Genomic DNA, 286725 nt, shown 5'->3' with positions numbered 1-286725 from the left:
AACAATTAAAGGTTTATAGGCCTATTTTCACTCATACAGAGTAAAGCTTGAATTAAAGTTGAGTCGGTTAAAGTCTTTTGCAGAGATCTGACAAGTGTTTGACCGCGTTTAGTTCACATAGCAATTTTGTTGGAGTAAGGATGTGGAAAGAAATGAAACAACATGAATGTATTCTGCTTATTTTCGGGTCTAAAATACGGGCTATTGATTATGAATTTTATTACGTAAAAAATAAATGATAATTAACAGTGTTTGTATTACAGGCCTTGAACCATTTTAATTACATGTGCCTGCAATCTGTGCTTAACAAAATTATTTCACTGAAAGCCTTCCAATTTTTTTGTGTAGTTGTCATATAGTTGTTTCGCCTAATTTAGTCAAGACCTACATGTGATTCTTGTGAACTGATGAACAAGCGCTGCTGTTCGTGTCTTAGAAGCTTCCAAATTATATTATAACAAATAAATTATATGGATAATCTGTTGAAAATCTTTTATTTCCTGAATCTGTCAAAAAGCAAATACACAAAATTCATCCTAAATTTAATTGAAATGTGATTAAAGATATTTCCACAAATAGCATATCGTTGAAAACGCGTTGGGACTTTCTTTAAAATACATGTGAGTCTAACATTATTGATCGAAGGGCAGATTTGTCCTTGCAGTTTGTCTCCCAAAGTTTAATATGTAAAACGGATTTAACTAGCGAAGCCGCTGAACTGACAGACAACCCTCATGAGCGCGTAATCTTGTAAACACGAACGCGTGTTATCGACTTTGGACCATTACTTCCCAATAAGTCCGCAACACTGCCACACCGTTCAAAAGCTATCGCAGTACCACCGGACTTGTGGTTGAACAACCGATTTTCACGTTATTTTGTCTTATCCGATTTCATAAATCGGATCAAAGTAACATATCAAACTGATGACAATCACAGCTTTTCCTCAACAGGCTTTAAGACGCCGCGTGTCCCCCAGCGTCCCTTTTTTTCCTTCCAATAATCAATTTCTCGTACGACATCATCTCTAACAAGTTTCGAGATTAGAACACGAATTTATTAACGATTAATATATCCATAAATAAAGCTTCCCGTAAAACAGAATGCAAAATCTAAATCCTTTTTAATGCTGCATATACATACTAACGTCCCTCGTTTGCATTGATGTAAAATCGTCCTTACCCGTTCTATCGCTGTCCTAACCCAGCCAAAGCCACTCGCCAGTTCGCCATCCCTGCTAAAAATCTACACTTAATGTGCCAAGGCCAGCCATACCCAGCTCCCAGTCCCACCACTCACTACACACTGAGGAGAGAGACAAGAAAATAAATTTATTATAGACTCTAAAGACAATTTCAAGTTATTGTTTCTCCCGGCGAAAGGGTTCCTTCTTACATAATAAAGCCCCTTTTGTGTGACGCGGAACAATACAAAACAAGTATTCTAATAAATAGCCACTTTTTTGTTCCCTCTCGAGGATGAATGGGATTGAGCAGTTGGGTTTGAAAGCAGCTGCTCGCGCATTCAGGAGGAGGGGGCGGAGCCCTTGGCGCGAGGCTTCTCTCCTCCTTGGAAACGAACTTGAAGAACGGACCAGACAGAATCACAGAACAAACGGTCTGCAGCTTTCACTCAGACATCAACGTGAAAAGTCTGCCCCCAGTCTCCTCCTGCATTGCTTCAATGAGCATTACACTAAATAACTTTCATTACCCAGGTCTAAATTGAAAGTAGGAAATAAAAGGATGGATTTTATACTGGCTTAGTGCTGGCAGAAGCAGACTCAGGGCATGAATGTTAAAAACTAGATATCTGAAGAGCAAAAAATGAACAAAACATGTAAATCATGCGGATTTTAAAATCAAATGTTGTTTTTTACTAATAGTAAAATATTTCACTAAACAAATGTACGGATACACACTTATTATATTGTGTGTTATATAATCCACAAACAGGTTAAAAACAATGACATTAAATGTCTCGGAGTGAAAGTTTTGAGATTTAACAGCACAGCTTTTCGCCACATGGTTCTGACAGGTTTTAAGGGAATGAAAGCTGTTGTGTTGCAGTTAAAAAAATAATAATTGCCATCTGAGGGCACATATTTACATTGCATTTGCTCTTGTGATGCCTTGGACCACCTCAATAGACATCTATTCAGTCACGCCCGAGCCCTCAAAATTCTTAAAATTACCATTGCAAAGCTATTTAATGTAGGAAATAAAGGACGAAGGAGGAGTGAGGTTAACACTTAACATATGTGCAGGCTGCATGTGCCAGATAACATTTGAATTGCTGTTCCACAAACCCACTTTACTTGACTGCAAACATCATCCATGGAAGTCTGCGGGGCTTCTATCTGCAGGAAATATGTAATAGCATCTTTCCGAGGTTCTTCTCAAGCTCCAAGTTAAATTGACTGTGGCGCTGTTATGACCTCTTTAAGGTTATCAGTGATTTGGGGCAGGGGACTTGGTCATTATCGAATGCTTGATACCTACATTTTATACCTGATCCCTAAAAAAGGTCACTTTTTAAATACCAACAAGCAACCAAAAAAGTCACACTTTCTATAGTCATCCTGATTCTGCACACTCAGTAGACTTAAAGTTCTATTATTAAACACTGAAATAACTTAAAAATGTAAAATGGGAACTACATGTGTTAAATGCAAATTAAACATTATGGTCGATGTGAATAGCTATACACTACAGTGTTATGCCGAGTAATTATATGGTAACAGGCAGGGATTAGGTTTATCCACACCTAACCGTTCTAAACATTTTCAACACGGCGGAGCCCGACGCCATCCAACACTAAAGTCAGTGGAGCGTCTTCACAGAATCATTAGCCCCAAACAGAGACTTGTTGAGCCCCATCAACAGCACGACTTTGAGCTCCATCACTGCACAGTTCATTAATCTCTCACCATGGCTTTTCTGGCTGCCGCTGGTTAAACACCCCTCTCTGAGTATAGCTCTCCTTCACTGGGATACCGCTGTGTTAATTTCCTCTCTCTATTAGCACAGCGCGGTTAATCAGGTTTCCTCTCCCCAGCGGTGGCACGGGCGCGAGAGCTGCGAGCAGGTGTCAAGCCTGTCTGTGTTGCTTACACTGGCAATCTGTCTCCCAACTTCGCCACTGCGGGATAATGGAGGCTTCATATACAGCTGATTCTGCCACCGCTATTGTGTCCAATCTGTTGCATTAAACACTTGGCAGAAATAATTACAAATAATCCTGCCTTTTTTCCCACTGCCACAGCTCTTCCCAGGCTCCCTCTCTCTATCTGCTGTGTAAATAAACACAGTAACTCTTGACTAGCAGGCCTCATTAGTTATTTGATGATATCGCTCAGCTGGATAGAATTAGTCACTTGTTTTAAGCAATTACACTTTTGAATGTTAACTAGAAGTTTTAACTTCTTTTTACTACTTATTTAAGTATTTCAAGGTTATGCTGAATCTGTCCATCCTTCCAACCCTGATACAAATGTGAAAAAGTACATATATGAAATATTTAAAAAATATATTCATGGGTTAGAATTTAGTCAACACTTTTTGAGTGTCAAAGAGATTCATGCATAGACACAGTGAAATGTGAAATTACTTTTGATGCCATAACTTTCTTCATCTGTTTGTGGACCCAAATGGTGGTGCTGAGAAAAGCTCTCTTGCACCATGCTGATTTATGCATCATTAGCATAAATGCAAAAAATATTGAAAGGCGGAACACATTTCGGCATAACCCTTTGTACTGAGATGAAACAGCAGTCACAACACTGCTTTGATGGCTCCCCATATCTCTGTCCAGAGCTGTCTGCTGCCTCGTATGTTTTAACACACAAAAACAGAGATGAGGCCATGAGACCAAAAGGGAAGAAAAATTGTAGGGTCAAATATAAAAGCGTGTGGGGGCTTTTAAGTCTAAAGAGGTCCTCCTACCCTCTCCAAGCCTGCCATCAATATATCAACTTCAGCAGCCTTGGTTTTGCTAACTTACCAAATCTCTTAAATTAAAGAGAAAATGTGGCAGAGAGGCGCTGGATGTCCCAAATGACAGATTTCTCACTGCGAGCTGATTCATTTTGGACATTTGGCGAAGTGTTTCAATGTCTCACTGTTTCAAAAGGTTTATATTCAATACTTTCAAATCTTTCCTTAATCTTCCAAATCGTCCCTTGCTCTTCAATATCAAATGGCAGAAAAGAAAATGTAACACTTGCTTTTGGATAAAAAGTGACAAACCCAACCGGGTTATGAATTAATGGAATAGTTTACAATCAAAATGAAAATTCTGTCATTGTTTACATGCCCTGTTGTCATTTTAAACCGTATGACTTTCTTTCTTCTGCAGAGCGCAAAAGAAGATATTTTGAAAAATGTTGGTAACAGCAAACTGTTGTTTCCCATTGAGTGGTTTTGCGTCTGTACAATAGTAAATGGGGACCAGTGGTTTTTGGTTACCCAAATTTGTCAAAATATCTTCTTGTGTTTTCACACAGGTGAAAGGGCAACAGGGTTAATAAATTATATGAGAATTTTTATTTTGAAGGTGAACTATTCACTCAAAAAAATGATGCTATATAGCACTGAAAGTGGTTCTTTTCTCGTTATCATAGGAAAGCCATTTTTAGTACTATATAGCGCCATATCTTGGGGCTTCAGTGGTTCTTCAGAGGTTCTTTGGCCTGATCCAGGTGCTTTATAGAACCGTTTGTGTATTATGAACCTGTTAAGCCCCTGAATGGTTGAACCACCAAAATACCACTTTTTTATTTTAGATTGTTCCTTTAACCTGGGTTGTTTCATCCCCAAATGCTGGGTGGATGGTGGGGTCAAATAAAAATATATTCTCCCGTTTTGACCCACCCAGGGGTTGAAAATACACAAAAATGTTTTAAGTGCTTTTTTTGGAACACACAAAAAAGAGTAAAGGGTGGAATGTTACTGATTGACAGACTTGAAACACAATTGAAAAGAAATAGCTTAAAACATTTTTATTTTCTCAATTAAACAATTCTCATTTTCTGTTTCATTGACCAGAGAAATTCATGGGTCTGAAATGAGAAAGATAATAAGAAATGCAATGATTTTGAAACTCTGGATTACAGGTTACGGTTTATATAAATTATAGACAACACCACAGACTGTAGGAATATAGGCTACACAAAGAAAACTTAACTAAGCTAACCTTAAAATAAAGCTAAAGCTCTTCTCACTGAACGTGTTAAGGTATTGCGAAAGATAATTTCATTAAAAGACACAGGATGTTCACTCAGAAACCAATCATCCATTATGCAAGAAAATCTATCCATCACACAGAGAGCGTATATACCCATTATCCCGACATCGATGGGGTGTTTTTCTTATTTTCATTTTTACCCATCAATTACCGCAAGATTTTAAGCATTGTTCCACTCCTCAATTAGCCGCAACACCTTTTCCTTTGATTGATCCATAATGAATGTAATGGTTTTAGCAGACCACAGACAGATCACTTAGAGGAGCTCTGCTAATGGCAGTGGCAGCTCCAGGGCTGAGTGATGTCAGTTTCTCCAAGCCCTGGCTAATTAGACACTGTGTCGCTCATTACACAGGTAATAAGCCCTAACGCTAATGGGTATCAGGCAAGACCCCCAAACACTAGAGAAAGGCAGAGAGAGGTGGGGGAAGAAGATGAGGGGCACGTTAACAGGCAGAACGGCTGAGAGACAGACAGCGAGAGAGAAGAAAATGTAAGTGAAGAGAAATAGTAGAAAAAATCATGACAGAAAAAAAGTGAAAAATCAGCTAAGAGCGATAATGTATTTCAATGCTTTGCCTTTTTAATATACTACACCAGTCCTATTGGTCAAGAGTAAACATGTCATTTTCAGTACGAGGTAAATGCACAATGGTTGCTATGGACTGGATGAGGGGCTCCTGGAGGGTGAGCGTTGGGGGAGGAAGGAAAAGGGGAAGGCAGAGCTGGCATTAGAGAGACGGAGCGATGGTTTCCTTGTTAACCACTTTCCCACTTAGGCCTTGTTAGCACCAGTGCTCTCAGCTGTAGCTATTATTGGCCACGGATGCTATGCTTGACTTTCTGAGAATTACACACATTCACACTGTTCCTGGGGATAAGGCCACGTTGGCCTTCAGTGCTCATACTGAGTCATGTAAGACAAGTTAGACATCATTAAAGATCCTCTACATAACTCCGGTGTTAAGATATAGTAAACTTTTCAGCATTTTCAACATATAGCTCACATAATTTTATTCCTTATGAAGGTAATACAGTATATCATTTTATTTCTAACATTTATCAAAAGTGTACAACTATTTCTATAGGCTTTGTAATTAATCATAATCAAGTAATTGTTGTACACAGATTTAAAGTTTTTTATATACGTTTTTTTAGAAATGTAATATTTTGGCATAAAATCGTTCCAAACCTGTCTACTGTAAATATGGTCAATGTCAGGCAATTTCAGCAGGCTGACCCAAGGATCCCTTGGGGGTCCATTGAAAACTACTTTAAGGTGTTTAGAGTTTAGAGCTTATTACACTTGCCGTTAATGCCAGGTTACACAACATTCTGAAACAAAATAATGTGGTTATCTACCAATTCTTTGAGTCATTATTATTAGGAAAATGCCAAAAAAGTTATGAAACGTTTATGAGGTTATTTTAGAACGGAACACAAAACATTACAAAATGTGTCACTTAAATTATTATACGAAAGTACAACTACTACAGAGTTTGAATCAAGCAGACCAGAGCTCTTCACAGTCAAGTGTATTTTCCATCTTTATAAAATAGGATCTCAGTGGTCTTGTGTAAGTGCCGGAATAAAGTTCATTTTAAAATGGGGAGGGGGGCATAATCCCTCATCTCATCACTTCATGGGGTCATGGCTAACACCTCAACTAATAACCTTAATCTTATTACACATAGGCAGAACAAAGTTATCCCTGAATATATGAGGATTTTCAGCATGAGACTAATGCGGCTTGTAATGCATTCATTACTCTGAGTTAAATGAAATCTAACAGTGAGATATCCTAAAAACATGTATCTTTGTTTTTAATTATTCATTATCCTTATAGCTAATTATATAAAAATACTTAAAACCCAGCCAGTCGACTGTTCTCAGATTTTTGACCAGCTGGAAGTGGAACAGCTGTATTGGCTTATTAAATGAATCTCATTTTGTTAACATGTAATTATTTTAATCCAACATTTAGAAAAAGTTTTTTAACAAATGTTTGCGCCACTGGCAAAGAAATCACAACCGTTAGTGAGTGGCTGGGATACGCTGGAATTGTGACTCTGTGTGTGTATGTATGTATGTGTGTGTGTGAAATGGCTATTTAACATGCCCATGAGCTGAGCAGCGGGGTCTGAAGACTGTGTAATCTCATTTAACCCTCACTACACAACACTAATTAGAGCCGACACGCTAACAACACACACCGAAAAGCCTCTCAGCGAAAAAGTCAACACCAGCCAATGACCCAGCACGCTTATTCGCGCTCTGCCCCAAACCCCTGCTCTCCCCGGGGAGGCGGCGCAATTTTTGCCCGAGGATAGCAGGGAGTAACCCGTCGCTTAGCAGGGGCCTCCCCAGAGCCAAATTAAAGCTCTTTGGTCCTTTCTTCCCCATTTTTGGGAGAAAGGTTCAATGCGGTACCCCACCAATTTCAGCGTGCGTGAATGTGCTGTTGTGTGTGTGTAACAGTCCAGTGGGTGAGCTGCGAGCACCTCCTCTCTCCTCTCCGGCTCCCAGCGTTTGAAATGAGGTCATCATTGTAAAGGAGGTCTGAGTGGATCAAAGCCCCCTACCTACACCTGCCCTTTTCTTCCGTCCTCGCGCTCTCTCTTTTCTCTCGCTTCTCATTTATGTCTTGAAGTTTCCTATTGACTAGTAGCTTCTAAGAAGCCCCCTGATGCCCCGAGATGCCTGGTCCTCTAAAAAGCTCCCACTAAATTTTGCTTACGGCTATATTTTCTACCAACTGGCAGAGGTAAAAATTGTGAGCGAAAAAAGCCACCCACTAATTCAATTATATTCGATTACCCACTCCGGGTTTTTAAAATGCATTTTTTTTAAATGAACCAGGCATTGACAGAAGTGATGAGATGGGCCATGTTGCAGATAAGGCCTCTAATCAGCATATTAAACTTGCAATGCGTTTTAAAATCGCGAGGGTTTAGAACGACAGAATTGCACATCCAATATCAGCCCACACTGAGGGACAATAACACACTATTTTGATGCAAATCGAGGGACCCATTAATGTTTAAATTTATTTCAGTCCTATCCAGTAGAAGAACACATTTATTTCCTGCAAACCCAGATAATTACTTTGCTACAAAATGCATATTCCATTAACTCAGGTGAACATTGTTTATTATATTTGGTTTTGTTTGATTATGATAATGCAATTTAAGAGTGAATGGCATTCAGACCATTACACATGATGAGAAAATAAATGTAAAAAGCGACAAATCCGGTGTTAAAGTAAATAAAAGTATAGCTATACAAATGCGGTTGCTGGGTTGTGAAATGCTTGCACTCGTTTGTTTCTACATCTTTGAATTCCTTAAGACAGTTATTATTTACAACTGCACCTAAAGACAGAGATAAAGCCACAACTTTAATGCGTTCAATAAAATCTCCACTGTCTACTTCTGTATTATTTTACAGTACGGTCCATCCGCTAGATGAACATTAAATCTTGAAAACAACCCACACAGAAAAGCTGTAAATAATAGCAAGCTTTGTTTGAAAATGACTGAAACAAATGCATCAGCTTTTATTTATACTGTTTTATAAACATGACATGAAGGCAGATGTCTTTTTCCGTAAAATCATTAGTTACTCAAAATGGACATTGCTTGTGTCAACCGACTGTAAAGATCCAGAGTATTAATACAAATTGAAATAACACAATGCATACTACAAAAGCTGATGTAGGCTAAACACTGGCCTAGCAGTGCTACCAGTTTCATAAAAAAACTATTTATATAGTAAGCTCATAAAAATATTAATTTAACATTCTGATGTTACAACTGTTACTTGGCTAAAAGTTACAAGACTCATCCAACAAATGGTTTATTTAATGAAATGAAGATACAATCAAATTCAACTTACTGTTATCTAATACAATTATTATAGAATGGCATATTAATATGAATGAATATTAAATTAAATATAACTATCTTAAAATATTAGCCACTAGCCAGACCGATCAACAAACACAGACCGGAAGGTAACTTCGGACCAGGAGCGTGCATCTGAAACCGTACAGGCATCCTATACTTTAAAAGTTTTTTTATGTAACATAAATGTGACTACATGTAATCTAAACTAGCTAGTCTCCCAAGAAAGTCCAAAATATTATTTAACTTGACAGTACCATTGCAAATGGATTAAGTTACATCATTAAAGGTCATTTTTAAGGACCTTTTTCACTATACTTAGCAAAAATTAACAGACACACATGTAAAACACACACTGAGTAACTTCATTCTCAATAAATGCTGACAGTAAACACATCACTTGCCAATTACCAAAATCCCCCTGACAAATATCTACAGAAAAACAAACAATATTTACAATACAATTATAAATTGCCTCTGTTACACATCTTTAAATAAATCTTTATCTTTCGCTCCCTGTCGCTCCCAAAATCACACAAACGTGCTCACAGTTATTACGAGAACACAAAAGATCTAGGACCAGGTCATTTGACAACAAATAACAGCCAAGAGGATAGCCCAAAATAGTTTGTCTGCATCAGCAAACTGCAGTGGGCTCGCATTGCCTTTTCCACTAACTGACACAATAGAGCGTGCAGAAGCCTCCAGAGAGAGGCAGAGCAATAGAGAGATGCAGAGCGTGTGAGAAAGAGATGCGGGAACAATAACACACAGTCTGCTCTGCTTCAGTCCAGAACACTTGCAGAGCAAACACGTTCGCATCGGACTCATTACACAAAAGCTGTGTTTCCCCGAGTCATGCACGTGGATTCTATATCATCCAGCAATTCTGAAAGGAGAGAGCAGTTTAATTAGCTTCTCTGCTTCCACCTCTAACAAGGATTTAATTAACAAGGAGGTTGGTATAATTAGTTGGAGATGGGCTGCTGATGCTCACACTACACTTTTTGTTGACATCGTACACACTTAGCCTGCAAAACACCCCTTATACGCAAACATACGCATGTGCTTGCAATTATTTACTTGAGCTATTTTCTCAAGCGTTATTCTATCCATCTTTGCCCTGATGAAGGCATATCTAGTCATATATAAACATATACCTCTTTAATCCTGTGCAACATGCTTTCTCTCACTAACACTTTACACACACACAGATACTATCACTCACAAACCAATACACACACACACACACACACACCCTACCCCTGGTGACAGCGTAATGGATAGGATCTCTGTGGAGGCGACTGTCAAACCCGACCACCCTAATCAGAGCGTCAGAGAGGAAGATAAAGGACAAAATAATGAGTGTCGGGTCGGGCCTTTCAAAGAGCAACAAAAGAGCCCAGGATCAGATAGACCAACACAATGTTGAGAGCAGGAGGGAGGAGAGGAGAGACGAGACACGGGGAGAAGAGAAGCAGGGAGAAGAGAGGAGAGGCATGGTGGAGTGGAAAGAAAATGAGAAGTAAATGAGTCATTTTGCTACCATCCTCTCATTTATTATGTTAGATTTTAACTCTTTTACTGCAATGCTGAAGCCAATATAAACCACAGAGGGGCAGAGTGCAGTGCTGTTATTCCGGTATATCAGGGGACTTGTTCAGCTGTCAGGAAATGTTGTGATGGGCTTTAGCACAAAACCTGCCCTGGCGTGACGAGCACTCCATCCAAATCTTTATAAGAGAAAAGATATTTGGAAGAATGCTTGTAACCAAACAGTTCTCGGCCACCATTGACTACCATAGAGAAAAATGACAAAAGGACTGTTACTGTCTGCTTTCCTACATTCTGCAAAATATATTCTTTTGTGTTCAACAGAACAAATTCATTTTTCCTACATTGGAAGTCAATGGTGGCCAAGAACTGTTTGGTAACACGCATTCTTCCAAATATCTTTCACCGTGTTCATCAGAACAAAGAGATGTATAAAGATTTGGAACAGCTTGAGGAGTAAATAAAGACAGAACTTTCCTTTTTGAGTGAACTGTTCCTTTAAGGCAGCAAGATGTTGTAGAAAATCAGCATGATGAGTACTAAAGTTTTCCTGCCTAAAATATTTCGGATGGATGTTGATTTTAACTATCCAGCTTTAAAAATGCTCCAAAAGCACTATTAAAATATTGCTCTTACATTCCCAGTCTTTTAAACACATACAATAGCATTGTTTCCGAAACAAAGTAATGTGTTGCCGTAACAAGCACATAAATGTCACAATACAATTTAATCCAAAAATGACTTAAAATACAATAAATTACACAACACTGACACACAGGGCTTGGTTTGCTGAGAATATCACTTTTGGCATAGCTGTTGTCATTGGTTAAAAATGAACGTTGCTGTTTGAAGCTGTTTGTTTCTTTTCAATAAAAGAAAATATCATACACATTCTTTCTATAAATCTTACAAACTGTGCCCCTGTAAATACTTTAAACTGAAGTTTTAATTTTACCCAATGGATGTGGCACCTTGAAAATACGGAAAGACTGATTTCAGAAGACGATTCCCTGTAACCCACATTAGTCAGCATCAAGTATTGGAGACTTCACAGATACATATGTTCATCATAAAAATAAAAAGGTAATAATGATCTTGTCAAAGACTCTAGTCGGCCTAGTCCACCTGTATTTCGCCATCTCTGAACATCTTCTCTTTTACAGCCCTGTGGAGTCTAATTATCCGTCGTACGCTAATTATTGCTGCCTCATTTAGCCGAATAACAACAATCATTAGAAATACCCCAAACCAAGCAATAAACAACAGCAAGAGCCACAAAATAACACCATCACTCTCGACTGTTGTGACAACCTGCGAGCAAGTGTTAAGCAGCCACCCCCATGGCACTCTGGGAGAATCAGCCCTGTGATATTCCTAAGACAAAAAGATAACAGGTGGGAACACGCAACATCCGAACGGCCTCAGTGAGATCAATGAGCATTTTATTAGCTTTGATTTGTTTTGACAGCTAGCAGACCTAAGCAAGATGAATTCATCGTGGGTGGGAGTGAACCACCATGTAACTACACCAAATGACTGTCCTCCTATTAAAATCTAAATGAAGTGCTCAGCAAAGTAAAACCAGGTACAAAACATTAGAAATTTGTAGGCTATTAGTGAGCACCAGTATGTAAAATGATATATAAGTTTGATAGGAGAGATGTTCACGGACGTGGTGGAGCCGTGGTGGGAATGACTGGATGAAATGGGTGAGCAGTGGCTAGAGGCCGTGTGAACTCCAGATGAACAGCAGAGCTCCACTGTAAGCTGAGCTGACGGAAAATAGCCCCTAATTAAAGACATGACAGCCAGCACTATCATATTCAGCCACCTGCTTAATAATACACAAAAATTAAAGGGAATATATGCCGCCCCTTCCCTTCTCCCATTCATATTTAATAACCTGGTCACCTCCCCAGGGAGCTTCCAGCCCAGTAGAAAAGAAGGACTATTTGGAGGGACGTTACAGCACACCTTGATAAAGGACGTGAAAATAGCAAGAGAGGAGACGAGAGGAGAAGAGAGAGAGAGAGGAGGAGAGTGGAGGCAAGAGGACCTGAAATTAGAAAGATTTGCAAAGAGCAGGCAAACTCCTCGGCAATTTCTCTTCTAACAGAGATGGGTCATTATCTGATAGATTTCAGAGCGGGTTCCCACGTTATTGTTCAGAAAGACAGTAATCACCCTACAACAGCCTGGGAATGGGACACTCAACACCACTTCTATCATCCATGAGAAAACGTTGAGAAACTCAGAACAATAAATCAACCTGAATCACAGATACAAACAGCCTTTCACTGAGAAATCAAACATAGGAGAATATCATTGTCTTATCCATGCCTGTCAATACCATTGATTTACTTTATTTATTTTAACAGTTATTTTACAGCTGTAGTGCAGCTGTAACATGTCAGAGAAGACATGGCCCTCCAGGATGAGACTGGTTTCTCCCTATGTTTTTTCTATATATTTTTTCATCATTGGAGTTTTGGGTCCTTGCCTTTGGGCCATGTTGGCTTGCTCATGGGGAGACTGCTGATAGATTGGCTCAGGGTTCTGTAAATTCCATAAACATTGCTTTATTACAACGGTCTTGCTCTTTCTATACTTTGTACAGTACTGTATTCTACATTTTTCTGTGTTTTTCGTTTTGCTTGGTTTTCTTGTAAAGATGCTTTGAAACAATGCAACATTGTAAAAAGCGCTCTTTAAATAAAATAAAATTGAATTCAACTTACAGTACGTCCATATGTTCATGCACCTGCAATCGCCGCCGTTGGTCTAAAAGCTTGTATCTCCAAAACCTGCACTTAAGAGGAAATAAAAATACATGTTTCCAATAATTAAACACTGTTTTGTTAACAAGCTCTTTACAATATTTTTATTGGGAAAAAATCATGATAAAATAATACAAAAATGAATTATTGAATCTATTAAAAATCTTCCAGCAATATTTCATCATTTCTTTCAAGCAAAAAGTCTCTACAATTTACTAATGATTCCATGTTTCCATGATCTCTCTCCAACCAAATTTGTTTTTCAACGGTGTACAAAAATCTTTCAAAAGTGCTTCTGGATTAGAGAAAACAGACTAAAATCAATACTGCTGGCTGAGGTTTTATTTTCGAAAAGGCATTTCTCTCGCTGTAAAGAATCCATCTCTGGGGATTTCTGCAACGCTGCCATTCTTATGTTTTGGTTTAAGACATGCCATATCCTTTGTTTAATCACAGGCTTTACGTGCCACACAACAAGGTAAAAAAATAAACACGCGCACAAGCACAAAGATTTCGGGGAGGATTGAGTCCACCCCCTCTCATTTTAAATATCCACATAATCCCATCAAATCACATATTCACACCCCCACTATACTCGGAGAGGTGAGGAAACATTTGTTTTCCCCCTAATTCTGCTTTTGTCCCTTCATTCTTGTTCTAGTTCTCATCCGCAGACGCAGCAGATTTGCGAACGTGTGGGCAACAGAGAAAACAGCGTTGATACTTGAGCCCAGCAGCAAAAGGTGACACTTAATCCTGAAGTCAGGCTGTTGACCCTTAGCAGTCACCTCGCTAATTCAACATAAATAGTTGATGAATGCTTGCATACACACATCTTATGTAACCAAAGTTAACTAATAAGTGGGGAAAACCATATGAGAGGGAACTAGCGGGGGAAATGTGTACGCTTTTGCTTGTCAAACATCCTTTACAAAGATATCCACATCAAATATCACTGATATAAACTAGATTTTCCATTTCACTAATTCAGCTCTACACTTTAGTTGAATATATTCGACAATACTTGTGCAGAGGTTTAGAAGCTAAGATACCTATGCAAAGAACACAAGACGCACTCATCAGGCGACACAAAGTAACACAGACTTGCTTCACTCTGGTTCACCCTTGAACTTTTTTATGAGCGTGGTATTCCAGGTGACTGATTCTGGCCCGTGCCCTGATGACTAATTGATTGGTGTTAATCTGCAGCTAAATGAAATATTTAGTTGATTCAGGGAAAGGCAGACAGGGCTTGATGGGTCATGTGACCCTAAAGGTCATGTGATAGGGCTGCGTGAGAGAACTCATTAGCTGGCCTGATGAGCAGCAGGTTGCTGGCTTGTTAACCCAGCGCAGGATTGGTTTCACTCCCAAAGTGGCCAGGTCACAATTCCAAACAATAAGCTTTTCTTTTTTCTCGCTTAGATGGGCGGTCGTGAGCTGAAGAATATCGCCGCCTCCAGCATGCATACACAGTTACAGGCTTCTTAAAACCAAGTTTTCTTTTGTCTCTTCAGTTTCATCGTATTATTATATGGCCATCGTCCATACCGTGACACTCGGACGCATGCCCTCTCGCACCCCAACCCCCCCCCCACCATTTCATCAGCGGAAATGGGCCGTGCGCTGCAGCATGCGCAAAAGTGCACTCCAGTCTTTCAAAAACACCTTCACTTTGCTCTCAGCGGCAAAGCCTTTGAACTGCTCCTTTCAAAAATGCTGCCCTTGTAGCCATGAATAATATTTGCCAGGTGTTTGAGAGAGAGTGAGCGAGAGACAGATGGAGAGAAAGCCGGGGAGAGACAAGAAGGGAAAAGCTGCGGAAGGTTCTAGTGCTTGAGGTGGAGAGAGCAAGAGGCCTCCTTATTAGCCGTCACTTATTGGTTCCTTGACACACACGCAGACACATAAATGTACGTGCACTATTACACAATCCCATACACACACACAAACAAGATGAAAGATCAAAGCCTTGGCTTTTGCCTATACCTTTAATTCAGAGAAAGAGAGGTGAAACAGATAAGTATAAATATAGAGGAAACCATATATGGCTCTCTCCAAACATACAGTATTTACTGTAATTGGATTACTTTATAAGATTAGCATTTTTCACAGTTTCCCTCCTGATCATTGCTTCCAATTCTGTTGGAAAATGGCTAAAATTCAGTAAATGGAATGAGTAATTCCAACTATTTGGATGGCCAGCACCATTGGTTATCAGCTGGTGGGTCATGACCCAAAAATGGTTAGCAGGACTATGCTGATGGAAACAAAAAAATAAAATAAAACTATGATAAATACAAATGATAAACAGCTTTTAAGTAATAAACTTTACATTGACAGTATAGTAAAATAAACATCACCGTCCTTACGAAACCTCAGATGTTCTAAATTACTGTTTTTCAGGAAATGGAATAACCACTGTACGTTTGAAGTGATTGTCGTCGATGTTGACTAGCACTTTTTAATGGTTAGATATTCACAAAACCCAGTGACGAACATAAAGGTAATATAATGATATGAGGCAAAAAATTAGTCACGAATTATGGAGATTTTCAGAAGGACAGCAGCGATATACAATATTCTTGTAAAGAAAAGAGGAAGAAGTCTAATCTATCTATTAATAATATTAAGATGACTCTTCAAAGGAATTTTCAGACATAGAGCTTCAAAAATGTCACTGTTAGATTTCAGAGACATTGATATCTACAAGAAACCTGCATCCTGATACCAAACTAGTTGACTAACAAAAAAGGTTAAAACTTTAACATTTTCATTACACATTGCTGTAATGCTTTAACTGCTAGACAAGACAATCATTCAACATTTACTCTAACAACATCGATTTGCTGGCAGCATGGTTGGAACATAAAAGATGGTGATAAGGAATAACAGAGAAACAATAACAAACTACGAAGAAAACAAAGAAAGAAAAGAATGAAAAACAAAGCAGGAGCGAATATAACGTCTCCGAGCCCACCTCTGCTACACCACAACTTCATCAGCCCCCGCTTTCACCCGGCTATTGTGCGGCCGGGACACATTGAAACCCACCTCTCCTCTCATGCTAGCTCAAGGTGGCCCTCATGAGCTAAACACTAATTGAGAGCTCCGGTGGTTTGAATGTGAATTCTGAGAACACAGTTTGAATGGCGTCTGTCCTTGGGTTCAGCTTCAGAAGAGAGAGAGGAAGGCTGTGGAAGGCTGCGTCTGTGCGCGTCCTCAGGTTGACGGTTTCAACCCACACGCTCTCTCAGTCATGTGGCCTTGACTAAACTTCCATTATGTGCCGGCATGACCCCGTAATGAGTTCGGTGCCCCGGCCTTGAGTGGAATATGCACCACTGCACCATTGTGCTCCTGAACACAGTCAGGCTGAGAAAGCCACGGTTTGCATCTGCTCGCTGGCTCACTGTACCACAGGTCCCTCCAGAGTCCAAAGCAAGGAATTATGTTCTCATTCACGAATGCATGAATCCAAAAAAGATAAGATGTGCGTTTGAACAAGTGAAACTGTGGGTCAGAGGTGCGGCGCTTCGCTGGCCAACTTATCATAGACCTTTGTTTGTATACATACTGTAAACCACACAAGCTCCTTGTTGAGCAACATTTTTCAAGCTTAATACACATATACTGTAAATGTGTCACAAACCGCTGCTATACGTTAAAATGGGGACATGGTTTTCTACAGGTCAGTGGTGTAGTGATAAATGCCAGGCAAATGCATCTCGCAGCCATTGTTACCTACACAATAAGACGCTGCGCTGAGCCCCGCCATAGAGAAGCTTGAGGTAATTTAATCCATTGTGAATACCGATAATGACAATGTTTATTTCAGATGGAGACATCAGTATTGACTGTAAACCAGTACAAAATTGCCACGCGCCACAGGCCACACCAAATAGAGCTGCCATCCAGCTATGCAGAACAGCAAAGCGTGTGCGTTCGCGTGTCATTGTTTGGCCATCAAACGACGCCTTTGTTACCTTTCCGACCAACAACACCTCCTAGGCGACGGATGAAAAGATAGCTTAATTTTGCGTCTATTAGTATATTCTTACATGTGAGTAAATCAGGTGAAGTTTCAACACATGAGTCATTTGAGTCATTCATCAAAAGTAGTCATTTGTGCCATAGATAAAATAGAGATTTGAATATTCACACATTGAACTGGAAGCGTGTAAATCACCTTGTTGGAGGCCGCCATCTAAGGTGAGCACTTGATCCTAAATGGTACAGACACACACAAACATACGCACCAAAAAAAATAAACCATACCATTAATTGAACCATGAACATGAGGGCTTTGAATGAGTACTCAACAACCTTGATTTAAGACGGGAATACAATGTGACAAAAAATTGTGTTAGAGGACATGTTATTATTTTTCCCCTCTATCACTTATGCACACCTCGCCACCACCACCAATTCACCATCCTATTACCCATGACCCCCCCCCCCTCCTCCGAGAGATGCACCTGAATAGGAAGAGCATGTTCTTTAGATTGGCATCTGCTGTTAGGCTCCGGCTGCATCACAGACTCTGAAAGCTCAATGAAAGGAAGCTCTTCAGCGTACCGCACACCTTATTCTGCAAGGCTAATTAAGGCCCAACAATTAGCCATGCAGGAATCAGGACCGTTGTTTCCTCGCTGACATTTGTAACTGATAAAGTCGGAGAGAAAGGCCGTGTCACGTCGACGAGGACGAACAAATCGGCCTCATTTGAAATGCGACAGCCGAAATCTTACTTCACCACTGTGTATAGCTGAACTTTGGCCGGTAGCTCCCGGCTCTCACACTGGCATTTAATAAGCATAAAATCAGATAAGACAAGGAGCATGAAGAAACAAGCGAGGCCGCTGAGATAGAACGCAACAGGACAGATGTCTTACTCAGCTGGTTCAAAGGATGGCCAAAGAACACTCGGCCTGCTAATGTGATTTAGCTAGAATGCATTCAGGTTAAAGGCTACAGTTAGACCGCTGGGCAGCAGCAAAGCAGATGACAACTGTGAAACTAACCATGACAGATGGGAATTAAAGTGACTGCCTGAACTCGCACAGGAACTGTCTGAAGAGTCATTTCCTCCGTTCGTGCAAACATTTATCTCAATCTATGACAGCAATGGGATCAGGACTAACCAACATATTTAGGAAAGCACTACATTTGTCTTTCACTTAACAGTATTTGGTGCACAAAACATTAGTGAACAAAGCAACAACAAAAAATAGTTTTTACACTAAATAGTTAAACAGTGATTTTCTATTGTCTCAGCTAAAAATTTATATTTAAAGGAACAGCTCACCCAAAAATGACAATTCTTTCATCAAATACTCACCTTCTTGTTATTTCAAATTTCTATGACTTTCTTTCTTTTGCAGAACACAGAAGATATTTTGAAGAATGTTGGTTACCTGACGACGGAGGAACTCATTCAGTTTTATAGCAGGGACACAAAACCAGTGCAAGTCAATGGGTATCACAATTTTTTGGTTACCAAAATATCTTCTTTCATGTTCTGCTAAAGAAAGAAAGTCATACAGGTTTGAAATGATAAGAGAGTGAGTAAATGATGACCATTTTCATTTTGTGACTGAACTATGCCTTTTTACTTTTAATTAAACTTTTGGACTGTGCATACTTTGAAATAACCTAAACTGAATGTAATAATTAAAGATTCGTTTTTAAAGACCACAGATTTCATCATGTCAGAATATATTGAAATTAATGGAAAATCCAAGTGACTTGGCTTATTCTTAATCAAATTTAAGCATTATGTGACTCCTAAAAGACAGCCATTGTGTTCCATTGTAGGCTTGCTGATTGTTTCCTTGTCAAATCCCAGCAACACAAGCACTTGATGAGAAACAAATTCAATACATATCAGCCTTTCAGACCAATTAGTCTAGTTCGTAAGGCTGATCAGAAAGCCATCAGTCACGGTATGAAAACTTCACTACAAGGTCAAACAAATCACAAATAATAGAGAGATATTTGGAAGAATCTTGTAACCAACAGTTCTTGGCCACCATTGACTACCGTAGTAGGCAAAAATTACAATGGTAGTCAAAAGTGCCCCAGAACTGTTTGCTTTCCCCGCATTTTTCAAAATATCTCATTTTGTGTTCAACAGAACAAAGAAATTTACAAAGAAAATGTTGCCATCAGAACAAAACATTATTCAGATTTGGAACAACTTGAGGAGAATTTTTCATTTTCAGGCTTTTACAATAATTAGTACATTAGTTTCCAATTAAGCAACATGAAGGGTTAAAAAAAGAATAAGACAAGAAAAAATAGATGGATTTGAAGGATTTAGACAGACTAAGAAATAATTACAGAGAGAGCGAGCGGGAGAGAAAGAGAGAAGAGAGAGAGAGAGAGAGAGAGAGAGGGTTAAACTCGAACTCTGAAAGGGTTAAACTTGAGCCTCAAGCTTTTATGCTATCATCCTTAGTTAAACTGAAGAAGAAATTAGCAGAGGAATTAGCAGAGCAATTACCACTTTAAATTGGACTAATTCCTCTGGTCTTGTCACAGCTGTATTCCAAAATATGTGTTTTTTTCCTTCCCCATCTAGCACACTGTTATTAATTTTTCTAATTTGAATCTTTGCCTTTTCACCAACTGACACCTGGGGCTGCTGATGGGGCGCCTCTGTCAGACCTCTTTCAAATGTATACCCCTCCTTATTCCCCCCTTCACCCTCCCTCTCTCACAAGAATGTACTGTATGTACCATATTCAACCCATTGCGACATCTTATCTTTCTATCTTTATCTTTCCATTTCTGCACTTCCTTCATCTTTTTATATCAGCCTTCTAAAAACGACCTCTTTTGGCATAAACACACATGTTTAAAAATAAAAAATGCAAGCAGAGAAATATAAATGTTATCATTTTATTGGCGTTCATGTTACTCTTCAGATTTTCAAGTGTTTTTACAGCCAAATTGTGATTAACCTCAAGCGTACTTTATTGACTGGCTGTCTATTGCTGTGCTCCCCAGGTGCTGCCACTGATACACTGTGTCTAGAGACCAGGTTTACAGGATTAGGATTGACAGCTTATTCCGTCTGCTCACTGAGTTTGGATAGGTTCACCTTTGCCTCTTGTTGTTTCTCCGTATGTAACTAAAACAATCAATTTGATTAAGGGTGTCTCAGAGTAAGCATGGAGCGGATGGGACATCTGTCACCAATACTGCTGTGACTTAAACCAATAAAGACAGTGATGTTTGATGCATCGAAGGCCAAATCATTGATCTCCCACACACAGGATTTAGGGTAGTAATTACCCCTTGATTGGAATAACATCGAGTCAATAGTCAATAATAGACCTTGCTCATCAATACTGCCATAAGGGTTAACTGTACTGTGCTCAGAGATAGCAAGAGACTTAATTAACCTGATTCATCTGTATTCACATTGCTTTCATCCTTTATGGCCGTATCAGATTGAGAGATCTGAAGCTAACTATCGGAAAATGTTTGTTGTAAGTTAACATTTATTTAGGTGATTGGATGAATTTGAATGAATTTGACTAATCTATCCACTGTAATTTCAAAGCAACATGGTGTAAAGTATTTTATAGGGTGTGTATTGGGTAACAACAAATAGGTTGATTTATGGTGTGTTGATATACATTAAAACAGGTTTAGAGGATATACACTATCATTAAAACATTTTATGCAGCTGGCAAGTTTGTATTGGCTGAACTGGTCAATATTTAGGAATTGTAAAAGGGTGGTTTGACCAAATACATAAAAAACAAAAACATTGTAAAGGATTTAAAGAGAAACCTGCTAATATGAATCACAGCTACACTCAGACTAACAAGGTCCCAACAACTCTTACTAACAGTGAGAATTCCCTATAGACAATACCCTTTCAAACAGCATTTTGCTGGCAAGGTTGTTACATTAGTAGCGACCTTCTCTATATTCCAAGGAGATCATTTATCCGTCAACAATTTAGTTTTCAAACCAAGAGATGTGACATTGGGTTATGAATCCTGATTTTTTTCTGGCCGGGCTATTTGTGAATGTGAATTCTTGGATATAACAAAATACAAAGTGCTTGTTTAGAATGCAAGTTCCACATTAATTGCCTATTCACAAAGACATACAGTATATAGTACACTAGGTTTATTTCTAAATAAATACGTTTTTCTGTTGTCAAACAGGGTTGAAAACTGGTGATAAAATGTAAATAAATATTGTACATAAAAATGACACTAAAAAGCTATTTGTTAACTACTAGGAGAATATTAGTTGGCTCTTAAAAATGTCCTTTATCCTCTCTTTTGGATAAATTCAATCTAGCTGTGAAAGCCTGGCCTATTTCTCTTTGCCTTGCAGTCTGGAAATCTAGCTAATGCTTCATTCTTTGTCGCTTCCAAAAGAAGCAAAGGAGTCATTAAAACAGAAGTAACTTATTATCAATAATCATTATCCAAGACCAGAAGTACATTTGCTTGGCAGGACAAATCACGATAAAGGTCATATTGTCAAAAAAAATTAAGCATGCAGTTTTAGGCCAATACATACATCTTTATGCTTATTTAGCTATGGGCTCAGTTATATTAAATTCATAACTTCTATTGTGTTAAAATCATTATTGCAAAATAGATTCTCAGTTGAAGTTCGAATTCACAGAGAGCTCTTCCATTAAGTTAGGCCTAGACTGATCAGCTCAGTGAACCAGAAAAAGCATTCAGAGTTTCTAAAAGTGTCAATTAATTTCACTGTCTGAACAAGGCCATGAGAGTACTACTACTTGACTGGCTTAATATGATTTTAATTAATGAATGTACTTAATGTTCAATTTCCTTCCTTCAAAGTTTTACATTAAGATGAACACAGCTTAAAACTGCATTCAAACTATTTTAAATTACACATGAACGTACACCTGGGACATTAATTATAATGTTAAGGTTAATGTTTTTGGTGTTATTATGGTTATTATGTAAATTCATAATTAACAAAAACACCAAATAAAAAAGAAATTAGTCTTTCAACGTTTAAAGGTTAAGGACAGATGCATTCCTATTAAATTTCAGAACCTGTAACTTTATGTAACATTTAAACTTAAATAAATATTTTTCATTTCTGACTGAGATGGAGAATTCATGGAATTTGTATAATGAATGTCTTGGATAAATAAAGACTTGGAAAGCCTTGTACTGTCCTTACCCTTTAGTACTGTAAAGAGGAATAGATGCTCTCATACAGTACCTTCTAACATGTGAAGAAAAAAATTAGATCAAGGATGTGTTACACATATGTAGCCTATGACTTTCTTTTATTGTATCCTTTTTAGCATAGAAATGGTATTGTGAGGGGCTTTTGGGTTCCTGACATTTGTAATTCCCTTTTCAACACACAACCGCTTGAAAGTTTAAGGTCACTTGACTAAAATGTGTTTTAATCTTTAAGCTATGACTATTTGAAATTGTGGAGAAAAATGTTATTGTACCAAAACATACATTTATTTTATAACAAAAGAATAAATGTTTTGAACAGACGACTAGGACCAAATGAGTAGTCAATAAGAGCCAATAACAGATGTGAACTGTTTAAAATGCACCTCAGGGTGAGACCACAAGAACCTGGTTAATAAAATGCCAGAAGCATACGTTTTTGCAAATAGGCATAGGGTAACTACACTAAATATATGCTACAAAAGAAGCATATGTGTCATTCATTTTTCATAAGTATACAATTATTTTATCTATAAAAAAATATGAAAATATGACCTTATACAGCTGTATTTATTCAGAGGTTTTTAATAATGTGTTGTTTTGCCTTGCATTACTATCTTGATCCCATTTGCTGTCGATGTTCTGACTATCTATATCCCTTTCACTGAGTCAACCTAATAGAATAAAAATCATGAATCCCATAACTGGATATAGGACAAGAAGTTGACAATTTCTCATTTTTTAAAATAAGATTACCTCATCTATTTTCTTCTCTCTAGTAATCAAAACAGCATCTCAATCACCATAACTTTACTGGAAAAAAAGTCAAGCACTACTAATGTAAAAAGAAGAAAGACAAATAGTGAAGTAAAACAAATTCCCAGTCAAAGAGACGGCTGCGACTGAAAAGTGCCAAATTATTTTGATTCTAGCCTGAGAAAGCCCCATTGAGTAGGTCAAACAATGTGTATTTGTTTGTGTGTGCATTGTAGCAGAGCCCTTGTGTCAGTTGTTGTGTGTGTGAGAGAGGTGTGGTGGTGCGGAAGAGTGAGCTGAGAGTACTTACTGCCAAATGGAGGATGAGAGGGGCGTGAAATACCATGCTCTCCCTTTAACCCCTGACCCCAGTTGTGACAAGGTTTGAAGTATAGGAAATAGGAATAACCCCTGACATGTACAAACACCCTATCGTGAACGCACATACACAGACAACACAGGCTTCATGTATAAAAATATAGCTTAATCGAGAGAGTAGAGATAACGCTTTGAAATAGCCTGAGTGATGTGATCATCCTCAGAGCGAAATCCTCTGTACCTCAGGAAGCTAATCAATTACAGAGAAACATCTCATATAGCTCGCATGTACTCACAGCTATGATCAAACAGACTATCACACAACAAAAGAAAATAAAGGATGGATTACTTTCCCCCGGCTTTTCCTAATTCCCTGTCAGCTTCTACTAAAGGTCCTGCAATGCTAATCTCTCGCGCTACAGAAAGAAAATGTCAGTTCTGTATCCTCTTTATCTGGAATTACACAGATATACTGAAAAAAAACTTCCCATCAGATAACAGTCCATCTCTACCATAGGAAAGAAGTCACAGCTGCCTGCCTCTATATCTAAGAGGAAGATAGCGCCTTTAACTGGACTACCGGCAATCAAAATGGTCCCCGACCCATTACAGCGCATTACCACACCCATTCTTTCAATAACCCCGCTTTCTCCTAATTCCAATTCTGGCAGAGAGGAGACTCCCGTCAGATAGCACAAACTTGTGGACATTTCATCAGATGTATGTTGTGATTCGGGACAGCCTCATTCAGTTTCTCAGTATGTGTTCAGAGGGGACGAAAATTGATGATGCTGCAACAAACTCGTTCACAGACGCACCCAAGAGAGCATTGGAGATGATGCAAGCTTTTTGGCCAGTTCTTTCTTTATCATCGTCACATCTTAATTTATAACCGAGTCGCCATTATCACGTCTGTCAGCCTTGTTTAACCTCTCCTGATCTCGCATGATTCTCTGCTGGCTGACAGACATGATTGCTTGCCTTCTGTCCGCCTGCTGATAGGGGCTGAGTGATTAGTCCGCCTCCCACAGCTAGACAATGATGCATTGGAGTCAGCAGTCTGGACTACATATTAATGAGAGGGGTTGTGGGACTTTGATAAGGCTGTGCAATGATACACTTTGGGAAATTTGGGGGTAGTGGCAGGGGGGTGCAGAGGATACAGGGAGGAGGGATGAGGGGTATGATGCTTTCGGTAGCTTTTAACAATTAGACTAAGCAAACACTGCTATACACTGATACAAAAACAAATACATTACATCTGAAACACCATAATAAAACATTTCAGTTTAGTTTCATTGAGTGAGCATCATGCAAAGTCTATTTTAACGAACAATCTCTAAAACACTACTACAACCAAATAAACTTTATGCACTTTGCTGCACTTCAAGAACAGTGAGGCATTCAAGTGAGCATTCTCCACTTACAGAAAGGTTCTCGATCTCAGAAAGCTATATTAAGTGTGAGAGTAAAATAACAATAACCGAGTGAGAATGTTTTCTGGCCATCCATGCCTGCCTCCCTTCTATCCATTTAAAGCAACTAATGGCTACTTGATTCTAAATGCTCTGTTTGTATAACTGTGTCTGAATATATGCGTGGAAGAAGGATGGAGAGAGGGAGAGAGAGAGAGAGAAGGAGGAGAGAATGGAAGCCAGAATGAGAAAGAGATATTCTCCAAACGATTTTGTCAAATGTCACATCAGTGCACAGCGGAGAGGCGGGGGAACGTGCCATTTCAACAGAAGGGGTCATTGGACTTCTGTGAGGGGGGAGAAAAGTTACCACTTGACTCTCTTAATCATGGCTTTATGGAAAGTCATTCACAAACTTTTCAGCCCGCGAACCCCAAAATAACAGCGCCAGGGACTGGAGACACCCACTATCCTCGGATATGGGTAAAGTATAATAACATTGCGTGCAACAGCGCACATGCACTTATTAAGTCCATCCAAACTTGGGCATAATGACAACACAAAAGAATACATTCTAACATGATATGACTTTATAGTTTTTTACTCATTATTTTACTTGTTATACATAAATGATGAACTAATAATTCAGATGCCCAATTTCATCAAACTAATTCGAGTGCTGATAGATATCCTCTTTATGCAAACTCTGGCCTCTTTTCATCACTAAGGACGATAGCCTTTCTGACTGCAGCTCTTCTCCCTAATCCGCCGCTGGCCTCCCTAGCATTGTCTTTGGTTGATATAAACCAGCGTTTCATTTTGACAAATAAAAATATCCTAAACTTAAAGCCTGAAAATAATCAGTATGCACATATGGGAATGTTTAACGTGGTGCTGTAAATTGACCTACTGCACCTAACCTAATGCGGTGGCTAATGTGACGTAATCAACTCAGGGGTCAAGATCGAGGGGGAGGAAATTTCAAAGGCTGATGGCTTTTAATTTGCATGGTTTGATTTTGAATTTAACTAATATTTTTATATTTTGCTACACTTATTGATAAAATACGCTATTTCTAATTATAAAAAAACGTATTTCTTGAAATCATCTTGCGACCCCACCCTCGTAGCCTTGCGACCCCCTGGGGGTCCCAACCTTGGGAACCCCTGGTCTAAAGTACCAGACATTACAAATGATATCTCTGATAGTCTAGATTATCTCCTTCCATGATTGTGACACAACAACAAATTATAAAAAATCTGATTTATTACATTTAGGTGTTAGATTAGGAAAGTTAATTTATATAGACCATTTCGCAAAATGCAAACAATGCTCCAGAAGCACTTACGATTTCATTTTTTAGTAAATATATATTTAATTCTTCAAGATATTTGTTTAACATTCTGAATCGGTTATAACTGGTCTGTTGGTTGTATTTTGTTCAAATGTTTGTCCACAAACAGGAAGTCTTCTGGATCAGAGCTGGACAACTATTGTTCACATTTTCCAAAATTGTCTTTTAGAAAAAATGAAAATAAACTGCATGCAGTTAAAAGATCTGCTTTCAGCACAGTCTGTTGTAGTATAGTAACTTGCGTGTGAGCCTGTGCATTTTTGATACGGTTAAGAAGGGGACAAGGGATTGGAGGACACCCCACCCATGCACACACAGGCCTCTCCATCCCTCCGCCCACCCATCAGCAGGGCTGCATGCCAATAATTTCTCCTTACATTTGAGTGGGCTCCAGTTAAACTCAGACACTAATGGGGTTTTTTTCCAGATAAGAAATTACCAGTGCGGGTCGCTCCTTTGTCTCTCCCTGGGAGCTCAACTGCCGTCGCCACGGAGAATGGCCTCGGTTACCAGAGAAACGGAGAGTGTGCTACCCAGGTCTCCATGGTAAAGAACAGAACATTTTGTCACAGACCTCTTTTCAAACCCTGAACAGACTTTAACAGTTTGGCCACAATTAGGACAAAATGCAGGCCTGTAACACTATTTGTTATAGGACAACTGCCATGTGGGTTTACTATTCATGGTCCCTGAACAACAACAGATTTTACACTGAGGCCATATCTATAGAGCTTTGGCTCATGTGATATTTAACTAGATTAGAAAATGACACTTAAACAATTAGCAACGAAAATAAACAAAACAGAACAAACACTCTACCAACATTTCTTAATAAAGTTACCAGTTTAGGTCAAAATTGGAAACAATGAAATGGAACTGTATTGAATAACATTATAATAAACTGTTAAATAGGGCCTAATGTAATAGCATAATGCTCATAAAAAAAAACTAAAGACATTTTCGTAAACCATCACGAAATAGCCAACATATTGCAATATTTTAATTATAGATTCACATAGGGCACTAAGTATCTATAAATAAGATGTCCTACCCAATGACTATTCCATCATAACTAATTATAATTTGAAAATACAGCAAAATAAGTCATTTTAAGCACAGAGGGGTTTAGTTTATCAAACCTTCCCAGCGTCGTTCATAGTGCTCTGTCTGGGTGTCCTGAGAAGTAACACACATGCACTCACTCTGTATTTCTCACTTGAAAAGAGATGAGAGGTGAATGGATTGAGGTGGAGAGGAAAGGGGAAAGCTGTGAGAGGAAGCTATTCTCCGTGAGAGAAAACACGGCCGCCGGTAGCCTCCATTTCACTTCAATCACGGCGAGGGAAACAGGCAAATTACAGCGCACACAAAGACACTGGCGCCGTAATTTCAGGATAGACAAACTATGCAATAAAATTACCTAAATTACCGGCGCGTAGTGAAAGTGCCGCTCGGGCTAATCTTCCAGTGTCAGCGGCGGCAACCACTTCGTCGCGAGCGTCCCGCCGCAAGCGCGAGCCATGATCCCGTTTAACCGCGCGCCTGTCATTACCAAGCGCGCGCGAGCTGTGACTGACTGCCGTGCATGTGCTCACGAGAGAATAATGATGCGCTTTTCGCTGATTTTCATGATCTTTAAATTATTAACTCCGTTCAAAGAAGATATGAAGTACAATTTATTAGCCTCAATAAAGGAGAGGGAATACATCGGGCATTAGTTTGATAAAAACAAAACTTGCTTCTGGTGATCGTATTTATAAATAATTGTGGGAGAGTAAAAATATAATAAAAAAGACTAATATAAAATGTGTAAATTATATTTTCAAATCATTTTCAATTTTCAATTAGGCTACTACTTTTCATATATTGGGGCTTCATATTGGGAGAAAATCAGATAAAGTGAAAAACAAATGTTTTTTTTCACGCAAATTGAATTAGAAGAAATAAATAAATGTGATGGTTATAAGTTAGTATCATCTGAGAAGATAAAAGACAGTAAATATCACACGAAATATGAAAAAAGGGTTCATTTAAAAATTTTCTTTACTACATTATAAAACAAAATTGTAATTTCCTTTATGCTGACTATTATTTTTAAATATAAGTGGCACTGTAACAAAGTAACATGAATAGTCAAAATGTCTTTTTTTACTTAAAAATTACAATGTTTATGTAAATTCTTTTTTATGTGCCACCTTGTGGTGTTCTTTCCATAATCTTCTCCCATTTCTCTGTTTAAGATATAAATCATCAGGAAACAAAAGAAGATTTTCTGCTGTTGTGTTATTGGTAAGATGGCACCAGAGCTGGTGTGGGAATTCTAGCCCCAGGTCATGCTTACTGTATAGATTTCAGGTTCAACCTAAAAACGCCAAGTGATGGACTGAGAACATGAGTGGATCATCGTACACATCAATGTTAAACTGCTTACAACAATAAAATGTTTTGGAATACCATGAAAATATTTATTTAATTAGTATTTTTCCCTGCCTGTTTTTTAAAATATTTTATTGTCTGCAATGTTCTGAAAACAAAAGCTTTTACTCTTCTTTAAGTAAGGAGTTTATGTGTATATATAATATAACTTAATAAAACAATACAAGATGGTACTCCAAAATTATTATATTTCTAGACAATCCCTTCGAACAGCCTCACTGTTAAGTTTCTTAGATGTGTAATGTACTGCAAAGAAAGGGTTATATGTAGAACAAAGAGACCTTAAACATAAAAAAGCTCTTCCTGACCCTTGGCACTAGAATTAAGAAGTGCCGTATTATAAATTGCTCAAATAAAGCCTTTTACCTATTTAATAGAAATACATTCTCTAAATGGGCAAGTATGCTTTTTGCCAGTTCATTTATCCGATTACAGAAATCATTTTGCCTGTTGTTTATTACATTATTATTACATTATTATTTGGAGAAATTGTACACACTCGTCTGAGTCTTGATGTACTTAAAACTATAAAAGACAAGATAAATACCTGCTAAACTTTTGTCCATCACAGCTTCCAACACAATAAACTTTCTGTACAACATCTGGATGTTCCAAGTGCAGAGTGACCGCTAAAGTTTAACTGACGGACCACACAAAAGCGGAAGCCACGGACACAAATTTTAGTGGCTCCATCACCTCTCCAGCATCTAATTCTGATGTCCTATACAGTATCTGCTCTAGACGGCAGGTCCTGATCACTCAGCTAAAACTATTAACTGAAAAATCACCCAAATCAGAATTTACAGACACAATGTCATTAGTCATACTGTATATACGGTTTCAGTGGTAACAACATACTTAACTTCTGCAAAAGACTCAATAACTCTTGAATAGTTTTAATGTATTTAATACAATTCATATACAATAAATTAATCATAAAAAATATGATTAATATAATTTAATATAAAATAAGTTGTTATACAATAAGCAAACACAGACTGGAAGTTAACTTCGGGCCAGGCGTGTGTGTCCAATTAAACCGTCTATGCAGCACATGCTTTTAAAACCAGAGCTATCCGATGGACTAAGGTCTGTACGAACACCTGCATTAAGTGTTAAAGAGCACACTATCAGCTGTAACACCGCATGATATTTCTTGCAGTAACATCTCGCCCATTCTGCGGTCATGGTGTGAGAACTGCAGCGGGTTCACGGCAACATAATTTATGGTACGGTTAGTGTGTTGTGTGGTGTTAGCTGGGTGTGACAAAAAGGGTGAGTAATTGGATTGTGTGTGTGTGTGTACCGCTCACGCTCAAGGCCTCGCTGACTGGCTGTAGACTGGATGCATTTGTTGGAGAAGATACGGAGGAGCTGCTCTGAGAGAGCTAATCACCAGAAAGGGGAGAGACCATGACACACACTGTGATTGACACACAATGGACGAGGATTCTCTCGCTCAGCTCCACTCATCTCCTCTAGCTCTTTCTAAAGAAAAGAGAGAATGAAGAGACAGGAGAAGGGGGGAGTGGGAAGGATGAGGGGGTAAGGAGGGAAAGGAAGCAGAGAGGAAGAGAAAGAGGAAATCAGTCCATCAAACCTGTAACTTAACTGGGGTAAAGAACCAATGCAGTGGTTGTAAGTAAACACAGCCTCATTTACAGGCACGTGCAAACACACACAGTCATAAAAATGGTAAATGCCGGGATCAGAGAGGATTATTTCCTATCAGCTGTTTGAACAGGGTCTTGTTTACGGTTTGCTGGTTTGATAGCATAGGAAGATCCATCCATCCATCCATTTTCTACCGCTTTATCCGAACTACCTCGGGTCACGGGGAGCCTGTGCCTATCTCAGGAGTCATTGGGCATCAAGGCAGGATACACCCTGGATGGAGTGCCAACCCATCGCAGGGCACACACACTCACTCATTCACTCACGCACTCACACCCTACGGACAATTTTTCCAGAGATGCCAATCAACCTACCATGCATGTCTTTGGACCAGGGGAGGAAACCGGAGTACCCGGAGGAAACCCCCGCATAGGAAGATAATGTCCATTATTTGACAAATGTTGCCTTTCTGACACGGAAAAAGTACAAAAGCAATGGACAAAATGAAAATTAGCAGCCAACCAATATTGTTCAACAGCGTACTGTAATTGGTTGCGTCATATTGCATTTGTATTTAATGAAGCCAATGATATACATCACCTATTCCCTTGAAAGATACATTTCCTGTTTTATTTGCAAGCACCAGGCTCCGTCACCCCTGCCTGTTATGTCTAATTCCCCACAGCATCTGAAATGTAACAGTTTTAAACTGCATTAAAGCATTTTGACCAAACACTTTCAGAAAAAAGACAAGACACCTCTCATCTGAGAGTGGCTTAGCCCGTCTGCAACTCTATCATTTCAACATCTGCCGAGCGCGTGTGTTTGCATCAGGAGGATCATAGACACATGGGAAATGATTGGATAATGATATAGGAAAGGGGAAAACGCCTCTAGATCTCTCTCATCTTCATTGTATTGTATAGGAGAGAGGGAGGTGAGAGTCAATCTGACAAAGATTATAGAGGACTCGAGCAGGTGCCTGTTGTCGTGCCCTATTTCAGTAATGTACTCTAATGTAGGTTCCAAAGTGACTTGGCTGAAAGTGTCTCACCCTCTGTGATCCAAATTACTGAGAGTACTGATGAAGGCAAAAGTATAATAAAGCTGACATCATAAATATTGGAAAGTGTGTACTTACATGTACAGGCACTTTGAGAGGACCTAGATGAAACACTTGGCCTGACAGACAAAGTTTGATGACCCCATAGGAAGGGGAAAATCACAATGTCTTTAATCTTTCAAATGTTGCTACTAGACAGCAAACGCTTTATAGATTTTTCTCTTGAGAAACAGAATGTATTTATCTCAGTTCTCTACTCAATCTAGAGATCTCTATCATTAATTTTCATCAAATATGTCTCCGAATTTGCCATTTACCACAAATATACATTTCATACCAGCCTCTTTTCCTGCTGTTTAGGGTCATACTTTGCTGGAATGATCTTAGAATCCGATAACATTGAAAAGTAGACAAAAATATAATTGGAGCACCAGATAACAACTTTCCAAAAATACATCTAACATCTAAACATCTAAACATCTAAGAAAAAAGTGAACATAAAACATTGACCATAATTCCAGAAGAAGCTGGTTGATAAAAGAGTACATTAGACAAAATGTAGGTGGAAGTGTAAGAGTGACTAAGATGCTCAAATGAAACTAGATACTTTCAGAGTAAAATGTTGGGTTTACGATTATTATTATAACCTACCTAATACATGTAAAAATGCTATTAAAGAATCAGTAAGTGATTCTAACTTTTGACATATCTTGTATAATGCTACAAACACAGACAAATCTAAGGATAAATCTAAGATATTATCTCACAGTGCATTCACAGGTGTATAGGGGGACTTATTTTCACACAATGACATTGTCGAGCATGTCATATTTATATGTAACTTAAAAGTTATCAATCAAATGTAAAAGTACACAAATGTGTTTTTTTCTAGAAGTAGTTGTTCTTGATGGTTTAGGTTTGGCTAAGTACTTTTATGCAATAAATGAATGCAATTATTAATAAAGTAAGTTCTGTTACCCAAAACAATTGTTTGAAACATGTATGGGTTTGGCAGACGCTATTATCCAAAGCAACTTACAGTGCATCTAGTGTATACATGTCTTTTATAAGTATGTGTGTTTTTTCTTGAGATGGAACCCACAACCTTTTTGTTGCTAGCACAATGCTCTACTAAGTGAGCTACATGCATATGTTTTTCATAACTATTTAACTATAACTTTACTAAATACGCTTATTTAGACAAACTACTGGATATAGTTTGACAACATTCCCTTCACAATGCATGTGCTCTGAATCAGACGCTGAAGTTAGCTCAGGCTGTACTAGTTCAGGTATTCCCTAACACACCTGAGGATCACACACTACAAAACACAATTCTACAGTACGCCCACAAACATACACAAAGTGTGTCAGACAGACTGTCAAACAGACACAAAGAGACAGCCTATATAAAAAGTGCTGCTTTACCCCCTGTGATCTAGTGTGACCTCTGAAAGCAGGTATTTTTCTGCTAAGGGCTTTGAATTGAGGGGTGGCAGAGCTCCCCCTGTTGATCAGTTCTAATAATACACAAGCATAATGATATGTGCTAACATACATTACATTTGAAAGAAAAAAACATATTTTATGTAAACATTTAGGGGTTAGCATTGAATGACACCCAGACAGTAAGAACTAGATGTTAGCCACAATGCTTCGTGCGTTGCAAAAAACAGTCATACGTTCATGTCACTACCCTTCAACCTGCGGGAAATCCGTTTTTAAAAACTTATTCTGGAGTAAATACAGATGTCAATCTATTTTCCTTTAAGATACCCTGAGGTCTATCTCTCTCTCCCCCTTTCCTTCTCTCAGCTGTCCTGTCTTTTTCTCTCTGTGAGCTAATTAACCTGGTTGCTCTGCTGTAATGAGTTCTCTCTGGTGGCGGGCGGACTCTGAAAAGGGAGGCGCAGGCTAGCGATCCTCTCTGGCCATATCATCAGGACATTGTCAGGCCAAACAATGGTCTTATCTGCCTGCTTTTCGCCATCCACCAGCCCCCCCCCCCCAACCACCCTTACGATTAACAGAGAGGAACTGGGGAGATGGAGAAAAGGGCATGTCCTTGCACAGGCCCAATAAATGTCAAGGAAAAGGCCAGGGGAGCAGCCATACCCTATATACATCTATACATACATATACATCTAGAACAAAGAACAAGAGGTCAGAAGGAAATCAGGCCAAGTGCAGAGCAAAACATGCCTTCAGATATACTCTTTAGTTATAAAAATGAGTAAAGTTTAGGACCATGACTATTACTGGAACAATTTGAATACTCATATTATTCAGATATATTAGTCAAAGTAAAAAATCCACAAAAAAAGAAAACTCCCAGATTCTAAAAATGTTTCATGTTATTAAAATATAAAAAAATGTGTCTATGTCCCTGCATATTTAAGAGGCACATTTCTTCGTTGCTCATTCATTACAACTTCTGCCAGTTCAGCACACAAAGGCTGCGCCATCACATGACTACAAGGGTGTAATGTTAGTGTGAGTAAATCATTTTGTGTGAACTGTTCGTTTAAAGGCGCTGTGTGTAATATTTAGGAGGATACTGACAGGAAGGCAATATAATATACATAACTATGTCTTCAGAGGTGTATTAAGACCTTACATAATGCAGTATTATGTTTTATCACTTTAGAATGAGCTATTTCTAGACATAAACCGCGCGTCCCCTTGCATGGAATTCGCCATGTTGTTTGTACAGTAACCCAAAACAGACAAACTGCTCTTAAAGGGGGTGCTTGGTAAATATGTAATCTCCTTCAGCAAAGATGTGAAAACAAGATGACATCTTAGTGCCTTTATGTGGTTGGAGCATGGCGTTAGCAATGCCAAGGTCATAGGTTAGATCCCAGGGATTTTCTACAAAATAAATGTATAGTATACTGCAATTTAAGTCGCTTTGGATAAAAGCGTCTGCCAAATGCATAAATGTGCAAACGTAGTGCTGTGTCAGCTGTCATAGTGCTTCGGAAGAAGGAGGAGTGAGTGTTGGCTGCAATTCGCAACCTCACCGCTAGATGCCATTAAATTCCATACACTCCACCTTTAAATACACATAGATGTGTGTGTGAACGAATAAGAGAACCACAAGTAAAGTAAAGAAATAAAGAACAGTAAGGAGTATAACTAACACAAGAAACATTATGAAAAATGGTATGAAATATGTTACTAGCCCCATAGACGTAACAAATAATACAGAAGAAACTAGTGTTAACATGAATGCTAGAAGGATACAACCAGGGGTTAAGTTGGGCCGGGGACCGCCCTGCGCATAGGCTGAACATCTCGCTCTGCTCCCCGCTTGTGTACGGCTCTTATGGAGTGCCACTCAGTCGTGCCGCAGTATAAATCTGATGTGCCCCAGTATAAATCTGCTGTGCCCCAGTATAAATCTGCTGTGCCCCAGTATAAATCTCAAGTTCAAGAACCAATTTCCCTTTTTGTCAGTGTATACACTTGCATTGATAATCGCGGGAAAACGGATCTATATGCAACGACGTAACCCAACTCGTTTCCTGCGTTACATTCTAAAGCGATCTTCCCTATGCCCATCGAAGAGTAAAGCGCTTGATGTGAAAGCTTTGAAGGAAAAAACACAATTGCGTAATTTTCTCTTTATTTGGACAAAGTGATGTTTTGTAGGCTGTCCCCTTCCCAAAGGGCCCTTCAGAGGGAGATATCATCTGTTTGGAACGTACCCCGGTCTGCGCACGCTTGCAGCAGACTTGATGCACCACGCCGCTTCTCGTCTGGTGCACACTGTTGTTTTAACGTTTCAAGTCATAATGACCTGTTTTTGAAGAAAGACTTGACTTCCAAAGGATGTCAATTGAATCAAATTCAAGCATTTAAAGCGGTTTGTTCATGTTGTGTGCGGCAGCAATGGGACATCTCGGTCATTGCGAATGTTATATGAAGTTTTGACAGAAAATAACTGGAAATACACAGGTCATATATATAATTCTGTTGACATTAATAAATGGCGATATTTGAAATTGACACAAGGAAAGTGCACAGGCCTACAGAAAGAATTTATTCTAACATGCAGCTTTGTAAACTGCTGGCATCTAGAATGAGATTGATCAGCATTTTATTGTTCAAAGCGAAGGGCTCTCTCAACTTATATTTTAAAGTTTGTGAGTTAATATGATTTAAAGCTTCGTATACGCACCCCTCAAAATCCCAAACAGAGCCCCGGCACATAAAAAGCCCAATTTAAGCCTTGGATACAACTACATTCCACTTGAATTTAAATGGAAATCAGGCAAAACACAGTGAAGAGTTATTTTTAAATTCCACATGAATTCACAATTCACAAACCAATATTTCAAATAAGAGCCTTGAGGCATCAAGTGTCCAGAGGCCTCTATCTTCTTTTCTTCTCCTCCTGCGTTTCTTAGTGGGTTAAGAATGGAGTAATGAGAGGGTGGGAGGTCTAGAGATCCAGAGCTCACCTCATTTCCTCCATCCATTGCATGAGTGGCCACTTAGCACTGTGTACAAGGGTACCAAGTTTGCAGGACGAAGGAAAGGAGAGGAAAGAGAGAGAGAGAGCCCATTAGAACCAGAGAGATAAGAAGGGAAGGGGTGGAAATAAAGAAAACCAGGAAATAAACGGAAGACGATAAAAGGATTGTTTTTAAAATACTCCATTCCCATTTCAAACTAACATAGACTTTAGATGGAGTTTTGAGAAGGGAAAATGTGGATCGAGGTGGTTGAGCTCAGTTTAGTGCTCTATCTGCAGGGAAATAAATGCGTCTTTCTCTGCGCAGTGGGGCCACCCACAGAATTACAACCCAAACAAAGATGCCTCTGTTGGGGCCTCCGCCTCCAAAAGAACCCCTTGAGGGGCTGGATGTCCGCGAGAAACCTGCAAGACCTATTCATTTACCCATTCACACACAAATAAATACACGTTCGCACAAATGCGCGCACATATAAACACACACACATTACACAGCACTGCTAATTAATCCAGAGATTACCAAACCAATTACAACCACACTCAATCTAATTAGAAATTATTTAAAGCATTTTCCAATTAGGCTTTACACACCCATTTATAAAAGACCACCGGAGCTCACAGAGAAACGAGCAGTATGCACAAGCGTGTATGTGTGTGTGTATCATATCCACTGTGCCAGACGTTCACCTGTCCCCCCCAAAACAAATATCACCAAAGATTCACCTAAACGTTTGTCAAGCCCACAAAACATCTTTAAACTTTTTTTTCATCATAAACAAAGTTCCTTTGGTCCTAAATAACAGTATTTGTGCGTTAAGTCAGCAACTAGTGGTTGAGCGCTTCAGTGCCAGTGTGATAGATGAGAGAAATGTCAGTCCCAGCAGCCTTCGAGTGAACCGCTAAAGAATCTGACACCATGACAGGCACGTCAATACACCAAACAATTCAAGACAAATCCTCTGTTTTTCTATCAAATAAATTCCTGTCATAAAACAATACCCTCCCCGTCTCCCTCCGCCCACCACGGCTGTCTCCTCCACCTTTCCTATTCCCTCTCCTACACTCACGCTCGCTCCTAACTACTCTATCTCTCTCTCTTCACCTATTTGCGAGCGAGTCTGTCTCTGAGGGATTGCTGTTCAGCGGTTGTCAGGCCAAATTGAAAAGATGATCCACAGAGCCATGGGGTAAACACAGGAGCCTTTTGATCTGAAGAGTCCACAGTTAAATAAATAGAGAAGCGAGCGCTCTGCGCCACACAGCCCCTCCGGGCTTCATTAGTCTCCAATTACAGGTTCATTCATCTGTGAAATGCAGAAATGCAACAGCTGTATAAACCGCTTATGGAGCGGCAATTTGCTTGCTATCCACAACACTGATGTTATCAGACCTTAATATGGCTCAGTGTTTATCATTACATAATGTTAGCAGGGTTGTCTACAGCAATTCTGATAATTAACTGCAGTCTAGTTTGAGGTCTACCTGTGTTTCAGGGCTACGTGTGTTTAGATTAGTTTTACTGTACAGTAATTGTGAGTGCAGACACTCATCTAGACTCACGCACACACACACCACACGTGCTTCACAAACAAGGCTGCAAAATACATATGTGACCCTGGATCACAAAACCAGTCTTAAGTAACATTTGAACATTTTTTGTAAAAGACAAAAATACATTGTATGGGTCAAAATGATCAATTTTTCTTTTATGCCAAAAATCATTAGGATATTAAGTTAAGTAAATTTCTTACCTTAAATATATAAAACTTCAAATGCAATTTTCTCAATATTTAGATTTTTTGCACTCTCAGATTCCTGAGTTCTAAACAGTTGTATCTCAGCCAGATATTGTCCTGTTCTAACAACTCATACATCAATATAAATCATATTTTTTCATCTTTCAGATTATGTAAAAATCTGAATTGCGAAAAAATGACCCATAAGACTGGTTTTGTTGTCCAGGGTCACATATGTAGAGTATAAGGGAATTCCTGTTGTGTTGTCAATTTGAGCTTTGTAAAAAAAAACAATTGTAACAATAATTGTTCATTTATTACAATTATTAAACAATAAAATGGTAAGATAAATTATTATTAATAAATTAAATAAATAAAACAAAAAGTTATATTATTAGCCACTACCCAGACCGAAAAATAATCACATGCTGGAAGTTAACTTCGGGCCAGGCATGTGTGTCCGATGAAACCGTCAATAGTGTATGGAGCAAGACAAAAACAGCCACAAACACCTAAAAACCACAAAATATCACAGAATTGATTGAAATGAATAAAGACACTTTCTACTAATGTCTGTGCCGGTGTTTCTATCCATAATGATGTCACTTCCTAGAAGATAATGTCATTGAGGAAATAGTTTTGAGGGATATTATATAGGACAAGTAAGATAAAAAACAATATTGAGCATGAGAATTTTTTATTATTTACAATACAGTACAATACTATACTATATTATAAATATTAAGGGAAAAAACTTTAGAAGAAACTATTGCCAGTTCTTTGCTTGTTAAATGTCCTTTCAAAACAAAACTAAAAACCAAATTGAAGTATTTTAAAATTGACTCCATGCTCAGTTAATTGTTATATCATGATAAAAATATTACTAACATTATTTCCACTGTTTAAAATTGTATTACGGCCTTTTTGAAATTGTGTGTGTGTGAAATAATATATTAGGATTTACTGCAATAACAATACCATCAAAAAACTGATGAAGATAGACAGCTGCTATAGAAACGAGGAAAAGATGCAACAATGAAAAAAAAGACTGAAGGCTGCCGGAGACATGAAAACACGAGGAAAAGTGGGTGGGTGATTGTGCAAAGACATGGTGTAAACTGAAAGCAGAGTTCTGTGAGGAGATGTTGATTGTGAGTGAGAAAACGAAGACAGAATATAAAAAGCTGGGGGAGGGGAACCACACACAACAGAACCGACCTTCTTCTTTACTCCAACAAGCATAAGTGCTATACTGATTATTGTGCACACACACACACAGTGCATCCCTTCGGACTGAGGCACAATGGCTTTGTGAAAGTCATCAACCCCCTCCCCCTAAAAGCGTCCCTCCACCCCCCCCTCTGGAGTCGGTTTCATCATTTTAATTAATTTCTAATCAGGCGACAGTAAACTAATCAAGGTCTGCATAAAAACAGAGGCGGCTTTTTTTTTACTGAGGAGTCACCACAGATTCTGACTCGGGCTGCATACTGAGCACTGCAGCCACATCCATCCAGTGGGATTTTCACTTCCAGAATAGCCCTTAAACCTACCAAATAAGTAAATCTGCATTTGAGCAATGATCTAAATTGAGCTTAACCTGAAATATAAAATTAGGCATATTGATTCTTAATTGTTCAATCCTAAAAACGAGCTATCTTTAAATACAGCAGCAGAAAATGATTTAATGTTTTTCTGAATGTTTTATTTATAGGCAAGTATTTAAGTAAAATTACTGTTAAAATACAGTTAAATTATATTGTCTTTTCTTTGCATTTGGCCATTTGAAAGAAACTGAATCAGGCAAGCTGGTCAAAATAACAAAAAATATACAATATTTGCAGATCTCAAATACTGCAAAGAAAACAAGTTCATATTCATTTTTAAACAACACAATACTAATGTTTAAACATGCACTTCAAGATCTGTTCAAAAATGACTATATGATGAAAATAAGGCTGTTAACTTCTGGTCTGTGTTAGTTGATCGGTCTGGCTAGTGGCTAATAATAGAACTATTTATATTTTATTTCATTTATATTAATATCTTATTGTATATTAATTGTATTGAATAAACAAATTGTTGAATTTTATTGTATATACATTTTGTTAAATACATGTTTTGGGCATTTAGCATAGAGTGGTTTATTCATTTTTTTTATAATTGTACATTAGACAAATGTGTAAATGAATAATGTTTTGTTACAAATGATCAAAAATCAGTGATGATAATATTATGATTGTGATTATTTGCTTTGCAAAATTCATTCTTTATTTGTATATGCAATGGCAACATTTATTTGATTAAAAACTCTCCCATACGCAGCAGTTTTGTGCATTGGATTAATAAACTTTGACTTGACATTTCACTTTCACAATGCTTTTGCCCAAGTATATAAAGCAGGTATATAGATTCTTGACAAACACTCCATCAAATGGACACACTGCAGTATGTCTACACCTAATGGATGTCCTCTCCCAGCATTCAAAAATATTAAATGTTGAGACAAACGTTTCTGCCAAGAAAATTAACAACATGACAAGCAAACAGGAGCCACTTGCTAACAGCCAACCTGAGGGAGGGGGAGAGTGGATTATACATGAAAATCTCTAATCTCTCTCAGGCCTGCAGGATTATTCTGCTCTTTCTCGGTGTTAGCGGACATATTTACCCATGGTGAGTATATTTAGACTCTAAATTCCCCTGCTGCCTCTTCTACCCACTGGCTGGCACTGGGAGAAGCAGGGGGAAGGACGCCAAGCATGGGATAATAATACAGAGAGAGGAAGACGCAGAGCGAGAGAGAGAGAGTCCCCCCTCAAGCAGAAAGCAGAGAGAGAGGATTAGGCCTCTCATCTCCTGGTGCATCATCCACTCCCTCCACTGATGCCGTTTCATGATATCCAGCAGCACAGAGGGATGATCCCATTACACGCCAATGAACAGGCAGACCAATACACAACCACATCAACCACATTACACAATTACAGCACGCCAGACGCCAATACCCCGCCACTCTATGCCAATAAATGCTGCAGGACAGGCCCGTGCTTCAATAAACAACCACTCCAGTCAACAATTACAGCATGCTTATGAAGTACGGTAGGCCTTTACACCAAAGGTCAAGTGATAGTCTTTGGAGTGCTCGTGTACGAAGTTCACACACAACACTTCAACTGTTTTGCAGTCTGAGTTCAAAGAAAGCACATCTCGAAAGAACAGTTGTGCACTTATTTGAGATCAAACAGCCTTAAACATTATTTATTTCTTTAACTATTTAATCATCACATACCATTTTGAATGTTACAGCTTACGAAACAAATATATTCGGAAATATACTGGAAAATATAATGCATTATATTACAAAATACAATTCCTTATGTTAAAGGAGCACTGAGGGATTTTTAGGAGGATCTATTGACAGAACTGCAATATAATATACAAAACTATTTCTTCAGAGGTGTATAAAGACCTTACGTAATGAACCATTATGTTTGTATTACCTAAGAATAAGCTTTTTAAATCTACATACAGAGCGGGCCTACATACATTGATTTCGCCATGTTGCGGCGCCATGTTTCACAGAGTAGCCCACAGCTCCTCAAAGCGTGTTTCCTCTCCCTCTACCCTACGGTACGTAGTCCGGTTGTCCCTGACTTTACAAATGGGGGAAAAGCATCTACTTACTTCCTCCTAACTGCTATCTCGCTGTCAGATCAAACACCTTTAACAACGTTGCTATTTGCTGTTACTAACATCCTGTTCAATTCAAGCATGAAATGTTTAGCTTTATCATGGCTTAGACCCCGCAAATAATAATTTGAATGAAGAAAATAAGCGAAGGCAGCAGGAGTATACAAGCAGCACACTGGTACCAGATAAACAATGACACTCAAAACTGCTCCGTCACACAGCTAATATCAAAACAACAACAACATATCTTGGTTCTAACAAAAGACATTGCAAACAGAAGACACATTGTCTCAGCCGACGACATCTTTATGTACTGTATCGTGTTTTGAAAGGGAGGGGTGAGCGGAGGACTGAAAGATTGGTTGCAATTCTCAAACTCACCGCTAGTGGTCACTATAAATCTCACTCTAGACCTTTAAAACCAAGTGCTTTATATGAACGGAGGCAAATCCTTGTGTATTATTCAATATTTTGTAGTATTATAATATATTTTCACAATGTATAATTCTATATATTTTTAAATAAAGCCACAGAAAAAATTAAGAGACCTTTCCAAATGTTAATTTATTCAGCATTTCTAAATGTCTTGTGGCCACACTAGTCCAGTGTCTTTTCAATTTCAACAAAATCAAACCTCAGGAGTGAAATAAAGACATCCAACAGCAATGTAAAAGACAGAGGTTATTCCTAAATACAATTACAGTTGTATTGCTAAAAAGTGCATATAAATGTGTTATCTTTGCAGTATTTGTGAAAAGATAAAGATAAACCACTTTACAAGAAGGATATAGAGTATTTGACTGAAATGTGGTTGGAGTCATCATCTTCACCACCACAACACCTGTCTCCTAACAGGTGTAACTTCACCTGGCTCGCCTCCTTCACCTGTCCCCATGCCAAATTCTCCCATATGACGCCTTAGGTATCTGTTAACCTTACACATGAACTTGAGAGGCATCACATAACAGCTATTCATCTGTCATAGATGAAAGGCATATGACTGATAAGAGTGTCTGACTTTGATGTATGAGTTGTGGAATCTAGAAGAACCGGGAATGACAGCTTCTGCGGTCATTAAGGGACTTAGACTACAGAGGAAAAAAAGTCTAGGTAATCTATCTCATCCACGCCTTCATAATGGACAGGAGACAAGGAGCCAAGAGGGCAGATTCAGAGTTTTTCAATGATACAGGTAGGTTTCTGCTTTTTATCTGGTCCATGATCCAATGAGTTAAGCTCATTCAATATTAAAACTTCAAGGAATAGGATTTAAATTTAGTTTTCATTCATTGTAAATGATGAATTAGCTGAATCAAAGGACTTAGATGAATCATATTCAAATGAATCAGATGTGAATCCTGTAAGTGATGAATCAGATCTGAATTTGATTTTCATTATCTGAAAGTGATGAATCAAATGGTTCAAATGAATCAAATTTGAGTTTGGTTTTCATTCATTGTAAGTGACTAATCAGAATCAGATAAATCATATCTGAATTTAGTTTTGATTTGTTGCAAGTGATAATTCTGATGATTGAAAAGAATCAGATGACTCAGATTTGAATTTGGTTTTCATCAATTGTTAGTGATGAATTATATGAATCAAATTCGAATTAGGTTTTTATTGTAAGTGATGGAGATTAATATAAATCAAATGAATAAACTATAACAACAAGTGCTCGTGTGCTGCTTTTATAGGTGAAAAATGTAGGTTGCGAGTATGTTTTACAGGGAGTTGAGAAGCAAATGGGGGATCTTGTAACCAACATGCGGGGGCAGGAGCTGAACACCCCTAAATTTGCCTCCAGCACAGCAGAGAGGAGGAGGAAGAACGAACAGGAGAGAAATATGGGAAGCTGACCAAGGAAATCCTGTTCTTGAGATTGGCAAGCGTAGAATTTGCATTGGAGTCTAAAAAAATTAAAAGAGGGGATTTGGGATATTACCAAAATACTAAACCCAGGAGGAAAAGTGTTTGTTTCTTTTTTCTTTATTCTTTTAAGAAATTTCCCTTCTGCACTAAGAGTAGCCTGTAGGGCCCGGCGTCTGCTACGGAGGTGAGCTCTGTTTCAGTTCAGGAGATGGTGCAAAGAGCCACAGGAAACAGCACTCAAACGATTTTACAGTCTGAGTCCACAGAAAGCACATTTCAAAGAACAGTCATGCGTCTATTCAGGATCAAAAAGCCTTAATTATTTTTCATATTCACAGTAACAGCCCCAACAATACCCCTGCCACTAAATATATCATTTCCTCAGGCACAGATTACATGTTGCTTCAGCAGAGGTATGGAATTACCTAATAAAGACGTGCGATACAGAAAGAAAACAGCCACTCATACGCTCAAATAAGCAACAAATTAATTAAGAGTTTGCGATGCGATGGGGAGAAAATCGCTAATGGCTGACTCACTCTTGCATGATACCGCAACATAATTGCACATCGTTGCATCATAAATTTCTTGTTTTGTTGGCACAACACAATTAAGCCATTTGAGGTGGCACCATGAGGTTTTTGGCAACACTTAAAAAAATACAAAACAAAAAATGTTATAAATATAGGCACTAAATCAAGTAAGCAAAACAAAACCAGACAAAACCCGTCCAACATGTCTATCCTTAAATCACATACACATCAACCCAAACCTTCTAGACGAAGATTTCAAGGGATTTATTAGGGTCACCTAAAAACAGGTTCTATGGAGCGAATCTGTGCTCATTAAATCAAAACAAAGCGCAATTTGGATCATTTGTGCTTCTGAAACAACTTTGAGAGAAATTCATTAAATGGTTTTTGGTTTTCTGACCATATCAGCAGGAATCTCTTTAGCTGCAATAAAACAGTAAATTGGGCTGGAAAAAGTCTATTTAAGTCTTAGAAGTCATATTTTCTCAATATGTCTGGCGTGGGGTGGGCATTGTGTTAAATTGTATTATTTAGCCTGCATTCAATCATTAGGAAATCTTAATCTATCATTGTGCCATTTACCCCCATAATGCTCATACTGTTCCAGACACTTCAATTAAGGTCATCTTCATGAGAATACATTTTCAATTAAGTTAGCAGATAATTCATTTCTTATCTAAACTTCTAAACTTAATATGAGGAAGTATTTAAAGCATGTATCTCAAAACTTTTTTTAAAAGAATCTGAGGCAGATATATACGGTTTCAATGCACACACATGGCCCGAAGTTAACTTCGGTCTGTGTTTGGTTAAAATATAACTATATACTTTTTCTTAAATGTATGGTTATGTTTGTTGTATATTAATTGTATTGAATTATATTAAAACTACTCAACAGTTATTGATTCTTTTCGGAGGGATACCAAAAGTGAAGTTTGGGCCACATATTGTTTGTTTTTTAGCGCTGAAACCGTCTATACATAAACCTGTATCATAAAGGGATGAAACGTGAGCAAAAATAAAGGAAAGTTCACCCGAAAATAAAAATTGTAATCATTTATTCACCCTCATGTCATTCAAAACTCGGTGGCACACGAAAGAAGATATTTTGAGAAATGTCTCAGTGGTTTGTATCCACAAAATGGAAGTCAAAGGGGTCAATGTTGTATAGTAACCAACAAAATATGTTCTTTTGTGATCTGTACAAGAAAGTCATACAGGTTTGGAACGACATGATGTTGAGTAAATGATGGAAGAATTATGATGTTTTGGGTAAACTATCCCTTTACGGAGTAAAAGATACAGTACACTATATCATTTCTGAGTAAAGCACTAAAGCACAGCTCTACTTGTAAATATAAAGGCACAGTTGTAGACGATTACAGTATTATAACTGTTTGGGGGAAATTGTTGCATCGCCAACAACTGCTTGCATTTTATATTAATAAATTACATTAAAAAAAACAATACATGAAATTGTTATTATTTCCTCTTTATATTTCCATGCAATCCAGGATAATTTACCATGACAGTAACTGTATATATCATGCCCGAATAAATAAACTGGAACTGACACTAACAGCTTTGTAAAACATGCGCAGTAGACCTTAAGAATCCAGTTTTTTAGATCAATCCATCCCACTATGCCCCTGATCCGCCTTTTAAGGTGAAGGCCTGGAAGGTTAACACCACTCTCATGCGATGCAGCAGGACCGAGAGATATCACAGCTTCAAGCCACCTGTCAATCTTCCATCAACCTCCCCACGGACACCCCACCCACCGAAGCCAAATTGCAGCTGGGCGTGCATGCGGGTGTGTGCGCGAGTGTGTCGGGGGGGCTCGAGGGACTGCACACAAAAGAGCGGAGAGCTGACCAGCGCTCAGGTGAAATTGAATTGGAAATCTTCCACAGCTCGTTAGCATAAGAAAGGAGCGTGTGGCTTTAGACAAAGACTCCTCTTCTCATGCAGAAAATCAATCTCTCCTGGGGCCCTACTATTGTTCATCTCCACAGTACAGGTGTCCCTTCAATGGTCCTTAATCAAAAGTGTCAAAACAAAGTTAGGAGTTATCTCCCCGCTGCTGTCTGTTGGACCGCGTGTGCACGGCCACGTACGCGCTTGCGCGGAAGACCCTGCCGCGAGCAGATGCCATGTGCGCTATTAATGAAAACACACGTTTCGGAACTGATGTGCACTTCCGTATACATCAATCGATATTCACCTCGTAATGCTATCCAGTGCTGCACCCTGAATCTGAAACGCAATAATCGCTTTACAGGATAGAACAGAAGTGTCCTTATAAATGTCCCTCGGCTACAGCTGTGTTCAAACTTCCACAGAGGCCGAGGCTGAAAGTGTTTTTTTCTTAACAGGGACACCAGGAATTGGCTAAGTGTATTGAGACCATAACACAATAAAGTAGAATGGAGAGCATTGGCCCCTAACAGGATATCTTCTCTTTCTCTATCTCACGCACACACATTTACACAACCCCTTGAAGGCTGTGGGTGCACTGCTAAGGCCCAGATTAAATAAATTTCTGGAAAATGAAATACAGCAACCTTCTTTTTGAATGAGAGCCAACGCCAGTGCCTAAGGTCATTTTCACTGTGCTTCGAAGTATGCTTCAGGGCACATCATACTGTGATCGAAATCGTAAGAAAACAGCTCTTGTGTTGGATTTGAACACAAACTGTTTAAAATAGGAGATTGAACTAATTATTTACCGTGACTTTAAAAGACTCTTTATGCTTTGCATCTCCCCAACTGTTGCGGTTAAGCACTATGTCCCCAGAGTCCACCCTTCTAAAACCCATAGTCTTCAAGCCTGGTCTCCAGGGTCATCCCCATGCAAACATCAAGTTGATTAAAAATCACTTAACAGAAGAGAGAAATGAAGCCATCTCATCAGCCTGACGGTTTCTGGAGACTTAAGAGAGATCAGCCACAAATAACACATACGATTGGACTCCAGCACATCTGGCTTAAAAAAATCTTTAGTAAAATTCCTTAAATTAAGAAAAATGGTTCAAGAGGGTTCGTCATTTTCGGTTTCAGAATTAAAAACAGAATTGTACAGTATTAGATTCAAGTGCTGAAGTGCTGTATGACATCTGATTCTTTACAATATAAACAGAAAAATGGCCAATTCTATGGAAAGAACCAAAGGTTTTCAACATACTGATATCATCATATCACATTCTGATGTTCAGATGTCAACATTTTGTTGTTTAAATAACCATGTGAATCTCTCCTGATGTTTTTAAACCATTTTTTGTCAAATGTCATGTATATTAATTGTCACATCCATTACGGTCCATATCCCTCATAAATGGGCACATGAAAATTAACATAGTAACTGTTTTATGTTCTATAAAGAGCCATATTTTTGTTTGTTGTGTATTTGTCTTCTGGTTTGCACATTCTAATTCACAGAATCCTACAAAGTATGCTGTCCGTCAAATACATGCGTCCTTTTTTGTCACATCCCCAACGCATTCATTTTTCCTTCTTTCAAAATAGAAAACTTATGCAAAGACAAACATTTTCTGATGTCTGGACTCACTTTAGGTGTTGAGTAAAATATAAACAGATGGTTCAATATATTGGCAATAAATACATTCCCTGAAGTTTTTACTAAAAATGTCACATCCATTACACTGGAATTGTTCAAATGCTTGAAGTTTGAAAGAGAATGTTATGTGGTTCTCATGCTCTCAACTTTTATCAGTGTTAATGGATAAAAAAGGTGTGTTACTGAGATGCTGTAAATAAACTGGACGTGCCATCAAGGACGGGTAACAAATGTACTCTGGCTTTGCGACAAGTGTGTCAGCCTGTGTTGGCGTAAACAGGTGGAGGTGGAGCCATGCAGCTGGAGATGACAGGAAAAACACAATATCACAAAAAGTCCTTTAGTCCATCACTAACAGATGGCGGAACCCCACCAATATACAACAACACCCAACCTCAGAACAAGACTGCCCTTAAAAAAACAGATGCTTTTGCATTCAAACCATTTCGAATGTATTATTTGCATTAGGCCGTGCTTTGCTTTCTATATTCACGATAAAACACCCATACGTACACTGAGCATTATGAAAGCACTGAGCACCAAGAAAAGATCAGCCCTGAATAAATAATTGTAACTCAACATTAAGGCCTGTAATGTGAACGTACACTCAGTGAGTCCAGACATCTGATGTGAGACTCGGGGGGGCACATCCCGACAAAAAAGGGATCAAGGGGGCATGACAAAAACAGAGCCGCCAGTAATCCCTCTGGCAGCTATATTGGATCAACTCTAATCTGTCTGAAGATGAAGCGTCTACAGTACCTCAGAAGGATTAGATCTAAAAAGCCTCTCTATGTTACCTTCAACCTCTGACTCCAGAGCCTGAAGGGCTCCATCTCAGCCTTCTCTAAGTGAAACTGACCCCGGTCTAATGGACACAAACACTGTCAAACCAGACACCGCAAGCCCTGGCAGCACACTGAAGGTGCTGATGTCTTTCTGAAGATCTGAAGTTCAAATCATCCTGTTATCCAAGTGTTTTCATGTCCATTTTTGATCTTGCAACTCTCCTCATGATGCGAAAACTAATACTAATGAATCCATATCCATTTTTTTCATGTGGACCTGACCTATTTTATACACGTATATGACTGCAAATTCTATACTACTACTGTAGCAATAGTGCAGTGGCCTTATGTGGACAAAAACGCCACAGTCCGGTAGATTCTTTTGCTCAAAATATAATTTATTCATCATAACAGAGTCACTGACTTCCACATATTAGAGTCATCTTCAAAAGATGCTGTCGCAAAATCAAAAAGCCTCATTTAGTTGATAAACAAGCTAAAAGCAACATAAGGTTTGTGGGTAGGAGCTGGAACATTTTCAGGAATGGTGCGACTCCGTTTGATTATTACCGCGTCAAAATGACATTGGAAATGACAACTTCACTAGCTGACACGCAGAGATGGACAGCTTTGACGGCACCACAACAGTCAACAGCCGATGAGTTCACCCTCTCCTTTAAAACCAACGTGACTGACAGGAAACATGCAGCAATGTTGTTCCATTCACCCGACACACAATAGATCGTGAACAATAGATTGAAACCAACAGCGAAAAACTGAAGCCAGAGCTTTGCCTAAAAAACAACTCCAATGAAATGTAGAAACCAAGGTAAAAGACAAGAGCTGCACATTGTGCCGCTGACGATGTTTATTATACGCAAACATGACGCTTTCGGTTGCAGACGACCGACAAACCTTAAATAACGGTCATTTAGTAGTTCGCTGACCCTCGGGTGACCTGTGTTTCTAAGGACAGGCGACAAGGTGCCCGGTTCAAACTATGAGCCAGTGAAGGTGAAATCTTTCCTCATGAGGCGAAGCGCGTTGAGATGGAGGGAGAGATATAGCGCGCTATTGAAAAACAAGGAGAAAGAGAAAGCAATCAGAGATGAGATGAGTGCGCACAGTGACAGGATCTCCCCAGGGTCAGGAAACAATGTCACCTCCCACACAAAAACACTCTTGGGGTCAGCAGAAAATACACCGGTCTGGCCAAATATGTTGTCAGGCTGAAAATACGAGAGGATGGTGGAAGTGAGTAGACGGAGAGGGAAATGTAAATGTCTAGTGTCTTAATGTACAGCTCTGGAAAAAATAAAGAAATCACTCCAAGATTATTATTTTTTTCTCCTCAATTAACCGTTTTGTGACCCTGGTCTTAAGTTGCACGAGTATATTTGTAGCAAAAGCCAACAATACATTGTATGGATCAACAATATCGATTTTTCTTTCATACCAAAAAATCATTAGGATTTTAAGATAATGATAATTAAGATATAAGATCATGTTCCATGAAGACATTTTATTAATTGCCTACCGTAAATATTCAAAACTTTGTGAGAACATTTTTGTGAGTGGAAGCAGCAAAATCGCGAACAAAAAAGGCAGGAAACATGCTTAAAAACCTGCCCACTCTTCTAGAAATACACACTCAAGTTTGGTATATGAAAATCTTAGAATTTCTGCGCTTAAAATAGATAGCCTTAAAACAAACCTGTTTCTTCTGAGCAACGGTCTGCTACAGCGCCTCTAATGGCCACCTTTGATGGCGATTTTCTCAGATTCCAGATTTTCAAATAGTTGTATCTCAACCAAATCCACTTTTCGAAGACCACAATTACTGCAAAGAAAACAAGTTCATATTAATTTTAAACAACACAATACTAATGTTTTTACACATTATATCTAAGGAGAGTTCAGTAAAATAACAAAGATTTTTATTCACAGCTTTTATGTGTCTTATGGTCTTTCACATTGCTGTTGGGAATGACTTTGTCTATCCTGAGGTTTGCTTTTGTTGGAATTTAACAAACAATGAAATTGAATGACCACCATACATGTAGAAATTTGCAGGATGGTCTCTTCAATTTTTTCCAGCGCTAAGCAAATTCTCATTACAATAACAACTAAACATTTAAAATAGACATTTTATCCATATTTATTTTCCCTAAATCAAACCAACAACCTTGGTGTTGCTTAACATTATGATCTTTAGTTGAGCAACAGGAACATTTACCGGTAGATCTGTTTGGACTGAGAGAAGTCAAAATGTGGGTGAAGGGCCAAACAGAAATGAACTTCAGAGTTGGAGGGAGAGAGAGACAGGTGTGCTTGGGAGAATAAAATGACATAATGATAGAGCCGTGGAGTGATGGAGGGAAACAAAACAGATTGAGAGCAGGAAAGAGTGATGCGAGATGGGCAGAGAGCTGATTTACATGAAGATGGGCATGACTGTAAATGAGCGCCTCCTCTAGGGATTGTGACTAATTAAAGTGTCCTCTTTTAAAGGGACCGAGCTCAGACTGACAGGCAGCTGTTGGTGAAATTCTCAGTGTCAGAGGAAACATCCCATTATGCATTGCTTTCACAGACCATCCAATCCCAGTCCTAATTACAGTCTGGCCCAGTCAATGTCACTTAAATTCACGGGCACCAACGCTGATGTGCCATACATACAAACACATAATGTATATACACACATATATACTCTGTGCGTTTACTCTCATTTCAGAAACTCTGATGTCACTCAAATGATGTCAAATCAATTTTAAAAGTGTGCACAAACACACACCAGGACACAAACATAGTGTTATGATACATGATGGTTCTCCATCTTTTTCCGCTGACCTCCAGGCAGAGTGAGTTCAAAAGGACTCGCACACAATCTAGCACAATCTAGAAATTCTGGGAATTGGATCACCTCTGGGCTGACCCAAACCACCGTGACCTCCAGCTCTGTGTGCCCTCTGGCGTTGGGGTGAGCTTTCAGGGCGTCCAATCCCGACCCCTCGTCGTCACCCCCCAGCCTCTCATCTGGTTTGTGCCCAAATCTCCATGAGGTCCTGTCAGAGCCCATCAAAAACAAGGCTACAAAAAACGCATCTTCCCAAATGCTCAAATAGGCAGAAAACATCCTGTCTTGAAGGCCAAATGTGCTGAAGCACACAGAAAAGTCAATATGTATAATTATATTGTATTTTATCTGAACTCACACAATGTACACACATATTGTTATTATGCAGTCAACAACATTGAATTAACCAAAAACCTGTATGATCAGCAAGCTGGCTAAAACTTCATGAAACCTGTTGTCCTTCACTTCATCCAGCAGAAATATTTAGTCAGTCATTTCAGACAACATTCTAAATGTTTCAGACCACACACATACAGAGATATGAATATTCAAAAGACCTTAGGAAACGGCTTTCACACATAGCATAGAGATTATTATGAAAATGGCTTTGTGCAGTAAAATAAATATTTCAAATTATATTTAATGGACGTAAAAAATTTTTTTCAACAGCACTCCACTTTGAATTATTTGCATGGTACTAGATTAGATTCAGCTTCTTTACTGTCATTGCACAAGGCAATGAAATGCAGTTAGCATCTAACCAGAAGTGCAATGTGGTATCAATATAGACTTATGTACAGATATACAAAAATAAATAGATATTCATGTATGAATATGCAAAACGTAAATGTACAGTATGTAAATATGCTGCATATTTACTTATGACTATAATGAGAGTGTATATATATGCCTATGCAGAATGTATGTAGAACTACAAAACATATACTGTACATATATATATATATATATATATGACTATTCAATGTATGTGAATGTACAAAAATATAGACGTTTCACCGGCAACAACATAAACAAACGCTATGTGGTCCAAACTTAACTTCCGGTAGACCCCCGCAAAGAACGTGTTTTAAAACACACAGAAAAGTCATTATAACTATTGAGTAGTTTTCATTTCATTTAATACAGTAAATACAAAGACATATATTCATATTTATATAAATTAAATATGAAATAAATTGTTATATTATATTTTATTTATTTTTTTTTCACCGAAAGTTAACTTCTGGGCATGCGTGTGCATCCGATTAAACTGTCTATACAGTCTATACACACTGTACAGGTGCATATGAATATACAAAATACATAAACATTGAATTATTTCGTTAATGTATTGCAGTACTGAGAAATAGGAGAATATTCAAAGAACATATATTTGACTATGCAGAATGTATATGGACTTGCAAAACTTGAGAGGATAAAGCCCCCCAAAAATCTCCTGTCACTCATTCTCAACCCGTTCCCACGCAGAAGCGAGCTACTCACGCAAACTCTCCAACTGACCAAAAGCTCCATTCGTACTTACTCGCCTTCCTTTAATAATCAGAATGAATGGTGAGCTGGTAATAAAATGGAAAAGGTGCGATATGATGAGATACAGTAACCTTGTGGGTCAGAGCACTAATATGTTTTCTGGACTGTTCTACATATTCAACAAACCTCATAAAATGAAAGCAGGACGGAAGATAAAGAGCCGAGCACTGGCAGTTCATATTCATCCAATCATTAATGCCGCAGCCTTTGAATGCGAGCTTTCGCGCAGAAAGACGAATCCTCTCGAAAAATCTGCCGAAAACTAATTCCATTAAAAAAACAATTACAGAATTGAATCCATGTCCCGCTCGGAGGTCATAACTGCCATTCACCTCTCCATGGTTACTGTTTGTCTGCGTGTTGAGGTAATTATGGGCTGTTTAGGCGAGACCCCAGTGTTTGTGTAGCAGGCCTCAGTCTCCGCATCTGCATGTTACCACGGCTACCCCTGCGGCTTTGTCTCACCATGACCTGTATAATGAGTGTCACATTAGCAACACAACAAATCAAAACCCACAGCTGTCAGCCATATTGTGTCATCCTCTTTTAATTAATATGATAAGTAATGCTTATTAGACGAGTCTGCTTCTTTATCGCTTTTCGATTTGCCAGAATTTAGGCAAGGCTAGAAAAGAGGGGAAGCAGGGGTTTAGGAGACAAAACAAGAGAGTCAATATGAGCAATGTTTTACACCATCCATTACGCTCTACAAACACACACGCCACGAATTAAACTGTAACCAACCGGCATTAGCGCTCATTCACAGCCTTTCCTCGCTTGAAAACTTCCCATTTCCTGTAAATTGGGAATTCTTCTTTCTTTCTTTCTTTTTTTATCTCACGGAGCGGGAAAAGTTGCCGGAGCTAATCGCGTCTCATTTTTCTGGATGACATCCTGATGTTTTAGAGGAGACGGAAACGTAATCATTGGCCTGTGTCACCTCCACACTGACACCCGAACCTTTTGCTCCTCGAGGAGCAGAGAGCAAACCCCAGCTGACAGCGGCGCATGAGCTTATGAGAGACTGTGATTAAGCAAACGCTGCTAATCAATGGAACATTCACTTGGTTTCCTGCACCGCGGCTCATTCCCTGCTTGCCCTTAATTGGCCCATTCTCTGATAAATAAGATGAGTTTGTGTCCCACTTCAGCAATTGCCAAAAATCACTGGCGTGTCTGTCTCTCTTGCACGCAACACCACGCGCACGCACACAACTGCATGATAAACATACAAACGAACACGCTGACATGTTGACTGGGATCTACAGGCACCCATCTGGACACATACATCTTCATAGATGTTCGCATGTTTACCTTTTTTCATCCCACTTTCACAGTCCTTATGTTATTAGTGCACTTAAAGTTATAGTTTATCTGTAAATCCCTGTTTAGTACATTATAGACTGATACACTGTATACGACAACAGTTTCATCAAAGCCTGACTATAAAGTAAAAGAATTAAGGGAAATTCTCAGAATAAAGCAATTCACCTGTGTGCAAGCAAACTGTCCAGTAAATCGTCTTTAACCAATTTCGACATAAACAAACAAATAAATTGAAAGTCACCAAATCCTTTGAATTGCACGGTCTGTGCTACACTAACAGAAATGGCACGTACGTAAGTGTCACTCAATTTATGAGAACAGCACTCGTGTCGAAATAGACGCCATTACAGGCCTCTCCATGTAGCACCATTGACTCAAAGCGTCCTCTTTGACAGATTTGTGCCGTTTTGTATGTGTGTGTATTTCCTCTGACAGGTAAAGTGATGGCGGCACACACCTCGCCTCTCACTGTCAACAGCTCTCAGCGTTTAAGTGTACACTAAACACCATTACAGATAAAACACACGTAAATATTAGCTCAGCAAGTGTGGGTATGTGTGTGGGTCCTGGCGCACTGGGGTAAACAAAAAATAACCAGAATGTAAGACACAAACGCGACCACGTATGTGTCTTACTGAGTCGCACATCCATGGCTAAGCAAACAAGTATTCACTATGAAGTGAAATTTTGTTATCAAAATATTTAGAATATGATGCTATAGTCAAATAAACAAATACAGTAGTGACCATAAGTGATTTCTTTAACCCCTTTGTAAACTACTTCTTAATAATGTTGTAGCCATGTTACTATTACGAACAAGGTGGGACGAATAATACTAGTTGTGAGGGAACAGCCTCTCGTCCGGCCTTGCTCGTTACAGTTACTTCGATGTGTTTTGAGTATAAACTGAAGCTCTTCGTTTTTCTATGCATTTTGTATATTTGAATGAAACCATATCCCAGATGTAGGTTGCCTTTTTACAAGATAATTTTGAACTGAATAAATTGAATTAACTAAATATTAGAGATGCACCGATATATCGGCTAATAATCGGTATCGGACGATAAAAGCAATTTTTTACACTCCTTTCACACGTATGTTATGTTGAAACCAAATATAAGCAGAATGTAAGACACAGACACGATCACTTATGTGTCAACCTAGGTTTAAAAACTGCAGATGAACAGGTTGATATATCCTGTCAATCAAAAGAAGGGATGAAAATGCTTTGAATTTGTGCTCCGTATATAGAGAATGTTAAGAAACATCACCAGTTTGATGTTCAACATTAATGATCACATGAATTAATAAGATTCAGAAAGTTTTATCTTCAGAATCTGTATCGGCTATCGGTATAGGTGGACAAGTTTAGTATCAGTGCAACTCTAATAAATACCTTAAAAGTTTGGGCTATTTTGTACCGTACATTTCATATTTTAAAAGTTTGATCCAACCTGTGGTGCATTAAAGGCAAATATTGTACAAATACATTACGGTACAAATGCATCTGGACGTCACCGTCATTTCTTACCATTTTCCATCAATTTCTCTGTGCAGCAATTGATGAAGGTTTTACTTGCGCACAACACTTAACCCAGGTTTTAATTAATGTTTTCAAGCAATTCAAGCAAACAAAACAAATTCACTTGAAAAACTTAATGATCTAATTAGCTGATTTGCATATTAAACTTGGAATAGTGAATTAAAAACAGAAATTAAACATTTTAGTAAAAAAACCTTTACACGTGCCAGACTGCTGTGATATTTTCGATCAAAAAAAGAAATAGCATGAATGGCAGCGGGGGGATGATTAATATTTACACCTTTGTGTGAGCTCCTATTAAAATGACTGTCCTTGAAAAATAAATAATTATCATAAAATTCAGAGAACGAGAGGCAAGTGGCATTCAAAACGAAACGATAAATGTATCACTTGTTTCTACTCTTTCATGTCGGAAACCACATATGACAAAAATAATTAATTTAGCATTTTATATTTTGTATATATTTGTTTAAGATTGTGTTTGACTGCATAAAAATACATAACCAACATTCTGTATACTAAGCGTTTACATTCCGTCTGCTATAGTCTGCATTGTGATTTCTTCAATAGAAAAGTTGTTTGCCTTTAGTATAACACCTTTAAGTAATAGAAATCGAGAGAACTCTTACAAAGAAAGGAAAAAGAAAGTATATGGCATGTGTGGTCTAAACAGATACTATAACCTATTGTGCTATTAGCCAGAAGAGAAAGTGCTTACACACCTCATCCATACTGACTAAGCACCGAAAGGAGTGACAAATTAGGGAAGCAATTCACACAATCTGCCAAATAATGCTATCACATCGCATCAGAAAGTCAGCAGAGCTCCACTAATTCACTCCCTAAATACAAAAAGACAGACAAAAGGAGATAAATGTTAAAGAAATAATAGTCATACATCAACTCTCCTCCGTACACACGCTGTCAATAGGACCGCAAGGTCTTGACGCTAATCACCAGTGTTAGATAAAACTGTGCGGGTTAATGGTCCATATGGTCCTGCGGCGCATGAAGGATCAAGATAGCAGTCGGGCCACTGTATCACTGCCCTCAACAAATCCATTGCCCGTGCACTCAATGTCGGAGGACAGAGGGCTTGTTAGGTGGGGGCAATCGATTCGGGCACTCTTTTACAGCCCAACATTCAAAGACACAAAACTTATTGTAAAGTCGGCGCTTGAAAGGGAGGGAGTCTCACCCTAAAGCGCTCTCTTTTGTACCCCTGTCACCTTCATACCGGATTTATAATGCCCTATTACAAAAGTGTGCATCAAAGCACTATTCAATTAGCCTATCAAATTCTTTATGGCCAGATTGTGAATGGGTTATCAGAGCAAGAGATAAGAGAATTTACAGTGCTCATAATGATTCACAACAAAAGGGTGGGTACATGTGCTGCCTGTTCTCCCAAGCATTTATTAATTAAATAAATAAAAAACCTTTCCAAAAATAAAATTAAGCGTGACATGCTTTGGAACAAAAGCAGTTTGCATGTTAACATCATGAAAAACTGTCAAACAAAATCTGACCTTATAAATTTTGTAATACAAATACGTCTGAAGGTATGTATGAAATATGTATCGTACATAATAAAAGAAAGACTAATCTATCTTAAAATATCTACTTATTTTTTAAGCAGGTAATAGGTGCACACTCTCTCTCACACACGCACACATCAGACCAGCCTTGACATTTATATTCATCCCATAGACCCGCATGTCTCAATTCTGAATGACAAATAGATTGTGACGACTAGAAAATAGCACTCAATTTCCTTTTCACTAATGCGGCCGATACACTGTCCCCTGGATCGATGGAGATGCGCCGTGAGACGCTGACCATTACTGTGATTGAATCTCCACTTTGACGCTCTAATATGGGATAGACTCTGGTCCTTTAAGTACAGTGTCTCTTTTAGGCTGAGCAGATGGATTAATACAGTCTTTTCGCTCAAAAAGATGGCCTGGCTCTATATAGTGGTTCTGTCTAAGCTAATGCGCATCACAGATAATAAAAAAATACACTCCCTGGCTAAGTAAAGGAGCGAGCCGACAGTCAGGCGTGATGTCAATTTAAACCGAAGTAAAAGCATATACAAACACTCATACCAAAATGTGTGCACGACCTGTGACCCCGAGATGCTGAGGAGACAGTCTGTGTGCCTTTTTTTAAAGACTGAAGCGTGGTTTTAGACATTAAAATACGAAACGTTTGGACTGTATACCTGGGAGGGAGTGGTTGACATTTGGACATCTGTCAATCAAATATTCAATGGCAGAGTCCAGTTGTGTTGTCATGGATACGGCTGTAGGTAAGAATGTGCAGCCTGCTGGGTCATTCCTTTGACTGTGCCCCTGCATCCTCAATCAGATTGCAGTCAGGGGCATGTTCCCATGCCAACACCCATCTATTTGTAAAATATAAAACCAGGTAGCAAAACAAGATGCTTATTTCACTTTTTTTAATGTTACTTATGAGTTATGAGAGCGTGATATAAAAGCCATATTTTTTATGAAGAGATGACAAGACAGGTGGGCAGGGACAAAACATGGTGGGAGTATTGACAGTCAGTCTATTGTAAAGCTTTTAAATATCTATTAGTAAACATTAAATTAACATAATATAAACTGTAAGAGTATAGTGATTATAATAAAATACATTTACATTTTTGGATATAGATCATATGTTTTAACTCAATTCGCTTAATTAAACGTTATGTTAGTCTCGTGTCAATAAGGAATGTTCTCTATATAATTTAATGTATATAATGTAAAATAACACTGTCCGTAATTAACCACAATAACGACATTTAGTCTTTCGACAATACAGATTATAACGAGTCGTGTCATTTTTGTTGGATAAATCATTAAGGGCATAGTTTTGATCTACCAAAGATGATAATTTCACAAATGTTTCACAAGCAAAAATATAATTGGTTACTTAGTCTTTTTAAGTCGTCCTGTTTGGTCCAATTCAAAACGGACATCAACGAAATAAATGCGAAACTGTTCAGTTCAACATGTGTAAAGCATTCATCATGTCAGATGAAACAGGAGTCAGTGGATAATAAAGGTCTCTTGCGCCCTCTAGATGCCAATACGAATCATTACCCATTTTTACTCCATCCAACTATGCGTTTATTAATGGTTTGCTAATAAGTGTGTGACGAATAATGGCGTTTTACAATGACTTGCCTTTTTTTGAATCTCTAAAGCTCTGTTATATTAATCAACTGTGATATATTAAGAAAACATATGCCTATAATACTTCATCTTATTACCTTAGGTACTTTTTATGACAAATAATGGTATTTCTAAGGTACAAATTCTGCTATTTTTATCACTCAACGTAAGAGTATTTGTCCACAATTAAAAAGTTCATTACTGGCTGCACAACACATTGTTCAATATTAAGTAGAGTAGCACTGCCACCTAGTGGTGAGTTGAAGTATTTGTTAAATACGATATTCTGAATTAAATTCACCTGCCTGAATTCACTAACTTCAACTCTAATCCCAGAATGTATACATTTATAGACATTGAACAGTCGAGAAAACAGCTCTCGAGCATCGGTCGGTAGTTGTGTCTCATCATGAAGGTGGGTTTAGGATTTAGTCATTTAACGTATTCATTTGGCAGACACTTTTTCCAAAGCGACTTCCAACATTTAACCTTTTGTCAACACGCTAACAGTACCGTTAGTTTACATGCGACAGGTGCAGGAGATGATAAATGTTATGTAGTCTCACGTGCATGTTAGATTCAGTTAGTGAATAATGCAACGCGTGCAAACACCTAATGATACATAAACATATATGAGAATGCTTACGTTGTTTAACTGATGACAAACGTGTTTTCTGCTTTCCCACCATTGGTTTGCGAGTATTTACACATTGCTCTCGCATCCATCATTAATAATTCTTCGGTTACGTTTTGTACGAAGATCATTTTGAGAAAAGAAAAAACAACATCCGCCGTTTCTAAGCGAAATGTTTTTTGCGTCTGCCGATATGAGAAGTAGACGAGTGGGCGGAGAGCAGACGAAAGTTAAATAATCAACTGAGAGGTTCAAAGACACTTCAGAAGGAGCTTATGTGAACGATTCAGCACTATTAGAAATACTTTCATGCTTTTGTTTGGGATTGAAAAAACTTTTACCCTCTAATCTTTAGAAAGTTGTCAAACTCTAAACTCTTTTGAAAACTCAAGTTATTATAGCTAATAAAGTTAAAGCACATACAAAACTCAAACACTCACGTACTGTTGATAGGCGATTTATTCAAGTGTCCTCATGTTGCAGCATCACCAGAAGTTCTTGTGCTGTAATTCCTATACAAGTTCTTCATTAAAACACAAATCCATTGATCGTAGAGACACACTTTCACGGTGGCACTCTTCATTGTTGCAGTTGCAGGATTGTGAGAGTTGAGTTTTGACCACCACAAAAATACATTCCTTTGATTGTTGGAGAGAAAGTTGCAGGCGCCTACAAAAACTGTCATAAACATACAATCTCACGAGTTGGATTTGCAGAAATTTGACCGGATTAAGCTTGCTTGTGAAAAATGTAGGTGATAGACAGGAGTCCAGGTCCACTGAAGGATCGAATCCACTGTTTATGCTGTGTAATGTAATGTTCATATACAGCAGTCCTCATCCGTAATAAGCAGGTAACACAAATCCAGAACTGGTCATGATCTACTATCTGTCTGGGGTTTAAACTCCAACTTGAGGTTTTGCAAACTCAATCCTCAAGGGTCCAGTTGCCCTCTGACCACCACATTATGTCGCCCCTTGCTTCAAGTAATCCAATACTTTTCCCACGGGAGGACCGGCAGAAGTTTGTTAGCACAATCAAACAAATCCTGAAGTTCTCAAGAGGCACAGAAAACACTGCTCGCGGAATAAAAGAGAGTGGAGGAGTGAATGGAAGTGAGAGAGCAAATGACAAAAAGACTGGTAGGTCAAACACGGGAGAGAAATGAGAGGCCTTGTAGACAGGCTGAAGTGAGAATGAAAGAATTATTGAGGAAAACGAGCAAATGAGGAGAGCTCAGAGGACCATGTCAGTAGCACGAGAGAGAGAGAAAGAGAGAAATTGGTGGTTACCAGAACCACCCACTGTGCAGACCGCAAATGAAGAGTCCAGGACCGATTCTTCTTCCCTCCCCTTATCCACAGAGCCATAGTCCTGTACTGCCTTCTAGCCTTTCCAGAGCATGAATATATTACTATCCACACAATGACGTTGCTTATTGTTTATGAATTACTGGCCTGCCTGACAACAAAGGCTATTTTCATAAGAAAACTCTAATTCATTTCAGTTCCTATTTGATTAGAGGCAGAAGAAAAGAAGCCCTTCGGTCATAGCCCCCAGAGGACTGTTTTTATTCAGTCGGTATGAATAGAGCTTTATTGCTCTTCTTTTCAGAAGCTGACGGGGAAAAGCTTTTAGAGTTAAACATTGACGAAAAATTATTGGGCGGCTGTTTTGTGCAATAACAAACCCCTTCAAAAGGACACTGAGCTCTTATCCTTCCACCACTCAGTCACTCTTTTCTCTTTCTTTTTTGGCAAATTGTAAAGCCTGGAAATTAATGACAGACAGTAGCAAAAGAGGGAGAGAGAGCGAAAGAGAGAGACCAGCTCGGTCACAATGCATGTCAAATCTAAATGATCACAGGCTAGTGAATAGACCACGAGAGAAAAAGAAAGACGGGGTCTAGGACGAACGCTTGCGTGAGCGCGCGTGTGTATAGATTGGTCAAAAGCTAATTGATTCAATGTCCGCAGACTCCCACTGTCCCTTTCGCGTGGGATTTCAAAGACGGGTAGTTTGGTTAACCGGCAGTTACCATGGAGAGGACATTAATACCTGGTCAGGGTCCTGGAGTCTAAAACATTGTTATACTTCACAGGTGACGCTAAACAAGAAACTTCCCACTGAGTGAACACCGTGGTGTCCACAAACACACATAAATTTGATGCTCATTTGGCGACGAACGACACATCTTTGAAAAGCGTGAAATACAATGGTGGGCTATATATGGCGAAAAAGCGACAGCCGTCTCCCAAACTCAATAAGCCGCACAAAGCGAAGAGAACAAAAATGAAAAGGCCAACCTGGCATTTATCTGCGGGTTTTATCTATACGCCAAAGGATAAATCAGGATAAATCAGGGCTTCCTTTTATCAGGAGGGCATTATGTTCCTTTGTATTTATGCAGGAATATTTAACAGGAGACAAAAGGTGACTTTCTCCTTATTCATCTGCGAACAAGGCAATGCTGGCATTCTGAAAAGCCTGACATTTGAGCTTTTTGCCAACACCAGCAAAATTATATCCTTTCCATTGTAAATCAATGAAGTAGAATCATCGCCCACAAAGGGACTAGATTGCCTTGTCACTGTAATAGGGCCTGGTGCATGCACAACCTTCACCCTCAACTGTTGTGTGTGCAGACGAAGACAAGGGCATAAAGTCATCCATGTCATCACGCCTTCCTCATGACAGAAACTTAAAGCTTAAACTTCTAAGTTAAGCTCACCGCAGCTGTGTTCAGACACAGACAGTTAATGTGTGTGTGATACATGTCATCACGCATCTGTTCATGTGGTGATGGTTTTCAGGTTTTATTATAGGCATCAGAGACATGACACATCTATCAAAAATGTCTTTATTTACAGAATTAATTTACAGTGAGGATCTGGGATTTGAGGTAAAGAACGATTCATGATAAAGAATTCACAGTTTATAAATAAGAGTTTGGCATATGTTTTGGTCACACTTAGAGAGGTATACAGTCTCAGCTTTGCGTGAAAGCAAGGGATGTTTGGAAGGTAGTGATACACGAGGTACCACAATAATACCATCACAATGGCACCTAGAGTTATGTACCCAACATAGTAACAAAAATACATACATACACCTTAATGCTGTTTCTCATTTGACTAGCTCCTATGAGCAAACGTGCCCACAGTTGAAATGAAAGTTTGACATTAAGTATCAAAATCGGAGTCATTTGTAAACTATAATGAAAACTTTGGGTGTCACGTCGTTGATTTATTCACAGATTCACCGTATTATGCTATCTTGTATCTGAATAAAAAATATTTTTAAAACGAAATGTAACAGTAAGATAAAATATTTAGAATCAACTCCTGACCCTTTGAAATGACACTGGTCATCTGTAGACAAGCAAGCAGATTGAACAATCATGTGCACAATCATAACATCTGTGATCAGTCAGGCTTTCTTACGCCTTTAAGAAACATATTGCCAAAAAAAATTATATCTTGATATTATTTACTATCCCTCATGTTGTTTCAAACACCAAACGAGAAGGTTATTCACTTTCATCACATAGCATATTAAGTTTTCTTTGAGTTATATGGATGAAAGTCATGAAACAACACAAGAGTGTATATGTCAAGAGGAATCATACTTGTTCTTGGACAATTGTTCCTGTACATTTTACCAGGTGAAAGGAAAACTCTTTAGTAATGCTCTTCCTATACAACAGTCACAACCTTTTGGATAGAGTCACCCAAAAATGAAAATTTGGTATCATGTACTCACACTTATGTTGTTCTAAACCTGTATAAATAAGAAATATATCTGGAAGGATGTTTGCAACCAAGCAGTTCTCTATTGACTTCCACAGTAGGAAAAAAACGAATACTATGGTATTCAGGGGTGCCCCTGAACGGTTTGGTTTCCCACATTCTTCAATATATCTTTTGCATTCAGCAGTAGAAATGTATACAGGTTTAGAAGGCGAGTAAATGATGACAAAAGATTCCTTTTTGTTGAACTGTCCCTTTAACAAAGACTTTAAGCAATGTGTGATACCATAATTGTGCAGATATAAAAATAGTGGTTCTCATTTAACTTAAGCAAGATGCTAGAAATAGAATGTGTTAGGAATTGAATGATGAAATTATCAACTGTAGTTAAGATCAAATATTGTACCGTCTAATAAGATCTTTTTGGAAAGAAAACCGTGCAATTCTTTAGCACTATAGTGTATCGCAGAACAAAACCGATATCTAGTCACAACGATATCATAAATTGGTTTCATCCCAGGAAAAGTCATTCATATTCTTAAGCATTTTTCTAACAATCTTCTCCAGATCTTTCCGGGCTTTTTGCTCTTCTTCCAAGGACTTTTTCATTTTTTTATTATCCTGTTGGAATAGTGAAGTTAACTTACTATACTATAAGGAATTCTTAATGGCAAATTTTTATAGAGAGAACACCTCTGACCTACGATCACACATACCTGTTTAAGTTCTTGTACCTCGCCTCGCAGGGCATAAACAACATCCACAAGGCTCCTGTGAGAAACATTTAGTTTTATTAAATACTGTAGCAATGAGTTTTAATGTATTGATCATTTAAATGCTGCATCTCGTGACATTTCTCTCCATAATTTATACAGTCTTTGTATACCATGTTTTAAGAGTAGACGCATGCAATCTTACTTTTCTTCCAGAGTCTGACCGTTAGTCTTCAACTCATCTAAAGTGAATTTCTCCTCCCCAGGAACAATCAGTGCTGGACCGGCATCTTTCCACTGTCCTGTTGCAAAAAAGAAGCCCACAGATTGATTTTTAGGATCCTTACTGTAGTTGGACACATTTATTATGTCAGTGACAAAACTATCGTGTCCCATAAGGTGGTTAGGACTGGATCAGACTTACACAGGACTGTGCGTGAGACGGGAGTTAGTCATGCAGAGAGGGATCGTCCGAGAAAATTAAAACAAACGTGTTGAAAAGAGGACCAACATGGGCCAACATGGAAAAAAACTTTCAGAGAGATTTCGGTTTATACAAATAGCATGTCTAACAGTTTTCAAAATAAAAATAATAGCTTAAATAAAAGATAATGCATTGTTCTGTCATTAAAGATCAATTTCTGGCAGAATAAACATTGTACAAAACAACCCCAGATTTATTCAAAATGTATATTACAACATTTGTGGTATTTTGTCATATATTTGACTCTGCATATATAACAAACACATAAATAATGTCAATTTCGAACCACGTAAACATCACTGACGTTTCTCAGTTCAACAGTTTTTTAAGAATATCTTCATAATACAACCGACAAAAGGGCAGTAAATATTCATATTCTTCTCGTTCATTTTTTAAACCACAGAATAGAACTTGGTCACAAGGAATCACATAACATGAGGAAATATACTCTGTCATCATTTAAATAATTGGCAAATCGGTTTGTCTGGTTTGTCTCAAACACATCGTACATAAGAGCAAAAGCATCAAACACTTTGACACAGTCTTGAGTGGTGAAGAACTCTCGACTTTACCGTCCACACATCAGTACTTCAACCAACATTACATTTAACATTTTTTTGTAAACTTCCATACGTTTCACCATGAAGGCAGACATCACTTTAAACTTACATGTTAAATACAAGCATACAAAAAGTCCAAAATCAAAATACATATACAAATTAAAAATAAATACATTTATATAACATAAGTATGAACAATCTTTCCCAGTAATACTGTCCCCAGTGCCTTGTAAGAACCAGAGGGATGAATTTAATGAAAGCTTGTTCATGGTAAAAGACCAATCAAAATGTTTACATTTAGTAAACACAGTCCGAGTTTTAATACCACATAACCCAGATGAATGACATTACGCTAATATGTAACGCTGTAATATGTGTACGCTAATATCTTTTCTCAGATTCGTCCTGGTTGTTTTCCGAATGCACTGTACCTTAGACAGCGTCGATCAATAAAATACATCCAGTAATGAGGGCAGCATGAATAACATCATCGTATTTTCAAAGGACACTTAAATAAATACCAAATGGCAGGTAAATAAACAAATAAAAGTCGTTGGGAGTGTCGTGGGTATTAAGATGTCAAGGCAACAGGGAACTGCTTTGGAAAAGTGATCACATCTGCAGAAAATGATGGAAGTGCAGATTAATACTAAACCATGAGTAAACACAAATAAATACAAATGACTTGAATAAATATGCATCGGTGTGACCCAATGATAAATAAATAAATAGGTTTGAAATAAATAAAAGTCATTTAAAACAAGAGGAGTGAGGAGAAGGTTTAGTTTTGGTGGGAGATGTAGGAGCTCTTACGAGAAACAGAGCCCATCCTGTAACTGTGAGCCGTCCATATACTGTCATAATCCGAGTCCTCTGATAGATCCGACGTGGCCTCTGGCCTGGAGATGCTGCTACGGCGGCCAAGAGAGTCCACGCTGGACTGATCCAAAACGTGGTTGTGCATGAGGTCAGTGCCATGCCATGCTAGACGGGACGTCCGGTCGCACATGATGAGAGCGGGAGCAAGTCATGAATGGATTGCAAATGGCAGGGAATAAAACGAAAAGGGGCAACCAAAAAATGTGCGTGGGTGGTCCAACCACAAAGAGAGGAAATCAAAGTAGCAATAATAATCGGGAAAAGGGAAATGAGTGTTCAATAAAATGGATGAAAATGAATGTGTGTGATGGGGAGAAGTAAATGATAGATAAATGATAAACATGTAAGTATGATGAGGAGGAGAGAGAAAGGATATTGTTATAAGAGATGCAAGAACAACTTCGATACGATATAACAGGGCAGCCGTTGTATGTTATACAGATTACTTGAATATATGAATCTATGAGAGTGACTTTTTTAGTGTTTATTTTGACTTTTCTTTTTGTTAGAAAAAAGATCCCATTAACAGTGGTAGAGGTCTGTTTTATAGTCTTTACATCTATCACAATTGTCCCAGACATTCAAAAAATATCTTTTAGTTCATTTTTACTACCAATGGCCTATTTATTTTGGTATCCCAAAGAGAAACCAGTGTCGGTTAGGGAAAGTTTGTGTATGGTTACCGTTCACACAAAGTATTTATCCACTTTGACATTGTTAGTAAACAAATTAGCAAGTCATGAAAATGTGTTTTAAGAGGGTTTCATTTCTAGACCTTCACAGGTTCAACACTGCCCTGATCGAACAACCATAATCTGCTACTTTCTCAGAGGAAAACAGACACGACGTATGCACATGACTTACTTGAGTTGAGGGTCTGTCTGGTTTTGGCACTCGTGCAGTAAGCCTCAATCACCTTGAGAATTTGAGCATCCTCCTCCAGAGCTACAGTACCTGCACAAGTCACAGCTTACATCAGCAACCTTGCAGAGATGCACAATATCAATAAGATCACCAAACCAGTGACTCACTCTTCCTCAGTGCAAACTCCTCATCAGACGGCTTTCTCTCTGGCTTTCTCTTGGGCAGCAGCTTTTTCATAGTCTTGGGGCTTTTACTGAGGTCCTGAGAAATGACAATGTGAGTGAATGCAAAAGGGTCAGACGCATTTTCCTGATTCTGTTAAGATACTATAAAAAAAACTTTAGCTTTCAGTATTCCAGTTTACCTCTTTATAGCAGAGAGCAGCTGAAGGTCTGAGTGGAGGTGCTGGACGCAGGCAACTCAAGCTCCAGGGTTTTTGGGTTTTGGGGGGCTCCAGGGGACCCCACATCATTGTGCTGTGAGGAGCCCCGTGAGAGGAGGGGTGCGGGAGAGTGTGGTAAGCGGGGGCGACCGTCAGGCTTCGGCTTTCCGCATGTCTGGATGGTGTCAGCGGGTGGGACGGAAGCTGGAGAAAGGGGTTAACATTTAGATTGCTGGAGAAATTTGAATCATAATGAATCGTATGTTAAGTAGCACAAACACAATCCTGTGCTCTGCCATTGTTGTTTTTGGATATGCCTATAGACTGAACAGGTAATATGCAGTACATGCTCATTATGTCACTGTTTACATAGATTTGCGTTTGCAATATTACAGTGTTGTTGTCAAGTTTGCATTTTCAGACCCCCCAAAGGTTTTCCATGTTTAGCTTCTATGTTTGACCGTTAAAGGTGTATTTTTGGTTTGTGTTGAAACAACTACAACCATCATGCAAAGTAATAGTTTTACCATTTGCGTTCTAACAATATATATGTGGTGAAGTAGGCGGGACGGAGGAGGAGGAGATCGGGAGCATAAGAGGACGAGTTACCGGACCGTCAATGAGAGAGGACCACGCCTGGCTTTTAGTTGTGGTTTGTGTTATTCGCTGGCAGTCGTCCGTGAGGGGCTACCGGCTATCTTTTTACTTTGTTGTTGTTTTATTAAATGGTTAAATGTTTGCCGGTTCCCGTCTCCTTCCTTCCCTCCTTTGAATTGTATTACAATATAATATTTATTCTATTAATAAAACACACTGACTGTGTGGCAGGGAACGGTGAGGGGCTTCATGCTGGGAGCCGCCATGGTGGTATGTTTGGTCTGTCTGTTCAGGTGCTCGAGCCAGTCCTGTAGATCCTGTTTGTTAAAGCAGATCACCTGAAGCCTTTCAAACATGCTTCCTGCATGAAAGAAACACGTGCATGGTTAACAAAAAAACAAAACAAAAGATTAAAAAACACTCAAACCGTGAAAACAAGAGCCAACATGTCCTTACCAGAGAGCTCAAAAGCATTTTTATGGCTTTCACAGTCTTCTAACGAGGTCACGGTCATTCCGTTTAAAGGCAGCTTGCCCTTAAAAACCAAGAAGACATATTTTCTCTTTGTGCCAAAGCCAGAAGGGCAATTTTAATGTGTATTTAGAGAAGGCTTGAGTGGATTTGAGAAGTAACAGAGCAGGACAGTGAGAATTATTTGGCCGTGTCATAATCACTTCTGACAGCGACTGGGTTCTGACCTGGTAGATGAAACCACTCATCCTTGGACTGGCAGACAGGATGAGCAGGACATGAGGAAACAGCAGAAGGTAACGCTCATGTCTCTCCTGAAGAAAACAGCATTTATGACTAGCATCTCATTTACACTAAACTCTTTAAAGTATATAAAATTTACATTTATATGTTTTAAAAATGTATAATACAAAAAATATCAGTTATATATGTATATATTATTATACATTTTCATATTTTATATTATATTACTACACATTTATAATTGTTATACATTTATATATAAATGTATAACCATTTATATAATATATATAATATATAAAGTTCAGATAAGATGCTGTCCATCTAAAACCTTGTATCTCTATAACTTGTCATTTACATTTTTTGCCATAAATCATTATTATTAGTCAACTTTTAAGTTTGGCACTGTGTTTTGCAAATATCTAAAAAAAACATTCTTTTGAAAAGTGCTTTCCATTTCTTGAAAAACATTGAAATTGGACATCCAAGATTTGAAAGGGCAGTGATGATATTTATATATTAATAAATAAATACACCAGAATCAGTACACTTTTTTCTAATACATGTTTTAGCATAATTCTAATGAATTGTTTTATGTTATAATAAAAATAATAGTAATCCAGTTTTTGCATTAATATGTTAAACCAATGCATGAATACGTAACTAGTTACTCTAATCCTGTAAATAGTGACTGCAAATGTGTCCATTTTGACACAGAATCTAATTTCTCTGTACATCCATAAACTAGGGCACTTTTATCAAAAAACTGATCTGTACAACATTAAGATTTGGTGGCGTCTCACCTCACAGCCGTGGTTCTGGACCATGGCCTGGCTCATATACAGCACTGAACCCAGAGTCTTGATATCTTCCCCCTCCCACAGCCGAATCATCTCGCCCAAGATCTGAAGCTCGAGCTCCTTGCGCTTCCGCACCTCCTGACATTGTGCCTGTAACCATGGAAACATTACGTTATCAAGGCTAGTTGCCATGGGAATGATCCACACCTAACTGCAGACGCAAAGCAGTCGTCAGAAGACATCAGTCTCTCAGAGCCGGAGGAAGAACGTTATAGCATGTTAACTAGACAGAAAGACAAATACTTACAGAGAGATTCTTGAAAGCTGCCATACACTTCTGAATCTCTGTCCTGTCTGGATGACCCTCCTGAAGGGGAAAAAGGAGATTTTAAGACCGAGTTTGCTTAAAAATGAATATGTTGTCATTTATTCACCCACATGATGTTTAACATCTGTTTGATCTTTCTTTTGTGGACATAAAAAGAGACATTATGAAAAGGCACAAGGAAACCTTCATAAAGGTCAGTTTTTTTAGACTTTTAGTTTTTTGTGTTCCACAGAAAAAAAGTTATGTGAGATTGGACATGATGAAGACTGTCCTTTTAAAAAGATTTTTAATCAAATCAATCACAAGATTGAACACATAACAACAGAAACTGTCTCCCTCTCTACCTCCATGTGTCTCTCCAGCTCCTTCAATAATGTGGGATATTTGTCCAGTCTCATGAAGGGTTTGCTGAGGCCCGAGGTCAGAGTGAGAATACCAGGGACGGTCGCACCTCTCGCCTCCATAAACACTCCAAGTTCTTCACTGTCAGGACAGATGTGATGCAATGATCATACATTTCAGCGGTGGAAAGGCTCGCTGTGAAATGAGGATATAGGTATGGAAGTGTACAGTACCTATGATCAGTGAGAACGCTGACTGCTGAAGGGTGGTTGGAGCAGTAAGACACATATAGAGATCTCGTCTGAGGCATGAGATTTAAGAAGAACCCTCCCACTTTCTGCTGCAGCTCCGGAAGTCTTCAACCCAGAACACAGTGGAAGAATTAGTTAGAATTATTTAGAAGAGATATGAAAAAAATTATAGTATCAAAGCTTTATTTTTAAACTCAATTAAGAACACTAGAGGTCAATAAAAACATTAGAAACCTCCGGTGACACTCCAATCGATTTAATGGACCGCACGTTTACTTTGCCCCAGTCTATTTTCATCATCTACAAGTCGCAACCTGATATATTTCATTGAGTCTCCATTTCACTAAGTGCTTCGGCCCACCTGTCGTAAATTATTCGGAGCCATTAAGAGAAGGGCTAGAAATCACATGACTGTTTACGGCCAGAATTTAACTCACTTGGTGCATTCCTCTAGTGACTGGACCAGAGTCTGCTGGAAAGTGCTGATCTCCTCCAGGTTCCCGAGGATGATACTGGCGTCTGAAGTGCTCGGTCTATGATAATGGGAAGCAGAGGGAACTGTAAATCATGTTTAATAATCAGCCTTGACTAATTATTACAATTGAGCATCTTTCATCTCTCCAAATGCCACTTGTTATGCTGAACATCATACAAGCTCTGTTTAAGACCTGGAGAGCTGCTTGTTGCCTTTTAAGGTACCATGGAGTCATAAATGATGTGACTGCAACCGATCAACTAGCTCTGTCAAACGATTACTCACATCCAGAATAAATGAGAAATTAAGACTGTCATGTTAATGGTTACACTGTCTGGATCCTCCCCTATCTCCCATCTAGTGCATTATTTGTCATTCACCATGTAGGACATAATAAATGTGCTAACAAGTGGCTGATATGAGGCGCTGCTTCCGCAGCTCTCATAGAGAAGGGGGCGGGACGCTTCCAATCCTAAAGCAGATGTGATTGGACGAGAACTTTGACAAGAAGCTGAAATTTCGACTGATGTCATAGAATTTCCCTTTTTTTTTTACTGCATTTGCCAGACTGTCAGTTTGAACGCTTATATCTTCTAAATGGGAATTTTGTCAGCACGTAGGAGCATATCAGTTTGACGTCCTCAAGGCCTAGTTATTTAAAATAAAAGGAAAAAACATTTAGATTTATTTCATCGGGGCTTTAAAGGCTATATATTTAAAGAATTAATTAACACAGAAATAAAAAAATCTCAAAAGGTTAATGATAATGTATGTATTTGCTCTTTTCTTTTTCCGAATACATTTTTGGGGGTAAGCTATTACTTTAAGTTGCCATCCTTCCTGTCAACGGCATGCCTTGTAATAGCTTAAAACACTGTTTCCAAATATAGCTCACCAAGATTTGTAACAGAGCTTCAGTGTTCTACATTGCACATTTGTAATTGACACTATAAAAGCAACGCTTCTCACTTTTCTGTCATCTGTAGTGGTCTCAGGTAGTTGGACAGGATGTTCTGGAGCTCCTTTGAGTACTCCGTTTCAGTTTCTAGAATGTTCTGTAGCACCTGAAAGCAAACAAACAGGAGCTATTTTTAGAAGAGACATTTACAGTGTACTTGGTGATATGCTTTAGCTTTTGAACATGCCCACATGTTTGTTTCAGCCAAGTGATTACCATTGACGCACAAAACCTCCCACATGGTAAACACAGACGGAGGAAACGGTGCTCACCAGGTTGTAGTATGTTTTACTGATGGATGTGGAATCAAAACCTTTGGGAGGGCTTTTAAGAGTTCCAGATTTAGGAGACACTGGTTTGTCTGTGAGGAGACAATAAGTGACACAATATGATGATATGCTCACAATTTGATGTAATTGTTATGTAACAGTAAATGGACAGTGGTGGACACATACCGAATCCTTTGACCTCTCTGACGTAATTGCTTGGAAACCAGCCTGTCTTGCCGTTGAAAGTTCCTTCCCACCATCCCCCTTCTTCTGTGCGGGTAACATTGATGATGTCACCCTTGTTGAAAGAAAGCTCATCCTCATTGGTCTGCTGGAAGTCGAAGCGAGCTTTCACCACTAACTGAGCGTTACTGTTCTCCGTCATGTCCTGAAGCAGAAGAATATTGTATGAGAGACACAAAGTGCCCAGTATCTCCAGTCACACACAGGTGCCATCAAATCCTGATATTTTCATGAATCTGCATCTCAGTTTGAGATGTCTAACAGCGATGCTGCTTACCAAGCTACGGAACTGGTTATGAAGCACTTTAGAAGATCGGCCCAGCGAAGACTGGGAGGCCAGAGATTCGAAGGATTTGATCCGGTGGGCGGTGCGTGTACATACAGAGTCACTGTCGATGCCAATATCTATACCAGCAGAGCGACAGAAAAAATAGTACACACATATGTATAACATAAACTTAAAAAAAAAAAAACTTTAATCTGTGAATATGTGCAGTTCAATTCAATTCAAGTTATTTACATAGCGCTTTTCACAGTGTGCATTGTTCCATAGCAGCTTTACAGGCACAAATAAGAAAATCACAGAAAGCTAAAACACAGCCCAGTGCATGGTGTTTTTAGACCAAGCAAGATCATTCTACTAAATAACATCTAATAAATAAATAATTAAATAAATTGAGTTGAGATTGAAACGTTCGCACTTATTGTTCAATTCTGATTATGAATAAAAAACATGCATACCTGCAGTCACTTTATTGAGGGCAACTAGTGTAGTTAAGACTTTGCTAAAGTTATGGGCCTGAAGCAGGTCAGCAGCCTCGAAAGGCTACAGAGAGAGAAAAACATTATATAGAACATTTAGCAAGTCAGATGAAACAGACAGAGAAATGCCAAGATTATTTCTAAAGGAACATTTCATGTGGCCAAACACATGATGTATGCAAACTTAAATACAGTAAACTTAGCTTTAACTAACTAAGCACAAAGCAGCTTCTTATCTAGAGATGTTTCCAACTCTATATTGTCTAGCCTGTGTTTGCCTTCCTGGGAGTGTTAGGGCCATTTGCTTGACAGTGGTGTGGTTCAGTTGTGTGCATCTTGAATGAGAGGAGAATAAGATTCACTTTCCGCTCTGATTACAGTTTGTGCCCCAAGAGAAGCAAAGAGAAGTGGCCTATAACAAACGCTCTCGCTTTTAAAGAAAAAACTACGCTGGCATTTTAATGATTAAATATCTCATTTTTACATATGTCTCTTTGCAAATGCTGCCCTAGTTTGATAGCTCAAGCAAATATTTGCCCAAAGTTCTTGCATTTAATTTAAAATTGATAGTTCACCCAAATATGAAAATTCTGTCATCGCTTACTCATCCTCTTGTTATCTCAAACCTGTATGACTTTCTTTCTTCCGCAGAACACAAAAGAAGAAAATTGGTAACAAAACAGCGAAGGGACCCATTCACTTCTATTTGTAAGTTACACAAAACCAATGCAACTGAATGGGAGCCAGTTTACAACATTCTTCAAAATATCTTATTTTGTGTTCTGCAGAAAAAAGTAATATAGATTAGAAATTACATGAGGGTTATGGGTGAACTATAACTTGAAATTATTTTGTCTGTATAAAGGAGGTAAAGATGCTATACGTCATCTACCAACATATGGTTTTGTCTAAAGGACGCACAACTTTATAATATAGTACTGAATATAATGTTAGCTAAAGCAAATAAGTCGATTCATTGCACATTATACCAGGAAACTAACTGAATGAATGTCAAACATTTCTAACCAGGCCCTTATAATGTTCTGCTGTGATATCTTCTGGGTGACTGAACATTAAACACAATGAAAGCTGCGATAAAAAATGAGGGCAAAAAGTATAGACAGATTTGATGTGATGTTAAACATAAGATTGGCATGTGCAAAAATATTAAAACCTGGAGTGAAAAACACTCCTGAGTTAAAGAATATAATGTCCTTGAAACATCTGTGACAAATGCTCACAGCGGGAATCTTTTATAAACAATTCTCAAAATAAGCATCTTTAAAATGCTCACCAGTACCTTCGGCCTGACATGCTTAAAGCCTTGAAAAGAACAGTGTACCTGCCCTTCTTCATGAAGGGACCTCACCAATACCATAAAACAAACACAAGCTCGTGAGGGCTGGTCAAGTAAAGCTCTGGACACTGCCAGACCAAACAGACACCTCTTGAGAGGTCAGCAAAGAGAACATCAAAGTCCCAATGCCAAATATTATTTTATAAACCAAGAATTTCGCATGTAAAATGAAAAACTTTTTAGTTTTTTTCCAAAAAGCAATTTGGTTGAAAATATGTGCCTATCAAGAGCTCTACATGCGACGTGTGTCTCAACCCCGCCACTTTTGGACACACTTGACAATACATGAGCTTTACCCTGAACCATCTGTTCTATAATAAATGCGCATAGATCAAAATCCTTCTAGCCCTTTGTATGTCATTGTTTGTCGATGCACAAATTGTCATTTACCTAACAATTTAAATCGATAAATCGGTTTATAGCATCATTCACAGGCACTGATAACACACAGCTCAAGAATTTCTATAGATTTTCATACATTTGGGGAGGGGATTATCCTGTGTTTACTGCTGCATCCTACTTGATCTTAATGATGACTGAACCGCTCAATTCAAGTTCTTGTTTTTCTATAACAAGCCATTATTTTTCTTCATATCACAAGCTTACATTGGTGATGATGTTATATTTCATATAGAGGCTGTGTGTGCAATGTTTTGGTGGTAACCTTTTTTAAGGTCAAAATAAACAAAGCAGTAAAATAAGTTTTAACTTGCATTCAACCCCATCTTTACAGATTTACATTTTAAGAGTCACTTTTGTTCTGCAATAACAATCCCTTAAGCTTCGAATCATGGAGACCCAAGTGAAATCAGAAGATTTAATGAATGGATAAAGTATCGCCATTCATGATGATGGCACAGCGGTTCAATAGACCATGCTGTATTGCACATGCTCTTTAGCAAAAACATTGTGACGAAAATCAAATCCAGCAATATTTTTCATCACACGACTAAGTTAAGCTTTTTGTCCGGGCTATGATCATGAATTTTCGATCTTCTCTGTCCGGAGTTGAGTCCCCTCAGTCTACTTCGCGCATCTTTTGTTGATTGTTTTCATGATCGTGGCTCCAATGCAACAATACTGCAGCATATAGTCAATGATAAACGCATTGACTTACCTCGACGCGAAACACAGCGCAACCCTTCAGAAACTCCGTGATGTTGCTCAAGCGCTCGCTGTCGGTCTTGGGGTCTTGGAAGATCTGTGAAGAAGAGCAGATGGGAAGCCTCTAAATGTGTCGCTTTGCTCAACGTTTTAATCTTGGAGAACTGACTAAATGCATGAAAATCCACGGATTGACTGTGGCTGACTTTGTTCACAACCGCACACACATTGGGATCTAAGGCTCTGTGTGGAAGTGAGCAGCATCAGGAGGAAATGACGTTTCAGACGGGCGCCGAACACAATGGGACAAACGGGACGAGAACAACACACCCGTGCGCCGGCGGGCAAAATGAAACCCACTGGTAAGCCATTCAAAAAGACAATGAATGACAATACAACCGTTAATAAAAATAACCCAAAATCATGCAACAGTTTAAGCTTTTCATATAAGCGTCATGTATATTTCACGTTTTTGGCTCGTATGGTGAGCTCCCGTTGTATATTTTTAGGGGGAGCAAATACTGACGTTTGTTTAATGTCACAAATTTTGAAAAGAAATCCCAATCTCTGCCAAACAAATCTTATTTTGTATTTATTCCACGATGTTTAAGCATGAATGCATATTTGGTCGATGTGTTGTAAGATAAAAGTGTGAAGTTGTGTAAACCCGAGGTAATGAATATTTCCCTTAAATGTTGTTTCTCTATAATGTTAACTCATCGATGAACAACAGTATGATTCTGAGGTAAATCTACCTGAAAGTAAAAAATCATGTTTGGGACATGAGATGTTTGTGTATCATTCACACTGATGAGTCACGCCTGTGATACTAAGGGGATTTCTTGGATGTCCCTTACATTTTGTGTGTAAGGTTTTTCAACTTGACAGCAACATGATGCTGTTTCCCACACAGTCTCAAAAGAGGTAAAGTGCACTAATCTTTCCGTTTCCTCTTTAAATATGCAAACTCACACGTTTTAGTTGCCCATGCCAACATTCATAAGCCCTCATGTCAACATTGTATTATATCGTTACAGACAACTGTAAAGTTAAGTGAGTTGTGGAGTTAAGTTTTGAAGAGGTTATTGGTGTCATTAACTCGTAGTCATTGCATCCAGACATGACTCTTAATATGACCTCCTATGACCTCCCTGCATTCACCAAAACAAGAGAGAACGATAATGCATTATTTATGGATAAGATGAACTACACATGCTTTAGAAAACACACTAGCTAGACCTTAGTGGTTATTGTATTGTTCTTAATTATTAACCTAGTAAATTTCCTGTTTGAATTATTTGAGGTCTTACATGTATATAAAAATATTTTTGGGTCTCATCGATTTGCATTTACCTTCAGGCATATTATTCAGTGGAGAGATCTAAAACATGTTGTATTCATTCTTATATATTGCCTTCACTCTTGGTTATGATGAGTTTTTATACATTAAGAATATTTAGCTAAGATTACTCACTCAGAAAATCAAACTATTGCATTCTATATATGTGTAGTTTTCCAAAATATGTTGAAATATAAAGGCCCCCTTGAGGAGAAAAAAACACTGTTTCTCTAAATGAGAGCCCTTTTCTTCTTGTCTATATGGTGGCCCATTTCTAATTGCAAGAATAAATGCCTGGCTAAACTAGATCAATAATAGATTGCATATTGGTGCTATTCATACACAGCCTTGTTATGCGATTTGCATGCGCTTATCCTCAGGTTTCCATAACGTTCACTTGTCATTTACATCTCGCAGTCCTACCTGCATCCGGTAAATATCCAGACCATTACACATTTATTTTTCTCGCCGCATTCTGTAAAATAAACGACATACATGACATATCTAATACAAGTCTTACATCATATTTTTAACTGAGGACTAGTTGTTTTGCCTTGAGCAACATCGGCAACAGCGCGCACTGATCGCCTCGATCGTCTGCCGACCTGCTGTTATGTATAACTGTATGTAACATGTATGTATAGACAGAGAATTTAACGTCTGATATGATGTTCGAGACATGAACTGAACAGAATACTGATCTTATAATAAATATCAACGCGTGTGTATAGGATTACAGAAAAAATAAACGCACTGAAACGCGGTGCGTCAAAGGGAGGGTGCGCGCTTACCCTGTCAGTGGTGCCTGGACGCAGCCGCTCCAGTAACCTGCACAGGACGACCCCATCCTTTAACGAAGATTGCAGAAATCCATCCGGATCCGAAATGGTCTTTTTCGGCGACTCCAAAACCCCAAGCGTAATGAGCCACGTAACCGTTTGTTCCGCCGGATTCATGGCCACACCAGCAAGGTCGATGCTTTCAGTCTGTGAGCAGTGAAAACCAGGCTATCTATTATGATCCAGCCGTTAAACTGGGCACCATTTTCTCTAAATCTGTTATTTGAGGTGATTTCGCATTATATGTTATTTAGTCCGTCTTGCTCCATAGAGATGAGTAACGCTATCCATTCGCCCCCATTTCCTTTATTACGACAAGCTGTCAAACGCCTTTCACTGGAATACAGTCAGTGCAGTAAACCTGCATCGTCTGCTTCACATCTTCCGGCAGATGACATCACTGCATAGACAGCTTTTTATGTGACCAGTCTTATCCCGCCTGCTTTGCATTTGGAGTGAACATATATAGGTTCAAATCGTCTTTGCATTACAAATGTGTCATAAAATAATATTGTGGTGTGTTTTTTTGTGTTCCGACGCTTTAGTGTATTCATGATGAGAAAAATGCACGTGATGAGAGACTCGTCATGAATTGAGATTCATAAGCCACAAAGTGTGAGTAGAAAGCGTGTTCATCCGTATAAATAAGAGAACACTCATCCTTTTTCGATTGTTTAGTTTTTAAACAGGTTATATTTGATCGTGAAACTAATCCAGTTATTAAACAGTCCGCTGGGTGGCGTACTTTTTCATAACATTTGATGGTCATATTACTCGGTCAAAGGGATGCGCAAGACAGACATACATTCATTCTTGTTTTTTTATTCTTGTTGAATAACATTGATGTGTTTCCATGTGTGTCTGGCTAAAACTATATGATAAGAGATTCTGTGTGTCCACTGTACTTGTGTATTTTTAGTACCATGATATTGAGCAACATGGATGTAGGGCCTACATTGAAACAAAGTATAATCTAATTCATCCTAAAGGTGTGGTGGAATTGAAACATCAAAATAATAACAAATCAGAATTTGCCACAATCCCGAAAAACATCACTCAGTTAACCTCACAACTTCTCCCTCCTGAATCATCTGGCTGGCTACCTAGAGGAATCTGAGTTCCCAGTGGGTCACCATGGATACCGGTAGAGGTTCAGGACCTGTCTCCAGAGTCAGTGGAGGAGAGAGCCAACCCTTCAGTGGCTGGTAGGGAGAAACATCATGTCTTAACAGGCCTGCCATGGGATTACCCACAATCCCCCAGACCCACCATAGTTGCTGTAACAAAGGATGCCTCGGCCATAATTTCCTTCTTGAGGACTGTCTAGTTTATTGACAATCATTACTATTTTATGACAGTTTTCTTCTATCCAGTGCGTCACTCATCTGCTTCTGTTTCTGTTGGAAAAATAATGACTGTATAACTCAAGATAATATTCTGCCGGCACAAAAACGCCTCAGATGCACATTCATGGTTGATTAAATCCTCAAACAAGCATGTCGTTTTGCCATACGTCTCTTGTTTGTGCTTTACTCAGAAGTGTTGCTTGTAACACTCATTTAAGATTAAAATCAGATTCACTGTTTCCCTTTAGTCAGATTGCATTACCTCTTTGAAAATGATTTTTTACACTGTATGCTTTCCATTTTAGACTGATTTAGCACTGCCTCTCTTATGCGCTTGCTTGCTTTTTCTCAGTTTCAATCTATCTCCAGGTGTGTATCTCAACATATGGATGAGTAATGACTAAGACCAAGGGGTCATAAGCAGCACATGCTGGGTTTGAGTAATGAAACCACTGTGAGATAGACAAGTAAGCACATCTGGGACAGTCCTGTCATCACCATATGCAGACTTTATTCTGCACTTAAACCACATACAGTGTACTGGATATCGTAGTCTACTTTACTGTCCTTAGTGAAGTTTGCTCTGGTATGCATATTGCTCATACTTGAGGTTAAAGGAATAGTTCCCAAAAATGAAAATTCTGTCATGAATTACACAACCTCGAGTTGTTCCAAACCTGTCTAAATGTCTTTGTTCTGTTTAACACAAAGACCATACAATTGTGCCCCAGAAATCTCATTTGCAAACAAACACATTTATACAGGTTTGGTACAACTTGAGGTTGTGTAATTCATGTGAGAATTCTCATTTTTGGGTGAACCATCGCTTGAAATATGTGATGAAACCTCTATTATACTTTGGCTGGTAAGCAAAAGTATGTCTTCCTTACCATCATTAATCATGTCTTACAGTAGATCACATGATGCTTAATGCATTAGTGTCTATTCATTCATATTATTGAAAATTATGGAGAAATAAGGGAACTGGGGAGAAGTCCAACCACAGGGTGCGGGGGTGTGCACTGCATGCTGAGTAACACAAGGTCATATCTTTCTATATCTGTCTCTTCCTCTGAACAAATTCAAATGCATTGGGAAACTCCTACAATTTCATTGGAGATTGTGTCATGCGTTTATCTGCAGTTATGTAATAGTTCTCTTGGTTTTAAGTGTTAATGTGAAGATCCTCAGATATTGGAAATGAGTTCTCACTCAAATCCACAGATTCTTAAGGATCAAGGGATATACGTTTGTTAAAATTGTGTTTGTTATAAATCTGTACAATTAAAAATATATAATTAGAAATCAAAATATCTTAACACAATTGTATAAAATAGATAGATAGATTAATATCCCAGATGAATATATGCGTCTCGTTGACTTTATTTCTCTCCTCCCTTCTTGCTTACGCACAAGCGTCTCTACGAGCATCTTCTTCCACCGGCGTCAGAGCTCTCTGACGCGATAAGGTGACATGATCACCGACCCGTCGGTACACTCAACCTCCGCCCATCGCGTGCTTCCACAGAAACCCCGACCGTGGCTCCGATGCGTGACCTGTTGACGCGCAGCGCAGTGCTGCGCTTTTGTACCTGGCAAAATGGACAACTGAACAATCGACCTCAACATGCCTACCGTTTATGGAAGTAAGGGGAAACTTTCTAGTATTTGTTTCATGCTTCAGCACGCGTCCCAGGTTTGTGACATTTAATATCTCAATGTTTTCGTACGTTTGTTTTTAGCCAGAGAAAAAGATTGGCTCATGAAGACGGAGTTGTTTAGAAGTAACATTACAAGTAGCGGTAGTAACATTATTGATTATATCAGCATGACCATGACAAAGAAAACATAAATAAGGAAAGCAGTCGTTTTAAGAAATATGCGCTCTATACTTTGACAGCTTCTGTGCGGTGTGATGCTTTTCGGTTTTGGCAGTTGAGCTGTTTTCCGGTGAGAATACCTTTGAGCGTAAGTTTGGTGTTTTCGGTTTTGCAGTGCGGCGCGCGCAACCTTGATAATGTGGTTCAAATATTCAAATTCAAAATTTCAAATCTTGACTTCCTCTTCTGTCACACTAGAGTTTCTTGACTCTGTGAAGGCGATTATCACCTGCCTCTGTTGTTGTTACATCATTTTTTGTCGCTGCACCTTAGTATCTCGGTCTGGATTAATCCACAGAGACGCAATGGCATCAAGGGGATTTTGTGGGCTTTCTGACTAAAGCTCGGTTGTTATAATATTGATTGAGGCGTACGCCTGAATAATAATTAATAACAACCTGGGAAAAGACAAGTTGAAGATCAATGCGTATTATGAACACTCAAAGGTAGCCTACTGGCTGGAGGGCAGAGAAGACCAGTTTTAAGTAAGTAAGGTTAAATGCGGTCATTGAAGTTTGAGAAATTCTCTCTCACACGCTCGTATACTCTTTCACTCATGCAAACATTGGCTTTTCAGATGACTCATTGTGTCAGTCATTCTGAAGATAGTCAAACAGGTGCTCTGGTGGTTGTTTAGACGTGCACATGCTCGGAGTTGCAATGTAATAACAATAGGAAGGCTTTATAAAAAAGAAAATCTTCACACCTGTGTCTGATTCAGACCCTGTACTGAGAGCTTTTGAGGACTTATATCTGTATTTAAGTGTATGTGTGCAGACAACCACAATGGAATTTAAATCACCTGCAGACATGCAGATGTCAGCTGTGCTGCGTTTATTTAACTACTTAGATCACAGATATAGTTTTCCATTTATAACAGGTAACACTTCACAAATACTAATTGGTAATCATTTTCTAAAACACAATTTCTATGGCATAACTTTTTTATTTTGCTTGCTTCTGTGTGTTTCCTTTATGAAAAATTATTTAAACATTATGTTTACATTTTATTTGTAAATTGAACTGTACATTCATCATATTTAATCTCTGCAAAATAAAGGGATTAGGATTTTATTTGAGTAGAATTTAGCTGAATGAAAACTATTGGACTGTTTACAAAGAAAATCTATATGAATATATTAAATCAAAATGTATTGTTATTTATTGTCATTGCTTATGTATTAATTTACATGGAAAGAGGATTGTTCTATTGAGGATTTACTATAACATTTATCAATGAATAGTGAATAATCGTTTTGGAGGGAAAACACTCTCTCACACAGATTAAAATGCGGTGATTTTTACCGGTTCACCACACTTCAGTTCTAAATGAATAACATGTCTATTACGCATTGTTATCTTTAAAATCAATATTTAAAGTGTATTTAATGCACTTTGAAGGGAGGTGTTAATTTTAGGTTGTGTGACTGGTCGCCATTTTTACCAACTTTGCATAGGGCCCCATGACGTGCTTGGGTTGTTCATAAAGGTCTTCTTTTCTTAAGTCTTCTATTTGGACCCCGGGGTGTTCAATCATTAAATGTTTATTCTGGACCTGATCATTTTTTGCTAGCACTGGGTGTTACTAATCTCCCAATAAATACAGTCAATAAACAGCATGCATAATTATTGAAGTATGCTGTTTAATAGTTTTTATTTGCTACCAACGTGCAGTTTGTAAGCTGTTTGATGTGTTGGGTTATCTTAGTACACTGTTGGATTTTTCATATCCGCCTGTTACTATGAGTCTGAACTTTCTAAAACATCACATTCACAGATGTGGTCTTGGGTATAAGTAGAGCAGGTGTCTTTGCAAGCATGAGTCATTTGGGCTCTTCAACAACGCTGTCATTCATTTCATTAGGGCTATATTTTGATGGAAAGAGGGGCTGATAGCTTGCATTAACACGCGCATGGCATTAGGATTGGTCCAGCTGTTCTTCTCTCACAAAAATGATTGTTGGCCTTGTGGCAACTTTAACCCGTTAACCTGGTTTGTTGTATAAATGTGTTGTGACTAAAGCATTTAAGGACCAAGAGTTAAAGACCGAGAGAGAGGGAGAGATAGTAGAAGCAGTGGAAGGTTCACCTGGGAAGCCTTGTTGTTGGAGGAGAAAAATGAGTCCTTGGTGACTGAAGCAACGAGAGAGATAATGAAGCAGGTGGAAAGGGGGAGGAGCTTTGCTCTAGAGGGAGGATTGTGTTTTTGAGAGTGATTTTGCTACAGGGTAGGAAGAACGATCGAAAGAATTGAACTGCATTTAGACTGCAAAAAACTTAAGTTGGATCTTAAATGTAGGTGTATTAACACTGACTGTTTAGTGCTACAGAGATCGCATTCGTTTAAAAATGTATAAATGATGGTATTTATACATTTTGCAGGGGGTCATGTGGCTTTCATGCATCAATACATCTTTACACAGTTTTGAGTGGTCAAATAGCAGCCTAAAAGTCGCATTATGTACAATTTGTCCATTATTATATAAAAAACACAACTAGCACAGTGTCCCAAATGTTTCCATGTTTGATTCCAGAGGAATTTACCATTTTAACCAGTGTAACCTCCCTCTTCATTACATCCCATGTGAATGGGGACATGACTCTATTATCCCGGGGTTCTGTTTTTACTGCCAAAGAAATCATAAGTGTGTTTGACTTCATGTGGCTGCCTATCCAGTCACTCTCGTGACTCTTTAATATCAGATTATCACATGTAGCGATCGATGTGTGAAGTGCTGCATGCAGTCGCACACACCTCATGGCACATCGAGTCTCATGAAAAATGCATTAGTTGAAGTAGTTACAGCATGCCACTCTGTTGTTGTCTCTATTAATCCAAATGTTGACGTACATTATAACGTTATAAAGATTTTTTTCATGACGTAATGTATGATGTCCTGTGCTTTTGATGTTGTTTTGCAACCTTTTGTATTCTGCCTTTTGTATAAAAGCACCTTTAGAGATAGATAAAAGTAGTTTTCTTTGAACCATTTAAAATAGGCTATAAAGTATATCCCTGTCCTTTCAAAGTTTCAAAGAATAAATAATTTCCATTTGGTATCACTGCAAATGTAGTTCAATTTAAATTTTAATGAGAGGTTTGAGGAAAGCGTTCATTTTGCAGATGATCATTTAAACCCTCTAAAGTCATCACTTGCTTTATCACTAAGTTTAGGGACACTTTTAAATATTTTTTTAAAACTCCACATAGAGGAAGCTTGTTATGTCTTATACCTTATCAACCCTATCTCAAAAGTTAAATTCACAATTGCTGTAAAGTTTTACGATGCCAGTGGATAAAAAATGACGAAAGGCTTCAATACATATATCACGAAACATCCCTGTCTGTTTCTCCTCTGAACCTCACATTTAAAGTACTTTTTCATTTGTCCTCTCATTTCTCTTCAGGATATGACCCAGTCCTGGCCTTACCAGCAGCCCCCAGAGGAAGGGGGTAATCAACATTTCCTGTACTCACACTCAAAGGTACACACATTAGTCATTATAGACTGCCTGCAAGCCCGATAAATCAGACAATATATCGCACAGGCTCCTGTAGTGCCTCTGTCTGTCACTGTCCACTCACCTGCCTTTTGTGAGATTCTAATTTTGTGTGTTTGTGAGACTGACAAAGGTTTATTCTTTTTATTTGTCACAGGAAGGAAAGCAGTCCAATTCCCGTCACAGACATGGTAAACATGCTACAAATGCTATTTGTAGGCAAATTTGATTCCATTTTGAATTTTCCTTAAAATAGTCAGAATGTTTAGTTCCCGATTAAAATACAATTTGAATGTAAGAAAATCACTTGGAATCTAAAGCTGACGTGTAACATCCATCGTCAAAAGTCGATTGTTGTTGTTAATGATTGTTTTCAAACCAATTCTGAACTTCCCTCCTGTCTTCCAGTGGTTGGCCAAATAGCCACCCCAAACATATTTCATTTGTTAATACAGATCAATGTTTTGATGGAACAACAGAACAACAGAGTTTACAATTCTCAACGTACCAATGAAGTACTAATAGCGTGTGAGGCTGGAATAAACTAAAATATTTTTATTAAAAAACACACTTCAGAAAAGTAAATCAGTTGTATATGGTGCACAAACCAAATATGTATGTGCATAATAAAATAAAGTAAATAAAAAATAAAAAGTGTGATTAACTTGTGCAGTGTATACATGTGTACACAGCTATACTTATGTAGATGTGTTTGTACATTGTTCTCTAAACGATTATGTTTTTCTCTCTCAGTGAGGGATGGTGTCTCTTTGAGGGTCCCTTCACGTCCGCACGTGGCCCCTCACAAATCGTAAGTGAACAGCACACCACCCGAATCTATTCACAGTTACTTAGTACCATCTTGTGTCTGAACTGCTTCTGACCGTGAGCTTTATTGTACCATAAACTATTAACTTCACGACATTCTGTGTTGATAATCTATACATATTAGCATGTTTCATCAGTTGAGGGTTTCTTGAATTTTACTGCTTGGGACCAACTGCTGTTTAAAACTAACTTCACACAGAGGTTTCAGTCAGCAATATAACTCATCTCTAAGCACCAGCAAACTTCACTGACCTCATAAACTTTACTGAGTTAGTATCTAATTACAGAGCCGGTAAACACAGTCTCTGAGGGTCCCTGCAACACGCCACCATCAAAAAACAAGAACTGTTTTACATTCGGGCGCTGTGTTTATGAGTGTGTTCTCTTTTAAACTTGTAATGTTATACAATCTCTGTCAAGATGGTGTGAAGTAATCATATTTAAGATGCTTATGCTGACCACATTGTCTTTTCTATCCCAGCATGCTCGCTGATGACTTGAAGCTCAGCAGCGACGAGGATAACAGGGATGAGGTAGGAAAGGAATGGGAGGATTACAATGCTGATTGACGTCCCATTTGTTAATGAAAATCACCTTTCTGATGGTGTTTGCTTACAAAACACACTAACTGGACCAACCCGAAGAGTACAGTTGTTTAGCGGGATTTGAGCTAAAAAAATCTAAATTTATGATACCATAGTGTGGTGCAGAGATGACGTATTTTTGTACTCAAATGCCAGAAGCAAGTTAGCATTTTAGCACTTCAGGTTCCATCCCCCATCGTCCATCGTAGTCTGTTTATAGCATTATGTCAGCTTGTTACGTCTGGCGATTCCACATATGCCTAAAACATATATCAAATATTGTGTTCAATTGTAAATATCTTGATAGACAAAACATTTAAACATCATAAAACCTCTGTTAGTCACAGAGCTCATTTTTGCGATCTTTAAACTCGGTGGTAACTTCAGAGTTGGCCTACAAAATACGCCATCTTTTCTATCACTATTGTTGTCCAGTGCTTTTGCTGATATGAAACATAACTTTGACAAACTGTTTTGATGGTCATTTTCCTTCCTCACAGATATGAGTATGAGCTTATACTGTGTGTTTAACAAAATGCATTACAAGAGCAGTTTCATGTGACAGTTCTGTTCGCATTTTATAAATGCAGTACTTGCAATTCACATGTAATTCTTCCAACCTCACTCAAACTTTGTTTTCTAGGTAATTTTAATCTTAGGTTCTTTGTTTTATTAAAGGGGCCATGCAACTGTGTCTCCTGCATTCTGACTTATTTACAATTTTAAACGTGCTGTCTTCTCATGCTTGACATGAGTTGGACTTATGACTTAGTATTTCTGTGCTTGATACTCCCCCGGCATTCGTACAGGTTTCGGAAAGTTTTTTGGAACAATGAAAATCAGTTTTGTAACAACTTTTCTCAGTCCCTTATTGGGCAATTCTCAGCATGCCATAGATTGGCTGCGCTATGGGCCTGCAGCTACAGCTCGTTACTCTTGCGATAGTGAGAGGTGTATGTTTGTTTGTTCACGGCATATTAGTGACGGATGTTATATAAACGGTGGATATAACACTGGATTTGGAGATCGTTTGAAACTGATTCGGTCCAGGCACTAAAAGATGCCAGACATGAACTGCACGCTGTAAGTGGATGGATGCGCACGTGCTTTAGTTACGCAGTTACTTTTTTGTGTTCCTTAGAGGAAAGAATCATGAGTTTTGAATGACATGAGGGTGAATAAAGTAATTTGAGGTGAACTAGTGCTCAAAGATGAGTTTGAAAATCTTTATTGATTTATTACTTACAGTTCCACATTCAGTATGCGTAAATGCAAACTGAATTGTAAAAAAAAAAATTCTTTACTTACTGAAGTTTTTCATGCATGTATTTCTAATCTGTTTTGTAACTACAAACCTTTACAAACAAACGCAGCACAGAAGCTCCAGTATGTGTTGATTCTCATGCACAGCTGGCAGAACACTCATATTTGTTGTGTAAAAGACAAATCTTGTTTTTGGATTGTAAAATGACAGTTAGTCTTAAAGGTACACAAGTATATGTTTGTTAGACTGTTGATTTAAAATGTTAAATTGAGAACACCAGATACTAGTGCGTATCCCACACTCTCAACCCAGGACTTCAGGTTTATGAGTCATAACAGGCTGAGTCATTCAAGACGCTTGTGACCTTTCTGGCTCACTGCAAGACTGTGCTGGGATCAATGTTTCCTTTTGCTTTGGTCAAGATGCTAATAATTATCATTCATTTGAAGATTCCAAGTTGAAACTGTGTTTTATTTATTCTGATCTGTCAAACAGGGAAGTGAGCAAACAACTTCTTGGGCAGAGAATGACCGGTAAGTGTGTGTGCATTGTGATGTGTTCATATATGTTTGTAACTGTATGAAGTGTCAGTATGTTCTAATGCTTGTGTGTGTGTGATACATATCGAAGAGGTCAGAATATGTGGAATGTGACAGCTGTATGATAAACCGTTCTTCATTTCTTTTGGCTTTTCAACATGTTTAATCCTATGAACACCTACACACACCACTTAAATTCCAAGCATTTTGTCAGTGTTTAGTCTATGTGCTTGATAGGATTTTGGGATTTCGTTTAAACTTGATAGACGATCTTCTGTAAATGTATCTAAATGTATATTTTAAGCTATTCTATGTTTGTCATGTGCATTATTTATTGACAGATTGTCAAGCCGCCAGCAGCGCACACACACACATGGCGGACGGGTGAGACATTCTAGCTCAGGGTCGTCGGGATCCGACTCCTCCAGCGAGTGGGAAAGCGGTAGCCATCGATCACGCAGCCCGAGCCCAAGAACGCGTACCCAATACGGGTCACCGACCCGGCAGCAAAATCTAAACTGCAGCACAGAGGTAAACGGATACATTTTCACGTTCATCTGTTATTTTGACATATCTGCTATTTCCGATTGACCTCTATCTCTCTCTTTCTGCAACATTATGTACCGGATGAAGTAAAAAGGAACGGTGGGGGTGCAGAGAGAAGAATGTGGAGGGGGGCCACTGCCCCCCTGAGATTTAGAATCTTGGTGTCATGTCAACATGTGGCGCACCAGATGACTGAATAGATAGGAAGTGCTGTAGTACCTAATGTAATTAATGTCCACATTCATTTCAGAATAGAAAACAGAACATAGCACAAGCAGTGCTTAGTTGGTTCAGGAATATTTAACATTTGTTGACATACATAAAATCTCTTAGCCCCTTTTTCACAGACAATGAATAAGATTAGTCACAGACTAAAATTAATTTTGAGCTGTTTTATCTGAAAATAACTGGCCCTGACGTATCTTAAAAAATGTCAGTGCCATTGTTTTGTTTCAAGATGGACATCAGTAATGTTTTTTTCTACGGAATTTTAATAAAAGACACTTAGGTAAATTAAATTAACTGAGGCATAAGCCTTGTCTATAAAACCGGCCATAATTTGTTACCTGACAAATCTTTTTAATTATCAAACATCTTCTCATGCTGGCTTATTGTTTCGTATGTCTTTGCGTCATCAAGTATGCTGCTGTATCAAAAATTGGGCATTTTTTTGGGCTTGTGGATGATTTTATAAAAGGAGGGATTAAAAGCCCCAGTAGTGGAGAGCTGCTACACCACCATATGAATGAAGGTGTCTGTGTCACATAGCTGGCTTGATTACTGAACATGCCATCTATTTGGAACCTCTGGAGAAGGGAGGGAACACCATGTGTTTTTCATCTACATGTAGTCATGCAGCGTCTCTGAGGAACTGCTTGGAAACGCCACACAGTTCCAGGTGGAGGGGGGGTGGAAAGGAGGGGCACTGGGAAAGGGGCACAAGAGATGCAGTGTCTGTGCTGGAGAGAGAGAAAGGGGAAGGGGGAATGTTTGAGGGAAGGAGTAAAAGTTTAAATTAGCTCTGGTCAGCTACCGGAGGAGAGTAAGGAAAGTACAGTCTGGAGCTTAAGTATTAATGTGAGTAATACTTCTAATATTCTATACTGTTTCTACTGAAACTTATTTTCTAAATTTTTGATCTGTAGTAGTATGGATCAGCAGGTATTATTATGTTGAGAGTGTGAACTTTGTGGAATCTCTCTCCTTCCCTCCTTTCCACTGACACACTAGCCTGTTTACATAACTGCTCATGTTACTTATTCATATTTTGTTATTTCACAATGTCTTCTTACACAGATGATTTTGCAGTAACTGTGGTTGTACTGTTGTCATTGATAAAAGAGTGTATTTATTAACTAAGATTTAAAAGTCATCATAATCTAGGTTCCTCTATTCCCTGATATTTTAACTTGTATTTACAATATGTTGTGATTTTGTATTTATATAAAATTTTACTTCTCTTTAATTTACTTTCGGACAGAGTCCGCCGTCTACACAGTGGCAGCTGGACAGGTGGCTTGAGAAAGTCCCCAAGAAACTGACTGACCACGACCCAGGAGGAGGACGACGCCGGAGTGCAAAATCTGACTGTGGGCGAGGACCTTCACCAGGAAAATACTGGAGCAAAGACTCTGAGTCAAGACAGGATTACAGTCCATGTGACAGTCCAGTCCCGAGTCCACAATTTCAGTATAGCCCCAGAAACAGTCCTCATGCCAGCCCTGAATATAGTCCTTGCCCCAGTCCAGGAATTAGCCTCGTGCCAAGTCCAGTGCCAAGTGTGTGCCCGAGTCCAGGAGAGAGCCTCAGAGAAAGTCGAAGTCCCAGTCCTTTACCACCACACCCTCCCAGAAGCCCCAGTCCATGTTTCACATCCTCCGGAATACCCACCCAAGATTGCTTAACATATCCTCAGGTTACTCAGCAGGAAAGTCCAAGGCATACCGCACGACTAACTGTTGCCTCCAATCCATCGCATCGTCCTAAAGTCAGGCCATGGGTGCCTCCAGACCATAACACTGACCAAAGAAAAGGGTCTAGACCCAAAGACTCTAGATCCAAGGACACTAGACCTGGTCCTCCGCTCCAACATCATTCCAAACACAGCTTGCCGGAAAACTCATGCAAAAACCGTCGACACAAGCCTGAAGCCAAAGGTTCTGAATCCACAATCAAGCAAAAATTTAACCCAACTTCTAACCCAAAGAATCAATCAAAGCTGAACTCTAGACCAAGTCTTAGCCCAAAACAACAGGGTAAGCACTCTTCTACAACCAACCATAGTGTTCATAATCACAGAACCAGTGAGCCTACAGGAGTATCAATCAACCGGTCAACTTCGAAATCAGGGCATTCATCCCATTTTAATACTTCTAAAAGCTCTGACCGTGGTCCCACCTTAAAACCCAAAGACTCGTCCAGAGACCGCGTAAACAGTCAATCCAGCCACAGCTCGAACTCTAGCTCCAAGTCTAAACATTTCTCGGAGACCAAGCAATCCAGTTCTAAACCAAACTCCGAAACAAGTTCCAGCCCAAGACCCAAGGTTAAACTTGCCGATGCCCGAGTGCCCAGATCTGGGCACCCACAAAAACATTCAAATCCCAGAGAAAGTGAACGGGAGGTGGACAGCCGAGGTAAAGCCCAGGGAGTACCCCTGGTGCCGACCGGCAAGGAGCCGAGACAAAGGAGACTGGCGGAGGAGCAGCTAACAAGGCGCCGCTGGGTTCAGAGTTCTGACGAAGACGAGGAGGTCAGGAGAACAGAGGAAGGGGAAAGAGAGAGGAAAAGGAGACGGACGAGGGAGCATGAAACTGAATGGCAGGCAGTGCAGCCCAAGCAAAGACCTCATACCAACAGCCAGCATCACCTTTCAGTGGATTCCAACAGACTAAACCCTGAGGAGCAGAGGAGGAAGAAAAGAAGGCAAAGCAACGAGGACCTTTCTTCACGTACGCATGTAATAGACTCTAGCCCTTCCCCTCCATTGTCTCCACCCTCTCCTACTCCTGTCATCCAGCCCAAGCCTCCATCATCTTCCTCATCCTCATCTTCCTCGTCATCTTCATCGTCTTCCTCTGAGTCAGATTCAGAGTCAAGTCCTCCACGAAATGTTGCCAAAGTTCCTGCAGATTCTACATCAGGCCAAAAGAGACACAACAAACAGAACTCAGGTGCAGGGGGTCAATCCAACAAGTCAAGTTTAAGCACCCCAGAAGCAGATAAAAGGGGTCGGGGCAGGCACAAACTCTACACACTTGTTCCTTTTGGCCGTTCTGAAAATTCTCCAACCATCTCAAATCGAGGCCTGAGGAACCTATTAGTGAGGATAGACCTCTCACTCCTGGCCAGAGTCCCAGATACACATGAGGTTACAGAGAGACATTCGTCTTCATCTTTGTCATCAGGAAAGATAAAAGAAAAGACAGCGATGAGACATCTGCACTACCCAGAGCAACTGCCTGGTGATGGCAGATGTAAAAGAAAAGTGAGGAAAAATCAGTCATTGTAATCTTGCTAAGTAAGATGTGTTGCTGGATCTACAAAGTCCTTTCCCAACCCCTAAAATCAGGGGGTAAATGAGTCCTAAATCAAATCTAAAAATTAAAGGGATAGTTTATGTCCCAAAAAATGAAAATTCTTGTTCATTTACTCACCCTCATGTCATTCCAAACCTGTATGACTTTCTTCTGTCTTCAGAACACAAAGGAAGATATTTTGAAGAACCTTGGTAAACAAACAACATTGGCATTCATTGACTTGAATTGTATGCACACAAAACCAATGAGACATTTCTCAAAATATCTTCTTTTGTCTTCCACTGAATAAAGAATCATATACAAGTTTCGAACAACATGAGGTTAAATAAATGATGACAAAGAACTACTATCCCTAAAAGTCTTAACATAACCCTGAAATATTATTATTTCTAGGACCAACAACGATGTTTATTCAGGAACATGTGCTACTTGGCAAAAGTATGTTTGTGTATATATATTGTGTGTTTTGGTACATATGCAGTTTGGTGTTTTTGCTGTATTAGGCTGAGAATGGAGAAGTTCAGAGGGACAATAAGAGAACTCCAGCTCATACAGACAAGCTTTCTGTGTCAGAAAATAGAGATACTGGAGAAACTTGCACTGACAACAAACAAAATGGGTAGGTTTAGAGCTAAAAATTTGGTTTACTATAAGTTTTTGTTTCTTCAATCTTTCTTGTGCAGATACAGTTTTTGAATTAATACTTTCCAAAATCTTTCTCTGAAAGTAACTTATTTTCAGTGTGTTTTATTTATTATTTTACCATTATGCAATAGTTCTACAGTACTGCATTGGCACTTTACTTGGCAACATTGACTGTTGGTCACATTGTCGACAGAGTAAACGTGGAAAAGGTCAATTCATTGCTGTTCCACTAGGGGGCGTAACCTGATGTTTACAGCATGGCTGTGCCCTTTGAATGATGTTCTTTTTACTGTTATGCATGCAGATGCCAGGAAGATTACTTTTACGCAAAGAGGCCTTTGTCCCCATTGTCTCCATCTGACCCAGTGGAGTGTTTGAAGCCCTCGGTGAAAGCACAGCATACAGAAAAGAACCACACACCTCCAGGAAAAGCTTCACCAGCCCAGAAAACACGGGTATGTAAATTTCAAAAACCTGTCATACAACTTTCTTTTGCTTTCTCTTTTATCCACTTCCCTAATGTAACACAATCAATTCCGCCAAAGGTTCCGAAGATGCAGCCTAAGGTAGAGATGGAGTGTGTCGGGCTTTCAGGACAGCCACAGCCAATCTCTGGATCCCGGGTTCCTCCCCCAAACCTTCCTCCGCACTACAGAGGAACTGTACCTATCAGTGATGTGTAAGTTCAAGTTTGTTAATTGTTCTGTTACATTTAAACAATGCTCCAATTTAGATGTTGAACTTCTCACTTCTTCTCTTTCTTCCCCTTGTGGTAGCTCTCATCATACCGAATACTACATGCATGAAGCCAAGAGGTTGAAACATCGAGCAGATGCAATGGTGTGACATCACTTTGAAAGTAGACCTTAAAAACTGCATGTTGCCTCTGGACAAAATTTTATTACAAAGATAGTTTGCATAAGATTTGTTATAATGCACTTCTTAACAAGTATAGCTGATGTGTATATCTCCTCTACGCCTGTTTCATCCACTATTTTTCCATGTCTTTGACTCAATCTCTGTTTGTTTTAAGGTGGATAAGTTAGGAAAAGCTGTGAATTATGTGGATGCTGCTTTATCATTTATGGAGTGCGGTAAAGCCATGGAAGAGGGACCACTGGAATCCAAGTCTCCATATGCTATGTACGCTGAAACTGTGGAGCTCATCAGGTGTTTAATTTTTAGTATTTAAAACATATTCAAATGTCAACTTTAAGTACATTAACAAACACTCCTAACACCTTAAAGGGACAGTTCACCCCAAAATTCTTGTATGTGTTGAACATATGGAATTGTAAATATTGTAAATAACAATATATATGTTTTATGGGAATTTCAACCCATGTTCTTATTCTACCATACTGGCTACAGGATTTTCTTTTACCTTTATTTCTTTGTGTTTTTTATATTATTTATGTTTTCTGTGTTGGTTAGATATGCAATGAGACTCAAGAGTCATGCAGGTCCTGGAGGCTAGCCAGGAGGACAAACAGCTAGCTGTACTGTGGTAAGTGTACTGCAAAACCCTTTAGGGGGTCTTATTCTGTTTAAGTTACATTTAACTTATATTTAAAATTACATTTTATTTCCATTTACATCTTGCATCTTGAAGTCTGTTGACAAACAGCAAACTTTGTTTCTGGGTTTTAGTTTCCGCTGTCTTGCTCTCCTTTATTGGCAAATGTTTCGACTCAAGAAGGACCATGCTTTAAAATACTCTAAAGTCCTGCTAGACTTCTTTAAGGTTTGTATCCTTCTGTGGAAGGCTTTAAAGCACTTTAAGGAAATGCCATGGAATACCTTTTTTAATTTAAACTGTTTTTTACTTTGGTTAGAGTTCTCCAAAAACACCTCAAAAACCCCCTCCCTGGAACGATTCTGGAAAGTAAGTTTGCCCGGCCCTCATATTTAAATACAGAGCAGCTGTGAATGACCTTTATGTTGGGCCTGAGTATCAATACATCTCTGTTTGTATTTCTAAAGGGGATCTGTACCTCCTGCCTCTATTTGCTCTGTCAATATAATGGGACCTCATACAGGCAGCTCACCAGGCAACGTTATCAGCATTCCCCATCGTATCCACCAGATGGCAGCAAACCACCTCAATATTACCAACAGTGTGCTGTACAGTTATGAGTACTGGGAGATGGCTGATACCCTAGCCAAAGAAAATAAAGGTGAGTTCTTAGGGTTCCAGAGAAGACATGCTGTGCTGTTAATGCTTCTTTCATCTCCTCAGGGCCCCCTTTCTGACTGCATGATATTATTTTATTTTTGTGTATGGTTATGTAATCATGCATTGTCTATTTCTCTGTCTCATCAGAATTTTTTAACTATTTGAACACACTGACTGGACCTTTGACTCTGCACAGCAGCATGGCCCATATCGTCCAGTATACCAGGCAGGGGCTGCAGTGGATCCGGATCAGTGCTAATCTATCATAGCACCATTTAAAGACACTCAAACTACCAAGATCAAGAATGCTTAAAGTCAAAATAATTTTAGAATTATGTAATGATTGGGTATTTGAGAGTGGAGATCCATCCATGCCTAAGCCTTCTAAGCATTAAATGCGATAATATCCAAGGGCACCGTGTCAGAAATAATCAGGTTTTCTTTAATGCATTTGGGACAATCTTGATCATTGAGATTCTAAGTACTTGTTTTTTAATGCTTAATTTGCTGCAAGTTTTTACAAGAAACTATTGCCGGCTAATTCCTCAAATGCTGCTTTTCCAAAATGTGCCACATTTTATATAAGAAAAAAATCTGTAAGTTTGTATGTTTTTAAATGAGCCTTTCATCATTTCATCTCAATATCAGTGCATGCACTGTGGATGTTAATGTTTTTCTCAACTGACTGCAGTTTTTTGTGCAATAAGTCAGATTGTTGTCATGTAGATGTGATGGTGCTGTTTTTCAATAGCCAGTAAAAAGTCATGTACTCGGTCTATGCAAGACAATTTATGGCATCGTGAAGTTATTGTAAAGTTTTAATTGTAAGAAACAAAAGAACATAACCACCCTTTTTTTTAAATAAATTGTTTTTACAGTAGATTTTGGTGGTTGTTTGTAATGTTGTCAAAATGTTGTATAACAAACATAAGATTTTGGAGATTTTTGTAGTTAGTGTTGGAATGAAAATTATATTTTTTAGAGCAATTCTACAATCCAAAATAGCCCACAAATGAACAGAGACCGTACAAATGAAAGACATTACATGTCTAGTCTTTGAATTTCTTTGGACAATATTGTCTATCATCTTGCAAAAGTGCAGGATTCTTGCTAACAACATGGTACAGTACAGTAGAAATATCTTTGAAAGAAGATGTCATAGTTTATATAATATGTTTTAATAATGATCTTAAAGCAGTATCAATAATACCATAATTTAATAAACACTGCATAATATTTAGTTAGCATATGTGGTACAGTGGGGATTCTTGTATGCTACCTTTGTTGGTGATAGCTGTGTGTACATACCTGTTTGCTGATTTGCAAGGCAAAACACATAAACGTTCAATGCAGCCTTTGCCTTATATGGTTATTCCGGTTCCGTCAAAATGGCTCTGGGACATCCCCCAGCTTTTATTATTTTTAAACCGCTTTATAAATATATAGTCTTTCATTGTTACTTTATGTTGTGGCAACTTATGTTGTTACTGTTAAAATCTGACATATAATAATTCGTTACATTTATATAGCTTATTCTGGACACCCAAAGCGCTTTACATGGAAATCTCCTCAGCCACCACCAATGTGCAGCATCCACCTGGATGGTGCGACGGTATCCAAATTGCGCCAGACCGCCCACCTCACACTATCTTATTGGTGGAGAAGAGACAGAGTTTCGGAGCCAATTTGTACATTATGGGTATGAATAGGAGGCCATGATGATTAGAGGCGAATGGGCGAATTTGGCCAGGATGCCGGGGTTACACCCCTACTCTTATTCAAAGGACATCCTGGGATTCTTAATGACCACAGAGAGTCAGTAGCTCGGTTTAACGTCTCATCCGAAGTACGGCGCGTTTTGACAGTATATTGTCCCCGTCACTATACTGGGGTATTAGGTGAGCACACCCTGCTGGACTTACAAACATCTCTTCCAGCAGCAACCTAGCTCTCCCAGCAGCTCAGCCCTGCTTAGCTCCAGTGGGTTACCAGTCTTGCGCTACAGGGTGATATGGCTGCTGGCTTGTGTATACATAGAACTTCATTTTAAAATTATTCCCATTTACAAATATCATTTAAATTTGTTAAAGATCATGCTGTTATAAACGCATAGCAGTTGTCACGAATTTTTTTAAAGGAATTTATTTTGGCCTGAAATAAATTTAGCAGAGGGGAACGATGACATCATCAACTGACATGCGTCACCGTTCACACGTGGGGACTTGTCAGACTCCCTTTCGCCGAACTCCTCGTTTTGACTTCTTACATATTCAAAATAAGCGTCATTTCATATGTTTATTAGAAAGAGGGGGAAACAATGTAGACGATCTAATGTTTTACTACTGAGGAGGGAGTAGGTACACCATCCACACACAAACCCAAAGGGTCCTCCCCCTGCTGCTGTTTGTAGTACTACTATCAACCACAGAGCTGTGTTTTGTGTCCGCGCGCGCGCTCCTGCAGTAGTTCGGTTACTGAATGGCCTTCATGTTGCTGGCTCACACGTAGTGTATCAGTGCATAGCGTGAAGATTTCTCTCGTTGAAGTAAAAATGGCCACCGGAGCCGAGAGAGCAGAAGGTGGAGAAAGCGATCAGGAAGAAGAAGATGTTTATGAAGTGGAGAGGATTATTGACACGAGGGTGGAGGAGGTGAGTGTGTGTGGCTCGCGCTTTGGATGCCATCTTGTTAGCGACGTAGCATCTAGCATCACAACCCTGTCTAAATACTGTATATAACGTTAACCGCTAAACAAACGGGATAAAAGCGGGAGAAATGCTTTTTTTGTGTGAAATTTCACGACTTTTTCCCTTTTAAACATCAAATATCCTTGCAGAGAGTGTGTGAAGAGTCGTCGCAACTTTCTGACGGTTAGAGCTCACCGCCCAGTTTGTGCATTGACCAGGCAGCTGGGGAAACAAATTCATTTTAAAACGCCCTAAAAATGTCCTTGTTGTGCACATAACAACAACATGCAGTATATTTACATAACATTTGTTAACACCCGCTATCTCAAGTGAATGCTGAACACACAGCGGTTTCATATCTTGAGGGACATATCGTTGACAGCAGCAGTGATTTAATAAAAGCTTTATAACGTTATGTGTCCGTTGCTTACATCATATGTTTGTATGCACGTGACGGGCAAAGAAAATTGAGAAACGAACGTGGTTATACATCTATGGACATCTATTGTGACAGACAAATAAAGTGACTATATATATATATATATATAAAACACTTAACGTAAGCTCTGTACACTGTGGTAAGCTATATGAGACCAGTTTTTTATTGCACTTATGCATTTTGTTTTCTTTGTGGTTCAATTGCTTCCATTGTTTCCCTCAACTGTAAATCGCTTTGGATAAAAGCGTCTGCTAAATGAATAAATGTAAAATATCCACGTTAGCTGCTGTAAATCAGTAGTGTTTGAAGTACTTCCAAGCAATACTTGAGTAAAACTACAAATATCTTGCCAGAAAATTACTTTGGTTTAAGTAAATGTAACCTTTAAGAATATTACTTGAGTACAAGTCTTAGGGGCAATTTCCCGGACAGGGTTTAAGCCTATTCCCAGACTTACTTAAATGTAAGAGAGGTGTATTGTATTTTCATAATCGACAACAACTTGCACTAACACATCTGAAAATATATCAGTGCAATTGTTTCGTTTCAAGATACCCACCAGTGATGTTTTTTTGTAAAGTGTGTTTTTAAAAACAACTAAAATATCCTAATACCTGTCCGGGAAACCACTCCTTTAAAGTTACAGTTAAATATTGTACTTAAGTATCAAAAGTGCTTTTTAAATTAAATCTTCTTAAGTATTTAAAGTTAAGTTGAAGCAAACATTGTTAATACTTTTATGTTTTTTTAGCATAAAGATAAAAATGCTGCTTTCATACAATTTTACATATTTACATTTATAATACAAAACCACATCTTTACTTTATAATTTAAAACTTTATAAAAAGATAGTTCCCTCCCACCCCCAATATTAAGAGAACAATTTGGAACAAAAACAGAACGAACACTGTCTGGCCCTTACTTCTTTCTTTCCTTGCATTTCACTTACAGTAACAACCTAGTCATTTGATTATTAATTGAAACTGAAAATTTCCTGTTTATCTTTAAAAAGAAGCAACACAAAAATTAAACCTCGTGTTGAAATTAACTGCAGAGAGCACCTTTGTGCACTTGCACATTGAGCTTTAACCAATGATTGGTTCAGCATTGTCATGGTGACCGGATCACCAACTTGTCAACATCCACCAATAGTGGGAATAAATATTGTTATGCTAATCCTTCATGTGTGATCGTATTGACAAGAATACTTAGCAATAATTCAGCAATTTGTGTTATAGATTGAGAGATAGTTTGTTTTTAAATGGAAACCGCAATCACGCGGTCATTTAAATAATCTTTAAGTATTGCAGAAGGCCATGGACATTGTTTTTGTAGGCTGGGTAGCCATTTTAGGCAGGCCTTTGGACAAAAGCTGTGTGTTTTGGAGGGGAAAGGTGGGTTCCTAGCTTTTGTTTACCTCTTTCTTTCTAGAAGCGTCATTTAAAGGCCTCTTGGGCTCTAACAGACTGAGTGTGTGGGGGTTATATCAAATTACAGCCAGCTGACATCACCTTCACGTCTTTAGATACCAGGTTGCCCCAGCAGATGTGAAATGCTGACTAAATGAATTCTGGGAGTCGTTGTCCTACTTAAAAAGCTAGGTTTTTTTTCTGCATTGCTCCAGCTGTCTTACTATATGAGGTTGACAGATCACGATCAGTGCCGGGTTGCTTTAGTTAATTTTGGTGAGGATGCCTTCAGCATTGCCTCATCTAGCATGAGTGTGTTTGTCTGTGAATCCTCTGTCAAAAGAAGCCGACGACTGGTGTAGAAACAAAAGGTCTGTTAGAGAAAAAAGGAAGTACTTTTGAAGGAAATGGGTTGAGAGGAGTTCAGTTAAATATCAAAACGATAGCGACAGGAGAATATAATAGTTGAATGACTATAAAACAAATCACAGATTATCCTATTATTCCAGCTTTAACTGTGTTGCAACTGAAGCTGCAAGTGGGTGAGATCAACAATAAGTCTTTAAGTGTATTAAAGCGGCCAGTGTTTATAGGACATATAGCTCAGAGAGCATATGTTAAGTCCCATAGTCCATCTATGTACCCTTTGAGCTGGAGTCTAGTTTAGGTTGCAATATTTGTCCCGAAAATGTATATAACCATATAAAAAAAAAAGAATTAGCTATTCATTTAGGTTGGTTTAAATTGATCAGGTATGTGTGTTAATATATTGTTAAGTCACTAAATATAAAAGCAACTGTGTAAATAATACATGTAAAACTATATTATCCATTTTAGAAAGAGCTCTCTGTCTACCATTACTGTGTTCATGTTACTAGTAAGTGTGAGGAGTTGTGTTCTTCATGTTAAGCATTTTCATCTAAAAAAAGTTAACTTGCACATTAAAACATTTTAGTAAGACATTTAACGACACGCAAGTGGGTAGTTGTCAAATAAACCGCTAATGTGTCCTATAGTGTGAGAGCAGTGAAGGAATACTCTCTTAATAAATATTAATAATATAAAACAATGTATTATTATATTATTATTATTTATTTTTGCTATATTTGTCAACTAAACAAGTATAGATATTTGTCAGTTACAGAATGTTTCAGTGCCTGCATATGTGTTTAACCAATCACTATATTTAGTCATGTTTCATAGAATAAAAGCGGAGACATTTGCAGTTTTGTTAGTTTCAGGACGATTTGCCCAAGGTTGATTTCTGACACCACTAAAAAGATAAACAAATATAAAATATATATCAAAGGAGAAGTGTTCGCATCTCCCTCAGCATCGGTCATGACGTTATCCAAGCATTTTTATCTCCATTCATTCTAAATACGACATTAGACCCATGATGACTGTGAGCCAGCAGCAAACATTTGGAGATCAACTGACAGCCTGTGTTTACTAGCCTCCTTGGCTTTGGCAGACACAAGACAGTCATATCTTTAAGGCTTGTTTACATACATACAGTAATTAACCGCTTCAAACTGCTGTTTGTTACTGCGCAAAAGGAAGTTTTACAGAACACTACCACTACAATCACATCTCTGGCACTCTGTATGATTGTCTCATACAGATAGATGGGGGATTACATACAACAGCCAAACATTTTTTTTTCAGTTTTGCCTGTCAGTGTTGTGAAAGCAGTAGATGGAATGTTATGAGGAGACGAGAGAGTTGACACAGCTTTCAGGAAAGAGAGTCCATCAACCATGTCGATTCAGATTAACATGTATTATTTGGCTTTGGTTCCCTGCTATTATTAATCCTCCATAATCGCAGGAAATAAGAGGAACAGGGGATCCGTTGTGTTTGTTACTAAGCAACACACTGGATAATGAACTTCCCCTTTGAAACGAACCTGTGGCGCTTGGGATGTGTCTGTTAAGCATTAATGACTGCCTAAATGCCTGGTATAAACATCACCTTCTCATGCTCACATGCAAAGTACTGGTGATCATGTGATGCAGACATCCCACACCGCAGGATATGTGATTGATTTCATAGTTTGTTATTTGAATTTTCTCTTTAATGCATGAGCTTGTTTTTATAGTAAGAGAGAACTGTTCCAAACAAATAAAGAAGTACTTGTGGTTATCTGATCTACTTGCTGATTATTATCAGGGCTCTAGACTTGCTTTTTGCACTGGTGGCCTAACTTTTTTATTTGCACCAAATTTTCGACCGAATCGCATTGATCTGGTTTTACCAGTTCACTTTTTTTGTCCATATAGGCAAAATTTGCTTTTAAACGATTAACTAACAATCTGGTCAACACAAAGTTCTTTATTTGAAGCACAAATATACAAGAAAGGTAACTTACTGAAAAAGTGTTGGGGTAAAGTACTTCACTGAACTGAAATTTAAAGATCTCAAGATAAATGGACCAGGGCTTGACATAACCTGGGAGCTTGATGGCTCCGTGTCAGAGCATTGCTTGTGATTTTCGGACGGATCAGACCTTAACTTAACATTATTCACGAAAAAGTTGTCAATTGTTCTTTTTATCTTCTCTCATCGTCCGCTGCTACAGCCACTCTTTTTAACTGACGGCATCAGGCTACTCGCCTCTCTCTGTCTGACTGCATTACATGCATTTTTCAAACGTACACACCAGAGGTTGGGTTAGACTTTTTTTTATTGTCCTTCAAAACAGGCTCGTAAAAAATCCATCATAATTTATTATTACCCGTCACTATGGTGCAAGGTGATGAGTATGTTTGTGACGTCATCACGCTGTAATTGCATCTCAGAACTTCATTGTATTTTAATACAACCGTATGCCCAATAAAGCCGTTGTTATTTATATTCGTTTATATATTTAATCTTTTAATGTTTATGTTCATATGTGATTAGATCTGGGAAAACCCAACACATGGTGCAAATTTATATAGGCTATAACAGTTTTTGATACCATATTCCAGCCCTTTCCAAATCAGTTTTTATTTTGCTCATACCTTGTGAATGTAACTAAAGTTATGGCTGAGGTCGGCTGAAGCACTATGATTTTCAGGAACGGAATTTGGAGTAAAACGTGTTTAAAGTTAAGTCATGAAAATAAAAGCACAACGGTCCAGTATCACAAGTAAAAGTCTCTTTACAGGGGTAAGAGTAATAACAATTTAATAAAAAAACATTTCCTAGTGTTGAAGTCTATAAAAATACTGTACAAACCGTTTGAATAAAACGAAAGTAAGGAAAATGGTGCAGGGCACACTTAAAGAAAGAGAGCTCTGCCATTATCACTACACAAGGAAAATAACAAACATTACGGACAACAACTAATAAGCAGTTGTTTACGTTGTTTATCATGTGCATAGTGTCTGGACTTTTGATCATCTCTTGTATGTTTTGCGATCGGTCCGGCTCGCAAGAGCAGCGGAACAGGGATAACTCCTGGTGCTGCAGACTGGGAGCTCTGTCATCTCACGAAAACATGGTATAAAATAACTTTGCATGCCTTAGTTTACACAGGACTGGCGGGAAATGTGCATTGATACTCCTTCATTCTTCATGTTATGTGGTTTACTTTGATAGGTAAATTGTCTTTCCCGCAAAACAGCGTGACATCCGACGGGTTTTCCCCGATCGCATCACATATGTCTAGTCAGTAACAATGACAGGTGAAAACACGCAGGTCGCTTTGCGAGCACATCACCCTGAAGGGAAACGGGGATTTACAGATTGCCGTCTTTGTAATCCGCAAAAATGACGGACAGCCTTCAGATTTTCCCGTCGTTGGTAAAAAAAATCTGTCAATGACAGATAATTTTCGGTCAACGCTACCTCTGGTACACACGTACAGGAATATCTGGACCACGGCGAATCAGAGGTGGGGTCCGCCCTTCACTATCTCTGATTGGTTTAGAACACGATATGGGCCTGATGTGTGTCTGTTGTTAAATCACAGGTAGAATTTCAGAGTTGCAGAGTCTTTTTTTCTCCCTCGAACGGCTGGTCGCACCGATTATTTTTAGTCGCACCATTGAATAATGAGGTCGCTTTTGCGACCAAATTGTTCGCACTCAAGAGCCTTGATTATTAACATCTGGCAAGAATCATAGCCGTGAGGATTGTTTAAAGTGTCTGTTTAAACAAACATTACCTTCACTGCTTCTGGAGATATGGAGATAGACCCGTAGCAGGCCATGCTTATTGAGCTTTGACTTGTTTTTAGGGAGAGGTGCAGTATCGGGTGCGATGGAAGAACTATTCGTCGGACGAAGACACCTGGGAGCCCGAGGCACACCTGGACGACTGCAGGGAGGTGCTGCTGGCCTACAAGAAGAACTTGGCTGAGATAAAGGCAAAGAAAGATAGTGGCATGGTGAGACTCTTAAGATTTACCACGCTTTTTCTTTTTGTACATTTTTTTTTTTTCAATTCAATTTAGTAGATTTTGTCTTCTGTATGTTCCATTTATTTTAGTTCTAGTTTATTATATTATTTGTTATATTTATTGTTAAATCTAGCCCTGGTTCCACAGACAAGACTTAGCTTAAGCCAGGACTAGGCCGAAATGAAAATTCTTGACCGAAACCGAATAAAAATGAAACGCTTTGAATACAGAAACATGCCTTTTTCGTATTTCTTCTATTTATTTAGACATATTTTTACTATTGCATAAACTTGAGTGGTTAAGATGAGCTTTTTATATTTGATCTTGATTTTCAATATAATACAATATAAATTAGAACAAAATGGAGCCCTCTCCTTTCCTGAAAAATTTTAGGCCTATAACTGACAACAAAACAATTCATTTAAAAGTGTCATTCAACATTATATGGTAAGAATATGAATAAACGAAAACTGTTGGATAATTGTAGGCTACACTGCAACTTCCATGCAAGCAATTCTGACTGACAACCATTTCAGATCACGTCTCTCCTCCAAAGTATGCACAGAACATACTTTGACAAGTTGTTTAGTTCAGGGACCACTGTATGATGTCAAAGGATGTCGCGAGCAGTTGGGCTACTGTCAGACCGCCCTCTCCAGTCTGAAGAACACAAGTTACCGACATGTAAAGACACTTTCATCCAGAAATTCTCCCCCCCCCCCCCCTCTCTCTCTCTCTCTCTCTCTCTCTGCGTGCTGGTTGCTGCTTGATCAAATCACATGTAATGTTCGGTAAAATTGATTAGGCCATTCGACTTATTCGGTTGCCGAAAATTCAATGCATCCCTACTTTAGAAAACATATTACTGGTGTGCAAACTGAGACAAAACCATGGCTATGATATATTTTAGTGTAGCTCAAACATTCATTTTAGTCTAGGACTAGCCTTAATAAGCCCTGTCTGTGAAACTGGGCCCTTTTTTTGAACGGATGGTAAAATATTTGGGTTACTTGATTAATTGTTTGTAAATATTACAACTAGAAGCTGCCCATGAAGAGTGATTTGTTTGACGCTGACTCTGAGAGTGAGAGCGATAAAGACAAACCCAAAGAATCATCTCCACAGAAGAAAAAGAAAAATAAGAAATTGGATGAATCTGAGGATGAGATGCCAGCAAAGGAAAAAAAGAAAAAGAAGAAGGAGAAATGGAGAGATGACAAACCTCTGCCAGCTCCGAGTCTGAAGAAGAGGATGAGAGCAGACATTCCTCACCCGCACCTTCGAAAAAAGAGCAGAAGAAGAGGCTCATTGAATCCGATGAAGATGATGGCCCAGTTACCATTAAGAAACAAAAGAAGGACGCTAAGGTGAAAGATAGAGGAATGACAAAGAAAGACACTGTAGAGGAGCGCAAGAAAAAGAAGGTCAAGTCAAAAAAGGAGATTGAGTCCTCGGACGATGAGGGTGATAAAAGCGACGCACCGTCCGAGACCCACACTGATGATACGACGAACACAGAAGCCCCTTATGATTCTCCCAAAATCACGACAGTCAAGCCCGTGGACAAACCCACTCGAAGTGAGAGCGGGGGCGATTCCAAACAGGCCAAGCAGAAGAAAGTGAAGTCTGACACTAAGATGCAAGGTTTCAAGGACCTTCAGGAGAAGAAACATAAGAAAGCAGAGCTGTCGACGGCCACTCTCAAAGAGAGTGGTTTAAACAAGCTCAAGAGTATAACTAGCAGCAAGAGCACCAGCAAATCTTCTCGCAGCGAGGAGGAGCCTGACTCCAGCGATACTGGGGCCACATCGTCGGCAGCCAAATTGAAAGTCAAAAGCAAAGGTCAGGATGCAGCCCCACCATCTCAAAAGCTCCCATCTGCATCTTCCTCTTCTTCCTCGACATCATCAACAGCCCCCACCAAGCCAAAAGAGGAGGAGCCAAAAGAGGAAGGCGGGGAGAAGGGAGGTGCCTCCACTAACCTGTTTGAAAAGTTCTTGCTGAACTGTGAGGCGAAAGATCGTGCACCAAGGAGACCAGCAGAACAGACCAAGAATGCTGCTCCAAAGGTACAAAGGCCTTTTCTTTGGCACTTGCAGTTGTTTTAAATATTGATTTGATTTGACATTTGGAAACTTGTTCCATACAGGCCACGGGGAAAATTGACAAGAAAGCAAAAGTGTCAAAGCAATCTCCTGGACGCAAACCAGAATCAGAGAAGTCCGACAAGTCAAAAGATGGTGATTTTCTTGGTTAAACCTCACTGAAATGTTTTCATTTGTAAGATAACCTTAATGACCACAATGTTCTCCTTCCCTCACAGCAGCACGATCCGGTCAGAGTCCCATTCCTATGGAGACAGATGAGAAAGGGACGTTCGAAACAGACAAAAGCGACAAATCAGATGAGCCACTCCCAAAGACAAAGGAAGAATTACTACGGGAACAGAGAGAGGTGGAGCAAAGGAGGAGGAAAGAAAAGATGGAAGAAGAGGAAAGAAAGAGGAAAGAACGGATTGAAGAAGAGGAAAGGAAGAAGAAGGAGAGGATAGAGGAAGCCCAGCGGGAGAGGAAAGCAAGGTTGGAGGAGGCGCAGAGACTTGCTGAGGAGGCCCGGCAGGAACGTCTGGAACGGAAGTCCATGGCTGAACCGATGGCATCTCCAGACTCCACAGAAGACTCCAGATGGAAAGACAAGAGAAGGAGAAAAAGGGAGGACAGTGAATCGCGGCTCTTCACTACATGCGATGACAATCAGGACCCTCAAGAGCCCACGGAACGCTCAGACAAAACTCCTGGTTTGTATTTATAACTTAAAGGGACACCATTGACTATCATAGTAGGAAAAATTACAATGCTGAGTGCTGTTTGCTTTCCTACTTTTACTACGAAATATCTTAATTTGTTTTCAGCAGAACAAAGATATTTATACATCATTTTTTTTCCTACTATGGTTGCCAATAGTGCCCAAGAACTGTTTGGTTATAAGCATCCTTTTCAAATCCTTTCCATCATCAGAACAAAGAAATCTATACAGATTTAGAACAACTTGACGTTCAGTAAATGAACTGGCCCTTTAAATGAGGTCTTTACTTTGTCTGGTTTTACTTAAGTTTGGTTCTTTTTGATTAACACAATTCGGACTTCTATACTACATAAAAATGTATGCGTTTGTGACTATCACAAGATCAAACTAGCAGGTCCTATTCCAATCACTGACTGTCACAACTGTGTCTCAATTTGCAGACCGGGCACCGCCTTCTCTTAATCTTGGGGTGGAGCTCAAACTGGACTGGATGACACTGGAGGACTTTCAGAAACACTTGAATGGAGAAGATGAGAATCTCTCTCCACTATCCTTAACCCCCAGTGAGTGGTACACACACATACAAAACATGAAAAATCATCAATCTGTTATTGGAGACTATTTTCATTTGCTCTTTTTTTATCATTCATTCAGCTGAGCTGCGAGAAGCAGTGAAAAATGGGAATTACCTGTCGGTAAAACGTGCACTTAGTTCCAAAGAGGACTACAATCTGGATCAGGAGGTGTGCTTCATATTTCTCTTTCTTATCTCCTGCATTCTGTTTGTACTGAAGTGTCTTATCAGAGGTCATGGTGCAGTTTATCTTTGAACCTCTCAGTTAATCTTCATTCCCTGAGCAAGATTTTTGTGTCTGTACTGGCCTTGATGCTGTGTGGGAGGGGATGTCATATGAATGTCTTGTTTGTGCTGCCCCCTGCAGGATTCTAGCGGTATGTCTTTAATGCTGCTGGCCGCTGCAGGTGGTCAGGATGACATCCTCAGGCTACTCATTAAGAAAGGTGTGAAGGTCAATGCCCGGCAGAAGAACGGCACCACAGCCCTGATGCATGCTGCAGAAAAGGTGCTGAACATCATCAATCCTAAAGACGAATATAACAAATTGAAAAATGTGATCAGTAATTCTAAAGAACTTTCTTGTTATAGTACACAATCCCACAACAACCTATTTAATAATATACCCTCTCTAATGCAGAACTTCTTGACGACAGTGGCTATTCTCCTGGAGGCAGGTGCTTCCGTAAATGCCCAAACACTTGGTGGGGAGACAGCTCTTATGAAAGTAAGATATAGGTTGTTATTTAGAGATTGATCTGTGAACTCGAACTCTAAGAGCAGAAACTGATGTTAAATGCTATTGTAACAGTAACATACTGAACTCGTATTGTTTTCTTCATAAGGCTTGTAAGAGGGGAAATGCAGATGTAGTTCGCCTCCTGCTGGAATATGGGGCAGACTGCAACATCATGTCTAAACATAAGAGCACTGCCTTGTACTATGCCAAAATTAGCAACAACGTGATAGTTTATGATCTCATCAAAGACCACATGCAAACGTGAGTGCTCCATTGTTGCATTATGTTTAACACCAAATAGGACACCCAACATAGAAGGATTTTGTAAAAACATTTATCTAACAGATTATCGACAGTGGCGGAGGAGACAATCAGAGCCTTTTTTGAAACTCGGCTGGCCCTGCTGGAACCCGTGTTTCCTCTGGCTTGCCACAGACTGTGCGAGGGACCAGACTTCTCACTGGAGTTTAACTACAAACCCCCTCAACCCACACCCGGAGAAGGTGAAATATAAGTAAATGCAAATGCAATTTGGTGCCAGGGTTTATGTAGTAAAGAACTTTGACATTTACATGTTTTGTGTTTCAGGATCTGGCATTCTGCTTTTTATCTTTCATGCAAACTTTCTAAATGAGATCACAGCTAGACTCTGCGGGCCGTGTAGTGTTCATGCAGTCGTCCTGAATGACAAGTTCCAGCTGCCCATCTTCTTGGTAAAACTATTTTACAATCTTTTTTTTTAATTTGATGGGCATGTAGCAACCTTTAACACTCTTGTGTCTTGCTCCCCCTGCAGGACAGCCATTTCATCTACTCTTTCAGTCCCGTTCAAGGAGTCAACAAAATGTTCATCCGTCTTGCAGAGTCACCAACAGCTAAGGTAAAATGTGGGACAAGACGAATAGAAACTTCTTAATGAAATGATATAGGTCCCCAATAGCCCCGTATATCAAATATTTTACTAATCGAGTTTCCTACAAATCGATCTAATCGATCTCTGCATTGATTAGTCGAGGTTTTTAAATAATACATTATTTTTCTTTATTAAAGAGCAATACTAAATATACATGAGAAAATAAGTCAGGTCTCTTAAAATGAACAATTTATTTCCTTTGTAGAAAAATGAAAATTTTATTGCCAAAATTGCATGCATTAATATCTGTGAAAATTAAACCCATTTAGTACGTTGCTATATTACATTTATAATGCAATATAATACAAATGCAAAGATAAGAAACATAAATAAAATAGAAAAAATTGTTTTAAAGGTAAACAACTAACTTGCTTATGCATGATGCATTTAGTTTAACTAAATTAGACAGTTTTTTTACTATAAAATAGTAATATACTTTTCCACAGTAAACTACTGTAGTTAATCAGACTTTTATTTTGGCAGGTCGTCGGAAGATGGTTATTTTTAGTGTGCATTTGATAGCTTCACGTCACAGCTTCACTCAGAAAAAAAAATCAGAAATAAACTCTGGGGATGAAGTTCATGTCCTGTGTAGCATGTTAAACTGTGACACTCAGAACAGCCAGATGGCATGTTTAAAAAACAGGCTTAACAGTTATTTAGTTATATGGACTCAAGGCAGCCAGATAGCAAGTTTCACTCGCAAAATAGACTAAGTGAAATAGGTGTGCACCATTGATTAACGTCACACTGAAACGAGCACAACGACAAACGCACTTCACACATACATATATAAAACAAGAGGGGTAGTTAGCATTACTATCAATACTAGAATTGAATGTAACTATTACAATAGTTCAAATTTTAACTAAAATGTGAAATAATATTGGAGAAAAGCAAACCAATGAAGGAGCTGTTCTCTGCAGTACAAGGGATCTGAACAGTTAACGGAAAATCGTGAAGCTGTTTCAGTGCTTTCCATCCACACAATGTTGAGGTTTTTAGAAGTGCCACAGTGAATATATTAATAATTTGTCTTAAAGGGGATACTTAAGCCAAGACACATTTTCACCCATGTTTTACTCAGCCTCAAGGCATCCTAACTGAATATGACATTTACCCTAACTTTCTTCTTGAAGAATTATGCAGTCGGACATTTATAATACGTTATAATACCGCGTATCTTTTTTCTTCCAAGTGGTATCGTTGAAGTCTAACTCACATGAACCAAAGGCTTGATTTACCGGCAAATGACGGTCACAAAGGCTCCCGCACAGAGGAGACGGTATCCTATTGGAACAAAATGAAAAATACTGTGTTCGTCACTGGAACTTAAGACATGCCTGCGTCATTTGCCGGAAAAACAAGCCTCTGGTTTATGCGCAGCCGAAGGATAACAGAGGTTAGACATTATCGTCAATATGGATATTTCTCTTAAACAAACACATCGAATCGCTTCAGAAGACCTTTGTTAAGACCACAGAGCCGTGTCGAGCAATTCTCTGATCGATGGATACAATTTTTGGAGCTTTGAAAACTACCGCTCTGAAGAAAAAAATATGTGGTATTATAACTCTGACTGCATTATTCTACAAGAAGACAGTCATATTCAGTTAGGATGCCTTGAGGTTGAGTAAACCATGGGGAATTTTGTTTCTTGGCTGAAGTATCCCCTTTAAAAATGTATTTACTTCCTTTGTAGACAAGCATTCTTTATCATCTATTTCAGTTTTTTTTTAACCGGGGAATGTACATTTCTTTATTTACAGGTTAAACTCCTCATTTGTGCATACAGAGTCCAGCTGCAGTGATGCCACAGTCATTCCTTCCAGGTCGAAGGTCACTGCAGAAGCCCTGCCTCTCCACAAGATTTTTCACACACTTCTAAACCGTGTCATAACATGCTGAGAAGAAGACTGTTTAAGTTTAGTAATGTATTTGTTTTACCGTGTTAAAAGACTGAAGATACTAAAAGGTCTTTAAGAAATTCAGAGTGACATTCAATATCTGCTCTGCTCTATTATGTGTTGCAAGTGTTGAATAAGTTTCTGGAGGTTCTGTGACTATGTCCAACACATTTTGGAGTTCAGCTGCATCTCACAGAAGGTCAGCATAAAATGTGAAAAATTGGGCTCGCATATAAGGGTCATTTGTAAATCTTGTTTGAAAGTGTTCCTTTTTATTTTTTCCTTTTAAATTGAATAATTTATCACCTTAGATTTATCCGTTTTGTTTTAAGTTTTGTGTGTTTAACCCGACCACACATTGTTCGATGTCGACATTGCTTGTGAAGAGTGAATGAATGAATAAATGAATGAGTGGGAGGGTGAATGAATGAATGAATGAATGAATAAGCAGTTTTGGACTCACTTCTTTTTACTTGTGGGACTGTGACAAGACTGTACCTAAATGTGATTGAAGGGTCCTACAGAAATGCAGTCTTTACTTTTTATGTCTTTGAATCTTAAAAAATTGTTAACTATGGTGTGGTTTCTAAATCAGACAACCGGAATCCACTGCATTTGAGAAAGTCAAAGAATGTATACGTTTTGGGCAAAATTGTTCATTTTTAAGGGCTAGTTTTTGTCTGCATTGACGGTAGGATTCACACAGATTGAAGCTATCTGAATTGGGAGTGATCTGTAACAAAATACCTGGATTAGTACAAAACACATTATCCTTTTTTTACCTTTGTGTACCATTTGTATTTCTCATAACAGTTCACTTATGAAACACTATTACATTTCTAGGACACAAGTCATCTGCCATTGCTTACATAGTTCTTGTACTATTCACAAACATTACGTAAAATAATTTATAACTAAACAAAGAGTTCAGTTTGGAATGTAAAGCTGGACTCATCCTGTCCTCTCTGGAAAGACCATGTGTTGAACCATGGCGAGTTCTTTCATTCTGCTGTTATTATGGCCTACCTCTTTTTGTTCCTGCATTGTGCGTTAGTAAGTGAGAGAAACACTGCTCGTTGATTCACTTCCTCTTTGACTACAGTAAATAAACTGTACATATGTTTCCATAACAATTAACAGTTTGCCTTCTCTTTAAACTGAATTCCCACATTTCTGGGACGTGCTGCTCCATGTGTAGACTCCGATCAATCTGGTTTAATTTAATGTACATATTTATGTTAGTGTGTGTAAAACTAATGTATCTTCTAACAGTACTGAATTTAAGGTATGCCCTATTCTAACAAAATTTTAGGTATGGAAGGTTGTGATACAGCTGGGTCAGTAAATATTTTGTCTAGCCTTAATACATTCTGGATTTTTATTTTATATTTTTAAGCTAAAATCTTGGTGTTAGTAGGTAATCTTGATATGAAAGCCATTACAAATATTTTTAACGACTATGTAAGTTGTTTAAATAGATACAAATACAGCAAAGATACAGAACCCATCGCTTTCTGACCAAATACATGTGCTGTAGTTGAGAACGTCATCAAAAATCCCGACAGTGGTTGCACATTAAAATATAACTCGAATATTTTACAGCAAATATGCCAAAAATTACATTTTAATCTATATATAAAATTGTCCTATTTGCCATGAACATTATAATAAATAATGCAAAAGCTGGAAAAAGGATGTAAACTAGGGCACTTATGTTCGTATCTACAAGTACGCATATAACATATCTGAGCGTGATTTGTCAAAATAAAAGTCTGCTGCTTTGCGTAAATTGGTCCAATATATCAGACAAACACGTAGAGCCATTATGACCAATAGCATAGTTTCAAAAATGGAGAAAAATGACTCATGTCTACCCAATATAATTGTTCTACTACGACAAACTGCTGAACATCGTTTCTTTAATCAATCCTATCAGTGTTTCTCTGGTCTTTATTTGGTATCTGGAACAAGAACCCCTTGAAGTGGGTCTTCAACGACACCATTTCCCATGAAGTAACTAAAGATAGGTCTCTATTGTTATTATTTTTATGTTGTACAGAATTCCAAACATTTTGACTCTTACGCAATGCAGTTCAGACGCCATATTACACGACCCCACCTTCCAGTCAACGTGCTGTTTACCCTATTTGCAATGGGGTTGCGCAAACGATTTAGTTCGTATAACGTGAATTATTAGGCTTTTTGGTACTGATTGCTAGGAATAGTATAGCAATTTAGTCTTAATCTGATTCGAATAAAGGAAAATATTCCAGTTCTAGTTACACTCATGAGTGGCATTCAACTCAATTTAAAAAGATAACATTTGCTGCACTCAGTCGCTACTATCAACACACGATACATTAAAGCACTGATATGTGCGTTATTAACACTCCTTTTACGTTAAATTCGGTATCAAATGTTATTTTACCAAAGCAGGAAGCTGATTGGGTAACAAAAGTAAACTCCTATTGACTTAATCGAACGGAAAATAACTCCAACTCAATCGTTAATATGACGATCATAGCTTGTAAATACGCGTTTTAGGATTGTCTAAAACAACTGCTTTGATCAATAAATGCATTAATTACGGCTTATATATTGTGCTCGTGCACGTAATGCGCGAGCACGACACCGCATGAGTAGCGAAGAACTCGTTGGCAGTATACTCCTCCCACGCGCCTGGAACGTCCGTACGTTTTCACGCATGCGCCCCAGGATTTATGTCAAGGCACAAAAGTGGCGCTCTATCGTTTCCAGCTCTACTCCGGTAAGAATTTCTCTGGCGATTTGATGGTGAACTGGGTGTAATTGGACAAAGTTTTCCCAACTATGTCCGGCCTGGAGCTCGCGGCGAGGAAAGCATTGGGGTCACCTGCGTTTGTGCATGAGGGAAATTTAACGAAGGGAGAGGCGTGCAATTTTACCCGCCTGAGATTTTCCCCCTTTCCGCCGTGGCAGGGTGCTGTTGCCTATGCTCGCGCGCATTGTTTCGCTCGCTCTCTAATGGCGGACATGAGGCAGTGCTACCCGCTGACTGAAGGGGGCAAATTTATTTACCAATTAGGAAACATTCTTTGGTTTGTATCTTGCAAATACTTGAGCTTTAAAGTTTACGCGCGTCATGTTTAACTGATACGCTTGACATATTTATTGAAATATTTGTGGCTAGCCACCTAGAGGCGTTGTAGTTGATGTTTGTTAACTGTGCAGCGCCCCTACAGGTGACCACATTTATTGCCTTTTGATTGCAAAGGGTAAACGCTCCGGGGTAACTTCAATTAAACGTTCGCCGAAGTGTATTACGAGCAGGAAAACTTTATTCTCGAAATAATCTTCATCTGAGATACCAATTAAAAGCATATTTGCGTATAACAGAGAGAGAGAGTGTGTGTGGTATGTCTGATAGGAAAAGTCGAATTTGGAGGCGGTGTAACGTTAGTATTAAAATATAACCTTTGAGAATTCCATTTGACATCATTTGGAATATCTGCGATTCAATTTTCTTGTCGTTTTGGTGCGAAGGATTATTTATGGGATTCAACTTCTGACTAATTCTTTCACTACAATAACAATGGCGCAGTCTCTGACGCTCTCCTCCCTCCAGTTCGCCGCTAATCCAATGGCTGCATGCGCCCGAGATGCCGGGGGTGGGACACATGGGCCGGGGGTTTTGCGTGAAAACCGCAATGCATTTCTACGCAAAGAGTCAGTTAGTGTACGATAGTTTGCCACGGCCGGCACCGCCTAATGTTCTTGCGTAGCAAGTTTGTAACCCGCTGCACCTCGCGTTTCCTGAAAATAGTGAAAACCTGCGAAACGACGTGTTGACGTGGTCATCCGGTTGCCTTGACAGCGCGCGGATCGTGCTCGGTTGTGAGTGTGGACACGGAGGGTCCAGAGTCAAGGGCACGGCCTACGGGTGCCCGATCCGGGAGGAGAATGGTATGAATCTCCAATGCTTTACTTCTTCATCCTAATTGACACAACTTGTGGGCAAGAGAGAGCTTTTGAAGTCATATAACGATAATGCGTTTTTGTGGCGCCATTCAAATAAACACTCGCGTGTTTGTGAGCACATCTATTAGCGCTAAACGCAGACCTGGCGAGCGCATGGCGCATATGCGTGCGATTATATCACGTCTCAGTGGCGGATCAGTCACTGCATAATATAGTTCCTCCCAGCATCCTGATCATGACATCAGCCTGCGAGGAAATCCCAAACATTCAAAGTCTTTTGGAATGATTTACAAAATAATGAATAATAATGAGCTCATACTACGGTATTGCTTCAATAAAGAGTCATACGGCTCTTATTGAATCAACATTAGGATATTTGCCTAAATAGGGCATTCATTGTTCAAATCTGAAGGCTTTCTGTAGCTCAATCCAAAGGTAGTTCTGCATTGCAGTCCAGAGGTATTAAAGTTCAAGTCTTTGCATTTGGATGAAGTCTCTGTGTGTGTGATCATGTGTTGCACTGATTCACACAAGGAAGGGCTCTGTTGCAGTCCACATCACGTTTCTTTAGGGGGATCAAAATGTTTGTGTTTTCATGCAAAAAAATTTGTGTTGTTTTCTCAATTTCCTGTTATTTGTAAATATAGAATTTAAATAATGCATTAATTATGATATTAGTATATTGATATACTAGCTATTTTGGTAGGTGGTTGTTGTAGAGCTGTGGTCACATGTTGATGAGGCCTTCCCTGCCATTTGAGTTGCTTTTCATTTATTTGGGCTTTTTTTAGTGAATGATGCTGATTGGTTGCATAGTAATGGTCTCGTGACGACCATTGATGTTACGGACATCTACCTTCATAGGTGGTCTGCATGTTCTTATATAAGAATATATCTTTCATAATGTAAAATGCATTTGCAGTAATTATTCTGGACACGCCTTGTTGTAATTTGATTGTTAGGTAATCCCCTGTTAATTTCTTAATCTTATCAACCATATTGAGGCGTCTATTGTAAAGAGGGAAGTGTATATCCATCATTATAGTCTCATTTAGCATGTGTAAAAGAGCGGCAGCTTTTGTCAGGAGACAGGATAAAAATCTCCCAGCCATAGTAGGACTAATACTGTTAAATTGGGATATTTATGTATTCCTTAAATTTTTTCATAAACATTCACCCGCATGACATTTTTGTTATGCTCAATATGGGTTCTCCAGGTAACTGTTCCTGTATTGCGTCAACAGGTGGTTGCCTAAGCAATGGATGGCGATTTGGAAGCCAGGGCAGATGTTGAGGAGGCGATCACAGCCACAGGGGAGGAGGAGGGTCATATGGAAACCACACCCATAACAGAGCTTACTCCATCTGCCGAAGAGCAACAGACAGAACCAGACCTTCCCAAGTCCTCGGAAGACAATGATGATGATGTAGTATTAGTAGAAGAGCCTCCTGCTCACTCTCAGGGGAGGGTGCAGCCCACCGACGCTAACACACCTGCAGAGACCCTCACCGCTGCCAAAGACTGTACAGAGCCGGCTACCACGGCAACAGCCTCTTCCAAGACTCCCAGTCCTCCCTCCTCTGCAGCCACAGCCACGACACCCAAAAGCCAGAGCGAGCCAATCGTGATTGACGATGAGGAAGATTCAGAGCTCAGGGATGCCTCTTCCCTCCTGCCCACTGAGGATGGGAACATCCTGAGCAGCACAGAGCCTGACTCTGAAATCAAAATCGCCAGCGTTACCACGTTGGGGGCAGACTCTTCGGCAGTTGCCATGGCAACGTCAACAGTAACGCCGCTGGCGCTGTGCGCTCAAGAGGATATAAACCTCATGATCACAAACGTGACGTCGCTAAAGAGTGTGGGTGAGACAGCGGCTGCCAGGTTGGACGATTTTGAGGGGACTGAAAATGGGCTGCAGATCAGCAGTGCGTTCAGCCTGAACCCTGATGTCCAGCAGAACCAGGGTCCAGCCAGCAGACCTTCACCCACGTTCAACCCGGGACGCGTAAGTGCTGCGAGCCAGCCGGTGCAGAATGGAGAAACGGGGACACACCAGAGATCTGGTAATTCATCCGCACAAAGCTGCTGTGTCATCCTTTATACACACCATAGACAATCCTTTACTTGTTTTGTTGCACTGACAACACAATAACACATCATTGTTAGCTTTAATCCTCTGTGTATTGTTTTTAAAAGTTTATTTAGTCAGACACCAAGATTCATTCATGTTTCAATTTTCCCCCCCTCAGATTCATGGATCTCCCAGTCAGCCTCTTTTCCCCGTAACCAGAAGCAGCCTGGAGTAGACTCGCCTTCTCCAGCAGCTCCGCTCCCCAAACCGCCCTGCCAGTCGTCCTCAGGATCCCAGCAACCCCAACGTACCATGAAAGTCACGTGCGCCAACTGTAAGAAGCCTTTGAAGAAAGGCCAAACCGCGTACCAGCGCAAGGGCTCATCCCACCTGTTCTGCTCGACTACCTGCCTGTCTGCCTTCTCCCACAAACCCACTCCCAAGAAGAGTTGCACCATGTGCAAGAAGTATGTCGTTTAAGAGAACGTAAACCTGTGTCTATAGTCTTAGTGAGGATAATCACATGTGATCGCTCTTAACAATCTTAATCTTTTGCCCTTTGTATTCTCCAAATCAGAGACATTACCAATATGAAAGGAGGCACTATAGTGGCCCAGGTGGATTCAAGCGAGTCCTTTCAGGAGTTTTGCAGTACTGGCTGTTTGGCATCTTATGAGAGCAAACAGAATCCTCAGAAGAATCAACTTAAAACTAAGTGTACCGTCTGTGGAAAGCTCACTGAGGTCAGATATGTTCTGTATACTTTTGATTTCTCTTACTCAGAATTAGAATGGCAGAAAACAGTCTGTAGATTTAAAAACACTAGGTTGGTTGCTGCTAAGATCTTTGTTCTTGAATATTTAATTAGGATTCGAGTGGTTTGCCTAGTAGGCCAAACTAATGAAAGCAAAAATTATAATGGCCTAAAGGAAGACATTATGAAGTTGGCCTTAAAGTGATAGTTCATCCAAAAAGAAAAATCATCTTCATTTACTTACCCTCTTGTCATCTCAAACCTGTATGACTGACTGAGTTCTGCAGAAACAAAATATCAGTTTTTGAAGAAGTTAATGGGTGCCGGCGCTGTTTGGTTACCAACTGTCTTTAAAATATCATCTGTTGTGATTGAAGAAGAATGAAAGCCATACAGGATTGAGATGACAAGAGGGTAAGTAAATGATGACAATTTTCATTTTTGGGTGAACTTTAATATACTGGAGTAATACTACTTTGGTAAAGGCTTGGGTCATGAATAATAATTGGTTTGCATGTTTTAATGCTCATAAAGTTTACCAGGCAGTATCTGCATGACATCTAATTAATATTCACACACTAAAATTAATCTAGATTTTAAAATGTACTGTAAATGGGGAAGGACTCTCTGAATTGTATCCTCACATATTCATTATAATCTACACCATTATACTATAGTTCCTCAGGACTTCTATCCTTGTTCAAACTGTATATTTCAGTTTTCATTTCCTCCCATCACTGTTCAGTTTGTTGTATCCTAGCGTTCAGGCTTGTAGCCATGGTTACTTACCACTGTCCTTTACTGTATTTGTGGTGTATCCATGATGTCACCTTGGAAGGGGAATAAGAAACCAGTTTGATGCTAATTTGTTGATTGATCTCTGGTAATGTGTAACTATAAATTAACAATATATACAATGCATCATTTTAATGCATGCTTTTTTACCCTATAGATTCGACATGAGGTGAGCTTCAAAAACGTAACGCACAAGATCTGCAGCGATGCATGCTTCAATCGTTACCGTATGGCTAACGGGCTCATCATGAACTGCTGCGAACAGTGTGGGAATTATCTGCCCAGTCGTGCCACAGCAAACCATTTTCTACTCATTGACGGTCAGCAAAAACGCTTTTGCTGTCAAAATTGCATCAGGGACTATAAACAGGTCAGTATAGAGAAAAAAGACAAATGTTAATAGTTTCCAATGAATTCTCAAATTCACCTTGCAATTAAAATGCTGTTTATAGTATATTCAATTTCAATTGGCTGTTTTGTCATATTTGTTAAAATTGATGGAGCAGCAAGTTGTAGAGACATTGTAGAGTCTTTTATGAGCAAGATTTATCTCATTGGTTAGTTTTTATCACACGACTCTAAATGGCACTCTCTCCATAGACTCATGGAAAGATGGTGCAGTGTAGTGGCTGTAAGGTGATGTGCAGATCATTTGATGCCACTCAATGCATTGGGACAAATGGAGCCATGGACTCCTATTGCTCTACGGCCTGTATGACCAAGAGCAAGTTTGCAGCTTCCGCACAGAGTGAGTAGACAACCAAACGCTCTACAGAGTTTACAAGTTCACATTTGTGTTCTGTGGCCCAAGGTACTCGTAAAAATTGTGTCATCATGTACTCACCACGTTGTCATTCCAGACCTGTATGTCTTTATTTCTTCCACCGAACAGAAAATGTTGGTAACGGAATAACTGCAGCACCCATTCACTTCTATTGTTTGGACACAAAACCAATGCAAGTGAATGGGTGCCAGTTAACAACATTCTTCACATTATTTTTTGATCGCGTTTTATGAAAAAAGGTCATACAGGTTTGAAAGGGGAGTAAATAATGACACGGTTTTCATTTTTGGGTGAACTGTTACTTTAAACTCGAATCTATTTCTCATAACTTCCATTGTTAATGCATATGTTGTAATGTCCATAGAGTTAATCACATTTCACAACTCCATTCACATGCTCACCATCCAATTTGATTTCTACAATGTGACCCACTTTGTCCCACAAGAAAGTTGTTTTATGATTTTAAACACAAAGTCAGAGTCATGGTCTGAATAAATGAGAATCTTGTTTGTATTTGTAGATAGGGAGCCCTCGTGTCACTTCTGTAAGAGAAATGCATTACCTCAGTATCAGGCAACTCTGCCTGAAGGGAAAGTTTTGAGCTTCTGCAGTTCACTGTGTGTCACCAAATTCCAGGTACTGTAGATGCCATTAAAGCTTGTGTTATGCATGCTGGTGCATCCAGCTACTTTCTGCATTGTGATTGTTTTTTTTTTTGTTCAGAATGCAACCATCCAAACATCAGCCAACGGGCAGATCCCATCTTCAACCTCAGAGAACATCCAGTTGAAATGCAACTACTGTCGTAGCTCCTTCAGTATAAAGCCGGAGATCCTGGAGTGGGAGGTGGGTTTCCTGCAATCCCTTTATATCAAGATTTAAATCTTGAAGGTTTTGAGTGGTGTTAGGTTGAAACTGCAATTATAATTATCTCTGCAGGATAAAGTTTATCAGTTCTGCAGTAAGACCTGTTGTGAGGACTACAAGAAGCTCCACTGCATAGTGACGTTCTGCGAGTACTGTCAGGAAGAGAAAACCCTTCACGAGTCTGTGAAGTTCTCTGGAGTGAAGAGGCCTTTCTGTAGTGAAGGTCTGTGTTCTGTGTCTTTTTGGTCCTTTGTCCTGTGATTATATCTTTTGCTGTTCACATCATGACCTGTCGTGATTATAGTTTTTGAGTATGAGGACAATGATTTTGACTCCTAGGATGTTTAAGATTCATCTGAGCTGTTGTATAGTGCCTCACCTCACATTTCTTCTGCAGGCTGTAAATTGCTGTTCAAGCAAGATTTTATCAGGCGTCTGGGGTTGAAGTGTGTCACCTGTAACCACTGCACACAGATGTGCAAGAAATCAGTCACCAAACTGATAGATGGAGTCAGCAGGGACTTCTGCAGTGAGATGTGTGCTAATAATTTTCACGACTGGTACTATAAGGTACGTACGAGTGACCTTCCTACGCTCCCTCGACATAAGTGTGAAAAAGTCTCTGTAGCGATATCATTTTAAGGACCATTGTCAGGCATTGGTCTAAGGGAAAGTTCACCCAAAAATTAAAATTCTTTCATCATTTACTCAAACTCAGGTTATTCCAAACCAGTATACGTTTCTTTGTTTTGCTGAACACAACGGAAGATATTTTGAAGAATGTCAGTAACCAAACAGGTCTCATCCCCCATTTACTGCCATAGTAGGGAACATAAATACTATGGGATTCAGTCTGGTTACTGACGTTCTTCCAAATATCTTCCTTTGAGTTTAGGAGAAAAAGTCATTTTACAGGTTTGGTGGGTAAATGACAGTATTTTCTATTTTTGCTCAACAGAAGAGACTAAGGCATCTGTATTACTCTGCTTTGTCCACTAGGCGGCGCGATGTGACTGCTGTAAGGTCCAGGGGAACCTGCTGGAGTCTGTGCAGTGGCGTACAGAGATGAAGCACTTCTGTGACCAGCAGTGTCTCCTCCGATTTTACTGCCAACAGAACGAACCCAACTTGGCCACACAGAAAGGTCCTGAAAACACGGTTTCAGGTAAAATTTTTAAATATGTATGTCTGGCATGTTTAACTGTGATAAATCTTTTTAAAATGAAATCATGTGGTCAATTTACAGAGTTTGGTGGATCAACCCAAGGATCAAAAACGGTGAGTAGGTCATACTAATACTCAATGTTAAGAAGCTAGACAGACATTGGTCAAAACAACAATGAATATATGATAATTTCCCATATTTCCTGTTAGTGGATTTTCTAAAGTTCTTATGTTCAAATTTTCTTGTTTGTTGCAGGCATTTACTCAGGGGCCTGTGTCATATGTTGGGGGTGGGATCCTGAAAGATGTGAAAAATAAAGCTGTGCTCTGTAAGCCACTCACTATGACCAAGGCCACATACTGCAAGCCCCACATGCAGAGCAAACCACTGCAGACAGGTAAGCGCCTGTAACAACAAGTTTACAAATTCTCAGGAAAATGTGGAGATTGACATGATTGCCTCTGCTTTTCCTCAGAGGAGGCAGACCTGAAAAGCTCAGGAAAGGAGTATGTTCCTATCCCGATCCCTGTTCCTGTTTACGTTCCATTACCCATGAACCTCTACGCTCAGGCCACGCCCACTCCTTTTGCAATACCTGTACCGGTAAGAGATGAATTTTCACAAATAAACACGCTTTATTTCCAAATCAATTTTATGTTTAGTGTTTGTCAGATACCAGTGCACGTAGTTTGTTGTTGCTCTATGGCAGTTTTCCTTTGAGTAATGCTTAAATATTCTTTTTAATAGGTCATATTTTTCAAAAACCAGAGTGATTGTTAATACAACTTTATTAAGAGTGTTTGATTTAACACATTGCCATGTCCTTACTGCTTTGTGCCACATCATGGTGCTTTCAGGTTCCTGTGCCAGTGTTTTTGCCCACCACACTACAGAACGTTGAGCAAATTGTGAAGACCATCAATGAGCTGAAAGCCAAAATGCCCTTTGATTTGTTGAAAACCATTGAAGCGGTGGCTGATGGGATTGCACTGGATGAGGATGAGAAGCCAGACTGTTCGGGTAAGAACGTATTAAAGCATCCGCCATTAACCAAACTACTGGCAGTCGTCATACTTATCCTTGTTATAATCACATGGCCCGCTGGCACTTATCAAGTGTGTCTTCTTGAACCTGATAATACATCACCACTGATAGAAATTTTGCAACTAAATCTTTTTAAAAAATTTCTTAGATATCAAAAGTGAAAAGAGCAAAGCAGTGAAGGTTGAAAATGTTAAATGTGAAAATGACAACAGCAGCAGTGGCAGCTCAGAGGAAGAGGATGAGGAAGACAAATATGAGCCAGATTTAGACCTAGAGAAAGATCTTCCACTAGGTAGCTATTTCTGACACACACAGACCTTTTGTTATCTCTCTAAACACAAAATCTGTGTCTGGATAACCAGTCTTGTCTTGCTCTGTTCCAGCATCAGAACCTGTCCTGGTTGAGCGTCTGGACACAGACATGCTCTTTTCATTATCTCCTGTGTTGCCTGAAGAAAAAGAGAAGACTCCTCGCCCCAGAACCAGGAGGAGGGTACGGTACAGATGCACCCCTGTAGCCACACATCATGTGCTGTGCTGTGATTAGAAAACCATTAGCTGTTCACATGCTGAAGTGCAGTGATTGTTGAGGTTTCGTATGAGGCTGACGGGGCCATGACCCGTCACAGAGGATGATGCTTAGCATTATGTATGCTAATGCTACTGACCTGCTGTTGCCATAGGGCCAGAAGAGACGGGCAGTAGAGGATGAGTCTCCCTCGTCTTTATCCTCATCACCAGCAATAGAGTCTCCAGCAGCGGAGAGCTCATTCCCCTTGAACTCTAGGTATGGCTTAAACGCGTGGAGGAGGTGGGCCATGACTGCAGGTTCACAACCTAGCCCGTCCAAGGGAAAGGAGAGCCAGAAACAAGGTACTCTTGGATTCTTATTTTTGATTAACAAGCATGAAACCATAAAGCTAAATTCATGCAGGCTTTTGCTTGGGTTAAAAGTGCTCAATGATTATACTACTGCTGTTCACATTCTGAAATTGTTGTTGACAGTTTTGAGTTATGAGCGCACTCAAGTTCAGCCGGCCACACAGTTTTTTTATTCATTATTAATGATAATACAATCACATCGTTGGAAGCCGGCAGTTCTCAAGTTCTGCTTTTTAATTTTCAGCACAGATGTTGTTAAGAGTTTTTTTTGTTTTTGTTTCTCCTGACAGTTCGTTTAAAAGACAGTCTTCTGTCCCTGAGCCAGACAGAGCTGAATCAGTCTTTGTCTCGCTTTGTCAAAGAGGTGCGTCGACCCAACGGGGAGAGCTATGCTCCTGACAGCATTCTGTACCTATGCCTCAGCATCCAGAAGGTGAGATGGTCCCCAGCCTAAAGTTTGTGTGCATGCCTGTACAGCATTGAAGCTGTAAAAAGAATTGTTAGATGATTGAGGCTCTTGATGAAGAAAGATAGAGTTGCTTAAAAAGTTGCCTTTTTTTAAGTGGGTTTAAAAAATAAGTTCAAAGGTTACTCGAGTGATGTGCTTTCAGAATCACAATACACATTCGATAACCCAGATAACACAGCTGTGCGATACAGATTCATGTATTCTCCAGCCATTAGAACACAATGAAACACTCACAGCTAGTTCTGCTGCCATTCAAGTATTAATGTGCATAACTTCAAGCATCATTTGAATTCGAAGTAAAAATGTTTTTGGGTTTGCCACTGTGATCTTTCTTTTGATAAATGCTCATATCATTTGCTGTGGCTTAACATTACACATGATTTTGCATGTGAAGTTGGAGCATAACACAGCAGGATTCATCACTACTGATCTAAACAGTGTCCTGTGATTATAACTTGCTGTTCACATCCTGAAACATGGTGTTGACACTTTTACTATGAGGACACGACAGATAGCTCTTTAGCAATGTACATGTCTACCTGGTCCTTTATTTTGGACACACATTTTTCTTTGGATTGTTGTTTTTAATATTTTGGGGTGTTGTAGCATTTGCAGGACAAGGGGAGGACAGATGACCTGTTCAGCAATCCGGAGTACCACATGTTTGGGGAAGAACTGAACAAGATCCTTAAAGACTGGCAACCCAGTGTTCTTCCTGATGGTAAGTGGAACTCCTGAAAGATGTTTGTTATATTAAGTGTCCAATGATTATATCTGTTGCTGTTCACATCCTGAAAAGTGGTGTTGACTCTACCCAACTATGAGGACACATACACACTAAACTAACTGACTGTATAATTTTATTTAAAAGAACAGTCCACCCCAAAATGATAGTTGTCATGGAGAATTCCGTTTTGTTCCTTGCATTCTCTGTTATTTGTTAGTATATATGGGTTTGTGTTTAGGTTCCAGGTGGGGCCGTGTTGAAGAGCAGTGTCTATGGAGCAGTGGACAGCTGGGGGAGCAGTCGCCCTCTGTCCTGCTAAGATCTCTCTTCCATCTCAACACCAAATACTTTGGCCTCCGCACAGTTGAACAGCACTTACGCCTCTCCTTTGGAAATGTCTATGGGCCTAGCAGTTCTAATCCACACAGCCACGACACGACCGTCTGCATACGCATCCCATCCATCTCACAGGAGCAGCATGGTATGTTTAAAAAAAATTGAGCAATAAAATATATTTTTGTTGGTTTTCAGCTGTATAATTATATATTCATGCTGAATGCACCAATGAGAATGACAGCTGTGCAAAATTAATTCTCCAGCCATAAGTATACAATAACACTTTCACAGTATATCACATCATTTGCTTGATTTTGGATTTGAAGTTGAGTCTTAACAGTGCAGGATTCATCACTCCTGATCTAAACAGTGTCCTGTGATTATAACTTGCTGTTCACATCCTGAAACATGGTGTTGACACTTTTACTATGAGGACACAACAAATGACACTAGCAATGTACCTGTATATTTGGTCCTTAAAGGCCCATTTTGCTTGTGGGAGTTTGGTAGAATTTGTAGGACAATGGGAGGACAGATGACCTGTTCAGCTCTTGAGATGTTAGAAATTTTATATTGAAATGATTATTTTGTCTTTCACCTGGTTCTAACATGTTTTTGGTTTACTTAGAGCAATCAGCAAGTAAGAGAAGGCGTAAAGACGATGGGGACTCAAACTTTGAGGCTGACAGTGGTTCAGAAGATTCAACTCCATGTCCTGTTAAGAAACACGAGTGCCGACTGTATGAGCTTTATTTATCCAAGTGGTAAGTTTGACATTCAAAAGATTCTGACTTCTTTAACTCCACCCAAAAATGAACATTCTGTCATTTAGTCACCTTCCAGTTGTTCCAAATCTGAATAAGTTTCTTTGTTTGGTTGAACACAGAGAAAGATATTGGGAAAAAATGCTACCAACTGTCATTTCCATGACATCCACCATGACTACCATAATAGGAAAAAAATATTGTATTATTTTCTAATGTTCTGTTGAAGACAAAATGAAATAATTCGAAGAATTTAACAAAGCAAATGGTTGCCTTTGACTACCATTCTAACTTCTACTATGGTAGTCAATGATGTCCCAGTAATGTGTTGCTAACATTCTTCGAAATATCTATCTTCATGTTCAGCATAACAAAGAAATGTATACTAAATTGGAACAACTTCGTAGGGAGAAGTTGTGAATGACAGAGTTTACATTTATTCATGAACTCTCTTTAAAGAGAGAGCTGCTGTTATCTTGTTCATTGTGTAACAAATTGTTAGACATTTAAACATTTTTACATTGACGCTCAATAGATAATGCAATGTATAGTAGAAAACTATTTTTATTAAAGGGGGTAGCTCTGTTATTTTATTGGATGTGCTTATGATTGATTAGTTCTGACTTTTAATTTTAATTGGATGAGCTGTGTTCAAAGAAATGGACCAAACCAAACAACAGGTCTGACTGTAAAAACGCAAATGTCCAGTGATTATAACGATTGCTGTTCACATTCTGAAAAAATGTGTTGACACAATCCAAATATGAGGACATTTCACATTAACTTGAGATGATATGATATAACTTGATTGTTGCTTTAACATGCACATCAGTTGAATAGTATAATAACACATGTTGCTTGACAACTGTAAGTGAAATTAAACCAACTTGATCAAAATTTCCAATTAACCTTACAGAACTCTCCACATCTCTCTCTTTCCCTCTAGCCCAGAGTCTGTAAGACAGAGGACAGATTTTTTTTACATGAAGCCAGAGGTGTCTGCTTCTTTGGACAGTCCGCTGTGGTTCAGCTCGACTCCTCTAGAGAAGAGTACGCTGGCTCGGCTCCTGACCCGAGTGCTGCTGGTCCGAGAGATTTATAAAGACAACCAGCATGAGGAGGAGGGACTTTAGACACCCGTGCACTTAGGACTTCTCACTATGCTATCAATACACCCTGTGCATCACAGACAAGCTGCTTTCCAAGTCACACCCTGTCAGTCTCCCTTTAAACACACTTATCCCGGTACAGCTATGACATGAACATTATGGTGGGATAATGCTGATTTAAATCAGTCTTCCCAGAGGAACCTGATCCTGATCGGAGTAAAGGTTCTTCGGAAACGCCACCTATAGGATGCTGCTCTCTGCTCTTTTCTTTTGTTTAGTTGTTTTTTGTCTCTGTTTTTTCTTTATAAATCTGTTGGAAACCTTTGTTTATGTAGCATTATTTGTGAGGCTGCTGTGGTCTGTAAATATCTAGTGAATAGTGAAACCTGTTAACAGGCCAGTGCAAAGACACAGGAATTTTAGTCATGTGAGGGACATAACTGAGTTGAGGATTCTTTTCATCCTCCCTAGCTTGGACGCAACGAAACCTTCTAAAGATAACATTTATTTATTGACGTATGTTAAAGAGAGAGTCCAAGATTCCCAGCAGGGTGTGTGTTGGATGCTGTCCCATGTGTGCAATTTCTCTGGCCTTCCATAAGAGCATTAAAACTGCTGCAGCCCTGGATCTCTTCTCTTAGTGTGTGTGTTTGCGTATGTGTGTCAGTTTTTCCTCTTTGTTGTGTTGTTTTGGGGGGCAGTTAATCAGGGGTTCATCTGACACAGTTGATACTTAACTAGTATTGAATTTCTAAGTGTAAAACTTTTCCTCTGAACAATCAAAAAACTGAGATTTGCTTTGAATTTTATTTCCAGCGTCGTTCTGAATCCATGGATAAACAGAGATATATTTTCAAAGTTTAAATATCATAGGCCGGAAGGGTCATTTGAAGGATTTGCACGTGTACAAAAGTGATTAAGGCTTTTGGATCATTAATCATTTTGTTCAAAATGCCTAGGTTACACAAGAGTAAAAGTGATGTATTTATAAGATGGGTTTTATGTTTTCATGGTTTTATTTTCTTTGACCTTTTCTACCAATAAATTAAAAGCAATTTTTTTGCTCTCATAATAGTTTAACTTGACTTAAAGTAAATTTTTCCCACTACGGTAGTCAATGGTGGCCAGGAACTTTTTGGTTAATGACATCTTTCTGTGTTCAACAGAACAAAGACATTTATACAGATTTGGAACAACAAAAATAAGTTTTTTGGAAAACAAGTTCCCTCATAGTTTGTCATTTTGCTACGGGTTTTTATTAATCATGTGACTTGTTTGTGAGGGGCCTATTGTTGTGTAAGTTAGTCAAGCGTAAATGCTCTGGCTCTCTGGTGTTACCAAAACTCTGCTCTCAACATTGTAACGTTAGCTTATCTTTCGTATGAGATTTGGGATGCTTTTTGTCGTGTCACCAATGGGAGTTATTGAAAAATCCTATCTGAAATTGATTGATGGGTCACAGAGACATGAGGCATGGGCTTGTTGGTCTTAGGGCAGTAAGCAATCACTTAACATTGTGACTGCTGCCTAGCAACCACTCGCACCATTATGCCATAACATTGTGGCACCAAACTTTATAATTATATAATCATTTTTGAGGAACTGAAAAATCTAGTTGCTTACTGACTTTAAAGTGCCTTGAAAAGAAGCCAGGTTGAAGATGCTGTAAATGTTGACACGGTACATTGAAGTGTGGTTTCATTCATATGAATTGTGTTAATATTAAAGGATGAACAGATTTGTCTATCTGAATATATTGTCCTAGATAAGTTAAAGTGATAGTCGCCCAAAAATGACAATTCTGTAATCATTTACTCGGCCTCTTGTCATTTCAAACCCTTATGACTTGCTTTCACAGAACACAAAAAAAGATATTTTGAAGAATGTTCCCACCTATTGACTTGGCTTTTTGTCTATACAATAGAAGCGAATGGCTGCCACTGACAAGAAAATAGATATTTTGAAGTACGCAGATTTTCATTTTTGATTGAACTGCTCTTTTAAGGCAGACTTTATGTCATGATTTAAGGTTAGATTATATTTATCAGGCTCATACTGCGCAAGTATTTTTCTGGCAGATGAGTGACATGGACTCACTAGTCAGCAAGGAATGGTATCATCTCCTCCCAACAAACAAACACATGGCTCGCAAACCAAGCCCCATGTTGCTCTTTATTCCAGCTGGTGTCATGTCAACAGCGGCACTGGAATACAGGAAATACAAGGTCACCGCAATTATGATCATGTGACAGGAAATAACTGCCAGGAGGATGTGTCACTGTGTTTCAGTGTTGTGAGTGGGGCTGGGAGCTCTTTTGAGATTGAGGATTGACACAGTTGTTATCATATCACTCCCTGCTTCAATATAAATTTGAATTATTTTGCATGCTGAAGTATTTATTGAGTTTTTATTGAGGAGTTATTGAGTTGTGTGGATGAGACATGGGTCAATTCTGTGGACAGAATGTTATCAATTGATCTTTTAAACCTAATGATATTCAAATATAAAACAAACAGTGATAAGTAACAAGCTTTTTCAAACATGCTCACAATATATGTTTTGCCAATGTTATATTTTTATAAAAGATCACAGAAGACCCTTCATCACAGATTTTGATCACTTAAAGTGATAGTCCAACTAAAAATGAAAATACTGTCATGAACTACTCGTCCTCGAGTTGTTCCAAATCTGTACACATTCTTTGTTTGGTTGTACACACGAGAAGAAATTTGGAAAAATGTTGACAACTGAGATATCTGGGGTACCATTGACTCCCAGAGTAGAAAAATATTGTATTTTATTTTTGTTCGGTTAAACCCAAAAAAAGATTTTTTTTGAAGAATTAAGGAAGGCAAACAGTTCTGGGGCACCTTTGACTACCCAATAAATCTCAGTTGTTAACATTCTTCTAAATATCTTTGTGTTCAACAGAAAAAAGAAATGCATACAGGTATGGAACAACTTGACGTTGTGTAATTCATGACAGAATTTTCATTTCCCTTTAATATCATGAAGGATTTTTTATAATCCTTTTTTATTTTCAATCCTTATCTGAAAACTTGGAGGTCAGCCCTGAACAAGCGATTAGAACGTCTGCACGAGTTGTCTATTTTAAAAGAGAATAATGTGAGTTATAGATGCAACAAAAAAGGATGCACGTTTTTAAGAGATGACACTGGATTTCTGTGAACTAAAATGGGCAAACCAAAAGCAATAACACCCAGCAAATGAAAAAGACATCCCATAGACCACAAAATAGTTATTTTATTTGATACATTTTTATGTTCTTATTTATGACAAGTGTGGGCCATTATGGGTCTGACAATTTACTTATCTTGCCTTTCTCAGTTGACCTGTGATAACACAGCATTGTATTATCCATAAAGAACATATTTGCTAAGCAAACTTCAATGAACTCCTTTGATTCCACCCTTTCTTAGTGTAAGTATACCAGCATTTTGTAGTACATCCAGTTGGGGGCGTCCTACATTGAGAGTGTGTGTTAGAGCTGAAGTTAAGCGGGTTGGCAGGGATGAACAGATACATTCAATTCCTTTACATTTGGGTGCTTCCAAATAAAATCGCTCTCCACAACTCTGATCCCTGCTTCAGGTTTTTTGTTCTGGGTTTGAGTGACCCTCACTCAACGGTGTTACCTCACCAATGTGACAGCTTGTGAATTTTGGCACCTTCCTGCACCTGTAAGCATTGTAGCATACAGGCACAAATCTGCTTTAAAAAAAATATGTACAGGAGAGATAAATCAGTGCTTAGGACGAGAAAAGGCACGTGCAGGTGTAACAAACCCCCTTTTTTTTGAAGAGGCAGCTTTTTTCTTTCTTTTCCAACGGTTAGAGTTGGCCAGACTCCAATAACTTGGTCCCATTGATCTGAAACTATGACCGTGAGCGCACATACACAGACAGCCGGGCGAGAGGGCGGGCGGATGTAAAAACATTTTTTCACCCTCGTGGGTTGTTTTGTTTGGGCTCAATCCCCAGCGCTTTCACGGGACATAATGAAAGTGCAGCTCTCAGCAGGGTCATCTGGGATAGAGCTGCGGCAGGGGAGAGAGGCAGACTATAGGTGGCGATTAGGCTCTGTAATGTGTGAAGAATCCTTTTAGAATCACATGATATGAACTAATGTCAACATTTAATTATAAAACAACAGAACGCAGGCAAAAGGAGGGGATACCACTAGTATGGATGACAACTACATTCTTTATTGGACCGTAAACGTGTTATTTATTTCTTGAATGATTAGTCAGGGTGTGATATTGACATGGATGTTGATAGTCAACTGGAAATACACTCTTGGCCAGCTGCTGTCTACTTCAGCTCAGTTATAGTTGCAGTGCTTATCTCAGATTGTTAAATTTAGGATGGGCTGTGTTTGTTTAGAAAGCTCACAGATCCAATGATAGTACTGAGTGAAATATAGCCCATTTTAAACTGAACAACACAGTGCAAACCAAAACATTAATGACATTTAACATGTGTAAGTAGTGATATTTTGGCTACTAAGGATGTAAGTCACACAGCTTGTTAGAAACATTTGCACAAAAGTATTCTTCCCATGAGTGGCTGACCCTCACCACAATTACACTATATTGAGTTTTTTTTTTCGCTTAAAAGTTTGAATCAAAGTATATTTTAAGCATACTTTAGTACCTGTAAGTATACTATTTTAATGTTAGGCTACTTAAAGGGATAGTGCAGCCAAAATAGAAAATTCTTTCATCATTTAGTCACACTCTCTGTATGACTTTATTGCTCTCGCAGAACACAAAGAAAGATATTTTAAAGAAAGTTGGCAACAGCATCGGCACTCATTCACTTCTATTGTATGAACACAAAACCAATTCAAGTGAGTGGGTGTCGGGAAACGACATTCTTCCAAATATCTTATTTTGTGTTCTGCAGAAAAAGAAAGTCATACAGGTTCGAATTGAGAGGAGGGTGAGTAAACGACGAAAGTGGATTTTAGTTTATAAAAGTATAAGCATAAAAGTATAGCTGCTCTAAGCGTAACAGTAGAAATCTTACACATAATACCATCCCTTATCTTTTTATAATCTGAAGAACTCAGATTCAGACTAAAAAATCAGTGCGTTTCAGAGAGGCGGGGCAAAGAGAAGATGCAAACATGCACGGTATGTGGAAAATACAGCATTTTTTTACCTTAAATCCTGTACACGCATTGTATTACATCTAAAACAAATGATAGTATTCGTTTTAGCCGTGTCATATGACTCCTTTAATCATTTAAAAGTACAATGTTTTTCCATTTCCTGAAATACTTCTGGACAACCAAGGTTTCGTAAGGACAGCGATGATATAATAGGCTATTCATTGTAAAATAGAATTGTGATTGGTGATCATCTGTCCCTGTCCATATCAGATTTAATTGAAAAGGTTGGGCATTCTGCTAAAACTCTTTTAATGTGTTCAATACAAGAAAACGTTACATGGTTTTGGAATTACATTTGGAAGAATAGAGTAAACAATGACATCACTTTTATTTTCTCATTATTTCTTTAGCTTCACAACACACCTTGCAACTGGCTGGACGTGAAAGAGGCCCAACACCGAGCGGCTATAACCAACAGGGATCAGTGGCATTCAGGCAGAGTGGCTGCATGAATTTCCAAGGTGATTAAAGGCTATTAATAACTGCCTGTGTTTTTAGTTCTGGGACCTGCCCTTCACAGACAGCACTGCAACCTTCAACCCACAGACAACCAATCTAATGACACCCCTCAAACTCTGGGCTTAACACCTACTGCCTATCGCCTCCTCTTCTGTGCCTGGCTCCACAAACCTCTGCTTATGCAGTCCACTTCTGCATCCATTCTTTCATTTGATGCCACAATCATTGCCCTTCTAATAATTTTGATCATCATTAGGTCTACATACAGAGAGTCAGAGATACTTGCTTCACTGACAGCAGAATTTTTCACATGTTTATTTAAAACATGATGATATATTTTATGATTAACTATGAACGTTCCAAAGAAGATCTTTGGAGGGAATTCTGAGTTCACATGGTCAGTAACATAATACTTTGATACGTTATAATACTTTATAATTATTTGCTTTGTAGTGTACATCATAATGTTCATTTTCCTAAAAGATATGTTTTGTTTGTTTTTAGGGTTATATTTGAATCACAGCATTAATTTTTAAAGATACTCAAAATGATTTGGATTGGAAAGTGAAATTGTCTGTGTAATCCTTTGCCCCTAAAATAACCCAACACTCGACTCACAGATATCTAGACACAGAGCTCATTGAACAGCCGATGGAGCTGCTTCAACTGCTGTATGTGTGTAAAGCTGCTCCTACAATACACAACATGTGCTGACTGAATCTAATAAGACTGGACAAGTTATCCTATCAGCTATCTGAACTTGAACACCAGAGATAGATTCCCAATAAAAATAATGAATCTGATCCCTAAGATATGCATGAATCATGTAAGTGGCATAATTTGGATAATTTGTATTCAGAAAAGAAAATTGGTTATTATTAAACGCAATGAGAAAATTGTACAATTATGTGTTCATTTGTAAAATGTTCTTTAATTATTCCTAAACCCACTCAACAAAATATTATATACTTTGAAAAAGTGTGTCGAAATCTGTTGTTCACAACTTATAACGTTACGCTTTAAAATTACAATGAATAAAATTACAAAGATAGGTTAGTTAGAATCATTACTTGTATCTTGTTTCTCTCCAATAATGTTAGGAAAACCAAAGCATACCTATGAGCTGACGAATGTTCTTTTAGATTCACTTTTTTTTCAAACTATTGTCGTATGGAGTTCACAAGGACTATGCGGATGTGTCATGCATCTCTTTCGGTCACACTCACACATCTCCTCTTGACATCTGGAGTGGGGGGGTCTGATAAACGTAAGGTCAAAGGTCAAAGTGTAAGTTCTTATGGTGAGATGTGCTCAGGTTTTGTCTCATTATGGTGTTGCTCATCACGCTTGGAGGCTGGATCTGCAGTTGCATGTCATGACAAAGATTATGCCAGGCTTTGACTTTTAAACATATGGTTTAATTGAAATTGTATGTCGGGGTACTTAAAATGACTAAATTGACTTAATTTTTTACTTAATTGTATTAAAATGACCTGGTGAGAAATCGCATTTTTAGTGAAGTCTGTTGAACAGGCCAGAGCTTGAGAGCACTGAACGATGCTAACTTATTTTGATGAGTAACATCACAGCCTCCCAATGTCTTCGTAAAGCAATCATTTACTCAGCCTCATTCCATCCAATATATACATGGCATCCTTTCGTTAGTTAAACACAAACAAAACATTTACATTAAAATGCGATCGTGTTGTCATCCCATGAAAATATCATATGACAACTACTCACACAACATTCAACAAGTATTTCAAATAGAACACATACATTAACCGATTGAAGTCATATGGATTAATGATGGATTGATGTTCTTTCTCCATTTTGAGAAAAGATAACATGATGGCATTTAAATAGAAAATGCTTTGTTTGTGTTCAAATACCTCCGAGATGGCAAATTTTGAGGGAGTGTTCATTTTTGTATGAACTATTCCTTCAATGCCTACGAATGAAAAGAACAGAATGCATTTATGGTACAAAAAATTTATTCAGTAACAGCTTTGTAAACATTTGAGGTAAATGAACATTTACATCAACTTGTTCTTATAAAATTGAATACACAAGGCACTTCTCTTAAGACAGCATTGAAACAGGCTGCTGTTCTGAGCATATGTAGGTGGTTCATTTCCCTGATTGGTCAGAATAATCAGCTCCGCTTGAGAAAATCGGTTCAGTAAGATCAAGAAATGAGCGTTATCTGAGAAGAATGGGCTGATACTAAATCCACTACAAACGGATCAAGAAAGGAGAAAGAGCTGGCTGGCCAATTCAAATTCAAAATTGATGATTTTTTATAATTTCCTGCGGTCCTTACAGTCCATCACAACTGTCCTAAAATCCAACACGGAAACGTGTATATTTCTGATACTCTACAAGTGATGTTTTAGAAATTACATTTGATGTTATTTAAGTGGAATAATACTGCCATTGACACAACAAGTTTTACCATTAAGACGTTTTCCTTTAAGGATCAAAAAATATTTCCTTCTTTTCTACCTATGTAAGAATTCTTGAACAGTATATTTCGCCTAAGTGTGCAAATCTTCAACTATTTACTAAAATGTAAACTTTAAGAACCAAAAATGACGAAACAACACACTTTCATTTGGGATACATTAAACAGCAGGAAATAAATAACATACATTTGTAGATACTATGATCTGATAAAAAACAATACTGTTATTCAGCGCAAACCTGCACAGTCTCTGTTCCGTATAGTGTAGGTCTTTTAGGGCTTTTTTGTCTCTTTAAATAGACTGAAAAGCATGTAGTATATACCTGATACATCATGTTTAAAGAGGTCCCAAAAAGTAGAGGTTCCCCAAAACGAGTCAAATGTGTGAGAGATTATCAGCTGTTGTCTATCTTTCCTGGCACTGTGACAGAAGGCTGTGCATGTTATAGCTTATAACAGTAGTAGTCAGTGTTGATAAAGACCAACAGTAACCCGAAACTGAACAAAACAAGAGATTATCTCCATATCAGCACAAGACACCTTCAGCATCATTGAATGTCCATTTTAAAGTCACTAGTTTGGCAACCGGGAACCGACTACAGAAGAGCAATGTTTTGGATAATTGTCTTGTACTCATTCTCAACCAAATTTGTTATCTTTTTTTTCAAACGTTTTGTAATAAAACCAATAATGATCCCACATATATAGAGTTTGTACTCCCATTGCCAGATTGTCAAAATGTATCTGATGGTAAAATTGGACATGTATTAAAACTCTCAAATGTAATATAGAAGCAGGATGTAAACTTCAGATCATGGGATTTAAAAAAGTGGGGAAAAACATGGTCCAGAGAAATACATGCTCTGCACCATTCAATAGTACAACAGTTATCTAAATACTTCACTGTCAAATATTACTTTCTTTTAGTAATACTTTCATTCATAAATAATATGGAGGAAACCTCTTCCCTATTGTAATATTGTAAATTACTATGTATATTTCATAGTAATGCAATAAGGTTTGCCACTTTCATAGAGCTATGTGCTTTTCACTTTGGGTTTCTCCCCAACATGTCTTCATCTCTTTAAAGTGAGGAAATGTGGAGGCATGCGCCTGTATTGTTGACACAGATTTGAAATGTTCAAGTAATGGGTGCCCTTGAATTTGATCTTCGTTTCAAGCAGATACAGTTTTATCATCTAAAATGGCATTTGCTCAAATATAAAAATGTAACGGTTTAAATTTAATTTATTATTTATGTATGTAATAACACATTACATTTTCTCATAAAAGATCCAAAAGAGGTCATGTTATCATTTACTTATTTCTAAGTCCATAATTGCAGCCTAATTTTCTTCCATTTCTTAATGCAATGATTAAAGGGTGCACCCAGTTTCTAAGGATGTCAGTCAGTGAGTTGTCCCAAAAGGTTAATTACAAGTAGGAATAGCTGCTTATACTAGGATAACCGCATATTTTCTATTATTTCAGGTAACATGACATCAATTTGGTTAATAATTATAGTTCAGTGTTAAAAACAATTCTCCTCACACTTTTTCACACGTGTTTTTTTATTTATTTATTTAATTTAACGAACATTTTAGGCTTTGCTATTGCTATTGGGTAATTCTGTTAAAATGTCAAGCTTAAAAACTTGAAGAAAAAATTTAGTTTTTACCAGCGGTTTTTACTCTGGATACAGCACAGATTTTAACATTTGGTGGTTCAAATACCCATGTGAGATCTCTTTAAATTTGTAAAGCATTTGTTTTATTTTTAGTGCATGATTTTTCTTAGTCAGGTAAGAGCCATTTTCTGGATTGTCACATCTATAATGCTACATATTCTTCATAAATGGACACATGAGAATTAATATAAAGAAACTATTTTATGTCCTATATAAAGGCATCTCTTCTCCATTCATTGCGTATTATTGCTTCAGGATTTTGCATTTTATTTCACAGAAATCCTACAAAGTTTTTTGTCTCCCAAAAACCCCGTCCTTTTTTTGTCACATCCATAACACATGTTTATTTCCTTTTTTGTTTTTCAAAGACTAATGAAATGATGTTTTGATGTTTAGACTTTATCAACAAGTGTTAATTAAAATATAAACAGATAGTTCAATATAGTTGTAACAAATTAATTCTCTGAGCATTCATGTCACGTCCATAACGCAAAATGTCACGTCCATTACGCTGGAATTGCCCTATTATCATTGATTCTTCCATCTTGGATTTTTTTAAAGTTTACGCCGTCACGTATTGATCTTCAACTGGCAACAAGTTTTCATGTGGCACAAATCCTCAGGTCATAAATCATTTCAGCAACTAAATTAACCATGAGCTCGCGTTTCCGTCTTCCAAATGCGTACGAATCTAAGTCAAAAGAATGGAAAGTTGAGTGTATCTACAACACTAGCCAAAGAAATGATTCTAATAAGGCCAAATTGAGACGTACTATGCATTTCCATATGCATGTAGCCTACAATAACATAAGATCTGATTGAACTCACTGACTGCACACCCGTATAACTTTTATAAATGCATGAATATTTATGAATCTTTTTATATTCCAGCAATCTGCCTCTCATTTCCTCTTTTGTGTGTCTGTATGTGTTTGGGGTTGAGCTAGAGAGCCGCTAAACTGCCAGATCACTGGGTCTCGCTCTTACGCTGCTGGCTTTACTAGCTCTGCTCAGTCGGCGACCGTCAGTAAAAATGATGGGGGGCTCGTGCATCTCCACCGTGGTGGTGACGTGCCCCTCCTCCGCCTCCATGCTCAAACTGCCCCCAGTGGAGGTGGGGGTGCCGGTGAGCTGAGCGGCGTCTTTGACTCGCCGCCCGTTATCAGAGGAACGTGAGGAGGAGGAAGGGGAAGAGGAGGCGCCGATCATCTCCCGAGTCTGCTGCTCGGTGGCCAGGTTGGCCCAGTTCTGCTCGGCGGCCAGCCTGTGGTTGTTGTTGCTGATGTAGAAAGGGGAAGACTCCTCGAGCTCCTCGTGCAACGGGTCCATCTTGAACTCTGCCGTGGAGGACCCTGACATGGGCTGCAGGAACGCCCCGCTACTCACTGCCACCTCAGTGTAGTCCGGCGGGCAGCTGAGGGTGGGAGGGGCAGTCCTAGGCAACGCGATGGAAGACTCCGGCTCTGCTGCGTCGGAATCGGACAGCAGCTGGTGGTCGGGGGTAAATTCGCTGATCATGCCTTGTTTAACCTTCTTCCATCCGAGGTGATAGATTTCTAACAAATTAAGCAAAAGGGACACGCAAGCCACCACAAGCATAAATATGATGAAGATGGTTTTTTCCGTGGGTCTGGAAATGAAGCAGTCCACCATGTTGGGGCAGGGCCACCGCGCGCATTTATACAGGGGCCTCAACTGGAATCCATAAAGGAAATACTGACCTAAAATAAAACCCACTTCAAACAGAGTCTTGAAAATGATGTTGAACACGTAGGTGCGCAACAAGGCACCTCTAATGCGGATCTTTCCGTGCTCATCTCTAATTGGCGGTTTCTCCTTTTTGCCCCCACCCCGATCGCCGGGCTCCCCTCCCCCTCGGTTTCTATTTCCGAGTTCTTTCTCCTCCTGGAGCCGGCTGGCCTTTCGAAGCTCCTCCTCGCGCTCTTTCCGCTTTTCCTCCATTCGAACGATGTGCAGAACATGGCCCAGGTAAATGAGCGTCGGCGTGGACACGAAGATGATTTGGAGCACCCAGAAGCGGATGTGCGAGATGGGAAAGGCCTCGTCGTAACAAACATTCTCGCAGCCAGGCTGCTGCGTGTTACAGGTGAAGTCCGACTGTTCGTCGCCCCAGACCTCCTCTGCAGCGGCACCCAACACCATGATCCTGAAAATGAAGAGCACGGTCAGCCAGACTTTGCCGATCACGGTCGAGTGATCCTGTGCGTTCTCTAAGAGCCGGCCGAGAAAGCTCCAGTCACCCATGCTTCACGATTTCTAGCCTAGAGAGAAAGTACAGTCTAAAGTGAATGAAAGAGAGAGGGAGAGAGAGTGAGTTGGAGGGAAAGGGTTAAAAGAGATTTCAGCAGAGCAGGTCAAAAAGTAACTGCTGAAACAGGCAACATTAAAGGCATAGTTACCCAAAAAACAATCATTAGACAAAGTGTTGCTCGTGTTCAAAACTTTTTCCACTGAAAACAAAAAAGTTGACTTTCATCGTATGGAAAAATGTTATCAGTATAACCCAAAAATTCTCCCTGTGTTTTACCAGGCCATCTAGGCCCATGTTCATTCAAATACACATGCTGAATACAGCAAAAGCAACCGGACTTTCTCTGTAACATCTATTAACTCTTAAAACATGCTTCAGCCCTCATGAACTCACACAGCATTTCCCGGTTGTAAGATCCAAAATGGTCAGCCCTGATGACGAATTTTCCAATCGCCAGCAGTGTTTAGCAAATGACGTTTGAGAAAATGGACCAAATAAGTAAACCACACAGGCTTGACATTGATCACCCTTCACACAAAATCACTTAAAACTTTTCACATTCAATTAATGTTGTGACCTCTGTCTATTAAAGTCTCTAACTGGCTGCTATAAACCTGGCAATGGACAGTGTAAGCAAACTCTATCTGGTCGGCTTTCTCTCCAACCACACACACGCACACACTCGTACACTCACTTTTTTACCACACTCATACACACTGTCTCTTTCTCTCTCACCTGTTCGCTTCAATGCCCAGCAGGCATGTGCTGAGATCGACATTATAATAGTCAAAAACAGTTGAAAGCGTTGAGTGGACAGTGATGTGTCGAGGGCCCGGATGGAGCCAGTTTCATGACATCAAGAAATATGCATTACACGTGGATTGAATAGTTTTGGGTCTGTAGTTTTGAATCAAAATTCAATATCTCGATTTTTATCTGTATCATACAGTACCTGCATTTGGAAAACTGTATAATTCATGGATTCTCACTGTAGTTGGATCCACAAGCATTTTTTTGATAAACTGCCACATTTATATTACATTACATTTATCATTGTTTCATCAGTATGTAGGCTTCATGAGAATTCAACCCACAACATTTGTGTTACTTAAACAATGATCTACCAATTGAGCTACAGGTAATGTCACCTTTATAAATATTAAGCACAAGTACATGACAAGATTGTGTAAAGCTCAGAGAATCGGCACTAGTGGAAAAAACAGAGGAAAACAGTGAAATACATATAAAAGTCAGAAGTAGTAATACTACTTACTAAAAAGTTGTAGTATTGAGGTCGGTAAATCCATTGACTAAGGTTCTATAACAAGTCTATGATCCTGAAAAAGAGAGTGCTAGTTACATTACAACACTTGCACATCAAATATAAGCAAATTTTACTTTTGTTGTATATTTCAATGTTGTGTACTATTGTTTCAAACAAGTACAGTAAATTTATAAATAATGTTAATATAATTTTATCAGTTTCAGGATTGGTCTTGGTCAAAATAATGTTCAGAAAGTCTAATTTAGATCAAATTATCCCTAAAATACAGAATAATGTAATTATTTAAGTTTAACAAGCTTTATTTGTTCTTTCAGTTTCTAGTTTTGAAACATCTCCATAGTGTCTTACTGTTGTATATTCATGTATGAGGTCAGACAGTAAGTAAAAGATTTTATTTGCCTTTATTATGCGCCCATATACATGTGACGTCAGACAACAGAAGATTTCTCTAAATGCGTCTAAATGAAGCACTAAAAGTCGGGGTTGCTGGCCTAAGCAGCACGCGAAAAAAATCATATTAATTACTTTGGGATGTAAAATAATGTACAACTTCTCACACCTATCTTCAAGCATACCTTGACTGAAGTTGCCAAACTTATCTATAGAAAGCAATCTGGCCACTGGTGCCACAGGTTGAGTGCGTTGAAAAGCATTCGGAGCCCTCCCCGCTCCCCCGTTCCCAAATCCTGGCAGCAGTGCCAGCTTACCAAACTCTTTTCAAAGTGGCAGGCCAACTTATTCATTCACAAAAGTTCTTCACACACAGACTGGAGGCCAAGTTCTCGCAGGACACCTAGTTTTTCATGGCGTGGAGACGGGGTCTCGCCGAGCGCAGCTGTCTCCTGTTTCCAGCCATCGTTACTGTGATATTAAATGGCCATGCGTGACCGTCAGAGCACACGCCACGCCCCTGTCAACTGAAGTAAACTCATCGCCCCTGCTCCAAACATACTAGGACACACAATCTGACACATCATTTCATTTTGCATTTATGATGTACGCTAAAACAATGTTTTATTTAGCGTGTGGACTTTCAAATAGGCATTTTAATTGTGCTAGTTATTAAGATAAATAAAAGCTTTGGGAAGATAAACTGACCACACACTTTAGGAGACCGTCGGAAAGAGTGTATTGCCTGGGAAAATATCCCGTCATTACAAGCCTCGCCTAAAATAGAAGAGAAATGCGCCCTCGGTCGGTTTTTATGGGAGAACCCAAAAGTCACACACAAAAAGGTAAACATTCAAAGCGTTTATTAGAAGATTCATGTAAATGTCAGTTGTTAGCAAAAATATAAGCTATATCATCTACGCAAATATACAATTATGAATTTTAATTTTACAAGCTGATGACAAAGTCTAACAACTCGCATTTGGAAATGGCAGTAGATACTCGTTATGTGGGAACTTTGGTAGCAAAAATGATCTCTAAATCACATCAAAAACAAACAAATCTTTTCTCTGCAACAGCCTCGCAGAGGGAAGAAAAAGAAAAAAGATCAATATAACTGACAACTGTTACAGCGCGAGCTGAGTTAACACTCTCACCTGTTGACAGGTAAACTGAGCACGCGCCACTTGGAAACACCCGACTAGTACTTTGGTAAGGGGAATATGAAAGCATGTTCCCATCTAAAATAGTTAAAAGCTGTTAGAAATCCCCGGTAGAGGTCAGTGCAAGGATAACATGTTCAAACTAAAACAGACATTAAAGACAATTCACCAAGCACGAGTAAAAACCTCTAAGCTCTAAAAAATAGTTCGCAGTTATATGTCTTGCAGCCACATTTCTGTATACAAAACGACAAAACGAAATCACTAAAAACGACAAATAAAGAGACAGTGTGTTCATGCAACCGAGAACACAATACATGTTTAACCCTCAAAAAACAGGACAATCGTTTTTGTGCAAAAGAAGGCACGAGACGACTTCATGTCTTTATTATTGTGACCGCCAGGGATCACTGTCGATCTTCGTCGATCTACAATTGCAATGTATGCAGAGAGCGATGTGACAGGCAAAGATAAAACAGCTCAACATATTGTCAACCAAGCTCTGCTTTTGCATTTTCAACCTGTGCCATAAACATCGTTTGTCTCTGGGAAAGAAAAGTCAGCTTTGAAATTAACCCTGTTGAGGTTTGCAGCATGCCAAGCTGCAAAAACAAAGTATAGGCCTAAAGCTGCGTCATTGGCTATTGCTGTTAAAATACTGTCAAAATCTACAAGCCTGTTAACTTCTCTTTTTGTTAGAACACTGGATGCAGGACTGATCCTAAACAGTCTTATTGCTTGAGGAGTCCGAAACCGATGACAACAACCTCTCATTCTTTTGGTTCTGTAGGTATGCCTTGTCTTTTGATAGGCCTGCTTTGTCTTTGTGTATGTAGGACTTCTTCTTCTTGGCTCTGTCCGAACACCTTATCAATGCTTTGACAATCAGGTAAGCCAGCTCAGCCACATTGAGCACAATGCAGATGGCAGAAGATGCCACCATGAAAATAGTGAAGACTGTCTTCTCTGTTGGTCGTGATACGAAGCAGTCAACTTTATTGGGACAGGGCCACTCTTCGCACTTCAAGAGACGTGCCATCTGAAACCCGTCATAGACGTAATAAAGAGCGTACATAAATCCTGCCTCAAAAATCAGCCGGAAGAACAGACTGCAGGTGTACGTCCACCACAGCGAGCCAGTGATGGGTAGACGCCTCTTCTTCAGGGTCTCCAGGTCATTTTCTTTAACACTGTCACCACGGGTCGCTATGAGGCCTTTCCTTACATTGCGTTTGCGGTAGGTCACGTGCATAGCCACCAGCAAAGCTGGCGTGGAAACAAAGATGAGCTGCAGGCACCAGAAACGGATGTGCGAGACGGGAAAGTAGTGGTCGTAACACACGTTTTTGCAGCCGGGCTGTTGTGTGTTGCAGGTGAAGTCAGACTGCTCATCTCCCCAGACTGTCTCGGCAGCTATTACAAGGATGCTGATGCGAAAGATGAAGAGGACAGACAGCCAGATCTTTCCCAAGCTAGTGGAGTGTTTATTTACTCCTCCCAGTTGGGCATATAGCGCTCCCCAACTCATCTTGTCGCTCTCAGCTGCTAAATAACAGAGAAGAGAGAAGCAGAGACAGATAAGAACGTTAATGTGTGAAATCACATACAAGATTTAGTTTAACTGTGAGCTCAATTTATAGAGCAGTGTGCATTTTACGTAAAGTTTTTCAAATAAAAGTTAAACTTTAGTTAAAACTGACACACTAGCAATACATATAAAAGATTGATATATATAAGTTATTTTTATTATATAAACATATCAAGTACAAACAAATTGGCTTTACAAGTCATTTTTTCTTACTACATTTAATTTTGACAAGTGGTTTATTTGATGTAACCGGCTATAAATGAGCTACAAAATTGTTCCAAATCTGTATACATTTCTTTGTTCTGATGAACACAGAGAAAGATATTTATATGAACAGTTCTTGGCCACCCTTGGCTACCATAGAAAAAATACACAATGGTCAAAAGTGCCCCAGAACTGTTTGCTTTTCATATATATATATTTTGTTGTGTTAAAAAAATGTATAAAGACATTTTTCCTACTAGTCAATGGTGGCCAAGAACTGTTTGGTTACAAGCGTACAAATATCTTTCTCCAACAAAAAAGAAATGTATGCAGATTTGAAACAATTTGAGAATGAGTAAATGAAGACAGAATTTTCATATCTGACTGAACTTAATTCAAATTAAAAAGACTCATTCTATATAATATTTAGCAAAATGTAAAACTATACTTTCCCATGACTTAATATTTTTACGGTATAAAAGTATACTTAATTGACCAAATAGGAATAGGGTATGTGATCTGTAAAATCCAGGCTAAAGGCTCATGATGAGAGCATCAATCTTTGATATGAATTAAGGCGACTAAGTCAATTTAGATATGGTTATATATTCACAGAACCGATATTTTCATTATGTATGATAATGTTATGTAGGAATCAGCAAATCACAAAATAATTCTATAAAAAAGCAAACATTTTTTAATGAACGTCCTCATAATACCCCATTTATAACATATCCTACGTTCATTTTGAACAACAGTGTAACGTTAATGAAAAGGCTCATTTTTTGTACTGTAACTTCAATAATTTAATCTTAATATTCCGCTAAAATACTTCAAATCATCATATACATCATAGCCGTGTTCAACAATGCGGTAACATTTGGTCACGTTTAACCTGTCAGTAATGTCAATTAAAAATCCACGTCAACAACAGGTGAGTTTTCTGTTCATTTAATAAACTCGAGCTTACCTGTTTGTCCACAACAAAATGATACTGAAAAAATGCGATGATCCACCCAGTTATTAAAAGTTAAAGTTAAAGAGAATCTTTACGGTCCCGAGAGAAAGCTGAAGTGATTGAGCGCAGAACTGCTTTCTCGAGGAGGGAGAGCTGCACCTGCAGTCGGGCGGGGTCTCAACATTCATTGGACAAGCGAGAAAAGTGAATCTAAAAGCTGAATAAATAAGCTTTCCATTGATGAATGCTTTGTAAGGGACGATATTTGGTCGAGATACAACTATTGAAAATCTGGAATCGGGGGGTACAAATAAATCGCACTTAAAGTTCCAAATAAAGTTCTTAGCAAAGCATTTTACTTCTCACTCAATAATAAATAATTTTGACCCATACAATGTATTTTTGGCTCTTAGCCTACTACAAATCTTCCCGTGTTACTGAAGACTGAGTTTTGTGGGTCAGGGTCACATATTAACCAAGCAGATTGTAAGTGGGTAGCGTGTGCGTCCGATGAAACCGTCTATAGGTTTTCAAAGTAATGGTTTTACATATGCATTCATTATCAGAGGGAGTTTTTGCTGTACATTTTTTTATTAAACATTGACTTTTAATGTGTTTACTGTATCAGTTAAATGCTTTTCTTTTACTTTTTTAAAAGCTAACATGCAGTTACATGAAGTCATTTCTCAGTGACATGAAGCTGTCATCACTGTAAAGTTTGCTGCAAGGTGGAAATAAAATAGAGCTAAACCTTCCGGCGGGGTGGACCATAAGGACATGCCAACTAGTGAATTGTTTGTATTTTCCTTTTATTACACCATTAGCAAAAAAGTGCTTCAATTGTTTCAATGAAACTTTTGTAGCAAGAACAGACTTTAAAAGATCCTTAATATATCTTTGTCAACATTCTACGTATAATTATATGAAAATGACTGCATGTTCACTCCCTTAAACCATTTAAGGTTATGTTTTGTTACAGTCATCTTTTAATTATGATGTTGATCTTCCATGTTGTACTCCAGACATCATTGGCTCAGATGATTTACAGTATACCCACTTCCATTCAGCTATAGTATCGTATGGAGAATGCATCATTTCTTCAGCTTAGCCAGACCCATCAGCATCTGATCTCTTCTCTCTCTCCTGCCTGTGAGGTGCTCCTGATCTCCAGGGATCAACTCTGAGATCTCCTGAAGGGCGGATTCAATTTTCATTTTAGGTTGTAACAATGACGCATTTTTACAACAACAGACTTCAGAGTTGTGCAACAAATTCACAATAAAGACACAATTATCATACTTTTGTAATTCTAGCTGCTGCCTCTCCTGAAAATTCTGGAACAGGTCCAAAAGTAGTAAGAACCCTTTTGATGCCCTCACTGTAGCGCTGGAGATAGTCTTCTATACCTGAACAGACAAAACACAGAAAGCAGTCAATGTAACAATTAAAAGATCTATATCAAGATAACACACCAAGAGATGTTTAGAACTGACTACAAAATAGATGACACTCTTTGTGATATAACCAACCGTAGCAAAATTACAAAATGATCAACAACAGAATGTGGGTAGAGTTGATGAATAAATCGTTTGAAAACTTTAAAAACAAACTGATAATATTACTTTGTTTAATATTATTAATATTTATTTCTTCATATAAATAAGAGTGATTTATATAAATGTTTACAGTCACACCTTAGGACAAATTTGCATCAGTCTGTCAACTGTGACAGACTAGGATGATTCAGCAAAACAATGCTTTAGTGTTTACTTAGTTATTTTCAAGCAGAACTTGAGTATCTGGCACTTGAAAGGACTGAGTGCTTTTTCGAAGGTTCTTAGCAGATAGAATGTGCACCAGCGAAAGTTCAGCCACAGTTCTTGCCTTTTATTCTGAGAACAAACCTGGCCATAATGCAATGTAACAGGAGGCTCTTTACAGGGGGCTTTTTTATCATTATGCAAAGTACTGTAACACCTCACCGTTAATACGAGTAGTCAGTACTGAGGCTGGTTATTAATCTGTCATTATCATTAGAACTACTGGTTTCACATTGCAGGGCAGAGTTCATGGGGGGAACAGGGTTATCCTACACATTTCACACTGCCCTCTGATTTTTACCACGAACATGAGATTTTAACATGTATGTGGATTTACAAACGTTTGTGTGTGAGCTTTGCGTCCAATATGCACCCTTAAAAAGTGCATGAAAAAGCCTTTCTTTCACTGAGCTCACAAGTTTTCTTTTGTAAAATTTGCATTGGTTAAAGGGGTAGTTCACCCAAAAATGAAAATTCTGTCATCATTATCTCACCCTCAGATTGTTTTAAACCTGTATACATTTCTTTGTTTTGCTAAATAAAAAAGAAGATATTTGGAAGAATGTCAGTCGCCAAACAGATCTCATCCCCTATTGACTCCCACAGTATTTAATTCACTACTATGGCAGTACATGAGGGATGAGATCTGTTTGGTTAGTAAAACAAATTGAGTAAATGATAACAGAATTTTCAGTTTGGGGTGAACATTCCTTTTAGAATGTAGCTTGCCTTCTGGTGCGTTGAGATGCATGGTTTCAATGGGGCCTAGGAAGGCGTAGCGCATGCCTAGGCCCTCTGACATCACCAGATCAATGTCCTTCACTGAGATCACACCATCCTGGACCAGGAAAATAAGAGATTCATTTAGTAATGCATGTATCATACACTTGGATCGAAGACATTCTCGTGGGTAACTAATCTTCTAATCCTGAAATCACAACTTCCTACTTTGTAGTTTGTCTGGCAAACAAGGTTTGGTCAACCTCATTGGGGGAAATGGGAGGCTGTCCGATCCCATCCAAAGAGTACTAAAGCTGCTCCCACCGTATAGGGTTTCTCTTATCATTTAACTCAGTGTCCTCATAATAATGGGATCGCAGGAGAGGTAAGTGTGGTTGTGCCAGGCTTCGGCCCACTTTGCGCTCAGGTTACCTGTGACTACAGATACCTGCTGCCTGACTGTGCTGAAATCAAAGCTTGGATACAAACTGGGTAGTGGGGGACAAGTTTAGGAGGGGGACAGGGTTGTCTTTGTTCATTTCCTGTGGGCAACAACGAGGCTGTTATCTTGGTGTCGCCAGGCGGCGGACTGGCTGGGGTAAATGTGAAAAGAGTCCTTTCCTCTGCGGTAATAACCATGGCCAGCCATTACCTTTCCCAGCTGCTCTACTTTCCAGAACTGGCTCTCTCTCAAAGGTCCCAAATGAACTCCGAGCTGGAAATCTATTGTGGGGTAGCCTTCAAACTTAAAATGTGAAACACAAAAAAGGGTCAAATCTTATTTTGATTTGCACAAATAAAACAACTAAACTACGAAAAAGGACATAGCACATCTACACTCCAAAACGAACAGTGTAAACTAACATCTTTCAGACCTTTCATTTAAAATGCTTAAGCCACACTTTGTTAGTTATGTTTAAAGCCTTCTGGCGATATCCGCTCCAGGTCAAACTAGATTTTCAGCAAGATAACAATTTAAGAACAATTCAAATGGATATGGGCACGGTACATACACAATGTCACAACAACATACACTGTCAGTACAAACCATGTAAAACATCAAACTCAAACACTTTTCAAGCTGAGCAAAAGATCAAATGTCTGGAGACCAGAACAATGCTGCTGAACACAAAAGTGCGCAGCAGCTAGAGTGACCACAATGACCTCTGAACAATTATTAACGTAGACTAGCTTCTACTACATCTTTTAAATACCACAAACCAATACTAATAGTGTTTACGTGCTGGTTTAACTGGTTCATCGACATTCATCTTCATTTAAAGCCTGGCCAGACAATACCATTTATGAGTTATGCAAGCAGATTCTTCTTAAGTTGCTGTAGAAGAGGAAGACAGCGTTTCCAAATATGTTACAGGGGCTGTCCCAGCGCTAAATGATTCCGTAAATGAACTGCATGCGGCGAGTGAAACTGATGTCTGTTTTTTGTTGACAATGTGCTTTAGTTCAGCCTACCCCTCCCCCCTGCACGCGCCGTATGGTTTCAGAAATGATCGTAAAGCTGTATCTATCTTTTATTAATGTGATCAAACTAAATACTCTTCGAAGATACAAAATATGCAATACTACTCTATAGATACTCTAGATTAATATGAGATTGGCAGAAACCGCGTGTGTTAAGGCCGCTTTGAAGTCCTCTTTTTAAATATAGCAGATTTTGCTTTCATAAACACTTGAAAAACTGAACATTCACATATTTAAAACACTCACCAATTCATGGGTAGTCCATTCTACATGACCACATACTGAAACAAATACATGCTGCAATTTTTTTTTAATACACAGAACATCTTTAAATTCTATCACACCCAGGTGCATCATTGGTGGCTCCTGTCTAGAACTGAAACGATAGGCTTGTCTTTCAATGAGTCACATCTTTCATTTTGAAGTTCATTACTTATTACTTAACATGTAAAGAAAGTTCCAACACTGCGTGCCCTCTGAATGTCTTACATGACATTATGACATTGCGAAGAACAGAAATGACTAAACTAATGAGAACCTATTATATTTTCACAACACCATTATCACAGAGAAAGATTTTACAATAGCTGTTTTTTGTCTTTAATACTGCACCTCATGTGCCTGACTCACTACAAATGCTGAGAACATGCTTCAGGGGTTAAAGGACAGTTTAATCTTCGAAAAGCAATTGGATTTGTTTCTACAATTGTAGGGTTATTTGATCCAAAAATTAAAAACTATAGTTTTACAGTTATCATTTACTTAACCTCATATCATTACAAACCAGTCCAACTTGCTTTCTTCTGTGGAAAGCAAAAGGAGATGTTTTTTGTAGAACGTTTAAGTAAAAGTGGAAAAACGTATTTTATTTAAGAAAAATATTATTATTTGTATGATTTATTACTATATTTAAAATCTTCAGAAGCCATACAATAACTTGGTGTGAAGAACAGATTGAAATTCAATGTCATTATCAGGAAATCTTTGCCTCCCTTGCTTTCAAATCTCATACACATTTGTGTATATTCAAAGTGACTTGTTTGTATTAAATGCCATTTATTCTTGTAAGCTATTTCAAATTTCTGCGTTTCAGTCACTGGTCACTGGTCTAAAAAAGGAGTAATCTGACTATGTTGAAAATATTTATTTTTGTGTTCAATGTAATAAAGAAAGTCATACAGTTTTGCAACAGAGTGAGGGTAAATAAATGATAGCAAAACTTGAAGTTTAAAATGACTTGTGCTGTAAAAACCTTTTGGTCTAAAAAATTACCATAAAGCTACTGACACATCATTACTCATATAACATTTAATTCCATTTTATCCTTATAATCCAGATTGATCCCTGTAGAAAGCGGAAAATAATAGTGTAGATGGTAGTAGATAACTCAATATATTAAAAAAATATGAAAAATTATCTTTCTAGTCGTTTCTTGTCTTTAAAGAAACAACTAGAACGACTTGTCTTGTTCTTTAATGTAATGACTTGAGTCATTTTAACAGCAATCAGCAATTCATTTTGCAACAAAAATGTTTAAATCCTGTGACATTTCAAGCTGACAATGAGGTATTCATTATTTGTGAAAGTGCTCCCGTGACTTTGCTTTTTGTTTTTAGTTCATGGGCTTGGTTTTTAAAGTGGATCATGTTCATTTGATACAGCCTGGGACAAAACCACCAGTGTGAGGAAAGATAAGCTGTTTGAAAGTCTCTCAAGAGAAACACTGAAAAGACATTGTATCATTTTTTTCAATCGATCATTTGTAAACACAGTGTGATAAGACTGTGATGTTGCAACAAATACAATAAGAGCCTCTATTATTTCCTCACTCACTCGCTCACTCACTTGCTCACTCACTGATCCCTTTATACATTTGTTTCTATTAACCTATAAATTCATAAGACCAACTGACTTTTTAAGAGGAGTTTTTAGGAGTGCACTGATCAAAGCCATAACAATTTAATGAATGAAAGAATGTTGCAATTGAAGGTGTCTACAGTTAAAAAATTATTGTGCCGGGTCATTTTACATGTGTACAATGTGTAAGCAACATGTGTTTGTTTCACGACTCAACCAACCTGAACCAGCCTCCAGGACTCTGCTATGATTGCATACTGAACCCGGTTCAACGCAAAACCGTCAATCTCCTTCCTGAGACGCACAGGTGCCTGACCAACATCGGTCATCAGTGAATATGCGACATCCATGACAGTTTCATGTGTTTTCGGGTGTGGCACCAGCTCAACCAGACGCACATAGTATGGAGGGTTTACCTGTGAATTAATGATCAAATAAGCAGTTAATGAAAAGACAAGGTCACTGTATCTATGTGTTTGCGATAGCTAGAGATAAGGCCGTAGTTTAAGACTTTTTTCACTATGAAGGTCTTTCTCTCTGCATGCCTGCTCACACACGTGTGGCATTCAGGATTAAATATTTACTCAAAGCAGGTAAAAGTGAACTATTTGCCTCAAACTGTTTTGAAGGACAGAAACGTATCGAAGACGGTCCTTCATATGAGTTTGGAGTGGAATTGCCCTTGGGTAAAGCACAACTCAAAGTCAGGTGAAGACAAACTTGAGGACCAACAAACTCATCCAACCCCATTCTTCCCCTTCAAAAACATGTGCCCCTACGGCTTACTAACAAGACAAACTTGACATAGCATGTAAATACTAAAGCGAAACTGAAATGTAGTAAAATAAAATCTAAGCCCGCCATAAATGATACTGACCATTCCAAATGATAAAAGTTCTAGTTTGTATTAATGTTAGCAATTTATTTAAAGACAAAACACAGTAGCATTATTTGCATGGTCAAACTTCATTCAACCCAAAATAAGCACTAGCTATAAACACTAGTTTATAAATATGAATTAATGTAAATAAAAGGCTTGCAAGTTGGAATGATTTAGTCATAAAAAAGCACAGAGATCATCCTGGTGAATATTATATTTGAGACTATACTCAACCCAAAAATGTTTTGAAATACTAATCCTCAAATTGTTCCAAACCTATTTCTAAGAATGTTAGCAACTGAGATGTCTACTACATAGTATATATATTTTATAGTTAGACTATTGTATATATATATTGTTTTGTTCTGTTAAACACAAAATAAGATATTTTGAAGAATTTGGGAGACACCATTGACTGCCATTTTTTGACCACCCCAGAAATCTCAGTTATGTTCAACAGAACAACAAAATCTATAAAGGTTTGGAACAACTTGAGGATTTTGGGGTAAAGTATCCCTTTAAACTCACAGAATGCAGTGATCACTAACCGGATGAGATATAATACATCGAGTTTGGTTCTTGACCCGACAAAACACGTTGCTTGGCATCAGGCAGGAAGTAGAGCTACTGAGAATCACGTTTTCTGTGACAAGATTCTCCACCTCTTGAAAGACTGTCTGCTTGGCTTCCAGATCCTCAAACACACACTCCTTTAAAAAAAAAACAGAAATGACAAACAGACAAAATAACAGTTAGAATGAGGAAAAGAAGACACAAGGAAGTGGAATATGTGAATCCCACAAAACTTGATATCTACGTATTAATATCTGCTCATTTTAACTGTTGACGAAACAGACGTGAATATTCACTAGCAAGAAAATCAAAGACTTTAGGACAACATTTACAAAATAAAACCAACAATTATACTAAAAAGGACAGCAAAACAATCAATCAAAATTGGTCAAAATAGCACATACCAGGAATTGATGTCATGGTGATGTCTTTATAACTGAGATGAAAAGAAACTGTCCATAGACACATTACACCACTAGCACACAGAAAACAAGCACATTCTCACATCTAACAGAGATTTTGTGCCTAAGTGATAAATATTCTTTAATACTGAAACCTTTACATTTTATGCATTTTGCAGACGCCTTTATCGTAACGCTGACAAACCTGTCCGGTTTCATGTGCTTTGTACAGTGACTAAAGGATTAAAGCCAGGAAAAAGATTGATTTGGTCATCGTCACGTGATCACTCATTCTTCTCCCTTATGTTCTTTCTCACAATATCATAACAGGAAGATTTTGGCCTCTGTTTCCCAGTCTCACTTTCAGGTCAACAGGAAGTCATGTGTGTAGGGTTTAAGCACCTGGACAAAGTAGGCTCCCTCTAGAGCTTGCTGCAGGTCATCATGACTGCTGAGCAGACTCAGCTGCTCTGCCGCGCTGAGATTTCCTCTGAGCATTCTGGCCTGCTGAAGCTCCACAAGCTGTTTCCTGTGACATAAAAACACAGTGTTCACCATTAGGTTTGACAATGAATGCTAATTCTGCTTAAAAAGCGTGGGCAGGCGTTTAACATTTTTGTCCAATTACTAAATTGTATGAAATGTTTCAATCAACATTTGTGAAATTGTGCTAAACTATATGTTGAACTTTAATTGTAATTGTTTAATGCATCTTGTTGTATATGTATATTATGTGAATTGTACATTATGGCCCTATGAATTTCTATTCGATGGTTAAATCTAACTTTTTTCATATTTATATTCAATTTATCTTAATTAACAGGATAGTAATAAGTGACTGTATGTATGACAGAAGACGATTTGGGTATCATATGTCATTGAGGCAATCACTAATCTAACCAAAACAACTAGATTCATATCTATGAAACAAAAAGCCTAATAGCTCCCTCTGCTGACAAAAGATGTGAAACAAGTAAGTCTGCAACACCCTGCACTGAAACATAACCATGATATAGTTTAGTAAAAACATATATATTGTTGTTCATTCTCTCCTTTGCTTACTCCAGCTTTAATCCTTCTAGTAGCATGGCCTTGTAAACTAACGGTACTGTTTAGCGTGTTGACAAAATGTTATATGCTCTCCTACTTGTAAGTTGCTTTAAAAGCGCCTGCCAAATAAATGTAAATGTACGTCTAATAATATAATTTAAGTTACAATTCTTTCATCATTTAGCTACTCACTCACATGTCTATGGAAGTAAAATAGTGCCTTATGTGTTTGAAGCAAAGAGACGTGCTGAAGAGCACTAACTGAAAAAAAATGCATTGTATTAACAGTTCTTGCATTTTAAGGTTCTGCAATTCAATATGGTTGTACATTTAAGCTGTGAATATTTCAAATTGAAAAATTTCACACTCAGTTTCACTGTCTAAAAATTAAAAAATCAAAATTCACCTTTTAAATTTCATTAAAAAAATTGAACTTGTTTTTAAATACAACCTTTAATATTCGACGGATAATTTTCAGTCCATATTATTTCGATTTAAAAATTCGCTTCCACAAATTCAGCGGTTCAAATTCGGCTTGAAATTCAAAGTTTCACATCCGGGAATCCCAGGAAAAGCAATAGAGCGCCGATTCTACAAATGCATGATCTCTTCCTGCTGCCTGACCGCTTCACCAGCAGGTGGTGTAAACTTCTTAAAGGCTTTAAGGCTTCTTAAACATCATCAAGAAAAAAAATTGACGTTTGTGCTGGCAGCTTAGCTCACCACTATTAGCCCTAAAGGACATGGAGCATGGGGACAATTCTAGGTGTCCTGGAATCATTGGACTAGTCATACATTTTAATTTAATTATTTTAATATTCTACCCGATCTCCTTGTACTGTCTATCTAGAGTACGAGTTTATGTTTGTATTTGGCTTGCTATTTATAAGCATTCATTACGTTTACGTGCATATGATATAATAACATTAAGTAATTTAGCAGCAGTAAGCATTTGTATCCAAATTAACTTCAAAAGAGGTCAGGGAGCAATAAAGCGATATTTCATACAGGAGCAAAACAATATTGGTTAAGATGGTATGGGTAAATTACACCTGCGTATCAAATGCACGCAAATCTCTGTAGCTCGCCACATACAAACATAAAATCGTGCTATTGATAAGCACCATCTTAAGTCATCAAATAATGCTTTGAGTTTCGGGGATGAGAAAAAATGGATATATAACAGTGCTTTACTAAGCCATACTGTGTATTGAGTTTTTAAAATAAAATAAGTTAATTTCATGAAGCTATTTGAATGACACATGCGATGGTATATGATTAAATGTGCCAGAAAACAATACAACAAGATTTTAAACCATTACATTAGGTTCATAACACGATCACAATAAGCTTAACGATTCAAATGAAACTTTTTATTTTGGTATAAAACTAAATAGGAAAAAACACAATAAATATCCATTTAAAACTGACTACAGTAGGAAATGAAAAAGTAGTGCAAACAGATATAAGAACAAGCCATGAACTATTTTATCACAACGTAAAATAATCTACAATATAAATAACCAATTAAAAGTAAAGTATTTTCTTCAAAACGTAATTGTAAAATATTTTTAAACGTAGGATATAAATGCTTAAACTTAAACAAACTAATAGCCACTTAGAAGAGACATATCAACGGAAACGATTATGCCTGTTTTTCATCTGAAATCTCTGAGGTCAGAAAGAAAAATATAGCCAAGTATAGTCTATTAGGCTAAATGAACCAATGAATAAAAAACAAACTGAAATACTGCAATAATAAAGACACCTACCTACGCATCTCATTCAGTCATCATAAGTTTAAAGAGGGTAAACTTGATCGTTTATCTGAACTGTACACATACATTTAATACACTTTGCGATGATGTGTACATGTCTGTTAGAGATCCTTATGGTTCCCAGCGGCTACGGGTCTAACAACACGTCTACGTTGACAAAGATCGTGTCCGATATGGCATTGCGTCTCTAGTAATTTAAAATGAATTTACTTTTACCGAATCGACTTGAAAGACAAAAATTGAATCAGTTTAATTGTTATGGAATCAACAAATATTTGTTAAACCAAAATTTCCAATACATTATTAGATTAATACCGTAATTGACATTTTTGCATTTTATTAACAGACAATAAACTCAAGCAGTTTGTCGCACATTTTGGGAAACACCTTCTTACAGCTGTTAGATCCATAACGCCGCGTGAGGTCTCTTTCTTGGCTTCGACCATACATTTCGGGTCTGTTCTGGCTCTAAAGTACGTGATGTATCTGTTCTATCTGGTCAATTTTATTTGGCTTACTAGAGAAGTTCGCTTGGCTAAAAGATCGGGTTTTCTATTTTGTATTAACATTTGTATCCAGCATTTTCTGAGTATCGCAAATTAAAACAAGATCATGTGAGGAAAATTAAAAGAAAGTCTGTAGAGATTGCTTCTATGTCATATAAACAGAAGCACTACTGAGAGAGTTGCATGTTGAAGTCGGAGCAGTTATCAATGAGATGCTGGTTAAGATCTCAGTATTTGACCGCTTTAAACAGTTAAACACAGTAAATGTCCTGTAAATGCTGATGATGCATAATATTTATGTGAACATGATGTGTTGAAGTAAAACATAACCTAATTCATTTTAGCCAGAACAGCAGGAGATTCATAGTCGGAGCAGAATAGGCCTAGTGTGTGTCTGTGCAAACTACTGGCAGTGCAAGCGTCAGTTAAATTTCTGAAAATGTTGATGATGTTTAAGAAGCTATATATGAGAACTAAATTCACTTAATCGAGCAGATGAAAGGACTCTGTGGCAAACATTTAAAGAGTATCTTCATTTCTTGATTTGATCTACGTCAGAACCGACTTACACCACCTGCTGGTGGTGAAGCGGTCAGGCAGCAGGAAGAGATCATGCATTTGTAGAATCGGCGCTCTATTGCTTTTCCTGGGATTCCCGGATGTGAAACTTTGAATTTCAAGCCGAATTTGAACCGCTGAATTTGTGGAAGCGAATTTCTAAATCGAAATAATATGGACTGAAAATTATCCGTCGAATATTAAACGTTGTATTTAAAAACAAGTTCAATTTTTTTTATGAAATTTAAAAGGTGAATTTTGATTTTTTAATTTTTAGACAGTGAAACCGAGTGTGAAATTTTTCAATTTGAAATATTCACAGCTTAAATGTACAACCATATTGAATTGCAGAACCTTAAAATGCAAGAACTGTTAATACAATGCATTTTTTTTCAGTTAGTGCTATTCAGCACGTCTCTTTGCTTCAAACACATAAGGCACTATTTTACTTCCATACATGTCATTCCAACCCTGTATGATCTGTATTCCCTCTTCAACACACACAAAAAGATATTTTGAAGAATGTTGAAAAACAAACAACATTGGTCCCAATTGACTTCTGTTTGTATTGAGACAAAACCACTAAAACATTTAGCAAAATATCTTCTTTTGTCATAAACAGGGTTGAAAATCATGAAGTTGAATAAATGATGACAGTGATGTTGATGTGAACTATCCATATCACTGCTTTTAAAATGTTCACCGTTGAATCTATTGTCAATAGAGGACAAAGGTTAAGGAATGCAAAAACCAAGGGGATATTGATGACCACGATCCATTAATTGTTTCTCTTGTTTTCTACTGACTTGATCTCTGAGATGGCCGCCGAGGCTTGCCCTGCTTTGTTGTCGTAGATCTTGACCTTGTATCCTCCACTCAGGAACACCATGGCCCAGGAACGGCCAATGAGCCCACTTTATAGTGCAACATAGATAGAAAGAGAAAAAGACAGAGAACATTGAAAATAAGCCAAATATGTGACCCTGGATCACAAACCCAGTCTTAAGTAGCACGGGAACATTTTAGTAAAAGACAAAAATACATTGTATGGGTCAAAATTATTGATTTTTCTTTTATGCCAAAAATCCAGCCAGATAAAATCCTATTCTAGCAACTCCTACATCAATAGACAGCTTATTTTTTCAGCTTCCAGAACTCAATTTCGAAAATAGCACCCATAAGACTGGTTTTGTTGTCCAGGGTCACATATATAGAATGGGATCTGTTGACATTACAGAAAATGAATATACTTGAAAATCGAATTTTATTTATTTCTATAAATATACTTATAGTACTAATATATAATAAAACATATTACATATTTGGACGAAGCAGGATTCCACATGCTTCAATGAACACAAATTCAAGACATTCAAGTAAATATTCAAAGAGCTGAATATGCATCTATACATAATCCTGTTGGATAAAATCCTTAAATCCATGTATTTCAAGCCACACAGTATACGAGTCGTGATAGATATCGAAACACAAACAGCATTTCATGCAGTAAAGTTCAAAGACCACACAACCATTACTACCAGACTATCACATCAATTCTGCATTGTTTAAGTTTGACAGACTCAATTAAACAAGATCTCTCACCTTCCGACAACAGTAATTGTCTTTTCTTTTAATGAACTCATGTCAAAATCGCGTTTAGAGAAGTAGTCAGATACAGTTCTTCACAGTAGTGCCAAGCTATTATTTAGACAGTTATCATGTGCTTGAAATCAGGGCGGAGCTACGGTGTCTCACATGTGTCAAAATACACTGGTTCTTTCAATCATTTTTCTTCTGCTTGGAAAGCATAAGCTAGTTAACTAGTATCTACAATAAGACGATTTAGAAATGTATATCAGTGATGAATTTACAGCTTTCCATAAACCACAGTTGATGCAACAATAAACAGCGTAACGTTTTGATATCCCCCGTGCGTAGTTTACGGCAACGCTCATCTGTATCCTAGCAACCGGAACAGCACATTCAGTGCCGTTAGCTAGCTGCTGCGCTACTGAAGGGATTTTTTATGTGTTTTTATTTTCATTTATCATTCTAACGTACAAACTCTTCCGTCGAGCAGGTGAGTTAAACTTTTTCTTAATTTACAAATCACAGGCGTTGGCAATTCATTTCCACAACGTTTACGTTTCTTAACTTGAGCTGCTTGCGTACCCTCATGAACTAGCCGAGGCAAAGAACTGTTCATCTGAATTTTAACTAACATTAAATGTGATAATAAAAACTATAAAGCTTGATGCTTCCTTCTCTCCCGACATATCTGTGTCTGGATATATATGGAACTGTCATCATTGTTTTCAGAGATGAGACGAAATAGCTCTTGTTGTATTATTTATACGGGTTTTATGTTATTTCCTTTTCACAGATCATGGAGAACGTGCATCTTGCCCCAGAAGAGGAGGAAAATGACCTCTATACAGGCTACAATGACTACAATCCAACGTTTGACTCCGAGGTAAATAAGAACTTCAACTCTATTCTTGAATTTATTAAAAAGCAACTTTTATTTTTGGATGTATCTTAACTTTCCATTCCTTGCAGGATCTAAACAATGACATGGGCTTTCAGCAGGCAGTAAAGACGAGTTATGGAAGAAGACCACCAGTAAGTGTTTCTGTATCGGATGAAAAGCACATGCAAATGCATTTTATTCCATAAAGACATGTACTGTAATCCATGTATTAAAACATTTTTTAGATGACAGCAAAATATCCTGGCACTGCTATTGGAGGGCGACCAATTGGAACAGCTTATGGAGTAAGTAAAGCATAAATATTCAAACAATGTTTGACTTTTTTTTTTAAACATAGACATATAATATGTCAGAATCAATGTATGTACATAGGAAGAACGCTGTCAGGTCAGGAAAGGTGTCAGACTCTTACAGGTGAGAGAAGGGGTAGTAGAAAAAAGCAAGCATAATTCTGGGTCAGGACATTAAATTTAGTTTGCAATTTTCAGCTTAACCTGTCAAGAAGTAACTATGATGCTGTTGCACAGTATATTGATGCTATGTTGTACATTACTCTAATTTTCTATAATATTTTAGTCTCGAATGCCTATTGGTACTGCAATAGGAAGACCGATGACCGGAGCTGTTCAGGTGGGTTTCATTTTTGATCTTTTTCGTTTACATTGCTTGCCTGTGTTCATCATCAGTGTGTTTTTGTGTGATATAAAGGATGGTGCAGCCCGTCCCATGACTGCTGTGCGTGCAGCAGGATACTCTTCATCACTGGCTAAAGGTGACTTCATTAAATTCTTTTAAACTTATTTTTGAACTGTATCAAACCTACCAAAAATTAGTTCGTGAGACGGTGTCTTTATATAAATGGTATTTCTAGGCTCAGCGTTTGATCCGCTGGGACAATCAAAAGGACCAGCACCTCCGTTGGAGACAAAGAATGATGACACGTATGAGTTCCTTTGTTCTCGTAGTCCCACATGGCACTTTTAGTTTTACCGAAAGACTGCCACAAAAGACTAAAAATACTTTCTTCTTGTTTAGTCCAGAGGAGAAGATAAAGATCATGGAAAAGAAAGTGAATGATTTAATAGAGGAGAGCTGTCTCGCACATGCACGTGGGGATTTACAACAGGTGGGTTTGTTTGCTATCAACCCTCAGCAATTCTAGCACACGACACATCCTGAGAATAAAAGTGGACTTTGTGAAAAGATGCTGATTTATCATTATTCTACAGTCTCTAGAGAAAGCCAAAGAGGCAGGCAGGAAGGAAAGAGCTCTGGTGAGGCAGAGAGAACAAACAGACACTGCAGACCACATCAATCTGGATCTGACTTACTCGGTGAGAATCTGCATAAAACGTATACATTGAATTCTGTCCTTCTTACCGAACATTCATATGATACCTTTTCTGTTCTATTTAGGTGCTGTTTAATTTAGCCAACCAGTATGCCAATAATGACATGTATACAGAGGCCCTGAACACTTACCAAGTCATTGTGAAGAATAAAATGTTCAATAATGCCGGTGAGAGGATTTCAAAATTGTTTTAAAGAGTAAATATTTTGTGATTTTTAAGGTCCTACTGTGGTTTATGGAGTGTCAAACAACAAGTGTACGTACATACAAGGTGTAAAAACACTTAGATTTTCTAATAATAGGCAGTTATATTACCTTCCTTCTTGGCTGACTCTCAAATGATTCGTTCAGTGATTTGAATGTCTAATCTCCTCCTTTCTGTCAGCCTACTCTGATGTCAATGTTGTCTGATGTCCATTATTTACCTCATTTGTATGTCGATTTGGATAAAAGCGTCTGCTAAATGACTAAATGTAAATGTGATTGGTCAGAAGGTCTAGTGTGCTGTGATTGGTCTACCCCGTACGTAGACGGGCATTACACCGAGAACTGAACTGAATTTGGAGTGATTCATAGTCGACTCCTTGTTCCTCAAGCCAATCATTTGTTATTCGTTCCCTTTCGGCTTTACAACTTGGCAGACTGCTTACATTCACACACAATTATTACACACTGCATGAAATGTAATTTTAAGGACATTGTAATAGTTACTTTTTAAAAAAACAGTATATATTAATTATACACTAATATATTAGTACAGTGTTCTACTTATTTTCTACTTTCATTAAAAAAAAATCTAAGCTTCGTAGACTGTGGTAGGCAAAGTGAGACCAGTTGTACTGCACCTATACATTGTTGTTCTTTTGTTTCACATATTGCTTCTATTGTTTTCCCCTAAGTCGCTTTGGATAAAAGCGTCTGCTAAATGTAAATGTATTGAACCTTCCTTTGATATAATAAATGTTTTTCTCTCTACTGTAGGACGATTAAAAGTGAACATGGCAAATATCTATTTCAAGCAAAAAAACTACACAAAAGCCATCAAGTTTTATCGCATGGCTTTGGATCAGATCTCAAATGCCCACAATGCAATGAGGTAAGTGATACTAAATCTAATGAACAGCATGCATATATTTTATTCATTTAAACAGGCAGCAGGTTTTAAAAGTGGATTTTTTTTCTTTCATGCTGTAGGATAAAGATCATGCAGAACATTGGGGTTGTGTTCATACACATGGGTCAGTACTCAGATGCCATAACCTCCTTTGAATACATCATGAGTGAGAGTCCCAACATAAAGACAGGGTTTAACCTCATCCTGTGCTACTACGCCATCGGAGACCGTGAGAGGATGAAGAAAGCCTTCCAGAAACTCATCAGTGTGCCTCTTGAGATTGATGATGAAGACAAGAATATCTCTCCAAATGTGAGTGTGTAGTTAAAGGAATAGTTCCCCTTCTAAATGAAAATTCTGTTATCGTTTACCTTGTTGTTATTTTAGACCTGTGTGATTTTCTTTGTCCTGCAGAAGATAAAAGAAAATATTTAGAAAATGTTGGTCACCAAAAAACAGTGGTCCTCATTGTCTTCTATTGTAAAAGAAAAACCAATACAAGTCATTTTTCAAAATATCTTATTTTGTGTTCTGCAGAGGAAAGTAAGTCATACAGGTTTGAAATGACAAGAGGGTGTCATACAAATTGACTCTGTTGTTTTCTTAAAACGTTTTAATTTTTTAATTTAGGATGACCCTCATGCAAACATGGTAATTGAGGCTATAAAGAATGATAAGCTTCACCAGATGGAAAGGGAGAGGTATTCTAAAGCATGCTCTTAGATCTATAAGACTACATCTTTTTGTTTAAGTATTCTACTTCAGCGAATATACATTGGTCATCAGAAGTTTTCTTTGTTTGTTTCACCTAGGAAAGCCCTAGCAGAAAAATACATCATGACATCAGCTAAGCTTATCGCCCCAGCCATAGAATCATCATTCGCGGCTGGGTTTGACTGGTGAGTGATTGATGTATTCCACGGTGAGGTGTCATCCTCTTCCATGAAATGTCCCTCATTGACTCTGGTACCTTTGCAGGTGTGTAGACATAGTGAAGGGTTCACAATATGTGGAGTTGGCAAATGACTTGGAGATCAACAAAGCTATTACTTACTTAAGACAGAGGGACTTTAAACAGGTATATCTGCAGACACACAATGGGATGATATTGCTTTTGACTTACAGTATTTCCACAGAAAAGGGCCATAATGCTCCTTGTCTGTGTGGAACCCTTGTTTCTGTCTTTTTATACAGTACACATTCAATTATCTGTGTTCTTTTGTTTTTATTATCTGTCCATCTGCATGACTCTTGAGGCTGAGGTATGTGTTGTTGGAGAATGTGTGTTTGTCTGCTCTAGGCCTTGTGTACACGTGTGTCGTTTATGTTGTGTTGTGTTATATTGCTTCACCCATTTTATGTAGCGACACATGAAATGTAACTTTTTATTTTGCAAATAAATGAGGATTTTTTTTTTGAATGATTCGCATTTAGGCAGTTGAGACTCTGAAGATGTTTGAGAAGAAGGACAGTCGGGTGAAAAGTGCTGCTGCTACAAACCTTTCCTTTCTCTACTTTTTGGTGAGTACAAAGCTATGGAGTATATTCCTAAAAGAACCGAGCATTGATGTTTGTTACATTGTGTTAAGACGTGCCCTTGTGTACATCCGTTTGTGTGTCTTCTTCAGGAAAAGGATTATGATCAGGCTGACCGCTATGCCGAGTTGGCCATGAGCGCTGACCGCTACAACCCTGCTGCCCTCATTAACAAGGGCAACACTGAGTTTGTAAAGGAGGACTATGAGAAAGCAGCAGAATTTTATAAGGAAGCTCTTCGCAATGATTCGTCCTGCACTGAGGGTCTCTATAACTTAGGTGCGTCGTGACTTACGACATCTTTGAATGAAAACATGAGACAGTCTTTTTTAACTAGTTCTTTGTGGAATACGGAGCAATTTTTTCATCTTAAATAATATATGAAAGTGTCTGTAATTTAGTACATTTCTAATGTATCCTGAACAGGTTTGACCTATAAGAGACTTGGTAGACTAGAGGAAGCTCTGGACTGTTTCCACAAGCTGCATGCTATCCTCAGAAACAGCGCTCAAGTCATGTACCAGTTGGCCAGCCTGTATCCTTTATTAGACTCCTCTTAGGGTCTTATTTTAGGTGCTGACCACTAAATTACTGTTGTTGTCCAGGGCAACTGATATTGCATAGGGCTTCTTACCGCTTTTGTAGGCTTTTTTAAATAATAACCAGCTCATGGTATCTAAAACTACAGTACTTAAAATTAAACATGATATAGAATTTGAGCTCAGGTGTAGTTTAATTTTAAAGGGGTGGTTTGCCACAGAGGGTTTAGTAATAACCCCAGACTAACTAAAATGTTAGAGGTGTCGTGATGCCTTATCTTGAAATATATCAGTGCATTGTTTTGTCTAAAGATTCACACAGGTATGTTTTTTTTATAATATATGTTTGTAGAGAGATTCAAAGTAGGGAAGGAAGGAGACGGGAACCGGCAGACATTTAAATAAACATTTAAGTAGTAATTCAAAAGTAAAAAGACAGCCGGCTGCCCCTCACGGTCGACGGCCGGCGAATACACCATAAATACAAACATAAACATGTTCGGGCCCTGTCCTCTCTCTTCGACGGTCTGGTCGCTCGTTCTCTTATATGCTCCCGATCTCCTATGTGATTCGAGACCGGTGCGCGCACAGCTGGCGCTCTTTAACAATTACTCACCGGTCTCGAACCACGGTCTCGCCCCGCCTACTCCACTACAATGTTTTTAAAAACAACCTAAAAATCCTAAATTAACTAAGCCCTAGTCCTGGTTTAAGAAAAACCTTGACCGGGAAACCGCCCGAACGAGTATGGATGTATGTTCCTTAATCAGATTTAGATATGAGATGTTGGAGGACCCTCACCAGGCCATTGAATGGCTGATGCAGCTCACCAGTGTGACCCCCACAGATGCTCAGGTGCTTGCCAAGCTGGGAGATCTATATGATAATGAAGGAGATAAAACGCAGGCTTTCCAGTACTATTATGAGGTAAAGCATGGGGATCCTTATCTCATTCAAAATTCATTTCATATACAGTATTAATATATGTGTTTAAATAATAGTTTTTGGTGAACTATCCTTTTGACGGGTTTTAAATGGTGTGTTTTTTTGTTCAGTCATACAGGTATTTTCCCTCAAACATAAGTGTCATTGAATGGTTGGGTGCATATTACATCGACACCCAGTTCTGCGAGAAAGCTATTCAGTATTTCGAGAGAGCGACCCTTATTCAGTAAGTTACTCATGAAATCTGCATTTATTATCTGTCAGTATTCTCATTGTTACATCATTCTTGTGTACAGTCAAGTACTTGTACAATACAGATTTTTGTAAATAACCTGACAATAATTTCAGACCAACACAGGTAAAGTGGCAGCTAATGGTGGCCAGCTGTTACAGAAGAAGTGGTAGGAAACTGATTTTAACTAACCTATTTTAACTGACACAATTTGCGAAAATGGACATTTCAAAAAAGTAATTATACACCTTTTTATGTCTTTAGGAAATTATCAAAAAGCACTTGAGACCTACAAGGACATTCATCGGAAATTTCCAGAAAACATTGAATGTACACATCAGAATTTCTACCTTTCATATACAGATTCTCTGTGGTCAAATAGAAACTCTTCATATCATTTGTTTCCATGTCGGGCAGGTTTGCGCTTCCTGGTCAGGCTGTGCACAGATATGGGATTAAAAGAGGTTCAGGATTATGCCACCAAACTCAAGAAAGTCGAGAAAATGAAGGAGATCAGAGAGCAGGTACTCTGTTCATGCTTCTACTTAAATGTTGGCTTCTTTGGACTCCTTAAATGGAAGAAAATTGTCGTGGGATTGAAGAGTGACCAAAAAAAGCTAGATCCCACATATCTTTTGAAGGAGAAACAGCTGCCTTTAAATCAAGTTTTGACGTTGAAATATACTGAAATGACCCCAGATGGTTTATCTCCATCTGCTTTGCCAGGAAAACTTTTCTTAATGTAGCTTCCATAAAGAGAAAATGAATATTCTTTCTTATTCCTTGACAATAAACAATAATGATTGATGATAAGGAATACAGCTGTGTCTTATATCATTTGTGAAATTCAAGAATAAAGAGCTTGAAAAGCCTAATATGCATACTGTGTTTACTGTAATGTGGCACTGTAGTGATTCTGTTTGTCTGATGTCTCAGAGGGTGAGGTCTGGGAGAGAGAGCAGCGCTCGGAGTCGGAGAGAAGGCAGTGCTGGAAGTGGTGAGGAGACATTTTTGATTTTATTTGAAAAAATCCTACTCATTATCTGTATCAAATCCTCTTTTCCTTACTTGTAAATATTTTTTTAGTTTTGGGTTTTTAACCCAAACCTATCATTTCCTTCTCTGATCAGGAAACACTTCAAACTTTACACTCACTCCCCCTAAGAAAGCCACTGGTATGACTGTGACGTAATTCATTTTATTTTCCCTAGATAGATTACACACTTTATAGAACCTTATCCTCAGTAGAGTTTCGGTTGTAGTATGTCAAAACCAATAGAAGATATGGTACTAGTAATAGTAAATAAGTATTTTGGACAATCGGATGTGGATTTAATCTCAGGTGATATTCAGTTGGGTGCATCAGGTAGTTCTGAGATTAAAGGTGATTCTGTTTCTGATACAGTTTAACATTCATCTTTAAGGATGCAAGTGTTATCGGCCATCTAACTGCTCTCTTATTTTAATATTTTCTTCTCGCAACGCATTAGGAAGTGGGTCAAACCCAAAAAAGTCCAGTTGTACAATGACTCACATCTGCATGTAGAATAGAACAGACATGGTGTTGTAAAAGCAGTTGTGAACAGTCAAAATAATGAAGTAAACCCACACTCCCTAACTGTGATCTTAATGATGAGCTATGCTGTAGTGTAGAGCAATAGAATTAAAGTAATTATGAAAATATTGTATCCTGGTATTGTATCACATTGTCTCTGTGGTTTTGTGTCCACACAATGGAAGTCAATGTGGCCCAGTCTTGTTTGGTTACTAACATTCTTCAGAATATTTTGGGAACTGATCTGTTCGTTTATCTTTATTTTTCCTCAAATTTCATTTTTTTAGTAATCTGTTTCTGTCTGTTCTATTTCTCTGTTTATCTTCTCTTCATGGCTGTACGCCTGAAAGGGAGCAGCTCAAGCCCCATCACTACCCCTCCTCTGAGAGCCAGTGGTATGACTACACACACTACAGATTACAGACGTTTATGAGCTCTTCTTTTACAACTGTACAACAGGCATGGCGTTCTGCTCACAAATAAGCTGTCGCTACTGTACCCGTGAGTGAGCCTGGCTACATTGTGCTCTGCCGTTATAACTAAGCTCCACAGACAATGCTGCGTTTATTTTTAGTTTTATACAGTGGGAGACCATTGTGTTCAAAAAATAATCCACTGCTGTCTTCTGATGTTGTTGCATGGTGCATCCTCACTCGTGTAGCCCTCGCCCAGCTCTCTGAGTTCTCTGTCTATCCTCGTTTCCAGCCTCTTCTTATCACTGTCCTCAGAATTCTGTTTTCTTCTCTTTTTGTTTGTTTTGTCTGCAGTTTCTCGCTCTGAAGCTAAATATAGCCCTGCATTGGAACAGGGCAGAGGTATGTATTATGTTCTGCTTCGCAGCTCTGATCATTAAACCTCTGTGTGGTAAAAACAAAAATGCCTATTTGTTTAACTTAACAGCTACAAGCAGCATGAGTAACTTCAAACCCACTGGTTGAGAGCACTGGATATGCCAAGATGCTCTTTTAAAGCCTTAAATTCCTCTAAATGATGCTGCATCCAAAGATCAAAGGACATAAATTAAATCGCGACACAATAAAACACAAACATGTGGTGTTAAAGCCTGACATTGTCATCTCTGCCAAAACCACTCTTTCCAGAGAATAGTCCTGATAGAGTGTTTCCAGCCCCTCTACTGCTTTCTGTTTGCACAGCACTGAGTGCAAATAAACCAGTAAAAAATGTCACACGTACCCTCCTGAACACCACCTCACCATTTTATTATTGTACTTTAAATGTCCATTTAGTACCTGTTGTGATTCGGAAATAAAGGCAACACTAGTTTTATAAACCAAAAGAATCACTCTTCTTAAACTCTACTTACTTATTAAGTTTGCGTTACATTTGCTCTTGAGTTTGGGAGGATGAACCAGTATATTCCACGTTTTAGGTTAGAGAAGGAATTTTCTTTTTAATGACCTCTGCTTTATAACTGGGAACTTTAAAGATTTTATATTTACCTTCTGCCAGACTCTGGTCTCACGGCTGCCCCTCAGTGCTCTGTTCCTGTCATCCTGTCTAGATGTGAAACCCAGCTGTTTATAAACCCAAATGCTCTCAGTTATGCAAACCATATGATACATGATCAAACTCACTTTACATTTAGTAGGATACCTGTGTACCACAACTTTTGTAACTACAAGCTTGAGCTGTTGCTTTACATTATCTAGCTTTCTAACATCTGTGTGGCATCACATAATGTTAATAACTCTCTTTCCTGTTGTTCAGAACTATTTGACCAAATGTGTTGGGCAATAATTCTCACTCCAGCCGTGTTTGCAAAGTGCAGCATTAACTGCTTGGTTGTGTTTTCTCAGACAGTGGACAGAGCAACCATGGCACCAGTGCCAAGGGTGAGCGGCTGAGTGTTAAACTGAAGACGCTTCCAGGATCCAATGAGCCATATGAGGCCAGCAACAAGCAGGAAATAGGTGAGAAACGAGTCAATTCTTTTATATATATATATATACAATACAGTGAATGGAAACATGATGTTGCAGTTCCAAAGCTGGTAGTGTTAAACCAAGGTGGGTTTTATCCCAAATTTTTATGCAAATACTGAATGGTTCTTTGTTGTGTGTTAATTGCATTAATCTGACCCTGGATCACAAACCCAATCTTACGTAGCACGGGAACATTTTAAGTTCAAGCCAAAAATACATTGTATGGGTCAAAATTATCGATTTTTCTTCCATTAGCATATTAAGTAAAGATCATGTTCCGTGAATATATTTTGTAAATTTCCTGCCCTAAATATTTCAAAACTTTATTTTTGTGAGTAGATGACCAGTAATAGTGCCTCTTATTAACAACTTCAAAGGCAATTTTTTCAATATTTTGGTTCTTTTGCACCCTCAGATTCCAGATATTTAAACAGTTATATCTCCGGCAGATATGATCATATCATAACAACCCACACATCAATAGAAAGCTATATTATTACGCTTTCAAATGATGTAAAAATATTGATTTCGAAAAGTTTACCCATTAGACTGGTTTTGTTGTCCAGGCTAACAAATGTATTGTCAGCTTGTTGAAAATGATAACCCTTGTCTGTTCATTATGGGACATTACTTATTACATTTTCACAATCTTTTCAAATATTTATTTTCTGCTTTGTGCAGGCTGATTTACTCAATGTATCAACTGGCTTGACCTGTACTCGTTTTAAATTCTCAACATTTCAGATGCCTCTTATGTCGATCCGTTGGGGCCACAAATCCAGAGACCGAAAACTGCTGCAAAGAAACGTAATGAGGAAGATGATTTTGCTGATGAAGAGCTGGGAGATGACTTACTGCCTGAGTAATACCAGATCTTAAGACTTTGTCATTCTGCTTTGCAGAAATTCTTTGGATTTAATGTTAATATTGAATATTTGCCCAATACAATTCATTTTTACACTGAGACTACATTTGTCTGGATTGTCCTCGACCAACAACATGTTTTGTTTACTGTATCTGTTGTATATGTTTTATTTTAGATTACCAGCAGTTGTAAAAATATTTAGAAAATATATTCCTTTATTTATTCCACTTCATCATGTAATTATACGCGTTTTAATTGAGTGCACCATATTAATTGCATAAAATAAAAAGAGAATTGTGATGCATATCTTGTCAGTTTGATTAGTAAATGTTTTATGATGTTTGCATGGCACAATATAGGCTACTTAACGACATAGCGCCTTAATATGGATATAAACATAAACATTTCTTCATCTTTAGTGTGTCTACTAATATTATGTATTTTTGTTATCCGTATGAGTACATTTTATACTTGTTCCATTGAGCTTTCGGTATTCAGTATCATAGTCCGCCCAGTAGCTATCTGAGTGGAAAGTTGAGCGCATTCACGGCACAGACGGGAACAGCTGGGAGCTTTATTGAGGTCGCACGCAAAATCTTGACGAGCTAACTGAAGATTTGTATTATTATTTCTTTGTCAAAAATCTGAATTATATGAGAAATGCGGGCTGTTTTGGCGCTTCTGGTGATGTGTTATTGCGGTAGCGCGCTGGGTGAACGGGGACTCAAGGTGTCCAGGAGAGCTCACAGGACCCGCTGTCTGGACATGCCGGAGGAAGTTCTAGAGCAGATGTTCGGGAGACTTTCGGTCGGTGTGCTTAGTGCTTTTCATCACACCCTTCAGCTCGCGCCTCCAGAGCGACAGAATCTCACCTGCACATCAGTGAATCGCCTAGCGCGTGACAGATCACGTACCCCCGTAAACTTGCTCAGCCTCTCGCCTTGGGCGTACAGGTAGGTTGCAATCCAAGACTCGACAAATCCTTTCTTTATTTTTCAAGATCTTTTAATCTATTGTTGTACAATTCTCGTTTACTCATACGGGCGTTTAATCTTATATGTGGCATAAAATAAAACTCTTTTTTTGTTTGATTGTAGAATCTCCCACGATTCTGCGAGGTACCCTCGATTTCTCCCGGAGGCCTATTGCTTGTGTAAGGGATGCCTGACCGGTCCAAGCGGGGAGGAGAGTGACCGCTTCCGAAGCATTCCAGTCTACGTGCCCACCGTCGTGCTGCGCCGCGTCGGCTCGTGTGCCGGAGGACGTCATTCCTACATTGAGAGCTACGTGTCCGTCGCCGTGGGTTGTACTTGTTTGCCAGTATTGGAAAAAGACAGAAAAACACGAAAGGGCAAGCAAACTGGGAAAAGAGTAGCGCCTAAAACTACAGTTTCCACCTTAAAACATTTTAACTGAGCTGATAGGGTTGCCAGTTCTACATCACCATTACTCATCCCACTTTTTTGTTTCTATACACCTGAAACTATTGTAAGAAATTAAGGTAGATAGTGTAAATGATCCTTCAATTCCAGATTCTAGTCTGGAGTGCCAAGCCAAAGGAAACTTTGGTGCCAAAAATAACCATTGAAAAATCCCAAATTCTTGGAACAGGCCTGTCAACACCATGGTGTACAATAGCTAATACCATTCAGCTGTGTACAAGCAGAAAAGGAATGACCAGACATGTTGCTTTTAAAAACATGCATGAATTTTAACCATTTACACTATTTAAAAGGGAAACCATTTATTTTGAGTTTATGCCGATGGACCTACTCATATTATTGCTTTAAATACACTGGTTCCACACACATCTAGTTTATACTGTATTATATAGAACTCAATTAAATTAATCACAATGTCTTCATCACTATCGATATTATACTGTTTGATATAATCGTCTTTAATGGTTCCTAACAGGTGCAAAAGGGTGGGCTAACTGATATCCTGGTGGGTTATTTACCACACACAGTATATAGCCACAAAAATGAAGAGACTATTTTCAAAAAAATTTTTTATAAAATTATCATTTTGTTTATTTCTGTGAACATTTCTCCCAAATTTCATATAAAAATGTAGAATTTTTTTGCGGGTCCAAACAACACAAAAGACGATCTGCAGTCACAAAATATAGTTTTTAGCAACACAAAAGTGTAAATGTTAGAAAAAGTAAAAAAAAAAGATGTTTTGTGAAATAACCGAGATTTTTTCATTAGTTTATTATCATGCTCTCATGCTTTCATATTGCTGACTGTCACTCTTAGGGTTTGCTTTTGTTGGAATTCAACAAACAATGAAATATATGACTGCAATACATGCAGGATATATAAAAAACACCCATTCATAACAGTAGACTGAGAGATTAAAACAAAAATAATTATTGTTGATTATTGCCTTTTATATAGTAATTGTGTGCGTTTGATTTTACTGATGTTTTATGTATTATTAAGGCGGTTAAGTAAACTGGACATAAATAGAAGCCTATAAAGTGGGCTAAGAATCCCCATCACTGAACGATCATGACTTCTGTTTAATTGAGCAAATAACTCTAGTTTGAATCTAATTACACTGTACAATGAACTTCACATCATATCTGCTGTTGTTTATGAGGTCTGTGTGCGCGCAGTGTCCCTAAACTAAACTATTTTGCACAGTGTTTCGCTACCTTCTGCAGCATGAATTGGGGTGTTTGAGATAGAGGGAGACAGATTTTTCTGAAGCGGGAGCTTTCAGTCATTGCTGAGCATCTATAGATTAAATTCTAGCCTATTGCAACAAATAATATCAACAGAAAATAAGATCTAGAAAAACTCCCGTTATAATAAATGAATAAAACTTTACTGCACAATTACTTTTAAATGCTGTTTAAAATAAACTCATTTATTTACTCAGCCCACCCCTGCCCATGCCTGGAACTGGCCCTGCTTCAATGTCTGTATGACTGATGAACTAAACCCACAAGTCAGCCAGCAATATAATTAAAGATGGTGATCTCAGATCTATCATGAACAGCCAAATATTCCACTCTAAATCTGGATCCTGGAGTGAGAGTATTGATTGTTCCGAATGATCGTCTGCACATGTCCAAGTGGAAAGGGTAGATTTAAGTGTCTGATCAAAAGCATTTTCATCAGAGAAGACTTGATTCATAGTTGATGTAACAGCGGAACTCATTCGCCAGATTGTGACTGTGTTTTGGTAAAAAACTGCACATCTTCAGATCCATAAGTTTCCCTGCATGCTCCTCCATAATAGAACCTGTAAGAACAAAGTCAAGATTAGAATGCAGCGACCATAAAGATAACTGCACATTTAACCAGTTAAGTCCAAGCAGGTGTTTAAGCTTCACAAGTTTTAAAGTGATAGTTCACCCCAAAAATAAAAATTCTGCCACCATTTACTCACCGACGGGTGTTTCCAGACCTGTATGAATTTCTTTGTTCTTTTTAACACAAAGCAATTTATTTGGAAGAATTTCAGTAACTGAACAGATCTCATCCCTCATTTACTGCCATAGTAGGGAAATAAATGGGAGTCAATTGGGGAGGAGATCTATCTGCTTAATGAGATTCTTTCAAATATATTCCTTTGTCTCTAGCAGAACAAAGAAATGTATACGATGAGTAAATTTTGACAATTTGTTTTTTTTGGTGAACTTAAAAGGGATAGTTCACCCCAAATTTTTAATTCTGTCATCATTTACTCACCCTCTTGTCATTTCAAACCTGTATGACTTTCCTTCTGCAGAACATTCAAAAAATATATTTAAAAAAATGTTGGTAACCGAACAACGGCTTTACCTGTTGACTTCTATTGTACGGACACAAAACAAATGCAGGTTAATGCCGGAATTGTTCGGTTACAAACTTCCTTATTCTCTTGTCATTTTACAACACAAAACGCAAAAGATATTGAATAAATGATGACAGAATGTTCATTTTTGGGTGAACGTTTCTTCTAACACTGGTGTAATATTTACAAAGACAATACCACAAAGGTTGGACGAATTATAACTCATCCGCTCACCTGTACAGAGCAAGATTTTGCCCTTAGTGAGGTATTTAACGGTAAGCGCCACCTTGCTAAGGCACTCCTCTGACAGGTACGGTGGGTCTACGATGACGATGTCAAAGCTCTGTGGAAGAATATCCTCACGTAGGCACAGAGGATTGTTGTAATCGTAAAAGATGAACTCATCTCCATATGCTGCAAAACGTCGATCAAACTCCAGAAGAACCGCTGATGCACTGTCTGGTCTGTCAGATTCCATCTGCTTTAGCTTTTGATAAATGCTGGGTGCACTCACACAAGCTATCCTACAGCCAATGACAATAAACATTTGAAAGAGTGAAGGAGTACAATAAACAAGGCAGTGGTATCAGATCAAATACTTTCTTGAAAACTCTGTGATGTACAGCACCTCAGTGATGCCAGATTTGTCAATGTTTACTGTCCTGAATTCAAAATATACACTCCAGACAAATCCTTAAGTCTGTGCTTCTCAACCATTTCCTGTAACCTTTAGCCCATTACATTTTGGATGCCTCTTTAATCAGAGACACTCAATTCAGGTCTTTCAATGTCACATACCCAAGCACATCTCAATGCGTTTAATAAATAATGCTTATGGGATGCACTACACATTTCTTATGGACTACAGAATACATGAAAAAAATATGATTGCACAATGTAGATGGATACAATTTATTTAAAATAATAATATAAGTCAAATTCCTCTTATAGATCACACCCAAAATACATAGATCACACCCAAGATCACACCCAAAATACAAGTGAGGTAGTGAGAGTTTTTAACCTGAATCGCAGGATCTGAATTTCTTAAAAGCAACCTGTTCTGTGTGTGTGTATTTCCTAAATATGATGAAATTCTGACTTGGGAGTACATAATATACATTTTGTGTTTTAACATTAAATGTCTTATTTCCTTAAACGTCTTTATTTTGCTATATATTTACTTTATTAGTTATATATTATATTAATTTCTATCTAGTTATTATATTCTAAATTACTTTTCTTAATGCTATATTCTTCATTCTATTGGATGCTACATTTGTATTGTCTTTACAAGTATATGAGTTTGCAGTGGTCTCATTCTCAAGGTCTATAACATCATGAGACGATGTTGTGAAGAAGTTATTTTCCACAGTCTGTTTGTAAAATAACACCTGCTCAATGTGTTTCTAGTCAGATGAAGTTAGATGGAGATAAGAGTGAACTCAAGTCAGAGTATCTGAACGCAACTATGTTTTTTCTCTACAATAAACTTTGTTCATTTTATCATAACATCAGTTTGTCTCCTGCCTGCTGTTCTCCCCTCTGACATCAAAGTCTGCAGGATAGTTAGATCTATCAGTTTTGGCGTATGAACAAGATGGAACAACACTACGGTATCATTTGTGACTCTGGACAACAAAACCAGGTTTACCTCTCGAAATTGAGATTTGTACATAATCTGAAAGCTGAATAAATAAGCTTTCTATCGATGTACAAGTTGTTAGAATAGGACAATATCTGGCTGAGGTACAACCGTTTAAAACTATGGAATCTGACAGTGCAAAAAAATTAAATATTGAGAAAATTGCTTTCAAAGTTGTTAATACGGGGCACTGTGGCAGCCTATCCACTTACAAAAATAAAGTTCTTGTATATCTATCATAGGAAATTTACAAAATAACTTCTGGAACATGTTCTTTTATTAATATCCTAATGATTTTTGGCATAAAAGAAAAATCGATCATTTTGTCCCATAGGCCTACAATGTATTTTTGGCTTTTACTAAAATGGTTTTGTGACCCAGGGTCACATTTTGACTCAATAACAAGATAGTAGAATCTATCAGATCTGTCAACCGTGATGGAATTCAAAAGGGTGCAGATGAAATATTTCCAATATTATCATGTGCAGTATTAGCACGATATCTATAAGCATGTCTTTTTTGCAGTGGTCTTTTTTAAACACATTCACAAGTAAAACATGTGTAAAAACGTGACCAATGGAGCTTGAAACCTACCTCCCATCTGTTCCTGCCTGCTGTATGACTTCCTCAGCTAACCGTGTGGCAGTCTCCTCATTGTACCAGAACTGACTCATATGCTGTTGAAAAGAACGAATGAACTGATTGTTTATAAGCCAGATAAATACACAAAAACGATTTATCCATATTTCACAATGACAGCTGTCCGTACTACTCAAACTTTACCCAGTCTTCCTCCATGGCACCGACAGAGAATTTATCAGTCGGGTCTGAGTCTTGTTTATGTCCCGTCCTTCCACTTTCGGAATAAAACTCTTGTAAAGCTGCAAATGTTTCCGCAGAGAGCTGCGGCACATCATCTTCACTGTCGCTCATGATAGCAAAGCCTTCACAAATGACACGAGAATTAACGCACGTGAAGTAAACGAAATACAGTAACGTTATGCTGAAGGCAACGATTAGCAAATATACTTACGTTAAATAGACTAAGAACTCACCTTAGAGCTTAATTTCAATATAAGCATAAAGCATTAACTTGGACCAGAACTCTCATTGCAAACACACACACACACGTGTTCCATACTACGGTGGCCGCAGAGGAACAATTGCGCTCGTTTGGCGTTCACATAGTAGGGCACCTCAGTGTGTCCAGAACAAGCACACAGCACTTGACAGACAAACAATATATGCATGGCCAAATAAGACGACACCCGTTTTTACAGCAAGTTTATGTACACTTTTACAGGTCATTTCAGGCATTCCAAAACAAGAGAATTAGTGCTTTGAACAATGGAAATAGTCATAATCTGAATAAAACGTAACATCCCTCAGTTATCATCATTTTTGGTATTTTGTATTGCTACAGCAATGGTCACTGTTCCACAATTCTGAGTATGCACGTGTGCTAGTGTATGTGGAACTTTACTGGAAGTCAGAAAAAACAAACTTAATGGGCACATCAGGCGACGTGACAGTGAAAAACGTCCAAAGATGATCAGAGATCAAGTCTTGTCGAAACACTTTCAGTACTGCTGTGATCAGGGCGAAACATTAAAACCACAATCAATCCAAAGAAAAATGTAATCTAGCCCCCTTCTTTCCTTCAGGTGAAGTCATCATAAAAAATCTGAAATTCCATCAACTATAATCTTATAAAAACATTTCAGTCCTTTTTGCTCTTAAACACTTTCATTTTTGTCTCTTCGAAAATATATACACCCTTAAACACGCAGTGATCTGGTTTCTATTTTGAAACGGCCTTTCTGCAATGACAGTTTCAATGGGAAAGGCATCTTTGTTGTCATGGCAACCACGGCTCACACTTCTCAGAAAGTCACTGTTCTATTTGTCGCCGTATATACAGCTGGATCTGAGAAATGAGAAACCAAATAAGAAGGCACTGAAGGAGAGATGTCTGCAAAACAGTTTGGGTGTGTATGCGTGTGTAAAGAGGGGAGCAATAAGTTAATTTCAGAAAGGGTCCCCTCTGTCCATCATCGATTTATTTGAGGACCCCGGCAGTCGTCCCCTCTCTGTATTTGGCCTCCTTAGCTTCCCTTTGCTCTGCAGGCATGTTTCTGAAGACTCAGGGCAGAGCAGTGCTATCAGTGCTCCAACTGCGTCGCTCTGAACATCTCCATAGTTTGGCATGTTGAAAAGGCTTCTTTGAATGGTAGAGGGGAACAAGTTGCTGGAGGGAGCAGTTTATTTGACACAAAGAAGCCCTCCCACATTGGCAACAAACTCCTCCAGACTCTTAAGGAAGGCCATTTTCTGTTTGCGGTCCATGGTTGGAGGTGTGCTGCTGGCGGTAAGGTTGATAAATGCGTCTGCCAGCCGCTGATAGATGACAGCATCCCTCTGACTGGAGAGAAGAGCCTCCACCAGCTCGGAGTACTCCGCCTACAACAAACATCATAATTTAACACCACTCAACAACTAGTGTGTTCAGTGATTTACAGCAATGCAATTAGTGATAAATAAAAAGCATATTTCATCCCCAAATTAAAATACAAGATATATTGGTCACTCCCATGTCAGTTGAAACGTGATTTTTTCTTATGTAGAAGAAATTTTCAGAAATGTCTCTGGGGTTTTGTTTCTATACAATGGTAGTCAATGGGGGGTCCATGTTGTTTGTTTGTCAACGTTTTTTTTAAATCCCAGGCAAGAAAATCATACAGGTTAGTAATGACATGAGGGTAAGTAAAAGATTAATTCATTTCATTTCACTATCCGTTTAATTAGTGCTTTGAACTGTTAGAAAAACTACTCGTGTACACAATTTTTGACCTAAAATAATGAACACTGTAAACAAATATGTAGCAGCAAATTCGATTGCATGATGAATTAAGAAAAATACACCCATGACTGTTAATTCTAGAATACTACAATTTGGATGACATGCATCCACACAGACATGTCTCTGAATCAAATCAAACATTGCGGTCACATCAGAAAAACACATTAAAGAAACATTAAGAAAGGCATCAGGTTAATCTACAGTACTTCCTATTAATGCCTTAAAACGATTGTAAAACTTGACAAATGTACTTCTAGTTGCACAAAAGACAAACTTTACAATATGTAAATTTGAATAACAAATTTGTCTCACTACATCATATCATATGGTAATACTGGTGCATACCTGGTGCAGGCACACTAGTGTATAGAGGGCTTCTCCTGCTGCTACTGTCATCTCAGTGTTGTGCTTCTGCAGCACAAGCATGTCAAACACCAGCTGTGTAAGAAATGAGAGCGAAATGAATATCAATATTTCATTCAGTAAAGACTATAATAAAGGGTTAGGACCAATATAATGGACAGAACATTTTGTTGGTTAACATTTTGCTTAGACGCATTATTTTATGTTTTATATACCCATCAATTGGCCATACATTTGCATTATACAGTCATTATATCTGCATTAGGTATTGTCTACTGAAAAACTGGTGTGTGACCCACCTTAAGGAAATGTCTTGTGGCAATGAATAGGGGCGTGTCCTTTTCCTGAGTCTTTGCGCACTGCTCAGCCAATGGGGACAGAGCTTCAAGACATAGCTGACTGATCTCTGAGCTCATCCTGTAGTCAGCATTAAGGACAACAACTAGAGAGTTGCAACAATCAACTGATATGCTTTAAAATAACCTAAGCTGTCACTTCGGTTAAAAACAACTCTCAGACAAAGGAGACATTTTATACGATATGCTCCTCAATCACATACTTCAACTGAATTAGCATGATTAGCAAGGATACGAGGTCATGCCTAGCTCCAGAGAGCACATCAGACTCTTGAAGAGCTCTTCTGGCAGCTGAGGGATCTTCTCTGGAAAGATCTCACAGATGAAGGTGATGAGCTTATAATACTGGTTACATAGAGAAGGAAACTGAGCACAAGAGACAGAAGAGATTTGAGAATAGAAACAATTTATTGAGGTAGACGTGTGCTAAAACTGAGATTTAGCAATGAAAAGAAAAATGTAAAGATCAATCTTACCTTGAGCAAGTCCTGAGACATGAGGGGCAGCACAATATTCACTCCATACAGCACAACATCCGCGGCCGATACGGCCCGTCCAGCACCAGAACTCTGCTCCTGCCCCCGGAACACCTCATCTGCACACAAACGCGGTTACCCTTTATGACTTTTAGAGAGGTTATCAGGATGCATATGAGTATCGGCGAGCCAGACGTGTGCGGTTGCTCGTACCTGTGTCGCTAAAATCGATGAACTCTTTGGACAGCAGATTTGTCAGAAGCTCCATGATGAGCAGAAGATCTTGGTACTGGTCCTCCTCTCCAGCCACATCGAGTCTCTTACGTCCCAGATTGTTCTTGGAGTAGACCTGAAGTAGCGTCAAGCACACCTCGTACAGTTTCATAGACTTAGTCTGTGGAGATAAAGCGAGTGGTTGTCATTAAAATCATTAATACATTCATATATAATTCACATGAATATTATTCAATAACTTGATTAAACAATGCTGCCATATTGGGGAGGACAAGACTGTCCATAAGCAAAAGGGAGCTGCAGTTTCTTCGAATAAAAAGCACAATGACGTTTACATTTCATGTAGGATTTGGGCAATTCCAGTGTTATGGACGTGACATTTTGTGTTAGGGCATGACATATAAATACTCAGAGAATGAATTTGTTACGATAATATTGAACCATCTGTTTATATTTTACTGAACCCTTGTTGATAGAGTCTAAACATCAAAAAATGTCAGTCTATGAATTTTTTTTAATGGCAAATAAACATGCGTTAAGGTTGTGACAAAAACGGACATGGTTTTTGGGAGACGATAAACTTTGTAGGATTTCTGTAAAATAAAATGCACAATCGTGAAGCAATAATACCCAATGAATGGAGAAGGGATGCCTCTTTATAGAACATAAAATAGTTACTTAATATTAATTCTAATGTGTCCATTTATGAGGAATATGTAGCATTATGGCTGTGATAATCCTGCAAATGGCACTTACCTGACTATGAAAAATCATGAACTAAAAATGAAAATTACAGGCAGCAAGTTAACTTGATAGAATAACCCCGACAGTGTGATCAGGACTGAAGCAAAGACAATAATAACACAGAAGGGGTTTATTTCACAATGACGACGGACTGGCTATGCATTATCCCGCCTATTACACAGCTACTTACCTCAAAATTAAATTATATAATGTATTATGTATTGATTGGTATGTAAGTATTTTATTAATCCATTAATAACCAATGCCATCTTACTACAGGGAAAACCTTATTACTTTTGGTTTTCAGGCAAGAAAAAATAAAAAAAGACATTTGTAAATATAATCTCATATATGTTTTTAATTATAATTTTACTTGTCAGAATGACAAGTACCCAATAGATTGTGCATTATTAGTTTTGACAAGAACAGATGAGAACGCCCTACTACACCCTTTAATGAGCTTAATTCAAAGGGTTCTGCCCTGGTAGTACATCAGGAGTTCACTTCCGTTTGGAATTCCCCTTTCATTTGAATATTTTTATTTTCAATTTATTCAATTACGCATTCAACGTGTCAAACAAATCAATGGTCATCTGAGGGCGCTATGTAAGCTCGATGTGGAAAGTTTCAAGACATTAAATTAAATAAATTGTAATTAAAAATAGATGATATTATGATCATCATGCCTGTATTTAAAATTAAGGTACAAAGCAGTTTCAAACGTCTACAGATCTCTGACACGTCCAGGAATACACCAGCATTCAAACATTTCGTTCTACCCCTGCTGATATAGTGAACTTGATAAAAAATAACTGAGTGACTTCAGACAAACCAATGCTATTTAGCTAGCTCATATTCATGGGAACTACCATCACTCAGGACCTACAGTTGGATACTCACATCACTAAAACCCCAGCAGAGGTTGTACTTCATTCGCCAGCTGTTAAATATGAATATAAAAACTCTTGACTGGTCTATGTAGGTCTGCACATGATCAAGATCCATCCACTCACAGCTTCTTTTTTTAAGTTTCTTCCGCTTTTCCCCAGATCAGCAGCATTGTTTCGTTCTGGCTTTGGCAACGCTGACCAATGTTTATAACAGTGTGTTGCAAATCTAACAAAATTTAGTTTGTTTGATTTAGGCACTTTAAAGTACCTATGTCGGTATTCAAATACTTTCCAGTCTATGAATTCATGTCTGAAATTCAAATACTTTCAAGAAGAGTTAGAACCCTGGGAGGGAGATAGCATCACCGTTATGCAAAGAGAAATCTGAAGTCATTAAGAAAATGTACAATGTGATGACTAATGTAGTCAACGATGAAAATTACGAATATTAGAATCACAATTTTTGTATATGTCACCCAGCCCTAACATAGCAAGATTTTAAAGTACAGTTATAGAGATAGACAAATATATTTCGTATTCTGAAAACATTCTCTCACCTCTCCCAAGTAGCAGATTTGTTTGTGAGCCACTTCTACAAACACCTCTATGATGAGGTTAACTGTTTCTGGCGAGTTTCTGTAGACCTCCATGAGGCCGATGCAGCTGGACAGGAAGTCCATGAGAAAGCTGAAGAGAGACGCCACGTTGTCGATTTGCGTTGCTTCTGCGATACCGCACAGAGCTTCCAGAGTGGCCACGATCTCCTGTTTGACCGCCTCCTCCTGACAGATCTGAGCGAAGTTGTCCTGGTTTATGAGGTTGAGGAACCTCTGCTGGAGCGGGTGAAGAACCTGCAAGACAAAGACAGACTTCATTAACTGTTACAAGCTTTACAAAAACAATCTATTTTCCATTTCTATTTTTTCTCTTTTGAGAGAATAATACAATATTCAATGTCTTTCTGACCTCGGCCCAATATTGCTGTTTGGTTTCAGAATCCATGTGAGCGAAACCCCCCAAGACCAGAGCCTTCATCAGGGTCCGCTGGACTGTGCTGGACAGCATATGTAAAGGGGGGCTACGACTTGCAAACTGCTTGGCCAAGTTCCACCAGTTTTCACATTGCACGACAATGTTCGCCCTGAACCAAAGATGAGAGACGATTTACAAACATAGCGATGATTAACTTATATAAATATGACATTCACATTTGTTGACATCACTGATGCCAGGCCTAAGTAGGTCTCGCTGCATTCTGCGGTGGACATCCAACCCGGCTACATCCAAGCGGGATGTCAGAGGAAACACCCATAAATGGGCGGGATGGGGATTTATAGAATGTTGTATTGGGAGTGGTGTGGCATCTTGTGACATGGATGTGACTTCTGACGTCACACATGGACTTGGTTGGAGGTCCACCGCAGGTTGCAGCAAAATGTTTTTCCATCTAAGCTTCCGTAAAGCTTTAGAAGACTTGGTCTTTGTACTACTTTTATGGGAGGTTTTAGTCATATTTAATAGCTTGACCGATTTAAAGGGATGGTTCACCTAAAAATTTTAATTCTGATAATTTATTCATCCTCAGGTTGTTCAAATCTGTATACGACTCTTTCCTCTTTCGAAGCGTATGATAAAGTGGAAGGATATCAAAAGCACACGTTTTCCCGGCTAAGCTTCAAAACAGCAACGATAACGAATTGTGTTTCGCGTATTGTAGGCAGTGCAAGGCCGGCTTCACAAAGCAAACAACACACGGCAGCGGTGCGTAAGCAGCTTGTATTCTTTTCACCGCACATGTTAACAGATGAGAGCATTCGGACCGCACGCGTAAGCAGCATGTGCTCGCGGTCCCTATTTTTGGTGCGCTCCTCACACTCATTTAAAGCAACGGCGCATACTTTACAGACAAAATCCACATGGATTGACTGGAACACTTGTGTTTTTAACAGTCACTATCGCTAACTTTTGCCTGGAGTTTTTTGGCCAAAACCACAACAGCACATTTAAAGGATTTATAATACAAGTATATCTTAAATGTTATGCATATATTGCATATGAAGGAGTGCAAACGATCGCATTACGCAGTCAGTGTACTGTCTGGAACCCACTGTCATCATCCCCTTCTGAAAAAAACTGATAAAACTACAGAGACATCATGTCATATGCTTATATTGCTATTGTGAGAGAGTAAAGCGATCGCGTGATAAGTCACTCTCTCCTATGGTGAGTTAAGCCTTTAGCGGATTCGTATCCTCAAAAAGTTTAAACATGCGCGCATACAAACTACTAAACTGAGTTCTCTTTCACGTCATCTTGCTCTGAAACGGACAAATAAACACAAAATTACGTAAAAATTCCCATATTAGCAAAGGGTCCATGTAAAAGTGGTCAGTTTTATGAACGTTAACAGCTGAGAAACAAAACGGACGTGTCACAGTGTATTAGATCGGGTTATCTGTATAGAGCGCTCTGATAGGGGCTGAAGCATAATAAAGACCTCTGTTTATAATGTTCATCATAGAACAAAGGACAGTCCAAAACCCTCAATCATATTAAAGGAATTGTGTAAAGTAGCATACAATAATTTAGTTGTTAGATATGTGTTTTAAATACACTTTAAATACAGTACACTTTATACTTTGTGTTCAAACAGAGTTTATGATTACATTTTTAAGCGCAAGACCTTTCTGTGATTAATTGCGATTAATGCATTAAAGCAATACATCAATAATCATTATATCTTTGGATAAAAATGTCTGCTAAATGATTAGATGTAAATGTAAAGTTTATAAATCACTTTCAGATGCAATGCTGTTATTTCACCAGTAGATGGAGCATATTAAAAACACGTGGTCTATCAACTAAAGTTATTTGCCTAGACCCCTCATACCCTTGTGTCCCTCACCGAGCAGCTGTCCTGTCGAGTTTTTGGTTAATTAGACACATATTTAGCCCTCATGCTCTACTCTTGCATTCATCCTCATTCAGGCACACAAACCTCTCTCTCTTCTCCACAAGGGTCACCAGCAGTTCCACGGTGTCATTTGCCAGTTCGGGCTCCGAGCTCCACACAGACAGATTATTGATCACCTTTTCCAACAGATAACCCACAATCCACTGTGCCCCCTCGGTGTCGGCTCCAAAGGCTGTGCTGAGGGGTACACTGATCTGATGGAGAGAAACAAAATACACAGTGAAGACAAATCGAGACCGAAGCCATAAAACATGTAAATAATGTCTAAGTTGCATGTCAGGATTTTCTGTTCTTTCTGAAAGGAGACACGTTGGCCTGTTCGCTGATCAAAGTCTTGTTTTCAGGGGGAAACTGTATGTTCAACTCACTTGGCTGTATAGTTTCTCATCCACCAACAGGTATGTCTTGGCCCAGCGTCTGAGAAACCAGACTATATCTTTGCCCATCTGAGGACTGAGCAGCTCAGTTAAACTCGCTCGTGTGGCCCGAGATTCTACCTCTGATGTTCGTAGTACTGCTGATAACAACCTGAGACAGAAAGAGAAAATTCCAGGGTTATGGATGTGACATTTGCAGTCAAAACTTAAAATATAAACTGTCAGAAAATGTATTTATTACCACTATACTGAGCCATAAATTTATATTTCTCTAAACCCCTGTTGATAGAGTTCAGACATCAGAAAAATATCAGTCTACGCATCCTCTTTTTAAGATGATAGAAATGAAAATGCGTTATGGATTTGACAAAAAAAGGGCAGCCGTTTTTGCCTGGTGACATAATTTGATTTCTGTGAATTAAAATGCACAAACAAGAAGCAATAATTCCTAACAAAAGGATAAGGGATACATCTTAATGCAGCATAAATTGGTTTTTATATATTTATTTTTATGTGTGTGGAATATGGATGGTTATGGATGTGAGAATTCTGAAAGAGACACTTTGGAAAAACATGCATTTGAAATCTTGCATGGGTATCTAAACCACCTAATATTGACATCTGAGGTACCAGTATGTTAAAAAAACGTATTTTAATGGTAAGGTTGACAGATAATTGCTATTTTTACATTTTTGTACACATACACACAGAATCTGACAGGCATCATTGTTATTAAAATGGAGAGAGTGGATGGAACACATTTCATGGCAGTTCTGTCTTGATGCTGCAAGACTCAACAAAAGCTCACAATAACAAACACTTTCATTCCTTCACACCTCTACTGGAAAAGAAAGAGGACACAAGAAAAGGATTACAGCAGCTTACTGGACTGGAAGACAGACATCCCACGCTGCCCACTGAGTGCTGCTCACTGAAATGTTTCACATTGTTTGTAAAGATAAAACCCCACTGACATTTCAAAGCTGTGGAGTCGAGTGCCTGTTATTGAGAAACTCAATCCTTTGGCCCACTGTCTTTCCAAATCCCCCCACTGTCTGCTCACTTTTCCCCCACCAACCATCAATATACAGCTTCTCCAAATCCTGTGACCTCCGCTTTGCCTCCTTCCTCCCCACCCATCTGAATTCCCCATCTCTCTCCTGCCAACCAGCCCACCGTCCTTCCAATCTTTCAATCCTCACCTCTACCCCATTCCAAGGTTTTGGTATAATAGGATCCATTAACCCCAAATCAGATTACTAACAGACTTGTGCAAATAAAACCGCCAGGTCTCTAGGAGACCCTACCAGTAACGGCATAAACTGCCTCTACAAAATACTCTTAGTAGGATCATTCATCATTCATCACGTTCCCAGTCCGTGTTTTATTCCCATCAGATTAGAATCAGATTGAATATCTGGTTCTCCTATAATGATCCTAACATCTCGACCGCCCGCGAGCATGGAAAATGACTACATGCCGGTCAAACAAGCTTTAAATCCAATAAGAACACACAGACCCTGAAAACAATAGCTGAAAATAGCTGTAAAAATGAAGCACTATCTGGTTGTAAATAGCTTCTGGACACACATGACTGCGGGTCTCTAGCGCTCCCCTCTGACCCTGGCTCTGAGCGGCACCTGGCCTGGCTCTAATTGAATAATGTGCAGGGAGTGGTGCTGGAGAATTGGTTGGCGCCGGGGCCTGGGGCCACTTGAGGGGCGCTGTTCGCGTGGCAGGCTTAACTGGGAGCGTGCCAGGGCATTCCCCAGTGGGACAATGAACCGCCATCATCTGGGGCAGATCAAACCGCCTGTGCTCCACCAGTCTCCCCAGCAGCATTTGAGTGAAAGACGTTAAACAGTAGGCATTATATCTATAGGCAGGTAGACGTTACTAACCAGTTTGTAGACTCCAGTGGAAACGACATTTATCAGACATGGATATTAAAGTGATCCCTTCCACTGATGTCTTATTTTATCATTTATTCATCCTAATGTCATTCCAAACCTGTTTGACTACCTTTCTTCAGCAGAACGAAAAAAAAAGATATTTGGAAGAATGCTCGTACCCAATCCTTATTGATTTCCATTGTATGGGCAAAAAATAACAAAGACATTTCTCAAAATATCTTCTCTTGTGTTGCACAGAAGAGTCATTTACAGGTTTTAAATGACATGAGGGTTAGTAAATGACAGTTTATGATTATGATTTTTGGATGAACTTTCCCTTTAAAGAGAAAGAAAGATGTACAGTCATTTTGGCTGGAAACCTTTGAATGTGTAGTGTATGAAATTTTGTGCCATTTAGCAGTGAGCAGTTTGTTCGTTTAGGGCTAGTGTAGAAATAACGTGGCGAAATCCATGCAAGGGGACCTTGCGTAGATAGATTTAGCTTATTCTAAGGTAATAAAAACAAAACGCTTCATTATGTAAGATCTTTATACACCTCTGAAAACCTAGTTATGTGTGTTATATTGCATTTCGGTCAATAGATCCTCCAAAAAAATACACAATGGACCTTTAACACAAACTCGTAGCGATGTCTGTTTTTAATAATCTAGTGAGTTGGTTGAAACAAAACATTATATTTAACAAAAATGATATCCATCAGAATATGTAACTGTTTTCAGTACGGTACTGTTTTTTAACATGCATACAGAAATTTGTCCTGTACAATCTCTGTATTGCAGAATCCTGGTTTAATTTAAAAAAGGCAACGTTTTGATCAGAAGCTCATCTTCAGGCATAAGCCAAGAATTGCAGTGTGCAGATCTTCTCTTTTATCATCGGATGTACTTTTTGGTCTAGCACCTGACTAAACCACTTTTGATGTGCGTACTTCGTTCTCTTCTATCAGAATACTGGTCTACACCTTTTTAATTTCACGTGAATCCCAATTGTGATTAAATCATTTTGCTATCCCCACTTGACCTTCCTCACTAAGTAAATAAATACAGTAGGTGCATCCTAAATCGTGAATTTATGCACTCTTCTACCCAATTTTGTAGTGTAAATAGTGTTAGTAGTGCATTCACATTAAACATTTTTTAAAAACAAGTGCACTTTAATGAAGTGTGGAACCCTGGACACTTCACGCATTCGGTCGCAGTTTCGCTTACATAGCAGAAGGGAGGCGGAGCTATCAGATGTTGCTTGAGCAAAGTTCTCCTGCAGAGTGATTATGCTTCAATATAATGCTGACTGAAATCATGCTGAGCAAAACAGATTAAAATGACATTAAATCTATGATGAACAAATTAATTTTTATTGACATGCATCGAGTTGTGAGATTGATGTCATTTACCGCACACACTTCGGTTAGTATAAACCGGTTTAGTATTCCATTTCGGACAACGCTACTCTTCTTAAATTCATACACTAGATGGTTGAGTGCATAGTGCATAGTTTAAGTGCATGATGTTTAATCATTTGGTACACAACGGGTGTCACTGTTGTATCTACTGGAAACTTTACCTGACTACTGAGTCTGTCCTGTTGCATCCTGGGATTGAGGTGGCCTTCTCTCCGGGAGAGCCGAGAAGCTGCAGTGTAGTGTTGATATCCACCTCAGTGGAGTGTTTGATGGAGTGCTCCATCACTTCTGAAGGTATCAATGGTGTCTCACCCTGAGGGTCATCAGCCAAAAGGTAGCCTGTAAAAAAAAAAAAAAAAACATTAAAGACCAGTACATTACCTAAAAAGTTCCTAAATGTTTTTATAGCAAATTTTGTGTGAGAAAAGGAAATCAACTTCCACAGCTTTTTTAAGAGTTTAAATGGTGGAAAAATCTCCACCCAACAACTAATAAAGTAAAATGACTAAGTGTGAAACTTCCCAAAAGTTCAGTTACTCAGTTCTACATTTATTCCAATGGCCTAAAATTCTATAAGATCTCTTAAGATGACACAGACCTGACACTAATATGAGCCAATGAATGTCTTCATAAAGGTCTTCAAGAACTTTCCTGTCCACTGTGCCTGGATCTGCAGAAGCCATGAGGTGCTGTTGATGTCTTTGGAGTTGCCCGTGAAGCCGTGTGACTCGGTCCTCCAACAAACTAAAGACAAATAGAAAAATGCTCAAAAACTGTTCATTTAGTGTTTTCTCTGAAGTTGAGTAGATGAGTGTTTGTACCCTGTGAGCAGAGGTATACAGTGATCTGCAGCGATGCGCCCCAACATGCCAACACTGGCCAGCTGATCTGAGAACAGCTCTCTATCGTCTTCCTGTAACTCGTTTATTTCCTCCTCCTCATGAGAAGCGACACCATTCGCAGTCTAAAAAGGCAAATCCAACGTATGACCAAACCCATGTGCTGGAACAGATATTTGTTACACTGCCAGTGGATTCTTTGAGGGACAACTGTTTAAGACATTTCTTGGGCTTATGCTTGTAATTACAAGAATAATCTTTGGAAGGCTAGATATGAGAGACGTTGAAAGAAAACGCTTTGAAAATGTTAATAAATTGATTCAGCATGCTAAGCAAGATGTTTATAGCATGAGAAAATAGAGTTTGGATGTGGGATGGCGGATGACCGCAGTCGCTCTCACCAGGTTTCTGGTGCCATCAGGTGCTGCCAGGTGACACTGGATGTAGGAGTTGAAGACCTGCACAGCTGGCTGGACAAAACAGCCACGCGGAAAGTGCTCGTCCTCCTGCACCAGCGTGAGCCAGGACTCCAGTAGCTTGTCATATGCCTCCATATACACCATGTCATCCTTATCAAGCTGGAGACACAGAAACACATGTGAATATTTATTAAATTGGTCATATGGCAATTGCTATATCACTATATGATAACTAGCTAAATTCAATTATTGTGTGAATCATACAGTACATGTTCAAATACTTTTTGGAGCCATTCTTCTCAAAAAACAAAAATCTAACTAAAATGCAAAAGTACAAATGTAATACTCACGACTTCCTCCAGGGCGGCGCTGCGACCAAAGGAACACGTGAGAAGTGTGAGGCAGTTAATAAAAGAGGCGAAGAGCTCATTCGGTAGTGCTGTTAGAACACTTCTAGGAAACGTGCTGATTAAGTTACTGATGATGCTGGAGATGCCCACAGCCTCAGAGTCTTCAATCTCAATCCTGAGAGTAAAGATGGAAATCGTGAGAAACAGGGGGGACAGCACATCCAGTCCCAACAATGGAATAAGGTACAATGGCAAGTCAATTCCTGAAAGGTTAATCCCACAATAAACCTCTACCAATATCTTATCTCACACTACCAGACACACTCGAAACCTGCAATGGCCCAAAATAGGTGTCTGTCTAGTATAGACTAACTTGAATGTTTATCTACAGACCATCCAAGTTTAGAGTTTCATCTGTATCTGAAAAATATATCTACAAGAACAGGTAGTCTGAACCTAGAGCTGCCCTTTCCAACACACCACCTGAATTCCATGGTTTTTGGAGTTCATAGATTTTTCCCCGTTTGTGTGGTGAAGTGCATTTGAGGTCTGCCTCTCCTCACGCTCCCAACTGCGACTCTAACCCGTATCAGATGGATTTAAATTGTAAGCAGAAGAGTTCAATCAGGGCAGATTGGCGGACCTGCCGCATGGTTTTCCAATGATGTAACTGGAAAAATGCTCCAGGAATAGGTGATTACAGAATGGCAGAAACAGAGGGAGGGAGGAGTGGTGAAAAAGACCCCAACTCACTACGCCTACTTCTCAGATTCCAAACAGCAGCGGAGGACACTGTGCGTGTGTTATTTAAAGCCGCAGGAACAGCCTTGCATCTTTATAACACAGACGGAGATTCCAGTGTAATTACAAAGTAAATTCATTCGTTTCATGACTATTGCCATACCGTTCTGAGGCATTTTTATCCCCTCGTATTTAACATCTGGGGCAACTTTGTGAAGAATTCTTGGCCCAACTGCTGGTTCATTTCTGACCATGGTATAGCCTACCTGTCAAATACATCCCTGGGTCTTTCAAAAGAAAAAAGAAAATGATATTTTCCTTAAAGAAAATGTATACATTTTTTACACTATATAAAGTAGGGCTGTTAAACGATTAATGATCCAGAATAAAAGTGTACTGTGCATATTAATTCTGTATTTATGAAAACGTATAGATACATATATATATTAAAGAAAAATAGAAGATAAATGTTTATATATCATTAAATGATATATAAATATATACATGTAAATATTTGCTAAATATATTAATATGTATGTGTGCGTATTTATGTAAAAAACTAAATTAACATGCACAATACAGACATATATTATGTTAACACAAGCTTTTATTCTGGATGCGATTCATTGTTTAACAGCCCTAGTATAAAGTAACATATTTAGTGTGCAAAGTATACATTCCTTTTAATGTTATGTGAAATATAGACGGATAGGTTGAATCCAGTCAAATCGGGACACTCTGACAGTCATCGCAATTTCAAGTGTCCAAGTGACCTGATTTCACCCTAACATATATGCAATGTATTCTATTGTTTAAACATGCATTAAGTAACCAACGTTCACAAGCAGACATGATTTCTATGCAATTACTCACCATATAAACTAATAATATTTATAATGAAGTAAGATCAGACCCATATGCATTTCACTAAATGGCTGAGACTGAATTAGCAGCCCAATATTATCCTTCAAAGGGACAGTTCACCGAAAATTTTTAATTTTGTCTTCATTTACTCACCCTCAAGTTGTTACAAATCTGTAAAAATTTTTTTGTTCCGATGAACCGAGAGAAAGATATTCAGAAGAATTGTTGGATGAACCGCCCCTTTGAAGCACATAGAAGAAAAGTTTCAAACGCACCCATTGATCATACTGAGCAGTCCTTCCACCAGGTGGGCCAGGTAGGTCACCTGAGCATTCTCATCTGGAAAGATGGGACCGTGCATGGAGGCCAGCTGGGCTAGGCACTGAAGAGAGTCCTGCGCCATGTCCGAATCTTCTCTGATCTTCCTGTGCACCTGAATGAAAAAGAGAGAGTGTGAATCACGGTTCTATTTTCTGACCCTTTACGCTAAAGTAAACCAATCCATAACACAACTTAATCTTTTCCAAACACGCTGCACATAGCATGACCAACCCAGATCAACGGATACAAAACCAATGTAAATAACCACTTCATTAAAACTAACTAGAAATTAATTGTAGGCAGGCAAACCACTTTATAACCTTACTTGAAATAACTAACACAAAAAGAGAAATGGCAAAGATAAAGCAGTTTTTCTTCATTTGCTATTACAAACATCTATCAAAACGGAACTATTCATAATAATATGTATCTATATGTTACATGTCCACCCAACATACTGACAAAGATCAATGAAGAACCCATCGAAGAACTGATTCCCTTCAAAATTCTGATCGTAGCTCACCGACAGACTGAAATCCATTGTCCCGGGCGGCATGATATCAAACAGCAAAAAGAAGAAAGACAGTGAAGGTTAAAGCGGCTGCGTTCAATTGAAACGAAGCGTGAGAGAGAAAGAGAGGTGTATCCCGTGTATGCGTAGCTTTGTAGTGTTAAAACCAGACAGGCCCCCTCAAAGAGTCCATGAGGAACTGCAGACTGGCCCGTGGGCAGCTGACAAAACACACAGGCTGGGGAGAGTCTCATACAGTCTCCTTGAATCATAGAAAAAGCCATTTTTCATTGACATACAAAAACATACGTTCTCTCTCTCTCTCTCGCTCTCACCTCCTCTCTTCTGCTCTCTCTTACACGCAGATACACCGATCGGTCTTCCATTTCTCATCTCACGCGAGTTTGCGCACCCTTCAGCTTGGAGGAATAATGAACGAAATATGTTGGAATACCCCTCACCTTTGTCAACGTCAAAACTACAACCCTCCAAAAACACCTTGGGATCAAGGCCGTCAAAGCCCAAGCCAATCAAATCACAGGGCTTCTCAATCACCAATCCAGTCCGGGGTAAACCGTATCGGAGTTTGGCTTGCCACGAATTGAACGATATATGGCCAAACGACTCAGCGGCGAAACATTTCTGAGCAGACTGGCTTTAGTCTACCAGCAGCACATGTGGTGCCACAGCAGAACAGAATGGCACTGGCTCCTTTGCTTTTGTTTCTTTCCTACATCCCTTTTCTATCAAGCTCGCTCTTTGCCGTCTGTTCACCACACGTTCTGGCAGACACTCTACACGGTAACAGAGCGAGTCGGACGGACCCGTGGAAGACTGCGGAACAATCTAAAGCGACATTTCCGCACCACATTCCATCTCTCACAGCCACAGATGAACATCAGCCGCTGGCTGAAATATGAACGCTAACGCACCGTGACCGCTAGAGAAGTGCACAATCTCCAGAGTGTGAAATCATCCTCTCGGTTGAAGAAGAGAGGGAGGGAGAGAGAGAGGTGGGGTGTAAGGGGTCGATGAGAGAGAGAATTGGATAGGAAAAGAGTTGGAGAGAAGAAAAGAATAGCGCACAAGGCCAAAGCTCGGCGAGCAGCATGCTCTGTACAAACAGCTGTGTTGAAGAACATCCACGCCATGCGAACTATGCCAATCGCCTTGAGTCTGACTATAGTTAGAGTCCAACGGGGGGAGCGAGAGGGGGGTCGCCTAAATCAAAACAAGACAAGGTAGCTCTCCGAAATGAGCGCGAGAGAGAAAACGGCACACCGGCCTATTAATAGTTAGAAGACAAAGCCTTGTGTCTGTCCGTTGGAGGATTAGAGTCTCTCCTGTGTTCTATTCACACCGCACATTTCTCAGGTCGCATTCGTTCGTATACGGTTACAAAAACTGAGGTCGACAATCAATCACTCCACGACAGCGTTATAGCCGAAGCGCATAACAGCCCCTGATTGTGATTAAACCGTAAACAAACTATGCGTTCCCTCAAAGCCGGGAATCAGATCCGTGCCTCGAAAACCAAAATAGTTAAGGTCATATGTTAGCACAAAATAAATTGCTATTGCATTCTTTAAGGAAAATAACATTTACTTGTTGTACTACCTTTAACTTATGTTGACAAAATAGATATATTAAAGGAAGAGTTACCCCGAAATGAATGAACACAGAGAAAGATATTTGGAAGAATGTTTGTAACAGTCTTTGGCCACCATTGACCACCGTAGTAGGAAAAATTGCTTCATAAATGTCTTTGTTCTGTTAAACACAAAGACATTTTGAAGAATGTAGGAAAGTAAACAGCTTTGAGGCACTTTTAACCATTATTGAAATTTTCCTACCATGGTAGTCAATGGTGGCCGAGAACTGTTTGGTTACAAGCATTCTTCCAGATCTTTCTCTGTTTTCAGAGGAGGGTCAGTAAATGAACACAACATTTTTATTTTTGATGAACTGTCCCTTTAATTTTGAATAATTAAGGATCATTTCTGAGAATAACAGAAACTCTTAACAGAACGCACAGACATTTTCTTCATGAAACAGTTTTTTCTTTTGATTTTCATTTTGAAAGTTTTGGCCTGATGTATCTATTTATATCTAGGAAAAAGTCTGGAATAAGTTTTTTTAAATTAGCATCTGAAGACGAAGGGTGTAAGAACAAGCTTTCACTAAAACCACAAACAAAAACACCCTGCACTTGGTTTGGTTGTTAGGAAAATGTTAGCATTGCCACGGCTTTATTAGGTGTGAAGAGAATAGAAGAGATTTATTTCAGGTTGCACGTCATTTTCTTTCTGCTGCACGTTTCCAAACTTCTGCGAAACGAAGCTAGCTTTCCCTTCAGAGCAGCTCTCTTTTTGGACCACCTGGAGATGAACTGGAGGCTGTTAACAGGGGCTCTGAATCGGAGTCTAATCCTGCAGCTCATCTCTAGTCACCTCTGACCCTGACAGCGCGTGTCTGGACGTCCCCTCGCCTGTTCAGGGCACAGCTGAGAAGTGAGGACCAACAGCTGCTGGACCAACAAGCGCACACACAGACTCTACTGACAGGCCGACACACACGTTTACCTACCCGTTCAATAACTCACTCTTAGACACATTTCCCCTGAGGCGGGTCTAGAAAAACATCAACCACACCACACACAGCTACTACGAGGCTTGTAAAGCCATACAGAAGGTGTGACAGCTGACTGCTTTTCAAGCCTTTAACAAAAACATTGACCCAGCCACCCACCCACTACAACCACCACTAAATGCAACATAATATATAAGACTAAAGGTTTATACAACTGGTTTTGTTTCTTTACACCATGTCTACACCGGACGGGACGGACGGCGCGACGCAACATGACAACCTGCTTTTTCGTAATGTATTTGTTGTGTGACACAGCGCCGCATCCAGTGTGGACAAAATTAGACATGATAATGGGTTTTAATGCGTTTCTAATGTCTTTTGTCATGTCGCATCGCGCCTGTCGCTTTCGCTGTGGACACGGTGTAAAATCTAAAAAATAATTGAAAAGCTTATTCGCAAACACAACACAAAACTTCTAATAAGGCTAAGCAATTAATGGTAGTTGATTTTCAAATCATAAGTTTGGCTTTTGCCAATTATAAAAACAAACAAACTAATTGAGGAAACCTAAATTTACTAGTTTACCAAAATTGTTAAATGTATTTTAGGAATTTTCAGCAGGTTGTGCCAGTGCACAACATAATTGTTCCAATTCAAATTTATTTCATGAAAATCATTTTTATTGATTAGTTTTATATTTTAAAGCAGGCATTCATACTTTACAGGTTTTTAATATTCACTTAAAAGTGAATTCACTTAAATTCACTTTTTAATGTTTACTAACAGTAAAAAGACAAATTATATACCAGATTAATCAGTAATCCAGTTAAATAATTATGATGTCAACATTGGCCAATATAACCGTGATCATGATTTGTCATAATCAAGCAGCCATAAATCCTAATGTATTTTCTACAAAAGGTAAACCTATTATTCCATAATTCTGGTGACTAACAGTAGGGCAATACGAGTGTTATGGACGTGACATTTTGCACAATGGACGTGACATAAACATGCTCAGAGAATGAATTTGTTACGATAATATTGAACCATCCGTTTATATTTTACTGAACCCTTGTTAATAGTCAAACATGGACGCATTTTTTGGGAGACGGTAAACTTGGATTTCTGTCAAATAAAATGCACAATCCTGAAGCAATAATACCCAATGAATGGAAAAGCGATCCCTCTTTATAGAACATAAAATAGTTCATTTATATTCATGTCTCTATTAATGAGGTATATGTAACGTTATGGATGTGACAATCATAAAAATAGCACTTACCTGACTACGAAAAACCATGAACTAATAATAAAACAAATGCTTTACAAATTTGAAGAGAGATAACAAATGGGTATTTGAACCACCAAATGCTAAAATCTGTGCTGTTACCTTAGTAAACAACGTAAAAAAAAAATGTTTGTGGTAAGGTTGACATTTGCACGGTATTGCCCAGTAACATTATTTGTTTTTCACAATTTAGAAGAAAAAAAAATCTAAAATTAGTAAGCATGTCCAAACTTTTGACTGCATATAAAGTCAAACCAAAAATGGTTTAGACACAGATATATATGTTTTTTTACTGCTGGGTGAGGACAACGTAGTTCAATATGTAATTGAGGATAGCAAAATATAGTCAAAAGTGATGACATACCAAACTAATCACACTTTGACATGACCATATTTTGTTTAAATGTTTTTTTCTTTAATTTCTAACACAAACCTTTTACACCACAGACTGAACAAAAACGAACATTGCTTACATTGCTCGGTTAACAGACATTTATACCTTTCGATCAAAGTTATCAAGATGAATTTGTTAACACAGTTTAACTCTGAGCTCTTGTCATATCTTATTTCCATTTAATAAACTAAAGTGAATAATCTGTAATAATGTGAGAAATGTTGAAGGTGAATACATTTTGGTTTGAGTGAAAACCATGGTCTTAGAAAATCTGTCTATCTGGCAGTATGGTAACAACAAATAAGCTCAAACCATCTTGAATTTGAACAGCCCTTGACCTCCAGGTCGACATACTGACCCTTGTCAAGGAGGGGACAGCCGTTTGTTGCCAGTTTAGAGATCAGAGCCCTTTTTCTGAATGAGTGTGACTGATAGAGCAGCATACTGGCATCCTATATTGTCCATTACTGATGAGAAGAGTGAAGGAAACTAACATCTAATCTGGCTTTAGTTACCACCCAAGACTGCTGGAAAGTAGAGCATTACTTGGCAGAAGACGGCTCAGAAAGCGTGTAATGGTAATGGAGAAAGAGCTGAACGTTATTTTGCATCTGCGTTACTCATGGTTAGTTGACGGAATTGTTCCACACTTCAGAACCGAGCCTGTGCTGTGCTTGCAGACATTACTCCATGTGGTTCTTTCAGACACAAAGACCCATTAAATTAAACAGCCAATGACTTTAAAACGCGAGTGTCAAGTTTATTTTAGGCTGAGGGCCGAACTGGAGAAAACATCAAAACAAGTTGTTTATTTGTTAAACCCTGGTGTACGTATTCAAACCACCTGTACATTGTGTGGTATCCTGGGCCTAATAAAACCAACATTGGACTGCTGTAATATTCAATATTTCATTCAGGCCTTTGGAAAATATGTCCAAAATAATAGGTAAGAGCAACGGATGTAAAAATATCAGAATCTCACGGTACAATAATATCTCTGTATAATGCCTGCAGTCCAGTATTTACTGCAGTATTAAAAGATAAATGAAGATTTGAAAAAAGATTGCAATGATGTACAAATTACGAAACTCAGTACAAAGGCAGCACAAACGTTTTTAAATGCTAATGTTAATTTATCCGCTAACGTGAGCTCCTGCATAACATGATGTGCAACAAAGTAAGCCAAAAGAAACAAGTGCTGTTCCAATCAGAGAATTGATGAAGTGAGTTGTACTATATATTAAAAGATCGAACGACATGCCAAAAAACAAGTATGTGATTTGCATGATTGAAGAAATGTAATACAGTTTATTAGATTTTTCTCATTCACTGCTGTCTCAAGCAAAGACAGCGCAGCCTCAAAGAGACATGAGCCAATAGTGCTTGAGTGTGAGCTCTGTCAGAGCGTTTCATTGGTTGAATGTACTGAATGAACACGCCCTTCACTGAACGAACGAGTCAATTGAGTCAAAATGAGACTGAATGAACTGCTACATGTCTTTCATTGTTTAATATTCTCTGTGTTACAACAGTGCATATCCAGTAGCTACTTAACTTTTCTGAAAAATAAAAGGTAATGACCTGGTGTAATTTAATTCCAAGGAAAAGTAAATAAGTGTGGAAACAGTTAAATCTTTGTTTGAAACATTAAATTAGATAATCCAGATAGATTTTAGTAGACTAATAAAATGTAGATTTCGCCGACAAAAAATAGACTAAAACTATGATAAATCAAAAGACTATGACTAAAACTAAATCAAAATTTGCTTTCAAAATGGACACTGATCTTAATTCTAATTTCAGTTAAGCCTTAAAATTCTTTATGAAGTTATATGTACAACAAAAAAGTTACTGAAATTGTTAATATTTTGAAAAACAAATGTTATTTGATTTTGTTCAAAATATTGAGATGTGTTTCGTATCGTGAACACAGCATCGAGATATGTACTGAATCGTGAGCCGAGTGTATGCTTACACCCCTACTCGTTTAACTCAATGTCATTTCAAACACAAATGCTCTTTCATGAAACACAGATTGTATAATATTTGTATAAAAATATACCAAGAGTTAACTTTTTTCTGATGCTGATAATCATGATGTGACAGACATGGTTGTTGGTCAGCTATTGTTTATAATTTGCACTCTTAAAGTCTTAAAATGCACATATATAGATCAACCAAATCAACCAAGTATTTCTACAATCATGCGTACTGCCCTGGTTCTCTCTTCATATAACATGTAGGCCAGGATTGAGGGCAGAATCTGCACCTTTTCTGTGGCCATCGTTCATTTATGATACGAAACTTCAAAATGTGCATAAAACAAGGTGGAAACCCGGCTACATTATAACACCGAGGCGTTCATACTTTGCTGGGCCGCTTTAAAAACGGGGGCATAAATTAACCGTATACCCACTTCTCCAGGCACCACTACTTCACTGCTCTTATCATAAATTTTGCTTTGAGGTATGAGGAATAAAAGATAGGTCAAGTGACTTAAAATGCCCTATTATAAAATAAAAAATCTGTATCAGGTGGACCTTGACAGAGGAAATATCTATTATATATTATCTCTGTTAAAGGCCTATCATTTCATAGAGTCATTTGATAACGATAATATTGAGACAATTTTGCTATTGCGATGCCATGAAATTGATAATATTGTTACATCCCCAGTAATAAAACAACAATATTGACAAGAAAACATCTTTCCGGCTTGGTTGGATAAATTTTACATTAAGGTTGTGTGTTAAATGTCTTAAAGTGATAGTTCTCACAAAAATAAAAAATCTGTCACCTTTACTCATCCTCTTGTCATTCCAAATTTGTATAGCTTTTTTCTTCCGCAGAACACAAAGAAGATATTTTGAAGAATGTTGTTAACCGGCACCCATTCACTTGCATTGGTTTTGTCTCCATAAAGTAGAAGTGAAAGGGTGCATGTGCTGTTCGATTACCAACTTCTCTGTCTTCAAAAAAGTCTTCAAACAGGTTTGAAATGACAAGAGTCTGAGTAAATGATCACAGAATTGTCATTTTTGGGGGAACTATCACTTGAACTGAATAGAAAAACATAAATAATCATTTCACTCTTTACATCCAATCATCAAATAATATTTAGACATTTTAGACCTCAAACACTTAAAAATAACTGATAAATCTACATTTTTATCTGTTGTTCATAAATATTGATTTCATGTTGTGTTTTCAGAAAAAACATAAACATTTAAAGAAACAATTATTTGAAAGAAGACGGGCAAACAAGAGTTAAAAAAAGGAAAGTCAAGACTCAGGTACTGCATGTGCAATGACAAACCAACAAACCACATCCATTTTAAAGGTTAGAAAAAGAGATGGATAAAAAGACATGCAAGTTAAAATGTAGTATTGGTGGAAGAAAAGGAAAAATAAGGCATTTCCAAGATGGTACTCACAGTGAAGAAAAGGTCCATGACTCTGTGGTCTAGCAGGGTTTCCCTCCAGGACTCGGTTGGCTTGAGCATGACATTCTGAGTCGCTTCAAACATGGCAATGTAGTGCCTTCCCAGTGAAACCTCAGTTAAGGGCAACAGCAGTAAGAGAACCTGTCACTTCTCTCTGTTAGTCTATCTCTGGCAGATCCTCTTAGTTTGCATCAAGAACAGTGTTGAAAATTGCTGCAGTGAACTCCCAGTGCACAGCAGCAGTGTGCTTTCTCCAGCTCTTCTTTTTTCTGTGCGTTTTCTAGTGCTCAATCGTGCTGTACCCTCCCACTAAATGTTTACCTCAAAATCTCCCCCGTCCATGTGGACCACTGGGAAAAGAGACGGAGAGGAAAAACGAAATCCAGAGAGAGAGAGAGAGAGACTCCCACAGGAATGTCTGATCAAAGCCAGTTACCGGCAAAGGCCACGCATTCCTCTGGGCTGAACCCACAGTCACTCCCAGCTGACAAATGCAAGCTCCCTCTATCTCATACAAACACGCACCAAATGTACAGCATCTGCCCACGTCCAAAGAACTACAGATGGGTCACAGTGGACACCAAGTCAAATAGATGATCTATATTTTTTTCTTATATAGTTTTAAGTGTTTATGTTAACTTTCAGCATTTGCACTAGTGTGCTGACAGCACTGCCTTCACACTTTGCATCTGAGAAATGCCACAAGAAATGTATTAATAAGATCACATATCAGGATAATATTGATCTATTTTGAGAAAGCATCCCAGAAACCCTATTCCTTTTTCATTTTATGTTTCTCAGTACAAAAACCACACTACAAAAAATCTGATCACAGTCTGTTGAACCTAAACAAGCCTCATTATTAAGGGCTTCCTTAAGGGGATAGTTCACCCAGAAATAAAAATTCTTTCCTTATAAACTGACCCTCATGTCTAAACTGCAGAAAACAAAAGAAAATATTTTGAAGAGACAATCAACACTGGCTCCTATTGATTTCCACTGAGACATTTCTCAAAATATCTTCTTTTGTGTTCCACAGAAGAGTCTCATACAAGTTTCAAACATCAAGAGGTGACAGAATTGTACACCTTTAAGACTGACTGTTTATCCAGACAAATACGCAGCTTTGAATATTTTGACACCTCCATTTACAAGTCACTAATCTTACACCACAAAACATTTTGGCAACTAACTTATGAAATAACAACAGACACTGGACACAAAGGATTTGTGTATATGTAGAAGAGTGTGTGACTCCATCCTACACAGCCTTGACTTTACAACCTCTTAAAAATAGCAAAATGGCCAGCAGAACTCCGAGTGACCCGAGCCGAGGAGAGAACGAGCCTCAAGGGAAAGCAGTTTGGCCCCCAGCTTTACACTGTGTCCAGAAAGAGCAAAGCGACAGCATTTCAGCGACAAGCAGCTTGTCTTTTCAAATTGAATGCGAAAATGCTGCACTGGAGATGACTACCAACGCGTGCTGAAGGTCCAGCCGGTCATTTAATGTCACTTGGAGTCATTGCTGGAAAAGTGTACGAGTGTATGAGGAAGAGGGAGGGTGACTAAAGATATGACCGACTGAAACCCAATACGGGCTTACTCACAAACGCACATGACTCTATTCCACCAGCCGCCAAACCAGCTGCTGAAGACACAAAACACATGACAACTTCAATATACCTGATTCTATAGGCGTCTCAGACACTCGGCACAGAAAAAGAAGAGATGAATAACAACATCAGACCTTAAGTGGAACCAGAGTTGAGCATAAGTGATAAGGGTAACATAAATTCACGTGATAAACATAAATCCAACTTGTGTCATTCAAAACATGTATGTCTTTCTTCTGTGGATAGCAAAAGACGATATTTTGAGAAATGTCTCAATGGTTTGATGTCCATACACTGAAAGTCAATGGAGTCCAATGTTGTTTGGTTTACCAAAATATTTTTTTTGTGTTCTGCAGAAGAAAGAATGTCATAAAGGTTTGGTATGAAATTTTTGGGTGGACTGTCCCTTTAAATTGCATAATACAAATGCATTTCCTACCCAATTAACCATAGTGTTAGTTTCCACAAATCATTTAGTTCGCATAGGGTATTGTTCAGTGGAAGCTGAATGAGAGCTGATATTGTATGTTTATGTTTAGCAGCATCCCGTGAACATAATGATTATGAGTGCTGAGAGCCGCGCGGTGCCAGACAGAAGAGCAGAGTTCCAAGACTATTAAAAGCTTAAGTGTCACATCCAGCCTCTTAAGATTCCCTCACACCCCCAGGAATGTCCCCCTCCCTATCGGCGGCACAAGGATAGCAGCCTAAAAAATCTCTCCTCATGTACATGTGCATTGAAGATAAAGGGTGGCACACAGTCATCCCCGTTGCTTTTCGGGCACCTGACCGTGACCCGCCCTGAGGTCACCAGAGCCATGGACAGACACGCAGTCCTGGAGACGCTAGGGGGGAATCGCATGTTCAGAAATCACACAAATGACATGTGCACGTGACGAGTGGGAGTGTGCCGCCGGCAGATGACACGCATACCATGGCATTGGCTACTGAGAGACAGCGGCACTTTGAGCAAAAGCACTGTCTAAGCGGCTGTTTAAAACGTGTACGAAGACTGCATCCGAAATCCGTAGGCAGCTGCTGTGCTGCTCGGTCAGTCAAAGAAGCGCCTTTTGAAGCCACATCTTAAGTCAACTGGTTTCAGACAGGCTTTTAAGTTACTGTCATCATATCTAATGCCCAGACATATTTAGGCATGCTTTCCTTCAGTATAAGTCAACAGGTAGAGCGTTGTTCAAGAAAAACCAAGTTCAAGGTTTCGATTTAGAGGAAATAAGCCTAATTTTGATAAACTGATAAAATGCAATGCTTTAAATCAATCTAAAACAAAGCATCTGCCAATGAAATAAAAGTAAATCAGTAACATTTTACAATAATGTTGTATTTGGTTTACATTTGAAAATGCATTAACTAACATGAATGGCCAATGAACAATACTTCTACAAGAGCTTTCAACTGCGATCTGACCAGATGCAGGCAGCTTAGCATACCGAATATAAAAAAACATTCAAAAACTTTGCCTTCCAAGTTCCTACACAAAGATTGTCCTCTCCTTAAAGGTATAGTTCACACAAAAATGAAAATTCCGTCACGAATCACTCACCCTCAAGTTGTTCCAAATCTGTATAAATGAATTTGTTTGGTTGAAATCAAAAAAGATATTTGGAAGAATGTTAGCAAATGATAGTTCTGGTGCACCATTGACTACCATAGAAGGAAAAATGACTGTATTTTTTTGCTCTATTGAACACAAAAGATATTTTGAGGAATTTAGGAAAGCGAACAGTTCTGGGTCATCTTTAACTAGCATTCAAATACGTTTAACTATGGTAGTAAAGGATGTCCCATAACTGTCTGCTAACATTGACCTGAACAAAGAAATTTATACAGATTGGGAACTTCTGGAGGGTAATCCGTGTCCGAATTTTCATTTTTCAGTGAACTATTTCTTTAACAAACAAGCTCTTTGCAAACACATCAATGCACAAATGGTGCCGACATTCCAGAGCAGCACTCAATGAGCTGTGTGTTTAAAGGCACACTTATTGAGCATGATAAAGGCTTGGCCGAAGCCTCCTTTGTGAGTGATATGTGACCCCGGTTGGCACAGACGCCAGCAGCGATCTCTTTAAAGAGACAGAGACACAAAGTCAGCCCGAGAGGGATTAACACCTCAGAGAGCTAAAACACACACAGACGTGTGCTCCCCATCAATCACAGCGCCACAGCTTGTGATTTAGGACCAACACTAGAGCACGCTAATAGCAGGAGATTATACGTGCAAAGGCAAAAGCACAATACAGTATAAATATATTTAAATGAAAGAGACTGTGGCACATACAGCATTGTCACATATAATGATGTGCATGTTTTTTAGATTAAAATAAATAAATTGCGGATGTAAACATTAAAGCATCAATATAAAGCACATCTCTTCATGAAAGGATATGATTAGGCGGGAGGAAGTTCCAGCTGAGTACTTGATTGGCCAGTGCAAGGTAACGCTGGAACACCGAGGACATCTGAGCGTTGAGGTTTTCCCTTCTACTGAACTCCTGCAGGACCTCCACGGTGAGCATGAAGATCTGTCTGAGATCCTCCTCCTGCAACACACACGCACGTCAAAACCCTCCAATCCGAAGGCTGATAAATGACATGTTGAGAAGGACAAGTATGAGAGGACAGACCTGAAAGAAGCGCTTGCAGCTTCCGTGAAACTCCATGCTTAGACCAATGTTGCTGGTCTTATTGGAGCTGGAGAACTCACTCAACAGAGCTGTAAGGATGGAGCAGGCCAGAGTTTGCTAGCGGGACAGATACATAAACGTACATTTGTAAATATTATTCTGCATTGAGTTACCTAGTGACAAGTTAAAATGAGTTGCTTAAGTTAGGAAATTTTAGGTAGAAAACACTGAAAGTAGTCCAAATGCAACTTTTTGTTGTAAAAAGTTTAATAATAGTTAAACATTAGATATTAAATTGAAAAAAACCTGAAATGGCAATTTTATGATTTAAATGAAAGGTTTAAGGGTCCAGAATTTAGCCAAAGTTAGTGGTGAGGATGCAAATTGCAGCACCACCCTCCACCCCTGCTTTTGAAGCACTACGGTGGCCGACAAAGAAGTAAGATGAAGGAAATAACGTATTTACGAAATACACTGTGCAGAGGAGTTTGTCCGGTTAGGGCTACTGTAGAAACAACATGGTGAATTCCATTTAAGGGGACCCGTGATGTAAGTAGATAGAAATAGCTCATTCTACGGTAATAAAAACACAACGCTTAATTATATAAGGTCTTTATACACCTCTGAACACATAGTTACACATATTATATTGCATTTCTGTCAATAAATCATCCAAAAATGACACACTGGACCTTTCATATAAGAGATATTATATTAATATTGTGAAAAAGTGGCACACACGTCAACCACATGGAGCAAGAGAGAGAACACTGCGTTCGCGAAGTTAAGCTGTGTTAGTTTGTTCACTGCATTTGGGTGATGAATGTTATATAAACGGTGGATATAACGCTGGATTTGGAAACCGTTTGAAACTGATAGATGGAGCGGTCCCAGCGCTAAAAGATAGCAGACATGAACTGCACGCTGTAAATGATGTCAGTTTTTTTTTTTGCCAATGGGTGCGAACGTGCTTTAGTTCCTACCCACCCACACTCAGGGCTGTACGTTAACTTTTTTGCACATTGTACCGGTGCTACAGTTTTAAAGTTTTATAGCATTGGCCAAACAGTTGTAGTACATGTATACTTTATCACGTTATCCCAAGTTATCATCTTTTGAAAAACACAAGTGCAGGTCATCATAAAAATACAGTCAACTAAAAATATTTTTTATTAGCAAAACGAAAATAAATAGTGGTGCGCCATAAGTTACCTTACACGAACAAGCACAATGACAAACGGACTTCACACAAACAAGCGGCTCTGTCTAATGTACCTGTCAAACTGTATCACATGCATGCTGTTAAATTTATTTGTTTAATAGAACGATTTTTTCTTAGCATGTGCCACATATATGTAGTAGCCCCGCTACTCTATAGGTAGTCAAGATTAATATGAGATTGGCAACGTGTTTGAAGCCTTTAAAAAAGATATGAGAGTAAGAGTATTAAACTTGTTATTGAACAATGCTGCAAAATGTCTTTTACAAATAAATAAGCAGTCTATCCAAAATGACAATGTAATTATTTGTCAAAATGCATGTGTATGTGACTTGTCATACCCATAAAAAATTCTGTCGGACCAATTGAATACAAATTGTAAACTATTTATTACAAGTGGGCCTATTCTTAAATTATTAATTTTGTTCAACCCTGCTTTCCAGAAACAGTTTGACAAGTAATACAAACTCAACCGCTGATAATTCTATCATGAACCTGGAGCGCACTCTGCAGGACACAGTGGAAACTTTCCCATTATGTTGCAGAAGTCCACTTGTTACTGACTGTACTGTGGTAGGCTATATGAGACCAGTTTTTTTATTGCACTTATGCTTGTGTTGTTCCAATTGCTTCCACTGTTTCCCTCAACTGTAAGTAGCTTTGGATAAAAGCGTCTGCTAAATGACTAAATGTTAACAAACGCCACAGTTCCCAATGTGTAGCCTCGGACAGCAGTGGGCTGCGTGATCTTATAGTCTTACCACTGTTGGATTGCCGCTGCTGATGAGCTGGCTGACCTCATGGAAGATGCTTTTACAGTTGATGGATTTGTCGAGTGATCCTCTCTTCACTATCACTGCCACTGCTAACAGGATCTGCTCTCTGACATACTTCTGTAGACTGCAGAGAAAGAGAAAAGATGCAAAAAGGTTTCAGTCAAAGATCAGAAACAAGATGAACACTTGAAATGTAGATGGGTTCAGAAGTAATGCAGTGATGCAAACAGTCTTTCACATGTACTTGGGTCTCTGTAAGACGTAGGTGAGGAGGAATGTTCTGAGGGATTCGATGCTGTTCTTCTCCAGAAGAACCCATTCTCTAACCACAGCCTCCATGATGGCTGTGGCTGCTTGGAATAACACATAGTCCACTTTACTAGTCTCTGTGGAGAAAAAAAGTCAAGTCTGGTGTATTTGTGTAGTTATTTCCACAAAATGTTTGAGAAAACAATCCTAAAGAAAGTGTAACATAGAATATCTTCCTTCAATGTTTAATGAAGATCTATAGATCTTTATCAGACTTTGGTTCTCAATGTAGCTAGTCAGAAGATATAGTAGAATCGTGGATTAAGTGTTGATGGGGAGACTTACCGAGGATGTGCTTACAGACAGCAAAGGGGGATTTTGACTTCCTGAAAGAGAGGAATATGTGCTCTGCGTGCTGTCTCTGTTCTGTGCTGACCATGGACGGCGGCGCCTGTTAACAAAATGTTTGCCTGCTTGAACGTGTTTTATTGGTCAACATTAACATAACATAAGGACACTAAAATAAGCAAACTAAATAAAACAAATATTTCATAGCCTACAGATGAGTACTTGGAACACAATCACTGCCTGCTCTAACTAACTGGTGGTAATATAAATAACAACAAATTCATAGCAAACAAGACGACAGAAAAGAATGTGTACTTGAATGTGATGCGTCTTTAGGAATGGAAAACAAATAGGCAGCCCAAAAAGCTGCAACCACGGAAACATGCTACATGTTCCACACATGGATCAACAACCTTTGGCAAAGAATATACACAGTAACAGAGGCGCAAAACTCCTCCATCTGTGATAAACAGAAAACAAAAACTGTTATCCTATATGGGGGTGTTAGAAATTAAATCTTGTCATCCCATCTGAATAATACAAGGCTTCTCCCTTGGCTGTGGAAAACGTTCACGTATCCCAATTTAAGACTAGAAGTAAATCATTTGTAGGTTGATTATGTTAGTTTTTAGGGAAGAAGTAAATAATAAATCAGCATTCTGTAGAGAGCTCATGTACCTATATCGAAAAGATATTTCGCTTTGGATAAAAGCGTCTGCTAAATGACTAAATGTAAATATTTGTCTAACGGTGCTTGTAGAATAAAGGGGTCATCACACTTATAGATTCATGAGGACCCATCATGGCCTGTCAGAACAGAAATTTTAAAAAATAGAGGAATCGCTCCTGCCCATTTGGCAGCACCGTCTTGATATTTTTTGCATGCTCCAAATCTAATGTGACCGCATAATAATTGTATCTGTTATGTAACCCAGTAACTAATCCGTGTCAAAAAAATTTAAGTTCTATGATTTGTATGTAATGTAAATGTAGCAAATATTAAATTATCACAATATAATAATCTATGTTGTGTCTAATTATAGTATAATCTTAATTTAAACTGTATCTCATTCAATCTCAAATTGTCATCCCATTCATGCCAACTAAGACCCTGCCCTCAGATAAAACAAAAAGGTTAAACTTATTGAAATATTTAATTGCCAAGCATCATAAAAATAAAGTGAGACCAATTTAACCATCTTTTACTCCTTCTCTGCTTTTTTTGTCTGCAAAATCATGTCTGCCAGGACATCAGTGAGTCTGACTGATAAACAAATCAATACATGACCTACACTGTTACAGTCTGACCTTTCAGATAGCGCAAAATTACTATGACAAGATTTCTGACTTCGTTCATAAACTATAATATACTCCGTTGAGCACATGCTTCAATGCTCTTTTAGATCTCTTGCAGTAAGGTACCTGCAAACCGCAAACTTTTGTTTTTAAGATGCAATCCTATTAGTAAACGAAAGGATTTGTCAGTTTTTTTCAACCAAATTGTGAAACATAAATATTTACAGTTAAGAAGAGCCTTGTGGTGGACCATGTACATTTCCACAACGTACCAAATAACGTTCCAGCGACCTAACTTTGTGATTCCCATATTCGTCGTGACGACATATCATTGGACATTACCTCCTGAAGACGTAAATGGAACAGACCATAAGCGTCGCAGCAATGTACTAAAAAAACGTTTCTAGGACAGTACGAGTAACGTTAGGTCCCAACGCCAAAACAGTTCAAATATAATTTTATTTAAACACACCGTCCCTCACACGGAGGAATACATTAATTTGTGATTTTTTTCTAGTCAAATATGGATATACAAAGTACATCGATAATACAATTTCACACAGCACTGTTCAGCATCAGACATTTTATTTAGATACTTAAGTAAATTACATAGATAACCAAAGACCAACATAATATTCAAAGCAGATATTTATTGACAGAGATGTATAAACATTATCTTTAAGTTTAACATTATATTCTTGTTTTAACACAAGTTTTAGATATAACCATCAAAAGCTTCTTGTCAGAATCACATATTTCAGGTTCCGTTCATTTATATGCGCCAAATCCATGGAAAATCCCTAAAATACATGTTTACTCTCACATCTGTAAGGTATAAAGTAAAGAAAGAATATTAATAAACCGCAAATATAATATATCAAGCAGTGAGGTAAACCGAAATGACCGTTAATATTTAAATGATTCGCGCGTACGGTTCTTCGCAGAACAGAGAACGTGCGTATTGGACAAGCGCGTGCATTAAATAAACATAAACACAGTTTAAATTGTTGTATCTAATCAAACTCCAGTTTAATAGCTGGGAAAAGTCGGATTAGATTTTACTCTGATCATAAATTTGGCATATAATGACATAATAAACAGAAATGACCAGGTGCATTAATCAAATGACCAGTGTCCAGGTTATCTGAAGACCAGTATACGTCGCTACAAAGTTGTCAATGGGATTGATTCACAACGTTATTTGAGGACATGGCTATGACGTTTCTGGAACTTTAGCAACAATTCTAAGAAATGGAACGTTACCAAGACATCCTCAGAACGTGGTCACAAAGTAATGTCACGGTGACCAAATGAAGACGAACTGGCGACGTTGTCAGAACCTACTGTGTGTTTGCTGGGAATCTGCTTACAGCAAGTTAAAAAAGGGAACTAATTTGACCTCGAAATTACATTAAATAATAATCATCAAATGCATTTAAAATATCAGGGTATTTAACCTTTAAACAGAAAATATTAGTTTAGAGAATAGGCCTATTTCAAAAAAAGTATTCGAGAGTAAACAAACATGTAAATAGCAAACATGTAATTAACATATAAATATTAACAAACATATTTATTATAAAAAGATCAACCTGAACCATCAAAGAGTATAAACTTGAGTCAATTTACTGACATGTCAGATACTCCAATGGTTTGTTACAAAATTGTAATATTTTTGAGTGAGCCGTGTAATTGTAAAATATTGTGACATTTAAAAACAAGAAATCTTATATATTTAACTCACCCTAATATCATTCCAAAACCCCATATGACTTACTGTCTTTACAAAACAAAAGCTATTTTGAAGAGCATAGGAAACAACAAGGGCCCCTTGACCTCTATGGTATAGAAACAAAAAAGCGAAGACATTTCTCATATCATCCTTCATCTTTTGACAGAAAGAATCATATACAGGTTTTGAATGACAGAACTTTTATTTTGACACTTGAGATATACTGATGAGTTCAGAGCTGATTCACTACATACTATGCAACTATATCCAACACTAGATTTAAAGCTAAAGAATAACTCAAGTCAATGCCTTTTTTTATTCACACAGCCACTAAATGACCAAAAGTGGCTTAAATTACTGCACTGTTAAAAAACGAGACAATTTTTGAAAACTAAACTCCAAAGCCCTGACAGGTAACGTTTAGGCTTTGAGCCTCATAACGACAGCTAACTTCACATGCATGTAATCTTCCACATCACGTTCTCCTCTCAACTTTCAGCTAGCTCACTCTTAAACCATTAGCTAGACAATTTTCTAAGCGATAGACATACAGGATCAGATCGAAGATAAAAACAATGAACGAAAAGTTTCTTGTGAGTCTCCGGTCAGTCTGACTTAAGTTACACATGTGTTTAGTAAAACGTGCGCGAATCAACAGCGCGTGTAACTACAACAGCAGCTGATGGAGAAACTCACTCCAACTCATTCAGCGTGTTTTTATAAGACTGGCAGATCAAACTAGGCCTCTTAAACACACGACATGAACTCCGAGTTATCGTTTTAACCACACATTCTGTCGCCAAGATACACATTTAAGATGGAGTTGATGAAGAATATGATGGTGATGGTGGCTGTGCTGTGTTTTTGCGGGATGGAGTGAGTCTAGCACTGCGCCACGCACCGCACTGCGTTTATCTACACTTTCCCCGTTAACAGATAAACAGTGAGACCCTAACTGAGTGAACCCCACCCAACAGAGTGAAGAGCAAACTATAAGACATGTGAAAACAGCCGCGAAATGCTCACCATTAAAACTTTGGCAGCGCTTTCCAGCTGTGAAATCACTTCTGGTGCACCGAGCGCCGCCATCATGGTCCTTGTTCAGTGACGCGCCATGCGCTGCATTGTGGGATTAAGCGGCACTTCAGGCCAATGAGTTCATCAGCAGTTTGGCAAGGCATTTCTGATGCACGATTAAAGTTATGCAATGTATGTTGTGGGATAATGTGGGTTTTGATCGTGTTTGTTGAAAGGTATCTTATATGAATTGCCCAGCTTGGTAAAATACAAGCTGTTATGGTTTTTATTTCAAATATCATAACAAACAATCAGCTTTTTACCATTGAAACCATTACAAAATTCCTTGTGTGTAAAATGTTTGGTCTTAATCCAACAGGTGGATTTCCATCCACCAACATCCCAGATTACCAAAACAGATTTGTGGAGATCAGCTTCCTTTAAAACCAGTATGAATATCATCGATATAACCTTTTAATCCATTCAACTAGTTCTATTCACATATTTGATCATTTAATTTGACTTTGAAAAGTACTCAAAATTTGTGTCAGCGAATAATTGTTTTCTTGCTGTAACCATATCTCAGCCCTATAGGCTAGCTATTTTGATTGGTGACAATTTGTTTTTGAGGTATTTGTTATCGAGCCATATGTGTAAAGACTTTAAATGAAAGAAATTTGTACCCTGATGTGTTACATCACCAAATAACACTAAGGGTGTGCCAGACTCACCCTTCACGCACACCAAAGATAGGACAAACAAATGGCTGTTTTGTTTCATTTAATTTAGACATAGGCCTATACATTTACACGTGAGGACAGTGAAAGCATTTCTTAAACATTCTCAACTCATACATACATGTAAAAAATAAGATATAAATCCAAAGGCATACTGTCTGTAATACTGTAGACATGGGGGTCAAAAAGTTAGCTTGGAAAGAGAAAAATAATAAAAGGATACAAAAAATATGTATATCTGTATAAATATATGTTCAATAGTAACAGTATTGTATAATACATTTAACGATTACAAACGTTAGAAAGTCCCAACCCATTCATTAAAATACAAAAACATACATTATAGGAAAAGTCCCATCAACACACAGTTCAAAATACAGTCAAAGATTGTCAGTCAACACTTTCAAAAGTAAAACACAGAGCAACCATCCTTCCCATAACACAAACACATTACATTCAAACCCTAAACCTGACTCTGTGAGGGATTTTTAAATAATTTTTCTTTCACCGAGTGGTCCGTTCTGATAAATATGGGTTAGTAAAACATCCGACACATTTGCTGTCAGAGTCAAATAGCAAAATGCATAATACGGATTTGAGTTTGTATACACGATGGCACAGTAAAATGTCTTATTTCATTTAAAGGATTCACTCGAAAATAGACTCAAGTCATTCCAAACCTGTATCTAGACTTGCTTTCTATTGAAGAACACAAAAGAAGATATTTTGAAGAATGTTGGTAACCAAACAACTTTCATTATAAGGACACAAAACATCAAGACATGATCTTTGTTGTGTGTTCCAAAGATTTTGAATAAAAAAGGGGTAAATAAATAATGATACTTTGTTTTTGGATGAACTATCCCTTTAAGATTGATCTCATTGGCACAACAGAGAAAAATGATAAAAAGATTACCATTTAACTTTCAGTGGCAGTTATAAGGTTATAAGCTATAAGGGGCATTTTACTCGACATCTGAATTGACATCTCAGTTTGGTCTAATGCAAGCACACAACCACATGATTGTCAGTCAGCTCGAGAGATAATTTACAGAGAACATTTCGTGCAGTGACCCACTATCACAACAAGCGATTAGATCAAACGCAGGCATCTAAATAAATTGGACATATCTTAGAAGTCCATAAGAAATGCCACAGCCTTAGTAAAAACATGCATACGATGTTTTAATATCCGTACTAACATCCGTCCTGTCATGAAATCCATCAACATCTCTATCTGTCCCAAATGACAAGCATTCATTCTTGATTCTTTATCTTTCTCAAACTAACATCCCAAAACACTTCTCTTACTGTCAGGACCGGCCTGAGAGCAAGATGAGGATGTCTTTCCATCTCAAAAATACTGATCAGCATGTGGTGCACACACCCACACATTTATAAGAAGGCACGCAGTTCGTCTCACACCATATCAATCACACTGACAATCAATTCCACACTTTATACAAAGAGAAAGTAAAAATGAAATTACGTTGATGATATTGTACTTTAAATTGTAATATTAATAACAATAAGCAGCATTGGGTCACGAAACTATATAAATCAATATAATATATACTTTTACATAACATAATACAGTTTTTAAAGTTATAAAGGCTATTTGTTGTGATTAGAAAACTATAAAATGTATTTTCTATATTGCACATAGTCATACCATCGGATGCATTTGCCTTTCTTTCACCACTTTTTTCACTGTTTGCTTAAGGGTTTCTGCCTCAATGTATTCTTAATGTCTCAGTCGTAGACCATTCTGTTATAATACTGTGCTGCGTGTCTCACATTGAGATGGCGCAGCAGGCTCGATGTCTTTGCAAGTTTTCAGTTAGTTATCTGAAATAATTATCTGATGGTGATAGACAAAATCACTTCCAGTGGATCTGGATAAGGTTGAACACAAAAAACAACCCCCTGACATTTAAGATCGCCGTTATGATACGAACGCAATTACGATTGAGAAATTGGAAATTGATAAGCGGTAATGGTTTTTCAACTCCACAAGGTAATGTGACTGGAGCATCCTCCAGCTTTTCTATGGTTTCTCAGTTACATTGCTCTGGATCGCAGCTGTCTGAGAGAGCATACCTTAAAAAATAATGCACGGTGTGTATTAGATATACATGAAAGCAAAAGACTTCAAAGCTATAACTGCGAACAGGTTTAGGAAGGCAAGCCTTTAAACAAATTGAATCAAGCCAGGCAAACATCAAAGATTCAATTACTAAAGCAATACTTTGGCAATTCAACTAACAAACTTATGCTAAGTACATTTTTGAATACTGAAACATTTTGTGGAGTAGCTATATTAACGTTTGTAACTTTGCAAACAGAAAGCAAGCAGGACTTGTGTCACTTTTAGTCTTAAATGTTATATATTGCGTCATATTTTTGTGGCATTAACACGCTCGCCTTTGAACTTTACCACACAAATATTTATGGCTGCAGCATTTTGCGTTCAAGCATAAGCTTGCCGAAACACCTAAAGGTTGTAACTACTAAAACAGTGATGGGAGTTTTAGGGTCCCATGTTCATGAAGTGCTGGCTATACATACAGAACATTTCGTCTCAATACTGTCACTCAGGAGAGCACCATTTGACCTGATATATTGACCCATTTAACATAAACTGAAGTATAGATATATTTACAACATGCTGTCATTAGTGTATCTACCTGCAAAATATAGTGTGAGCTTTTAGACTTTGCACGTTTTATAATAAAGAAAAACGTAATAATATAATGCAGGGTCTCCAAAGACATGATTGTAGAATATCAACCATGTGGTGGCGCCACATAATCATCTCAAACGCTTTTTGTAGACAGTATGGCTGAAAAATCTAGCTATTGAATTCTATTGAATACTCAATAACAAAAAACCCTGCCTTTCACTTTGTTCCGTTTGGTTTTAGGATTAATAAAAAAATGCAACCCTCCACAGTCATTACAAACAATGTGTTTGCATGTTGCATTTATATTGTATGTGGGGAAGGTATCTTTCTGTTTTTTTATATTGTCTCCTAATCATAACCAAAGTTCAAATCCACAACCTCACGCCTGGCTCTACTATCCCTCACCATGGCCTCACTGGTGTTTGGAATGGCTGTGTTAGCATCACCAGGCTGAGAGAGGAGAAGGACATGTTTTCATAAACACTGGGTTATTTTCACCCAGTAGAACAAAGGAATGGAAGACAGCTAACACTAACCATAAGATCGAGCGGTTTGACTGACAAACCACAGAGCAGCAACTACATCTCTCTGTAGCTAAATGTATCCATCACACCAACATCCCCTGGATTTAAGCTGCACAGCTTGTGTACTTCGTTGGTCCCAGGTCAGAGCTTCCGTATTTTTGAACATGCAAAGGATAGGAGGAATTCAATTTTCTTTACATGGAACTTTGCCTATTATGTCTGTAGATTGTTTCTCCATGTTCTTCCATCTATTTAATGTACAAAAATACACCTTGCAGAGAAAGCTGGGTTTAAAGGAGGGCAGGAGATGCAGCGTGTTAACTGTTGAAGCCTTCGTTGGGTAAAGGTTGAGCAGCATAAACACCTTTTTTGACAGTCTCAAACATAAACTGGCTCACAACCTTCTCCTTGTTCTTCTTCCTCTTCGTGAATCTCCTCTTCCTCCACCTCAGGCTTAACACTACTGGTCTCGCAAGTATCGTGCAGGTTTTGAATTGTCTCTGCGGGCTTGGGATAACGGAATGGGCAACCGTTATCGTCAAAAAACCTGCGGAAGGTGAACTCGTAGAAAGCATGTTCAGGGTGCTTGCCGTGAGGGGAACAAAGGGTTTCCCAGGTGCGGGTGCTGTCCCCGCTGTCGCTCCAGGCCCCTGGTCCTCCCTCCTCTTCCACAGGATCAAAGTTAGATGTATCCATGGGGTGGGCGATCTTAGGTCGGTAGGGTGCGGGCTGTGTGCGGAGATTGCTGGAGAAATCGATTTCGGAAAAGAATGGGTGAGATTTTATCTCTCCAGCCCCGTTGCCCCCCAAACGCTCTTCAGACGAACAACACAGCCGACCAATGATGTCAACTGCTTCGGGGCTCAGTTTCACTTGCGGAGGCACCTGCAGTGTGTTCTCCCAGTTTATCACCTGTAGGTGTGAAGAGATCAACAACTTCAGTCCTTTACAGTCACTTGTCCATAAATCCTTTTAATGTTTAGTGACAAGACAACATAATGTCCTCTATTAAGACTTTTACATCAACCCAACAAGATGCTATAGGTATCTTTCTTACCTTAAGCTGTGTCTCTGTTGGGGTTGGAGCAAGAAATGGTGGTTGGCCAACCAGCATCTCAAACAGGATTACTCCCACACTCCACCAGTCACACAGCTGTGTGTATCCTGCACATTCAAATCACATATTACGTTATATTAATGACCAGTTGTCTCACGCAATTTCTTGGCTGTCAAGGTCCAAGTCCTACCTTTGCGGAGAAGCACCTCAGGGGCAATGTAGTTTGGAGTGCCCACCAGAGAGTGTGCCAGACATCGCTGGTGCTGACGAGTTGCCCGTTGCTCCAAAGTAATGAGCCGGTCACCACAACGACAGTTAGATACATCATCCCAAAAGTCACTTGGTTCCATACTATCCTGCCGGATATGGTTCCCTAAATAGGACAAAAGGGAGACAATAAAGATAGTCAATAATATGAAATCACCATAGGGCAAAGGGTTCCAACAGACTGCACCAGTAAAGAAATAAACATATGATAATGGAAATGGTGTGTTGCTTGAGGATAAGCAGTCTAGAGGTCTTTAGGGAGGAGCTGGGACCCATACTGGTTCGGGTCTATATTTTATATCGTCAGGCGGGTCTGGGTCTGTTGATCAATGTGTGTAATACCAGAGTCGATCAGACACGGCACGATTGGTGTCAGTCAGCACTGTGCGTGTATTTAGTAACATGCATCTCGTAAAATTGGAACGAGAAAAGTGTGAGTCTGGAAATAAGCGAAACATCCTCAGTTGTAAGCAGAAAAACTCTTCGGCAGAATTACTGCACGCAGTGATAATGGATGCCTTCACGAGTGATGTGGGGAAAAAGCGTATTCCACTTTTTCCTCACGTTTATAATTTATAAATCCCGTTTTTGGACCTGTGAAGACCTCTAATGGAGTCATATAGGATACAACTGCCTTATTTCAGCTTGATTACAGTACCATGTTCTCTAAGCTGTAAAATTGGCAGAAGTTTCTGTTAATGGGTGTTAAGCTTTCTGTCAAAAATGGCGAAGGAAAAGTTAATTCGCTCATAAAATGCACATTTTCAAAACCTGTGCATTACCTTGCCTTGATTTCCCTTACCTTTTTGGTAATATTTAGAGTTGTGAGTCCAGCGGAATCCAGTACACAAACCGAAATCGGTCAGTTTGATGTGTCCATCCAGGTCAATGAGAATGTTGTCTGGCTTGATATCTCTGTGGATGAAACCCATCTTATGCACACTCTCGATGGCTAGGGTCAACTCTGCAATGTAGAACCTGGCTAAGGGCTCTGGGAAAACCCCCATACGGATCAGCAGGCTCATCATATCACCTCCGGGAATGTAATCCATTACGAAGTATAGACTATCTCTATCCTGGAATGAGTAGTACAATCTGACCACCCACTCATTGTCAGCCTCTGCCAAGATGTCCCGTTCTGCTTTCACATGGGCTACTTGGTTCCGGTTCAGAACATCTTTTTTCCGTAGAGTCTTCATGGCATATAGAGCCCCAGTGTCCACTTTGCGCGTAAGACAAACCTCACCAAAAGCTCCAATGCCAAGAGTCTTGATTTTGACAAACATAGCCTTGTCCATCTTGGCACGGCGTAGTCGATTGTAATTAGATTCCTTCTGGTAAAGCATCTTCCTCATCTGTTCCTGCTCTGCCTCTGATAGGCCAGCCTAGTGGAAAAGATCAAAAAAGAGTGTTAGGTTGATGCATTTAATGACCGAAACATTATTTTTTAATTATAAATAAATAAACAATGATAATACATAACATTTAAGTTGTTGTTAAAATCAAGCAATGCATTTTTTGGTCAATGGAGGCATTACTCACCTTGGACATCTCCTGCTCCAGCTGCATCCTACGGTTGAGCTTCTGCTGGTACGTCTTCATCACATTCTCCACATGCTGCTCCATGTAGAACTTAAAAGCAAAGGGAGAGTAACTCTTAATGCGTGACTCCCTCTTTTCTTCATCACGGGCGTTTTTCCGCACAGGCACAGGTGAGGTCTGGATCTGCTTCTTATCTTTCACAACCTTTTCTCCCTTAGTTGTCTTGCCTTTGTCTTTGGAGGCAGCTTCCTCCTGCTTTCCTGCCGAGGCAGTCTGGACAGTCCTACTCGTTGCACTGGCATCTTGCAGTCCACCCATGGCGCTGGACTCCATGGATGCAGACTCAGGTCCAGATCCAGGCAGGAGAAGAGTTTTGGGGTAAGGTGGAGGTGGGCAGCGGTGCTCTTGGTTGGGCTCCAAGGCAAAAGACTCATCTGGTATGTACGCATGAGACTCTGGTGCTTCTTGGGCTTGTGTGCTCAGCCAGCCTGGGTGACATGGACCAACTGCTGTCTTTGGCTCAGGCCTCATGACCCGTATACTCTTAACGGGCGGCTGGATTGGTGGGGAGGTCACTGCAGTGATTGTGTTCGGTGGACCCAAGGGTGCCTCCTGCTTGCCAGCAACAGCAGCTGCAGGTGGCAATGTCTGCCTCACAGTCACCTTTTGGTGGTTGTTGAACGAATTGGTCCTACTGGGTACACGTACCTCCCCTCTGAAGGGCCCCTGTGGCTGCCTGGCTGGTGGAGTACCCTCAGAAACTTGGGCTCCTGGCCAGTGATGCTCATAAAGTTCTAGGTTAAGACTGGCCCTAGAAGGGGTAAGGAGGCTTTGGGGAACATCCGAGAACTCACCCATTGGTCCAGTGGGCCGTGGCATCATGTGAACTTGATGTGAGGTGGGGCTTGCTTGGCGTGGATGGGAATGTGGTGGTAAATATAAATTGGGAGGATAGCCACCACCATTTTGGCCCATTCCTCCTTTACTTGGCATATTAACATAGTTTTCTGGTGCTAATGGCGGCATCTTATTCTGGAAGGAAGCGCTGCGTTTGACCCCGTAGCTGGAAGGCCTGTAGTCATAATGAGGGCCAGGGCCACCTGAGGGTTGGGACTGGAGTTGCATGGGTGGTCCAGGCACACTGTAGCCCATCATAGCCTGGTCTATCCCACCCGGGTACCCTTTTGCCTGAGCTGGACCAGGTGAGTACATAGGTACCCCTGGGTTGTTCTGGCCAGACATGCTTGAAGAATAGGCACCCATGCTGGCTGGACGACCCATCGGGTTTCCCATGGCAGGAACCTGTGATGGATTGGCAGGAGGTGGCATGTAGTTAATGACTGTTGGTGCACCCATGTATCCACGAGGCATGTCACCCTCAACCCCATAACTAGCTCCTTCATACAGTGGAGCTCCCATTTGGTGATAAGTGGGCATGGCACCATCCCCAGTGGCCTCGATTGCTGATCGGTGGTCCATCAAATTTGACATGCCACCCTGTCCTAGGAGATTAGAAAGGCAATCCCGAGTTTAAATGCTGTTAATAACCTTATATGCATATCTTAGTATCAATATTTGTTTCAGTGTCAGTGTGCACATACCTGGGGACGTCTGTTTGATGACGCGTACAATCTGTTCGTTGTGCGGGTCCAGGTAACCCATTTTACTTATGTATTCCAACGCAGCCTCAATGTTACGACTGCCAGTCTGTTTCAGGGCACGCACTGCCATTTCCTGTTTGAAAAATTGAGAACACACACATTACATGCATTTCTAAATGGACTATACAATGAAGCGCCACTACTACTAAACTCATATGTGGCATAAAATAATTTTAAATAGTTACTTTAACACTGCTTGTTGAAACTTGTATTGGATGTCACCCCTTCTCATACTTGCTTTTGTAATCCTAATTTAATCTGCTAAACAGAAATGTCTTAAAATAACATCACAACTACTGACTGACATAACTCCCTCAGTTATATTTTAAGAACTTAGTAGCTTGATGGGCAGGCCTTGTAGAACCCGAACTATGTAATGCAGCATATATAAGCAAGCTAAAAATATCTGCCTGCATGGCATTTGCAATAAAGTTCTTTGAGATCAGCGAGCATGCTGAAGCCTGATCTGTCACTGACTGGACAAAACTTTCTTCATATAAAAGGCCATTTGCAACATGATCTGCCTGCTAAGAAGTGTATACACAAATGTGGCAAGACAGTTTTTGTTTGATTCTTTGTTGTTATTGCGTTGCTTGTGAAAAACTGACCCAGCACCTTCAATATTTATAAAAACATGTACATAAGGAAACGTGCATGTAAAATACACCAAAAATGCAGACACGCACAGCAGAGAATAGTTAACAATGCATGCAGCTGCTTCCTCTTTAAGATATGCACAAACTGCTTCCTGTACCAGTCCACCAATATGTGACAAAAGCAAAACCTTGAGCAATTTGAATCCTTATAAGTAATCACTGCAGGATGACTGTGACCCTTGTCAATAACATAATTTCTCGACCCACAAATAAAAACTACAATTGCCTTGTCACATTTTGTGGCTGCAGTGATCCAAGATAAAATAAATCAGACGTGTACAATCTTCTGTGCGCACAGACCCACACCTATCTGAGGAAATTCCCTTGAATGGCATATGACTTCATTCTGAAGACATTTTGCCCAAAACAAATTCTGAAGCTCGGCGTCTTAAGATGCCCCCCAGTGGCCATCCTCGACACTGCACAAGCATGCCATGGAAAAAAAATAAGTGCCTCATTCAGCACAACCTTATGCTTTTTTCCAGTGATCTGCTGAAATTAAAAGAACAGCAAATAGGAAAATTTTAATCAAAGTACTACAAAATCAGAGTGATAATGTTCATATTAAACACATTCATATTTCAGTTTCTTTAAGATGACACTGACAAAAGGGAAATGGAGTAAATGGCCGTAAATGAGCAGTCATCCAAACCGTGGGTACACTCAGTCACATCCACACAAATTCTGCACATTCCCTGAATGCTTGTTAGAATTACTGCATACCAATGTGTATAACCACCAGAACGCAGAAATGCTTGTGAGAACAAAAATGTCATTTAAAACCTTTATATGACTCTTTATTCTGCGAAATACTTCCATACAATGGAAGCCAGTGTTGATTGGTCAACAACATTCTTCAAAATATCTTCTTTTGTGTTCTGCAGAAAAATAAAAGTCATACAGGTTTGGGATGACATTAGTAAATGACAGAATTGTAATTTTTGTGTGAACAATCCCTTTAACCAATTACATAAATATGCAGGCACCATTGTATGTGGGTCAATGACGTGACATGTATTTTTTGTGTCCAAATTCATTATTTTCCTAAAAAGAATTTGAATAAATACATGTCATATATCAAATGGATCTACAATATGTCCTTTATAAGAAACCCTTTTCATTTGATTGAAATTCAATAGATTTTTTGAGTTTTGGTGTTTGAAAGACCAAAAATGTCAGGTGGTGCGACCGTCCGAACATACAAACAGAGAACAAAACTGAGAAATAAATGTTAATTTTCTCAATAAAATTCTTATTAAAATATTTTGGCATGATTTTATGTTAAATTTCTATATATGAGGGGAAAAATACTCAGTGCTAAATACATTAAATGTAAATTATTTTAAATTAATATATGGTCACACCACCTGACATTTTCTTATTTGTCATTGACCCATGTACTTTAAAAAGCACCAGGACCAACAGCAGAGAGGAAGAAACCCAAACAAATGCTGTCTGTCAGTGATTGCTCTCAGAAGTGCAACTGCTCTCTGTTGCATTCCATCACTGTCCACTGAAGGGTGTGTGCCTTCTCGTTCCCCATAGTGATTCCATGGCGCCACTCTTTCTTTCACACACATTCACACATCAATCCAACATGGACTACAGTCTGGTTTCGGAAAGGGTTGGGCCTGGGTTTGGCCCTTGGTCAGACTTTCAACCCTGACCTCCAGTGTCATGTGGGCAGATGTTCCGGACATTCCACGAAGCAGGAAGCAAGAATTCCAACTATGTGAAAATCTATGCTTCAATCTTCCTTTCTCCTCCCCTCTATATTTTGGAGTTCTTTCAGTTCTAGTCTGTCTTTACAATTTATACTCGTCATTCCCAAAATATCTCCTTGTAGTTTCACCCGTGTCTTGACCGCACGCTAGATATTCAATCTCTGACTACTGTGACTGAAAGTACCAACACAAACACACAATCATTTCACTTTCATTTTTTACTCTTTCTTAAAAATTAAACATTATCGTCCTGTATGACGTGACATTACTGTATTCAGCCAATGTTCAAAAATCCATTTTATAAGCTTCCACTTTGACCCAAATTTTGAAACAGTCCACCACTGGACATAAAAATTAAAGCCATATGGAGTGTACAGACATCATTTTTCAGTGAATGGAGGTAGAGAGATGGAACGTCATCTAGAGACTGTAATCTATGTGTATTTGAGGTGTATTTTTTATAAATGTATTAAAGTTTACGTTTCTTTATTTAAAATTTAATACATAATAAAACTAATTATTTGCATTTATTGAATATAAATATAACAGGTTACTGTAATTTGGGCTGAGAATGCAATTTGTGCGAAAACGGTAGCCCAGCCCAGACCAGCAGATGTTTAGAGCCTGATCAAACTGGATGAAAGTACATTATCAAAGAATAAACTAATCTTTACATCATGCTTGAACATGATATGCCAACTCAAAACTGCACACATACAATATTTTGTGTATTCCCGAAAAGACAAACATCATGGTGAATGCAGGCTTTTCATATACCCGAAGCTCAAAACCACAAATCCACAACACATGTCATACTCATCTTCGTCCTAACACCAGCCTCCCCTCCTCAACCAAAACATTTCCTCTTTAAAGGTAGTTATATAACCATGAGCCACGTCGCTGTGCAATTTGTGAGGTCTAAAACCAATGATAACGATCAAGCTAAAGAAACCCAGGGAAAGACCAGAGGCGGCCATTTACTTCTCTGGAATGCGCAGAGGGTCAAAGTAGGAACAGACGCCCCAGTCAGAGGCCAACAGAGAACTAAAAATACCAAGTCATACACCATAATGAATATATCACTATTAATAAAAAAATGTAGGTGCCAGGGGTGTACGGCTTGTTGGCGAGACCGGAAAAGGGTGAGAGAAAACAAGCAAAGTTTAGTTATGGCGATGCTAAATCTGAATACTGAGAAACGAGGTCAGTCAGACTGAGCCGCAAAACACAAATTTCATGTTTTCATAACAACTAAATAAAAACCTTCAATTCAGTGTATGAAAATAAACGAAGACATGCGAGGAGAAAAACATGAGAAGGACTGGGCAAAAGGACAGTCAGAGTGTCTTTCACTCTTGCCAGGGACACTGTATCATCCATTAAAATTCAACTAAACAGTTCATCTATGTGCTGATGCTGTACATGTTGTGCAACCTGACTGTGATGTTCATATCTATATTGACGACACAATTTAAAGAGAATCCATTTAAAAAATACAAATATATATTTATACAACACTCTACAAAATATTAAAACAATAATATTAAAATTACAAAACATAAAAGAGCTTCAAGATCGCATCCAGACAACCTGATCCCACCCCCATTCTAAACTTTATCTAATAGCATATTGGAGATTTCAGAGACCTAAATAAGCCCCATTCCGGTCTCTATTTATCCATGTCATAAAAGCAGCACGGCTCCCTTCAGCTAGGCCTCGTAATTCCACTAGGCCGTGGTGGATTTCTCTGTGGTGTTGTGCATGGGCTTGAGCAAAGCATTCCTTTCATACCTAATGCAATCACAGGGCCGGAATATTAGTAGCGAAGCCCCAATAACACAATATCGCTATCGGACTGAAACCTTGTATCTCCAAGCCAAGGTTGTTATTTTTTTCATAAATCATTCCTAATGGTCATCCTTCATGTTTGCATATGGGTTGGGCAAATATTTAACCAATAAAAAGTATTAAAAAGAGATTGTCAACTTTGACAACACGGTGTTTAATTATTGAAAAAAAAATATATATTTAAATTTATTGCTGTCATCTGAAACCTTGTATGTCCAAATTTACCATTTTTCAGGAAATGGAAAAACATTACATTTTAAACTATGTCATATTTGACAAGCACTTTTTAATGGTTAGACCTAGTGACATAACATAAGTAACATAAAGAGTGACGTATAATAATAATAATAATGTGGCATTTTGGGGTCAAAAACAATCTCAAATGGAGAGGATAGCAACTATATTTTTATTTAATTAAAACATATTGCTAAAGAGTAGCTCGACAACATCTGCTATCACACAGCACTTCTCACATACATTTGAACAACCATGATTAAAGACATTTTTTTGTAACGGGAAGGGCTAACTTGGCGTGTTCAACTTCATTTGGGGTAGAGATGTTCCACTGTGCTCTTAAAAAAAGTGTGAAATTTGACCGGATTGTTTTACATATCTAGTGTACAATGTTCAAAGCCCTATGTTCGCAAAGCCTCCATAAAGTTTAGGAAACTATTGCTCAATCCTGTTATGGATTTCACAAACCCCTATAAGCAAAATATATAAATATAGTATGAAGTCCTTTACCAGTAAGTGTTCAATTTATTTGACAAAAACTTACCTGATCACAACCAGCATTGACAAGATCCTGCAGCATCTGCTTGTTGACATCTGGACCACATTCAAAAGGCCTCAGAGACTTGCGGATCTCTCGGAGGGCATTCTGGTAATTATTGAACTTCTGGGGTTGTCTGAGCTGTTGTTGCCTACCAGCCTGGTCTTTGCCCTTAGAATCACCCCCTTTGCCCCCCTCCGCTCGGGAACTTCCTCCATGTAGCGCCTGGCTAACCAGCTTCGCTGGTTGCTTCAGTCCTTCCTTTATGTCCTGCAGGCGCTGGCGCGTGTTACCCACATACGGGGCGGCGGGGAAGGTCTTAGGCCTCATGAGCGAATGTGGGCTGGTCGGGCTTGCACTTAAAAATCCAAGTACTCTCACACAAAAACACTTCACACTTGGAAAAGACAGACAGGATCTTTCAATTGCCCACTCACAAAGTTCAGACGAAAGCAATCACGCTACACAAAAAAATACACCAGGGCTGAGCTGTCTAACCTAAATAGATAACAGGCTGCAGTAGGAAAGATACGAGCTAAGATTAGAATTCCTGTTCTTTCTCGTCTTTGCTTCTGCTGCCCCTTTGGTTCTGCCGTCTGTTGGATGCTGGCCTACTCACATCCCAGCAGCCCTTTCAGGGCTTACACTCCCCCTCCTCCCAAGACATGTGAGGGGTTATGTCTGCATGATTGTTCCATCCCAGTCTGGTATGCATCTTTGCCTGTGGAGACAGGGCAGGAGTTAGATAGGAGGGACAAGGGTCAGGGTGCAGCCCAAATCCAGGAGCCTGCGTCATTACTGTATGTCAAATAACTAAGTCTGGACATCAAAGCACCTTTCATTGGTTTACAACTAAAAATTAGCTTTGTAATACAATTAGAAGCTTTTTTATGCAGCATACACGTAAAAAATGTTTGAGCCAATGAACTTAAAACAAGGGGACTTCGTCCATGTCTGGTAGCTTTAAGACTTGCAAGTGTACTTAAAAGCTATAATAGGACAATATATTTAGCAGATATAGACATTTAAATTGATCCCTTCTAAAGGGGCAGAGAAAAAAAATTTGGTGACTAACTTTGCACTCACAGCATAACCAATATAATGCTATGTAGAATGAGAATGCTCATTGCTTAGCACCTACCTTCGACTAGCACTATAAATTTAACAAATCTTGGATCATGGCTATGAAAAAAAGTAAAAAGATCAAAAAGATGACTCCCTGAATACAACCCCACTTCCTGTGTTAACAGAAAACACAACAACACAGAAAGAAAGCTGTGTTCGCTTGGGCTTAAGAAGAATTCCTTACAGTATTCAATACAATCATTTACATTCATATTGAACCAGCAGAAACCAATAGCTTTCCTGTCTTTTAATCGCAAGAAAGCTCATTCAGAACAAATTTATGTGCAAAAGGGTTTTGACACAAGCTATTTTTTTAACAATGCTAAAAGATTGCTTATTCTAAAAGGAATCTATTTCCATCCCTATGATGCTTCCAACACAAAACCAATGATTTCAATTCTAACAACAACAGCGAAACGTCACAAGGACATCATCCACACACCGTAAAAAATCCATACGAAGAAAAAAAAAACATAAGACAAACAAATATTCATCCAAGAGAAAGCAAACAGATTTATAATGTTCATGTGACTCAGCCTGGTAAAGCACAGCAGTGTCACAGATATGTTTGATTCCAAAGGAAATTCTCATAATGTTGTATGGATATCTTTTTTGGGGGGTGACGTTAGGTCCAGAGGTGAGAATATTCATCAGTTATGAACAAAAATAATATACAGTACATGCTTCCAACATAAACATTCACACATACACCGTCGATTCCAAAAAGGTTTATGTTGAATTATTAACATTTAGAACAATAGTTTATTTAATAGTATATAATATATATGGCATAAGAAATGGCATAGAGAGACGTTAAAGGGTTGCAGATGGTGATTTTGGGCCAGTGTTAGAAAGAAAAACATTTAGTGCGAGTCAATTAAACACTTTCAAAACAATCCACGTGTAATGCAATGCATTGGGCCTGTTTTCAAGGACAATTTATGGTTTAAAATATTTGAGCAAATAAAGTATAAGTACAGTAAGTATAAAAGAGTTTGTGAACATCATTACCTTCAGCTCGTGGTAGTCTATTTTATTACCAACTGCAGTCAACGCAAGATTCGAAGGTATTTTAACATAACTGTATCGTTTATAAATAAACTTCAGATAATTTTACCTACAAAACATGTATATTTGTGACGTGATTTCCCCCTTCATTTATCTATTCTACGTCGGCTGTAAAAAAATAGGATATAAAACGGTAAAGTGTTGATAATGTATTCCAAACATAACAGATCTCCCGTTCTTTTTAAAGTCCAAAGTGTTAACCATTCGTTACTAGAGTATTTTAATAGATACACACTAACTTTGGGAAGCAGTAAAGTTGTGGGGCCTTTTTCAGAGTGTAGCGAGAGGAACGCAGATCCGCTGGAGCGACTCCGCATTCCAGCGCAGGAGAATGTGCCGTTCACTCCCTATCTCACTTCCTTCCTACATTTACGAATGGATATGCTACTGCAAATCGAACAAACAATCCCCGTATACCCGTTTAACGCCCGGTGTTTGATATACAATAAAGCTTGGCGTTACTCACCATGTGATTTAAGCGGTACCTTAATCCAAGGAAACTGGTTCGAACTCAAGTTGTAGACTATTTCTCTGATGTGCCGTTGCCCAAATATCGTCTTTCGATGTTCTCTCACAAAAGGCATAGAGTAAAAGTCGTGGGATTGTCCTCCATTTTCTCGCCACTCACGGCAGAATTAGAATGCAGTACAAAGTTGGACACTTACAGCATTGTTAACATTCCAGAGGAGTCACGTGAGGCACCCATGCACGTCAGCACTGCACATACTCTGGGCGGGGCTTCCTACATTTACAACACTATTCAATTGCTTAGATTCTGATCTGATGCGACAAGAACACACTAAACACTGTAAAGGGAAAACATTGAGCAACTTATGTACTGCACTTGAGGTAACTCATTCCGTTTAAATCTGAAATTACTTGTTTTGAAATTCTTCCCCTAGTTGAATACAGCACCTCTTTGATCAAGTTGTAGCGATTTTGTATATCATGTCTTGTATGAAATAACACAAATTAATATGTTCCATTATTTTGAAGAGCTACACTATGAAAGAGCATTCCAGCCAACATACATGAACAGTCTGGAGTAGTAGAACCATATCTACAACAAAATGTCTCTGAGACAATATGACAATTATAACACCAAGTTCTGCTGAAACAAAACATACAGTATGAAATAAGATGTTCAGATGAATTGTGATGACAAAAGACTGATCATATAAACTGGCCTGCTTTTGTCAAATATTGTAAAATGAAAATAAACTGTGGATAAGAATAGAAATTTGATCAAAAGAGACTGAAAAAGACACAAGTTCTCAACATTTTATGGACAGACATTTTGGATGTTACACAACAAGATGCTACATTAGTTCATAGTCACATAGGCCAACTTTGCACATAGAACACATGAAAACATGTGGAACAAATGAAGTCAAATTTATCATTGTTGTCAAAAATCCTAACATAGATCAACGCAACAAAAATCTAGGTGAAAGCTGGGCATACCATACTGAAATCTTAAGTGCACTTGGTGAACATCGGGCTCCTGTAATGTCAAGGGTCTATATAATCCCAAATGTTATGGGTTTTGATTGAAAACAACAACAGCAACAACAACAAAAATAAAATCAAACAACAGTGCAAATAACTTATAATGGTGATACTTACAATAAATGGTTGTAACAAAGACAACAGACTGAACAAAGGATTTTAATGCAAAAATATAGTGTATCTATTCAGAAGCAAAAATGTAATAAGGATCACATTGGGAAAGGCACTGGGAACTAGGAACAGCCAATATACGAATCTTGCTGTCTCTGGCTCAAACACTTTGTTTATTGACTTGTATATGTCAAAATCTCACATCTCAGACTCTACTCTCAAAAATACCACATTTCACTTTAAGCTATGAATGGAATATTCTATATCACACCAAAGCATTAACAAAGCAAAGACTAAGGAATTTCCTTATGTAACAACACCAGAGAGTTACACGTTCTAGTAAATGGTCCAGTAAACCGTGCCTGATAAAATGTTTGGTATAAACTGGTCCTTAGGTTCCAAAACACAATTTTCTTAGAAATGTTTAATCCCCTTTTTAACAACAGAGTCCTACAAAATAAAGCATTTTGTTAAAAAAGGGAAAAATAAAGGTGCATTTTGCAAATGTAGTGCGGTGAATATAACAGATTACTCCAGAGGAACAGCGGAAATGCACAGGTTATTTAAGGCACAGGCAACCTGCACTATCTTATCGAAAGTGCTCACATTGGAAGTGCGATCTATGACCGTGAAGGGACTCTCCACTGGTCCGGTCAACATACAATATCTTCTCTTGACCATCTTTATGACCTGCTCTACATGCCTATGAACATTCAGCTTGTCTAAATATGTACCCGCCACCGAGCAAGCTTCTGCATCCAGTATGCTCTGGCTGCTTGTACTTGTGATTTTGAGTTCGGCTTTTCGGGCATTCACCAAGTCGCTGATGTCAAAGTCACGCTCAGCAAGCACGACATCACCTGGCAGAAGTTTACAGAGGAGGCCACAGCTCTCCACTAGATTTTTGTCACTCACATGACCCGGTGATCCGCCCGAAACAAACGTGACCACACCTTGCGGAGCAACACCTATCACATACTTCAGCTCATTAACAAGAGCTGACTGGGTGGGCACGGTGAATGCCGTGGAAGCGACCTGCTGATTCACATCCTCTTTTTCCAGAGACACCCTAAAGCAGTCGATAATCACTGCACAGTCTGGGTAAGTGGAACGTAACGCTGTCGGGAGGTTTTTTCTGAGCTCCACTCTAGACGGCCAAAAAACAGCAGTGGGTACCAGGGTGGTGAACATTATGCTAATGATCCGATGGACTGTCCTGGTCACTGTTGCTACCGTTATCCCAAAACGATAGGCCAAGTCTTGGTTTCTAAGATCAAGCCTAAGTCGCATTAGTGTCAAGAGTAGCTGCTGGAACTTTGAAAGTTTTCCATTTTTGTCTCCTTTCATATGTGGCACGAGAAGCAACATAACCGTCTCAAACACGAAATAGTTCGGCAGTCCTGTATAGAACCGAACCTTTTCTGGATCATTTCTGAAAGACGCCTCGTTGAGAGACATCTTCTCCACTGATTCCCTCAGCTCCATATTCTCTTTCCTAAGAGCTTCAAGGCTGAACTGGTAGTCAGGGGACTTCATGGGGACGTTTTTTACTGGCTTTTCAGCTTGGCTAATACTTGTCAGTGAGATGTCTTCATCACTGTCCATTTCATCATTATCGTCTTTATCTTCATTACAACTGCTAAGCGAAGAGGAAACATTCTCTGGCTCTTCATGACTGTGGATCTGGACGTTGTCTTCCACGAAACGCCCTTGTCCTTGTAGGAACAGCAAAGCATTGGCTGCCTCCACTTGTGCTTCTTGTTTATCATAAAGTTCACATGCACTTGCTTCCTTCATATTTGGGGACAGTGGTGCTGATATAAACACTGATGGTACATAGTCTGGAGATCTAGGATTCTTCACTTGTTTTCCTATAAATTAAATAGAATTGACCATTTATATAATATAAAAAGTTAAGACAATACATTTAGGCTATTACAATAAGGTTTGTATTTACTATGATAGACTTCCACAGACAAGAAAACATACAGTAACTTATACTGCAACGGTTTGTTTATCTAATACCCTAAGTTTATCACCATGGCAACGCTGACACGATGTCCGTTATATGGAGGTGTAACAAACATAAAAGCTAACTCATTACACCAAACTTCCTAAAAATTGTAATTACTTTTCGCAATAACCTCACACATTTTAAGTTGTCATTAGCTTCTCGGGTTTCATAACATAATTTGCCTATAGCTTGACACGTGCTCAAGTTACTGCATAGCATAACAATTACTTAACAAAATTAATGAATAGCGCCATTCTGTTTAAATATACCTGAAATGAAGTGTGTGCTGCAGAGTCTACTGCCCTCGTTTGGCATCCATCCTTTACGGTTCACAGCAGCAATCCACCGCTGCTTCCTCTCCGGGTCCCGTGGAAACCTGTAGAAGGATAATGTGGTGCCAGGGGTCCTCCTGTTCCTACAACCGGCCACCACACATGTGTGAACCATATTCAGGCCACTAAATGCGTGGACCTGCCAGCTTTTCTTCGCCAGTGATATTTACAACCACAATCTGACTCCCAAAATGGAGTCGTGGTAGAGTGGGCGGTGGTATTTTACGTCATCCCTTCAAAGGCTGGCTGTGGTTGGTGCTTCCAGTCACCGCTGCTGTGATATCATCTCTGTGTGCCGCGTTCTTTCATTTACGGTCTGCAAGGAGCGCACATCGTCGTTTGCTTTTCAAAATAATAACATCAAAATGGCTGTGGAATCGAGAGTAACACAGGAGGAAATCAAGAAAGAACCAGAGAAGCCAGTGGACAGGGAAAAGGTTTGTTTTACGTGGTTTGTTTGACCAAGGCACCAATCGTTATGCACGAACGCCGAGAGTTAGCATGCTAAGCTAATTCTCTATACGAAAACCCTAAAGTTCTAAAGAGAAACAACTTTCGATCGATACCTTTTGTTTTGTGTTTATACTGAAAGCAAGTATTTCATTTTTGAACATTAGTTCTGTATATCTATTTCGTAATGCGAGATTTGCCGTTTGACTTCAAATAAGTTATTCAAAAATGTTAACTGTAACGTTAATTGCTTTGGTGAAAACTGTATTGTTTAAGTAAAGATTACACTTGCATTGATGTTGAGCATGTTTTAAAAAGGCTGTCCTTAATCTCTGCATGTGGGTGTTGTCCTGCAGACATGTCCCCTTCTTTTGAGAGTGTTCACCACCAACAACGGCAGACATCATCGTATGGACGAGTTTGCCCGGGGAAATGTGCCATCTAGCGAGCTTCAGATTTACACCTGGTACGTGTACTGTTATATTTACGGTCTCTTTAAAATTAGGAAACCGTAAAAAAACGAATCCCCTACCACATTTTTTTAACAGGATGGATGCTACCTTGAAAGAACTGACAAGTCTGGTGAAAGAAGTCTATCCGGAGGCGCGAAAGAAAGGCACACATTTTGGGTTTGCCATTGTTTATCCAGACCCTAAACGACAAATCTACAGGTAAACGAAGACAGATGATTCTGGGCTTTCTGTGTTGGTCAGCACATATCTTGTGAATCTAATACAATCCTGCCAATATGTTGTAGGGTCAAAGAGATTGGCAATACAGTTTCGGGTCGCAAAGGTGCTGATGATTCCATGACGCTTCAGTCTCAACGTTTTCAAATAGGAGATTACCTGGATATCGCCATTACTCCACCTAACCGTGCTCCTCCACTCCAAGGACGTATGAGACCCTACTGAGAGCGATTGTCCTTCATTTAAACAAGCAGATCGTGTTCACTTGTCAGGGGTGCTGAATGTTCCTACTGGAGATCTACATTCCTGCATGGTTTAGTTTGAGCCTGTAATTTTAGTTGACCAAACATCTTGCAAAACTTCTTTAAATGTTTGTAAAGTTAAAACTAGACTCTGCAGGAAGATACATGTCTAGCAGCTAGATCGAGTACCCTTGTGAGTGAATATTGGGTTTTGGAAGTTGTGTAGATATATTGTTTTCCATATATTTTATGTTCATTATGGGGTTTTATACGAGATCTACCTTTTTAGATTTAGACTTGTTGCGATAACCTTCATTAAACATGATTTTCTCCAGTATCGTGTCTGTGTCTGAATCTCTTTTAAGTGCAACAAAAAGTCAACAGGTCACCAAAAAAACGGACATGTTGGCACTTAAGTGCTCTTCGAGTTTAGTCCGCTTATTGTAGGTTTTCTTTTCATACTTCCTAGGATACACAAATGAGGCATAACAATGGAAGCACAAAAAGTCAAAACCATAATGGATATAGAGTGCCCTCCACTATTATTGGCACCCTTGCTAAATATTAACAAAGGCTGTAAAACTAAATCTGCATTTTCTCTTTTAAATCATATATTTAAAAAGAAATATTCCAACATTTCATTAAAGTAAAACAATTTGAAGTGGGAATACAACATTTTGAAAATAAAAAGTTTCTCTTTTACACCCTGGTAACAATTATTGGCAAAATAAGTAAAATGTCTTCCTAGCAAAATTTATTGATATTTACATTTTCTTAGCACACCAAGGTGACAAGAAACATGATGTGGTCCAGTCATGACTTCTTGTTGCATAGGTAAATAAATATTAGTAACACTAACCCCCCTAATCATTTATCACAATGGATAAAACCAAATAATATAGTTCTAATGTGCAATATAGTTCTGTCGAGCTACATAAAATATAAAACGGCTTTGAGCAAATAGTTAAGACACTAGAAATTCAAATTTCCAACATCATGTCAATAATCAAGATGTTTAATTGACTGGAGATGTGGACAATATGCTTGAAACGGGATGTATGTCTATTTTGTCTCAATCCACAGGGAGGATAAAAGTTTGAGTGGCAAAAACTCTTTAAAGAGCACAGATGGAAAATTGCAGTAATCAGTAGATTTTAGGGACAGAAAGCATTTATTAAAAATAAAGGAAAACTGCACCTCCATCACCACATGTTGTTGGGGACACTGTTCAAGAAACAAATCTGCTCTCATGCAAAAACAACTCCACCATATTTATCTGCCATACTGGAACTTCAACAAGGATCAGGTTCTTTGGCCATATGAAATAAAAACAATTTTTGGGTATCAATAACACAAGTTTGGTGCACACAGGTATTAAAAAAAAGTGTCCCATGTCCACAGTTAAATATGTCGCTTGATCTTTATTATTGTGGATCTACTTTTATACCAGAGGTCCTGGACATCTTTATCAGATGCATGGCATCATATTTGATAACAAATAGCAACAAATAAAAAAATCAAACCTGACTTGCTCTGCAAGAAATATTATAATGGCTCACTGTATAAAAAATACACACAATATAAAAAATGTGTCACTGACCGCAAAATCGAGATCCTGCTATAGCCATCCCAGTTCCCTGATCTGAACGGTATAGACAATAAGTAGAATGAACTGAAGATAAGAGAGCACAAACATTTGAAGGATCTTAAAAGATTCTGTATGAAGGAATGGACTGGGATAACTTGCTGTGTATTCTAAAACCTTGTCAGACAAAAGAAAATAGTCAAGAGCTGTTTTTCATGCAAATGGAGGTTGCAAAATGTTTTGAATGCAAGGATGCCAATAATTGTGACAAGGGTTTATTAGAGAATTATTTTTTCATAATGTGATATTCCCCCCACTTCAAATTATTTTACTTTAATGAAATGTTTGAATATTGTAGATTTTTTTTAAATAAAAGATCAAAAGGAGAAACAATGCAAATTAATTCTTACAGCCTTCTTTGCTCATATTTACCAAGGGTGCAAATGGTGGCACTGTATTGTTCGGATCTTAGATAAGTTTGCTAGTACATTCACTCCAATGCATCAAGTTTGTAAAACCATCCAAATTACATAACTTTTTTAATATTTATATTTTATTTTAGTTTCTTTACAACATTGTCCTAAAAGTGTTCATATTAACATGAAGTCGTCATCACCACTGCATCATTCTCTTCTGAATTCTGCAGCCTGGATCCAGTAATGGGCATTTAAGACTTGCACTGAGTCACAAGCTGAACAGAAAAAACAATCACATCAGACAAACCATCGATTTTCATCCATCCTTTAGTATGTCAAACTCAGATATATATATATTAGGGTGACCATACGTCCTCTTTTTCCCGGACATGTCCTCTTTTCGCGACAAAAAAACTGTGTCCGGGCAGGATTTCTAAATTTCCTAAAATATCGGGGATTCGGGTTTTGCGTTCTACAGTCGACATTCATTGTATGCGTTTTATCATTTTTGCAAAGCAACACCGTCTTGCACGCCACCATTGGTCGGTAATGTACGTACGCACGCACACACGTACGTACGTATGTACGTACGTAAACAAAGTGCATCTCAATCCCTCAGCACCACGGCAACAACCTTTAGGGAGGGAAGCAGCTTGCTTGTCAGTGGGTGACACATGGCACCTGAATAGCGTTAACCTAAATGTAAATTCACATATGAATTACGATTAAAATTCCTGTGTTTTCGTCTCGGACGGGATCCTTTTGAAACAGAATGCATGACCTGTAAAGAATGGACTGCACATCTGCCTTGTTCAAAAAGGCTTTCCATGTTTCCGAGACATCGCAGAAATTTTCAAGCACTCGTACAAAGACTGAAGCAATTCTATATTCTATTGTTGAAGGCCAAAAGTTGAATATAAAGGATGTATTACTTTATGTATTGAAGTTCAGTAACAGTTTCATGGTTGTTAACGCATTTTTCAAGTATTTACACCCACCCAGATCCTTCCCCCCGCTGTGGGTGTCCATCTCCCTCCTGCCCCCACTGACTGTCCTCTTTTTTGAAAGCTGAAATATGGTCATCCTAATATATGTATATATATATATATATATCAGATAAATATTTGTTACTCACTTTTAAGATATCTTGCGTCACTGAGCTTATATCAGGCATCTCTGGTGTGCAAGGGTCTGCAGGGAACTTCATTCTGACTTTTGGAGTGCCAAGACACCAATCCTGGTTGAGGCAATCTTCAGGCATGGGGAGAGGGCTTTGCTTTAAGTCCTTTGTCATCCCAGGAAGACTTTCACCTGAAGTACCTTTCTGTTCAGGGTTGAGGGAAGGGAGAAATTGTATTGGAATCTATGAAACAATTTACCACATCAGTGTATTTAGTTATGATTATTGCCTCATGACTGCTTACAAAAGCAAGTGAACTCCCAAAAAGAGAGTGCAGAGTTGGCATATCAGGTAATGGCTCCTCATAACTTTGAATTTTTGGCATCTCTGGAGGGTCACATGATAAAGATCTTGCATTTGATGGATCTGGGAGGTTAAAGCTGGTTGCCTGTGAACCCCTGTGCGGGTAACTTTCTTCCTGTCTGCCATCCTGCAATACAATGATGCCTGGAATTATTAGACACGACTTGAGAAAGAACTAAATTATCAACTTGACCAGACTTAGTCAAAAGCGTGTACACAAATACTCACGGTTTACTGTTATTATAAATGTTTAAAAATAATAGTAAAATAACACTATGATTATGAATTATGCTATGACAAAAAATGCCAAATAAACTCTAAATACCATCCCAGATTAAAGCTCTGCACAATACTGGCTGTTAACTAACCTCATAGAGCTGTCTTCTAGCGTGCTTACATTTGTAATAAAATTACTACATTGCCCCTATATGTGTAGTTACATTTGATTGGGATTGTGTGCGGTCATAGTCTATTCATAAAAGTAATAAAAGTCAAGTCGCTTGTAGCACCTATCTGACAAAAAGGTTTGAGTTCAGGAATGTATTACCTTTTTTAGGAGCTTGCTGACGAAAGGTGTTTCAAATGCAGGGAACTCTGGGGTTGAAGGGCAATTTTGACGAGGAGGAGAAGCAAGGTTATTCAGTCCATCTATTTCTGGAGAGGAAGGAACCCGGCGTTTCTTAATCTTAAATCCTGGGGTGCAAAACACAGGAGGCTCTGGGGATTCCAAACTCACTAAAAATTTTGAACAGAAAATATGTGAATTAAATGGAGAAACAAAAGAAAACATTTTCGTTATCGGTTGCATGTTGCTTAATTGGAATCAATACAAATCAACAGAAAAACAAAAGGAAACGGCAAAAAACTTTGACAACACCTGTGTTAGATACAGACGACAGACTGGAGAAGAAGTGAGAGGGTTTGTGAGCGTTCTCTGTTGTTTCACTGTCAAAGAAAACACACACAATACAGTCCTCCATATATCTACATAAACAACTAACACTGTATATTGCTGCTGTCCTTCTAAAACTCCACATTTCGTGATTTTTATTTCTTATCATGTGATTATCGCATACCTGTTTTTCTTAGGTGGCTTCTTGTTAAACAAATCCATGGTAAAATCATTGTTCCAGCACATGGTGTACTCAGAGATACCAAAGTCCTCTAACCGTGGGGTAGGAGCATCCTCTTCCATACGCAGTGAGCACTTTGGTGTTTTTGGCTGTGGTGGCTGCATGTTCATGACAAACGGTGGTGGTGAGAGAGCCACAGCTGGCACTGGAGCATCATCGTGGGATGGCTCAGCTACATTGAAAACTCTTTGAAGCTGTATTGCAGACAGACCAAAATCTGAGAGCTTTGGGGTCCGCTGTTGCTCAACAAAAGGTGATGACATCTTATCGGGTGTCTTTGATTGTTGAGTGTCTTCATAATCCCTGTGTCCCATCTCCTTATCTTTTTGTATCTCATGAGTATTTTCCAGCTCGCTTTCTTCCTGCTCCTCTACCTCTTTTGTGCTTTTCATCACTAGAACAGGGAACAAAATGAGAATTAAAATAAATAAATAGAAAATTGAGAAATGAAACAAATGGAAAACAGAATCAACACTTGAAAATTAACCTTCTCAGATATGATAAACATTCACCTGTGTTCTCCTGTCTTGATTTTCGTGGTTCGTAGCCATATTTCTCATAATGTTTCTTTAACCTGTCAATGTCTTCTGTGGTCCTCTGCTTTAACACCAAGCATCTTCGGATGAAGGTCCTCAGTTCAGTACTTCCTGCATCTTGTCCGGCAACCTGATCCTGAACTTGCCGCTGCAACAATTTAATAAACAACATTACTTTAAGTGTAACTATTAAAATGGATCATACATTAATGCAAACATACCTTCAGTTGTCTGACTTCAGAATGTAACTGATAAAGTGCTTGAGCCCCATTCTCCGTATCTTCTGCATATGATCACAAACACCAGTGAACAGGGCTGTATAACAGTAATATTCTAACTCATCCTATATAGCAACTAAAATCCCATTTAGACCACTAAACTGATTTAAACATAAACAGGAGGTTGCTGTAATGATCTTTTAATTAACTTCAACATGTTGCCTGTTTACCATCGTCCTCTTTCAGGTTTTGACTCGCATGCAGAAGATCCTTGCTCTCAGTCTCCAGATACACTGTCAGTTTACGCAGCTTCGCGAAGAAACGCTCTGAAGCATTCATACTGAATGTAACTCCGAAAATTACAGCCTGAAAGAGGATGAAGTCACAAATATACATTCATTTAACAATTTACCTGCCGCTATAAAGAAACAACTGTAACGTTAGCTATTCTAGACTAAACACTGCGGAGTGAAGTAACGTTGTACAATAACACATAATGACCATAACAAAACACTAAAGAGCGCTAGAGATACTACTTCGCACATTTTCAGTTAAAAACACTTCGAGATGTATAACAACAACAGATTTAAAAACTCCGCACAATATGATTAACGTAACTAATGAAGTGCAGTTTAATATAGCAAATTGTAAGAAAATTGAACATAAATATGAACCTCCTCACACTTTCAAATTTGGCGGAACATCCGGGTTCCTCTTGTTAGGTTTTGAGCAGAGCTGAACCCCATGAGGCTCATTATTGACACCTAGTGGTTGTTTGCGGCAACGGGCGCCGAATGGAAAATGTATTTCCCTCTTATGTTTTTCTAGTACGTGTTTATCATTTTTAGGGGTCAAGTCTAGAAAACTTTGTCATTTTGGAAATGTTACCTTTGAATGACTTTGAATGTATTTTAGTGTGTGTACGCATATGAAGTTGTAAAATGTACACTTCCTTGTTTTATTGGCCCCTTAGATGTCAAATGTTTGTCCTGCTAATGTTTTATTCACTGCTAAACAGGTTCAGAAATCAACGAATAAGCACCACAAGTATCTCAGTAAGAGTTAATAAAAACATAAATTATTAAAACTATTAAAAATGCACGTTGTTTACTTAAAATTCAAATTGAGACACTGTGACTGTCCAGCTCCAGTAGGACAGTCCTCATAGTTGAGTTGACTGTACTTTGGGAAGAGGCCATTAACAAACCATTTGAATGAAAGAATCTCCAAGGAACGTTGGCTGCAGGGGCTTTGTTTCCAATTCCACTACAAGGCTGCTTAAGAAAGAGGGGATCATAGGACCTGCCCAACGGACGGTTGTCAAAGAACATGCCATTGTTGCTGAGATGAGCAGCTATACTGGCTGTGGTTGAAACGGAGTGACCATGTAATAAAATTGTGTTGTGTGTTGAATTGTTATGCCATACGGGATAACACTGAGCTTGCATTAACAGAGCCAGTGGGGCTACACTGCAAAAAATGACTTTCTTACTGAGTTTTTTTTCTTGTTTTCCAGTAAAAATGTCTACAAATTCTTGAATCAAGAAGCATTTTCTCCATGAGCAAAATGTCCTTAGAAAATAGGTCTTGTTTAAAGCACAAATTCACTGACATTTCATATTTTTTGACTAAAAACAAGCAAAATAAATCTGCCATTGGGGTAAAAAAAATAATCTGGAATTAAGGTTTACCTTTTTCTTAGTCACTAAATTCAAGATTCTTTTTCTTACCCCATTAGCAGATTTTTTTTCCTTTTTTTAAGAACAAATTCACTGGGGGCACTGAGCTTGCATTTACGGTGCAAGTGGGGCTAAAACAGCCTTAGCCAACGGGTTGGGGTGTATAGTTGTGTTGATTTTGGTAATTTGTTGTAATGGTATGCCATATGGGAACTGAGTGCACATTAACGGTGCGGGTCGCCGTGTTCTACTAGTTAGAGAGTCGGACTTGTGACCAAAAGGCTGCCCAATGCTTCTGGTCTACATGTGTTCACTACTTGCAGTGCGTGAGTTCACTACTCACTGGACGGGTTAAATGCAGAGGTCACCAAAGCTGACAAATAGGTCACTCTCAGAGGACTGGTCCAATGGAGGATTATCAAGAATTGGCCAGTGGTGCAGAAAGAAGAAGCCAACGGCTGTGGTTTAGGCAGATGGACACAGCATGAGATGCCGGATGACATTGTAACAGTCCCACACACACACACACAGGTCTGATCAACCGTCGGTGGACCTTATTTGGCTGAGGGTGTCTTGCGATAAAGGGCCGAAACACCCAATGATGCTAATGTGCACAACTGATGATGTGTCGCATTGATGGGAACCACATAAAGGGCATTATCAGCAGCACCTCAACAAAAGGCATCTTTCCCCCAGGATAATGGATGTGATGAAAGTGGGACACACAACTCATGAGATGTCTCTCTGATAATGGCATGCTATGTATTTTTATAATAATTTATTTCCCGAACACAGAGGATGCCTACGAACCCAGTGAAACCTCAGACCTCCTTTCCTCTATTCATATTCTTGACTGCTTCCCTGTCATGCATAAGGCGTGGGAATGTCCTATTGGGCAATTCACCTGTGCTGAAATAATGGGATTATAACACCTAGTCCTAATAAGTGAATCTGAAATCAAATCCCTTTATTGTCACTCAAGTGCGACAGGTGAAAAACTTGATTTCAGTTGCGACCCAACATGTCAGTATTTCTTTCAAAAACAAAAAAAGGCAGTTAATTGATAGGCTTGTACATTTTCTGTGTTAGGTGGTGAAACCAATGTAAAAAATTTATAGTTATTAAAAAACATGTTTATGAATTTGGCAGCACAGGCAAAAGTCAATTGTGACAGACGTCCAGGTATGTTAGACTGTGTTCTTTTGTGTTGTGCACAGCTGCGCGCAATGTTTCTATACTTTAGCCACTGAGGATAGTGGGGGTCTCAAGTCCCTGGCACTGTTATTTTAGGGGTCGCGACCTGAAAAGTTTGGGATCCTCTGAGTTAGAGAATGATGCAGGTTTATTGGTGATAAACAGAGATACAGAGGAAGACAACACAACACAAAAGTTTTCTATACCTATAAACATGTGACAGTATGTTTGACCAAATACTATGTCTGACGCTATTATGCGTCCCTGAACTATTTTACTTCCCTGAAGTATGCAACTGTTAACTAAATATGAATCCTACATTTAATGTACTGCTAACCAAATAATGTAAACTTCCAAAAAACAACTAGTGTATTTTTTAGCTGCGGGGCTCAACGCTTTACGGATTTATCGACTGGCCCAGGCAGTGATTCAAATTTTTACTTGCTCTGCCAACATTTTCACTCGCCCTGCACATAAAAAAGTTGTTGTTATTGTTGTTTTTGACCCATCATGTCATCTTGTATTCTAATTAGCAGACTTCCGACACCAAAATTAGATACCATCTAATACCACAGCAAAAACTATTGACCAAACAAATATAACTGGCATTAAGTTGAAGTTGGGCGTTCGATATTCGTGAATGTAGATTAGATGGTTAGATTCAACTTTATTGTCATTACACATATACAAGTACAGTGTAACGAAATGTAGTTTAGGTCTAACCAGAAGTGCAATTAGCAAGTGCAGGATATACAGTGTGAATAAATACAGAATACAATATTAGGAAAATACTATACAATGGGCATGTACTATGAAAATATGACAATCGGTATGTACTATGAACAATATAAACAGAAGGCTATATACTGTGAACAATAATGTACAGGTGTTTATGAACAGATAACAATATAGACTATACAATAGTGCAAGTGCCTTGAGTGTGCATTAGTTACAGACATTAGCTATTAAAGTTACAGTGCAGGAGATGAGTTGATGCGGTTATTAAAGGTACGGTGCAGTACATGAGTTAATGCAGTTATTGAAGTTATAGTGCAATACATGAGTAGATGCAGTTATAAAGTTACAGTGCAGTAGATGAGTTAGTGCAGTTATTGAAGCTACAGTGCAGTAGATGCGTTAATGCGGTTATTAAGGTTACAGTGCAGTAGATGAGTTAGTGCAGATATTGAAGAATGTAGGGACCGTCTCTAAAGTTACATACTCATTAAAATACAAATTTTAAGCTCAATAGCATTTAAAGGGAATGACTTACAGCCACAAAACTAACTGTGCTGTGTTCATGTGTATGTCAACTATAATGCACACCATTTAGATGTTTTTTATTTATTATAATAAACCGTCAAATCAAATGCAAATATTCCTGTGTCTTGGACTCATATACAAAATATTTTTTTACAGTTCAATAGCATTCAAGGGAATGACTTACAGCCACCAAACTAACTGTACTGTGTCCACATGTGGGTCAACTATAATATATCTATATATCTATGTAGCAGTATTTGCATATGATTTGATAGTTAATTGTAATATTAATATAAAAAATCTAAAAGGTGTCCATTATACCTGACACACACATGCACCGTGAGTCATTTGAAGAGGGAAAAGTGGCACAACGCGGGCAGCTAGGGTTTTATTAAAATAACTGTACAAACATAATAATTGCTCATTGAAAATTTGCTGAATCATTTTAGAAACTTTTCTCTTTTTACTCTAAGTGTAAAATGTTCTTGAAAACACAGAGACTGTATATCTGAGTCCATAAAATTCCATGGTTAATTCTGTAAATGTTTATTTTGGAGGAGGGACCTTGGCAAGATTAAGAGCTCTCAAATAATGTTATTTTTCCTTGAAGGTCAACACTTGTTTGCTGAATGTGTAGCGTACATTAACTCAAGGACAGCCGTAAAAATGAAGTGGTGAAAATGGCTGTTATCAGACGTGTATTTACACTACCACAGGTGTATAAAATGAGCATCCAAAGCCAAGGTCATGTCAAACACTTCCAAACCATTCCAGGCGTGTGGGTAAGTCCATAACACTTCTCAAGTTTTTAGATCACATTCAAATAGTTTTAAAAAGTTTTGTTTCAAATTTGTCCAGCTCAAACTCATCTACTACTGAAATCATGGCACTCTTTGGAAAAGTTCTGGAACCTGTGGGCTTCATGCAGACAATGCGTGTTTTGGTTGAGGGAGTCTGTGCTTTTCTCACTGGTACTGCCTCAGCTGAGGACACAGACCAAATAAAAAAAAGTTTAGACCACATAGACAATGAGCTTGGTTCCTTTGGAGCAGGCTTGCTGAATGATCAGGAGGTCCACGGTCTAGAAGATGACCTGATCACAGTGTACAACCAGCTAGGAGCTGCCATTAGAGCCCAGCCACAGTTCGCAAAACAGGAGAAAGAGGTGTTTCTGAGCTATGTCCGAGAATATCACCTAGAGAGGCAACTGACGGCCCTCTATAATCGTATAATGGGGATATCCGCCCTGACAGATCAACCGACCTTATTGGAAGAACTCATCCAGAATCGTAAGCCTAAACGATGGGAAATGAAAGAGTTTTGTGTAAAGGTAAGAATGCATTTATAAAGAAATGTTCTGTAAAGAAGTAACAAAAAATACAATTCAAAACGATTTAATATGTTCCTGTAGTTCAGTTAAGAGCACATTTCAAGCAACTTTAAGTTCATGCACTCAGTTTGTATATGGAACATCTACATACAAGTTCAAAGCGTTTATTGTCTAATACACAGTTTCCTATACAATGAAATTCTTTGCATTCCACTGTGTGGACATTGAAAGATTAAAAATCGAGTAGAGAGAAACATAAAAATTACAAATATACAAACATTAAGTAATATAAATTAGTGCTTTAATACATTGTTAAGTGTGTTCAAAGGAATATACTGACAAAATAAAAGTCTTTATATTAATATATTATATTCTTCTGATAAAGGTCAAAGTAGAGAGATAAAGATTCCTGTTTATTTATTACATTGTAAAACATTTCCGAACCCATTAAATTTTCTAGTTTTATGTACATTATTTTACTACAGCCGAAAATTACTCAAAGTAATGCTTTTCTTCACTTATGGTGTGTTTATGAAACAGTTTCACTGAAATTGCAAAAAAAAATTGATTAAAAAGTGAAGTAATATCAAGCGATGTTAATCTAAGCGATGTGTGTTTTATGTCCCTCAGGTTAACTTTGTTTTAAGCACAGGTCTGGTTTGCCTTTTTGTAGAGGCCTATCTGATAGGCAGGGATCAGCCGCTCCTGATGAAAACCTGGTCAGATAAGATGAACGTCCTCTACAGAAAAATGAAGGCCATCAGAGGACGCTGCTCCGCATATTTCAAAGAACAGGCTGAGGAAGATATAAAAAGGCAGATCCTGGAGGTGCAGAGAAACGGAAACCCACCAGGGGAACAAGCATCACAAATCCTAAAAACGTTAGAGCAAAACTATGACTGGCTGCGTTGGGCCGTCATGGTGCATCCTTCTGTGGGCGATTGGACAGAAGTAGAATCAGAGGCCAAAGAAGCAGGTGAGGAGTTGAAACCAGAGACCTGCATACAGTCTGAAAACTTCTTTTCTGTAAGCTCAGAGGTGCTGCATTCCAATGTGGTGGCCTGCTACCGAGACATACCTTCCTCACTGGACAAAGCTCGCATTCACCAGCTGATCGTAGACCTGGAATGGAAGATCCCGAACCCTCCTCCTGAGATCTATGCCACTATTGAAGAAGACCCGAGAAAAGCTAGGCTTTATTTGGCCAATCGCATGCTGAGGAAGCTGCAGGAGGGACTTGGTGCAGGTGTGGCAATCTATGTGGTACCAGGTAAAATGGAGATGAGCTGTAATTTTCCTACCACATCGTACTACCTCTATGAGTACAGACACAGATTAGCCACTGGGACAGTTTGTGTGTTTGGGTAGGATATTTCTGGCACATCATGCATTGTGAAATTCTTAAGGCTATTATATACTGTTATGGTATGTTCATTGTTGCTATCAAAATTGGTTGATATGTTGTATTGCAATAAATAAATGATCTATCCTACATTACAGAATTTAAGATTTTTAGTCATCATCCTTTAACACACTGTATATGCAATAATACATGAATAGTTCAACCAATAAAAGTTAATCGTTCAGCTCCATATGTGTGTCACTGATGATATTTGAGCTATACTTCATTAAAATAACAGAAGGTCTTTATCCTGTTGAGGTGATTCCAGGTCCCTCTTAATCTCAGGATATTCCTGCAGAACACGACGAAAGCGGTCCACTGACAGGGAAAAGAGCTGACTGGCAGTCTGAGCTTGTACTGTAGCCAAATGCCTTTCTTTTGTTATGAGACACGACTCTGAAAAGGACAAAGGAATGCGTCATCTACAATGTGCAAATAGTTAGTTCACCCCCTAAAAAAATCTTTCATTGTTTATTCACTTTCATGTAACTAAAAACCTCTATAGCATGTTTTCACAAATACAAAATATTATATTTTGAGAAAGGTAACAAGGTGTTTTTGTGTCTTTACAATTGAAGTCAATGGGCATCAATGTTGTTTGGTTACCAACATTCTTCAAAATATCTTGTTTTCCAAAGTAGAAAGAAAGACAGTCATAAAGGTTTAGAATGAAACGAGGTTGAGAAAATGATGGAGCATTTAATATTAGAACTATGCTTTTAAGTATTTGACGAAAAGCATTCAACACAAAATCCTGTAAACAGTGTACATAAGTTTATAGTTTGAGACAAACCTCCAAAATAGTCTCCATCACACAGTTCCCTCTCGAAAAACTCATTCTTCTCAAGGACCTGCCCATGTTCAATAAAGAACATGCGGTCACCGGGAGTATTCTTAAGGATGATGATCTCGCCCTCCTGATAGACCTCATACTGAAGCTCCATTAGAATGTTATTAATGAAGTTTATATCACGGTTCTGGAAGATAGGAACTTTCCTCACGTAGGGCAAGCATATGGTCATCAGGATTTCCTTCAAAATAAATAAACCAAACCAGTAAACAGTCATTAAAGGTCCAGTGCGGAATATTTTTGAGGATCTATTGACAGAAATGCAATATAATGTACGTGTCTTCACGTAAAGACCTTACATAATGAAACGTTTTACCTTAGAATGAGCTATTTCTATCTACATACTTGCATGGAATTCACCATGTTTTATCTACAGGATCCCTAAACGAACAAACGGCTCTACAGCATTTCATAAATATGTTATCTCCTTTGGCAAAGAAGCGAAAACATCTTATTTTTGTGTCAGCCACTGTTATGCTTCTGAAGGGAGCAATTCGCAACCTCACCACTAGATGCTGCTAAATGTTATAAACTGGACCTTTAAGTGGTTGTTAAGATGCTGTTCCACTACACATAACATACGCAATCTAAGATTTTCTAAGCTAAGCAGGTGTCAGATGGGAATTCTTATTCTAAAGAGCGTTTCACTTTTTATCATGCTGTGTCTATTAAACAATAATAGTTAGCAGTACCTCTCTGAGAGATGAGGACACCCACTTCAGTACGTCTTTCTCATCGTACCATTTTCCTGCATAACGGGCCTGGAAGTAGTTGGTGATGCGCATACGCAGACCTTTGGGAAGTTTCATGAAAGTCATGTAATCTTCCAGATGATTCATCTGTGTAAATAAAAGCAAAGCTAAGAAAAAATGCACGTGCAAAAGTAGGGTTTATATTTTTTTTCACCTTGTTTTTATAAGCCCTTGATGTTATGTCCACATCAGACATCAAAGCAGCAGTGTTGGCGACCATAACAGTATACATAAGGGCACCGGATACAATGCTTGTCATGACGATCCACAGCTCAACGTCATCTAAAGTAAAGAAAAAAAGCTTTTAAAGATGCACTAATTGTGGAGTATGACGCTGTGTGGAAAATATACTGCTAAATCAGCTGATTAAAAGTATACTCCTTGCTTGTTGGTGTGTCAGAGGAACCATATGATATCGCAGTCATATGAGAGAGGGCTCGAAAGACTCCAAAAGAATACTTCTCCCCCACTGAAGCATTCTAAAAATGACACAAAACAAAGCATGTGATATTGAACTATTTGTTTTATACATTACAAACACAAAGCAGCTGTAGAATTTAATCTCAAACTGTAAAAGCACATACATCTAACATCGTATATGATTATGCGGATATGATGCACACCATTAGATTCTCTCTTCTAACCCAGCAGTCTGATGGAAACTCTTCAAGCATGGGTACGAAATACTGAATACAGCCATTCCAGTGGCACAGCAGGAAAATCATCATAAATAAAGACAAGATTCTCATGAATATCCTCATCACCTCCAGGTTAGCATTTGAAACCTATAAAGCAGAGATTCAGTATGAAAATCCTAATAATTGAAAGAAATATAGACAGATATGATGACTAGCTCTGGTTTATTTTTAGCAAGTGGTCAGCCAACACATTCACATCACTACAGTGTTATCAACAATGTGTTATCATGTTATGTGAGTTTTCTATTATTCAATTTTATGATCATTCAAAATATGTGTTACCTACTCTTTCTACCTCATTGAAAAACCTAACAAGCCGGGACACACGCAACAGGCGAACGAGACTGAGGATTCTCACGAACATCAAGATACGCATCATTTTGTTTGCTCTGGATGATGGAGAGTCACCATGGTACTGCAGGTCCTGCAATGACAAGTGAAAAAATGACAGATTTGTTTTCTCTTTGGAACGAGGTAGTTCAGTACAGCCGTTGTGTTGAACAATCCTCATTACCGCAATTAATAGTATGTATCCAACTGGGAATGCTGCCACCATGTCCGGTACGAACCAGCTCTTTAAATAATGTTGTCGAATTCTTTTTAAATCAAGAACGGCTCCCTGAGGAATACATAGAAATACTCATTTGAATTAGAGAATGGTAAAGTTCTTAAAAAAAAGTTACATTAGAGCAATGCTTCTCAAACTTTTTTGCTTAAGTACCCCTTTTTATGATTTTTTGACCAGACAGCAAGATTATGCATTAAAATACAGTGAAATCAGAGTCGGACAGTTATTATATCTGATGCCCCCAAGCAGGTTTATTGCTTATGAACATTTCTGTATGTAGCTTTACGCAACTATGTAAATCTCTTAAGTATTATGCATAACAATTAGAGGTAAATCAGTGTTTTTCAGTTCAGGAAAATCATTTTTTTTAACATTTAACCGCAACCTCTCCTAACTTGCATTATTATATCGCACCCAGACACTGCTCCTGATTCCCGGTCCGGGTCTCAAAAAATAACTCTTATAAATTGAAATGCGTTTTAAATGTGTTAATTAATTTTTTATGCATATTTATGTAGTCCTAATTTCATATAATAATACTATTATCATAATTTATTGACTTATTGATATTCATTATTTATAACAAAATTTCAGTTTCTCTCAGGTACCTCCTGCAGTACCCCTGGGGGTACGAGTACCCCCATTTGGGAACCACTGCATTAGAGAAAACGATCTAGTTTAATTAGTTGTTCAGTTAAGGTAAGGTGTCTTGTGTATAGGGTTTATCCTTACCTCGCTGTCCTCATCGATGATACCCATGCGAAAGTTAAGGCCTACGTCAATCAGAAACAGGGTGTCCGAGAAGACATTAAAGCCTTCCCATCCTACTCCACTGTTCCCATCTAGAAAGGCGATCTCCATTGGGATGCCAATTAGATTCAGAAATGTTATGGCCACCATACACATGATGTAGTAACTTCTGCAAAAATGAGGGCAGGACTAGTCATAATCTTTGCATGACATTTCATAACTACCATTTCCTCATATACTCTACAGTACTGTGAGTGTTTCAATGTGTACTAAATCACTGTGTTTTACTACGCTACAACTTGGTCTAGTTTAATGAACTGCACAACTGTTTATACAGTAAATACATTACTGTACTTTACTACACACATTCGCACGCATATGCACAGGCGCCCTTTAAAGGGCTCTTAGAAAGTGAGGACCGGCCAAAATGTCCTCACTTTACTCTCTTAGTCCTCACTCTGCTGGTCTAAAGGCCAAACTGGTCCCTTATAAAGATAGATGTACAAGTACACATACACACGCACACACACACACTACTGTACGGTACTTAATCACACTGGATGAAAAAAATGTGCTGTGCTGTACACATGTGCATTGCTAGGTACATTATTTGCATTTGGCAGATGCTTTTATCCAAAGCAACTTACATGGCATGATATATTATATGCTATACTGCACTGTACTGTTCACATGTATATAACTAAATAACTGTACTGTACTAAATCACACTACACTATGCTATGCTATGCACACACACACACATACACACACAGTATATACAATTATATACAATTCTGTACTGTACTAAATCATTCTACTAGATGATACGCTGTGCTGAACTGTGCAGTACACATGAATATAACTAAATTACTGTACTGTACTAAATCACACTATACATATGCTACGCTATTCTGTACTGTACTTTATTATACTGTAATGGACACTTGTATAACCAAAACACTGTACTATACTTAATCACACTATACTTTATGCTATGCTATACTGTACACATGTATATAACTGCATTACTGTGCTGCACTAAATCTCGCTATGCTATACTGTACTGTACTGTACTGTACTGTACTGTACTAAACTGAATAGTATTGCTGTAAACATGCATATAACCACAATGCTGCACTGTACTTAATCACACTTTACTATTTTGTACTGAATTGTAAATATGGATATAAGTACAATACTGTACATTAATAAAGCACACAATACTATACACCATGCTGTACTGTACTTCATTACACTGTTCCTTACTAAACCACACTACACTATGCTGTACAGAACACATATAAATAACCACATTACTTTACAGTGCTAAATCACACTATACTATGCTATACTGTGCTAAGAACATGCATAGAACATCAATTCTGCACTTTACTAAATCAAACTGTACTATATAATGCTATACTGTACTGGACTTAATCACAATACACAACACTGCTGTACTAAATCTCACTATACTATAGCATGCAAAACTGTACTGCACTGTGTTTAACTGTGTTGCACTGTAAACATGTATATAACTACAATACTGTACAGTTCTAAAGCACACAATACTATATACTATGTTGTACTGTACTATATTATACTGTCCTGTACACATGTACCAAAACACTGTACTGTACTAAATCAGAATATACTATACTGTACCGTATATCATATTCTATCTATAACTACTCCACAGTTATAAATCACACTGTACCATGCTATATTGTGCTAAACACATGTATAGAATGACAATACTGCAGTGTACTAAATCATGCTATACTATATAATGCTATACTGTACTGTACTTTACTAAGTCACAACACATTATTTGCTACATTGCTTGTATAGAATGACAATACTTCACTGTACTAAATCACACTACATTATGGTATACTATACTGTACTGAACTGTACAAACGTATAAACCTACTGCACTGTAATGACTTTACAACCACACACTACTGTTTAAAATCTCCAAGACAAGGTTAGGATACAGTACCTAAAAAGGCTGAAGGGATGGATGACAAAAATAGCCTCCTTTTTCTGTCGGATGCACTCCCTCTCCACAGCCACCTCGCTGCCGTAGATATAGAGTGAGCGCCTATTCAATTGCGGCAACAGCAAGTTTCTCCAGCCGCTCCATCCGTAGTGTCTGTGATTCTCAGGTGCGAGGCTCTCCATACCCAGGCCCTGACTAAGCACCGCAATTACCAAAGCGCCTTTAACATCTCTCACCGTGCTTCTCTGACAACTTTATTTCTGGACTTTCTTTTATGCTGACCATTTCATCCACGTTTCTTCTTATCCTCGCTCCCTCGTCCCCTCTCTCCTTCTCTCTTACGCACACACATGCATATTCGCAGAGTAATTTTCCATCACAGTTCTCTGGCACTGTTCAGAGCGGAGAAAGATATTCTGTTCCTTCCTCTCTGTCAAACGAACTATTGTCTCATCAACTATTCAGGATCTTTGCCTCATGCTCACATCAGCCAGGCTCATCTGGACTGTGAGACAGTCCTTTGACTCAAGGAGGTTTTGAATATCACAACTATTGTCATCTGAACTAGACAGATGGTTCTGATAGCACCGGACCCGGGCTAACAATGGGAGGGGATAGAGTTACTTACACTCATATTGTGTGATAGTGACCATGGATATGACAAAGAGATTCTTGTAAGGACAACCACAAGAATATACATGTCATTTTGAAATTACAGAAAAGAGAGAACACATTAGTATCTTTCTTCGGGTCTAATGCCAATTCAGAGGAATCAAGAGTGTGAGTAAAACACCAGTTGTATTTCTCAGGTATATCCAGAGAAACTCATTTGTGTCCCTCAAAAAGAGCAGTTTAGCATACATACTGTATGATAAGGCTTTCTAGGACTTCAGAAAAGTAAACAATGTATTGTATTGCTATTTTGCTGGCAGACATGTACATGAGTGTCACAATCAGGTGTTGAATTTCAAAGTGGCATTTCAGTAATGTAACAGGTAACTGATCTTAGATTCTCAGAAGGCAACAAACACCTCAACTATCATTCATTGTACAGTAGGTCTGCCTATTACATTTAACACGGTTAACAAGAGGATTACCAGATTCACTGATAGAATATGACTAGTTACTGCTTGATCAAAAATAATTTAAACATGTGAAGCCCTGTACAGTTAAAAATGTAATAATATAATATTTATGCATGCTTACATTAATTATTTACATTAAGCATAACAGAACTGAGTTGGTTCAATTTGTCTGTGTTGACAGTGCAGACTACAGTGTGATATAGATCTGATTACCTTTGACCCAATGGCTAAAGCCAAATCTCTGTCGTGCTGTGACATTGCTTAAATAAATATAGTTTTGATTATAATGAAATTGTGATGAAATCGTGAACTGTATTAAACACAAAGCGTTTATTCAAACAACAATCTGAATCTAAATGATCTAAGAAACTACAAAACTAGGAAACGATGTATACAATTATTACATAAATCACATAAATATTTTTAAGATTAAATATTAGATTATCTGCGATGGGTTGGCACTCCATCCAGGGTGTATCCTGCCTTGATGCCCGATGACTCCTGAGATAGGCGCAGGCTCCCCGTGACCCGAGGTAGTTCGGATAAGCGATAGAAAATGGATGGATGGATGGATATTAGATTATGATTAAAATAAGATTATGGTATATTACATATATGGTAAAGAGTTTACATGTTCTATGCATGTTCTTTAAAATAAGTCATACAAGGAATCATAACCGTCTTTTCTTAACAGAAAAAGAGGAGAGTATTTAAATCATGTTATCCACAGAATTGACTTGCCCATAAATAAAAAAATCTAATCCAGAGGGAATTAAAGGCATATGTGAGCCTTCTGGGCCGGCCTACAAATTGACGTCATGATTTAACAGCGCTATTTTTGTTGGGCTTCAGTTTGCTGAACTCAGCAGAAAAAAACAGAGAAAGGGCACTATGAACATTTGACACCACAATATTTTCTAGGTTTATAGAGCAAAAAGCTAAGAATAATTCAAACATAAAGAAGAGAGAGAGAGAGAGAGAGAGAGAGAGAGAGAAAGAGTAACATATAGGTATTTTCTTAGTGACTGCTAGCACCTGCTATTTAATGTTAGATATTATTTAGTATTAAACTACCACACAATGAAGGCAAAGACCTAGCTTACTGTGTTTACTGAAATTTATTTTTAATATATATATATACTGTTAGGATTCCTGAGACACGTATTCACATTTTTTTTATTAAAACTAAAATAATAACGCTTAACCAGAGACACCAACAAATTACAAAACCATTCAACCGACCTTTATTTTGTACAGGGCTTTTATTCGTAGTCCGGCTTGATTTTTTATGGGACCTTTTGTATTTAAATCGCTTTATATTTACCTTTAGTCATTTAATAGGGAGTGAATGTAATTGATTTTAGATTATAAAAAATACAAGTTTAATTTACTTAAACATTGTGTTATGTTCTACGACCCGGAACTTCCTCCTTCGCAGGGTTATTTCATGTTTGTCAGCGGCAGAAGTAGGTTGTGTAATAAGGAAGGACACATGTGAATACGCAGCATTCTGCATTATACAAAGTGAGTGGAGATTCGCTATTAAAAATGTATTTTATTTAAAGTTAATTCTTAGCAGATCATTTGGGTGTTGTAACGTTATACTAGATGTACCATTACAACGAGCCATAACAATATTGACCTTTCTTATGAAAGTGTTTCGGGTTAAATAAAAGTGATTAATGATAGTATCGGGACACTAAATGCTGTTTTATCAAACTGAACGTGACGTCAGTTAATCTTAATTAGATTTCTTGAAACATTTCAAGAGCAGTTAATAATTTAGCAGTTAATACAGGACATGATGTACCATGGTAATATGGTTGCTAGTTTTGACACCCTGTTAGTGGTTCCGGTGAGTTATGGAAAGTTCAAGCTAATATATGACACATCCCAACTATTCTTTTTTTAGAAAGCGCCTGCCAGTGGAAATGTCGAGCCTTTCAGCAGCCAGTGTTGAGACCGCACCAGCAATAGAAGGGAATGAGCAGAAGAAGCCTTTGAAACCATGCTGTGCTTGTCCTGAGACCAAGAAAACAAGAGATGCCTGGTGAGGATTTAACAATTGGTAACTTTACTTGTGGTTATTACACTTGTATAGTTAACATCACAATCTCTGTTGCAGCATAATTGAAAAAGGAGAAGAAAATTGCACAAGCCTCATCGAAGCTCACAAGGAATGCATGAGGGCGCTTGGTTTTAAGATATAAATCTAGAATAATGTGTGAATGGTAAATTTATCTTTAGTGTCTATTAGGTCTTTTGACAATGGCCAACACCTACAAATTATGATAGTCGCATCTTTTATAATGTAAAGTATTACTAATCACATTTAATATGTTACCAAATTATGGCCTCAACGGCTTGTCTTGGTATTTTCACATAACTGTCCACTTAACTTTAAATAGAAAAATGAAAACAAAAACAATTCTTCTCCATACTTTTTACCATTTATAAGTCACTCCAAATATGCTTGGTAATCTTTTTTCTTTTTGCAGTATGTGTCTGGCTGTGTGAGTTGGGACCTTGTGTGATCTTTATTTTTATTTATACTTTACACTGTGTAAGGCACATGCAGTGTTGAAGGTGCTGAAATACGTCTCAGAGGAAAATATGGTCTTTTGTCTCTTTTTTCCATATGTGATTGTTACATAACCTTAAGATGAATAAAGATCCTATGCAAGATATATTAATTTGTTGTCTACTTTTGTACCTTCTATTTGAAAACAAATAAATTCTCAATAAAAAAGGCTGGCTTTGTTTTGTTTTTGTGTCACTCTGGCTTAACTGGTAGATCATGGCGCTTGCGACGTCAAGGTCGTGGGGACGGACACACATACCTCTGAAATGTATACCTGTAGTTTGCTTGGAATAGTGACGTCTGCATAGTGCATATTTTAGAGTACAACATAAAATACTGGTTTAAATATTTATTTACGTTTACGCATTTGGCAGACGCTTTTTTCCGAAGCGACTTGCATTGCATTATACTATAAATTTGTTTCTAAGTATGTGCTATCCTTTGGATTGAACCTATGACCTTGGCATCGCCAGCACCATGCTCTAACCACTAAGCTACAAGAAAGCCATATTTTACTTGTTAAATGATTAATGTTGCAATAAGTAGAATTTGTTTCTTTATAAACAAGTGTTTCCATGTAAACGCATTCTTTTGTTAGGGTTTAGTGTAATCCGTGTTTCACTTTCAGCTTTCTTCTCTTATGGCTTTTGAATTCTCCACCAGTGTTTGGCTGGTGACAGCTGCACTTAACTATGCATGCAAGCCTAAAATAGAGATGCTGCTCCCAGCACACTCCAATCTGAGATGTACCCCCAGAAGTGCTTTCATTCTGCATGTACACCTGGTGTGTCCTGAGCCAGTGCAGCTTAACATGTGCGTGTTCAGTTATTGATCTTATAGCCCATAATAGATATTCACTACAGGAATAACTTGCTTTTGAAGCACAAAAAGTGGTGTGTTTATACACGCATTTTTAAAGCAGCTTTATATATGTGTCTAGAACTATAAGGGTAAGCTCAACTAAATGCTAATTCAAAGTCACGTTGAACACAAGATCCATCTAATGATAATTTAACAGTCTTGCTTGATTTATATGCACATATGAAAAAGATAAAAGAAAGAGCCACTTATCTTTTCCTAACTATTTCACGGACACAAATGCACTCGCACTTTCTGGCTCAATGCCTTGTATGGATGTGGTTTGAAGTGTAACCACCTCTTCCCCTTGCTCATAACTGGGGGTGTGATTTCAGTTTTCTAACAATGGTGAGAAAATGTATCCGGGCATGTGAGAACATTTTCATCAGTCTGAACGAACCACGATTTTATTTAATTCCACATCTTCTAATAATAAAAACCTTTTAAAATGTAGTCAAAATGATGTAATCATCATATAATGTTCAGTCTGTCCTGCACTCCATTGTTAAGCAGCAGAACGGTGCCGGACATAAGCAACTAACAGTTGCAGAGCCAAGTTATGTGAAACTACAAACAGTAATGTTCAGGCGGGGGAGGTAAACAGCTACATGACCCCTCTGTCAGATTCTTGAAATATGCCCCCCATAGCTTAAGACCCACCTACTCTTACTTTAAGAGAGCCGGAATACAGTTTACGTTTATTTGGGGAAAATTGTAGGTGGTGATATCGGGCAGAGGTTTCATGGACACTGAACATAAGTGTGAGCTTCTTTTAGTGTCACTTGTTATCGTAATCACTCTACCTCGCCATCATTGTGTTATGTTAAGTAGTGGGTCTGTTCTCTGTCTGTCGCTCTTTCCTCCTTGGGTTTCAATTCCAAACATGGTTATCCTTCTCAGGGTCTGTCCCCCGCCTGTCCCGCTCCGTGTTTCCAGCAGTTTTCAGTTCAGTGTGGAAGAGGGAACAGATCAGAGGGAAATAAGACAGGGGCCAATATAACAGGACGAGGTGTGAATTGAATATCAAGGAATGGATTTATGAAATAGCCTTCATTCCAACTGTTTTTAACCAAACAGACTTCTGCTGGCGAGGGATTCTTTTATATTTGGCATTGGTTTGTACCTTTCAACCCTACTGTTTTATCTCACAGACACTTTTTTTACATGTTTTTAATATAGTGTTTGGATAAAGCTAAGACAGAAAACATGAATAGTGCCGACTCTTTATTGGACAATGTCATATTCAATCACACACTCTGCGATGGATGGACAAACAACACTGAAGGTGCCTTTTACCATCTGGGCAACACCATCCTTTTTCTGGGCTACATGGGCGGCAGTGGTGCGTATGGGGCTCTGTACATCTTTAGTTTCATGATTCCTGGCTTCCTATGTCTGACGATGTGGGGCTGGCTGACAATGTGTGGTCTGGACGTTTTCATCTGGAACCTGCTGCTGATGCTGCAGTGTGTAGCCCAGGTGTGTCATCAGATTTTTCGGCTGATGCAGGACGGTTTGTCCAGCGAGGAGCTTTCTGCGCTGTACTCGGTAGTCTTTCTGCCACTGGATGTACCTGTGCAGGTGTTTAAAGAGATCGCCACAGCCAGTGAAAACAAAGTGCACTCTCTAGGGGCCGAAGAAACATATGCTGTGGAGGGGAAGACGCCTATTGATCAGTTATCTTTCCTTCTTTCAGGCAGGTGAGTGTGATTCAGGTGTTGACGACAACCTTTGTATCATTTAATAAACATACAGAGCTTTGAGTGATTTTTAGGTCTTGGTTGGATAAGTTCTGGTTTCTTTAGATGAAATATTGATAATTTTTACGTAACTCTTAAATGAAGAGCTTACATTCAAAATGAAAAATCTGTCATTATTTACAGTATGACTTTCTTCTGAAAGAACACAAAAGAAGATATTCTGAAAAATGTTGGTGACAGAAAACCGTTGGTCCCAATTGACTTTGGTTTTGGGTCCACATGGTTGGCTATCACACAGGTTTAAAATGACAACAGAGTAAATGATGACAGAATTTTCTTTTTGAAGGTGAATTATTCCTTTAATATTAAGACATTATTCTAAGCCTAATAGTGTAACTTGCATTTTGTTGTACTAAAATTGGCATTAAAGGGACACTTTAACCAAAATTTGATATTTACACACTCAGGTACAAACCTGACCTGATCATGACCTTAACTGTTCTTCAAAACACAAACGAAGCTATTTAAAAACTGTTGCTAACCAAACAAAATCGGCCCCCTTTGACTTTCATTTTCTGGAAACAAAACCACTGAGAAATTTCTCTAAATATCTTCTTTTGTGTTTCAAAGAAGAAAGTCATACAGGTTTTTAGCAGCATGAGGGTGAAAAATTGATGACAGAATTTTTTTTTGGTTGAAATAAATTAATTGTTTTTACAGGATTAGGGTGTCCTTAGAAGGCCAGTTTCTCCATTATATCTTCCCTCATCAGTTTCTTGACTCTCCAGAATGGGAGTCTCTTAGACCAACAGAGCAGGGGAACTTCCAGGTAAGACAAATATTTTTGTAACTAAGACCATTAATGCTCCCTTTAAAATAACTTTTTTCTATAAACCAATGTGATGTTAACACAATTGTGAATTTTGCATGCCCTTGAACTCCTTTTCTGACCCTTGACCTCCTCTGACCTCAGGTGACACTGACTGCAGAGACGGACTGCCAATACATCTCTTGGCGACGACGTCGGCTTTATCTTCTGCTGTCTAAGGATCGTTACATTGCCCGACTTTTCTCTGTGATGCTTGGAAGTGACATCGCTGACAAGCTCTACTCGCTCAATGACAAACTGTTTGCCAAGAGCGGTGTACGCCTCGATATTCGTCTGCCCAGTCTCTACCACGTTCTTGCCCCTTCCCCACCGGGCAGTGAACACGGCAGCGCAAGCTCACCTCTCAGGGGAAGCCAAGGAGATTCTACAGTTGTAAATGTTGATCCAGCACCTTCCAACCAGGCTTCAGATGGAAGAAAATCTAAGCCGGAGCAGGGAAAGTTCAAACTTCCACACCAGCTCACAGACACAGAAATGCCCTCCGGTGAGGACTCAACCAGCTTGATTCTGGAGGACTTTGCCGATATGACAGGCTCTTTAATGGACTATGGGAGTGAGAGGGAATATTTGAAGTAAAGATTGGGGTGTTGAAGCTAACACACTGGGCCACTTCTTGAGTCACATGTAAGTACACAAGTAAAGAATGAGGGGCGGGAGGGGCTGGTTTGAGGCAGAGCCTGTTATGCATGAAGAGGCACAAATGCACCAATAGACATTGGACTGCACAAATACTAATGAACAATGTGCATGCAATATTGTTTCGGGGTTTGTTTTGACCTGGATATTATTTAAAGGGACAGTTCACCCAAATATAAACATTTTGTTAATTATTTACTCACCTTTAAGTTATTTGAAATCTGTATACATTTCTTTGTTCTGATGAACAAAGAGAAAGATATCTGGAAAAATGCTTGTAACCAAACAGTTCTTGGCCACCATTGACTACCATAGTAGGAAAATTACACTGTTAGTTAAAAGTGCCTGAGAACTGTTTGATTTCCTACATTCTGCAAAATATCTTCTTTTGTGTTCAACAGAACAAAAGCATTAAAAAAAAATCCTACTATGGTAGTCAATGGTGGCCAAGAACTTATTCTTCCAAATATCTTTCTCGGTGATAATCAGAACAAAGAAATGTATTCAGATTTGAAACAACTAGTGGGTGAGTAAATGAAGACAGAATAAAGTTTTTTTGGCTCAACTGTCCCTTTAAAGCACTATTGACTCAATCCAATGAATGCAGGAAAAAATAGTGAAAATATTGAAATAGAAAAGAATGGTATAAAACAGGGATGTTTATTTGTGCATGTTACGTTGCTTAGCTAGACTGTCTCCTTAGTTAGCTAAATATATGGGGATATCCTCAAACATAAAATAAAGGGATGCGCGATACCATTTTTAAAGACAGACTACAAGTACCAATACGTTTTTTCAGGTACTCGCAGATATCGATGCCTGTACTGATGTCTGCACCTGTTCACAACAGTGAGACTAATAAAAATAGAATAACTTCATAATTACAAACAACTCCACCTTAAACACTTTATTAAATAATACGTCATTTTATGTGCTTGTCACAAACTTTCAAAGCAAATTTCACCACAAATTTCTGTCAGTTCCATCACATGAGGTATCTTTGGTATCTGTGCCGTATTACGAGTACGAGTACATGAGCTTAGTATCAGTATCGGTATCAGTGCATCCCTAATAAAATGATTAATAATAAAGACATTAACAAAGAATTTGGTTTATAAAAATGCACAAATAGGGTTAGTCTTTCATAATCAAAATTTGCTTGATAAAAACAACATCCTTGTTTAGTGTATTTTAAGGCCTTCTTGTGTGAGAGATATGTTTTATTTAGCCCATAGCAGTGGAGTTACATTAAGTGTTTGTCGTAGGATATTTCTGATAGGTCTTTCTAAGTTTATAAGAGCAGGGTGATATTATTTTACAACATTACTTGTGTCAGTGGCTGGGTAAAATACTAGAACGGATTGGAACATGGAACCTGCCAGCTGTTTATCCAGCAATCCTAAATCTCTAAATACTTGGCTTTACCGGCTAAGGACAGATTGCATTTCACAGGGTGTTGGATAGAGGGGCAGCTGTGAGAGGAGGACTTGTGATATGACCTTTACTTACTCATGAAAAACATGGATCATGTCCAGAAATACAACCTAAAGTATAGAAAAGAATACAAAAACTACAGTAAATAAAAAGTCCAAATATGTTCATGACTTTACAAATATTTCACTATTTCATCCTGGAATGTTTTACTGTGTTTTGTTTAAATAAGTATTCATAATGTCTATATTTTTCCATAAATCTAACAGAGAATGATACTCCTGGAGGTTTTCCGCTCCGAGTCCAAAGAAGATGTGCTCCACTGGCCCCTACTGACACCCCTAAACTTTAGGAAAGGTTTCAGCGATGCATCATGGGCAGTAGTGAAATCTGGAATCTCATCCCCATCAAAGCTTTACTTTCTCTGCTGTTACCAACTACAATAATGCACAATGAAGGATTCCTCTATACTGTATGTACTTTTAAGGACAGTTACATGACAAAACAACTTTCACAAACCTTCATCACTCCTCAGATTTACCAGACAAACATGATTCCACAATGTTGTAGTTTCAGCGTGAGTGTTTTATTTATTTGTGTAGGCATGTGTATATTATAGTTGAATCTGTTTGGAACACTTAAAACAATGGCTTTATAAGGCACAAAGAGATTTTGCTTGTGTACAACACACAAAGGCCCGGTTTCACAGACAGGGCTCACAGACAGACTAACCCTTAGTTAAATGAAAAAAAACGTTGGCACTGACATATTTTGAGATAATTTAGGGCACGTTATTTTTTTAGTTAAGACAGCTCAAACATTCATTTTAGTCTGGGACTAGCCTTAAGCTTTGTCTGTGAAACCGGGCAAATCAAAGTTTAAACAGAGGTTTAGCAGGTCCATTGATAGATAAGTAATTAGTTTTATACAAAATGGTCAATATAATACAAACAATAATATAAAATGAGTAACGCTACAGCATCATGCACTGATGACTGAAAATATGGGACTGTATACTGATCATATTGTGATGATTATGTAATTTCATGGGGCCAACTGTTTATCAAGCTTTGGGTTTAATGTGAATTGACATTTCTCTAAAGCTGTCTTTATTGGCATTGTTTCTCATTGTCAGTAAGAAACATATTCAGGTTTTTAATCTAATTTATACGGTACAGTTCAAAAAAATCTCATGAGAATGCAGTAATGTTACTCGAAAACCTTTAATTATGAGAATGAAACATACAGTATATTAGAGAAGATATTATTTTCCACCAGCTGTCATGAAGAACCCTTTTTTGGTCATTCGAATCTAAAAGTACTCAATGTAAAAATATGCATTAATTTCTCTCTGCTGAAATTCTACTCTTACTGGAACTGTGAACAACAGAAGCAAATGAAATTGTATTTTACATACTGTAAATGCTAAACTGTGCGACTTCATGAAAATAACAATAAATACATCTTCAACAGAGTGTAACTACCTTAGTTCTCTTGAATCTTTTCGTGTCAATGAGTTTCTCTAGGTTTTAGTGTGTTGGTTTTTAGTGAATGTGGTTCAGTCTCACAAATTTTTAGAAGCTGGTTACTGCATCAGGTCTCCTAAACAGGTATTTCATTTAACAAACTTGAACAAAATCATGTGCCCACAAAACTCCTCTTCTGATGTTAATGTTTTTCACACACAATGGCTCTATGCCTCTGCACAAGAAAAAGAAAAACGGTAGTAAACAAACGATACACAACCTCCACGTCAGTGTGTAGTAAATCTTCAAGAAGATTAAAGGAAATTATACAGATGCTAACTCAATTTTTACCTGGTTTGAGGAATTTCAGAGATGCATATATATTCAAAGTGAATTTCGCCTTGTCTGTAGAATCGTCCTCCGATGTTTTTTAGCTGCACTGAGTCAATTTTGCACAATCGCTGTGGGTGTGCAGTAACCTTTTTAAATTGTGTTTCATCTGTATTTCTGTAATATATAAATATTCACAACTGTTTTTAACAATGATCTCTTCCAACATTAATGAAAATGTGAACACACAACCATATTCCCAGTGAACCAATAACCACATACATTTTTTGTCATTTAAAACTTGTTTTAATATCTTTAAAATACATCTTTAATATCTAGAGAATATTACAATACGTACAGTTTGAGTTTGATCTCTGTCTCAGGGAGTCCTGTGGAGACCAGGGTGAGCTTAACTTCAGCAGTCTTATCTAAAGGAGAAACCTTCAAATCCACAAGGATGTGATGTGCTGAGGAACAGGAAAGTTCATGAGTAAAGTCAGAAATGACTTGGCTGTATTTCTAAAGTTACTTCATTTCTTAACACAAACACTATATTTGCTGTTGCATAACACTGTATTGTTATCAGAATACCATACTAGGTTTCTGTGGGAGTTTTTAATAAACAATGTACCTATTCAGACGATTTTCAATTTTCTGAAATAAATGAAAATACACACCACAATATGGAGCGGTAGCAGAGGTCAGAAGATACACCTTCTCTTGATTGGGTAGGGGAGACGCTGTTATCCCACTGTTCTTTAATAAGCCTGAAACACACGCACACACATCCCGATTTGTGACGTACAATATGTGGGAAAATATTAGTCTATCATTTCTTACATAAGCAGCTTCAAGTGATATTTTTCCAACAGCTCATTAACACAAAGAAAAATTCAAGACTGGTTAAACATCAAAATGGCAAAGATCGTCATGGTCAAATATATCCAAGATAAGATTAGTGTGCAAGATATGTGGTCAGCACGCAAATCCTGCAAGACTGTATTTTATACACGACTCTCATCACGGCGTGAAGGGGCTAATTTCCTCATATCCTGCTCCGCCCATATTCGAAGCTGCATGCGACAAATATTTGCATGCTCAAAGTGCAATGTGACTGCGGCGTATGTATTAAAAGCAATAACAGTCATTTGACTACGACTTTTATCTAAAGTTCTAAGAACTCTGAAAAAAGAACAAAAAAGTATTTTCACTAGACGTTTCATTGGACGCAGGTGCCCAGTCCAAAGTTTACTGATGGTCTGTGTTTTGTTAGAATATGACAATTTATTAATGTAATTTATATTAATTGTATAAAATTAAATTAAAACTACTCAACATTTATTGATTGAGATCTACCCGAAGTTATGTTAGGCCACATAATGTTTGTTTGTGTTGTTGCTGCTAAAACCATCTATATGTTTTCATATGTATGAATAAAACATTGTGTTTACTGTTAACTTATGATTACCTATTTGTGGGCATGTGCCATTGAAGGGACCATCACAGCTGATGCACTTTCCTGCCAGGAATTCTTCATAACTGGAGCAGGGGAAGCCAATGAGTGGACAGGAGCTATTCAGTGAACTCATGTAGACGTGCAGCGCCCTCATGTGGTCACATATGACATAACCATACACTGGAAAGTAGATGAAAACTGACAACACAGGCAGATTCTCAGGTAGCATTAAGCTTGACCAAGGTGTATTGCATACCGTGTGTGCACTTTGCAAAGTTTATTTTTGGAAAGCCGTTTTGTTTTATTAGTGTTTGTTATGTTACCCACTTACTCGAAGCAAATCTTGAACGTGCACACCCTGCTTGGTCCATGCCACCATTTAAGAAGAAGTCCACATGCCCGACAGGAATGGATATACCAAAGTCTAGTCAACAGTTATTAATAAAGTTTTGTTATGACAATGAAAATAATAGCAGTGACATACTTATAAGAACTAATTTGGTTGAAGCATCAAGATGGCCAGTGTCAATAAATGTGGTCCATTAGCACTATAATGTACATGTTATATTATTAAACTGTCTATCTAAATAAATCAGAACACCTGCTTATGCTCTCTATTTTAGCTGATTCATTCTTACAGTCAGAGTCTGTGTGGATGGCCTCAACAAACAAAGCATCGGATGAATCCAGACGGTCATACGGATCAGCCCTCTTGAACATTGGGCCCGCTGGGTCCAGACCTGGAGACAAAGAATCAAAAGATTCAGTTATATAATATGTTAACTATACATTTTTATACATAACATTTTTATCGGACCAAAATTTGTCTCAATTTAACAGGCTTAAGCAAATTTATGAATGAGTTTCAACTTAATTTTAATTTAAACAGAAGTGCATTCTGATTTGTCAGAAAAGGTCTTGTTTTCAAAGCTGTGTGTGACTGAACAATTAATCATTGTTTATTTGTTAGTGCTCTCTCTCGGTCACGGCTTTTGTCTAAAAGCCTCATTTAGTATGTTTTAGTGTTGCTCTGTGTTTCTCTCACAAGTCTAACATCTCTTCTACTCTCGTCAGGTCAAAATTAACTGTAGGGCTTTTTCAAGACTCATGGCATGTTTATTATTTATTTATTTTTGTATATATATATATATATATATATATATATATATATATATATATATATATATTATTTATATTTTCAATAAGTTTCAGAATTATTTTCATATATTACCTGTGATTCGACCCAGCTTGCCTTCAAACAGGGTCCCCACAAATCCAGACACATGTGCTCCAAGACTCACACCAATGAAATGAAAAGACTTCAGCGTACTTCCATACTTCTGAAATAGACACACAAAAAAAAAAACTTATCTTTAAATGCTAAAATACAGTTGAAAGAAAAAGTATGTGAACCCTTTGGGCTTACTTGGATTTCTTCATAAATTGGTCATAAAATGTGTTCTGATCTTCATCTAAGTCACAACAATAGAGAAACAGTCTGCTTAAACTAATACCGCACAAACATTATACGTTTTCATGTTTTTATTGAACACAACATGTAAACATTCATAGTGCAGGGTGGAAAAAGTATCTGAACCTTTGGGTTTAATAACTGGTTGACCCTCCTTTGGCAGCAATAACCTCAACCAAACGTTTCCTATAGTTGCAGATCAGACCTGCACAACGGTCAGGAGAAATTTTGGACCATTCCTCTTAAAAAAGTGTTTCAGTTCAGCAATATTCTTGGGATGTCTGGTGTGAATCGCCCTCTTGAGGTCATGCCACAGCATCTCAATCAGGTTGAGGTCAGGACTCTGACTGGGCCACTCCAGAAGGCGTATTTTCTTCTGTTGAAGCCATTCTGTAGTTGGTTTACTTCTATGCTTTGGGTCGTTGTCCTGTTGCATCGTCCATCCTCTGTTAAGCTTCAGTTGGCGGACAGATGGTCTTAAGTTTTCCTGCAAAATGTTGATAAAACTTTGGAATTCATTTTTCCATCGATGAAAGTAATCCGTCCAGGGCCTGAGGCAGCCCCAAACCATGATGCCCCCTCCACCATATTTCACAGTTGGGATGAGGTTTTGATGTTGGTGTGCTGTGCCTTTTGTTCTCCACACATAGCGTTGTGTGTTCTTTCCAAACAACTCAATTTTGGTTTCATCTGTCCACAGAATGTTTTGCCAGTAGTGCTGTGGAACATCCAGGTGCTCGTTTGCAAACTTCAGACGTGCTGCAATGTTTTTTTTGGACAGCAGTGGCTTCCTCCATGAAGTCCATTCTTGTTTAATGTTTTCCTTATTGTAGATTTGTCAACAAAAATGTTAGCATGTGCCAGAGATTTCTGTAAGTGTTTAGCTGACACTCTAGGATTCTTCACCTCATTGAGCATTCTGGGCTGTGCTCTTGCAGTCATCTTTACAGGACGACCACGCCTAGGGAGTGTAGGCAGCAGTGCTGAACTTTCTCCATTTGTAGACAATCTGTCTTACCGTGGACACATGGACATCAAGGCTTTTAGATGTACTTTTGTAGCCCTTTCCAGCTTTATGTAAGTCAACAATTCTTGATCGTAGGTCTTCTGAGAGCTCTTTTGTGCGAGGCATGGTTCACATCAGACAACGCTTCTTCAGAACAGCAAAATCAAAACTGGTGTGTGTTTTTTATTGGACAGGCCAGCTTTAATCAACACATCCAATCTCATCACATTGATTGGACCCCAGGTTGGGTGAATCCTGGCTCCACTTAGCTCTTGGAGAAGTCATTAGCCTAGGGTTTCACATACTTTTTCCACCCTGCACTATGAATGTTTACATGTTGTGTTCAATAAAAACGTATAATGTTTGTGCGGTATTAGTTTAAGCAGACTGTGTTTCTCTATTGTTGTGACTTCGATGAAGATCAGAACACATTTTATGACCAATTTATGAAGAAATTCAAGTAAGCCCAAAGGGTTCAAATACTTTTTCTTTCAACTGTATATGTACTTCATACTGTGTTTTCAAATGCCATGTGTACTGATCTACACATCATGAGTAAACAATTAATGTGAGTCTAGTATTTTTAAACTCAGATATGGACAGATTTTAGGATGCAGTTCACATTTTAACAGAATAATTATTTAGATCTTATGCATCTCATGAAATTTAACCACGGTTTTAGTATATTATTTGTAGTAAAACTGTAGTACCCACAAATTGGCTACTTTCTACCTTAAGGAACCATATTTAACCATTTGTAGTAAAAATATAGAAATACCAAAAAACACTACGAATATTGGAATATTTTCACCCCAAAAAGGGTGTGTAAACAAAAAGGGACAAACCCAACAGTTGGGTTATAAATTTCAACCCGAAATGCTGGTTTCTTTTAACCCATTGTTGGGAAACATAAAAATATAAACATTTTCTGGGTTAATTTAAAGGAGCAATGTGTGGATTTAGCGTATATCATCACATGTTTTGCATTATATATTGAAGAGAACTTGTCGTAATGGGCACTTCAGAGAGATATTTGTGTTGCACAAATTCTGCGAAGAGACGCAGAAGAACGGATGAAATACGGTCAACAGAAGATGAATTTGAACTAAAAGGCATGCAATCTCGAGATAAAATCCCGTTAAATTTCTTATTTCCGTTTCCATTCAGGCTTTTTATGCGCATTTTCAAAACATCTAAAAAGTTAGATAGAAAAACCCACGATTGCACATTCTCCCCACCCCACTAATTTGCCGGATATGCCACACCCCCATATTCCGGCACCTCAGAATTTTTAATAAAGCACTGCACGTAGCACCTTTAAAAACCATGGTTTCTTTTCATTAAGGGACTGTCCAGTGGTTCTAAAGTATTATATCAGCTGGAATATAATAAAAGAAATCAGATTCTTACTGTAAGCTGATGAATAAGAACTGATATCTGCACTGCCACCTCCTTGTAGTTCTCTACCACCAGGTTATAAGCGAATGATGCTCTGTAAACCCAGTCCACCACCAGAACGTTCACATCCTCCTCCCGCAGCAGTGCCTTGGCTAAACCACTTACCCAAGAGGGCTTACTGCCCAGAGCCCTGAAAGAGGCGACTAGTAAATGAAATCTGTGTAAAAGTGAATCAATATTTTTTTTCCTCAAACAAGATGTGGATATGACAAAACACTTTACCTGTATCCATGAACAATGACTTTAGTGGGGAGTGATGAGTTGAAGTATGCGGTATGTTTCTGTGTATGATTGAGGCAGTCCTGTGAGAAGAGACTGGCACAGTTTGCATTCTGTCTTGTAAGCAGAAGGTATTGAACCATGAGCTTGGTGCCTGGACGGAATTCCTGCCAAGTGGTGTTGTTGAAGTCGGCACACTTGTTGCGAGATGTTTCTTCACCCTCTGTAATATAAGTTGCGAGGGAGTTCATGGGTATGCCTGTAAGTAGTACAGCAATATTTTTATAATCTTTTTTTACTTAACTTAATATATTAAATAATAACACAAGGCTTTGTTACTTTATTAAAACAAGTCTCATCATACGGTGTCTGATGTCTGCTGTATTTTGAAGATACAATTCACTTGATTATTGAAGGTTAAATAGTTTGTATACGTCACATATTTTTCCATAAGTATTATGAATTAACAACCCTGTATTAGACAATCGATCTCCTATTTTAGTCTGTCTTACATTAAAAAAAATACATTTAGATGTGAAATGTTTACAACCAGCACAATTGTAGCAATTAGATATTCTTTTGGATCTACTATACGTGTAATATTGAAGAGAAATGTACTTACCTACAGCAAAGGTGACACACATTGACAAATATGCAAAAATCTTTATCCATTTCAGAGTCATTTCTTCTTCGGTTATATTTGAAAAACACTCAATCAGAAGAGTGAACAGTATTTGCTGGTTAGGTGTTCCGGTGTCCTATTTCTTTTGCATCCTTTGTTTTCATTTAGCTTGAGTAGTGGTCCTCAGAAGCCTGAAATCCCGTTAATAGTCAGTCACAACCAGTTACACAATGCCTGCTTCTGAGAAAATAGTTACAATATCCGATTAAGTGAGATGAAGGGGCTTTTGTAAAGCTTTTCCTTCCACTCCTTTTGTGCTGTTACAACCCATGTCAGCATACTGTAGATGTTAATTCCAAGCACCCATCTGGTCATGCAGAGGAAAATAACAACTGTAGCTGGTGGAGACTAAGCCCTGACTGTTGAAAAACAATTGATCTATGTCCCCCCGGCATGCAGCTGGCTGACCTCAGAGAGAAGAAATGTTTGATTGTTTGTCCAGAGGCTGGACTCTGGCCTTCAGCACACTGTAGACCCGAACAGGGAACATAATAATTTTGTCCCCTGCGACAGACCTTGTTATCATGGTCAGTGGCATAGCAAGTCAGGTCCAAAACTTTTAGGGCCCCCTCCATCTGTTCGCAACAGTGTTGCGCATTACTGGACATTGGTTGTTTACACAGGTTTTTATTGAAATGTTGATGTGCGACAATAATGCTCATCCTTAAATAGTAACGGCAGAGAGAGCGTAAACCTCCCAAGCACCCGAAAGTGCAAGTAGGGGTCTTTGCTGATTAGAGAGATGGGCGTGCCGAAAGGTAGGCGGCGTGGTCAAAGGTGCTTTTTCTTGCCAACCGAGTTGACCAATCGGCATTAATCACACAAATACATAATTTATTTCAAACAATCAGGGGCCGTTTCAGAAAGCAGGGTAAGTGCAAACTCAAAGTAAGTCAAACCCAGAAAACGGAATACTCAGGGTGAGAGAGAGAGAGAGAGAGAGTTAAATATAATTCCCATTTTCACAGTTTCAACAAAATAAATATAAAAGTTATTGACATATAAACTTGCGCATTAACACGTGAAGCAATTTTCTCCCACGCCAACTCTCTTTCTTTTGCGGTGTTGCTCTTTTTTCTGAATATGTGCTCATATTCACCGTACGCTTGTAACAGTACCTTCCATTCGATTGGCGAGAAATAAACAGAGCGCTTTTTGTCACGTGCCGTTGCCATGGTGAATCGTGCTATCTTCACTCAATTGATGATGGCTTTTCATCGCCATGCTGCACGCCCATAACCTAGGGTGAACTTACTCAGAGTGGATTTGAACTAATGTTGTGTTCAGACCAAACGCGAATGAATCGCGCTATACGCGCGTAGTTGGACGCTTGAACATTTTAGTTTACTCGCTTCATTCGCGCGTCAAATTCGCTTCATTGCAGACGCGAATTCGCGTCATGGGAGGGGCTTCTACCAGGCGGCTCGTGTCCCTTATATATATTGCTTAAATTGTGTAAAGATCGCTTTTGACAAACTGCCAGATTGTCCGACCTCCTCACTCACTTTCTTCCAAGCAAAATCCTTTTTATTTCTGTTTCGATAAAAGTAAGATGTATCGTACAGCTCCAGGTATCCACATAAAGCAACGATGATTTTGTCCTCCATTTTTGCTTGGGATTTCTGCCTCTCCTCGCAACATCATAATCACCTGACTGCTAGAGCAAGCTCCTGATTGGTTAACGCGGCGCGAATTAGGTAGGTCTATCGCGTCTTTGCATTGACTGAACATGTACATCACTCGCGCTTGACGCCCCATTCGCGTTTGGTCTGAACACAACATAACTCAAGTCAGCTGGTCTGAAACTGAAAACTCAAGAGAAGCGATTCTATGAGTAAATCAACTCAGAGTTCAGATTTTAACTCGGTGTTGGTTGAACTTCCTAATTGAAACGGGCCCCAAAACAGCATGGTTAGGTGTGTAATGAAGCTTTATCAGACAAGTCTGTATTATTAACTAGGCTAATAAAACTATTACCACTTAAGTGATATTAGATATTAGAGGCAGTGTTGAATTTTAGGTGTATGTCTTGGCCATCAAGCTGAACAGCCCGGTGATCATGAACTCACACATTAGATTCAGGTCGAGGCCTATTTTAAAACAGGCACTAGATTCTTTATAAATAAACAGACGATTCTTGGATTCATATTTGAAATCATCGCTCCAAAAACACCACAGTGAAAAAGTGGTTTTAGATGTAGGCCATAAGAGTTTAAGCTGATGTGGATTAGGGACCGTTCGCAACCAATTAAAACGACCTTTCGACACTCCCCTACCTTTCGGCACGCCCATTTCTCCGACCTCCAGATGCCGCCATCTCAGAAAGTGTGCAAAATAGTGATGGGAAGTTCGGATCATTTTATTGACTCGGACCTTTGAGTCTCGTTCAGCAAAATAAACGAATCTTTTTTCGAGTCATATCGTTCCTTTCGTTCATTTTAGCAAAGTATAATTAAAATGTTACATATGTCACTTTCCTAACAAATCTGCTAATTCTGCAAACGTTGATCACATTACAACCAATACAAAATAAACATAAAAGCTTAATTACTTGTTTACCTGGGTATTTAGCTCACCTATTATCTTGATTAATTAGTCATTTCACTGTCTTTGTCTATCAATAAACAAACACTAGGGCTAGGCTACTGTTAGAAAAGTTGTAAATTAGCTAATTTCTCTGTCCAAAGCTGTCACATCACATTACATTACACTCGAACTCGAAGACTCCGGATATGAACTAATCAATTCTCTTTCCGGCTCTGATTGCTTTTGTTTAGCGTACAGGGCTGTCACGTGATGAACGAACGACTCGAACCCGAAGACTCGAGAGATGAACTAATCAATTCTCTTCACGGCTCTGATTGCGTTTGTTAAACGTCCGGAGCGAGTTGCGAATCACTTCCCAAGACGACTCGTTCTTCCCGAGTCACATTTAAGATTCGTTCACGAACGACCCATCACTAGTGCAAAAGCGACGCAGCCAGTGTTTGTGAACGTTTCTATGATCAAACAGTCGTCAAACATTAAAGGTTTTGCCACTTACTTCGCTGGTTCTCTGGCGACGCAGCCAGTGTTTGGCACGCGACGTGTGAACGTTCGTCAAACATGAAACATTACTTACTTCGCTGATTCGCTCTTTCAACATCAGATTCTGTCCTGATCACGGCTTCTTTCGTTTGATAGTGATGGGCAGGCAGTGGGTGGTTCATCTTTAACATTACTCGGGAGTAGGTTGTCTCAGAGAGTGATTTTGATTGGACAGAAATCCTTCATTTGTTTGACCACCTCAATCAGACTGACATTGGTTAGCTCATTCCGAGTTTATATCAATTAAACTTAATTGCATTTCGACACAGCAAGGTAAACGTTGTACATTACACAATAATAATAGGTATGTGTATTTTAATATTTAAACTAATTGGGTCAGTAAAGACCTACCCCTAACCTCACCGTACACTTTATTATTAAACACATGTTTGCCATTTTTCAAATATTTTCTTCGTTTTATTGAAAATAACGCCTGTATGATCTGATATGTGATGTGGAAACTGTAGTTCGGTAAAAGGAGGATTCGATCTTGCATTCGTATGTAACGTAAGCGTCAGCACTACTTGTCATATGTACTTACTACACTAATTTCTACATTATTGTTCGGCCATGAACAAAACTTCGATTCGTGCACCCTTTCCCCGGGCCCATATACCTGTTCTGCATACAGTGCCGGCGCAATGGGGAGGGAATTCGAGGGCCGTGCCCCCCCTAGCGGTCATTGATGCCCCTCCTACCACAGGCAATGTCGTTGCCCCCAAAAATATCCCTTTTAGTTATTCTGTTAATATTAAATGTGCAAACTGTATATTCATCGAAATAAAATGAAATTAACGGGGAAAACGCATGATTTTGGTTGTTACATACTGGTAACTGTTGCGGGAAAATGGGCATTGTCCCTTTAAGAAGCATGGGGTTTGTAGTCCTGGCCGTACTGATTGATGGGAAAAGTAGTGCGGGTGCGGGGTATTCACGTGTGTCACAGAAAAGCAGCAGACGGAGAACGGGAGAGTATACAAGCTGCTTTAGAGGTTTTGTTGTTATCTTTATAAGTTCGTGAAACCACCCGGGAGTTCCAGCGATTGTCAAAAGGTATAGTGATGAATGGAGCTTTCGCTGACGAGATCAAACAACGTGCTTCGTAATAACTTTGTCGGCTCATCATTGTGAGAACAGAGCAAACTGATACAGCTAACTTTATCCGCGATCGGAGAGGGGGATTGACAAAAAGGTAACACGTGTCAGAGATGGGTAAACTGCTTTTTTTTTCGTTTAGCCTCCACGACAGCCCTCCGCTGTGTGTGACTGAGTAAACTGTGTGCATAGGGCTACCACATAGCCTCGACTAAGTAAAAATGATATGGAAATTAAGAACAACAAGAATAAACGAAATTCGCAAATAATAATGAATAAAAAAACATGTTTCGTTATTTATAGCATTTCTGCTGTGTTGGACTATAGGGATGGGTACCGAAACTCGGTACTTTATCGGTCCCGGCAGCCTGGTCTCATAATCAAAACGTACAAACTCATACGTGAAGTGCAATTGTACAATTCGTTAATATTTGTACGCATGCAATGTTACTATTGCGTACCATTTGGACGCAAGGTATGCGCTTAAAACGTACATTATTTTACGCTCCCGTAACTTGAAATGCGTATCAACAGTTACGCATTCCACCCGTTGCAATTTAAGCGCGAATTTCAGGCAGTTATCAATTAATTTACTTATCTATCCGTCGGTATTTAAACTGACACTTTGTGGTGCCTTTATTTAAAAGAATTAACTTGACAGATCTTTCACTGCCATGTCAAATTTAAAAGTATTTTTGTGGGTTCCACACCGGACGCACAACGCCGCGTCGCCTCTTGAGCATCAGAACTGTAAGAAGGAGAACCTCCGCCAGACGCCGAAAATGGAAAACAAACTTCAGTAAAACTTCGTTGTGTGTACCATTATATAACCGATGTGTTCCAATTTTGAAACATGGCGTGATGCGCGTCTGGTGTGCGAAACGTATAAATCTTGAAATTTAAAATCCGGGATATTTTCTCCCTTTACAGGAAGGATAAATGTGATATGCAAGTCGCCATAAAATTATAAGAGAAACTTGATATGTAAAGTTAGACCTATAAGTTTTTTAACCGAATGTCCGCAGTTGCCCCCGGACAATTTATCGGCCGCACCCTGGGTGTTTATTAGATTGATATAGTGTGGTAATTTAGATTATACGTTATTTTCCCCAATCTCTGGACCATACTCCAACACAGTAGGTGGCGATAATGCACCTTTACGTTGGTGCCATCCGCCATAAAACCGAGGAGAAGAACTTAAATTACACATTTCTGTTAGTTTTCCTTCTCTGCCTCTATACTCTGGTCATTTACACTGTCTTTGCATTAACGTTGGTTATCATAACTATGACTTCTTGTGATAAAGATCAATTAGATGAACTGCTTAAAAAAGGCCAGGCAGTTACTGCAACGCTCAATCGTATTGACGATATAAATCAAATGGATGGCCTGATTTAAAAAAGGGCAAACTGATGCTGCAAAGCTCAGCCAAGACTACTGCAGAACTGAGCTGGATGAACTTCTGAAACAAGGTCAAACGATTATTCAAAACCTCAGCCATGACGGTCCCAAAGTTCGACTGGACGAGGTCCTAAATCAAAGCAGAGAGCTTACTAAACCAGAATGACCATATGGTCCATCCAGTTTCGGTAAAGTAATATATGATATTATGCAAATATAACTTTATTTAAATATTAATAAGACGTTATGTATCTAAGTGAATTGACAGAATTTTAAAAGATTAATATAAATTATTAAAATGTCATTTCTAATCTGCCAAACCTGTGTAACTGGTGATGACATGCACGGCTTTTGTAAAATTCTACTTTATTTCCACAGGCAAAGAAAAATTCAAGAAAGTCCACTTATAAAGTAAGGTCAAGAAAGAGAGATAAACCCATATTTGTGAATAAATCCAGACAAATCCCCAAGCCATCTATATCCACCCATCATGGTAAGTTCTACTGAGCTAACGGAAAATGTTATTTTAATGTGTCTTTCATTTCTTGAGAATGTAAGCATAAACTGTAGTATTTGACTGTTAGTAAAGTGACATCATGTAAGCTGGTTTACTGAATAATAAACTAAAACTGTGTTCAATGTGATTTTACCACAGGTAAGAGATTATCTAAATTAACAATGCAAAGCAGTGTGTATGTGGTAAAAGCCCTGTGGCTTTCTTTTATATTCAATACTTTATAGAATGAGTAGTTCTCCATTCATGCCCATTTTTTACAGTTTATGATATTTGCATTTGCCAAGCACATTGTTGCATTTAATAATAAACAAGAGTTTATTATGTTGCTTGACACTTATTTAGAATAATAACAATATAAATGTTTTTGAATGACATTTAAATTTGACTTTTATATGCTTTTCTATCAGATTTAGAGGCTAATAAATCAAAGACAAAGCCAACAGTTCAGCAAGCATTTCGTCAGCAAGATCATGGCTAGTTTCAAATCATCTCATTAGTATTAAGTGTAAACCTACTGTTTGTTCTCTGATCATATAGGAGGTTTGGGTAAACTCCTTATGATAAGCTATATAATGTATAACATTTATTCAGTGTTTTGATTACTCACTCTGTCAGCCATGAACATTTTGCCTCTGTTCGGTGTTCTTTTGAAATAAGAAAATTAAATTTAAAGTATGATGACAATGACAACCTAATTTTTAAGTAAATAGTAATTTTAATATTTTATTAAAATGAGTAGTTAGTCCATTCTATCACCTATTGGAAGTCAAAAGTTATGTAGATTGTCATTTTTTTATCATCATGTTCATTGTGATGTTTGCATCTGACAGAAACCCTTCTGCATGAATTGCAAGACATGTTGTCAAGCATTGGTGATAACTTTCACTCGGAGAACACCTCAGCATCGTTAGATTGGGGAACGAGGGCCGTATATTCATCTGAAAAATGGAAGGAGGCTAGACCATCTTTAATAAGCAACATGCTTGCGACAGAGCACATCATACCCCATATTTGCCAAAAGTGCAAGGCAAATGAGGCAGTGTTTAAGTGCAGAGAATGTTTACCAATGCAGTACATTTGTATGGAGTGCGACATTGTTGTGCACAGTACACATGTGTTTCACAACAGAAGCTCTATGATTGCGTGATTCCACATGGCAGTAGCTCCCACTACAGTGATGAAGCAGGACCCTGATGGGCGATACTTTCATCATCATGATTGTCTGTAAACTTTTAACATTTTAATTGTTTGAAATCTTTAAAGTTTTTATGTACAAGCCATATGCTTTTGAAATGCAGCAATCGTATTATAATTTTATTTTTTGTATTGTCTTATTTTAGCTCGACTTTTACCAATGGCGCTACCAGTTTCCATCTGCCAGTGTGGAGAGAAAAAGTACAGTGTTGGAAAAGGAAGGTCCATTACTGTTATCAACATGAAAGGTAAATGTCCAATTGATTATTAAAAATGAATAATTGATTATCACTATTTTTAGTAATAACACATTTGTTCAAAGACTTGAGTTGTTCTTTAAACAGATTATCAAAAATATAGCAAGTTGTATTGTTTAAGAATTGTTTGTTATGTTCTTGTTAAAAGAGTAACATTGACATTGTTAAGTAGGTGGGATAATCTAAAAATGAATTTAAGCATGTTTATATAAATTGCGTTTGAAATGGATTAAGGAGAGATAATGACTTATGGGACATGTTACTGAACGTTTGTGACCGTCATGTAGACTTACTAAAGTTGAATCTTTTTAATATTTAATGCTCCTTTAATTCCATGAGCTGACAATAAATTACTTTCTAGATCGCTATGATCTTTCAATACCCCGGCTTTACTGTGAAAGATGCCAAGAAAATTGGGTACCGGGTTTGAGAGAAGTTCAGGATACTGGCTACTGGCCTGGCACAATTAATTTCAGCACACTTTATGATTTTGAAGTATTCCTGTCCTTTGAGGATTTGAAAATGGCTGCCCCTGGATTGTCTCGTTTAGCATTCATTAGAATGCTTGACATGAAGACGGCACACTATGGCAGGGTAGGGATACTTGTCTGACCATACTTAACTTGTGATGAATGGCATACTCCATTCTTTGATTGAGTGTTATGTACATTTTATTCTTATTTTCAAATAGAGTGGAAATCTGTGTGGGGATGCTTTTTACAAGAGCTTTCTTGAGTGGTCTATCTGTCGATATGAAGTTGACAAGATCTGTGGCGCACAACATTTCAAGTGTACTGCTTGCACCCCTCTCATGCTACCAGTTGCAGTCGATGGCAACCGCAAACTTCACCGCTTCAAAAAGGCTGGAAAGTAAGTCCTTTATTTATTTGTTTACGTTTTTTAAGCAAATATTTTATTGAGATATTTGTACTGATATATTTATTGATATATACTGGTGAAAAGTTCACCAGTTTATCTTTAAAAGGGTTTTAAAGGGGTCGTATGACATGGCTTAAGCGAATATTATCGTTTGTTTTAGATGTAATAAAATATGTATGTTTGATTTAAGGTTCAAAAACGCTGTATTTTCCACACAAGGTGCATGTTTGTATCTCCTCTTTGCCATATTTGGAACATCAGGTTCCAAAGCAATTGTACTGACATGTATGCCCACCTTACATGCGTATACATTTGGGCGGTCTAAGTCAAATGAGACCACCACCTGATGTAGATTTGTGGGTGTGTGGTTACACAAGGCATTTCAGGCAGGTCTGGGTGAGCATTCGCTTTAGATAGAATGAGTGCGTCTTTTGTTCTGACACTTGAATTTTTGCACTTGTACATGTCTAATATATGCATGGGCAATTTATAACACACCAAAGACAAAGAAAAACACATATTTCCGGTGAATCACTCCTTTACAACATTTTTGTCAAGTCGACCCCAAATATTTAAATGGTAGAGTACATGTGTCATTTCAAAACTATCAAATCACTATTTTAACCTTGGTGCAGCATGTTTTCCAGGTAGCAGAACAATTTTGCATACCCCATCATCAGTGCAACAATTCTTAAAGATTGCCCTGAAATTAGGAATTTAAATTAATATCCATTTAAAATAAATTGTTAAATATCTGTTCTGTCTAATCCTTTCATTAGTTCAAAGGAATCTGGCTACTTTGATGGAGTGTTCCTCTGCAAGGATGAAGATGTTTCCTCGTTTGTTGATGATATCCGCAAAAAAGTACCACATGTAAGTTTGCCTGCAAGTACTTATATGAAAACATCACGTTCTTTTATTTGTGTTATTTTATTTCCGGTGCCTGTTTTATTTGTCCTTTGTTTCATGCAGGCACCTGGGAAAGGTGTCTGTGGATCTGCAGAGTTTGCAGCTGCTAAAGAGTCTTCAAGAAAGAGCAGCAGTAGATTAGATGAGGAGGGAATTGAGGTGGCTGTCTGCAGGCATGGTGTTCTTTTGAGAGCACTGAATATGTTCAGAGGAGAGATATATGCATATCCATTGTATCTGCATAAGGAGCTTTGCACTGAAAATGTCACATTTTTCTGTGCTGACATAATGTGTAAATACTGGCCCTACTTGATCAAAGTGTGCAGGGTCTGCCCGGAACTAAGGAACCTTCTCCATCAAAAGCCATTCCTCTCAGTCATGCATGCTAAAGTACATGGAATAAAATGTGAGGTAAATAAAATTGTTGTATTGTCTCTTCTAACTTAAACTACAACTGTTCTTTTATCTGTAGAAAAAAACTGCATTTCCTAAACTAGTTCTACCCCAATAGATCAAATGGAGTGGTAGCTATCAAACTGGTGCTGCCTATACCATGGGAGAGGAAGTGGAGCAGGCAAATAGCTTTTTGTCAAGGATTGCTATAAGCACAAAGTTCATGTCTAAAGCCGGTGTGTATTTCCCAAAAAGTAGTTTCCAAAAAATGACAATACTGTTCTATTATAGCAGTGTGTGCATACCATTGTTGTTGTCTTGAAATTTAAAGGTCGTACAGACATGCTCACACTGCAGTGCATTGGGTGGAACAAAATCAAAGTCCAAAACATGTGCAAAACTCTTTGCACAAGACATAGGAAGGTAATGTATGTGTGTGTTGAGTGCAAAACATTGACTGATAATATTAAAAATTAAGCATTCTTGGCTAACTGGTTTAGAGTATTTAGACTCAGCAGAATCTCAAAAAGGAGAAAGAAAGCCTTGAGGACATGAAAAGTGAACTGGCCGTGGATAATGAAGTCATCAAGCAGTGGGTCACAGAAGTGCAGGAGTGGGCCCACACTGGTATGTAGTTGCTTCAAAATGATATTGTTATATTACCTTGCAGTGTGCTGTTCAGAATACTATTAATTACTCTTGTTTGCATTTGAATATAATAACAGCAACATCTGGGGACAACGATGTTCCTGTCGAACCATTAATGAACACGATTGAGGAGATGGCTGTCAGCATCAAACAACGACGTCATCATCTTTACAGACACACCGGTGAGTGTTTGCATGTAAATTAATTGATTCTGTTTTTGCTTGCATTACCGGTTAAAGGTTTTTCAATAGATGAGTGAAACGTTTTGCTTTATATTTTCAGAATCATTGCTTAAAAGGTTATGCTTAAATGTCTTGAGTTGGTAATAAAAAGAGTTAATATTTTTTTAATATTTTTTTTATTTACAATACTCAAGTATTCATTACAATATTGTTTAAAAGGCATTTAAGGGAATAAACCCTAAGTTGCTTGATAAAATACCAAGAGAATGTTTCTGCAAATTCTATACAAGAGGTGACTACACTGAAGATGATATAAATAAAGTAAAAATTTTTATGAATAGATAATCAAGTTTAAAAAAAGGTTTGATGAGCTTACTATGTTTAGTAAAATGTGGAAAAATATGAATGAGTAATTATTCTTAAACGTTTTATCAGTTGTGTATATATAAATAGTAATGTTGTATAAAATGCCTAAAAAATTAAATTGTTTCAGCCACAAACAAAGGGAGAAACAAGATAAGAAGAAAAATCAATTTGGAGAAAAAAAAGCTGGCTACTGCAATTGAACAGCATAATGCTCTTGTTGACCCTTTGTTGAAGATTGTGTCCATTGAAGATGTTCTCGAAACGGATTATGTTTTTCCATGGCAGGTGTCAAGGCAAGGTACATGGTACACTACAGGATATTTATTAACATGTAAGTATAATGGTTGTTATGATATGTTTTTTCTTTGCACAATTTAGACTCTGTCAATCTCTTAACAAAGAAGAAGGTTTTTGACAAGGTCATGCTAATTCAGCGACTGGAGGAGGAACAGGTCATTCTTGTCCAAGAGGCAAAACAACACTGGCTTTCTATGCAAAGTCGGCAGGACAAGATGACCAGTTTGCTTGACACAATCAACGCTGGTGGTACGTGCGTAACATTGTTATTTATTTTAAATGTGTTTTAATACATTATTGAATCTCATAACGCTTGACTTTCAAATTGCTTTAGGAAACCCTTGGAATCTTTCAGAAGAGGGGATTCAAGGGCTTCACTGTATGTTGCAGAGACGACTAGACCAGCTTACAGCTCACCGGGACACTCTAAAAAAGAGCTATCAAATGATAGACAACATGACAACTTGCAGTACTGTGGAAGATGAATACGTAAGCTGTCTGGAAGACCATCTTTCCAGCAGTACTGATCAGAGCTCTGATGAAGATGATACATCTGTTTATTAGCAATGTGTGTTAACATTGTGTGTGTGGGTGTGAGCATGTGCGTTCATCTATGTTTGTTAGTTTGAGGCATGAGAAAAAATAAATATTAAATAGATATTTAACAATTCTACTACGTTGTCATGTATTTTCTTACATTCCATTTCTGCTTTTATATTACTTGTAGATAAGAATCATATTACGATCAAAATGTAATGTAATGACTGCTAAACTTATTTGAAGACCTTTGAAGAACCTGTCTAGTTAGTGAGACATGCACGTATAATGTCTGATGCTCTCTCAGATTAGGTTAGAGGTCATGTCTTCATTGTGTGGTCCATTGCGATAGACACATCATGTGGGCCGCCAACAGATTTGGACCGGCCCTCTGAAGAACACCTGAGACATATTAACAATTTTCTTGTAAATATACTTCACTTGTATCAAGTTGCATTGCTAGGCCCTTTTTAGGGGAGCTAAAGCCCCCCTAAAGAACTAGCTCAGACCCCCTAAAATATTGTGAGTAATAATGTAATCTGTACAAGAATTCGAGATCGCCTTATAGTCCCGTTTAAAACCCTTATTTTGATAACTGTGTTAGGCTGCGTAATTTAGCGCATTCTTCAGTTCTCACAGCACCACATTTGAGTGAACGCCATAAGCAGAGTGACGTTACAAGGTGCAGCATTAACATGAGATCTGCATCTTTGCCATTCTTTGTTATAAATGCAGCTTAATGACGCGGGAGCGATTCAAGACCCTTTCCAATCCACTGTAAAAAAGTTTTGTCTGCGTCCCCCCCCTCTTTTAACTAACGTTAGCACCTAACCTCCAGCAAAATTAAAGCATCACTTCACACCAATGACGGCATACTTTAGAAAACGATCATAATGATATTGTAGTGCACAGAAATGTGTAATTCATGATGGTGTTCTGTTTTATTTCTATGCACTTAAGTTATAGTGTCTTTCAGACTCAAATTTTCCTAAGTTATGGCCTAATTATTTGTTAAATTCACCTGCCAACAGAATGGTATGTGCAACATAACGTACAGCTGACGTGCGAACCAGCGGAAAATTTCAAAAGAGACGGCAAAATGGCCAAGCAGTTGGGAAAGATAAAGGTTAATTAATATGCATAAGTAAATGTTTTGATATTGAGTAACACTCAATATGAAAAAATGTCATTATATAGTAATAAAAATGCCCTTTAAATAGGCTATATCTCTTGAAAAGTAATCATTTATCTGTACTGTGCATAACAAAATAATCTATTCTACCATTAGGAGGCATAATAAATAGATTTCAAATCATATTTAAACCTCCACAATAATTTCACTAGTACCTCCGGCCCATGTTATTTTCTGTTACAAACCGACCTGGCCCACCATTAAAGACAGGGAGAATTATGTGGCCCTTGAAGAAAAAAGTTTGAGGACCCCTGATTTAGAGGGATTTTATCCCAATCATGTTTTACACATTCTCAACCCATTTGAATGCTTTTGCCTTTTTTGTATCCAAAGTCTTATGGCCTTTGTGAGACATCATTAAGTCGGCTTTGTCTGGAACATGTCTGAAACCATTCATTTGTTTAGTTTTAAGAAATTACTCTTCCTGAATAATAAATTGGTATAGAAGCCGAGACGGGCTTCTGAATCATGAGATTAAATGTGCTGATTAAGGATGATCCACAAAAATTGAATAACTTCTTTATGTTTATAAATTTAAGTTCTAGCATGTGTCTTTTGATGTCAAACATACAGAAGGTAGCCCCACAGTCTCTACATGTCTTTATGTCCCTGGAAAATAGTACCGAACATGTCTGTCCAGCCGACTATGGCTGTCCAGGTCACATGGGTCACAGTAGACCCTTCTCTGTATGATCAGAACTCAGTTCAAGCATTAACAATTAATAAATTGTTTAGCTGAACTTGAATCTCAAATTGTTTTCTAATTGAACTGATCATATTAAGAAGACTTGAACTATACAGTACTGTAGAAATGTTGACATGTGACTTGCTTGGTTCACTTAACCTGAGACTTCTGCTGTCATATCATATGTTATGAACTGGCCCACTGGCTAACTTCTACTGATTAAACAGGAAAAACATTCTTCAGTAAAACGCCCTTCGATTTATTACATTACACCCTGACTCCTGGGCTGGTCTTTATACATCATTAATTGTCTCAGAGTCCCAAGCGTATTGTTGAAATCTGGTAAATGTGCATTTTCTTTTTATGCTTCTTGGACATGGAATGAGCTGCAAAATGTATTTAACCTTGATGCACCTCCATCTTTGACCATTTTGAAATGTCTCTTGAATAATTTTTTAATAGACTCTTGTAAATAATTTTGATTGGAATTCAGTCATCAATATTGATAATGTTATTTTGTGCTTCTTTTTGTGAAACTTTTTGTGTTGCCATCTTGACCAGGTCTCTCTGGAAGAAGAGAGCAATTTTTTATTTATTTTCTTAGATAAAGGAAAAATTAAATAAAATGACTGTTCTACAGGTTTTACCTCTAAATCTCCCTAAAACTCACAGTGTTGTATGCAGCAGTAAATAATTATATCCCTAGATTATAGTTGCTTGTTTGTTGGAAATTCTCACCTGCTGATGCAGTAGACCCACAACCTTCCTCAGGCCTGACTCCACTGTTTCTGTTTACGATATGCTGGTGTATTTATGATCATACAATTTCTTTACAAAGGTTTACAATTTTATATAAATTTTTCTGTTTATTATTTTTGCATGTTTGTATGTGTTGTGTGTAAATTAAGTTTGTAATGCCAGCAATATTCAATCGACACACAGATGCGCTCAGGATATAACCATGTAAAAATATTTATCATTAACCCACAGTAATAAATGAACCCATTACTGCAGTAAAATGTTTCAACTATCTGAGTTTTTCCATCTATCTGCATATAACTATTACAAGATTAAAGTTTCTGGCATACTCTATTGTGCCATTCCTTTAACAGCACATTTCAGTACATCAAGTGACTGTGTAGGGCTTTAGCATAAGCACGACACAAAAATAACTTCATCTGCTTCAGTTTATTCAGTTATACAATAAAAGAAATTGTACAGTAGACCCTTCTCTGTATGATCAGAACTCAGTTCAAGCATTAACAATTAATAAATTGTTTAGCTGAACTTGAATCTCAAATTGTTTTCTAATTGAACTGATCATATTAAGAAGACTTGAACTATACAGTACTGTAGAAATGTTGACATGTGACTTGCTTGGTTCACTTAACCTGAGACTTCTGCTGTCATATCATATGTTATGAACTGGCCCACTGGCTAACTTCTACTGATTAAACAGGAAAAACATTCTTCAGTAAAACGCCCTTCGATTTATTACATTACACCCTGACTCCTGGGCTGGTCTTTATACATCATTAATTGTCTCAGAGTCCCAAGCGTATTGTTGAAATCTGGTAAATGTGCATTTTCTTTTTATGCTTCTTGGACATGGAATGAGCTGCAAAATGTATTTAACCTTGATGCACCTCCATCTTTGACCATTTTGAAATGTCTCTTGAATAATTTTTTAATAGACTCTTGTAAATAATTTTGATTGGAATTCAGTCATCAATATTGATAATGTTATTTTGTGCTTCTTTTTGTGAAACTTTTTGTGTTGCCATCTTGACCAGGTCTCTCTGGAAGAAGAGAGCAATTTTTTATTTATTTTCTTAGATAAAGGAAAAATTAAATAAAATGACTGTTCTACAGGTTTTACCTCTAAATCTCCCTAAAACTCACAGTGTTGTATGCAGCAGTAAATAATTATATCCCTAGATTATAGTTGCTTGTTTGTTGGAAATTCTCACCTGCTGATGCAGTAGACCCACAACCTTCCTCAGGCCTGACTCCACTGTTTCTGTTTACGATATGCTGGTGTATTTATGATCATACAATTTCTTTACAAAGGTTTACAATTTTATATAAATTTTTCTGTTTATTATTTTTGCATGTTTGTATGTGTTGTGTGTAAATTAAGTTTGTAATGCCAGCAATATTCAATCGACACACAGATGCGCTCAGGATATAACCATGTAAAAATATTTATCATTAACCCACAGTAATAAATGAACCCATTACTGCAGTAAAATGTTTCAACTATCTGAGTTTTTCCATCTATCTGCATATAACTATTACAAGATTAAAGTTTCTGGCATACTCTATTGTGCCATTCCTTTAACAGCACATTTCAGTACATCAAGTGACTGTGTAGGGCTTTAGCATAAGCACGACACAAAAATAACTTCATCTGCTTCAGTTTATTCAGTTATACAATAAAAGAAAAGGAAAGACTTCAACAATTGCTTTAATTTTTATTAAAAAAAAAAAAAATCAGTCCGTTTGGAAAAGTTCATAGGGCTCCCATGTGTCCTTCCACTTGGCCCCACTGGAAGACAAAATGCATTTTAAAGTGAATAAACACAAACTAACATTCGTGAAAATTTTCACGACAAACATGAATGTTGATCTGACAAAGCTTTGTCTGAAAGTTTAAAATTAAGTGAAAAGCTTTATAGTCATTCAGACTAAATCCTTTTCTTGTATATCTACAGTAAAACCATGTATATGTTTATGAACAGTATTATATATAAAACTTGACATGACTTGATATAAACAGATAATTTTTGTTTTGGGTGTTAGTTTATTTTGCCTGGTCAATGGGCATTTATGGGGTGTTTTAACTGATTACTCGGGTGATATTTGTATGCATTTCTATGGATTAAGTAACAGTGAATGGCTGTAGAAGTCACAAACATACAAAATCAGACTGAACATCAAGTTACTTTGTATCTGTAAGAGTTGCACAAATTTACACGGAATTCTATAATATTTATGGTGTTTCATTAAATGTTTTGAAACTTCCAAGAAAAGCCTAAGAAAACCTAGAAAAATGAGTTCAAAGAAAACTGTACATACCAGCCAGAGCAAGGCTGCCAGCGCACCTTTATCTCCTTTTCCCCCTGAGATTAAAAATAAATTACATTAGATCACATCGTATACAGTATACAGTGTATTATCTACCTTTTCAAGTTACTATCTAAAGCAATAAAGGAATAATCTGGGTTTAAAATGTTGACTTTGACACAAATAGTAAAACTTGTGGATTCTTCCGATATTTATTAGAAAAAGAAGCAATATTCAGAACTGTAAACTGGACCCAAGAGGCATGTTGTGTTGCATCAAACAGAATACAACATTGCAGGGTGTTAGAGTAAGGTCATTACAATATAAGTGAATCAAGCCAATCCATGTATGTTGAAATACACATTCAAAAATAGATCTAAAAGACAGAAGTTATACAGTTAGGTCCACATAATATATTAAGAGAAAGGCCTTTTTGTTATAACATACTTAAGTTTAATTTATATAATGAATATGGGTTGAAGATGACATGCCCACTCTAATTGGAGGATATCCACATCAGATTGGAGAAGGGTTTAGGAATAATATGTTTAGGGGACTTTGTGAAGCGATCAAAGTAAATAGACAATTGACTGAGCTGATTCTAGGTGTGGCATTTGCAATTGGAAGCCACTGTTGTGAATTCACATCATGCAGTTAAATGAGCTCTCCATGCAGGTGATACAGGCCAACATCAAGCTTTAAAAACAGTACAAATCCATCAGAGAGATAGCAGGGACATTATGAGCAGCCAAATCAACATTTGGTACATTCTGAATTGTGTACAAATTAGCTCAGCAACAAAAAAGGCCATGATGTCTGCAAAAGACAAAAGCATCTCGGCTAAAACAAAATCCAAGACCCCACAGACGCTGTTTTAGGCCAGGGGTTCCAAAAGTAGGGGGTTGTAAGGCCGCTATATGATTTCCAGAAATATGTTTTGGATTATTAGAAATAGCGCATGTAATCTATAAGTGTAGAAAATATGAAAATATTAGTTGAGTTAAGAATAAAACCATGCATATAAAAAGTCATCAGCCTCAGGAATCTCCTCCCCCTCGATCGGGACCCCTGAGGTGATTATGTCACATTAGCAACATTAGCAAATGCATTAGGTTAGATGCAGCAGCCCATGTGCATGCAGATTATTTTTCAGGCTTTAAGTTTAGGATTTTCTTATTTGTCAAAATGAAATGTTTATTAATGTCCGACAAAGAAAGAGGCACATCCATCAGCACTCGAATAAGTTTGATGAAATTCAACCATCTGTAGTAATAGTTTATGTAAAACAACAAGTAAAGTAATGAGTAAATGACTATAAAATAATATTGTAGACTGTGCTATTTTGTGTTGTCATTATGCACGTTTGGGTAAAATAGGTGCACGTACGCATTTATGCACAAAGTTTGTATACTTTAACAATCTCAGAGGATAGTGATGATAGAGTCAATGGCATTGTTATTTTGGGGGTCGCGTTTGGGAGTTTGGGAATCCCATTTTTAGACCACATAAAAATGGATGGGTTTATCTGGAGCCTAACAGTGGCACTGGATCTCGGCTGTTTATTGATCAACTTATTCATTGATGAGCAGTCAGATGATTTCTGTAGTACATAGGAACATACTGTCTGCACAAATTGAGCCAAATGCTGCAATGAACCTAACTGAATGTTTTAACATTAGTGTGGTAACTTGAATAAAGCCATGTGAGCAATTGCACACTGAAGTCATGTAGAACTATTACATTTTTTTTGGATAGAGCCCATTCACTGACTTTCTTTTTATAAATAAACAAAAATGTGTCAAAATTAAACTTAACTTACTGTAAACTGAACCCAGAATATTACTTTAAAATACAAAGTGAATGAAACAAATGAAATATAAACTCATGGTAACTTACATGCTGAGATATTCTGACGCCCAATGTTTTTAAGACGGGGAAATGTTCCTGATTTAGGTGTACCGGGCAGTCTGATGGCAGTAAGAAAAAAAAGACTTTTGTTAAAAGACAAATGGTATCCAACACAGGCAATAGATCACATGTGAGTGTAAGTTTCATGACAGTCTTGCCTTTAATCTTGTAGCGCATCCGGGTTGATGACTTCGGAGACTCAAGAGTCTTTGTGACTAGCTCATTGGCCTTCATAACACATTGATGACAAAATTGTTAATATTATGTTCAAGTCTTTATGTTCTGAATCAGAGTATGATACCTGTTGTATTCATGAGCAAGTACTTTTCAGACAAGATTCACATTCAGATTCATTTTAGAGATGCGTCATTACCATTTTTTAAAGACAGTACCAATATTTTTTCTGATGCTCGTCGAGGGGGGAGAGGTGGCAATTTTCAAAGCACAACACAGTGAGACTAATAAAAATAGAATAGCTTCATAATTACATACAACTCCACATGAAAAAACACAAAAACACATTATCTAAAAAAAATATTATTTTATGTGCTTGTCACAAACTTTCAAAGCACAAATTTCAGTCAGACGAGGTATCAGTCTAAGGCAGCGGTTCTCAATCCTGGTCCTCGCGCCCCCCCGCTCTGCATACTTTGTATGCTTCTCCTACCGCGTCGGAGGTTTGTTTAATACGCCCGTAAGAGCCCTGCGAAGTAAACATCACTAGATATTCTGCCATAATTCCAGTTCGAAATGGGCATAATGTTGCGCAATTCTCAAGGTTACGGTTAAATAACCCTTCAATCTTCCGTAGTAGATTTTGTCTGTGTGAAGACGCTGCAGGCAGTAGTGTTGCGCAATTGGTGTTCTTAAGTTAACGTCAGCCGATTTCCTGTGTGCAGGGAGTAGAGAGCAATGAACACAGTTCAGGGAACACGTCAATCGGAACGCGGTTCATTCATTAAGCTCTCTTCTAATGAGCTAGAGATTAAAATCCGGTGTGTTAAACAAGAGAGATACACAAAATATGCAGAGAGGGGGGGGGGGGGGCGCGCGAGGACCAGGATTGAGAACCGCTGGTCTAAGGTATCTGTGTATTTTTTCGAGTACGAGTACAGGGTACATGAGCGTAATATCGTCCCTGATACTGATCCTGGTTTTCGATGCATCCCTAATTAATTTATAATGGATGTACCCATTAATATAGAAAATGCCTTTATTACCCTTACTCAGATATAACAAGAACATGTAAATAGATAAGTGACAACTGCTCCAACCAGTTTTTAGATAAAATCACAAAAAAACATCCCACAGAGTTCTAATGTCCTCCGAACATTTGATATACATTACCACAAACTGGATAAGCATGTGGGACCTATGTGCAGGTACCTTTGCAGGCAGAGCATTGGCCATAGTAAATTCAGGAGGTGTGAGCTTTGTAGGGGGGGTCTTTATGCCTGGAACAAGGGCAGGTGAAGCACAGAATGTGGGTACTGGTAAACCCGTCTTGCAAAACGCTGTGAGAAACATGTTGCCTAATTATACAGAAGTCAAATATATGTTTCAGATTTAAAGCAGACAACAAATCACAGCATTGATTTCCAATCCTGGTCCCGCAGTATCCCCAGAACTGCACATTTGACATATCTCACTTATAAAACACCTTTTTCAACCTATCGGCTCATTATTAAAGACTCCAGTACCTCATAAAATTGTCAGATTAGATTGACATCAAAAACGTGCAGTGTTGGGGGTTCTCCAGGACCAGGATTAGGAAACACTGTTCTACTGAATCAAAAGGAAAAACAACTGTAATGATTGCAACAATATGGAAGAAATAATACCTGGTAACCTTCGAAGAATTCTCTTTTTTATTGGTGGTTGGAGAGCAGAAGTGGGGTCAGAAGAAATATCAGAAGAGATTTCAACAGGAGTAAGGATCAAAGTAACAACATCTCCTTCAGTGACACTTTTGAGATCAGTCCCCTCTGGAGTGATGGTGGAATCTTTGCAAGTGAGGTCACTGAGATTATCCCTGTGTGGAGTGATGGTGGAATCTTCTCCAGTGAGATCATCCTCTAGTGCAGTGATGGTGGTGTCTTCTTCACTGAGATCATCCCCTTCTGGAGTCATAGTGCTGTTTTCTCTAGTGAGGTCATTGACATCAACCCCTTCTGGAGATATGGTGGTGTCTTTTCCTCCAGTACCATTGGAGGGCTCACCACCTTGGAGGGGGTCTTCCTCAATTGCAAGGTCCCTTTGGGCACTATATTTCACTGTGACAGATACAAAAACATTATCAGAACCTACCAAATAAATAAAAGGTCATGAAATCTATTATGTCTCAGCTATCTTGATCATTTCTAAAACCACAAATCATAAGACTACTATATACTGTACAAATAAAGACCTTTGCAAATTTGGCCAGGTATTTTGATACATGCAATTTAGTAAAAGTAACACTATGAAATTTAAAGTTTGATTAACTGTAATGTAACATTGTAAATAAAATACAAAACCGTCCATCCCCAATTTTTTTTTAAATAAATGATCCGCCATTATGTTGTTTAAAACCTGTATATGACTCTTTCTTCTGTGGAACACAAAGGGACCAGTGATGTTGTGTTGTTTGTATAAATGACATGAGGATTGATTACATGATGAAAGAATTGTTTTGGGTAATTTTTGGGTAACCCATCTTTCTATGTTTGACTGCCAATTTAACACCACAACAAGCAGATGTAATAATACCTTTCAGAAGACTTGAAAAAATATTTTTCAAAGTGTCAAGGGTATTCTGCTCCTGTATAGTTGAAAAGGAATGTGCTGTAACGACATCCACTGTAAAAGACCCAGATGCGTTCCTTTTTCCCAGCAGGAGAAAGGGAAATTTGCCAACAGCATGCAACTTGTGTATCTACAATTACATGAATAAGACACATCAGTAAACAGCTGAATACATACCATTAATATGGCATAGCTTTTAAGCGATACAACATGAACATACAGATTACAAAAATAAACATTTTGTGTGATATGTTCTGTTTTAAGGTCTGTCCTCGTATCCAAGCTTAATAATCATATTCAACAATGGGTAAATCATCTGTACGTTGATAGCACCAAATTGTGTAACAATGTGGCTCTGTGGCACTAGTGAGTCTTGGGCTGGACTACTTATTTACACCATCAATGGAAACCAGGGAAAAAAAGATGTAATCTGGTCATACACCTCAGTAGTGGTAAAAGAAATACACTAACCATATATTTGATAAAAAGTATTTAGTATTTACACTACAGCTTTGACTTTGGTAATTTATTTAACAGATGGTAACTTACCAGAACGTGAGCTGAATTGATCAGTTTGCATGAATTACGTCCTGACTTCATCTTGGACACCCATTTCGCATTAACTTTACTTTTAGCAGCCTTCACAGCCTCTTTCATGGCTTGCTTTTGGCCACAGTGCTTGCATGTCTTACATGCCACAGCTATGTGGACATTACACGACGAACATCTTTTGAAGGTGGTCCCTGCCATCCTGTAGAATGATAAATAAAAATGTCTAGCAATTATCACATTGTTATACAG

At 38.4% G+C, this 286725-nt stretch overlaps 22 protein-coding genes and 1 long non-coding RNA gene across 51 annotated transcripts in view; 9 read left to right on the top strand and 14 right to left on the bottom strand.

The window, feature by feature from the left end:
* Positions 1-1329, bottom strand: part of sox1a (SRY-box transcription factor 1a) — a 10308-nt gene extending 8979 nt beyond the window's left edge. The window contains exon 1 of the transcript XR_008907359.1: positions 1183-1329. The gene's annotated coding sequence lies outside the window, so the exon portion shown is untranslated. The remainder of the gene's footprint in view (positions 1-1182) is intronic.
* An 11377-nt stretch (positions 1330-12706) lies between these two features.
* LOC130427810 (uncharacterized) lies at positions 12707-28041 on the bottom strand. Its single transcript, XR_008907361.1, has 3 exons — positions 27944-28041; positions 13439-13509; positions 12707-13256 (listed from the first exon to the last, which is right to left on the bottom strand). It is a non-coding gene; the product is annotated as an uncharacterized LOC130427810 (long non-coding RNA).
* Positions 28042-62252: 34211 nt separating this feature from the next.
* Positions 62253-78035, bottom strand: arhgef7a (Rho guanine nucleotide exchange factor (GEF) 7a). Of its 3 annotated transcripts, XM_056755240.1 has the most exons (21): positions 77367-78035; positions 75250-75333; positions 72755-72839; positions 72291-72418; positions 71957-72158; positions 71774-71862; positions 71513-71607; positions 70506-70601; positions 70051-70173; positions 69820-69958; positions 69455-69514; positions 69151-69297; positions 68335-68421; positions 68093-68171; positions 67858-67997; positions 67022-67243; positions 66825-66918; positions 66658-66747; positions 64076-64172; positions 63874-63928; positions 62253-63778 (listed from the first exon to the last, which is right to left on the bottom strand). In XM_056755240.1, the coding sequence occupies exons 1-21, from the start codon at positions 77529-77531 to the stop codon at positions 63656-63658; spliced, it is 2400 nt and encodes a 799-aa protein (XP_056611218.1). In that variant the 5' UTR covers positions 77532-78035; the 3' UTR covers positions 62253-63655. The 3 variants fall into 3 exon arrangements, with proteins under 3 accessions (XP_056611218.1, XP_056611220.1, XP_056611219.1); XM_056755242.1 differs by lacking the exons at positions 72755-72839; positions 77367-78035 and having other exon boundaries at positions 75250-75488; XM_056755241.1 differs by lacking the exons at positions 62253-63778; positions 63874-63928; positions 64076-64172 and adding an exon at positions 64179-65898 and having other exon boundaries at positions 77367-78027.
* Positions 78036-80269: 2234 nt separating this feature from the next.
* On the top strand, positions 80270-95144 carry aff3 (AF4/FMR2 family, member 3). The gene is given in 19 exon segments (XM_056754105.1): positions 80270-80456; positions 84049-84126; positions 84299-84332; positions 84895-84952; positions 85451-85502; positions 87313-87350; positions 87698-87887; positions 89383-91389; positions 91945-92060; positions 92391-92541; positions 92632-92765; positions 92863-92926; positions 93120-93256; positions 93521-93557; positions 93559-93593; positions 93737-93830; positions 93922-93971; positions 94070-94263; positions 94410-95144. Coding segments are annotated over 19 exon segments (3660 nt in total). The 5' UTR covers positions 80270-80387; the 3' UTR covers positions 94532-95144.
* Positions 95145-96552: 1408 nt separating this feature from the next.
* Positions 96553-111254, top strand: mphosph8 (M-phase phosphoprotein 8). Its single transcript, XM_056755717.1, is given in 15 exon segments — positions 96553-96912; positions 103022-103171; positions 104228-104411; positions 104414-105252; positions 105333-105423; positions 105507-105980; positions 106429-106551; positions 106643-106731; positions 106930-107070; positions 107203-107289; positions 107408-107562; positions 107647-107804; positions 107890-108014; positions 108098-108181; positions 109984-111254. Coding segments are annotated over 15 exon segments (2841 nt in total). The 5' UTR covers positions 96553-96813; the 3' UTR covers positions 110026-111254.
* Positions 111255-112739: 1485 nt separating this feature from the next.
* zmym2 (zinc finger, MYM-type 2) lies at positions 112740-126477 on the top strand. Of its 3 annotated transcripts, none has more exons than XM_056755039.1 (23): positions 112740-112888; positions 115323-116145; positions 116332-116620; positions 116731-116896; positions 117860-118072; positions 118303-118450; positions 119007-119122; positions 119210-119332; positions 119426-119576; positions 119751-119923; positions 120353-120518; positions 120600-120631; positions 120774-120915; positions 120994-121121; positions 121376-121538; positions 121711-121854; positions 121946-122055; positions 122246-122435; positions 122735-122877; positions 123520-123634; positions 123879-124121; positions 124605-124740; positions 125687-126477. In XM_056755039.1, the coding sequence occupies exons 2-23, from the start codon at positions 115338-115340 to the stop codon at positions 125871-125873; spliced, it is 4086 nt and encodes a 1361-aa protein (XP_056611017.1). In that variant the 5' UTR covers positions 112740-112888; positions 115323-115337; the 3' UTR covers positions 125874-126477. The 3 variants fall into 3 exon arrangements, with proteins under 3 accessions (XP_056611017.1, XP_056611019.1, XP_056611018.1); XM_056755041.1 differs by lacking the exon at positions 112740-112888 and adding an exon at positions 112897-113198; XM_056755040.1 differs by lacking the exon at positions 112740-112888 and adding an exon at positions 113212-114063.
* Positions 126478-133514: 7037 nt separating this feature from the next.
* On the bottom strand, positions 133515-140049 carry gja3 (gap junction protein, alpha 3). Of its 3 annotated transcripts, none has more exons than XM_056754553.1 (3): positions 139786-140049; positions 139199-139262; positions 133515-137953 (listed from the first exon to the last, which is right to left on the bottom strand). In XM_056754553.1, exon 3 carries the CDS (start codon positions 137916-137918, stop codon positions 136608-136610), a length of 1311 nt encoding a protein of 436 aa, XP_056610531.1. In that variant the 5' UTR covers positions 137919-137953; positions 139199-139262; positions 139786-140049; the 3' UTR covers positions 133515-136607. The 3 variants fall into 3 exon arrangements, with proteins under 3 accessions (XP_056610531.1, XP_056610533.1, XP_056610532.1); XM_056754555.1 differs by having other exon boundaries at positions 133515-137935; XM_056754554.1 differs by having other exon boundaries at positions 133515-139262.
* Positions 140050-140446: 397 nt separating this feature from the next.
* On the bottom strand, positions 140447-143658 carry gjb8 (gap junction protein beta 8). 2 transcript variants are annotated; one of them, XM_056754556.1, is made up of 2 exons: positions 143526-143658; positions 140447-142308 (listed from the first exon to the last, which is right to left on the bottom strand). In XM_056754556.1, the coding sequence occupies exon 2, from the start codon at positions 142289-142291 to the stop codon at positions 141485-141487; it is 807 nt and encodes a 268-aa protein (XP_056610534.1). In that variant the 5' UTR covers positions 142292-142308; positions 143526-143658; the 3' UTR covers positions 140447-141484. The 2 variants fall into 2 exon arrangements, with proteins under 2 accessions (XP_056610534.1, XP_056610535.1); XM_056754557.1 differs by having other exon boundaries at positions 140447-142305; positions 143526-143624.
* Positions 143659-144305: 647 nt separating this feature from the next.
* Positions 144306-156925, bottom strand: cryl1 (crystallin, lambda 1). 3 transcript variants are annotated; one of them, XM_056754174.1, is made up of 9 exons: positions 156741-156925; positions 155945-156052; positions 151649-151775; positions 150821-150982; positions 149614-149808; positions 146706-146798; positions 146063-146171; positions 144813-144919; positions 144306-144703 (listed from the first exon to the last, which is right to left on the bottom strand). In XM_056754174.1, exons 1-9 carry the CDS (start codon positions 156779-156781, stop codon positions 144605-144607), a joined length of 1041 nt encoding a protein of 346 aa, XP_056610152.1. In that variant the 5' UTR covers positions 156782-156925; the 3' UTR covers positions 144306-144604. The 3 variants fall into 3 exon arrangements, with proteins under 3 accessions (XP_056610152.1, XP_056610153.1, XP_056610154.1); XM_056754175.1 differs by lacking the exon at positions 146706-146798; XM_056754176.1 differs by lacking the exons at positions 155945-156052; positions 156741-156925 and adding an exon at positions 152748-152848.
* Positions 156926-157081: 156 nt separating this feature from the next.
* On the top strand, positions 157082-168001 carry ift88 (intraflagellar transport 88 homolog). Of its 6 annotated transcripts, XM_056754168.1 has the most exons (29): positions 157082-157218; positions 157522-157611; positions 157698-157760; positions 157854-157913; positions 158002-158043; positions 158206-158259; positions 158338-158401; positions 158501-158570; positions 158665-158755; positions 158859-158963; positions 159046-159148; positions 159962-160076; positions 160175-160406; positions 160725-160795; positions 160907-160993; positions 161073-161172; positions 161529-161615; positions 161723-161909; positions 162057-162165; positions 162946-163096; positions 163225-163340; positions 163463-163515; positions 163611-163676; positions 163764-163870; positions 164283-164343; positions 165252-165296; positions 165669-165716; positions 166719-166832; positions 167589-168001. In XM_056754168.1, the coding sequence occupies exons 2-29, from the start codon at positions 157525-157527 to the stop codon at positions 167708-167710; spliced, it is 2610 nt and encodes an 869-aa protein (XP_056610146.1). In that variant the 5' UTR covers positions 157082-157218; positions 157522-157524; the 3' UTR covers positions 167711-168001. The 6 variants fall into 6 exon arrangements, with proteins under 6 accessions (XP_056610146.1, XP_056610147.1, XP_056610148.1 ...); XM_056754169.1 differs by lacking the exon at positions 158002-158043; XM_056754170.1 differs by lacking the exon at positions 165669-165716.
* Positions 168002-168254: 253 nt separating this feature from the next.
* il17d (interleukin 17d) lies at positions 168255-169575 on the top strand. Its single transcript, XM_056754178.1, has 2 exons — positions 168255-168662; positions 168807-169575. The coding sequence occupies exons 1-2, from the start codon at positions 168370-168372 to the stop codon at positions 169123-169125; spliced, it is 612 nt and encodes a 203-aa protein (XP_056610156.1). The 5' UTR covers positions 168255-168369; the 3' UTR covers positions 169126-169575.
* Positions 169576-169745: 170 nt separating this feature from the next.
* On the bottom strand, positions 169746-174295 carry eef1akmt1 (EEF1A lysine methyltransferase 1). Its single transcript, XM_056754177.1, has 5 exons — positions 174199-174295; positions 173927-174087; positions 173738-173820; positions 171733-172022; positions 169746-170964 (listed from the first exon to the last, which is right to left on the bottom strand). The coding sequence occupies exons 2-5, from the start codon at positions 174074-174076 to the stop codon at positions 170837-170839; spliced, it is 651 nt and encodes a 216-aa protein (XP_056610155.1). The 5' UTR covers positions 174077-174087; positions 174199-174295; the 3' UTR covers positions 169746-170836.
* Positions 174296-174425: 130 nt separating this feature from the next.
* xpo4 (exportin 4) lies at positions 174426-208483 on the bottom strand. Of its 2 annotated transcripts, XM_056755781.1 has the most exons (23): positions 208399-208483; positions 204342-204447; positions 203986-204133; positions 203733-203871; positions 201753-201869; positions 201516-201668; positions 197486-197599; positions 189221-189378; positions 187341-187515; positions 186973-187149; positions 186554-186696; positions 186331-186476; positions 185894-186071; positions 182409-182568; positions 182065-182234; positions 180033-180207; positions 179624-179917; positions 177412-177592; positions 177199-177317; positions 176958-177088; positions 176666-176783; positions 176349-176441; positions 174426-175603 (listed from the first exon to the last, which is right to left on the bottom strand). In XM_056755781.1, the coding sequence occupies exons 1-23, from the start codon at positions 208462-208464 to the stop codon at positions 175406-175408; spliced, it is 3459 nt and encodes a 1152-aa protein (XP_056611759.1). In that variant the 5' UTR covers positions 208465-208483; the 3' UTR covers positions 174426-175405. The 2 variants fall into 2 exon arrangements, with proteins under 2 accessions (XP_056611759.1, XP_056611760.1); XM_056755782.1 differs by lacking the exons at positions 197486-197599; positions 201516-201668; positions 201753-201869; ... (2 more) ...; positions 204342-204447; positions 208399-208483 and adding an exon at positions 189790-189927.
* A 673-nt stretch (positions 208484-209156) lies between these two features.
* Positions 209157-224716, bottom strand: lats2 (large tumor suppressor kinase 2). Its single transcript, XM_056754786.1, has 8 exons — positions 224520-224716; positions 221867-222581; positions 216801-216933; positions 215200-216701; positions 214460-215042; positions 213581-213763; positions 213391-213497; positions 209157-213245 (listed from the first exon to the last, which is right to left on the bottom strand). The coding sequence occupies exons 2-8, from the start codon at positions 222188-222190 to the stop codon at positions 212712-212714; spliced, it is 3366 nt and encodes a 1121-aa protein (XP_056610764.1). The 5' UTR covers positions 222191-222581; positions 224520-224716; the 3' UTR covers positions 209157-212711.
* A 691-nt stretch (positions 224717-225407) lies between these two features.
* Positions 225408-228167, bottom strand: LOC130427489 (uncharacterized). Its single transcript, XM_056755005.1, has 2 exons — positions 227957-228167; positions 225408-227544 (listed from the first exon to the last, which is right to left on the bottom strand). The coding sequence occupies exons 1-2, from the start codon at positions 228132-228134 to the stop codon at positions 226202-226204; spliced, it is 1521 nt and encodes a 506-aa protein (XP_056610983.1). The 5' UTR covers positions 228135-228167; the 3' UTR covers positions 225408-226201.
* A 127-nt stretch (positions 228168-228294) lies between these two features.
* sap18 (Sin3A-associated protein) lies at positions 228295-229734 on the top strand. Its single transcript, XM_056755006.1, has 4 exons — positions 228295-228456; positions 228826-228935; positions 229018-229140; positions 229227-229734. The coding sequence occupies exons 1-4, from the start codon at positions 228385-228387 to the stop codon at positions 229381-229383; spliced, it is 462 nt and encodes a 153-aa protein (XP_056610984.1). The 5' UTR covers positions 228295-228384; the 3' UTR covers positions 229384-229734.
* Positions 229735-231516: 1782 nt separating this feature from the next.
* ska3 (spindle and kinetochore associated complex subunit 3) lies at positions 231517-235551 on the bottom strand. 3 transcript variants are annotated; one of them, XM_056755344.1, is made up of 10 exons: positions 235454-235551; positions 235002-235137; positions 234775-234836; positions 234530-234701; positions 233961-234411; positions 233762-233829; positions 233432-233619; positions 232826-233011; positions 232537-232725; positions 231517-231676 (listed from the first exon to the last, which is right to left on the bottom strand). In XM_056755344.1, the coding sequence occupies exons 2-10, from the start codon at positions 235108-235110 to the stop codon at positions 231653-231655; spliced, it is 1449 nt and encodes a 482-aa protein (XP_056611322.1). In that variant the 5' UTR covers positions 235111-235137; positions 235454-235551; the 3' UTR covers positions 231517-231652. The 3 variants fall into 3 exon arrangements, with proteins under 3 accessions (XP_056611322.1, XP_056611323.1, XP_056611324.1); XM_056755345.1 differs by having other exon boundaries at positions 235446-235478; XM_056755346.1 differs by lacking the exon at positions 235454-235551 and adding an exon at positions 235315-235335.
* A 4836-nt stretch (positions 235552-240387) lies between these two features.
* On the bottom strand, positions 240388-247761 carry hcn5 (hyperpolarization activated cyclic nucleotide-gated potassium channel 5). The gene is made up of 10 exons (XM_056755311.1): positions 247260-247761; positions 245240-245426; positions 244454-244558; positions 244226-244363; positions 243865-244026; positions 243627-243720; positions 243396-243523; positions 243182-243328; positions 242433-242670; positions 240388-242035 (listed from the first exon to the last, which is right to left on the bottom strand). Exons 1-10 carry the CDS (start codon positions 247439-247441, stop codon positions 241866-241868), a joined length of 1551 nt encoding a protein of 516 aa, XP_056611289.1. The 5' UTR covers positions 247442-247761; the 3' UTR covers positions 240388-241865.
* Positions 247762-249731: 1970 nt separating this feature from the next.
* LOC130427727 (cytochrome c oxidase copper chaperone) lies at positions 249732-251031 on the top strand. 2 transcript variants are annotated; one of them, XM_056755368.1, is made up of 4 exons: positions 249732-249868; positions 250257-250394; positions 250470-250575; positions 250843-251031. In XM_056755368.1, the coding sequence occupies exons 2-3, from the start codon at positions 250276-250278 to the stop codon at positions 250552-250554; spliced, it is 204 nt and encodes a 67-aa protein (XP_056611346.1). In that variant the 5' UTR covers positions 249732-249868; positions 250257-250275; the 3' UTR covers positions 250555-250575; positions 250843-251031. The 2 variants fall into 2 exon arrangements, with proteins under 2 accessions (XP_056611346.1, XP_056611345.1); XM_056755367.1 differs by having other exon boundaries at positions 250470-251031.
* Positions 251032-252718: 1687 nt separating this feature from the next.
* popdc2 (popeye domain containing 2) lies at positions 252719-257919 on the top strand. 2 transcript variants are annotated; one of them, XM_056755222.1, is made up of 4 exons: positions 252719-253483; positions 254204-254312; positions 254457-254996; positions 256709-257919. In XM_056755222.1, the coding sequence occupies exons 1-3, from the start codon at positions 252990-252992 to the stop codon at positions 254946-254948; spliced, it is 1095 nt and encodes a 364-aa protein (XP_056611200.1). In that variant the 5' UTR covers positions 252719-252989; the 3' UTR covers positions 254949-254996; positions 256709-257919. The 2 variants fall into 2 exon arrangements, with proteins under 2 accessions (XP_056611200.1, XP_056611202.1); XM_056755224.1 differs by having other exon boundaries at positions 252720-253483; positions 254457-254856.
* Positions 257639-265013, bottom strand: pla1a (phospholipase A1 member A). Of its 4 annotated transcripts, none has more exons than XM_056755220.1 (11): positions 264468-265013; positions 263849-264068; positions 263579-263756; positions 260923-261031; positions 260330-260431; positions 260023-260115; positions 259704-259889; positions 258913-259002; positions 258594-258702; positions 258257-258412; positions 257639-258140 (listed from the first exon to the last, which is right to left on the bottom strand). In XM_056755220.1, the coding sequence occupies exons 1-11, from the start codon at positions 264526-264528 to the stop codon at positions 258059-258061; spliced, it is 1386 nt and encodes a 461-aa protein (XP_056611198.1). In that variant the 5' UTR covers positions 264529-265013; the 3' UTR covers positions 257639-258058. The 4 variants fall into 4 exon arrangements, with proteins under 4 accessions (XP_056611198.1, XP_056611196.1, XP_056611199.1 ...); XM_056755218.1 differs by having other exon boundaries at positions 263849-264104; positions 264468-264954; XM_056755221.1 differs by having other exon boundaries at positions 259704-259871; positions 264468-264954.
* Positions 265014-267886: 2873 nt separating this feature from the next.
* LOC130428059 (uncharacterized) lies at positions 267887-276425 on the top strand. 4 transcript variants are annotated; one of them, XM_056755900.1, is made up of 15 exons: positions 270273-270298; positions 270489-270603; positions 271458-271847; positions 271968-272069; positions 272575-272672; positions 272770-272948; positions 273737-273830; positions 273930-274277; positions 274378-274495; positions 274591-274682; positions 274769-274886; positions 274985-275089; positions 275583-275753; positions 275834-276001; positions 276087-276425. In XM_056755900.1, the coding sequence occupies exons 3-15, from the start codon at positions 271781-271783 to the stop codon at positions 276314-276316; spliced, it is 1890 nt and encodes a 629-aa protein (XP_056611878.1). In that variant the 5' UTR covers positions 270273-270298; positions 270489-270603; positions 271458-271780; the 3' UTR covers positions 276317-276425. The 4 variants fall into 4 exon arrangements, with proteins under 4 accessions (XP_056611877.1, XP_056611875.1, XP_056611878.1 ...); XM_056755898.1 differs by having other exon boundaries at positions 272440-272672; XM_056755899.1 differs by lacking the exon at positions 271458-271847 and having other exon boundaries at positions 267887-270298.
* Positions 276426-280578: 4153 nt separating this feature from the next.
* LOC130427725 (uncharacterized) overlaps positions 280579-286725 on the bottom strand; it is a 7916-nt gene continuing 1769 nt past the window's right edge. Inside the window, exons 2-9 of one of the 4 annotated variants that reach the window (XM_056755361.1) lie at positions 286474-286675; positions 285889-286054; positions 284982-285413; positions 284527-284672; positions 283299-283368; positions 283129-283199; positions 281245-281288; positions 280579-280714 (exon numbers count right to left, since the gene is read on the bottom strand). In XM_056755361.1, the coding sequence (XP_056611339.1) occupies positions 280660-280714; positions 281245-281288; positions 283129-283199; positions 283299-283368; positions 284527-284672; positions 284982-285413; positions 285889-286054; positions 286474-286675 (1186 nt within the window). In that variant the 3' untranslated portion in view covers positions 280579-280659. Of the gene's footprint in view, positions 280715-281244; positions 281289-283128; positions 283200-283298; positions 283369-284526; positions 284673-284981; positions 285414-285888; positions 286055-286473 lie in introns of all 4 variants that reach the window. The other 3 variants (XM_056755362.1, XM_056755363.1, XM_056755364.1) reach the window with 3 other exon arrangements.

The sequence above is a fragment of the Triplophysa dalaica genome, chromosome 8 (assembly GCF_015846415.1).
Source record: "Triplophysa dalaica isolate WHDGS20190420 chromosome 8, ASM1584641v1, whole genome shotgun sequence".
Lineage (NCBI taxonomy): Eukaryota > Metazoa > Chordata > Actinopteri > Cypriniformes > Nemacheilidae > Triplophysa > Triplophysa dalaica.
Note: the sequence above shows the minus strand (reverse complement) of the source record. Positions and strands in the feature narration are given on the sequence as shown.

Excerpts from the sequence above, each read along its gene's own strand:
- pla1a (XM_056755218.1), bottom strand. The coding sequence starts at position 264,528 with ATGACTCTGAAATGGATAAAGATTTTTGCATATTTGTCAATGTGTGTC. Across the intron at positions 261,032-263,578 it reads TTCTTATTCATCAGCTTACA|AAGTATGGAAGTACGCTGAA; the intron begins GTAAGAATCTGA and ends TGTCTATTTCAG. Across the intron at positions 258,413-258,593 it reads ACAGAGATCAAACTCAAACT|AAATACAGATGAAACACAAT; the intron begins GTACGTATTGTA and ends TATATATTACAG.
- il17d (XM_056754178.1), top strand. The coding sequence starts at position 168,370 with ATGCGGGCTGTTTTGGCGCTTCTGGTGATGTGTTATTGCGGTAGCGCG. Across the intron at positions 168,663-168,806 it reads CTCTCGCCTTGGGCGTACAG|AATCTCCCACGATTCTGCGA; the intron begins GTAGGTTGCAAT and ends GTTTGATTGTAG.
- arhgef7a (XM_056755240.1), bottom strand. The coding sequence starts at position 77,531 with ATGAATCCGGCGGAACAAACGGTTACGTGGCTCATTACGCTTGGGGTT. Across the intron at positions 71,863-71,956 it reads CAGAGAGGTCAAAGGATTCG|ACAAACCAGTGTCTCCTAAA; the intron begins GTATGTGTCCAC and ends GTCTCCTCACAG. Across the intron at positions 63,779-63,873 it reads AGGTACAAGAACTTAAACAG|GATAATAAAAAAATGAAAAA; the intron begins GTATGTGTGATC and ends CTATTCCAACAG.
- eef1akmt1 (XM_056754177.1), bottom strand. The coding sequence starts at position 174,076 with ATGAGCGACAGTGAAGATGATGTGCCGCAGCTCTCTGCGGAAACATTT. Across the intron at positions 173,821-173,926 it reads GTGCCATGGAGGAAGACTGG|CATATGAGTCAGTTCTGGTA; the intron begins GTAAAGTTTGAG and ends TCTTTTCAACAG. Across the intron at positions 170,965-171,732 it reads CAAAATCTTGCTCTGTACAG|GTTCTATTATGGAGGAGCAT; the intron begins GTGAGCGGATGA and ends TTGTTCTTACAG.
- gja3 (XM_056754554.1), bottom strand. The coding sequence starts at position 137,918 with ATGGGTGACTGGAGCTTTCTCGGCCGGCTCTTAGAGAACGCACAGGAT.
- cryl1 (XM_056754174.1), bottom strand. The coding sequence starts at position 156,781 with ATGAGTTCATTAAAAGAAAAGACAATTACTGTTGTCGGAAG. Across the intron at positions 149,809-150,820 it reads GATGTATTATATCTCATCCG|GTAAACCCTCCATACTATGT; the intron begins GTTAGTGATCAC and ends ATTAATTCACAG. Across the intron at positions 144,704-144,812 it reads CAGCAGCTAGAATTACAAAA|GAGATCTCAGAGTTGATCCC; the intron begins GTATGATAATTG and ends TCCGCCCTTCAG.
- popdc2 (XM_056755222.1), top strand. The coding sequence starts at position 252,990 with ATGAATAGTGCCGACTCTTTATTGGACAATGTCATATTCAATCACACA. Across the intron at positions 253,484-254,203 it reads TCTTTCCTTCTTTCAGGCAG|GATTAGGGTGTCCTTAGAAG; the intron begins GTGAGTGTGATT and ends TTGTTTTTACAG. Across the intron at positions 254,313-254,456 it reads CAGAGCAGGGGAACTTCCAG|GTGACACTGACTGCAGAGAC; the intron begins GTAAGACAAATA and ends CTCTGACCTCAG.
- LOC130428059 (XM_056755897.1), top strand. Across the intron at positions 274,496-274,590 it reads AAAGTTCATGTCTAAAGCCG|GTCGTACAGACATGCTCACA; the intron begins GTGTGTATTTCC and ends TGAAATTTAAAG. Across the intron at positions 276,002-276,086 it reads TGACACAATCAACGCTGGTG|GAAACCCTTGGAATCTTTCA; the intron begins GTACGTGCGTAA and ends AAATTGCTTTAG.
- hcn5 (XM_056755311.1), bottom strand. The coding sequence starts at position 247,441 with ATGGAGAGCCTCGCACCTGAGAATCACAGACACTACGGATGGAGCGGC. Across the intron at positions 244,559-245,239 it reads TCATCGATGAGGACAGCGAG|GGAGCCGTTCTTGATTTAAA; the intron begins GTAAGGATAAAC and ends TGTATTCCTCAG. Across the intron at positions 243,329-243,395 it reads CAAGGGCTTATAAAAACAAG|ATGAATCATCTGGAAGATTA; the intron begins GTGAAAAAAAAT and ends TTATTTACACAG.
- LOC130427489 (XM_056755005.1), bottom strand. The coding sequence starts at position 228,134 with ATGGTTCACACATGTGTGGTGGCCGGTTGTAGGAACAGGAGGACCCCT. Across the intron at positions 227,545-227,956 it reads CAGCACACACTTCATTTCAG|GAAAACAAGTGAAGAATCCT; the intron begins GTATATTTAAAC and ends TTTAATTTATAG.
- xpo4 (XM_056755781.1), bottom strand. The coding sequence starts at position 208,464 with ATGATGGCGGCGCTCGGTGCACCAGAAGTGATTTCACAGCTGGAAAGC. Across the intron at positions 201,669-201,752 it reads GCTGCAAGCGCTTCTTTCAG|GAGGAGGATCTCAGACAGAT; the intron begins GTCTGTCCTCTC and ends TGTGTGTTGCAG. Across the intron at positions 176,442-176,665 it reads CCACAAGACATTTCCTTAAG|CTGGTGTTTGACATGCTTGT; the intron begins GTGGGTCACACA and ends TTTCTTACACAG.
- ska3 (XM_056755344.1), bottom strand. The coding sequence starts at position 235,110 with ATGAATGCTTCAGAGCGTTTCTTCGCGAAGCTGCGTAAACTGACAGTG. Across the intron at positions 234,412-234,529 it reads ATCAAGACAGGAGAACACAG|TGATGAAAAGCACAAAAGAG; the intron begins GTGAATGTTTAT and ends TCCCTGTTCTAG. Across the intron at positions 233,012-233,431 it reads TCAGCAAGCTCCTAAAAAAG|GATGGCAGACAGGAAGAAAG; the intron begins GTAATACATTCC and ends ATTGTATTGCAG.
- LOC130427727 (XM_056755368.1), top strand. The coding sequence starts at position 250,276 with ATGTCGAGCCTTTCAGCAGCCAGTGTTGAGACCGCACCAGCAATAGAA. Across the intron at positions 250,395-250,469 it reads AAGAAAACAAGAGATGCCTG|CATAATTGAAAAAGGAGAAG; the intron begins GTGAGGATTTAA and ends TCTCTGTTGCAG.
- sap18 (XM_056755006.1), top strand. The coding sequence starts at position 228,385 with ATGGCTGTGGAATCGAGAGTAACACAGGAGGAAATCAAGAAAGAACCA. Across the intron at positions 228,457-228,825 it reads AGCCAGTGGACAGGGAAAAG|ACATGTCCCCTTCTTTTGAG; the intron begins GTTTGTTTTACG and ends GTTGTCCTGCAG. Across the intron at positions 229,141-229,226 it reads CCTAAACGACAAATCTACAG|GGTCAAAGAGATTGGCAATA; the intron begins GTAAACGAAGAC and ends AATATGTTGTAG.
- lats2 (XM_056754786.1), bottom strand. The coding sequence starts at position 222,190 with ATGAGGCCTAAGACCTTCCCCGCCGCCCCGTATGTGGGTAACACGCGC. Across the intron at positions 213,764-214,459 it reads CTCTAAATATTACCAAAAAG|GGAACCATATCCGGCAGGAT; the intron begins GTAAGGGAAATC and ends TGTCCTATTTAG. Across the intron at positions 213,246-213,390 it reads CAACAGAGACACAGCTTAAG|GTGATAAACTGGGAGAACAC; the intron begins GTAAGAAAGATA and ends TCACACCTACAG.
- ift88 (XM_056754168.1), top strand. The coding sequence starts at position 157,525 with ATGGAGAACGTGCATCTTGCCCCAGAAGAGGAGGAAAATGACCTCTAT. Across the intron at positions 163,871-164,282 it reads TGAAGGAGATCAGAGAGCAG|AGGGTGAGGTCTGGGAGAGA; the intron begins GTACTCTGTTCA and ends CTGATGTCTCAG. Across the intron at positions 165,297-165,668 it reads CCCTCCTCTGAGAGCCAGTG|TTTCTCGCTCTGAAGCTAAA; the intron begins GTATGACTACAC and ends TTTTGTCTGCAG.
- zmym2 (XM_056755039.1), top strand. The coding sequence starts at position 115,338 with ATGGATGGCGATTTGGAAGCCAGGGCAGATGTTGAGGAGGCGATCACA. Across the intron at positions 118,451-119,006 it reads GTTTGCAGCTTCCGCACAGA|ATAGGGAGCCCTCGTGTCAC; the intron begins GTGAGTAGACAA and ends TTGTATTTGTAG. Across the intron at positions 122,878-123,519 it reads TATGCCTCAGCATCCAGAAG|CATTTGCAGGACAAGGGGAG; the intron begins GTGAGATGGTCC and ends GGGGTGTTGTAG.
- gjb8 (XM_056754556.1), bottom strand. The coding sequence starts at position 142,291 with ATGAGTTGGGGAGCGCTATATGCCCAACTGGGAGGAGTAAATAAACAC.